The sequence below is a fragment of the Cryptomeria japonica genome, chromosome 5 (genome assembly GCF_030272615.1).
Source record: "Cryptomeria japonica chromosome 5, Sugi_1.0, whole genome shotgun sequence".
NCBI classification, from domain to species: domain Eukaryota; kingdom Viridiplantae; phylum Streptophyta; class Pinopsida; order Cupressales; family Cupressaceae; genus Cryptomeria; species Cryptomeria japonica.
In genome coordinates, this window is record NC_081409.1 from 455,833,312 (window position 1) to 456,121,669 (window position 288,358).

The window sequence follows — 288,358 nt, forward strand, 5'->3', positions numbered from 1 at the left end:
CATATTATCTTCTTTGAAACAACGCGACAAGCTACATTGTCTCAAAGAGGGGCAAAATGTAGACACCTAAAATTGTCCAGTCTAATTAAATAAATATTTTTATTTATTTAATTATTTTAGCCTAATTCTTCTATTAATTAAATAAATCTTTATTTATTTAATTAATTCATTTATCCTCTTCTAGCCTTATTTCTCATTTAAATAAATACATTTATTTATTTAAATTATCCTTTTCCTAAATTAAAAAAATATCTTATTTATTTAATTGATCCCACCTCCTCTATTAATTAAATAAATCTTTATTTATTTAATTAATTCATTAACCTTTTCTACCTATGACACATGTCATTCATCTCTTAATTCATACACTACCTACCCTCTTATTATTTTATTATTTCTTCTACCTACCCTCTAATCATAGCCGACCATTTATCTTTTACACCTCTCAATCTTATCCCTCCATTTCATATAGTGTCTTCTATATAAGGAGATGTTTCCTTCATTATCAAACCCCGCTTACGACTCGACTACACTACGCTTTTGAACTTTCATATGGGATCCTACTTGCAACCGCATTTTCATTCTTTGTTGAGCTCTTGTGCACATAAAATCTGAGAGCAAATATATCAAGCAAGATCAATGGAGATAGGAAGAATGGAGATCCAAACCCTATTGGACATGTGATGGTATAATCTTTGTGATTTCATTTGATTTGCATTGTCTCAAGTAATCTTCATGTGTTATGGTGGATCTTTGTTGTTATTAGGCTAGGGTTTTGTTGTTGAATTCATTTGGTCTTTCAATATTGTTGTTATCCATTTTCACCATATATAGGTCCTACCCAAGGAAAACACTTGTACTCGTGTGAAGGATAATTCTATGCAACACAAAAGAAGAGGTAATCTTCAAAGAGAAAGAGAGAATTGAATATATATTGTCCTTTCCCCCCAAGCAAGGAAACGAGGAAGAAATATGTTGCTACCCTAAGATGAGTGTTATTGAAAAAGAATCACCTCTCATGACAAAAAGCCCCAATGAAGCTAACTACTAGTGTCATAGGGTGAGGAGAAACATGATAGGGTGAATGGAGTGCTAAGGTACTACCTCTTCACCGAGAAAAAGAGCAAGATCAATTGTAAGAGCTATGTAAGCTCGATCATATTGGTCTTGAAGAAATGCTTTAAAGGCTTTACAATTTCCAAGAGAATGAGAATAACCATGATGAAAAATAGAATGTTCATAACCTTCCTTATGCTTATAATTGTAATTAAGTTCAATGAAATGAAAAATAATTTTCTTATCATACTTCAACCTCCAAAATATTCTTGTAGCTAATTTCTCTTGATCATCGCTAGGAAGTAGATTTTGTCTCTTGAGATACAGGAAAAGGGTCGCTAGAAGGAGGAGGATTCTCTACTATGATTTTAATAGTTTTATTATCAATGGGTTCTTGTATTCCCTTTTGAAAATTAGGACAATCATTGGCATGATGATCATGGGTTTGGTGATATGATAAAAAAAGATTGTTTAAGGAAGCAACACCTTTAGATGGATGACAATTGTTATGTCTTTCAAGATACTCCTTGAACCTTTTCACCCTAAGGAGATCATCCATGGGTGAATTATGAGGATGTCCTAGACCTTCGGTACTAGATTCCCGAAGGAGGGTTTATAGGAACTTTGATTCCTTGTTCATATTTTACAAGTTTGTGTCCACTATAACCTTGTTGTGATATTATATTATACCCACTCCTATACGAATGTTTCAATTATGAAGAAGAAGGGCTATTATCATGAATTTATTTAAAATTTGTAGTGTAAGGGCACATGGAAGGATTAAAGGGAGAATTAAATGAAGAAGGAATATCCTTTGTAGGGAATCTCTCTTTTCTATCATTATTATTCATATCCTCTTTGGTAGGTTGGGAAGGAAGATCCTTATCATATAAGGCTTCATATTTGCTTAATGTTATATGAGGAGATAGGTCATGAATAAAATGAATAACATCATCTTCCCTATAAATATTTTGATGACTAAGATAAACTCTAGGAGAATAAGGAGGATCTAGAGGGATTGATAAACCAACATTTTCATCTCGGCCCCCTTGCACTAAAGTATCGATATGAGAAGAGGATGGTGTCATGTTGCTCTTCAATTCTTGGTATCCATCGGAGAGATAATTGATGGGAGTATTGACCTTTTTCCCATTCACACTAGATACCATAAGAGAGGTACAAGGATTATCATTGTCTACAAAAGCCTTTATATGATCTACACATGCAATGCATGTTCTTAAAAATACCGTCTTAATACAACATATAACATGGATAAAAGCTTTGAGATATGACTTGAAAGTAGGAAATATTTTGGAAACCCTAAAAATGCAATATGCAAGATTACTATGAATAAAAAGAAGCAATGCAAAATGAAAGAATCCATTATCCAACACATGATTGTAATAAATGTAACACTAAAGAAATGTAATCATATGTGAAATAAAAAACAAATCAGACTTAGTTAATTCCATTATAATTGCCTAAAATCATATCCAAAAATATAAGTGAAAAATTATGTAACCCACAAGCCAAAATTAGCAAAATAAATGGGTTTTTATAAAATTCGCCACTAAATTTATGTTTTTATGATCTATGAGTGCAAAATTTATTTTTGAAATGCCTACAAATCAAATCTGAGACCACAAATCATAAATAAGCATGCAAGGAGTTAGGTTCAGAAAAATGTAATGGTGTAAATTTGGAATTAGGGTCTCAACAAATAAAACCACTAACTAACCAAATTAACCATACATTGAAAGAAGGGGGCAAATCCAATAGATATAGCCACAAATTGATTAGAAAAGGGGTTGAGAATACTAATTAGATTTAGCAATTTTGTGGGATGCGAGTCTCCTTCTTTCTTAGTTAAATTTGTAATGCAATTATGAAATTAGGATAAAATGAAGGATAATTGAGGTAAATTGACAAAAACAGTTAGTTATAGATGTCCCATGGAGCCACCAACTGAGATTTGGGCAAAAAGGATGTTTAAAACCTATTCCTAGAAGTTCAGCCTACTTTTTCAAGGCTAGGTAGCACAGATTTGCCCTGCTCCTCCAAATTTTTTGTTGTCGAAAGCTAAACCTGTTCATCATTATCGACACTACCAGAATTCCCAAGTATAACTCCTGCACCTATTTCTTACACATAGAAAGAAAGGGAAAGATGTTGAGGATAAGGGGTTTGCCTAATTCAAACCTCGGTTTAGGAATTAACCTTGAATGAAATAATGCAAATACTGAAATAAATGTTAAGGAGATATACCTCAGATCTGCAATTATTGATGATGATGCAATTCCGTTTGAGTTTAATCACAAATGATGAATGTAATGGCATGACAAAATAGATAGACATGAAAAACCCTAATCACTAACACATGCTTGTATGAACATTGATGCGACTTTTCTCCACAATTCTTGAATGATGAATATGTAGCCTTGAATCTCTAAAGATGCTTGATGATGAATGCTTCACATATGCAAAAATGATAGGGATGGAGTCTTAGATATAAAATGAATTGATAGGATGTCTTTATATAGGTTTCCCTGGGTAAATTAATAATTAGGCCAACCTCCAATGGTCATGTGTAGCCTTGGGGATAAAATGTTATTGGGGAGATATAGAATTTGCCCCATTTCAAATTGGGGCCCGTTTGAGAGGGACCAGGGCATTTTGGGCCACCATGGTCCTTCAAAAAACAAGACCAAAATAAATAGCTAGGGGGGATGGTATCCCATGATAGGACCCACCAAAGGATGTTCATGATATCAAAGTTGGAGAATAGGGTCAAATTGTATCTAGAGAGGGGATGGGGATAGGACATGCTAAAGTAGGAGCACAAACATGAGGTGTAAATTTGACCGGTTACAATTTATGATGCTACAATGCCTTTCGGATTGAAAAATGTTGGTTCTACCTATCAATGTGTTGTGACCCTTATATTCCATGAGTATATGCAAGAAAAATTGAAATATTATGTTAATGATATCCTAGCTAATTCTATCTCTCGTCAAGACCATGTTAGGATCCTTTGACAATTTGAAAGAATTCACAAATATAACATGCGCTTGAATCCCCAAAAATGTGTTTTTGGTATGGATAATGGAAAACTATTAGGATTCATTGTTTCGTATAGTGATATTGAGGTGGATACAAAGAAAATAGATGCCATTGTGAGCATGCAACCTCCTCCAAATATCTCTCAATTGCGATGTTTACAGGGAAAAATTCAAGCTATTTGTAGGTTTGTTTCACAACTTGTCGATTGAACTTTCCCTTTTACCTAATTGCTTAAGAAAGATACTACTTTTCAATTAATTACAAAATGTGAAAAAGCTTCTAAAGATTTGAAACTTCATTTGGCTAATCCTTCTATTACCAAGCAACCTTTCCTTCTTTATATTGTTGCTTCTTCTTATGCTCTCACAAAAATATTGGCACAATATATTAGTGATGGTAAGGAATGTCATGTTTATTATATAAGTCGCACTTTACTCGATTATGAGGTACAATATATTGTGATAGAAAAGTAATGTCTTGCTCTTGTTTTTGCAAATTAGAGGTTAAGACATTACCTTTTGAACACTAAGACACTTGTTATTATCAGTTTTGATACTTTAAAACATCTCTTTTTTAAAACCAATCTTTTAGGATGCTTGGCAAAATGGGTTATGTTGTTAACTGAGTTTGACCTTAATTTTGTTTCTCAAAAAGCAATTAAAGGAAAAGCTTTAACTGACCATTTGGCTAATGCTCCTTCTCCTCTTACTTTACCTAATCAAGTTTCATTCCTTTGTGATTTTGTTCTTCCTTTCGATATTAATAAAACTTGGGAATTGTATTTTGATGGATCTAAGTGTTGAACTAGTTTAGGTGCTGGTGTTATCTTGACACCACCTTCCAAAAAACCAATCCCTTTATCCTATCATCTCAATTTCCTATGTACTAAACAATATCACTGAGTATGAAGAACTTATTGTTGGTTTAAAAGTGGTTTTATCCTTTAACATTCAACATTTGTATATCTATGGTGATTCAGAGTTGATTATAAGACAAGTTATTGGCACATACCAAGCTAAACAAAATAAACTATCATAGTATCGTAACTTGGCCTTATCATTGTTAAAGAAGTTTTCTTCTTATACCATAGATCCTATCCCTCAAAACGACAATCGACATGACGATGCTATGGAAAGCACAACTTCCCTTATATCCATTGATGACACGTTTGTGGATTATAAATTCATCATTCATAATCTTAACTCACCTCCTATTATTGATGATCTTAGTGAAGTAGCTTGTTGTTATGCTTAGATCATGATGAATGGTACTCTTAGATCTTTCGATTCTTGACTAATGGTACCATTCCGAATTCTACAAGTAATAATACTCGAGCTTAGATTTGCATACTCGCTACGCAATATGTAGACGTATAAAAATGACCATATTCCTAAATGAATATTTTATGTTCATTCCTCTATTTTAGTTAAATCTAATTTAACTAAATCACCTACATTCCTCTATTTAATTAAGTAAATTATTCAATTTATCTAGTTAAATTCACTTAAGCCCTTTATGTCATTTAATTAAATGAATCATTTTATTTAATTAAAACCCTTCTTCTTGCCTTTTAATTAAATTTACATTTAATTAATAGTTTACCCCAAATTGAATAAATCTAATTTATTCAATTTCCCAAATTGCAACCAAATTAAAATAAAGTAATTTATTTTAATTAATTCTATTTTCCCTCACCCACTTGCATTTTCCTACATCTCCCACTTGCATTCTAAACCCTATTCCTAATTTCTTCTAGAATCCATCTAATCCTAATCAATTAGCCTAAACCCATCCATTATCCCCTTTCCCTAAATTTGAGGAGGTCACTTCTCAAATTTGGAGTAAGTCTTCAAAAGGCATTAAAGCCTTTATCCATTCAACAAGCTAACTTGTTGAATACCCCCAAATTTGGAAGGACTCTTACAAATTTGTCCCCAAAGTCTTCAAACCATTAATGGTTAACTAACCCTTCATAGCATGGTTAGAGATTTTTTGACTAACTTAACCTCCATCTAACCCAAGGGTCTCATCAAGCATTTATTGCTTTGACCATGGTTATTCCTTTAACCTTTGCTCAAGAGTTTACCCCTTGGGTAAAAGCTTTATCCAATGGATAACCCTGACCTAACCTTAACCCTTACCTCCTAGGGTAACCATGAAGTCTTCTCAAGCATTTAATGCTTCTTACCTCTCCTCTCAACTAGCCTTATGTTGACAATTATCACCATTTCATTGGTGAAAATTGAAAACATGGATTGACAACTTTCAAACTTGACCCTTGATTAAATCTTTCAATCCTGACCATCCATTGCCCTATTTTCACTATAAATAGAGCTCTCATTCCTCCATTTTAAGGATCCATGCAAGCTTTTAGTATCTCATTTATGCTCAATTTTATTAACACATCTAGCTTCTCTTTGTAATAGGAATTCATATAATAAGCATTTTAGACTATTTCCTTTATCATTAGCTTAACTCACAAACTAGTATATCATGTTAGGATAGTATTTCTACTAATCTTGTCATCTTATAAATCTAGTTTATTGCATTTGTAGAATCGTGCATAGATAGGATGCATTTTCATAACTAAATCAATCATAAGCATCCCTCATTCTTGCATTTGTCATCCCTAAGCCACTTTGCTCAGTGATTTGAGAGCAAAGGCATTGGCTTGAGGGACCTTGTGAGATAGAGAACCATGGAACCAACCTTGGGAAGTTGAGTCATTCTTCATGACTCCATAACTTGCACCAAGAAGTCCTATGGGTGTGTGGACAAGCCTCTTTGAACTTCATTTATTTTACATTTTAAGTTTCATCACCCCGCTTTTCCCGCATACACAATACATTATTCTTTCAAATGTCCTTTATCAAATGGGTTATAATGGCCTCCTTCTTCATTGTCTCAATAAACCAAAGATCCCCATTTCTCTTGAGGAGACACATTTAGGTGATTGCAGGGGAAATTTTGGGGGAAAATATTTGGTTCAAATGTTGCTTTGAATGGGATACTATTGGCAAACCATGGAAAGAGATTCCTTTGCTTTTGTCAAAAAGTGTCATCAATGTCAGCAACATAACAATTTGATTCATGCTCCCACTCATGAACTTAGGTCTTGAGTGGCTTCTTGGCCCTTTTCATTATGGGGTTTGAATATTATTGGTAAAATTTCCCCTCCTTCATCACAAGGACATACTTTTATTCTCACTGTCATAGATTATTTTACAAAGTGGTTAGAGGACGTTCCTCTTTGCTCCACTACCGTTAATATAATTTGTTAGTTCATTATAGATAACATTATTTCTTGATTTGGTATACCTTCCACTTTAATTTTTAATATTGGTACTTAATTCAAGAATAAAGATGTCAAGAAGTTTCTTGAGAAATATCATATCCAACATCAATTTTCTACCTCGTATTACCCTCAATCAAATGGTCAAGTTGAGGCTTCTAATAGGATTATCAAACAAATTCTCTGTAAGACTGTAAATAAGCATTGTAAGGATTGGCACACTCAGTTAACCTATGCTATTTGGGCCTATCGAACAAGTGTTCACATAGCTACGGGTACAACTCCTTATAATGTTGTTTATGGTGCTAACGTAATTATGCCTTTAGAGTTAGAAATTCCTTCACTAAGAATTTCTCTTAAGGAAATAATTGATGATAATTATTATAGGGAACAACGTCTTCAACAACTTGAAATTCTTTATGAATGATTTATACACGCTCTTGAGCATATTGAAGCCTATGAAAAAACTTTACAACGAAGCTATAATGACAAGGTTATTCAACATTCTTTCTCAATGGGTGATTTGGTGCTCTATGAGAATCAACATAATGTGAATGCCTTGTCAAGAGAAAAAGAAAAGTTTAGTTTGAATTGGCTTGGACCATACATCATTACTAATGTTTTATGGATCAGGTGCTTACAAGATATCATATATGGAAGGTGCACCTCTTAAGGAACCCATAAATGTTATGCATTTTCATAGATATTATGCTTAATCTTCTTCTCTCTCTTTCTTTTCTTCTTTTTATTTCATTGTCACTGAATGGTATGCCAACATGTCTTCATTAGAGCATGTGGCATTAGATAGTCATTATTTAATATACATTGCTTCATTCTTGACACATATTTTTTTTTGTCTTGAATACATTATGTAATTTCCTAGCAATTTACATTTCTTTATGTTAGCTTATCATTTCAATTTTTCTTTGTTTTATGTTAGATTACATCATGTTGTGTTTAGTTAAGACATACTTTAATTAGATCACATTTGCCATGTACTTTAACATAATTACATTGCATTATCAATAGTAGCATTTAATTAAATGTCACTTAATTTCTTTAGTTAAATCACACGTGTATCGATTTAATCGTGATGACATTGAGAAATCAATCACAAGAGTATTAAATTAGACATGCATGTTATTTACCAAATTTGTTACTTTTAATGAAAACAATATGACGTGCATTGTTTTTGCATTTCAAGGAACACATTTGAGACAAAGATCATCATCATTCATACAAAATGTGATTCTCATATCACCAACTCTATGGATGGTGGCTACCTAAACCCTCTAGTCCTTGGCATGGCAGTCCCATAGGTGTGTGTCGACGTGGAATGTGAGTGACTCCTCGATGAGATCCTCCTATCCCTATCCATCATGATACCCCAATACATCGCCAACTCTACTCAGACCTTCGTGAGCTCATGTTGTAGTAGCTCCCTCTCTTCTCATGCAATCTCTAGATTTACTCCAACGATATCAAATATGTCCTCATGCTGCTCGACACTTTGCTAAGATCTACTTGTGATCTATGAGGACCGTGGAATTCGTGATGATGTAATAATATCACCAAGTACGTGATAGATAAACTCATGCCATCCCTGTGAACTAGATGTAGAGAGAGAATTTTATATGTCATATATATCATCAATAATCAAACAAATTTAACTCTAAATTTAAAAACACATTTTCTTACCTAGATCTCCTTCCTACCAAGTAGGTTTAGATGTGATAGGAGACTACACTATTGGAGTTGGGGGCATTTCCTCACTACTCTCTCCTCGCTCGTACTGCCTCAATGTCTTAGAGTGTGGCATAGGTAGTGATGACCTACGTATCCTTGAGGTAGGACTTTGTAGGGCTACGCCATCCTCCTCTCCCACTGCACCCTGTCCTTTATCCTCTATTGGTGGAAAGTATACATCTCAAATCTCATCTCCTACATGACCAGGATCACCACTCTCATCCTACTTCTGCTCCTCCACCTCCCCATCTATCTCATTAGGCTCCTCAGATGCTTCATCTCCTCCCTCTTGTCTATGTGAATCTATTGGTCTCACCCATGGATCGAGATTCCCTCTTGAGTAGTCTAGAGGAAATGGCTCCTGGGTATGTAGCCTCCCAATATCTAGCATAGCTGTGTTATACACCCGCGTCAGCCTCAAGAAAGGGGACATATCTATTGTGTCTCTCCTCCTCCTTGTCATCAATGATTTCCACATCCTATGTTGTAGGTCTAGGCTATGCTCCTGGTCTCACGACACTACGAGAGTGTCGTATGTAGATCAATATAGCGGTGAGATAGCCCTTATTTAGACCAAACTCTCTCACCACTTTGTCGAAATAAAATGGGAGGACAATGTAGTTGTGGCGACCCTCTACTAGTACGTCCCACTACATATGACGTAGTTGTACATGCTATCTTGCCTAGTCATCCATCCATTTGTAAGGTTTCCATACAAGTCGAAGAAAGTCAATAACAACTCTCCAATACAATAATTCTCCTCTCTGCCAAGGTCTCATGCATGGATACGCATGTGCTTGGGGCTCCTCAAGGGAAATATCTACAGGGAAACCTGCAGGCCTTGTACACATGATATGCTCAAACATCTCGATCTCGAGGAGAGTGCATGTCATCAAGCTCTTTCCCTCATAATAAACATGGTCTCCCAAGTCACGATAGAGATGAGCTAGCATGCTACATCCCCATGTGAACATAGTGCGGTGCTCCTCCATCTCACACATGGTATGGGTAAGTCCTCCATGCACGTCTAGTGCTACTATACCAATCATCAATCTCCTCACCAATGGGATATCACCTATAGGATGCAATAGCCATTAGATGAATATCTGACTTCTCAAATCTCTAGGAGTCACTCGATCAATACAATATAACTGATCTCCCCCTCTCTGTTTGTGAGCAATACGACTAATATATCACTATCCTCCCTCTCAGTAGTAACTGTAGGATGTGATATGCATCCTCTAATGTGACTATCATCTCTCTGACAGGAAGGTAGAAAGTGGATGGACCAGGATCCCATCTCTCCATCAAGACCATCAACATTGGCCCATGAAATTTGATTGCTGACATGTAACATACCCACCATAAGCTAACTAATCGAAGGAACCCTCTGCTAATCCAACGTAAGGTGAGGGATATGACTTTGAAGATGGCTATATATGTGACCTAAGGCATGCTTCTGTATGTACGATAACTCCTGCAAGTATCAAAACCATGTATTAGTGTCATCATCATCAAAACCTATCCTAGCCCCATGAGTGCCACTTTGTACCCCTTTTTTGGGACCATGGTGCCCTAGGGGGGCTGAGGTGCCTAGGTGGGACCATGGCACCCATTCTAGGTTGCCCATGTCAAAATTAGGGCTACAGATAGCTAATTAACCAATCAAACAAAAGCAAGTCAATGAAGTATAGGTTGGCAAACTTACCTCATCAAGTGGGATGTCCTTTAGGACTGATTACCTCAGATTCTCCATCCTGGTAGGAAGTTTTGGTCGTCAGCGTGACATTTCTCAATTTGTGGGCTTCTAAACTGTACTACGAGACAAAAAGGTGAATACGACAAATGAATACTACTCTTGTCACTATTTAAAGGTAAATTCTTTTCAAAACCCTAATTCTACATTTTGTACTTAATATTTTACATCTTAGCTAAAGAGCTCCAATTCTTGCCTCATTAGTTGCATTGGAATTGTGCTTTAGTTCTCTTTCTTACTAAATGATTCTCCATTAGTTTTGATCTTGTATCAAACCTCATTGCAAGAATTTGTTATCAACTTTCCTTCACAATTCAAAGTGGTGAACATGATACCTTGTTTCAACATACTAATTAGCAAGTTGAAACAGGGAGGCATATAGCTACCCTCAAATTTCATCTCTCTTAGTAAGCATTTTAGGAGATTTTGTGATTTCAACTAACATTGTGGTTTTTTAGAATTTGGTTCCTAACATTGTACTGTAGATATTGTTGGGGACTTCGTTCAATATCTTATGGACATATCCTTTTTCCCATGAATGTTTACTTTTTTGTACTTTAGCTTGCATATGCATGCAGTGTCATATGATCACTAAAGTGGGGGATAAATAACACTATAAATTGTACATCCTTAATTAGGTTGTACAATTCAACGCTTAGGTTAGCACCCACCTTAGTGTGTCCCATTGCATTATATATTATATGACTTCTTTAGGCATTTGATTTAATTAAACCTAAGCCCTCTCTCATCAATTTATATATCATAAAATTAGGCCCTTGATCCTAAGTGCGCCCCTTTTTATTTAATCTTGATTTAATCCTAACCTTACCCTAATTTCAATCTTCGAGGCACATTCTCGCATATCTACACATATTGGTTTGGGCCACCGAGTTAGATTTGGCATTAGAACCTTGTTATCTAGCATCCCTCAAAAAAAAAAAAAAATATTGTTGGGACCGAGTAGTATACTACCTTGTCTCGCACATTTTTCCTCGAATTTCAGGAGGACAATAAGGTGGTCCTAACTTATTCAAATTTTTCTTGGTGTCAAATTTCATCAATTCTAAGTTACCCTTTTATCAAATTCAAATTTAGGGTTTCATATATATAGCAATTATTTCCCTCATTTGAGGATCTCTAATCTAGCAATTGGAAGGAGATTCTTGAGAAGTGAGAAGTGTTGCTTTGTGTGAAGTCTCGGATCTTCAAATTCATCCATTAATCAAGTCCTCATTAACATCTTCAACAATCATGAAATCTTTAGGAGATATGGAAGAATAATAAGGGAATCATCGATTGTTGATTGGCTGGTACCTTTTCCTTAGGATTTTCTATGATTTCATGTTGTTCTTATGTCTCTATGTTGAGCTTAAAATTTACATCACATTAGTTTTCATCTTTGAATTATTGCTTTAGATTTTCATTGCAATTGTGATTTAAAGCATTTTCATTATAAGCATTTAGGGTTTTCTCTAGTACATCGGGTAGAACTATAGTTTGCATCTAGCTCATAGCAATCTTACAAACACATAAGGTTCAAGAACACACACACACATTTTCAATTACAATATCAACTATTTGTAGAGGTGGAAATCACCAAAACAAGGGGGTTGACTAAGACAAACCCCTATATAGCCACAACACCACCATTTTTCAGATTGTAAGTACAATTATAAGTTTCCATTAGAGCGGGAAGTTTTTGGAAGATCTTAGCAAACATGTGTAGGTCTTCTGTTAGAAATTGAACCTAACTTTTAGGGACCAAGGTACCCCATGCTCTTGTCCTCTAGGATCAGGGTGCTTGCATCGGATTTTCAGGTCATTCTACAGACTATCTCAGAGATCAAATCCTTAGATCATAGGTCATCAAACTTGGGTGCCCAAAACCCAGTCCTATCAATTTTGCTCCAAATTTGAGCTTCAGGGGCACAATCAAATCCTTTTTTCATTTTTTTACTTCTTGTCTCAGTTTGGTTATAAATTAGTCTATTGTACTTGCTGTTATATTCACTTTCCTTTGTATTTGCCTCATAGTTTTATACTCACCTACATCTTACATATTCCCTTTCATAGTAGCGAAGAAATAGAAACCCTATAAGCATCCCTTGACTCTCTTTCATGAGAGTTGGTCAAGGACAATCACTCCTCTAGGTGCTTTCGTATTTCAATGTTTAAATGAAAGTGGAGTTAGGTCCTAATATTACTCGTTTCCATTTTCACCCAAAACAAGTTGGCTCTTCAAATACTTTTTTAAGAGGAGAGGCTAATGAAAACAACATACTTTTTGACCAAGATACATAGTAGAAGATCCAAGATCAAAAAAGAAAACAAATATTACTCAAGCATTATTTGGGCAAATCCTATTGAGAATGTTTGTACACAAGGCAACTTTGTTACTACCCTCGGGCCCCATAGACTACACGGTCTTGTGAACAATACTAAAAGCCTTCATTCATTCATTGTAGTATGAAAAAAATAACTTTTGTATTTTCATAGTGTGTCAAATTATGTGATATTTTATTACTGTTCAATAATGAAAAATATCATATATCTAGACATGCTATGAAAACAAACTGAAAATAAATGAATTAAAGAACTCTAAAATGAATGATTCATAAATCATAACACTGCAAGATTTTGCAAATATAATAATAAACGAATGAAGGAATTTTAATGACGTCCATGAGACCCAAGGGTCTAAGGGACCAAGAAACAAAATTAACCCATTTTCAAGATCTTTTCCATGTTGGTTCTTCTCTTATGGATTTTGAGTAAGAAACTTGTTGTTGTGTGAATCTTTGTCTCTTCAAAAATTTCATTTAGACTATCCACCTTTAATTCGTTCTCAAACTGATTGCGAATATCCTCATATGCCGCACACTCCTTGATGAAATTCCATTATGTTTCTACTGCACTCTTGCTATAGAAAATGCATGTCCTTTCTTCCCAGTCTTTGGGCAGCTTCCACCTACCAGTTTCGCATCTCAAATGATGAGATCTAGTCCTCAATTGAGCAATTAGAATTTTAGCCTTTCCGCTGATCATTTCTCTCAAATAAATTTTTTCTTCATGATCCCAACTATGGTTAAATTCTTTAATATAGTATGCTTTCTTTCTACCTAAGTGTTTTGTCCACATGAAATTCTTGAATTTTTCAAATACCCACTTTTTTATCTCCTCTTTAGTGTTGGGACAGTCTTTCATATTTATGTCCCACTTGTTCATCCACTTATTGTTTTGTTTCTTCCATGTCTTCTTTCTACGACATAACTCCTCTTCTACAATCATTTTGGGCCAATGATGTTTATCCATACTTTCAATATTTTTTAAGTAGCATATCAACCGAATTATTGCTGAGGCCTCAATTGGGAACATACTAGCTTCTGCTAAAAGAATCTCATAAGGTATCGTTGATTTGACTTTGAGGTTGCTAGTGATTAGATGTTTTTGAATTTTCTATTTGTGTCCATTTGTGATTTGACATGCTGTTCCCCTAGACTTCACACCCATAGAGGATAATCGACACCATTAACACACTAAAAAGGGTTTTCTTATTTTTCCAATCCCACAATTCAGCTTTCCTACACCTATTTTGAGGAAGGTATAAGGCTCCCCATCCCCCTTGGATCCTCTTTGATCTGCATGTTTCCCAGCTGAGCCTATTGTGAAAATCAATTCCTAGGTATTTGTACCCCACCACTACTTCCAAGGGGCTGCCCTTGAAGATGAAATTAACTTGCTGCTTCTTCCTTTTCAACGAAAAAATCATGACTTTGGTTTTGCTAGTGTTCACTTGCATCCCAACCTCCTAGCAAAAGAGCTCAAGAGCCTTCAAATGCTCTCTCAAATCTTGTGTCTATTTTGCGATAAGAATAAGGTCATCCGCATATAGAAGTAACTTTACAATGTATTTCACCAATTGGATGCCTTCTCCATTGGTATTGTTTAACCACTCTTCAAGTTTGTCAAAATATAAACCAAAAAATGTCGGAGACAAAGGGCAACCCTGTTTGACCTCGATGTCACTACCAAAGCATTTAGACATACCCTCTTTACTTCTGATTTTGGCTCTAACCTGCTCATAAAGTTTGTGGACAACCGCTCTAAAATCCTTTGGAACCTCCAACTCTTCCATTCTGTGCCAAAGCTTATCCCTAGGGACAATGTCAAAGCTTTTTTGAAATAAAAAAAGAAGCAAAAGGCCTCTCCTCCTTGGTTGTCCCAGACTTTTTTAATGAAGTATCTTAGAATGATGCAGTGGTCAACAGTGGAGTGTTTAGGCCGGAAACCCGCCTGACCTCTTGCCCTTTTTCCCTCTTTTTCTGCCCTTTAACTGATTCGACGCTCTATCATGCTCCCAAAAAGATTCTCAAAGAGAGGGTTGACCATAATAGCACGGTAATTAGAAGGGTTATTGATGTCTCCACTTTTGTGAAGAGGAATAAGCACACTAGTTGTCCATTCAATCAAAAAGATGTTTTGAGTAACTCCATTAAAGATCTTCTTGATATGAGGAGCTAGGAGATCAACTCCCCATTTTAAAAATTATGCCTGTAAACTGTCAATGTCTTGTGCTTTACCACTTGCCAAATTCTTTATACCTTGTTTGATGTATTTCATTGAGAAAAGCTCAGCAAAAATTATAATTGTGGGTGGATTACATTTCTCGTTTGTTTGCTCATATAAGAGCTTTGCATATTCTTGTTAGAGTAAAAGGTATTAGTTTACTTAATAAATCATATTGATTTAATAATTAAGTCACCTTTTCTCTATTTCACTTAAGCTAAATTAAAGAAGCTAAACTTAGGAATATTAATAATTAATTTATTATTAACTATTAATTGCTTTTAGGATTTTCCTTTTTAGGTTTGATCTCCTTTTATAAGGATTGATCCCTTTGTAATCCTAAACCAATCTGATTATCATTATTGCATTCTTTTGCTCTAAGTTTTCAAAGCAATATTTGTGTTTTGTGAATCTTTCAGTGTTGTGACAGGTTATTTGCATACAGGTGTTCACTGGGTTCTATGAGGTTGTATTTCACAACTTTAACATGGTATCAGAGCTTCAGACCTGAGACTTTCCTGTTCGTTTGAATGGGATATTCTACCTATAGCACGTCTTCTGTGCAATTTGGGTTGATTTGGACCTCACCATTGAATCTAGCACGTGGGAAATAGTCAAGATTGACCTTTTATTTGTCAATTTTTTATTCACGGGGCCAGATCTGAGGGTTTGAAGATTTGACTTTTTATTTTTTTGATCTAGGGGGGCACCTGATTTTCGGAGCAATTTGGGCCCAAAAGGACTCACGATTGGATTCAGGAGGCTGATTCCACAAATTTTGATATATAATTCGACTACTTTGGGTATTGTTGACCTCTGAGGCAATTTTTTTTTAATTTGTATGGTCATACGACCGTACCCCCTGTGCACGCTCTTCGAGAAAAAATCGGGTATTTTTTATTCTTTGGTTTATTCTTTTCCAAAAAAAAATTTGTTACAAAAATAATTGTTAAAAAAACTATGGTAAAAGTTTTTTAAAAGCAAAAAAAAAAGAAAAGAAGAATTTGGGGGAGCCTACGTAGGGTACTGCCAACCCTGCCGGTGGAGCCACCTCAGCCGCCGTCGGCAACCTCCCCTTCCCTCGTCGATGTTTTTTGTTGCCATCAGCGATCGTTTTTTGGCAAGCGCTCCGCTGCTGCCACCGTCACGACAATCATCGTGCCACCGTCGTCCCGACCCCTGCCACGACCTCTGTCGAATATTTTTTTTCCGATCGTCTAAAGATTTCTCGGTCATCGTCACCTTTTCCGACAACCGCTAACATTTTTCGGCGGATTTTTTTCAGTAATAAAGAATTTTTTCCAGTTGGTATTTTTTTGGCATGTAAGGGAATATTTTTGGAATATTTTGCTTGCGTCAACAACACGAACAACTGTGCATGGCCCATTTGACCCTTTTGTGCCCTAAAAGAGGTATTTTTTTTTCTTTTGGCCATAACTTGGGCATACGATATCATTTTATTGCAAACGAGATATCGTTGGAAAGCTGGTTTCATCTACTTTCCATATTTGTGGGTTTTATCACCCGATTTTTCTGCTAGTGCATTCTACAACCATTTGAAGTCAGAGGTGTTGTTTTCAGTCCCGAGCTCATAACTTTGAGCCAGTTTCTCCATTTTTCGTGATTCTAGCGGCATTGGTACGGTGTTTTAGAGCTCTTCATAGCCATCCATGCACTTTTTCCAGATTTTACTCTAGGTGCATTTTATTTAGTTTTTTGTGTTTTCACACTCTGGTGAATTACTTGGACATATGAGATCGTGGAAACTTCTCGTTTGCGTGGGATCTCTTTTTTGGCTGTTCTTCATGTATTTCCAGTCTTGTGTCTTTTTTTTGACATTATGAGCTTTCATTGTAAGCACTTATGATTTTGTAAACACACTAAGATAAAGTGCCTTTGTATTGCACATGTATTATGGGATCTTGCACATCATTTTTGTGCCTTATTGTACTCGCACTATGATATAAAGTGCCATGGGGGTTTGATGTTTTCCTTTGTTTTCCTTCATACCTTTCTCATGCATGTGTGCCTTGGTTTGCACACCCTTTGTAATTGCTTGTACTTTCATGTCTGCATGGTTAGATGTTCTTGGTTCTTCTTCATGCACTACATTATGGCTTTCAGATTCAATGTATCTGTCATGCCTCTCCCTTGTCAGCATTATGGGGGGGTTTCTACTATTGGTGCTAGTGCTTCCTTGGTTTTGCGTTGGAGTGAGCTATGTATTCAATATTTGTTCCTATGTACTAGGCGAATGTAGCGGCTGGTTACCCCCTGGTTACCCATGCATTTTGGCTGGTTACCCATGGTATACTTACCATGTGGACACTCTTGCATTCCTATTTCTAGAGGCAACCTTCCATTTTTTCATTTGATCAGTTCTTCAAACTATTGGTACTTGTGCCATCTGTATCTTCGAGTTCCAAATGTTTGCTTGTGTTTTCCATCTGATTCAGATTCGAGGAGTGTCATTAAGGACACTCATGCAGATTCATGTCTTCTTGATCCTGATCATCTTTTGTTTCAGAGGAGGTTCTTATTTCAGCATCTTAGCAGTCATTCTACGACAGTGTTTGTACCTTCTTCATAATTCAGTGATTCTTCATGCTCTTCTTTTGTTCCTATCTTTTGGAACATTCTTGTTTGGAGGCTTCTTAGTCCTTCACTTGAGTTTTCATCTCTTCATGGAGAGGAGTTTTGTTCCCACAAGGTTTTCTCCTTTTTCTCCACTTTACAAAGATTTCATTGTACTTGGGTACCTCATCAAGCCTTGTTGCCGGGACCCATTTTTAGCTTTCTAGCATCTAGTTCTTAGTTTTTTTAGCTTCCCCCTAAACTTCATCTTAGGGGGGGGTGTTAGAGTAAAATGTATTAATTTACTTAATTAATGAAATCATATTGATTTAATAATTAAGTCACCTTTTCTCTATTTCACTTAAGCTAAATTTAGGAAGCTAAACTTAGGAATATTAATAATTAATTTATTATTAATTACTAATTGCTTTTAGGGTTTTCCTTTTTAGGTTTGATCTCCTTTTATAAGGATTGATCCCTTTGTAATCCTAAACCAATCTGATTATCATTATTGCATTCTTTTTCTGTAGGTTTTCAAAGCAATCTTTGTGTTTTGTGAATGTTCCATTGTTGTGACAGGTTATTTGCATATAGGTGTTCACTGGGTTCTATGAGGTTGTATTTCACATCTTTAACAATTCTAACCACTGGGCACTTGTGATATTGTTTTCAATTTGTTTTCTCTTTAGCTGTAGCTCCTTCCTAAATCCTTTGGGATTGTGCTTCCCCAAATCAATTAATTCTTTCCTCCTTACAATTACATATTTTTCTTTTTTTGATTTAACAATTGTTTGTATATTATCTTGTTTTCCTTGCTTGAGTCATTCCCTTTAAGAGATTTTTTAGTAGCTTTGCACTCTTCGCCATACCAATGGTTAGTTGGAAAGGTATTTGAAACTTTCTTCATGGGTTTAGTTCGTTTGCACACCTTCAAAGCTCTATGTATCAAAGGGATCAACATGCTACTGCCAACATACTCTCTTTCTCTTTTGTTACCCTTGTATTCTACGTTGTTTTTTGCCAACTGTAGGTGCTCTTCCAAAGCAGCCTTGAAGAGCTCATGATTTTCTTGATTTATAAGGATTTTACTTTGTTTAACATCCTTCCTGTGAGACTGTTTCTGTTCTTCTTGCAATCCCGTAGCATTTATGTCGAGCTTAATATAAAGAGGCATATGATCAGAGTTCAACTCTATGGGACATCTCTCAATATTGAAGCTCAACAACCTGGAAATAGAGTTCTGAGAACATGTTACATAGTTTACTAGGCTTTGCCCATTGTAAGTTTTGCAAGTAGCACTGTTGGATCTTGGCCAATTCTTCATGCCATTACATATAACCATTCCATATAAGCTGCAAGGGCCTAACAACTCTGCCCCAAAGTGTGAAACACTCCCATTCTTGTCCTGTGAAGTCTGTTTCCAAAGGTGATCCTCATTTTCCCCTAGCCATAAGGGGTTGTTGTCTTCTCCTACATTGTTGCTCAACTGAATAGATTGATTGTTTGCTGTCCTAGCATTGAAGTCTCCAATTAAGATAATTTCCCCTACATTGCTATAAGCTGAAATATCTTTTTTTATTGTAGCATAAGGGTCTTCATTATTCAAATTTTTCTTTTTGTAAAATTTTGAACTTTTTGGGGCAAAATAACAAGCGGCCACCCAAATAGTGTCCTCAACATCTGTTATTTTCAGCCATATGAACTGTTTATTTGGGTCCTCTTTCTCCAATTTTATAATATCCCACCATATTTCTTTTATTAGGTTTGTTATCCCTCCATGTCCTTTACCTATTTTCGTCTCTTCATTCCACATAGAGAATTTAATGTATCCTTCAATATCTGGAACTTTGCATCCTTCATGTTCATGTGTTTCCATAAGAAAAATAATTTCTTTTCCCTCTACTATGGGCCCCAAACTCGATCCTCTTCTCCATGGGTAACCTCTACAGTTCCAACTTACCATGTTTATACACTCCCGGGGGGCCCAAATCCCTATTTCTTGTGTGTCCATCGCTTGCTGATATGAGCTTTCCCATTTTTCAGCCATGCCCATTTTCCTGCTTCTCTAGCTGATTTTACTTTCTCCCATTCTCTCCTTCGCTCTTCTTGTTGCGCAAAATTCAAATCTACATCTAAATAAATATAAGTACCTCTAAGCATCCCCCTATTTTTTTGGATCATAGATTTATCCGCCAAGCTTCTTAAAGTAACTCTCACATGTCTATCCTTTTCTTCTCCTATTTTCTTCCCAATCCTATGTGCTTATTGAATACAACCTATCCACTTCAGCTTGTCCTTGAGAAAATCCCTTGCTAGAATATCAGTTCTTTCCTTCTCTGCAAAGTCCTTTAAACCTTTGGTGATGATATTTACCTTATTGTCTTGTTTGTCTTTTTCTTCTCTTATTTGTCTCTTGATTTGGTTTTCTATGATTTCCTTTTGTCCACTTGTCGATTCATTAACAACTTCAGCCCAAGATTTAGCTTCCTTTATCTGCTCCTTTAGTTTGTCTTCTCTTAATTCCATGTCATCCACTATCGATTGAAACTCCTCAAGTTGTGCCACAATATCAATTTTCGTTGACTCTGAAATATCATTCTTTGTTGTTTTTGCTTGTTCTAATCCTTGTTTTACGTTGGTTAATTCTTCTTGCCCCCTCTCTACACCGTTTTGCAAATTCATTATCTGTTCTTTTAGTGCCTTGTTCTCCCTTTCAAGGATCCATCTTACTTATGTAATTTCTCTTAATTTATTGTCTTCTTGCTGCCCCTTTGCTTCCAAAACTTCAATCCTCTTTTTCATTTCCATGAGCTCACTTACATATAGTTTTAATGACCATAGTAGAGGAGAGGTTGTGGGGCTGTATAATTCTTTATTGCCTTGAAGACCATCTTCCTTTGTTTCTTTGTGTAGCACAAAAGTTTTAGTTTTGGCTTGTTCTGTCTCATACATCTCCTTCATAAAGAAAGCCTCTTTCTTTTTGCCTTCAACCCAACCATGATATATCTGATCAACTGCTAACTCATACATCTTAGTAGCTACAGTGGAATTGTTTTTAGCTGAATTTGGTAAAATCATAAGAAACCTCTTTTTTTTTGTATCTGTCTCCTCTTACAAATATGCCTACGCCTTAGTATTCCCAAATATTATTTTTCATTCAAAAAATAATTTTATAAGTTTATGGACTTGATCTTGGAAAAATTCCACAATCAAATACACTCGAGTTGAAAAATCTTAACATCTTACCCTATAAACATCACCGAAATACAGTGAATGTTAAGCATAGGGTTTTACCATATGGAGAGAGGGGTTTTAAGAACCAATACATAAGTTTCATGTGTTTTTATGTTTGGCTTTTCCATATTTTTTTAAAAAAGGGCGGAGGCAGGCTTTTATATTGCCTGTATTGAAGAGGTTGAAAAAACCAGAGCTTAATGCAATGGAAGTAGGAGCCGCAGCTGCGGCGGAGAAGAAGAAGAAGTCAAAGAAGAGGAAAGGGCAGGGAGAAGTGAGTATCCACAACGAGCAAAATGGGAAGAGAAGCCAAATCGAAGGGGAATATGAAGGTCCCAGTACAATAAGCATAGCTGTAGCAGGTTCCATTATCGACAATTGCCAGTCCCTGGAACTTGCTACAAGGGTACCATGATTATGTTTTTCCGTTTTCCAATCTAAAGTACACGTACTAGCTAATTCACGGCTCCGGACTTACTGAATCCTTCACTATTTTGTGCAGCTCGCCGGACAGATAGCAAGGGCAGCCACAATTTTTAGAATTGACGAGGTCAGAAATCTATGTTTTTTTAATCATTCTGATTAGCATAGGGTTGTTTCATTACTTACACAAGCATCTCCAATTTAATAAGGCTTCTTGTAAAGTAAAACACAATTACTTTAAAGGAATCCCATGACCTGGCTCTTCTCGACAATTTAGCAGCTTCTGCTGTCCCTGAGATCCAAGTGATGCCCGAGGGACAGAAACCGGGCGCCCCTTGTGTGTCTCTGAACTAGGCAGTTTACACCATTTGGTTCATAAAAATAAAGAAAGGTAACATAAACTAAATTGTGAAAAACTCCATACATATCTAGGAGGAGGAGGATTGTCATTGCCAATTTAGCACATTTTATCGACATTTAAAAATTTCAGCTTCTTTCAATTTATTTAAATTATTTTAATAGCTGCCCTTCCCCCCAAAATGCAAAAAATCTTGGAAAATTTCGGTTGTCCTCGAAACTGCATCCCGCTGCGCGGGAAACTTAGGAAAACACTGCCATTTATAGAGTATCTGTTATAATATTTAAGTTATAGGTTGGCAGGGCCACGTTGGATTTCTATTTTTCATCCGCAAGAAAACATACGTAGCCAATTTCAAGGATGAGACCTTAAGAAAATGGAAGGTATGAAGGATGGCAAAATGGAAAGCAATAAGCGAAAAAAAAATCACCTCCAATTCTGTGTTGCACACTTAAGGACAAAACATGATATATAATGTATCAAATAGGTTGTACGGTCTAAAGAACATTAAGAGTTATCATCATCGTTAAATTTCCCAAAATGAATTTATGTTAATTCTTTCAAGGAGACTGTATCAGGCCATTGTGAAGCCCTTTTAAGTTTTTTTTGCTTTAGAGATGTTTATCATATATATCTGTATGTATTTACTTTTTATATTTTAAACGTTTATATACAACTGAAAATCTTTTTCTTATGCTGCAACGGTCAACCAACCTTACCCTTGTATTCCATCATGTTCTTGTTGTTATCACATTCTTTATTTTTGCCAACATAAATTTCACATATATTCTACAAGTCAACACCTAATATGTGATAGCTTATTGAACGGTGATCATCAACAAGTCAGGTCTAGCAGATGACTCCCCTTTGATATTCATTGCTATTAGATATCTCTATTTGGACTTGAGAATGCATTAATTGAAAACTAAATATGACTTCTCAAAGTTTTATTTTAATTTTTCTTTCTGTAAGATTTCGGTATTGTTTTTGATTTTAATATCATCCCTCAACTAAATATAACATGAGAAATAAGGGATGGTCTTTATGATCCATATCAACTTGAATATTCCACTATGCAATTCGTTACCACTGATTTAAATTTTACGTAGGTGCTGATCCAAGATAGTATGCTACTTAAACTGACATAATAAGGCAGGAAATTTATGTCTGCTACAGCTATGGGGCTGTCATCTACATCTGTCATTCAATTTGTAATGTGTACCTGCTGAAATGCATGCCTAAATTGCTACACATCAGATTTCATTCCCCTTTTATCGGACACCCAACTTGTAGCACTTTCAATCCACAAAAGCAATGATGTAAATAAAAGATGTTTGCTGATTCTGTTACTTTTGTCTTACTGAATTCTACTTCCACTTGCTGTTGTAAACAAGAACTATGCTTGCAATTGAATGGACATGTGATATACTTGCTTAGGTACTTAAATTTGTGAAAAAGCTGGATTAAAGGAAATTAAACAACTAGAAGATTGAAAGGAAAATGGAATGAGAGGATCAACATAAGTTATTTATCCTAGAGAAGTTTAATTTGGGTAAGCTCCAGAAGAGTAGGGTAATTCCTTCTCATCTTTACTATCATCATGTATTATTTACTAGCCAGTTGCTCAAATTGAGCCTCCAAGAATTCTCTTAGCCTTCTCTAGCTTCTACAATACTCTACAAGCTTTCATCGTTCTGAAAACTTCCCTAAGCAACATGCTTTGCTACTGTGCTCCGCTGCACAACCATTTGACAATTCTAGAATCAATGAAAGACATGAGCTGAAGGTATTTATTTATATATTCATTTGAGCCACTGAACCTTACAGAGGATTCTAAACATCTTTCATAAAAGATACGAGAGAGCATTCACTTAAAGTTTTGTTATTGGTGGTACAAGTTTTTTTTTTGGGTAGTTTGAACTTGGTAGGAATGCTACAAGAAATGTAACAACTTCAGCTTGAATGCAATCCTTACAAAGACCGTTTTTCCTTAATTGTGCTCTCCATATGTTAGGTTCATCCTTAGGCCTTCCTTGAACCTATGCTGATTTTCATCAATTTATTTAGTCCTTGTTTTTCCAATTTTTGGGTTGCTTAGTGACGAATTGCTTCTTCACACAATGTTTACTCATACACAAAACGAACATGGATAGATGTTCCAGAAATTAGATGTTTTGTGGTTTCATTTGTACAATAAAAACAAGTGCAAGTGTACAATTGATGAACTTTCATTGGGAGAGGTCATAAATGTATGCTCTACTATTGATAATTGCCAAACCTAAAACTAGATTTACATAATGTCCGCTTACAAAAACTACACATTTATGTTTTTTCACAGTCAACTTTATCCCCTTACGAAGAAGAAGCAAGAGGAGGAAGGGAAGAAGAGGACGCGCTTGGAGAAATGGAAGCTCCAATGGGCAGTGATCCTGAAAAGGTTGTCATTCCGCCTTCAGCTGCTTTAGTTCAGCTCAAAGGGCATAAATCTCAGATCTTATTTGCTGCATTTTTTTTACTGCCACAAGTTCTTATTCACATTAACACTTCACCATCTGTGTGTATCCCTGAACTTTGTCCTTTGCTTGTGCAGCCTTCTGCTTGGCTACAACTGTAATGTCTCCTTTTTTAAATGCCCTAGTTTTTGCCCTAAATTCACAATCCCAAGTAAAGTAAGAAATGAAATAGAGATATCATTTACCAATTAGAACCTGATTGAGACCCCTCAATCATGTTAGATAAAAAATTAGATCTTTCCTACTAGGGTTAGGAAGTGTTGATTTGTTTTGTAGGGTTAGGAACTGTTGATTGGTGGAATGATGACAAAGATGCCACCTCAACTAGCACTTGTAGACCTGATTTGTTATCATGAATGAGTATTGAGCAATATCTCTTGATACTCAACATTATCCCATTAGCTCAATGTGATGATGATGGTGAAGGCACATTCCCAAATTATATCATGTTGTTCAAGCTAATCTTCTAACTTTGATTAACTCTTCTGGAACAATCCATCTTGATCATACTTACATTTCAACCTTAACTTGGGAATCCTGACCTTGTGATGTCTTGAACTTGTTCTTACATTACTCTTCATCACAAATTTCTTGTCTTAGATTGCCTCCTTGTCATGACATCCTCTTGAAATGTGGAACCTACTGTTGCCTTGAAATGTAGGTTCTGACTTTGATCCTGCTGTAGAATCCTTGTGAATAATGTTTGACCTTGATCACGACCTTGTAATTCTGATTTGAATTCCTTATCTAGATGCAATTGCCTCCTCAACCGAGATCATCTCCTTATACTGACAAGTCTTCTTGGATTTCTAGAGGAAATTCAAGATAGTCATATGTTCCTTCCTTGTACATTTTCTCCATCTGGATATTCATGCTGATATGTCGCTCTAGCTTGAAGTATAGGTCTCTCTAGCTTGAAGTATATTGTTAAAAGAGTGAAGTGTATGTGTATCGACTTCCCTCTGGTGCAATCTCCTTGTGTAGTCTTGTGAAGTTTTCCCTTGGAAAGTAGACTTTGTGCTATGATCCTTATCTTGATGTTGATGCGTGTTGGAGATAAAATCCTTCATCTTTATTGATGTAGTCCTGAATGTGCATCATCATTCCTCATCATCATTTTCCCATCAAACCTGAAAAGAAAACATATTGAATCATAATGATGGAATAAAATAAACTTAATCTAACACACCCTTATCGCATCAAAACTCATTAAGAAATCTGGGAATGCATTTGGTTCCTGGAAAATACAAGGAATCAAGTTTAATTATGCCTCTTTATATATATATATATAAATTAATATTATTGTATTTGTATTTTAACGCTTAATTGTTGAAATAAAACTATTATGTGTACACTTATTTCAAAATAAAAATAAAAATTAATGAACATGCCACGTGCAGATAAAATATAATGGGATTTGCTTATTTTATAACTATAGCAAGAGGGGGAAGTAAATTTGAACTGAACCTAACTGATAGTAATGAGAAGTCGTTAAGATTATATATGTGCACACATGGTGGTCCTAGCGATGGAAACGAGAAGATCAACTTCGACTAGAATTCCTTCTCTCATTCATGCATTTTAAAAACTCGATATTTCTGGCATTAAAAAGGGAAGGAAGAGACTCCTCTTGGGGCAGCATGAAAACCCTCCTCTTTCCCAATGGGAGCTGATTACCCTGGAAGAACCTTTTTTTTTTCTTGGCAATCACCTACAACGTCTTTTTCACTGTTGATGATGTTGATAAAATTGTAGAGGAAAAGGGCTTTTAACAAAATACATAGGTGAAGAGGAAGATTTGAGAAGGGGAGTGTTGAGGACCTTATTTTTAGAAATTAAATTCGGCTTGCAAAAAGAGGATAGATCCTGTGGACAGCGAATGTCTCCTTCTACAAATGGACGAGATTCACATGCTCCTTGCACAGACAGAGAAGTAGCCAGCTATGCCACTTGGAGGGGTTCATATGGAGGGCAAACATGCTGGTATGGATATTCTTCCTCCACTCGATTGAAGTAGATCTTGCATGTAAAAAGGTGAGTGAATGACCTTCATCTAAGAATTTCCTTTGTTTGTACTCTATCTTGTTTTGTATCCTTAACCTCATAGAATACATATTATTTAAGGATTTGTGTTATTTGGTATTGGACTGTGTTTGCATGCGTGATGGTTGAGAACATGAAACGTAGTTTATGTTATTTTTAGAGTTCATTGATAACATAGAAATTATGTACCAGATAAGAGAGCTTTGATAATTCCTAAGGATTTTCCTTTTCTAATTCCTAAATAAATAAGCCCCCATTAATTCTAGTGAGTCTAATAGAATATTAAAATAATGTTAATTTTAGTATTAATGCTCAATAGTGTATATTCTATTTTGGTTAGATCGTCTTCGATCTTCTCAGCAGTTTCTTATTAGAAACTTGCTATTCCTGTAAATATCCTTGTATTATTTATGAGCGTCTTGCTCATTCTGATATTAATCAATTCTTTGAAATCCATTGCGTGTCTCGCACTGTTTTATGGTATCAGAGCCTGAATAAAGAATTTGTGAATTCTTTTCCGAGATTTTTCGGGCCTCTTAGTTTCGCTGCAGATTTTCGAAAAAATTGTGTTCAAAAGTCCGTTTTGGACTGTGTTTATGCCGTGTAATGGGATTCTTCCTGTTCGAGTCTGTCTAGCGAAGGTTTTCGGCATTTTTCGGCGCGGTACAGACCTGCCATTTTTTCTGCAACCTGCAACTTGGTCAAACCCGCGTTTTTTGACTTTCGGCTAGGGTTTTGACCCTCCAGATTCAGTCGAAATTTTTTTCTGAGTACAAATTCGTGGTGGGTTTTTCGAGATCTCAATTGGGTCGTCGTCAGAATTTTTTGGGTGCCTCGATTTTTGAGCCAGCGGATCCAAATTCCGACAGCAGATTCTTTTTGGGTTTTTCACAAGGATTTCTGGGTTGTCTTCATATTTTTCTGGGTCAGCCAGGATTTTTTTTTGGGGAAACGTGCAAATGGCTTCTCTCACTAACCTGATGTTAGAAGGTAGTCAACGCTTTAATGGCCACAATTACAACATCTGGAAACAGCGTATGTTGACCATTTTTGAATATAGGCGTCTTGACCAGCTTGTTTTGGGAAAAGAGCTCAGTCCTGGTACACCTGGTGCAGATCAAGATAAGTTTGATGAACGCAATCGGGAGGCAGTTATGCTTCTCAAACTCCCAGTGACTGATGATCAGTTACCGCAGATTCCTTCCGGCAAGACAGCTTCTGACATTTGGAAGCATCTGAAGGAATTGCATGAGACATCCGACAAGAGCCGAGCATTCTTTCTAAAGAATCAAGTGTTCTCCATTATGATGGACGAACGTATGTCCTTACAGGAACACCTCACGAGGATTAAGGACATTCGAGATCAGCTCGAAGCTATTGGTCGGACTATGGAGGAAGAAGACATGGTAGTAATCACTTTGAAAAGTCTTCCGAAATCGTATGAACACTTCATTGAGACCCTCAATATTACTTCCACTAATGTTGATCTGAAGTTTTCAGAATTGTGCACCAAACTTCTACAGCAGGATCGCTGGAAACAACAGTTTGGTAGCGGTACTACATCAGCCTCCTCGGAAAATGCCTTCACAGCTCAATCCTTTCAGAAGGATAAAGGCAAATTTCAGTCCTCTCAGTCTTCTCAGCAGAAAGGCTCTTCTCAGACACAGGATGGAGCTAAGAAGAAGAATGTGCAGTGCAATTATTGTCACAAGTATGGCCATATGAAGAAAGATTGCCGTCAGAGGCTCGCTTCTGAACAAAAGAAGCAGGGAGGGTCACACCAGAAGGCGCATGTTGCTGAACATTCCGAGCAGAAGGAGTCTGCCTTTTATGCCTTTATGGCTAAGAGGTCTTCAGATCATGCTAGGTCTTCTGCTTGGTACATCGACTCTGGTGCATCACGTCACTTTTCTCATCGGCGTGACTGGTTTATAGACTTCTCTCCTTTCAGTGATTCCGTTGTATTTGGCGGAGGTGAGGAGTATACAGTTGTTGGCAGAGGCACTGTTCAGATACAGTCTGGTGATAGGACTCTCCTTTTTCTGAATGTGTACTATGTTCCTGGAATGGAACTTAATCTGCTCTCTGTCAGCCAGATTATGAGGAATTCTCCTCAACTAGATGTGGTGTTCAGTGCTCACAAGTGCTCCATCATTGATCGGGAGACTCGTCTTACTGTTGCTGTTGGTCTAGAGGATCATGGCCTATATAGGCTTCTTGACACTGGTGATTCTCCTGAAGTGGCTCTGGCAGCTCGTGTTTCTCCTCTCAGCACTTTGTGGCATCAGAGATATGGACATCTCAACATTCAGTATCTCTCTCAGCTATCTCGGGAGGGACTTGTTTCAGGGTTACCTGATATTCAGATGCAACATCTTGGAGTATGTGGCGCCTGTCAAGCTGGCAAACATTGGCGCGCATCTAAGGTACTTCAATTACTTCATGCTGATATTTGTGGTCCTATGAATACATCTTCTGTTACTGGTTGCAAATACTTTTTGCTTATTGTAGATGATTTTAGTAGAAAGATGTGGGTGTACTTTCTTAAACATAAATCAGATGTATTTAGTATCTTTCAGAAGTTTAAGTCCTTTGTTGAAAAAGAGTCTGGACATAGTATCATTACTCTTAGGACAGATAACGGGGGGGAATTTTGTTTTTCTGCATTCTCCAACTTCTGTGATACCCATGGCATCAAACGCCAATTGACTACACCCTACACTCCTCAGCAAAACAGTGTTGTCGAGCGTCGCAATCGTACGGTTGTTGAGATGGCTCGCTCTATGTTACAACACAGGAGTGTTCCGAATAAGTATTGGGCTGAAGCAGTGTTTACTGCTGTCTACCTACTTAACCGTTCTCCTACTCAGGCTGTTAAGGGGAAGACTCCAGAAGAGGTCTGGTCTGGTCGGAAGCCGAAGATCAGCCATCTGAAGGTTTTTGGCTCTGTTGCCTATGTTTGGATTCCAGATGCTAAGCGCTCCAAGTTGGATTCCAAAAGTTAGAAACTCATGATGACCATCTCCTCCTGCTCCTGATCCTGAGCCTCTTTCAGCTCCTCCAGATGTTCGCACTTATACTCTCCGGCCTAAATGGTGGGCCAAGACCATTGGTGATCTCAGGGATAATGAGCTCATTGAGGGTAGAACCTCCCGTAATAAGAGCAAACAGCAGCATACAGTCAATTTTGCTCTCATGGCTAACATACACAGTGTTTTTGAGCCTCAGACATACTCAGAGGCCAAAGGTATAGCTGAATGAGAACAGGCTATGGAAGCTGAGTTCCAGAGTCTTCAAAAGAATCACACTTGGGCCCTTTCTGATCTTCCTTCAGGGAAGAAGCCCATTAGCTGCAAATGGGTGTACAAAGTAAAATACAAAGCTGATGGAACCCTAGACAAGTATGAGGCTCGTCTTGTTGCTCGTGGGTTCTCACAGAAAGAAGGCATTGACTACGAGGAGACTTTTGCTCCTACAGCCAAAATGAGTACCATACGGCTCGTTCTTGCCTTGGCAGCCCAGTTCAGTTGGAAAGTCCATCAGATGGACGTCAAGAGTGCTTTTTTGAATGGTGACTTATAGGAAGAAGTCTACATGACGCAACCTCCAGGATTCAAGGTTGTTGGTCAAGAACAGAAGGTCTGTAGACTAGTCAAAGCACTCTATGGTCTGAAACAAGCTCCTCGGGCTTGGTACATGAAAATTGATAAGTACCTGACAGATCATGGTTTTCAGCGGAGTCCATCTGATGCAAACTTGTATATCAAGCATTCTAGTAATGATATTCTGTTTGTGGTTGTCTATGTGGATGACTTAATCATTACTGGCAGTTCAGCACATTTGATCACTGGGATCAAACAGGATTTGTGCCGCACCTTTGATATGACAGATTTGGGACTTCTACATTACTGCTTAGGAGTTGAAGTCTGGCAGACTGAGAACAGTATCTTTCTCTCTCAGTCCAAGTATGCCAGAAGTCTTGTGGACAGGTTCAGAATGCAGGATTGCAAACCTACCTCTACTCCTATGGAACCCGGGCTCAAACTTTCAGCTCAGTCATCTTCACTAGTTGTGGATGAATCTCTGTTCAGGCAACTAGTGGGCAGCCTCATCTATCTTACTGCCACTAGACCTGACATCAGTTTTGCAGTGAGCTACATTTCACGCTTCATGACAGCTCCCAAGGCTGATCATTGGATAGCAGCGAAGCGTGTGCTGCGTTATGTGAGTGGCACTCCTGATTTTGGACTTCTGTACACTTGGAGTTCTGATCCTATACTCAGTGGTTACACAGATTCTGACTGGGCAGGTTCGGTTGATGACCGTAAGTCTACAGCAGGGTATGTGTTTAGTTTGGGATCTGGTGCTGTCACATGGACTAGTAAGAAGCAGCAGGCAGTGGCTCTCTCCTCGACAGAAGCAGAGTATCGGGGAGCAGTTAAGGCATCTTGTGAGGCGGTTTGGCTTCGACGAATGCTTGCGGATATGCATGTCTCCCAGGCAGGTCCTACTCCCTTGTTCTGTGATAATCAGGGAGTGCTCAAACTCGCCAAGAATCCAGTCTTCCATGAAAGAACCAAGCATGTGGAAACTCATTGTCACTATATTCGACAGCTGGTTGAAGACGGATCCATTCAGTTGCTGTATGTTCCTACCTCGGAGCAGCCAGCAGACATCTTCACCAAGCCCCTTGGTCCTGATAAATTTGTAAAATTCAGGGGGTCTATAGGTGTAGTTAATAGATTGAGCATTAAGGGAGGGTAATAGAATATTAAAATAATGTTAATTTTAGCATTAATGCTCAATAGTGTATATTCTATTTTGGTTAGATCGTCTTCGATCTTCTCAGCGGTTTCTTATTAGAAACTTGCTATTCCTGTAAATATCCTTGTATTATTTATGAGCGTCTTGCTCATTCTGATATTAATCAATTCTTTGAAATCCATTGCGTGTCTCGCACTGTTTTAGAGTCAATGGTTGTGATATCCATTTTATTCGCTGACCAACAGATATAATCGAACTAAAAATTTCTGCTCTTTATTGTATGAAAGATCTGTGTAGTCTATTCAATTGTGTAGTGTATTTGCATGGTGGTTTCATGTACAGAAGTCGCCCTTCATAGACTCTACGATTTCTGACGACTGAATCTGTCACACACCCAAAAGTAATAGATGATTATAGATTTATGAGAGTACATAATGGACTTCAGCAGTAAATACTTGACTCATGTTTTCAAACGTTTTTTTTTGAACTATACCATGAGAAATCTTTTCCCTAGCCTTGGAGATATCTTGCTGGAATTTACTTTTGTTTGGTGTGTTGTATGATGTATCTTACCATCTATCTTCATTTGGATTCAGAATTTAATCAAATCTGATTTGTCTTAATACCTTTTATATGTATATCTTCCATAACTATACTTGAGTAAAACAATGCCATGTGTATCTTTTTTTGGTTTTTATGTTGGAATTAGAAAAGGCTTACTACTGTGAAGATTATTAGGAGAACTTTTAGATATTAGTTGTTTAGAAATCTAATAAGAATAAGTTTTAAGTCTCTTCATGTGCTAGTTCAGGATAATGAAAAAAAAGGAGAATTAGAAATTATTATATTATTTTGTTATTAGGAGAATATAAAGAATATTGTGATTTCTTTCCTATCTTTCAAATTTAAGATTTGTGTTAGCATGATTTGAATCATCTTTAGAATATGTAAGTTTTTAAAAAAAAAAATTGCATTCTATTAATTAATATTCATTTAGTTTTTCTCTAACAAAATATTTAGCTTAACTATATAATAAATTAAATTATTTTAGATAATAGAAATTGTGTGTTTTTATTGGGACAGATTTAGGATTGGATATTTATTTGGTTTTGTTATCGTTAAGAGTGTAATAATATTAATATTGACTTAATAAATTGGATATGCATGAAATTAACATCTTATGGTAGGCAAAGGGAAATTAGTTATAGAAAATAATTATTTCTAGATTGTTATACACAGCAAGATCAAGACCATTATTTACATTAGATTATATCAAATTGGCCCTATCTCTTCTAGTATATTATGATTTTATGTTTATTCCATAGATAAGTTGTGAACATTATTTCTTCTATAGGCCTCAAGCTAATATGTGTCACTATTTTAGAAATTCTTGGGTGTCATTCATTGTAAAAGTGTCTTAAGAATTTTGAAAGAAGTAATAGGAAGAATGGAGCATAGTCTAGAGTTTAGGTTGGTCATTACATTAAGATTGGCGCCATCAATAATATAGAATTAGTTGAAAACAAAAATTTCAGATTCTTCAACAGAAACGATGGAATAAAGATATTAAAACCTATCATAAATTCATAATTATCATTTGAAAGATTATCATCATTATTATACCTTGAAGAACCAAGATTTAAGTTATCTACTAGCAATAGAGTAGTTTTGACCCTTGCCCAAGAAATAGCTTGGCATTACTTGTTATTATTAATTCATAAACATAAGTGTGATAGTTATTACCAAATGTTTTGATGCCTTGTTAGAAATAAAGATAGTATGGTAGTCGAAAGGGGATTATGATTATGGTCAAGATGAATGCTAGTAGAGTTTTACTGCAAGATCATATGAAGGATACTTATTATGATAACGTAGAGGTCATTTTTGAATCATTGTACACTAGTCTACCCAGAGATATGTTTCTATATAATATTGTTTAGTAGTGCTCCATGAAGAGATTTCCTTGTTACTTGTGAGATTTAATGATTAGCTCATCTTTTAGAATAGTGGTGATCTAAATGCTATTAAGAACTTGATTGGTTAAAGCCCTTGTATGCTTCTTTAATATTCTAGTTTTCTTACCTAAGCCTTGTGTACACACGTAGCATCATTGGGTTACGTGCTATATATATAATATAAATGAAGAAAGAAATAAAGTTACAAGATCACTAATGTTACATGTTTCTTTTAGAATGAGATTTGACTTATCTCATTACCTATAGACAATTTCATTAGATTGTTTGTCATCCTAGTACAAGATTTGTACGAGTTCGATAAAGAGATGATTATCAACCATCTTTACGTATGTTTGCCTATGCCTTGATAAGCCTATATGCATGATTTGATCTACATATGTGAATAGTTGCCTTTTTGAAATTATGCTAAAACTAATTACAATATTGTATTTGATTATCAAGAGATATGAGATGACAGATATTCTAATTGAATAGAGCTATGGGTTGCATTGGTTGATGCACTATCATGCACATAGGTACTCTTGTATTCCTTTGTGTGCTCATGTATATGTGGTGAGATTTATATTCATTGTGAGTAATTGTCTTACTGATGTTGCATGGATTGATGCTTGTTGCTTATGAATGCTTGGTGCCTATTGTGTATTCACTAAGTGTTCATTGTCTATCATGTGTGTATTGGAGGGGTGCCGAATATGGAACAATAGGGGAGGGTAAACCTCAACACTTGGTTTACCTGTCGATAGTTGGCGAAATCTTTGGCCAAAGTATTTTAAATCATTAAAAATAACGATTTCATCTTACCTCCTGCCATATCATGAATATAGGAATTGCATAGTCATAGGTGATATGTAGTTAGATGTATTCATGCTGCACCAGATTCCATCCCCTGCCAGTTTCGAGTCGCGGTTCTTCGTGTCAAGAAGAACTCCTAGGAAGCATAAATGCTTCGCGGTTGGGTGGTAAAGTGCTCTGGCAGTGTTCTCGCCCATGGGAGATAGATGCTGGGAGTCCTTGTCAGGATGATGTTCAACATTGTATTGTATTTTCATTGTAAATTGACCTTATGGTCTCTTGTAACTAAAGTAATCTTTCTTATGATTTGCACATCTAATGGCTCATGTAACTCAAATACTGTGTCGAGTTATATTAAACAATGTGTCAAGTTACAATATTATGTAACAACTTTTGTATATGGAGCATATTGGATTAATTGATAAAGTGTTTCTTAATTATGTGTAAATTTGTTAAGATTTATTGTGTTTATGTAATTTAATATTTTAATAATATGGAGGTCTCCACATTTCAAGTCTGATCCTGACCTTGAATTGATGCACCTAATCAAAAGATGTGACTGATAGCATTTAGGAGATTCGCTGGTGCTGAAGGTAGGTGAATAAATTCGCTCCACCTATGATCAAATTCGCTGCACTAATGATCAAATTTGCTGTTATGCTCTTATTAGAGAGGGAATTTGCTTTTTTTAAGTGATCAAATGACTAAATTCGATTTGGCATTTATAGGCTCTCAAGGGAATAGGTGTGTCTTTTTAGTCTTAGGCCGACTTAATTGCTTTAAATAAAATTAATACCATTTCCAAAGGGGGCCGACCTGATTACATTTTAACATTTTTCATTTTGAATTTTAAACCTTGGCACCAAAATACTTCTTCATGCCGCTGCTTGGTGTGAGCAAAGGAAGGAAGTTCGCTCCTCCAAGGGGGGCAAAGGGATTGTGCCCGCTCCTCCTAGAGGGCAATGGAAAGAAGTTTGCTCCTTCAAGGGAGCAAAGGAAATAAGATAAAATCGCCATCTCCATCAACTTTTCCATCAACTTCTCCATCAATTCGATCCCTTCACTTGTTTATGCAATGTCAATGAGCAAAGGCAAGGTGGTATTCAAGGTGAAGCATAAGAAATGCGTAAGGTTTCTTCCTCCATTCGCCTAAGCTTATCAATTCTCCTTCAAAGAAAGCCTTGCATATACATCAAACCTCGTAGGATGATAAGAAAAAAAATGTCTACTAGGCCTGATCGCTGGTTAGAAGATCAAAACCACTACTCAACAAAGGCACTAAACCATACTTGATGAAGAGCAAAGACATCTTTGACCTCTTAGAAGGCAAAGGAAGTCATGTCGCTCCTCTCAAGTAGCAAAAGAAGTCAGACCGCTCCTCTGAGAGGGCAAAGGAAGTAAGTTCGCTCCTTCAAGGGAGCAAAGGAAATAAGATCGCTCCTTCAAGGGATCAAAGGAAATGATGCCGCTCCTCCAAGGGGGCAATGGAAATTTTCCTACACTTAGCCAAATTTTGCCCATGCGACTTGCTTCCCAATGAAGGTGCAATCAGTCATCTTGGATGGCAAAGGAAATCTCTCTATACTTAGTGAAATTTCATCCAAGGGATTCATCTTTCAAACTCCTTGCTTATCTTGTTTGAATTGACCTTACTTGACATCTTCCATTCAATCTTTCGCCACCACAAGCTTTGATCAATCGGATTGATGACCACATTAACCCTACTCACTCAAATTTGCAAGAGATGAAATGCTATATGACTCTAGAGCTCATCCTTGATCAAAAGGTTTTCTATGTTGATTGGGGCTTCTATGAGGTTAAAGGAAGTGACTGTCAGTGCCATGGAAGAGCAAAGGAAGTCACTATCAGTGCCATTGAAGAGCAAAGGAAGTCACTGTCAGTGCCATTGAAAAGCAAAGGAAGTGCCATTGAAATGCAAAGGAGGTGACTTCAGACTTTTTCACTGGCAAAGGAAATTTTCCTAAATTTTGCCCAAGACACCTCATCCCACATCTCACAAGCCAATGATGATCATAAAATGGAATGATCATCATATAATCATTCATTTCCTAAGCTTTGACAATTGACTAACTTCACTTAATCAAGAGAGAGAGACTTGACTTGATTTCTTCCTGGACACCTGAGAAACTACACCTCTTCAACGCAAAGGCTAATAGCAAATGACTCTACCACTACCCTAGAAAGCAGAAAAAAGTGGGGGTCCCCATTTGCAATGGGGCGATGTGTGAAAACATCACAATAGGAACATTATCTTAATCACCATTGTAAATTACATAATGTGCATGTGGGATTCAATAATACTTTCCCTAACAACCGATCCCCATTATGGAGTCCCTTGGAACATCATATAAGGCGCCTTGAGCTTATTCCTTTCTATCAAGCCCAAGAGCATGGAATGACACCCACCATTCGGCCTCTAGGCTCCACTCGGGGTTGCTGTACTTGAATGGAACCTTGTGCTACTTGCATCCCTCATATGTGTTCTATTCTACCTTCCATAATGAGATGGTTGGTCGGATGAAGTGTTAAGGAGTCTACTATATAATTTATTATGCTCAATATCATAATAGAAATGTTAGGGATATAGAAATATATATTAACAATAATATCCATTTCTACATGGAAGACAAAATAGCAAATCAGCAAGATCAGAGTCTATGCATTATGCATCAGACCCACTCACTTATTTAGTGCATAGGGAGTGTATGCTGAATATTTCATTTATTCAAATTCCTACTTGATTGATCTTTCTTCCTCTTCTGTTCGATGCTGATTACTTGATGGCCTCCTTGGCATATTAACCCAGCCTATATATTCCTCAAGTGGGCGTGAAAGGTTGTGCCTCTTGATCGGTCATATCCTTCCCAGAATTGATGACACTTTTCTTCGTGTCTCTTGCAATTGCCCTTTCACCCTTAACTAATCTTAATTGCTGCTGTAAACATATTAAATCGCTGCCTTAATTGTTTACTACTTGCTGATTTTAATTTGTTCATTTATTATTAATAGATTGTTGTCTTTTATAAGTGCTTCCTGAAAAACAAATCAGAAATGCTGAGAGGGCGGGGGGGGGTGAATCAGTATTTCAACATCTTTAAAACAAATTTAACCAGAACACAGCAGAACCTATAAAAATTTAAGAGAGCACTAGAATTATCTCGTGGAAAACCCTTTCGGGTAAAAGAACCACAGTGCTGAAAACTTCCATTAAAAAAGGATGGGCTCCAACCCTTTTATAGAAGTGAGCTACTACTCACAATATGAGCTCCAACTCAATACAGAGGCACCAAGCTTAATGAGCACTGACTCAAACTCACAAAGTACAAATTCAAGAATTTGAAAGATTGTGCAAGCTCTTTGTTTTACTCAGAAATAAGTAAAACTCATATAGCTCGATACATTGGCATATTAAGATTCAACACATTTTGATCAAAAACAAGACTCACTGTATACTACAACTGAAAACTACATCTCTGGAAATTCGCAGCACTACACAATGTAATCAGATTCTCATCTCAATCTTCAAATTTAGCCTCCTCTTCTAACACACAGATCTCTGCACCCTCATACTGGAATAATATATGAATATCTACAGTCAGAATCAATAGTAAAAGATCATAGCTCGAACACAGAACATTCCAGCATAAAAAAACATCAAACACTGTCCAGCTCGAAATGCTTAACACAAATTACATTTCCCTTGCTTCTTTTCATCGCCTCCCCATACTCTCAAGTAGAATAATGATTCTTCCTAATCTCTTTGCGCGATAACTATTCTTCTAAAAAAGATTCAATTCATCTTTTTCACAATGACAAAGAATGCCGTTTTTAATTGTATTTAACCATCTTCCGATTCATCATGCACCTTCCTCTTCCTCGCCTTTTAGTATATTTATTTATTAAAAATAGGACTTAGGATCTGTTGTAGGCAAACTAGTAACACAACACTAACACCTCCGATTTTAAAAATCATTATTTGGAGGTTTTTATCATGTTAGTGTTTTTGGCTTTTGCCTTTATTTGCATGACCTTCGTGGCCCATTGCACCATTATACTTCATCCACTTTATTCCCTTGGGTGAGCCTTTCTTTGAGGCTTTCTTCATTACTATGTTTGTTCTCCATTGCCATTCTTAGACTTGGCATGAGATAATAAATAGGGATTGCAACTTTTTGCCCGTTGATGAGCTAGAAAGGTTTATTTCAATTTTTGACCCTCACACTAATAATTATTGTCTTTTAGGAGCTGACATTGCCGCTTTCCTTTTATAGTTATCTTGTTTCAATTTCTTTTCTCTTTCGATCTCCATAATCTCAACAAAGATACAACTAGGCTGGAACACCTTGTAGCCTTCCATTTGCCAATCGAAAAGTCTCCCAACGGAGTTGGTTTCATCCTCGAAGCAAGATTGTAACTCCAAGACATCTTCATCAATTCAACTCTATTGCACCTTGATTTCCATCTACTAAGTTACCAAGTATTCTTTTTTCAAAGCCTGAATTTGATTAGTCTTTTGATGAGGCCACTCCCTCTCATTTCTTGGTTCTTGAAATCTATTATGTATTTCTGACCTTTATTTTCAATAGACGGTAAATTATTTTTCAGTTATGGTCGGCTTTGGCTGCTATTAACCAACCTTACCCCATAATGCATCATATGCCTTCTTTTTGAACAAGATGACTAGAAAATTTCATATAAAGGACTTCCAACACCTTTATGCCAATTATTATGTTTTGAGCCATAAGGACTTCGAACACTCTTATGTCACCTTGATCTTTTCCCACCCATTGGAAGCTTGGTGGCAAAATAGTAGGCTTCTTGAGATTCTTCCAGCTCATCTCTAGACGCACATTTATGGCTTAATCGACATCAACAATAGTATTTGTTAGTTTACTTTCTATCTCTACATGGATGACTATTGACAGTTGTGCAGTTCATTGTCAAGAGCATATGATTGATCACTTGGTCACTTGACAGAGGGGGCTTGACGATAGGCTCTTTATTGTATTTTGGGTATGCCCCCTTAATTGACGTTGTACCATCCAACACTAGATATGCTTGTGTATACTCCATGTCCAATCTAGTGTTTTGTACAATAGTAGTTATAGATAAGAATGCTCTACAATAAATCCATTACCTTCATAGGTACAATGATTTGCAAGTGTTGTCTTGCAATAGCTTTATTGTGACCAAGTTTGCTTGTTACCATACTTATATGTGATTACCTGCATTCTTAAACCATTCTATTCCTACTTTGACTCTTGTTCCAATCAAACTTTGTTTCTTTATATGTGTCTAGGGGTACTCAATGTTCTTTGTATGTGGGTAGGGGTTCTCAATGTTCTTTTGTAATGTCCCCAGTTTTGGTCATTCCAACATCTTGGTTAGCTCTAGCTTTCTTGGAGAGTGCTTGATAGGGAGGACCCTAGATTGCCTGAGTCAGCTTGACTCACACCAAGGCCTTTTTCCTAGCCTAACTCGGGAATGCTCCTCTCTATTCCCCTAATCCACTCTAGGTTCTCACTACCGAGGGTTGTTACTCTGCTCTTTGTGAATTCACTTTCGTAAATCCACCAACTCACTAATCCACTGAATCTAACCAGACACCTTGCAGGGTTTGCTCTACCATGGATTATACCTACAACTTCTCCAAAGTTGTTTTCCTCCTCATGCGTGGATCTTCTCTCCCTTTGATCCCATCTTCCTTTGGTCTGAGGCTAACAACCTAGACTCCAGTCTACCTTGCAAGTGATTCCTCTTGGTCACTGATACCTAGCCGGGCTATCTTCAAGCTCGCCTTGGGCCAATCTGTTGAAACGGCCGACGCCATTCCCTGGTTTGCTATATATAGAACACTACTATACATGGCTGGCTCTTCTTGACAACCTCCAATGGTCGTGCGGATCCCACGATGGAGAGGCAAGACAGAGCCATGTTCACAAATGTGAAACACAAACAGAAAACAAGAGCACAAAAGGCGACTTTATTTACAGAGCGGAGCTTGGCTCGAATGCAACTTGGAATTTAGAAAACAAGGAAAACCACATTTACCCTATGTACATTAGCACTTAAGGATTTAAAGCCATGTTTACAATTTACAAACACAAATTGAATTCTGCGAAAAAGAACCATAAAACGGTTTACAGATTGCTATTCAAAAGATGTTCTTGTTCTTTGTGGAATCGAATCCATCCAACCTCCTTCTAACCTCTTTACAAAATGCCCATTGGGTCTTTTATAGCCTCTACGACATGTCATGAGACATCCCTAATGGACGAGATCGAACTCGACACAATTGGTTTCCTGCTGTAACTGTCTTTCAACCTCCATCGGGTCATCGGGTTAGCACCACAACACTTATCCCAATGTTCGATGGCAGTTTACAACTCACTTGTTTTTCCTATCGGGTCATCGGAGTGGCCTCAAAACACTTACTCCGACATCTGATGACATTTCACACATTGCGCACTTCCACATTGGTTTCCATCGGGTCATCGGGTTAGCATCAAGACATTCTTACCGATGGCCGATGGTGTGCTCCCAACAAAAAGCTTCCTTATCGGGTTGTCAGTATAGCTTTAAACAGGTTGTACTGATAGCCGATGATGCGCTCCACACACTATGTCTTCCCATCGGGTCATCGGTTTAGCACCAAACATCTCTTGCCGATACCCGATGGCTCCACTCCGAACTCACTCCGCCCGCTCCACTCCGCTGGCGACCTTATCGACTCATCGAGTAGGTGGAAAACACTTCCGCCGATAGCTGATGGTTCCGTTTTGACTCACTCCAACTGTTGGTGACTTCATTGGGCTATTGGGGTAAGTATAGCCGATACATGAAATTTTTAAAAGAAGTCAAAATGCACTCCAAGCTCCAAACATACTGCCTAATGAACTCGAACGAGTCCTTATGCCAAAATTGCCAAAATTGAAAAGGGTATTTGCTCACCCTTGGGTGCTCCTGCACCAGTGCCATTCTTTTCAAAACAAAGTTCATTATTGGTGTTGTGTTTAGGGGACCAAGATGAGCCTTGCGATGCTTTCTAAGGGTAGTCTCACCATTTTAGGTGCATTCCAAACATCTTGGAGGAATATTCTATTTATGGAAAACGTCAATTTTAATCAAGTTAAATCTCCATTGAGCTTCTAAGTATGTTGGCACATTTAGAATTCACCTTTAGGCTATTTATATATTTTCTGCGACTTTGATTGAATGTGTGGAAAATAATTTAATAATTAAATAATTAATTGTTAAAGTTGTCGAAAAAGCAAAATTAAAAGACGACTTATATTAATTATTTAATAAGGTGAATTAAAGTGACTAAAGTGCTGAAAAGGTTAATAATTAAATAAAGTCACTTTATGGAGCAAAATAGATTGTTATATTTAAAAGTGATTTTAAAATCTAATTTTCGGAAAGCACTCGAGAAAGGTATAAAAGGGGCTGAAGTGACTCATTTGAATAATTCTGGATTGTTCATTTTGATGAAATGTAATGTCCCCATTTTCAGATTCCCTTGAATCATCTCAGAAGTGCTTGGAAATCACCTCAAAGCAATCACCAACTGAAAATCCTCACTACCTTGACAAAGAATAGTGTGCCAACTCCTCTGAATGAGAGCAAGCCATGATGTAAAGTGACTGACCTATAACCAATCAGCAAGCTCAAATCTGAAACTCTGATCCATTCTTTGCCAAAGAACACTCCCAAGAGTATCCATTTGATCATTGCTCCAATTCCTACTTATATACTCTTTCCAATCCCCCTATAGATTAACCAATGGAATCACATAATGGCTGGTAAGAAAAGGGACAGCATCTTTAAATCTCAAATTTTGATCCTTGTTACTCCAAATGTCACTCCTATGACTCCCAATAATCTCCATCAATTCTTGTTGAGAATCCCAAGCATGGATACCCAACCAAGAATGGTTTCCAATGTACCAAGAAAGGTGCACAACATAACTCCAAGTGCCATCAAGATCAAAATGCACATCATGGAAATTTGTGACTTCTTTGGTAATCCCTTGTAGCCCATCCATTAAAGCATCAACAGTCGAAGTGCAAGGAGCAATTGTTGTCTTCAAAACTAACCCCAAAGAGTGATTAGTATGATATATAACATCACTCAATTTATAGGATGGATTTTCAAACATGTCGATGTCATATTTATGTCCTTTCTCCAAAGCTACATAAGTAGCAAGCTGGAAACTACCTTTCCTTTCTACTGTTATAAAATTTCCAGCGAGCTCAAGAACAATGTTTGGAAACCTTTCAAAATCTGAAATGTAGTAGTCTCTATAAATCAAATCATCCCATGTAAATACTGTGTTTCCAACTACATATGTAAGGGATGCATTACTTCTTATCAACTCAAACAAAGTATGAAATGTTCCACTTTTTGGCCAACTCCAAAACTCAAGACCAAACCTCATGTCAAAGTGAAGCAACTCAAAATGAATACCAACAAGGAAATAACTCTCAATTAAATCATTAGTTTGCATACCCAAGTGACCTTCCAGTTCTTCATGTAGTAAGGAATAAGGACGCCTCCTAGTGTCATATCACTCCCTATGCAATCTCCATTTGTCTCTTCTTTTGTATATTTCATATCTGGTACTCTCCCAAAAGGGTAACCAATCATCTCATGATGTGAACCAATATCATAACCAAGCTGAAAATCACACTCCAACCTAAGGTTTGAATCTTCTCCCGAATCCCATACCTTGCTATTTTCACTGAGTGCAATGCTACAACCAAGAGTAGTTCCATCATCCAACTCAAAAAGTGGATTGCTATATGACATCTCAAATAAAGGGTTATCAATGGACACCACAAATTGATAATATAAAGAAGTGAACTGCTGCTATGATGAATGCCAAATTCAGAACCATCATACCTATCATCAGAGTTTCCAAGGCTGTCTTAAATCTCCTATGCATCTCCATTATCATTTTCAGTAGTATACTGTGGATCCAAATTATCAAAGTCCCTAAACTTCTGCTCAAAGTCAGCTCCGTGCAAAGATAAATCAGATTTGTTTCAAGATCATCATCTGAAGAAATATCATCCCATGTAAGATCCTCATCACACTTAGGTGCTAGAACACCCAGATCCCAAATGCTAAAAGATTGATTGCTCTGTATGTAAAAAAAAAGTGCTCATTGTTTTCCTCATGAATGGTAACCTCTGTAAATAAATCACTTTCCAACTCCTTGTTACTTGGAACATCATAGTCAACCCTCTCCATGGGCTTGGTTTGATGTCAAACCAAAAACCATTTGTGTTATCATTACTGAAATAAGATATGAAATCATCATTAGCTAGTAAAAAGACATCATCATATCTGCTCTCATTATGCCCATCCTCTAAAGGTGTATCAATGATCTCAACTATGCCGTCATTCACACTAGTGTCATTAGCTTCATTGGAAAGATTTAAATGTGTAATCAAGGCTGCTACCTTGTCTTTCCCTTCATGTATGCACTCATCAACGGTAACAACATGCATGTCTAAAAAGTCTTCTTGAAACTTTGTAACATAGTCATTATGTAACAAGGTACTATCTCCATCCAAATGATCTACAATGAATCCCTTTTCATTTTTTTTGTTTCTCATTGTTTCTTGCACTAGAAGAATCTTTTTCATTTACTTCTGCTTTCTTTTTAAAGATGGATCTTAACCATCCAAGATGCTCATGCAAGTATTTTAAATTTTCCCAACTCTCTCTATAATTTTGACAACTCTCACAACTTTGCTTCAATTCTATCAGCTCTTCTAGTTGTTGCTCTTCAAAAGTTCTCATCTTCTTACTGGACCTTCAGGATACACTACTTTGATACCACTGTAGTAGGCAACCTTGTTTGTGCTTTTTTTTTTGATTCTGTTTTGATTTTTTTTTGCAATTTGATCAATGGCAATAATAGTGTAGATAAAGAGATAATATTACAACACTTTTTCAGTACAGAAAATGACTAATATTCAGAAATAACATAGCTGGAAATTCCAGATTTAATTTTTGATCTGAAAATACAATTTTTCTCAAAAATAACAGCAACTTAGTTCATAAAAATACATACGTATCTAAATCCAACTTACCCAATAAATGCAGTCAAGAAATAACTGGAGCTGCTCACAAAATATGCATTCTGGAGATGCCAAAATACTCCCAAAATGGATGGCCAGGTCTGGAAATCTCAAACAACAGCAAAAAATTTCAATAAATGCAGATTCTAGCTCTTACAAACCCCAATGGATGCCCCAGAAACCTCACGTGGATCTTCAAGAAGTTGTACGACTAGCTAGGGAGAAGATATAACCAACAAATGGAAATATACCCTCTTCATATCTTCTCCAAATGGGATAGACAATAATCTCTAAAAGTCTGAAATATAATCTCTAATATGCCCAAATGTGACCTCTGAAATGAAATCACCTAGTATTCTCTAGATTGTATCTCTCAACAACGTAGAGAATGTTGTCTGTAGGGGTTTTCGTCCTCATAAACCAAGGTTGAAGAAGTAATCTCCTCCAAACAAAAGCAATATCAAAATCAAAATCAACATATTTTCAAATGAGAGCCCTAATCCTTTAATAACTTAGAGGTATTTTAGGAAAAAGCATTTTTTGCTTTTTGGCTGCTTTTTATAAAAGAGTGCTTGCTTTTTGAAAAAGCACTTTTTTTTCGCTGTTTTTCTAGAACATTTCTTTTGCTTTTTTCGCCATATTTTTAGAAAAGCATTTTTTTCTTTTTTTTGCCACTTTCAGATATGCATTTTTTTGCTACTTTTTTTGGGAAATGTGCTTTTTCCTTTTATTTAGTAAAAGCCATTTTCTTTTTAATCTCCCAATGTAGCTTTGAATTTAAAGGCACATCCATTAAAATAAATTACCTTTAATTTAATAATTGCCCTTTATAGTCCATTAAATAAATTAAAATAACAATAAAGTTAAATCTTTAATTTAACTTAATTAATTAATAAATGAATGTTATTTTATTTAAAACCACCAGATTATATAAAATGCTGAGAGTCATAAAAAATGAACCCATTGACAATACTAAAATTAGTAACCTTGATAGCTGGCCCAATTGATGCTCGAAATTGACTTACTAAAAATAGTAAGTGTTGGAGGACTAACCCAACATCACTCTAGAAAAAGGCATTCCACTCAATTCTGATGCTCATCTAACCATCGAATATTGTCAAATTGTTCGATAAAATGCCTCCAAGGTTCCCTTATTCAAACTCTATAGCCTATGGGAACCGATTGAATAGGCTAAAGGTCCACCAGCTCAACTGGTTACGAAGGGGACATTACATTGAGAATGCAAATAAAATAGGAGTGCTTAATTTTGTTGTTTAGTGTGCTTTAATTGTGTATTTTGGAGTTCATCCTTTTAATTTGTTAGCCACTCAAATCATAACTATACATGTAAATATAGAAGGGACGTCTCATTGGTATTTGAGCAATCGACTTGCTAGCCTGTAGGTACACTTAATGGATGTATGCAACCAAATCAGAGGTCTAAGAGCTTTAGAGAGAGAAAGAAGTTGGAAGGAACACAACAAGAAATTATTTTGGAAATAGGAGGCAGAGATAAGAGACACATGGTAGTTCAGGGGTATAAGCTTAATGTTTCTATGTAGAAGCAAGAGCAAACAAACTAGCTGCTCATCTGGATAATGCGACAAATGCATGATATGTGTGCTGCTTTGAACTCCACTAGGTCCACCCAAAATTTCATAGGTGAAGGGAGCAATTCAAATCAAAATGCCCATGCTTATATCACAAATAATAACAAAGTTTTAGTTGGATCAACAGCTAGGCTATTTCAACCTACCCTTTTGGCTAGAGTAGAGGTATGACTTGAAGAAGAGCGAAATCCAAACATATGACATCAATGCTTGCATGGATGAGTACATGGGTCTTGACCTAGATATAAAAACTTCAATTTTATTTTTAAATTATTGGAATTTTAGATCAAGGAATGGGCCAAGAATGGATAGAAGACCTCTTACACAACAACCCCATAGAGATTTGCAACAAAGGTTGAGTTGACTTTTCCTGCTTTTTAGGGTTCAGGGAAAGATGTTACACATGCTTGGGTCCAAAAGTTGGACACTTATCTTTCACTCAACCCCATTTTGGAAAAAGATATGAAATTTGCAATCTTCCATCTAGACGACATAGCCCATGATTCGTGGCATTGTGGGTTGATTACACAAGGGCATGACCATATTGTGACCTACGCTGATTGCACATAGAGGCTCATGGATAAGTTTGATAGGAAGGACCCTAAGGTCCATTTTAGGGAGTTGGCCCAATTGAGATAGCGTGGTATAGTGGATGATTATGTAGCAGAATTTCAGCAGAGTATTAATCATGTTTCTAGATGTGATAGGGAGCAGCCTCATAGCTTCATTTGTGCAGGGATAAATTGAACCTCTTGGGGTTTGGTAAGGGGTTTGATCAAATATCTTTGCAAGATGCTATCAAGAGAGCTTTGAAGTTGGTGGATTTGGTGGCCAAGAATAAATTTTACTCCAGGATTCCATTGAGAGTAGCATATGAAACCTTCTTGGAAGAGTTTTCCTTCACCAAAGGCACCACCTTCTAAACCAAGCAAAGTGGAAGAGTCCAACCTTGAAGAAAGAAGTTGTGCTTTTCTTTTAGAGAGTTGTGGGAGTCTAAACATAGATGTTTGGCAAATGGGTAGATACACTACATAGAGGTCATTTCAGATGAGGAGTGAACCTGAGCTCGAGGTTGTAGCTGATTAGATAGAGCACGAAGACAAGGGAGAAGGGGAATCTTCAAAAGGCTCCCTTGCTACTCTTTTTGGATCACCTAGCTGTCACTCCTTTTGAGGATGTAGTGTTGTGCATGGGCACAAGGTAACAATATTGATTGATAGTGGAGCTATTCACAAATTAATAGATCTAGAATTGGTTTCTAGGAAAGGGTCAGATACAAAAGAATTTGGAGGGTTCAATGTAATGATTGTAGATGGTCATATCATTCCTCACAGTAAGTGAATACAGCAGCTTGATGCATCCTTGGGAAGGCATCAAGTTCAGGATGTCTTCTCTATTGTTGGGATAGGAGTAGACATAGCCTTAGGTGTGCAATGGTTGCACTCACTTGGGGAGTTTACTCAAAACTACCAGACAATGAAGTTGAAATTTAAGGTGGATGGGAAGGAGGTGATACTCCTAAGCATATTGAATGGAGCCCCAAGCGTGGATGAAGTGAAAAGAATCGAGGTGAGTATTTGAGGAAAGCAAGCCATTCAATGCATGGAGATTATCAAGGATCCACTCCAACGTAAGATACTTTGTTATGACAGTGTTTGGTCTATTATTAGTATATTCATTTTGGCACATCAAAGATGGCCAACGAATGAGATATTGGCAAAACACGACCTTTGGTATAAGCTAAGTTGCTGAATCATGGGATTTTTTGGGCGATTTTGGTATGAAACGTACTGGAATCGGATCTGGAAACAAATCGCCTGTTGGTGTGTCCGGGGTTTGTGTTTTTAGATGCCGAAATGTTTCCAAAATGTATATTCTTAAGACCTACAGTGCTGATTAGTGAACTCAGAACTTAATTATCATGAGATTCTAGTTTGATCTTTTTGATATTGAAAACTGATTCTAAATTAGTATGTTATGTTTCAAAATTTGAATGGTTTTGTTTAGCATATGTACTGGTATATGACATTCTAAACTTAATTCTATTATACATATGTATGCATGCATACATATATACATACATACATACATACATATGCATACATGTGCATACATATCTATGTGTATGCACACACACGCACACGTGTGTGTGTGTGTGTGTGTCTGTATGAACGTACTGAAATCGTACCCAACCCCCCAAAAAATTCTGTTGACGAGCATTTCGTACCCATGTACCTGTTACTGTTCTCGTACCCGATTCGGCAACTTAGGATATAAGAATCATCAACTTAACATATAGAGAGGAGTGTGGACAGCAAAAATGACGGACAAAGAGGTGCTATGAATATTATCTCTGATCTCATTAATGTTTTATTTACAACCATAAAAGTGTATTTCACTGCGTGGTGGAAATAATTGCAGTGTAGCCTCTTTTCTGCCTATTGGTTAGCTAGTAAGTAGTACAGGACCATTGCCAGCCATTACAGTTCTGATTTGGAACAAAATAATGCAGTTCTCCAGCCATATTATGATGCTTCCACTAATCACTTTGGTAATTACATGTTTTGGACTGATAATGTCTCGCTTGAGTAGCAATGGACCTGCAGGTTTGGAGAAGATTTCTTTGTTGAAAAGTAGTGGGTAAGAGGGTACACATGCTGAGATTTGTAATATGTAAACAGCCCAGCATTGTGAGCTTTGTTTGGGAAGAAATTCAGAGCAAAGTCTGACCGCTACAATCATCTATCTGGTCACTTACAACCTGATCCGAACCAATTTGATTAGGGGTATCATGATAAGCACTTTGGAGCACAAGGTAATCATTTTAACAGAAATATAGTCGAGGTGAGTATAGTTCTTGGCATGCATGTGTTATATTTATGTGAGAATCTCATTACTAAGGATTTCAAGGAAAAGGGAGTTGTGTGTCAAAGAAGTTATCTTACTAAGGTAGTCGTGGGCATCACAAGGAGATCTTATGCAGGAGTTCACATAAATATCACAGTGGCACACTGTAAGCATGGTGTAGCAGCATCAAATATGGAAGCTTATGCAACGATTCACCCCTTTGGAAGGAGGTTAGCATTGAGTGATGACTTTTCACCATCCAAGAATGGAAGGAACACACCTGAGACAGCCTTGTACCCAATCCCCAGCCTCAATGTTGCTGTCATAATTATTATCAGCTCCCTACATCACTTCAATAACATTTGTACAGTTGGGTTGCGAGGATTTTCCATCATAGGAAGGATGGGTTTACAATCTAATAGATTGTTTCTAGCCTCTACTCATGCCTTTGATTGCTGCAAAAAATCATCTATTTTGCTGCCGTCATATTATGAGCAGGTTGCTGGAACAACTATTATCAGTCATAAACTGTTATGAATCAGCATGATTTAAGGGAATATCATTGATGGAAGAAGTTGATGTAAGGCTTCAGCTGAAGGGAATTGTCATTGCAGCCACCCAGGTATTGAATTGGGCAAGACTTCAGGAGAATTGTGACTGTTCTAACTCATTTCCAGCCCTTACACAATGTGTTTTGTACTTGACCTTGGAAGGTATGCATCACAATCTCTTTGAAGAGGCCCTAGGAATCTACAAGTGGGATCATGCAGGTCAAATAGGTGTTCTAGATTTTCAATCACATGGAAAGAATCTAGAGGTGCAGCAAGAACACGATGGTTTGTCTACAATTATCACAGGGAAAGGAGTGGGAAGACTTTGGCCCAAGTTATTGCAAGGGATAGATGTGATTCATGATTTTGGTATGTTGGTACTAAAGTATATGTGATATTTAGTGGACAAGTGTGGGATCCAAGAACAATGAGCATCACTTGACAATTCGTTACCATCATGATTCTTTACTTTGACATGATGAAGGTCGTTTCCCCAAAATTATCGTTGCTTGTGGGCTAGCAATTTGGGGGAGGACTGTCATGTCCCTTTTCCCAAATTAATGTATATAAAAAAAAAAAAAAAAAGAAACGTGGTTTTCAACACTAGTTAAAATATAACAAATAAATAAATATATAAAATATAAAAATAAAAATAAAAATAAAAGCAATTTCAAATTTGGTGCCAAAATAGGTCCATGAGCCCTAATTGAGGAAGATATACTTATGATCTTCAATTGTTCATTTGATCATCCAATCTTCATATTCACATTGTTCATTTTTAATTCAAGTGATTGTGCATTTGCTATGTTACCCGGGGATGCGTCCCCAGTATTTTTTTAGATGTCCCCGTCCTGGGGACGTCCCCATAAATTCTGCATATTGGCAGTGAATTTTGACAATGAATTCTATAAGAAATTTGACTTTGACTCTCAATTTAACACAAATTTGGCATAAGAACTCTGCTAGTTCTGATATGTTAAGTTTCTATAATGTATATGTGCATGCTTTATCCATGTCTTCATATGAATATTTTAAATTTCCCTATTTTTATATAGCCGTCCCCTTTGCCGTCCCCTAGCCATCCCCAAAATTGGCAAAAAAAATCACTGTCCCAGAAATGCGTACCCCCATCCCAGAAAGTCAGGGTAACATAGTGCATTTGAGGATGAAAACCCTTGCTTGCTTATTTTGAGGTTAGGATGAAAACCCCACCTCATACTTGGCAATTCTACACAAGGATTTCAGTTGGCTTGATTAGAGTTTTTATCAAATATTTAGGTGTTGAGCATTGGAGTGTTTGGACGAAAATCACAATTACTGGAGTTAAAGGATTTCTGCAAGGAGATCACCACTATAAAGTTCTAGGACAACCTTCCCTATTCGCCACTTGCAAGTAATATTTCTGCATCATACTTGTTGCAGGTGTGGCACCATTAGCTGTGGGTTGCAATCACTGGAGAGAAGGTTTACTTGGGCTGCTGGTTGTTGCTGATTGTTCAATTGCCTCGTATAGATCATCCAAACAGAGTCAAGACTACAATTGATTCATAGTGAAGTCCAACAAATTGGGATCCAAACATATTTGCACAGCAAATCTAAGTCACCACTGATATATACATCAACTGGGGTTGCTACTGGTATAAAGGCTTTGCGCTAGCCACAATATCATTTGGGAAAGAAATTCATATACTTGCAACTGCTTGCATTTATCCTAGAGCCCTGTCACAGACAGTTTGTAGCATGTTGGTGTAATCAACTGGTTTGCAGCGTCTCTGATCAGACTCTGCACCATCTGGACACACATAGCAGCAAAAATCATTTGGGGAAAAAATTGGCAAACCAAAAGCTTAAGGATTTTTTGAGAAAAATCCAGAAAAAATGAGGAAAAATTTGGATTTAAAAAAAAAATGTTGAAAACAAAGACAAGAACTATTTAAAAAAAAATAAAAATAATTTAAGGGCATTTCCATAGCATAAAGATATAGAGAGAAATAAAATATCGAGTCAAACCCATGAATTGTAGAAATAGGATTTTGTTGTTTATTTTCATATCGCTAATTACATTACATGCACAAAGCATACTTCATAGTGCATAAATAATAACTAGATGGTTACAGTTGACAAAATTTTAATTACAATATAGTTTGTACAAAGTCAACCTATAAACTAAGTACAAAGTTCCAAAATCTTAACCGTAGTCAATGACTCTTGATACTATTAATAGAGCTATGCTAGAGGGCTGCAGGTCATGATGATGAAGCTCCTAGTTTAGAGCCTCTCCTAAGTTGTTCAACCTCATGACTATCTAGTTGGCCTCCAGGATCTCAAAATCGTGGAGCTTGAAAAAGTCATTAAACAAACATTTTTTTTTGGTGATCGGCTATCATAAATTACAAAACGAGAATTAACTAATTCATATTTATGATTTATAGTACCTGCAATTTCTGGAACAGTTTGAAAGAGAACTATATTAAGAGTATGCAAGGTAAATTATATGACAAAGGAAGCAATTGCAAAGTTCAACTTAATAGGTTTTGAATCAAATAGCTCAAGATAGAGTAATAGAAAATTCTTTTGAAACAGATTATTACATCTCAAGACCATAAATGATATTGAAATGTTCTCATTGATAACCATTTTAGCAGATTTGTAAAATAGCAAAGGGAGTGTTAATTTTTTTACTATTAGATAATAAAGACTTGCTAGTACAAAAGAAGAGAGCAAATTTTTGAGCCACAATTTTAGATATTAATATTTAAGTAAAATTTCCTTGATTTTACGTATAAGTGGATGGAGTTAAAAAATTTAGTGGACAAGTTGAGAATTTGAGAGATTATAGGTACAAGTTCCAATGAAAAATCAAAGCACGAGGAACATTCCCTTTCAATGGGATAGTTGCTGCTGAAATCTATCTGGATTGTTAAAGAGAAAACATATCAGGCCTGCTTCGAGAGGGATCAAGATAAGCCCATAGGGCTAGGGCATGAATTCGCTCATGTATGAGTTTGCTTGATACCTATTTGACATGCATGGAATGCTATGCTCTATGTCCAAAGCATTCATTACTACGATTGTACTCCTTGTAGGCCTTCTGAACCTCCATGTATATGATGAGCCTAAATGGAATGTAGTTCCCTAACAGTTGCAGGGCATGCATTTGAGCATTGAATTTGACCAATTAACAAAGCATTAAGCTTTTAAAATATATAGGAAATTTAAATATAACCAAACAATCCTTCATTTTGATATAAAATATGCAAGTTAATGGTTTGGGTTCAGGCACGAGAACCCGGTTTGCCATTTCGGCAAAAATTTGAAATGGTTTCTGGGTTCCTTTGTGTTCGTTAGTACCAAAACACTGTTATATATATATGCAGCCTAGAAGTATGAATTAAGATTAGAATGTCACATAGCATCATATAAACAACAAAGCCACCATAAACATGTAATCATAGCATCATGTACTTCAAGTTCAATATCAAAATAATGATATCAAGTTCAAGTATCATTGTTTCAACAATTGGAACTTTAGTTTTAAGTTTTAATCATCAAATGAAATCCTCTCTATGTTTGAGCGTCTCTATAGGTGACTATTAATTTAAGGAAATTTGACAAAGTTCTGGGGCTACATTTGCTAGTTCGGTGATATATTTTGGTTATTCTGCAATCAAATATAGTTGTAAACACTTTCCATCAATATCATATGGGGTTATTTGATTTTTTTTCGATTGTAAACACCCTTCTTTACTTGTGCAGAGCTAGAAGAGTCATCTTGCTCTTGTTAGTTAGCTAACAATTTCAGTTTCATGATTAATCCATCAAGATCCTAGCCCAACTTTCTTTCCTTGGGGTTAGCGATTAGAGTTTGCCTTCTAGAGTTGCAGGATACAGTTTCAAGCACCGATAGCTACAATATTGATTGAACCCTTCCCTGGTTTCAACTCTAGCTTTGGTTTTTCCTCACACTTAGTCTTCAGATTTAGCTAATGTGTTGTACTTGGATGCTTTCTGGAGGAGGCCACATCTTGTAGCCCTTGGCTTTTCTTTTGTTGGTTTGCTCCCTCACCATACTACCTCTTTTCCCTGCTTTGTTTGTTTAAGATGGATGGTCTTAATCCCTTTTGGTTTGGTATTGGTCATCAGAGTTTCCTTCCTTTTCAAAATGACACTTTGCCTTGTATTGTTGCAAGATTTGTTATCATTTTCACTTATGTTCATGCTCAGCACAATGGTTTTGCAACACTGTGAAATGCCTAGCAAGGAGTCAGGGCAAATGATCACACAGTTGATCAACTTCTTTCGTTTCTACAGACTACCGTAGATATAATTTGTCGGTACTCCGTTCTTTTTTGATTTTTACTTGACGTGCTCATGTACATATAGTTCCCAGAAATACTTGAAATCTTTCATGAGATTGTCTTCTCTTTTCTGATTTTTTTCTGCCATTTCTTGAGATGACTGACTCATTTATGTTGCCATCATGTATGTGTTGTTGGCCAATGTACACTTTTGAACCATTTTCAATGGATCCTATGTTCACAAAGGCAATGATACCTATAATGTTGTTAAAGTACTATATTGCCCCAGAACATTAATTGCAACTGTAACCACAATAAATACACAGCATAGAGAATATAGAAATGATCAAAGCTCTCTAAAATAGGTAGTGTTCAATACAGATTTCTTGTTACAGGGAGGACCTGCTACACAATGTCCCTACATAGACATAGGACTTGCTATCTGAATGACAAGATTTATGGTTGCTGGTTAATACAACTGCCAACAACTAAAGCCTAATTCTTCACATTGCTACCTAACGCTCACAAGGATTAACATAATGTCAGTTTACAAAAAACAATACAGTTAATTATTTTCACTGACTATTGTGTCCCCCTGCTTAAGTCATAATTTGTGAGATTTCATTCTCTAATATACCTTTTCACTTGTAGACATCTCTCCCAATTGAGCCAGAGTGACATTTTAGTGGCTAATAGAGGGTTTGCTTAGCCCTTCACTCTGAATAGCTGTCTCTACTATTGATCTGTTCCAATTCTTCTGTAAGTCTTGGTGAAATATTCTTGATATGTTGTATATTTTATTCCTTCAATCTGCTTTTGTTGTACCTAAGCTTTTTAGGTAAACTTTTGGACAGTCTGTCTACTAAGCTTTAAGGAGGTTAAGGAGATTTTTGTCCATTAACCTCATCATCTCAAATTTAAAGGGGTAGTGAGTGACACAAATGGAGGTGAACGAAAGACAGACATGGGTGCATGATCACATCCTGAAAAACTCAGTATCTCAAATTTGAACTGCCAATCTTCTTATTTGGAACCTTAAATTTTTATTTGAAGTATATCAATTTCCGTTGATAACAATTAGGGATCTAACATTTTTTGGAAGGCTAGAGGCTCATCAACATATAACCAAAGTTGCATGGACACGGATATGGATACAAATACGGATACGGTATCGGATACGGATACGGCCATTTTTAAAGGACCCCAATATGGATAAGGCTGGATACGTCATTCATAAAAAACACATACACATATATTTAACACAATTATCTAAGTTATTCAAGGAGATTTTCGTTACTTCAAAAGCAATATAGATACATAATTGCTACATAAATAATGATAAGCTGATTTAACATTTTACAATATGCAAAAATAGTAGAGTTGGTTTGGAAGATAACCCCAAAAATGGTCATTGAAATAGAAAAATGAATGAATGAAATTTTAAAAAATGAAATTTTGGAAGATTTATGTCAAATAAAAAAAAATTAAATTACATAGTATCTAGCATGGTTGGAAATCAAGGTTATTTGGGCATGCATGGGTAACGTGTATCCGGGCTGTATCAGATACGTATCTGAACCGTTTTGGATACAGGAACGGATATGCGTGTTAGAGGAGGGACAAAGGAGTTTCCGACTACTTTGCATATAACTGAAAGGGCATAAATGTAAGTTGAATAGTCTGGTTCAGTTTATTTAGATTTGATGTAACAGATGCACCACTCTGTGTGCTTTGCTGGGTACCTGTACAGAGACTTCAGGCACTATGTTGTCTTTTTCCTGCCTGCTTTCCTTTCCGTCAGAAACTCTATCAAGGACTCCCTATCAGGTTATGTGAATGATAACAGAAAAATGTTGCTGGCCTCCCTTTGGTAGGCTATAAAACAATACAAGATCAGACTAGAATTATAGGTTATTTGCAGGACTCTAAATTATGATTCCCATCTTAATTTTAGAATGAACAAGGCAAGTCACAAAAATGAGACATTCTTGCGTTGGCACTTTCTGGAAGTACAGGACTTCAGAATTTCTATTCTCTGTTCATGAAATTTGTTTTTACCCTGTTACTATGCGGTTTCCTGGTAGCTTACCATTACAGTAGAAAAGGTCTGATATTTGCCTTTCCTGTTTTGAACAGTTTGCTTGAAATAAAGTTACAATATTGAAGAAAGTGAATTACAGTTAAACAATTCTATCATTTCATACTAAGAATTGCATTATCAGTCAGCTTAAAGATTGGTTGATTGTATTTGAACAGGTGATAGTATTTGATGACAAAGAAAATACAGGTGTTACATCTGATGTGTCAATATGGGACGATGAGGGAGAAAGCGGTGCATTGTTTCTGGCAAGAATCTTGCATCATCTTGAGACACCTCAGTACTTGCGACGTGCACTTATCCCCAAACATAACATTCTTAGATACGTGGTATGTATATCCATCCTTTCTTTTTCTTCCAAGAACATAATAAAATTAGGTTAAAAGTTAAAACATATGTTACAAAAAGTTAAGTTGTATACTGATGATTAAAAACATAAGGGGGATACCTAATATAGCCCAGTAGAGATATTAGAATTAAATACCATAAATTTTTAGTAAAAAAGAATTAATGCCAGCTCTAAATTGATGATCTATAGGACTTGACTACCTTTCTCTCCTCACCCTCCAGAGGCTCTAAATTGAAAATAATGAGACTTGTAGAATTCTCCAAAGGAAATCAAAATAAGCTTTCAGGAAGTGGTATACCTTGAAAACCAAGAGAAATTTGAAAATCAATATTAGAGATTGGAATTCCATCACATTTTAATTTATGTGTCCCATCCAAATCTTGGATAGAGTTCATGTTATTCTTTAAACTTGTCACTGTTGATTGTAACTAGGTAGGATGCGGATTCCAATTGCCTTAAGGCAACATTGGAATCCGCCAAGAGCTGGGACCTTCTCTCCCCTCTCACACGCCACACTAAAGGGAAATGTGTTCCCCCTAATAGGGCCGACCCTATAACTAAAAGACACACGCGCCACTCTAAGGGAAATGTGTTCCCTCTAATAGGGCCGACCCTATAAACCAAAAGTCATAAAATAAATAAAAGGGATCAGCACCAAGCCGACCTCAAATAGGTCCTCTTGCCTCATATAAATGAACAACTACTTGACCTCATTAACACAATTATATCTTTCCTCTCATCATGCGAATTAGCTCTCAAGTTGAAGCGAAAATAGTCAGTTGTCTGCTGTGCATGAATGTGAACTACATCTGCTGCCTTTAGGTGTGAATATCTCCAGTGAAAGGTGCAAACTGCTGTCAAGAGTAAGGCGTCAAAAGTGCAGACCAGGTTACTGGTTAATGAAGACAAAAGTGCAGATCTGAGGTGCAGACCTGATACTGTTTAGTCATCTACATCAGCCCTAAAGTGTGGCCATTTTAGACCTCCTAAAGAGATAAGTGTTGTAATCAGAATATTGTATAATTCATAATCAGATCTGAGGATCTCTTCTTGCTGGGTTTTTCCTCCTAGGAGGTTTTCCCAGGGTAATGTTGTCTTGTCTCATTTTCATCTGTTTGTTTGTTTGCTCTCTGTCATTCACTAAGTTGAAAACCCCAACAACAAACATCTATTTTCTTATTTTATTGTTAATCTGAAAGTAAAACTAACATGGTGTCAGAGCCCTAGGTTATATATATATATATATATATATATTAACTTTTAGATTTCAGTAGTCGTTTATTTCCAGTTTGCTGTTTCATTTTCAGTCAGGACAATGACAGGGCTGAAAGTTGAAGATAGGCTCGAAGGGGCACTTAACTTTGCTGCCTGGAAGGTTCACATCCTACTTGCTCTTGAGGAAGATGATCTCCTTCAGTTTTTACAAGACAAAGAGCTGACTGCACCCACAGATCAAGAAGAACTAAAGCAGTTTAAAAGGAATGCCCTCAAAGCCAGAAAGCTCATCATTGACTCAGTTAGAGATCACCTTGTCACCTCTATCTCCAAATTCACTATAGCCAGAGAGATATTCAAACATCTAGAAGGTATTTATGAGATCAATAACCTCAATAGAGCAATTGCATTAAGGCAACATTTACTTCACATTAAAATGGCAAAAGAAGATTCAAGTATGTCTTACTTCATGAAGATCTCTAAACTAAAGGATCAACTAGGCTCAATTGGTCATAACATAGAGGACAAGGACATTGTCACGATCTCATTGAATGTTCTCCCAGATTCATGGGATTCCTTCATTCAATCCATAAGTGGGAGATCTGAATTCCCAACCTTTGATCGTCTTCGGAACGATTGTCTTCATGAGGAATCTCGCCTTGCCACAAGAGGAAAACTCAAGAGTCCTCAAGTGGATGATCAGCATATGTTTGCAATTGTTGGTTTTAATTAGGGAAAAAGAGCGGATTCCAATTGCCTAAGGCAACATTGGAATCCGCCCTTTAGGGCTGGACCCTTCTCCTCACACGCCACTCTCTAGGGCCGGGCCCCTTTTCCCACACGCCATCATCAAATAGGGCTGGGCCCCTTCTCACACGCCAACCCCAAATAGGCCCAGCCTCCTAAAAGACACGCTACACCTTTGGCGCCAAAATTACCTTATTCAAAGGCTGATTTAATTAAGAATGATATGGGTATAAATAAAGATGTAAAGTGAAACATTAGACACTTGCAAAATACATATCATTTGTGAAATTCAGTTTGCCATTAGCTAATGCGAAATACATCAGAAAGGTGCGAATTATCTCCAGTCCACTGCGAACTTTGTAGCTCCTCCTTCTTCATCATCTCTGCTGCTGAAAGTGCGAATTCCATTCAAGTAGAGGTGCTGGCCCTTGCATGTAATCTTAAATCTGTAGCAGACTGTCTATATTGAAAGATCAGATCTGATTGTCGAAGTGCAGACCTGGACATTAGTATAGATCAGATCTGATTGTTGAAGTGCAGACCTGGACAACAAACTACAGACCTATTGGAGCAGTGTTAGTAGCCTATGTCGGTCAGGACTCTAACCATAAATATATCGGGCTCACTGATGAGGAATTAAGTATAAGGTATTGCAGTCGTGAATCATACATCACAGAATATAAGCCAACGCACGCATTGCAGAATATAAGCACTCATAGAATAGATGCATGGAGAGAAGTATTTTATTCATTCCCAAAACCCACACCTTCAAAGGTGCTACAAGGCTGCTGAAAGTGCAAATTCCATTCAAGTAGAGGTGCTGGCCCTTGCATGTAATCTTAGATCTGTAGCAGACTGTCTATATTGAAAGATCAGATCTGATTGTTGAAGTGCAGACCTGGACAGTAGTATAGATCAGATCTGATTGTTGAAGTGCAGAACTGGACAATAAACTACAGACCTATTGGAGCAGTGTTAGTAGCCTATGTCGGTCAGGACTCTAACCATAAATGTATCGGGCTCACTGATGAGGAATTAAGTATAAGGTATTGCAGTCGTGAATCATACATCACAGAATATAAGCCAACGCACGCATTACAGAATATAAGCACTCATAGAATAGATGCATTGAGAGAAGTATTTTATTCATTCCCAAAACCCACACCTTCAAAGGTGCTACAAGGCTGCATATAAAGAGTCTGCGGTTGGTTGAGCCATCAACCGCCAACAACTACCAACTACCCACCCATATAACAACTTAATTATTACTATTACATTAATATAACTAGTTTTACGGCTTACATCATCCCCCCCTCAAAACTTGTCGTCTTCGAGACGACAACCAAAACAAAATTAAGGAACTATCTACCGAGAGGGACAAGAGGGCGTCCCTGTTCCTATTGTGGTCTGCTCCCTAAGAGCTCGTAGGTCTCTCTCAGCAGCCAGTTGCTTTCCCCTAGTGGCCTTCAGTAGTTGAAGAGCATCCATCCGATCTTTCTCCGAAACTGCCAGTTCTTGTTCCTTAGCCACCCGTGCAGTTTTTTCTTGTGCCACTTTGAGTTTGAGGGCCTTAATTCTTTCTTGCATCTCACCTTCTCGTTGCAGGGATAAGGCATGTTCCCTTTCTAGTCCGCTTGCCTTCCTTGTCACTTCCTGGAGGTGCAAAAAGGTAGTGCGGAAGGTCTGTTCCATGGCAGTGAGAGCCCTCATCACTCCTGGATCTGCTACATATCCTCTCAGGGTTTGTGGCACCACCCAGTTTCCTGTCATTTCTGGAGTTGCCCTATCCGGCCATCCCAGGTCTCTCATATGCTCGGAGAACTCCTTCTCGCAGCCCTCCATCATAAAAGCCAGCAATGCCTCGGTTTCCACTACTATAGTAGTCATATCAGATCCTCGAGAGTGGTTAATCATCCTCGGGGTGGCTGCTCTCATGGCCTTCAATTCTGAGACAAATTGTTGCGCAGCAGCTTCAAACCCTCTGGTGCCTTCCTCTGGTGTACTTGTGCTATGTCCTTTTCTAGTTCCATCACTCTTTGTGATCTCTTCCTGCGCAGTTCCCCCCATCCCTGGGCTTTCCTTCTGTCTGCCAAACCCTAGGGACGGTGACGGTGGTGGGACTTCCACGTCCATAGCAAACCTGGCCAGTAGGCTATCTGCTTCGGCCTCCATATCCTCTTCCCCTTGTGGATGTTCTTCTGCTTCCTGTGGGTGAGTTACTACCTCCATATCCTTTTCTTGGTGTGTCCCTCCCCAGTCTCCTCCTGTGGGTGTGTTACTACCTGGATCGGCTACTGGTGCCACCACCAAGGCTATGGCTCTTGCTGCTTCCACCCCCCGAGATGTGTTTATGTGGAGAGTGTGGGCGGTACCGTGCACTCCTTGTGCCAGGTGTGCTGTGCACGGGAACTGTAGTATTCTTTTCTTTGCTCCCCATCCAGGTGCTACCATCTGCTGTCCTGCTCCTACTCCTCCATGTGCCATGTCTAAGGCCTCCATATTTGTTGTGTGTCCACTTCCTTCCCCCTCCACTCTTTCTGCAAGGGTTGGCCCCGGCTGGAGTCGAAACTCTCCTCCCTCTTCCTCTGATGAGGATACTGCAAGTGCCTCTTCTTCCCTTGTTTCTTCTTCTTCCTCCTCCTCAGAGCTACCTTCTCCTTCCAACCCTTCCTCCATGCTACCTGATGGTTGTAGCCTTACCCTTTTTCCTAGGGCTTCCGCCTGCGCACATGTGTCCAAATGTACCTAGTAGTACATGGCTGGTTTGCATGGTTCCACCCGGCTTGCAGCTATAAATTCCTCTCTGTGTTCAGGTGCCACCTGCATTCTCAGTGCTTCGAGAAATAGGGCAAAGATATGGTGCAGGATATAAAATGTCTTATGTTTCAGAAGCATAGCCTCTTTTACCCGATTGGATAGAACGCGACCCTAGTTGTATATTTTCCCATTGCTCAGTCCATACATAAGGCGCAACATCCATATGGCCACATCTGATGCTCGGCTTGCGGCGGTAAGTTTGCTCTTCAGGACATCCATCACGCACCTCCATTCTGGGGAAGTAATATATGTTTTCTTCAAGCCTCTTCTATTATTGTTCTGCCACAAGCTATTCCATTGGTCTTCTGTGAGTGTATCACCACATATGTGTTCCAGCAGCCTCTTTTTTTCTTCAGTCGCCATTCTCGCGGATGGTTTCATGGCTGAATCCCCACTGCTAGGAATGCCAAAAACTTTCCTGAATTCCTTAGCTGCGTATGAAATGACCACTGTGTGCCCCCAAGTAGTCGATTACTGATCTGTGCTTGTCCTGCTCATATCCATGGACCATGGCTCTCAGTATGGGCTCGATTTCCTTGAAGTTGAATATTGGCATAAATATGATTCTATCCACTTTTGCCCTCTTCAGGGAAACTTTTAAGGGATGATCATCTCTGGTACTTTCCCACCACCTTTTGCATTCCGACCCAGTCACTCCTTCAAATACCAGGTTCGCTGCAGTCACCTGTTCCTGTGTCTTCTCTTGGCCTTTCTTGCTGGAGGTGGTCATGTTTTGTTTGTTCGAATTGCTTCCTCTGAAGTTGATCTCGTAGCTTCCAGTCTTAGAGTTACCCAGACTAGCTTTCACCATACCGAACCCGAATTGTTGTCCCGGTTATCTTTAATTATTTCGTTCGGGGCGATGCTAGGGTTATTGCTCTGCTTGCTTGGTAGGTCCTGCGTAGGTTTCCCTGTGTGTAGCCTGCTGGTGTGCTTCCCGCTGCTGTTGCTGTGCGTATGCGTATGCCTGGTGATTGTGCGTACGTTACTCCACTGGAGGGCCTGTGCCACTCGTGCAGTGCGTGCCGCGCACGCTGTGTGCCTTGCGGTGCGTGACGCGTACGCTGGCTGTGTGCGTGACGCGTCCGCTGGCTGTGTGCGTGACGCGTACGCTGGCTGCGCTTGTGCAACCCGCACACACCTCCTTCCCCCTCTGTTCCGCGCACCTTGCTGCCTGCCGGTGTATGTGCCACCCGGGGTAGACCACCCCCTGCGCGTACGCCACCCCTCACCTGCTGTGCCGCCTTGCGTCCACCAACCCCTACGTTTTGTGCCGCCTTGCGTACACTTTGCCCTGCGCGTACACCAACCCTCACCTGTTGTGTCGCCTTGTGTCCGCCAACCCCTACGTGTTGTGCCGCCTTGCGTCCGCCAACCCCTACGTGTTGTGACGCCTTGCGTACGCTTTGCCTCGCTTGTGCGTGTGCGCGTGCCGCCCCGTATGTGCCGTGTCTCCCTTCGCCTTCTGCCGCCCTGTGTGCACTCAACCCTCCCTTGCCTTCTCTTTGTGCCGCCCTACGTGCACTCGCACTCCGTCGTCCGCTTCTTGTCGCTCTTCACCTTTTGATTTTTAGCGTACAATGATAGTCCACACTTTGCCATGTTATTATATTTTTCCCTTGCTTTAATTTTTAATGTCTTGGCTTTCCTTTTTGATATTTCGCCTTGGCCTTTAATTTTCTAAATATTTTTGCCTTGTATTTTTCCTTCTTCTTTTTCTCTCTCCATCCTCTTCTCTCTTCGTTTTTTCTTTTTTCCACTTTAATCTACCTTCCCATATTTCTGTTTGGGTTTTGTGGAAATCTGATACGTTAATTTTTTCCATCACCTTGTCCTTGTGACCACCTATGGGTTCCACCATTTTAATGGCCACCATATTAATGGCTATCGACTCCCTTTCTTTGTAGATTTTTAGTTTTGATCCATTCACTGGATCCTTGATGGGACTGTCATCCAGGTTAGACAATTTAATAGCTCCATTTTTTCCCACCTCCCTTACTTTGTATGGTCGTAGCCATTAGAGGCGAAATTTACTTGGTTGGAGTTCATTACGGCCATTGTACTTGAGTACCAGCTGTCCGGGCGAGAACTTCATCCGCCTTGGATGTTTATCATGCCAAGCTTTTCTTCTGTTTTGAGCGACTTCTGTGGCCCATTGTGCCATTAGGCGGCGCCCATCTAATTTCTGCAAGGTCATGAGTCGTTCCTTTAGGCTTTCCTCATCCCCCCATCTGTTCTGTATCGCTATCCGCAAGGTTGGCACAGTGTATTCTGCTGGCATCACTGCCTCTTGTCCATACATAAGTTGAAAAGGAGTGTGCGCCGTTGTCGCCTTATACGTTGTCCGATAGGCCCACAATACCGCAGGCACCCGCTCTTCCCAGTCCCCTTGCTCCACTCCACACGTCTTGTAGAGAATAGATACGAGTACTTTGTTGGTCGACTCCGCTTGGCCATTCGCCCTAGGATAGTGCGGGCTAGACAATGTGTGGAATATCTTGAATTCTATTGTCATATTGCGTATCACTTGATTGACAAAATGTACCCCCCTATCACTTGTGATTTGCAGGGGTATTTTGAACCGGGTCACAATTTGTTCATAGAGAAACTTGGCGGTGCTCATGGCTGTGTTGTCAGGTAAAGCTCTGGCCTCGGCCCACTAAGTGAGGTATTCTGTGGCTACCACTATGTAGTGGCATCTATGCACCTTGCTGGTCCTAAGTGGTCCTATGAAATCCAGTCCCCATCTTTCGAACAATTTATGTGGTTAGGACGAAAAAAGAGGCATGAAGTCTCGTTTGAGTGGCTTACCTGCCCTTTGGCATGTGTCGCAGCTTGTCACCCATTCCCTCGCATCTGCATAGAGTGTAGGCCACCAGAGTCCTGCTAGCAAGATTTTCCGTGCCGTGGTATCCGGTCCCATATGTCCTCCCGCTATTCCTTCGTGAGATTCTCTTAGGACTCTAGGAATTTCTTCCTCCAAGACACATCTCCGCAGGATACCGTCCGGCCCCAGCTTATATAGGAGTCCTTGGATTAGTTGGAACGTGGTGCTTTTTAGTGCTAGCTTCCTTCTCTCGCTTGGGGGCATGTCGCTTGGAAATGTTGCTGTAGAAAGATACTGCCCAAGTTTCTTGTACTAGGAAGGTAATACGGCTATCTTGAATAAGTGACCATCAGGGAAATCTTTGCTCACCCCTCCTTCCGCTGGCTCCCCGGATTTTATTCTGGATAGGTGATCAGCCATTACGTAACTTTTCCCTGGTCGCACCACGACGTTGAAGGTGAATTCTTGAAGCAAGATCAACCATCGGCTTACCCGTCCTTGAATAACAGGTTTGTTCACCAAGTACATAAGTGCTTGGTGGTCCACGAAGAATGTGAATGGTGTGGCTAAAAGATAATGGCGGAACTTTTGTACTGCATATACCATTCCTAAGGCTTCCCTTTCTGTGGTGCTATAGTTTTTTTCTGCCTTCGACAGTAACCTACTAGCAAAATATATTGGGTGGTCCAAGCCTGAGGATCCAGGTTGCGTCAGGGTGGCTCCAATCGCAAAGTTAGAGGCGTCCACATGTACATGAAATTTGTTCTCCCAATTCGGGTATGCCAAAATGGGTGCACTTACCAATCTGGTTTTGAGTTCTTCGAAGGCTTCCTTCTGTTCCTTGTTCCATACAAATGGTTCCCCTTTCCTTGTTAGGCGTTCAAGTGGAAGGGACACTTCGGCAAATCCTTTAATGAACCGTCGGTAGTACCCAACATGGCTGAGGAAGGATTTTATCCCTGTAACATCCATTGGGCTATCCATGTCGAGGATAACTCTGATCTTATCTGGGTCTGTTTTTAACGCCGCTTTACAAACTATGTGGCCGAGTAATCTCCCTTGTGGCACCAGGAACCGACATTTCTTGGGATTGAGTGCAAGTCTTGCTCGTCGGCACCGGTCCATGCATTCCCTCGGTATCCTCAAATGGTTCTCCTTATCACTATATACTGACCAGTCATCCAGAAAGGCTTTAAAGTTCCCCGTGGCCATTTTGTCAAAAATGTGGAGTATGATCCTCTGGAAAGTGGCTGGGGCGTTGCATAGCCCAAATGGCATACGGTTGTACGCAAAAACTCCATCTTCTACAACAAATGTGGTTTTGAGTTTGTCCTCCTCCGCGATGCTGATCTGGCTATAGCCGGAAAAGCCGTCCATCAAGGAGTAAATCTCATGCCCCGCTACCTCTTCCAGGATACTATCCGTAAATGGTATCGGGAATGGGTCCTTAATGGTTACAACATTTAAGCTTCTGAAGTCTACGCAAATGCGGATCTGGTTTCCTTCTTCAGGGAAATAACAATGGGAGAAACCCATTCACTAGTTTGCACTCAGAAAATGATCCTAGCCTCTAGCATTTTTTCTATCTCTTCTTGTACCTTGGCCGCATAGTTCTTATTCATACGATAGGGGCGTTTCCACACAGGCCTTGCCCCCTCCATCAAAGGTATCCGATGTACGCATAGTTCTGGGGGTACTCCCTTCAGATCCTTATAAGTCCAAGCGAACACATCTTTATACTCCAAGAATATTTTAAATGCCGCCATCTTTAGCACAGGGTCCCAGTCATCTCCAACCATTATTACTCTTGGGTCCTTGTCATCCCCCAGGTTGGTGCTCTGAACCTTTAGTTCCTCCTATTGTACCACCTCTTTCTCAAATTGATGTGCCGGGGTTTTGTCTACCTCTGCCCCTCCTTCCTCGTATTCAGCAAATTGTGGCCTGTAGGTGTCACCGTTTTCCAACTCGAGGATTTCTAACACATTGCACTCTAGCTGGAAGATCTCATAGTCCTCCATTTGCCAGTGGAATAGTCCACTAAGAGAACTCGTCTCATCTTTTGAACAATTACCGAGGCGGAGCACCCCTTCTTCATTCGGCTCTATCTCGCCTTTTTCCCTTGCAGCATCCTCCTCCGAGCTAGAATCTGAGGCCACTTCTTGACTCACCTGTTGGTTCCGAAGGTCAATGACATATTTGTTCGCCTCGCTTTCAATGGAAAGGGTATTTTTCTTCCAGTTATGGTCTGCTTTGGCCGTGATAAGCCATCCCCTTCCCAAGAGTGCATCATATCCCTTCCGCTCCAACGATATGACCATGAAATCTAAAAAGAAGTGTTGTGTCCCGATAGTTACCTTTTGGCCCATAAGCGTGCCCAATGGTTTGATGCCATGTTGATCGGCTCCTACGAGGTGGAAGGCAGGTGGCCAGAGCGTCGGCTTCCCCAAGGTTTTCCATGTCTCCTCAGGTAGCACGTTTATAGCAGACCCACCGTCTACAATGGTGTTAGTAAACCTGTACCCGAGAATCTCCATTTCTACTACGACTGGTGCCCTGCCTACCCCTACTGTCATCAACATAGGATCATTGGTCTCCTTTGAGTGGTTCCTTTCTTCCATTTTCTCCCCGTGGCTCTGCATCTTCCCCTCCTTCCTAGTCTCCTCCACTTGGTTTATAGCTATCCGCAGTTGTGGTAGTGTCTGCAACAAATCTACTACGCGGACCGGCATGGTGGTTTGTAGCAGCCATTTCATTATGGTTGCTTCGGAGTCGGTCCGTATGGTGTTGGTGGTTTTGTGGGATACTGGTTTTCTCCGTTCCTCACTCATTTCCCTTTCTACTTCCTTTTGTGCCTCCTTTAGTCTTTCCTTTTCTGTACCTGGGTCAGGGTATATTAGTTTCCTTGTATGGGATCGGGTAATGGCCAGTACTTCTGGTTCTGGCCGTACTACCTCCAACATGTTCACGCCTTTCTGCCTTGGACATTCCGCATCTTCGTGATTGCCCGACCCACACCATTTGCAGTGTAGTCCTCCTCCTTGCGCGACACCACTCTGGCAGTCGCGTGCAAAATGGCCCCATTCGTTACATCGTCGACATTGTATCATTGGTCTGCCTTTTGCATCGTATTGGATGCGACCCCGTGGGGTATTATTATTACTGTTGTTGTTACTCCCCCTCCGACTGCTCCTATAGCCACCTGGTGATGCGTCTGAGTTTGTGTTCTTGGAGGGTGTAGTGGGTGGTGTTGCCTGTTCTTGAGTAGATAGTACCTGGGCACTCCTTGCCTTCAAGTTGTAGGGGCATTCCTTAATAGCATGCCCCAACACTTGGCAGATGTCACAGAAAGCTTTCTTTGGACAATTGGTTTTTGTGTGTCCCTCCAGTTTGCACTCTGTGCACCAGAGGTCCCTGCCCTCGCTACTTTCTTCCTTTTGCGTCCGCATTTCCCACATCATCCGTCTCATATCCTTCCGGAGTGCTTGTATCGTTCGGGACTCCTCGCTTTCCTGATCACTACTATCTTCATCACTTGTGCGCTTCTTGCCCTTCGATGTCTTGTTCTCGCTTTCAATATCCATGGCTCTATTGTAAGCGTCCATGAAAGTAGATGGAGGTACTACCTTCATCTTTTTCCGCAGGGATGGTTGCAGACCCTCGATGAACCATCGCTTCTTCAACCCATTGGCTGGCGTATTGGCCATTTTTCCAATTAATTCTTTTTGTCTGCGGTAATAGGACCGTACGGTCTCAGTCTTGACATGTTTAGTGTTGTATATTTCTGCGACGATCTTGTCACCATCCCTAAGTAGCCGAAACTCCTCCTCAAATGCCTTGGCTAGTTTTTTCCAGGTATCCTTTGAAGTGGTGGGTAGGTCCGTGTACCAGTTAATGGCAATTCCACGGAGGGTGGCCGGAAATGCTTTCAGCCAGTTATCCTCATCATCCTCGCCATTGGCTTGCCATATGGTGACACAAGTTTTACAGTGGCGAGCGGGATCCTTTGATCCAAGTCCATTGAACCTGGGAAGTTTCCATTTTTTGGGGTTGTGTGCCATCTTTCTCGTACTCCCCGTTTTACTTTGGGAATTGTTGATTGACTCGGTCGGTGCGGTTGTTTGCTCCCAATTCTCACTACTTTCTATTCCCTGTGGGCTGTCGTGGCTCTTGTCTCGGTAGAGTTTCAGGCGCCTCTCCAGTTGCTCCTAGATGCGCAGGGACCTTCTCACTATGTCTTCGTGGCTCCCTTCTTCTTCCTCTGGGGGTTGTCGACTTCGATCTTTGTTGAGTGTATTTGGCATTAATTGTTGGAACTACGGTGCTTTCGTCGCTGAGTGGAGTCCCTCTGTTCTTCTTCCCTTCGGTTCCTTTCTCTATATTGTTGAAGCACTTGCTGCCTCCGTTGCTCCCTCCGTGTTTTCTCTCGTTCCTCTTCACATTCCACGAGTACACGTGCCAACAATCGTGGAAGGCTACCCAGGAGATCGTGCACGGCCTGGTTCACGTTGAGTTCCGCTTCTCGCTGTACGTACAGGTCCACAGAAACATTGCACGCGTGAATCAGGGCTTGTGTCAACTGATCCTCCCTGGTTACTTCCGTATTATCCTCTACGTCACTGTCTGTCACCAGGATGCTTTGGTCGAATGGACGACCCATTATACTTCCATCTCGCCAGCTTTCCCTCTTGAGACCTTCAGATTCGACTTAGGCAACGACGCCAAAATGTTAGTAGCCTATGTCGGTCAGGGCTCTAACCATAAATATATCAGGCTCACTGATGAGGAATTAAGTATAAGGTATTGCAGTCGTGAATCATACATCACAGAATATAAGCCAACGCACGCATTACAGAATATAAGCACTCATAGAATAGATGCATTGAGAGAAGTATTTTGTTCATTCCCAAAACCCACTCCTTCAAAGGTGCTACAAGGTTGCATATAAAGAGTCTGCGGTTGGTTGAGCCATCAACCGCCAACAACTACCAACTACCCACCCATATAACAACTTAATTATTACTATTACATTAATATAACTAGTTTTACGACTTACAAGCAGCTTGTGTGCTGACCTATTTGCTAAGTGAACTGCGTCATCAAAGGCCTAAGAGATAAGTTGTAATCATAAAACTTTGCTTAATTCATAATCAGATCCGAGGATCTTTCTGGTTGGGTTTTTCCTCCTAGGAGGTTTTCCCAGGGTACTTGTGTGTTGTGAGTTCATTTTGGTTATTTCTCTACTTATGCTTAATTTTGGAAATCCTAACAGCATTCAACATTAATCTAAAATTTAGATAGATTTCTATTTTTTGAACATTGTATTAATCTGAAAGTCTAAAATTAACATGGTATCAGAGCTATAGGCTAGATCAACTTTCAGATTTCAGAATTTAGTACTCCTTTATTTCTAGATTGTTGTCTCATTTACAGGTCAGGTCAATGAGGCTGAAAGTTGAAGATAGGCTTGATGGAAATCTCAATTTTGTTGCATGGAAGGTTCACATCATCGTTGCCCTTGAGGAAGAAGATCTTCTTCACTTCATAGAAGAGAAAGAGCTAACTGAACTTACAGATGCAGTTGAGCTAAAGCAATTCAAAAGGAATGCTGTCAAGACCAGAAAACTCCTTATTGATTTAGTTAAAGACCACCTAGTCACCTCCATTGCCTCATTCACTACTGCAAGAGAAATATTCAGCCACCTAAAAGGTATTTATGAAATTAACAATATCAGTAGGGCAATTACTTCAAGGGAGCAATTGACATATGAGAATTTCAGAACTAAAGAATCAACTAGGTACAATTGGACATAACATGGAAGACAAGGATCTTGTCATGATTGCCCTAAATGGTCTACCACACTCATGGGGGTCCTTTATTCAAACCATAAGTGGAAGAACTGAGTTACCTACCCTTGATCGCCTCAAGAATGATTGCATTCAAGAAGAGTCACGTCTTATCACAAGAGGACAACTCAAAAGTCCTCAAGTAGATGATCAACACATGCTCGCAACCCAATGGAAGAAAGGTGGTAATTGGAAGAAGTATTATCCTAAGAGGAATAGAGATTTCAGACCACCTACTTCTTAGCATTCCTGGAAAAAGCCAAGAGATCTCTCGTGTTCGATGTTTCAGATGTGACAAATTTGGTCACTATGCTAAAGAATGTCAGAATGATCTCACACAAAGAGAAGCCAATCTAAATGAAGTCTCAGAACAAAATGATGACTTCTTATTCATCTCTGCCCTGTCAAGCAGCATACCCACAGACAGTAACACATGGCTGATTGACAGTGGTGCATCCGGACACATCACAGGCTACATTGATCACCTTTCAGACTTAGTAGAAAAGGATACCAGTCTACATGTGGTAATTGGTGATGACGCTCGATATTCGGTCAGAGGTTCTGACACTACTTCCTTAATTTAGACTCTGGTATTTCACTTCACCTTAGTGATATCTTATTTGTTCCCGGAATTAAAAGAAACCTAATTTCCATTTCTGCCCTAGAAGATAAAGGTTATCAAATTGCATTTTCTGAAGGTAAAGTACTTGCTTGGTCTAAGAAATCTAGTTTTAAATCTGCTCGTGTAATTGGAAATAGATATGATAGTTTATATAAGCTTTTTGCTAACCCTATTCAAGCCCTCATCAATGAGGCTCCCGAATCTTGTGAGCTATGGCATAGAAGACTTGGACACTTATACTATCAAGCACTTCCCTCACTTGGAAAGTTGGTCAAAGGTATGCCTAAACTCAGTCAAATTCATGATGATCCATGCAAAGGTTGTGCTATAGGTAAAAATGTTAAAAGTCCTTTTCATAAAAGTGAAAATAGAGCTAAAGATAAACTAGAACTTGTTCACTCTGATTTATGTGGTCCTATGTCTATAGCATCTCCTAGTGGATTTCTTTATTATGTAATCTTTATAGATGATTTCTCTAGGAAAACTTGGATCTACTTCTTGAAATTTAAAGAATCTGATGAAGTCTTAAGTAGATTTAAAGAGTTTAAGGCATTGGCTGAAAACACCTCTGGTAAAAGAATTAAATGCTTAAGATCTGACAATGGAGGTGAGTATATCTCTGGTAGCTTTCATGATTTTTGTGTTGAGGCAGGAATTAAGAGGGAGTTCTGTGTTACTTACAATCCGCAGGAAAATGGAGTTGCTGAAAGGAAGAATAGAATAATTGTTGAGGCTGCAAAGGTTATGATTCATGATCAGGATTTGCAGACCTTTCTATGGGCTGAGGCTTCCAGAACAACAATATACATTCAGAATAGATGTTCCCACCGTGCTCTAAAGAATATGACGCTTGAAGAAGCCTTCACAAGATCCAAACCTGACATCAGTCACTTGAGAATTTTTGGAAGTCCTGTATATGTTCACGTGCCCAAGGAAAAACGAACCAAGTTGGAGCCCTCCAGGAAGAAAGACATGCTAATTGGATACAGTGAATCCTCCAAGGCCTTCAGGATCTACATTTCAGGTCAAAGGTATGTTGAGGTAAGTAGGGATGTTACTTTCGAAGAAGATATTGCCTTTAAGAAATCAAAAGGTTCTCTTGTTATTAATGAAGTTAATGACAATCAAGATATGAATGTTGATACTAACCCTGAGATTCAGAGGGAGCTTGTTGAACTGCCACCTCAAGAGCATAATGATCCACCTGAAGCTATGAATCCCACTGATATTCCTAGTGACATTGTTGTTAGCAAAAAGAGGCCACTTTGGGTGAGAAACACCATTCAAGAAGCTGAAAGATTTGCAGCTCCCAGTGGCACTTTCCGTGAAACCAAGAGACCGCAAGTATTCTCCAACTACGTTACATTGATGTGCAATCTCATTGAGTCTGAGCCATGCAATGTTGAAGAAGCCTTGAACCATCATGCCTAGAAGCTAGCTATGGATGAAGAGTACCAGTCAATCATCAAGAATGATGTTTGGGACATAGTGCTTAGACCCAAAGGTAAATCTGTTGTTTCCTCTAAATGGTTATTTAAAATTAAACATAATGCTAATGGTAGTATCGAAAAATATAAAGCTAGATTTGTAGCTCGTGGTTTTACTCAAAAAGAAGGCATAGATTATGAAGAAACATTTGCTCCTGTTGCTAGATATACCTCTATTAAAACTATAATAGCTATCGCTGCAGCTAGAGGTTGGAAGCTACATCAAATGGATGTTAAGACTGCCTTCCTTAATTGTGTCATTGAGGAAGAAGTCTATATTGAACAACCTGAGGGTTATGAGATTCAGGATAGAGAAACTCATGTGTGCAGATTGAAGAAAGCTCTATGTGGCCTCAAACAGGCTCCTCGTGCTTGGTATGAAAGAATTGATAAGTACTTGTTAAGTCTAGGGTTTTGTAAAAATGATGTTGACTCTAACATTTACTTTAAAATATCTAATGATGAAATGCTAATTCTAGTTCTATATGTGGATGATTTATTCCTTACTGGTAAAGATGAAATTATCATTAGATGTAAGAAAGAATTAGCTTCAAAATTTGAAATGAAGGACTTAGGTCTAATGCATTATTTTCTAGGCCTAGAAGTATGACAAAGATCTAACGAAATTTTTCTAAGTCAAGGAAAATATACTATTGATATTTTGAAAATATTTAGAATGATGGATTGTAAACCTACGTCTGCCCCTATGGAATCTAACTTAAAGAAATTGAGTGTTTCTGCAGCTAACTCTGATTCTGCAGATCCATCGGAGTACAGGCAGTTGATTGGATCATTGATGTATCTAGTTAACACTAGACCAGACATATGCTATGCAGTGAATGCCCTCAGTCAGTTCATGAGCATGCCCAAACATGTTCATCTTGTTGTAGCCAAGCACATCCTAAGATACTTGCGAGACACAGTGGGTTATGGGTTGAAGTATCCATTTAACACTCCAATAACATTGGAAGGTTATTCAGATGCAGATTGGGCTAGAAGTGTCAAAGACAGGAAAAACACTTTTGGTATTTGTTTCAGCTTAGGATCCATAGTGATCTCTTGGGCTTGCAGAAAACAATCCTCTGTTGCACTAAGTATTGCTGAAGCTGAGTATATTGCAACAAGTGTTGCTTCTAGAGAAGCAGTGTGGCTTCGTAAGCTTCTTGCTGGGTTGTTTGGACAACCTTGGGCACCAACAATTATACATTGTGATAATTAGAGTTGTATGAAGATGTCTGTCAATCCAGTGTTTCATGACAGGTCAAAACATATGGAAACTCATTATGACTTCATTTGAGATATGGTGCAAAGAGGTGCTATTCAGTTGAAGTATGTTAGCACTGATGATCAGACTTCATATATCCTCACCAAGCCTCTATCCAACGTGAAGTTTGTGTACTTTAGAAACAGGCTTGGGATTTCAGAAAATGAGACCTTGGTTGAGAGGGAGTCTCATCTCCAGTGATGCATTGTGTTGCATCAACCACCCTCTACGGGCATTGTAAGGTGGTAGTCTTCTCAGGGAGAAGAATAATTGTTACCATCCTCTGCGGGCAATGTAAGATGGTAGAAAAGATCCTCACCACCCTCTGCGGACAATGTAAGGTGGCTTCAGTCTCTGTTTGTGTGCAAGATGGAAGTCTACTATGTTCTGATTATGTAATCCATTCTTTGCTTGTGTGCAAGATGGAAGATAGCAATTTTCTGATTATATTTTCTTCTCCCTAATTAAGAGGGAGTGTTGGTTTCAATTAGGGAAAAAGAGCGGATTCCAATTGCCTGAGGCAACATTGGAATCCGCCCTTTAGGGCTGGACCCTTCTCCTCACACGCCACTCTCAAGGGCCAGACCCTTTTTCCCACACGCCACATCAAATAGGGCTGGGCCCCTTCTCACACACCAACCCCAAATAGGCCCAGCCTCCTAAAAGACACGCTACACCTTTGGCACCAAAATTACCTTATTCAAAGGCCGACTTAATTAAGAATGATATGGGTATAAATAAAGATGTAAAGTGAAACATTAGACACTTGCAAAATACATATCATTTGTGAAATTCAGTCTGCCATTAGCTAATGCGAAATACATCAAAAAGGTGCGAATTATCTCCAGTCCACTGTGAACTTTGTAGCTCCTCCTTCATCATCTCTGCTGCTGAAAGTGTGAATTCCATTCAAGTAGAGGTGCTGGCCCTTGCATGTAATCTCAGATTTGTAGCAGACTATGTATATTGAAAGATCAGGTTTGATTGTTGAAGTGCAGACCTGGAAAGCAGTATAGATCAGATCTGATTGTTGAAGTGCAGACCTAGACAACAAACTACAGACCTATTGGAGCAGCTTGTGTGTTGACCTATTTGCTAAGTGAACTGCGTCATCAAAGGCCTAAGAGATAAGTTGTAATCAGAAAACTTTGCTTAATTCATAATCAGATCCGAGGATCTTTCTGGCTGGGTTTTTCCTCCTAGGAGGTTTTCCCAGGGTACTTGTGTGTTGTGAGTTCATTTTGGTTATTTCTCTACTTATGCTTAATTTTGGAAATCCTAACATCATTCAACATTAATCTAAAATTTAGATATAATTCTATTTTCTGAACATTGTATTAATCTGAAAGTCTAAAATTAACAGCAACTCAATGCAAGCAAGGTGATAATTGGAAGAAGAATAATCCTAAGAGGAATAGAGAATTCAGACCACCCAGCTCTCAGAATTCTTGGAAGAAGCCAAGAGATCTCTCTCATGTTCGATGTTTTAGATATGACAAATATGGTCACTATGCTAAAGAATGTCAGAATGAACCCTCGAAAAGGGAAACCAACCTAAATGAGGTCTCAAAACAAAATGAAGACTTCTTATTTATTTTTGCCTTGTCAAGCAGCATACCCTCAGATAGTAACACATGACTGATTGACAGTGGTGCTTCCAGACACATCACAGGCTATCGTGAGCATCTTTCAGACTTAGTAGAAAATGATACTAGTCTACATGTGGTAGTTGGTGATGATGCTCGATATTCGGTAAGAGGTTCTGGCACTACCTCTTTAAATTTAAATTCTGGTATTTCACTTCACCTTAGTGATATCTTATTTGTTCTTGGAATTAAAAGAAACTTAATTTCTATTTCCGCTCTAGAAGATAAAGGTTATCAAGTAGCATTTTCTGAGGGTAAAGTACTTGCTTGGCCTAAGAAATCTAGTTTTAAATCTGCTTGTGTTACTGGAAATAGATATGATAGTTTGTATAAGCTCTCCACTAACCCTTTTCAAGCCCTCATTAATGAGGCCCTTGGATCCTATGAGCTATGGCATCAAAGGCTTGGACACTTACACTTTCAAGCTCTTTCTTCCCTCGAAAGGATAGTTAAAGGTATGCCTAAACTCAGTCAATTTCATGATGATACTTGTAAAAGTTGTGCTATGGGTAAAAATGTTAAAAGTTCTTTTCATAGAAGTGAAAGTAGAGCTAAAGAAAAATTAGAACTTGTTCATTCTGATTTATGTGGACCTATGTCCGTAACTTCTCTTTGTGGATGTCTTTACTATGTAATCTTCATAGATGATTTCTCTAGGAAGACTTGGATTTATTTCTTATAGACTAAAGAATCTGATGAAGTCTTAAATACATTTAAAGAATTTAAGGCATTGGCCGAAAACATTTTTGGTAAAAGAATTAAATGTTTAAGGTCTGACAATGGAGGTGAGTATACCTCTGCCAGTTTTTATGACTTCTGTGTTGAGTCAGAAATTAAGTGTTGAGTCAGAAATTAAGAGGGAGTTCTGTGTTCCCTACAATCCTCAGCAAAATGGAGTTGTTGAAAGAAAGAATAGGACTATTGTTGAGGCTGCAAAGGTTATGATCCATGATCAAGACTTGCAGACTTTTCTTTGGGCTGAGGCTTCTAGAACACCAGTCTATATTCATAATAGATGTCCCCACCGTGTTCTATAGAATATGACTCCTGAAGAAGCCTTTTTAGGATCCAAACCTGACATCAACCACTTGAGAATTTTTGGAAGTCCTGTATATGTTCATGTGCCTAAAGAAAAGCGAACTAAGTTGGAGCCTTCTGGAAAGAAGGGGATGCTAGTTGGATGCAATGAATCTTCCAAAGCCTTCAAGATTTACATTCCAGGTCAAAGGTATGTTGAGGTAAGTAGGGATGTTACGTTTGAAGAAGATATTTTTTTTAAGAAATCAAAAGGTTCACTTGTTGTTGATGAGGTTAATAATAATCAAGATATGAATATTGATACTAACCTTGAGATTCAGAGGGAGTCTTTTGAGCCTCCACCTCAAGAAGAGCATAATGACTCACCCGAGCCCATGAATCCCATTGATATACCTAGTGACATTGTTGTTAGCAAAACGAGGCCACTTTGGGTGAGAAACACCATTCAAGAAGCTGAAAGATTTGCAGCTGCCAATGGCACCTTCAGAGAAAGCAAGAGACCTCAAGTATTCTCCAACTATGTTGCATTGATGAGCAATCTCATTGAGTCTGAGCCATGCAATGTCGAAGAAGCCTTGAACCATCATGCCTAGAAGCTTGCTATGGATGAAGAATATCAGTCAATCATCAAGAATGATATTTGGGACATAGTGCCTAGACCCAAAGGTAAATTTGTTTCTTCTAAATGGTTATTTAAAATTAAACATAATGCTAATGGTAGTATTGAAAAATATAAAGCTAGATTTGTAGCTCGTGGTTTTTCTCAAAAAGAAGGCATAGATTATGAAGAAACATTTGCTCCTGTTGTTAGATATACCTCTATTAGAACTATAATAGCTATTGCTGCAGCTAGGGGTTGGAAGCTACATCAAATGGATGTTAAAACTGCCTTCCTTAATGGTGTCATTGAGGAAGAAGTCTATATTGAACAACCTGAAGGTTATGAGATTCATGAAAGAGATACTCATGTGTGCAGATTGAAGAAAACTCTATATGGCCTCAAACAGGCCCCTCGTGCTTGATATGAAATAATTGATAAATACTTGTTAAGTTTAGGATTTTGTAAAAATGATGCTGATTCTAACATTTACTTCAAAATATCCAATGATGAAATGCTAATTCTGGTTCTATATGTGGATGATTTATTTCTTACTGGTAAAGATGAGCTTATCATTAGATGTAAGAAAGAATTAGATTCAGAATTTGAAATGAAAGATTTAGGTCTAATGCATTATTTTCTAGGACTAGAAGTATGGCAAAGATCTAACGAAATTTTCTTAAGTCAACGAATGTATTCTATTGATATTTTGAAAAGATTTAGAATGATGGATTGTAAACCCATGTCTACTTCTATGGAATCTAACTTAAAGAAGTTGAGTGTTTCTGCAGTTAACTCTGATTTTGCAGATCCATCTGAGTGCAGACAATTTATTGGATCCTTGATGTATGTAGTTAACACTAGACCCGATATATGCTATGCAGTGAATGCCCTCAGCCAGTTCATGAACATGCCTAAACATGTTCATCTTGTTGCAGCCAAGCACATCCTAAGATACTTGCGAGGCACAGTTGGTTATGGGCTGAAGTATCCACTTAACACTTCAATAGCCTTGGAAGGTTACTCAGATGCAGATTGGGTAGGAAGTGTCAAGGATAGGAAAAACACTTCTGGCATTTGTTTCAGCTTAGGATCCACAATGATCTCTTGGGCTTGTAGAAAACAGTCCTCAGTAGCACTAAGTACAACTCAAGCTGAGTACATTGCAGCAAGTGTTGCTTCTAGAGAAGTGGTGTGGCTTCGTAAGCTCCTTGCTGGGTTGTTTGGACAACCTTAGGAATCTACAGTTATTCATTGTGATAATCAGAGTTGTATAAAGATGTTTGTCAATCCGGTGTTTCATGACAGGTCAAAACATGTGGAGACTCCTTATCACTTCATTCGAGATATGGTGCAAAGAGGCGCCATTCAGTTGAAGTATGTCAATACTGATGATCAGATAGCAGATATTCTTACCAAGCCCTTGTCGAGAGTGAAATTTGTGTATTTGAGAGACAAACTTGGTGTTGTGGAAAATGAAACGTTGGTTGAAAAGGAGTCTCAACCTCAGTGATACATTGTGTTGTATCAACCACCCTCTGCGGGCAATGCAAAGTGGTATTCTAATGTAACCATCCTCTGCGGGTAATGTAAGATGGTAGAAAAGATTCTCTCCACCCTCTGCGGGCAATGTAAGGTGGATCCATTCTATGCTTGTGTGCAAGATGGAAGACTATGTTATGTAATTCCAATCTATGCTTGTGTGCAAGATGGAAGACTACAACATTCTGATTATGTAATCCATTCTTTGCTTTTGTGCAAGATGGAAGATTATGATATTTTGATTATGTAATTATTTCCTCCCTAGTTAAGAGGGAGTGTTGATTGTAACTAGGTAGGATGTGGATTCCAATTGCCTTAAGGCAACATTGAAATCCGCCAAGAGCTGGGCCCTTCTCTCCTCTCTCACACGCCACAATAAAGGGAAACGTGTCCCCCTAATAGGGCCGACCCTATAACTAAAAGACACACGCCACTCTAAGGGAAACGTGTTCCCTCTAATAGGGCCGACCCTATAAACCAAAAGTCATAAAAAATAAATAAAAGGAATCAGCACCAAGCCAACCTCAAATAGGTCCTCTTGCCTCATATAAATGAACAACTACTTGACCTCATTAACACAATTATATCTTTCCTCTCATCATGCGAATTAGCTCTCAAGTTGAAGCAAAAATAGTTAGTTGTCTGCTGTGCATGAATGTGAACTACATGTGCTGCCTTTAGGTGTGAATATCTCTAGTGAAAGGTGCAAACTGCTGTCAAGAGTAAGGTGTCAAAAGTGCAGACCAGGTTACTGGTTAATGTAGACAAAAGTGCAGATCTGAGGTGCAAACCTGATACTGTTTAGTCACCTACATCAGCCTTAAAGTGTGGCCATTTCAAACCTCCTAAAGAGATAAGTGTTGTAATCAGAATATTGTCTAATTCATAATCAGATCTGAGGATCTCTTCTTGCTGGCTTTTTCCTCCTAGGAGGTTTTCCTAGGGTAATGTTGTCTTGTCTCATTTTCATTTGTTTGTTTGTTTGCTCTTTGTCATTCACTAAGTTGAAAACCCTAACAACAAACATCTATTTTCTGAGTTTATTGTTAATCTGAAAGTAAAACTAACAGTCACGAGGTTTGTTTTTGACAGACAATATAAAAATTGGTGTTGTTTGACTTTGGTGGATGGAATGGTAAAGGATCAGGGGTTATTGGGTCAAGATCTCTAAGATAATAAGTCATATCCTAGTGCTTTATATTGAATATCTTTTTTCTACGTTGCAGAGTTTAGGTATTTGCCCCTGTGCATCCCTTGCTTGGGGGTACGCTTGGGTGCACCTAGGGTACGACGCATGTACCCTCAGCGCACTTGGTGCATTTGGGGCGAAACCACAGGGAACCCATGGGGCCTCCTTAAAAAAAGGCAAAACACATTTAAAAAGTTTTTTTTAAAACTTTTTCTTTTGCCTAAACCCTAATATGCCCCTTAAGGCATCATTTTGTCCTAGACAAAGCACATTTTGTCTCTTCACTCTCTTTTCTCATTTTGGCATTTTGAAGGGCAGTTGATTTTTTTTTGAAGGGGATTGATCGAGGAGTGCTAAAGGAGGGAAGATAGCTTGCACAAAGGAGATTTAATCATCTAAGATAAGCATTTAACCCTATTGTCTAGTATTTTAACAAATATTTTCAAAATTTTGATGATTTTTTCCAAGTTTTTGATGAATTTTTGTCAAGTTTTTTTTTACAAAAAAAAAGAAACAAGCTTTGCTATTTGTTATAATGTTTTTTGGTATTCGTATTGAAATTTCGTTAGTTTTTACATATTGTAGGCTTGCATTTTTTTTTCTCTCTAATTTAAAATTGTGTAATTTCTTATAATAGCAAAAGTAGATCAAGAATGGCCAATTTCAATTTTAGTGGTTGTGGGTACAAACCAAAAATATTAAATTAATGAAGCATCTCCCTTATGGAGACATAGTACAATAATTGAACAAGTTGCAGGAGGTGGGGGTTATCTTTGGAATTGTAGTGAGTGTAGAACCAACTTTAAGAGATCATATTATCGAGTGAGACTTCACTTTTGTAGCCCTCCTAGGAAAGGGATTAGAATGTGTGTAGGGCTAGATTTGAAGGGCTTGTCTGCTGAAAATATAGCGGCATTCGTTAGAGAACAAGAAGAAGTTGATGGTATGGTTGAAAGAGCAAAACTAAGATCTCATCCCTCAACAAGAGAAAAAGACAATGACTTTATTTATAGATTCTCAACTAGTAATAGCTTCCCAACATCCTTTTTTGGAGACACCCTCTATCCAAGTTGAAGTAGAAGATCCCAATCCTTCCCGCAAAAGAGGCCCATTGGACAAGGCATTTAAAATGGAAGCAAGAGACATTGCAAAGGAAAAAATTGCATGTTGCAGCTATGCCAATGGTCTTCCTTTCAACTTGGTGAGACCACCATATTGGTGGGAAATGGTGGTGGTAATAAATAGTGCAACTCCCGGTTTCACAAGTACTGGGTATGAAAAGGTGCGCACCATCTTATTGGGAAGAGAGAAGAATTTTGTAGAGACATCACTCAAACCAATTAGAGATTCTTAGGTTGAATTAGGAGTTTCTATTGTTTGATGGATGGAAAGATTGCAAAAATTGTCCATTAGTAAATGTTATTGCAGTGTCTCCCAAATGGGCAATGTTTTTGAAGGCAGCTGATTGTGAGGGGTAAATCAAAGATGCCAAGTTAATTTCTAAAATTCTCATTGATTCCATAGAGATGGTGGATCATGAAAATGTTGTCCAAATCATTATAGATAATGCAAAAAATTGCAGGGTTGCAGGTGGTTTAGTTGAGCAAAGATATGAGCACATTTTTTGAACACCATGCATCGTACACTCCCTTAAATTGGTGATGCAAGCAATTGGCACTCAAATAGAGTGGGTGAAAGAAATATACCAAGAGGGTGAGGAGATCCAAATGTTTGTAACAAACCACTATATTGTCATAAGGCATTTTTTAGGACTTTCTCAAGGTTGGAATTGATGAAGGTAAATTTAATTTATTTATTGAATTTTACTTATGCCATGTTTAATATGTATATAATATTTTTTAATGTGTATTAACTTATTTTTTACATGATCCTAGGTTTATGAGACCTAATTTACATCACATACAACTATTTTGAGACAACTTTTAAAGGTGTGGGAGGCATTGGGTGCCATAGTGATGCGGAGGCAATAGGCTGGAAGGATAACCTTCAACCAACCAACCTCTAAGGCTTGCAAACTCAACCAAAACCCTACTACCAAAGGGTCCTTACACAACACCAAGTCAAGCAATGGTTCAATGACACTAAACAACGCCTTGGGAGACTCAAGGGCTCCAATATGTCCACTTACAAACAACTAACACTCTCAAGTCTTGTGTGACTACACACACCTTTGCATACATGAGTGGGCTACTAATAGGCTTTAGGGGTTTGAATGGCCCACTTGACCAATTCAATACAACAACCCTTGGAGGGGTGTTCTCACAACACCTTAACACAAATGAAACAAGATTTCATGGTTTAAACCCACCAGAACATCAATTTTGACTCACTTGCCCACAAACAGAACTGGTTGCAATTAGGCCTCCTTTTGAAGGAATTAGGTGATAACTTTTGACACCCTGAGGATTTGGGCAAACAAATTATATTTTCAGATACCCTTTTGGGAGTTCTCAACAATATCTCAGTTTCCGGTACCATACCAACTTGCAGATATCCCAACCAATACTGCACTAATAGACCTAATAGGGCTATTTGGCCTATTTGACTGAACACCTGTCACATACTTGTGTGGTTCTCCTAAAAGATGACTCTCCTTGACCATGAAATGTTGTGTAAACCTCCAAAATACTCCTCTATCACATTCAAACCCCTTTCCAGTGCTCTACCACTCAATTCTCTCGCACTGCACTCATCAAACCGGTTTGTCACATAGAGATGCCAGACCTAGGGTTAGTTCTCCATCCTCTTCGCCCTGTTGTGTCCTCTTAATGGCTCTTGGAATTGACATATGATATTGTGGCCTGTCATCTCCTATAACGACAGAGTGTTCAGTTAAGGATTGATAGGCCAAAACCCATTATTACAATCAAACCCTAGGGGTTTGAGGGTTTTAGGCTACCCGGTAGAGATTTGCTTGTAGAATGGGGCAGCGATAACTTCAAGGCTTCACACCAAATGCAAAACAAAGGTAAAACAATCTAGTTTCAGGATCTATGTGATGATCATTCTTGCCAATCCACCTTCAGTATGCAATCAACAAAATTTAGACGATTGCCTGCGTTTCCAACAGTTTTGATGCTTCAATTTCCTTCTCAAAACAATCATATCAACACACACACATCTTTCGGGGTTTGGGGTCCTTAAAGGTGTCACCCCAAACGAACACAACCTCCTCCAACCGTTTTTCAAACTGAACTGACCATTGGAGAATCACGACTTACAAAAAGTGCAAAATTGTCATGACAACAAATTGACAATATGACAATTTTTGCATTACTCAATCAACTTAGACTCCAGACTATCATAGTCCCCGAAAATGATTGGGTTACTTTCAACATTTTGCTAAACCATGACCTTAAACACATTGAAATAGGTCCGAATAGACATGAAAGGACCGTTGGAACCAACTTTTACATTATTACATCAATTTGACCCATTTTGACTCGTTTGCACAATATTGGCCAAATTTGGACCTTCCTAGGACCAACTAGACAACTTGATTACATGAATGGTCAAATGACCTTATTACAATGCTATTGGTTTCATTAGACCTTATTTGACACAAGAAACCATCTAGAACTCCAAATGTTCATATTTGACCCCATATAGGTCATTGGAATCAGGAGGTACACTTGGTTCACTTGGTTCTCCTGCACCACATAGTTATTAGTAACCAATGGAGTGTTTGGAAGCAATCAAATTTAGAGAGGGCCTAGAAGGTTAGGTTTTGATCTTGGATGACGATTGTTGGGCTTGTGGAATGTCTTGAATTTCACCGAGTCTATCATGAGTATGATTAGGTTTGCTAATACAAACACACCATGTTTGGGGGAAATCTATTATGGCATGGACTCCATGATAGAAAAAATAAATGTCATAATAGCACAAAAAAAGAATGACCTGGAAGAAACATTTCTCAAAAGGATGGAAACAATCATTCATCATCGAACAAGATGAATACAGCATCACACCTCCTTGCAAATGCATTATCTCCTAAATGCTATAGCAATACGGTACTTGCTTTGCTAGGGAGAACTCCACCATATAGAGATAGTGAAGTTGCTATTGGGTACAAGCGAGCATTTGCTAGACTCTTCTCAAATCTGGACATGGTGGAACATGTTAGGGGAGAGTTTGGCATGTTCATCTCAATAAAAGATCATAGTCCTTGTGTCATTAATGACCAATCCAAAGTAGATGCTCGTACATGGTGGTACCTCCATGGTCAAGATTATTTGTTCCTCTAGTCTCTTGCAATCAAGATTCTATCACAAGTAAGTTTTTTTATTTTTTAACATTTGTATTGTAGATTTTAGTGCGTAACATTTTTTAATTTATTTTGCCTTTTTTATTTTCAAGTTGTGTTGGTTTTCTCTCCAATTTTAACAGGTTGCAAGTTCTTCTTCTGTTGAACAGACTTGGAGTACATACTCCTTTTTCCACTTAGTAAAGCATAATCGGTTGTTGACAGGAAAAGCAAAAGACTTGGTTTATGTTCATTCTAATTTGTGTCTTCTATCACATAAGCAACACCAATACAAGGATGGGTCAACAAATCATTGGGATGTAACCCGTAAGTGTACTAACTTGGAAACATCTATTCAAGAGCTTGCTAGAGTCACTATGGATGATGATGATGATGAGATACTTACACATGATGCACCTAGTGGGAGTGGCACTGTTTTGGGTTCAAATGATGTCAAACTTGAAGCAAATGATGATGATCTTGATCTAGATCCTTTTGATGATTGATGAAGATAGAAGACATTTATTAATTTTTGATTGTCAATTTTTTAATTGTAATGATTTTCATTTGAATCGTGACCCTAGACATATATGATATATATTATATGGCATATGACATAATATTGAAATTCTGAACTATCAATTGGCATTTAATATTTATCTTTATCACTACTATTTTGGCATTTGGCATTGAACAATGATGAAGTGTCATACTATTAAATGTATCTAGTTTTACAATTCTATATATTTCTTTAATTTTTTTGTATATATATAAACACACACACACATGTACCCAAACGTACCATACCCAAGGGCAAAAAAATTGCATAGCAACATACCCGGTTCTCATACCCGTACCCATATCCTTATTGGCAACTTAATCATTTTTAATGAGATTGCATGGCAAGGTTTCCCTAAAAATGAAACTGTAGTGTTTAGGAATAAATTGCAATGTGAAGTAAATTGGAACTACAATGCCAAGAAAATAATTAGTGGGGCTGGAAGGCTATTATCTCTTTCAAAAAATAAAATAAGGACAAATTGCAGATTGGACAAAGACATAAATAATTTTAACATTTTGGTTATATTGGTGTTTCCTACTATGGTAAAGTTTAGGTATGTTGCACATACCATTAATTTTGGAGATGGACTAAAAAAACACTTAAACCAATTTATCACCTACAATTTTGTTTTCTAAATATCTTGAAATACATCTTATTCCATCATGGAATAAATAACTACACCAATTTAATAGCCTGAGTTGGTGTGATGCTGAATAATTGTGTATTTCATAATAGAGGTCACGTGTCATGACCCCAATCATGTCATGCCCCCACTTGAGTCTTGATTTAAGATATTGGAGAGCACTTCTTCCTTTCCGATGGCTTATTATTTTTATAGCTTCGATTGGATTGTTTGTTTCGGACTTGTTGGGTGAGTAAAGAATATTGATTGGGTTAGTAGAATAGAGCATCCAACATATTAATGTCTTAATACCACAAATGACAGGCAATGGTGCCAACTTGGACTTTGTGAAAATTCAATCAACAAAAATGTGCAGAGGCTAACACAAGGAATCCCAATCTTGCTAAACACTTAGTTCCCCTGGTCTTCATAAAGATTCACTTGTCAACAAATATAATTCAATTCCTGCAAAATAAGAAGTCATTCATTGCATTGAGGATACTCTGAGTTTATTAAGCTGCCAATACAATGATATCCACGAATAAGCATGTAATCACAATATTCGATAGAACTGGCAAAACTCCATGATCTTGATTCTTTCATGCCAACAATTGCAATTTTCACCTCTTCAATATGGAACTGTGCTCAAGGATATAATGAGAATATCACTTGCCAATGACTCTGAGATGAGGTGACACCATAGGCCAACATCTACAATGAATATCTATTTGCCAATCCTTTAATATGACATGGCTTATTTGTCAATTCCAGCAATAAAGAGTTAAGTCTCAATAATAGACAGTGCACTACAAACCGTCTAGAAACAGCAGAGGTATACACAATGAACTCCTTCGACCTGGAATACCTCCGCATGCTGAAATATTATAGCTGCTCACACCGGAATGAGTATTAGAATATTGCTAGGTACGAGTTGAATTAATGTTAAGAGGTGGTTCAGTAAGTTAAGCGATCCAAGCTAGTAATTAGTTATGAACAGCAATGGTCAAACGAGAAGGGGTCGCCTCTCTTACGAGCATATGTAACTGGATGAGGAATCATGACTTCTCACCATCAATAGGAAGATATAAGTATCCATTCCAAGCATCCAAGAAGGGCATCAGATAAGAAAAGGTAAGCAAGCTAAGAGAGAGATTTCAGAGTATTGTGCACTCAAGCAGATAGGAGTACCACTTCAGCTTGCACGCATATTAGATAACAACTTACGTGTTTACCCAATTCTGTGGTATGGTGTGTGTGTGTGTGTGTGTATGGCATAATAATTAGCATTGATAACTATTAATCTTACAAATGTTAGATATAATATTCTACCTTGCTGATATATATGTATATTATATGTTGATAACTTTACTATATCTCCGCCTGTATATAATGTGACACATGATGATTCCCTTAAGGATTCTCATCCATTGGGTCATCTCATTTAGGAGGGGAGACAGCACATATGAAGGATGCAAGTAGCTAGGAAGCCGGATGAAGGTTATCATTCCGTGCTCCTGGGCTAGGTGGAACGGCTCGAGGTGCCTTGGATGGTCTCCCAACTGGTGCTCCATAATGACGATGAGTTGGTTGGATAGAACTTCTAGGGAATCCCATATGCATATCTTGAATATTACAATAGTGCATTTGAATTCTATTTGTACAATATTGGTTTATATGTTTATTTATCTTGTGATACTAACTTGGTTACAGGCCCTACATCAGGATACTAAAGTATCAATTCCTATTCAAACCCTAATCGGTAAATTTTAGGGCAGATTAAGTAAAGTCCCAGTAGGGAACATTACAACATGTTCAAATTTGTAGGTAGAGTAGTATTGAAAAGCTCAAAAGGTAAATGGCAAATCAATCCTCTTGTGGAATGCTTGCATAAGAAGGGTATTTTATACCAAATTGATCTTTGATTTAGTGATGAGCTAAAAAACGGCCTTTACAATATCTAAATTGATGTCTGATTTGGTGATGAACTGAAAAACTGCCTTTACCTTTTACCTTTTTTAAGAAGGGCTGCATAGGGAAATCTACTTCTAAGAAGATCAAAATGTCTATCATCTAAGCAATTCAACATCTTTATGAAAAAGCTTGTTTTTAAATTTAACGGGAAATTCCAACATCAATTAAATAATCTCAAGTCCCCTAAGATGAGGGACGGGAGATGCTTGTGAAGAGTAGCTTTCCATCTTGATTTCTGCAGTCATATCTAATGTTTTCCATTGATATTTCCAGCTTTCTATATTCATCATGATGTCTCCAAGTAGAGGTCTTGGCATTGAGTAAAGAATAAATCCAACTTGAAACCAAGCACAATAGATCTTTGTAGAAGTATATCTATGAAAAATTCAAAAATATGGTCAGCAGTTTCTTTTCTTAAACAAAGCTTGGACAGATGATGACTTATGGAGTCTTTCTTTAGATGCTAAACGTTGATGGAATTTTAACAACCTCAAACCATTATGCTTGAAGGAACCCTAGAGATTTCTAAATACAATGACATTTCCTTTGGTGTTGACCAACCATGGGTTTCAACACCCATCTCTTGTTTAAATGCTATGTTCCACCAAATTTTTGTGATGGGGGCGATGTCGGGATAGGGGATGCATTTCGGGGATGGATTCTTTTGAAGCTATTTTTGGGGATAGTGGGGAACGACAAAGGGGACAACTATATTAAAAATACAGGAAGTTTTAAAAATATAGGGAAATCTCAAATATTCATAATACATATGATAACATTGATAATGATGATAGGGCATTCACCCATTATAGAATCTTTAAAACACAACAATAGAGTTAACATTAGAGTCGAACAAATTAATATTTAATTACTTCCACAATTCATTGTTAATATGCATATGATATAAAATTAAAAAATAGTAATATTGCATACACCAAATTGCCCAAAGGCTACAAGTTTGCGCTATAAATGCCAAAATGAAAAAGTCAAAAACATAGTGATAGAAAGTATGAGGCTGCCTCTAATCAGCATCTACCAACATTGCATCAAAATCAGAGATTGACTTTGAGTCATTGCCACCTAAGTCACCGTGTTCGAATTCAAATTCTGTTGGCGGCAATATTGTACGAGAATAAAACTAGTTAATTAAGTTGTATTTGTCTTTGTTAGTTCGGTAATCGAGGGAAGGTAGTTACGGGTGCGATGGTTGGCCCTCGCACCCCCTCGGTACCTTTATATACCTTGGAAGGTAACTTGTACGAACACACATGATTATGAATGGAATAGCATATCCTATGTTTTATCTGATAATAAAAAAAATAAAAAATAAAAAAAATGCACCGTACGGTGGCACTCGCCGTACGGTGGGGCCATGCATCCACCGTGCGGTGAGGCAGGTGCCCCGCCCCCGTACGCCATATATACTGCGACGCTCAGGAAAAGTTAACTTTGAAACCCGCTAGCAGCACAACCGTACGACAGGAAAGGAATCGCAAAAGGAGAGCCGAAGATCGCCCACGCACGCCGTACATCGCACGCCACAGCCGTACACCGCATGCCACAACCATACACCGTACGTTGACATTTGGAAGGAAGGGAGTGGCACGTGCAAGAAGGTTAAAAACGCTATAAAAGCAGATTAAAAGAATTAATCGGGAATCAATGGACACAAACAAGAATAAGGTGGATTGGAGAAAATGGTTGCACCCGTTAGAAGACAAGTTACGAGGAGGGCGAAGAACTTCAGAATCAAGTGCAGACATAGGGAAGCGAGTTTTGCCATCTGGTGTGCGTATTGCAGGCAGCCTCGGGATGAGCAGCACTCGGAAAAGCAGGAAACATCGTCCAAAAACCCAGTCGACAAAGGACAAGGAAGAGGTAACAGCAATCAATATTGTGTTTGAGGGTCTTAATGGAATAGACTGCAGGAATTGGTGGGCGAAGACACCTCACGACGACCCAATAAAGAAAAATCTTCGCCAGGCACAGGTACATTGGGCTGCCCAAATGCCAGTTTTTTGCATAAAAGATTTCGAGGTAGTTTTGCGTGCCATGATTGGCACCTATGATAGACACCGCCACCAGTCTGTATTTGACTATCAGCACCAGCGGATAGCTGTTTCTTTCACGGCAAGCGAGTTCAGCAAGGTGTTTGGCATACCTGGGTTGAAAGGAAAAAAAATCGATACTTCGCAGAAAATCACTCCCGAAAACCGTGCCACCTTGCTACAGTTGATGTTGCGGGATAACCTCACACAGGCAGGAAAAGATAGCCTCAAAAGTGCCGGAAAGAGTAGGGGGGTCAAGAAAACATTTTTGGCGAAGGGAGTATGGCGATGCTTGTTGTCTGTAGTAAAGAGTTGCCTTATAGGTGCCAGCCGCGCGTTTGATATAGCTATCGCACAAATTGTGTTGATGAATGGGCTGCACAATGGAGTGGTGTATGATTGGGCATCACTGCTGGCGGATAGGATGGACGAATTCATGACCCTCCAGTACAAGAAATTTTACATGCCACATCACGCCATTGGGTTATTTCTCAATGCAGTCCGCACACAGATCACCCTAGGCTCACAACCATTGGAGCCACAGGGTCGTGTTGCACCGGACCAGCCGCCTATATTCTATTGGTCGCATTTGGATGTCTTGGCACATGGCGTGGAGGCATGTCTGGGTACTAAAAGGAAGAAGCCTGCTATGTCAAAAACGAAGTCCGACACGGAAGAGTCTGACGCAGAGGAGGATGCTGATAGCGGCAGGGACGAATCCGCCGACACCTCCCAGGTGAGTAGAGGGAGTTTTTGGTTGGCAGGTAGAGGGGGTGACCAGTTGCCTGAAGAGGAGGTAATGGAATCGGTAGGTACGGAAGGGTCCGCACCAGCCAGTACTGTTCTAGCATCGCACCAGGCTCGGGTCTAGTTTACACCAGCATGCTTACCGGAGACTTGTCAGTTGGCGGTGCCATGGTCATTCGGGATAGTCAACGTAGTCACCACAGTGCCAGTACCTAGCTTTGGGCAGCCTCGGGTGACGATAGCTATGACACCACCGAGGGTCGAGACCACAACAAGGATCGACTTTGGGGTGGCCTCAGTCCAGCAGGATGGGCCGGGTATCTTGGTGAGTGTAGGGGCTTCCATGGAGTAGGATGTGCCGGGTGTGCCAGGTTATATGCAGGAGGTAATGATGGAAGCAGGTGCTCTCCATGATGATCTCAGTGCCTGGTTGAGCCGTTACCAGCTCACACCCCTGGCACCTGTAGGGGATGCCACTCTATCTCCAGGCAGGGAGATGCCACTCTATCTCCAGGCAGGGAGATGCATTCTCTGGATATCATTGACCTCAAGGAAGGGAGTTTTCCCAGTAGTAGGGCGCTTCAAAGGGCTGCTTCACCCCCGACGGAGGTAGTAACCAGTCCTTACAGAGAGGAGGGGGTGCCTGTGGGAGTGCAACAGGGTGCGGGAGAGTTTGAGCAGTTCATTGCTGAGATGACTCTAGGACCACAGCAGCGTGTGACATCTGCGAGACTCCAGGAGGATGCCGCCATGGTCGAGCGGATGGAGAGGTTGTTGACTTTTGCCCGCACAGGATGCAGAGAAGAGTTTGGGAGGTGTTTTGAGTCTGCTGGGTGGTCTGAGATGGAGAACCTGGGGATGCTGGAGGCTTGGCGTCTCATTGAGGGGGTTGGCGAGACTCGGATGCAGTCCTTGTTGAGAGAGGTGGAGCAGGCCTTCCGCGAAGGCTATCTTGAGCTCCAGAGGACACAGCACATGGCATCCACAGCTGAGGCCTTGCGCATAGCAGCAGTGACGGCTCAGGAGGAGTTGACTGCCAGGTTTCGAGAGGTTGAGGCTACCATGGCACAAACTCGGACAACAATGGATATTCTGGTAGCAGATAAGTCTGCCTTGGTTATGCAGCTGGAAGAGGAAAGGGTATCCAGAGCTCGGTTAGAGACTCGATTGGTTAGTGCACTGGAGAGCATGGACAAGAAGGATAAGGAGGTGTTGGAGGCAGCCTATATGGTTAAGATTGCAATGGAGAGGTAGATGGTTGCAGAACGAGATCTGAAGAGGAGGATTGAGCAGGGGTACGAGCTGCGTGGGTGATTGGCGTCCACCACTACACCACCATCGACGCCTTCTTCATTAGTGACGCCCTCTGCACCCGCTTAGTTTTTGATTTTGGGTTATGTAGTAAGCAATGTATTACCCATTTTGTTGTAAGTCGTCAGGAGACGACCTTTCTTTTTGGGGGGGATGATGTTGGCGGCAATATTGTACGAGAATAAAACTAGTTAATTAAGTTGTATTTGTCTTTGTTAGTTCGGTAACCGAGGGATGGTAGTTACGGTTGTGATGGTTGGCCCTCGCACCCCCTCGGTGCCTTTATATACCTTGGAAGGTAACTTGTACGAACACACATGATTATGAATGGAATAACATTTCCTATGTTTTATCTGATAACCATGGCATTATTATTCTGCATTGAGTGTTCTATTTGTATGTTCTAAACTGTTCACCCAGAGGGTAAACAAATTCGAGTTCGGCAACCATAAAATTCGGATGAAGTTCAACAAGGATAAAAAATTCGACGTTAAATTCGCTTTATATAATTTAAAAAAAATATATTAGTAATATATTGAATATAAGTAATATTAATGTACTAATATATTTAAATATATTAATAAAGTTAAATAGAAACGAAAATAAATAATAAATAATGTTTAAAAAATATAATTTAAAATATTAATAATATATTTAATTTATATATTAAATAATAAAAATATTATAATAAAAAGTTAAATTTAAATATTTTCAAATTTATATTTAACTATGGTAGTTTATTATATTCTTTAAATTTTAATATTTATATTCATTTATTTTTAAATTATTAAATATACGTCCATCTTAAAATATGACGATGAAAAATAAGACAAAATATACATATTTATAATTTTGAATTATGAATAGTATATATTTATTCATTTGTTTACTTAAGAACAAAAATAGTAAATAGTATATATTTGAATTATGAATAGTATTTATTTATTCATAAGTTAAAAATTAACTTTAAAATAAGTTAAAAATTATTTGAATTGCCTTTCTTTAGTAAACATTTCAATAATAATAAGGTAAAAAACACCTATTAACTTAAAATTCAAAATAAATATAATTAGCATATTTCTTTTGGAAAAGTTTGGAAATAAATATATTTATCAGTGATGCTGGAAGACATTTGGTGTTTGTTTTGGCAGGCACGCACGACAAATGAATTTAACCAAAATTATTTTCCCTTATTGGATCCGGTCAAACGACAAATTGTCTGTTAAATTCTTCTCTGACCTAATTCCGTGCAATGTTTTCTTGTTTATCGCTGTGATTTGGAGGCGGTTAAATATTATATTTATTTATTTCAGAGAATTGAGCGAAGCGAAAGTAAATTTCTCCGTTAGTGTGCTGTGCTGGCGTGAGATTTCCCAGCATGATTTTCCTGGGGCAAGGCATCTTCAAATTTCACGACAAACTTCCCCGTGTTATTGGGCACTGCTAACTCCCGATGATTGGCAGACCTTTCTTCTCCCTTTGACAAAGCTTTCTCTTCTGCCAGACATTTTTTAAAATATAGTTTATTAAAACAAACTTCGCCCTTTACCGTATTGAATATATGGCGAATTTCAATGAACTTTTATCAATGATTGAAATCCGCTGATTTTCGAACTTAATGAATGAAATTAACCGAATGCGGTGACATAGATTGCCACTATGAGGGGTTGGCACATCCAATGGAACTCCAATGAATCTTTCCCGTGTATCCTCATCAATCTAGGTGGCATCCTCTTGATCAACATCCCACGATAAAGCTAGAGTCTGTCGATACTCTAAAGTTTGACGATCCCTAAGTCACAAAGCACTATGCACAACCACCAATTTCTCTGCACGTCTAGAGGTCAGCCTATTCCTCTTGATAGAGTGAATGAAATTGCATGTGGACCAATTCCTCTTTTCGATAGAGGAAATGGCAACTTATGAAAGGAGGTGAATAACGAGCATCCTCAACTCTGGTGCATCTTTTCCAAGACATCTCCACCATCCAATAGAATCAGTATGAGCTAATGTAGCTCTATCTATCTTCGCCTTTGGTTTGCTAAATGTTGGACCATAGATTAATAAAGGTAATCCATTGTGTGTGAAGTAAACTTGACTCCTCAATTGAATGCATCTTTCAAAGGGCCTTCATGAACCCTTCTTTCACCTCTTCGTCATCAAACTACTAGCTTTTGGTGCATAGCATTTTGGATTGAGAGCAAAGGTTGACATATGAAGTGGGGCATTCATAGTGTTCCACCGGTGCATCACAATGGGCCTAAGTGTTGCTCATATAATCCCAAATCAGGATCCCTATCATATATTGCTTGCTTCATTTTTCCAAGCATGTTGTCAAATGTCTCATAAATCTCTTTAAGCCTAGGAGACTATGTATCAGCATATCTATTGATATCCACAATAGGTGAAATGAAGGAGTAGATATATTTGCAAACAAAAAATTGAAAAAAGACATGTTGGAAATTATTATTATTATTTTTTTTAACAAAATCAGCAATCGAATTATAAAGTATAATTTTATTAATAAAATGAATATCAGCAAGTTATTAATAATAACAATTTTTTAACTTACATTCAACCACTAACATCATTAAGAATTTTTTATGCTTTTTCCTTCCGCAGTGTTTTCAATAGACCACCTACTCCTCTTTGAATTAATCACCATAAACTATAGAGCCTCCTTCACCTCAAGCATCCTCTCTAACAAAATAAAAGAACTGCAACACGTTGTGTCCATAGGTTTGAGGTGTGATGGTTGCAAATAAACATTTGAATATCTCTAGCTTCTATCATTTCCTGTTGCACCCAAACTATCTTCTCTATGTCTTTGAATGTGTTGCTCAACACATGAACACAACAGGGTGTCCAATAGATGTGCTTGTAAGCACCCTCCACAATCATGCTAGCTAATTTGCACATGTGCCGAATTAGTGACCAGGTCTGCACAACATTTAAGGTCCCAACCTCCTCTATGGTATTTCTCGAAATGTGAAATTGGAATTCTGCATCCTTGTGCTTCTCAATACAATCAATAATTCTAAGAATATATGGGCTAGTTGAATGGGTGACTATGATGTCGATAAGTGGCTGATGTCGGTCCATCCATCCATGACAATAGAGAAGCCTGTCCTAATCCAACCTCTATCTCATGTCCTCCATCACCAAACTCACCTTGGAATATTCTTTGTCAAGGAGTGTAGTGTGTGGTTTATGTTCTCTAGGCAAGGTGAACGAGGGACCAACAAAAACTACATCTTTGAACATTTGTTTGAAGGAGAACGTGCTACATGGAATGGGATGGCATGGGCATAAGAAAATTTGGCAATGGAAGACTCTACCACGTATTGTGCATGTAAATCAAACAAACTTGAAACTATGCTTGGTTGCTCACTAGTAATATTCTTCCTCTTCCCTCTTGTAGAAACTTTAGACCTTGATTCCACCTCTATATGCAATCTACGACACTCTATTCTCCCATCCTTCTTTATCTTTGTAGTCTATACAAACTTTCACCCCTTGTCTTTTATAGCAGAATAGATGAAAACACACATTTGTGTAACTCCCTCTAAAATCATCTTCACAAATGTGACACAACCACAATCTAGTACCCCCTGAATTTTCTTTTTATCTTTGTCTAGGTCTATCACAAATTGAAGAACACATGTTTTGTTTTGTGAATCAATATGCAAGTGGAATTTGGAAACTTAAAATAGAAAAAAAATAAATCATACATTTCATTTTGTAAACTTAAAAAAAATTGAAAGAAAAACAAATGGAAGATTAATGCACCTCTTTCACTTCTCATGCTAGTTGCTACCTCACCCATCTCTGTTGCTAACCACTGCTTGTTTTTCCACCTACACCCTTAAACCTTGTTGGCTTGTCTCTCTAACTTCGCTGCAATTTTTTGTTCGCATGTAAAAATGTATAAAAGTTTCATATGGAAGAGTTGTTTTGTTGTGTTAGGGCTTAGAAAAGTGTGGGGCCCACAAAAAATATTAAATTCATTCTTTTATTGGTGTGGCTTTTTTTTTTCAAAATCAGTGACCAAATTTTACAGGGATGGTTAGGGGAGGTTTGAGATGTCTTCATCTGTCCTGAGGATGGTTGGTTGTCCCCTTAGAGTTTCCCTCTTGTCTCTACGTATTGGGTATGTTTCCTTTTTTTTTGATTTAGTGATGGCTTGAAAATGTACCTGAGATGATCCCACATCCTTGGAATGGTCTCAGTGCATGTATGCTTCAAAAACTCTCAGAAATGCATCCTTGTTTATCCCAAGGACAGCTTGTTGTCAATGCAACATTTCCCTCTTGTCCCTACCAACTGGGTATGTTTCTCAATTTTTTTGATTTGGGGACAGCTAGGAAATGTAGTTGAGTCGTTCCCATGTCCTTGGAATGTCTCTAGCGCTGGTATGCGTAAAAAACTCCTGGGGATGCATCCTTGTGGAACATAGTTTAAATGTGAAGCAAGCTCAGATGTGTGGCTTCCTAAATGATAGAAATCCTTTTCACTTAATAGTAGAGAGCTTTCTTGGTAATCTAACTCCATTCCTCCCATAAGAAACTTACATGCAGGGGTGAGTTTGTAATAATAAATATTTTGTACTAATAAGCGTTAAAAATTATATACAGGATGCATATAGAAGAACCACTCAATAAATATAACATAATCATAAATGAGACATACTATTGATAGAAATGAAAGTATCTTTATTATGCCTATTACATTATATTCAGTAAACATAGGCAAGATTATTTGTGGAGAGGTCAGTGAGTGCTCTCACAGAGATCAAGCTATATGTTTACGAAGACAAAGGCTATAATGGTCATGCTGGCTGAAGGCAATCACACATGCAACCACTACTAACCATAAAAAAAGCAAATTAAAGCGATTGACATCACTCTGCCCTAGTATATCATCTTGTAAGATCATATCTCAATTAAATTCAAACAAACTTTCTAAATATCTGCCTCTATCCACCCTTTAAGTTTTAGGCAGCATCCTCACCAAAAATACACATGCAGTGGGATGAGGGTCAGATGCAGCTGCTGCCTCAGAGCATGGAAGATTGAACTTGAAGCTGCCAAGTAGTTTGTAAGGCGAAAATGAGGAATCAATCACAAATTTTTGGTTTAATAGCAATATTCTTCTATAGCTGCTTGTTTTCCTACTCAACTCGTTTGTAATTTTTGCTAAACTAATCAGCTACTCGAACTTTCTTTAACACATCAACCTTGAGTTGGATTGTTTCTTTCGTAACTGTCCTGAACTTGGCAAGTTGGTTGTGCCATTCATTTACCTGAAAAGTTTGCTTGGCTAAGTTCTGTTCAAACTGAGCAGTCATAGTCTTATATCTACAATCATGCTGTCATAGGTTAATTTCTGATCAACCAATTGTTTGAAACAATCAACATTCTGTTTTTCCGTGTCATCCTTTGAATCTTTTAGTTTAGACTACAATGCTTCTTGGAAAGTGCTAATTTGCTTCATCTAGCACAACTTCATCTTGTTGGTATTTTAAAAATATTGGTCACAACCTAAAGGAGACACCTTTTTGAGTTAGGTGGTTGCATAGTCTTCACATTCTTTATGGGCCACTTGTTTTTTTGATTTCCAAAAAAATTATGTACTTCCATCGTAAAGGGGGTATGAGTGGTAATTATGTTCTTGCTAGGTCTTTCATTTTTGATATTCAAGATTTTCTTATTTCCTATCAATTCCCTCCTATTGACTGTACTCCTTTGTCCTCCACCATCCACGTGGCTTGTTTTTCTTCTTCCTTTCCTTCCATATGATCATTAAGTAGCCACCACTTCATGGTCCACCTTGGTTTGCTATTGGTTACATTGCCCGCCTTTCCTAATTTATGAGGGAATATCGCCCTCTCTATTACCATGGGCAAGTATGGTTGTTATCCCATTCCATCTTGGAGGCAGCTCTTGATTTCTTTCCTCACACAATTCTGTTCACCTTGCCTTCCTAGCCTCTATCCCATATCCTCACATAATTCTTCTTGCCTTAAAGAAAAGAAACATGTTTTCCTTGCTTTGAGATGAAAAGAAACATACTTTCCTTGCTTTGAGATGATATAAGAAATTCGATGCCCTCCATAATTCCCATAAAACATTGTGGCATATTAACCTTTGATGGTGAAAACCCTACGTAACCTGGGGACGCGTCCCCGGGTTAAAATCCCCCGTCCCCGTACCGGGGACATTTCGGGGACTTGGGGACGGCTAGGAGACGTCCCCTCGCCGTCCCCAAAATTGCAAAATTTGTGGGAAACGTCTCGAAAACTTGGGGACGACAGTGACTCTCAAAGGGGACGTCCCCCTGTCCCCTAACTGTCCCGGGGATGGCCAGTTGTCCCTCTTTTCCCAGCACATTTAAAAAACAAAAAAAGACTCAAATGCTCAAAAATAAATTTTTTTATTTTATTATAGGTCTAAAAAATTGGATTTTCATTAATATGATGGGTAAACATGTCTGAATCACTTCCAAAAGCACTTAGAAATAATGAGCAGCAGCCTGGTAATAAATTTCACAAACACTTAGAACGCGGTAGTGCGTAAAAAAGTGGTTGTAGGTCTGCAATATTGGACTTTTCACAATTATGAAAGGTAAACAGGTCTGAATCATAGAAAAGAGCACTCAGAAATATGAATAACAGCTTGGTATAGAATTTCACAAACATCCAAAACTTTGTAGTGCATAAAGAAGCGGTTGTAGGTCATAATAGAAATGGAAGACTATCAAAATATCCTTCAACTAGAAATAAACAATGAACTACATGCAAACAAGTGTTGGCATATTGACAATGTTTTTTCAATTATGAATGCATATTGAGTACTGACAATGAATTCTGAACACAAATGTGGTATGTTAAGGTTCTATAATGTACATATACTTGCTTTACCCATGTTTTCATATGAATATAATGTATATATACATGCTTTATCTATTTTTCATATGAACATTTAAAATTTCACTATATATTTTAAATTTTCCCTATATTTTATATAGCCGTCCCCTTTGCCGTCTCCCTGCCGTCCCCAAAATTGGCAAAAAAATTTGCCGTCCTGGAAACTCGTCCCGCTGTCCCTTGCCGTCCCCGTCCCAAAAACTCGGGGTAACATAGTGAAAACCTCCAGATTTGTATCTCAGGTTTTCTGGGGGACAAACCAATCTCGAGAAAGATGGGTTCATTGACTATGTGGGACAACAAGAGATTAGTAAATCAAGTTTCAACACACAATCAAATATTTCAAGTGAAGGTCTTTTAGCAAATATGTATGCCACTTCTATTCACAATAAATAATGAACAAGGCACAATGGATGTTACAAATGCAAGGCAAGGAATGAAGATTTATGAGACCATAAAGTGATAAACACATTAGAATGGTATGTCCATGCTATGCTATTATTTGTCCTCCTTTAATGTGAAGAGGACGAGAGAATATATATTAAATATGGTTGGAAGACATGAAGGATATGAAATTGCTGATGTCCCTAAATTGTTTGAGCTTCTAGTTGTTTGGTAATGTTGATAGTTGACATTCAATTCCCATGGCTGAAGAAGTTTGTTGATTGTGCTACATGTGACAAATTGTTTATGGTGCAAGGTTGATGCGTGAAGCATTGGTAAGTCATGCAGGGTGGCATGTGATGGAATGATGACTTGCATGGGGTTGTGTGTGTCGTAGAGAGTGCATGGTAGTGTTGAAGATTGGCATGGTGTGCGCAATATTCCTTGAGGCTTGCGTGGTGGCACTTTGATTATCTTCACTTCAAACATTGAACCCTTGCCTTGGGTTTCTAGGAAGGGTCTCTATGCAATATTCAAATTAGCCTATCACCAGAACCTCCTCTCCTATCTCGTGTGTAAGCACCCTGTTTTTGGTCACTTCAGTATTGTCATTGGCTTCAGGTTTCTCAGTGACCATCAACCTTGTCAGAGAGGATGTTTGATGTTGGCAATGAGCTCAGTTGGTCTAGAGGACTACTATGCCACTTTCGGAAGTAAATTCTGGCTTTTGGTGGGTTCTCCTAGATTCTTGAATGACCCCTCAATGCTGCCCTTGCATTATACTTGGCTTGTTTGTACTTCTAGCATACTTGCTTTGGTCTGGCTGAATGAATTTGAGTCCCTCTAGTGCAATCACTTAAGGATTTTGGTTCATTTGCTTTTATGATAAATGGGAAGTTCTTGCTATGAATTCAGGTTTCTCTAGCAGAAAGTGTTAGGGGAACAAAGAACTATATCAGCCAGCAAGGAAGGAACATTGTATCCCATCTAATACCGAAAATATAGTTTTTTTGGAGACCACTATTCCAAGAAAAGGGCAAGTGGTCCCCATGCAAAGAATTTGATGAAAAAATTCAGTGCGAATGTGGCTTCACATATGCATTGAGGTGGGACATGAGTTGAATGAGTAGGATGTAGTCATGGCACAACAAATGGTAGGAACGTCATGAAGGACTAGTTGACTTTTTAACTTGGATAGGAATTTTTGCACAGGTTTAATGTGAACGTGTTGGAAAGTTGTTCAAGTTATTCTATTTTTGCATTTGACTTTTAAGGATTAAAATGAAAGTCTTTTATTTAGCTAATTAAGTCTAATAAAATGAAGATAAACACTAATGACTTAAATTTATCTTCCAGCTGATCTCTTGTAAGAGGTAAGGATGCTTTTTGGATGATTAGATTTTTAGTTGAATAGTATAAAGTTAGGAGCAAGATATAAGAATATAATATAATGTATTTCCATGCAGCTGTGTGATGTACAACTTGTAGAAGTGTTCTTGTAAGTTTTTTGAAGGAATGAAAAACTGATTTAAAGGTGTAAATTATCTGCGTGCTTGTTCTATGCTTCTGCATTTGGAGTTTCAGCTATTTTATTAATTGTTGCAATGTTTAGAAATTTGTTTTTCTGCTGTTAAATGATTTCCTATTTGAGCTATTTAAGTAGAGAGATATTAGGACAGCAGTCACTTGTGGTTGGAAATTCTTCCTAACTCAACTAGGAGATGTGGACAGAGAAATGCCTAGGATGTGTTGAAAACTTGAATGTGATGGCTTCCATCAATCTCAGTGCAATATCTGGTAGTTCATATCAGTTAAATAACATGGTATTTCATTATGCAAAATGCAAATTAAGATTCATGGGGCTGAAGTGCATTGTTATGGAATGGAAAAGATTAGATTATTCGTCTGGATTACTTTCAGAACTGTATGAATGCTATTGCTGCAGCCTTTTTGTTCCATTATCCATGGCCCCTAATTTTTAGATAAGTGATCTTAAAATGAAAACGTATAGGCAGACCCTGAGGAAGCCATGGTTATCAATTAAGATGATAGTAAGGCCTTTCATAAAGTTGCAGACAGTTGGATGAGACTGATTTACCACAGAATGTAGACAGTTGGATGAGACTGATTTACCACAGAATGTTGTAAGTGTCCTCTTAGTAAAAATTCGAACAGATTATTCCTAAGCTGTAGTCTAGTTCATGGAAGCTAGTGTTGAATAACTCTGGTTTCATTTACTCTCTCCTTCCTTTCTTTTCAGTTTCCTATTTGCATAAGCAATGGGTGGAATTCATTAACAGAGGCAGTGGATGATGAAACGGGAAAAGATAATGAGCAGTAATTATAAGAGAATTCATGCAAGAATTGCTCCCCATATCTGTAGCTGCTAGGCTGAGTGTAGTTTATAAAGTTGAGCCTTTTTATTTTCTAGATTGAAGGGTTCTTCATTTGTTAATATAAAGGAGAATATGATTAGGAATTTTTTTTTGCTCTTCAAACCTGCATTCTGCATGTCAGTGCACTTCCGCTCTTTGGATTTTATAGTTCTATCTGCGTTCATTAGAAAGATAATAAATTTCCCTGCACATTGTAAGGGAATGAAAATGAAAAGAGAATACAGAAAAATGCTATCCCACTCAAATACACTACCTTTTTGCTTGGCTGTTATTTTTGAATAATGAATGTTATCCTCTATGTTTTGAGGAAAGATAAGAATAAAAGTTCTGTTCTGCATCTTTTTCTTGCTGAATGGAAAGGGAAATACAGATGGTGAGGTATGAATGGGAAGGATGGCATATAACTTTCCCTGTCTTCATCTTGAAGTACTGCATATAGGAGATTGAAGATAGCTAATAGTAGGGGAATTTGAAAGCCCTTGTGGTGCCTATGTCGCTGACTAGTAATGAAGACTCTGCAGTTGGAATGGAAGGACTGGATTATAAGGCTGCCATGCATTCGATAATTCATCTATATGCTAGCTTAAACAATTTCTGATAGATTGGTGATCCTTCGATGGATATTTGTCATGATAACATGCTTCTATAATCTAAGGTCCTGTTGATTTTTTCTATTGGTGTCTGTCTTTTACTCAATTGTTTTCAGGTCCAGGGTCCTTAACCCTAGGCAACTTTAGCTCCTTCCGCACCAAACCCGTCACCAAACTCTCCCATTCCCCCCTTACTTCCCCTCCCCCTCCCCAATGAAAAAAATCTGTTGTTTTGTGAAAATAAAAACACGTATGCAGATTTGGTTTTCAGTCTGCTTAAATGTGGATTGACATTTTAAAATACATAGTTTTTTTGGTTGTCTGATTGACCTTGCTAACCTTAAGGGGTGCTAAAGTAAAAACCATCATCATCTTTTTTCTTTTAAAAAATAAATTAGTTTTCATTTGTTCTGATGTAGCTACAACTTATAAAAGATTAAAATTTCTTGAATTAAAGGTCGGATATTTTTTTCTTTGCAATTTTGTGAAGCATAAAATATAATTTATATATTTGGTTAGACTTGGTTTTATTTATTTTTTGGTAAATTTCTGTTCATTATCATCATTTTTCTAGTGTCTCATTTTTCTTCCTATACTATGAATCTTGCCACATTTCTTCTGTTCTTTTGAGAAATGTAGTCTGACTTGAAACCTTCTGGTTCTGAACATTGAATGATGAGATAACAAAATATGAGAAGGTTGTTGCCAATCGCTCCATTCCCTGACTTTTCACTCTTCTCATTATGTTTCCCATTGTTCTTCATGCGAAGTCTAACCTTTTTCCTGTTATTTGCTTTCTCTCTTAAACATGTGTTTCATCTTTAATTTTTCGTTTACGTAGTCTATTATTAATTTTTTCATGAAGTTGACTTTGTGTATAAAGAAAACAGTAAATTTATATCCAATAAGATTTGAGTGTTCAAATTCATGATTTTAATTCCCTACCTCCTTGCCCCCTCTCAATATGAGTGAGTTTTAGTGAGCCACTAAATGATTGAGATGGATCTGTCAGAACTAGTAAGAGAGGGTAAATGCGGGAATTCTAATTTTGGCCTTGTAAGTTAAGAATCTTAGATATACATGTTTCTTAAAATGCTATATTTTTCTTTTACTTATAGGCTCGCATATTTTTCTATTGTATTTTGTGACTTATCCATATATAGTGTATTAAGATATGTTTCATCAATAAGAAAACCACACACAATCAATCACTTTGCTAATGGGCCTGGAAATTTATATTTTGCAGGGCTTGTTACCTCCTTTAGATGCTCCTCATCATGCACGCAAGCACGAGTGGGTTCCATATCGCGAAGGTCGTATTTATCTTCAATTTTCTTCTAGAGAAAAGAAGAAACTAAATGTGAACATGAGGGCCATTTTTATTACCTACAATTTGTTCTTCTGAATTCTAGTGTAGTTGGAAATGGGTGGATACTCTATGTTGTCACAGATTCTATGGCCTCCTTTAATTTTTATCCAAAATGATGAAATGCTGTTAGATAACCAGTATTACATTTACAATGGAAATCGAACAGTTTCTTATTTCTTGGATTTCTTAATCTGTTTCTCTCGTATTCAAAGACTAGATAGATTAAAATCATTTGTTGGGAAATGCTATATTTCATGGGTAGTGTTTTAATCATTTCTTGTTTTTTCACAATATCCCTTGAGGAATAATCGTTGTAACTTGTAAGTGTTTGAAAAGCTAAAATAGATCTCAACAAAACATGTAAGAAGAAGCTTCAAAGCTAGGAATTAATTTATTTTGTTGCTCTGTTTAGTTTTGATTGTGGAAATTGTGGAAAAAATGAGCATTGTGTCATGGAGGTGTATAACAAATATCTGGTTATAATACCTAATCAAATATTTCTGTCATCATTAATGGCAGCATTAATATATTACTAGTATGATCTTATAAACTTCATTAATGACTGAGAATCTAAACATTATAACTGACACACTTTAGACCTAAATGGACATTATACTCAGACAATCAACTTTTAATGCCCATTAAGGTAACACCAAACATCTTTTAACTGGGGACAAATTAAGACAGAATCAACTTCCTCATCCGAAGTTTTCTAAGAGCATATTGCCTTTGGCCTTCTCTTCCTCTAATTGTTTAACTACTATAGAAATTTGAACAAAATTATGTTACTGTTTTCCAAAGTTCAAGTTCTTAGGATACGGTGTAATGTCCCCTACTAGGAGGTTGCCAATTCATGTAACTTAATAATAGTTCTGATCTGTTCTGATCGATGATCATGTCACTAGATGCTTTTGACTCCTTTCCTTTATATCTCTCAATGTGAGGGAGAGGTCACACCTCTTCATTATGGATGCCCTTTGGCAAGAGACACACCCTTTCACCATTAGCACCCTTTGAAAGAGTGCAACTCTTCATTACTTCTGCCCTTTGAAAGGGACGCAACCTTTCACAATTAGATCTGCACTTGTTATTTAAATCAGATTTGCACTTGTTATTTAAATCAGATTTGCACTTCTGATTCCCAAATTATCCCCTTCTCAAAATGAGGTTCTCTTCTCCCTTTTATATCTCATGTTTGAGGGAGTCACAACTTTTCCTTCCATGTCTTTTAACCATTCATCAACTTAATTAAATTTTAATTATATTATTTTATATTTTAATTTAAATTTAATTTTTATTCTTTTCTATTTGAATATTATTATTAGTATTTATTATTAAATTCTATTCCAAAGTGGGGACATTACAGTCTGCCACACTCAAGATTGCTTGTCCTCAAGCAATGATCATGGAATGTTCAAAATGATTCCCAATATGAAATGGCTTTCGAAACACTCATAGAATAAACATGCTACTCCCTTTTTTGTAAAAACCCTAGTTCTTGCCCTAAATCACCATTTTATGTAAAACTACAAATGTAACAAGATGCGTACCTGATTGAGATCCTGCAATAGGTAGGAAACCATTGGAACTAATAATATAAATCTCTAAAGAAATATAATTAAACATAAATTAACTTAACAGGGTCTGGTCCAACTCCCTATAGGAGCTCAATCATAAGAAAGTGGGAGTAAGAGGAATGATGAGGTGTCCAAGAGACCCTCTACCCTAGGGCCAAGAGCGGAGTGAAAGTGAGAGCCCTCTTAGCCTCATGGGACCATCGGTCAAACTACCATGAGGTGGGCTACCTAGTTAGGTATCCTATCACCGTTCCCCTTCTTCACTTCCATCCTTATCCCATTATTAATAATCAATTATGATAGAGTTTGGAAAGATACAACAGGGTGTCCTGAATGTCCTTCCCCTCTAAGTCCAAGAGCGGTGGACTCCGTCTTACACCCCCTTGACCTCATGGGACCATTGATCAACTTCCATGAGGTGGGCTACCTAGAGGAGGACCTCATCACCGTTCTCCCTCTTTGTACTTACTTATATTACTACCATGGCAGTTCACTCAACATATGCATCATAGGGTATTCTTCATACAAATGATAATATTGTGAGAATTTGCAAAGATCTCGAGCCAATGGAAAGCACAAATAAGAGAGAACAAAATGTGACAAGAATAAACTGTATTCCTATCAATGATGCAAAATACTGATCAATTGGATCATCATAATTCGTTGTTGTTGCATACGATGTAGGATAAGCCTGCTTATAAAGACAAGGCTAAGGGACAAGAGAGCACACAATGATGACATGTGGCTCAATGAGATGCAAGGGTAGGTAGGAGAAATAGTAAAATATTCCACATGAGGTGGATCACCCACCGAAGGTGGAATTATCATTCCACAATAAGTGGATATGATAGACTAATAACAAGATCACACCATAAAAGGTGAAAATTCTCCTACATACACACTCCCAATGTAGCACATCTCCCTATGTGTCTCATATGCAAACTACAATGTGGTGTATGTCCCTAAGTAAACTTAAGTAAAGTCTAATTATATCCAAGATGAATAATTAATTACACCAACACCCCCCCCTTAAGTGCAACTTAGGGGAATGCACTTAAGTCTACAATGCAACTAAGCAATGCAAGATGGGTCCCAGCTACAAGGCCATGTTAGGTACCCATGTACAAATGCAAATGCAATCTCCCATAAACGGAGAAAGGGAGAAAAACCACATGGGAAAAAAGTCCCCCCCAAAAGAGAGATGATGAAAGGACACAATGCTCTCAATGATGAATAAGAGAGAAGAAGAGACCATGAAGCCCCCCCTCAATGTCGAATCTCCTGCAAGGATGGTCCAAGATGGTGACCAAAATACCTCCCCATAAGGAAGAAAGAGAGCCAATGCTGCACCAATAATGTCAAAGTGTGACAAAACCAGGTACCAAGTCAATGGATGAATCACTTGCTGCAACAAAATAAAGATCAGGCATGGAGACAACCTGCTTTGAGCATCAACTGGATACTCGTAAACGACAGAAATACTGGTACAATCAAAGTCTCACGGGAGCCATGCACAAATTTGTACAATCTAAGTCTCAACTGGAGCCATGCACCAAGTCTCACAAGATATTCCTAATCTACGTGTACAAGAGGATTACATCAAAATAGTCATCAAAGATAAGATACAAAAAGGTGTGGCACTTCATGATAGTGCGAGTACAACATTGCTCAAGCAAGAGCATACAAATATGGAAACATGAAGATGATGCCACCAAAGAAGCCTTGTAGAATACTGAAGATGAAGATGCCTCCGATTGGGATGTTGCCAAGCAAAATATAGGAGCAATACGCCCCCCCCCCCCCTCGCCCCCCCCCCTCTTGGCTGCCGGTTGGAAGCGCTGCATATAGGTATGAAGGTGTGCAAGAAAAAAATAGTATTCCCATTTTTGCTCATTAAATGACAAATTTTGTTTTGAAAATATTTAAAAAATCTTATTAAAAACAATTATTAAAATGCCCATGAAAAAAAAACTTTATTAAAGCATTTATTTATTAAAAAATTTAAAAAAGGCGTTTTTAAAAATTCTTGATATTTAAAAAAACAAAAAATATTAAAAATAAAACATATTAGAATCATTAAAGTTTTTATTTAATTAAAAAAACTTATTTAAAAAGAATTAATATATAAAAAAAGCTTAAAAAAATATAAAATTAAAAAACTCCTTGCATGGGGGCCCGCAGAGCTTGCGGCTACCCGTAGGTACACTGCGGTTGCTCGCAGCGCCTGTAGTTACTCGCAGGTACTCTGCGGGGCCGTAGGTACATTGTTGTTACCCGCAGTGCTTGCAGGTACACTGCGGTGTACCCGTAGCACCCGCGACACAATAAAGCGCCCCCACCGCCAAAACAATTTTTTTTTTTTTTTTGATTTTAACTTTAAAAAAGCAAAAAAAAACAAATTACCCCCCACAAAATTTTAATATGTATTTAATTTTTATTTTAATTTCTGAAAAATTAATAAAACAAAAGATAATTTAAAAAAATAAAAATTTGAGACTGTTGTGACCATTTCACACATCGCCCCATCGCAAATGGGGACCCCCTCTTTTTGCTTGTTTTTCGCTTGTTTTCGCTTTCGTTTTTAGGGTTTTGTTAGTCCGTTAGTTGTCTGGATTTAGGGCTAAGCCTTAGGGTTTTAAGTTTTGCCTTTTCAAGCCAAAATCCAGTCATTTTTGAGAGCTTTTGAGCTTTCTTTTCTAGAATGCAAATTTTGAATGCAATGATTTCGCCAAAATGGTCTAATTTTCAATTGGAATGTTCATGCAGAGCTTAAACTTGTTTAAATGATGATCGTCAATGTGAATTTTTGTCTGACTGAATATTTTGACCAAATTTTGACTTTTTTGGAGTTTGATCCTAGGCATTGGAATTGATTTGTTTTCGCCTCGTGAAGTGTTAAAATGTAAAAAATCTTGTTATTTTGGCCTGTAGGAGCAAAATCGCTCCTGTCCCTCAGTGAAGGACGGGAGCTCATTTTCAGATATCTCATCATCCTTGCGGAGTTCGGACAAATTTTACGTTTGAAGTGATAGAGAACGACAAGATCTTTCATTTGAATATAAATTGAAGATTTTCATGAGCGCAGAAAGGCCTCCAGGAGGAAAATCGCTCCTGTCCCTCAGTGAAGGACCGGAGCTACGATTCAAATTTCGCCTTGTCCTTGCAAGATTTTGAAAACTTAATGATTTGAGGACGTCCGAAGGAAGATACTTTGCCAAATGAATATAATTTGAGATGCAAAAAACGAAGGAAAATGACCTATATTGACTAAATCGCTCCTGTCCCTCTCCAAGGGACCAGGGCGAGGTACCTTGTAGCTCTCGTCCCTCTCCCAGGGACCAGAGCGATTTCCTTCATTTTGCAAAATCCAGACAAGGGTCGAGGCAAGTTTACGTTCAAAAACAAAGGAGAACATGAGATGAGCACATTGAATATAATTTGAAGATTTTTTGGACGTCCATACCAGTGCTAAATGCCTAGTTCGCTCCTGTCCCTCAGGAAGGGACCAGAGCGATTTTTGATATAACTACCTTTTTTGCAAAATTACAAACAATGTCAAGGCATGGACGGATAGAGGGAAGAAGGACGAATCCGTTGAATATAAACTTAGCGCATGGCAAAGTGAGATGAAAGCCACAAGGGAAGGATCGCTCCTGTCCCTCTCCAAGGGACCAGGGCGATACAGTGGTGATGATGCGTCCCTCCAGAGTTCAAGGTCGTCCCTCCAAGGTTCAAGGCCGATCCAAGCCAGGACGAAGGATGGCGAGGACATTTCAAGGCATTCCCACCAAGCGCAACGTTGCAAAGGTCATCACATGGAAGGATTTGCACTCTAAAGACCTAGATCGCTCCTGTCCCTCTCCAAGGGACCAGAGCGATATCTACATAATGGCGTAAATTTCAAAAGGCAAACAAGTTTCAAGTTACCAAGAGGGTCGAAAGGACATCATTCCACGCAATGAAGATAATTGCAAGTTGGTACAAACAAGAACAAGCATGTTATGATGAACTTCGCTCCTGTCCCTCAGGAAGGGACTAGAGCGATATTGATATATTAGATTAATCCATGCAAGATTTACGTAAAGACAAAGATACACAAGGTTACATATGCTCCAGGACATCGTTTGAAGATAGTTTGCAAGAGTTTTAAACGTCCAAACATTGCTAATCGAGTTAAAAGTCTCCCATCGCTCCTGTCCTTTGGACAAGGACCAAGGCGATACTATTAAAACACTCCCGTTCCTTCAAAGATCAAGGCGAGGCGAGGTTAGGAAGTGCGAAGGACGACATTTGGAGGACATTGCAAAGGGGATCGAAGTTGAAAAGTCACCAAGATCAAGGAAAAATCATGGATCGCTCCTGTCCCTCTCCAAGGGACAAGGGCGATGGTCCCTTTAATGCATCCAAACACATGATAAAAGCGAATGGGAATAAGCGCAAAGGACACAAGCAATGATATTTCGAAGGTCAAAGATACAGGGTGAACGTGAAAACATGGAGATCGCTCCTGTCCCTCTCCAAGGGACTAGGGCGATAATGGTCATGGGATGCATTTGCTCGCACAAGAAAAGAAATCTAAGTTCGAAGGACCACCAGATGATCGATTTGGGACGTGGAAATGAAGGAGTTGAACGTTGAAAACGCAAGAATCTAGACCAAAATCATGGATCGCTCCTGTCCCTCTCCAAGGGACCAGAGCGATGAGGTACGTCCCTTTATTTTCCAGTTTTGGCGCCAAATTAAACAATTCGAATTTACTTTAAATGCTAAATCAATTTAAAAATTAAAAATCCATTTTTTATTGGCATTTAATGTGGCGTTAAACATTTATTAGTTATTTTTGCCTTATTTAAAAATCGAAATTTGCAATTTAAAAAACGCAAGGCATTAAATAATTAATTATTTAATTAAAAAAAAAAATCGATTTTAAGCGCTCATATATGGAGGTCGGCCTTGTTATGTCATTGCAAATCATTTAAAAAATGGTTTTATTTTTATTAAGTCGGCCTAAGGGGTAAAGGATGCAAGCGCTATATAAGGGGGGTAGAATTGTCATTTTCTACATCATTATTTTACCTTCCTTCATGCGAGTTGACAAGAGGCGAATATAGTGCAAGTTTCATTTATCCAAGGTGGCGAAGACATTCCAAAGGTGGTGCGATCTCAATTGAAGACCAAGGGTGGCGCGCTTAGACATTCCAAAGGTGGTGCGACTTCAAACCATGGTGGCGTAGACATTCCCAAGGTGGTGTGAGGCGTGCGAAGTGTGTTTGAAGAGGTGCGAATTGCATTGAAGATCAAAGGTGGTGCGAATTCGAAGACCACACCAAGAGCGAATTTGAAGATCCGTCCAAGACCACGCCTAAGGCGAATTTGCTAAGGACTTGGAGATTTGTTTGTGCGAATTTGAAGATCTCATTCTCTCCAGAGGTGGCGAAATCAAGTTTGAGGGGATCATATTGAAGATTATCTTTATATCTCAATTTTGCCTAGGCAAATTTTGTTTTTGCATTCTAGAGTTAGCTCTCTATCGAGGTATGGCGATTTGATTATTATTGTTTTATTCATTCATCGTCATATTTCAAATTTTGAATTTTAAATCTCTTAGCTCAATCGTTGTATTTTAGGAAATGATAACTCTAGGGACTTATCATGAGGTTTCCTAAAATCTATCTCTCTTATCTACGTTATTTATTGCAAAATCTATTTCTTATAATGAAATGTTGTGTAGGTATGGCGACCCCAAAGGCGGGAGCATCCACCAGTCGCTCGGCTCTCATGAAAGAAGATCAGAAGACTGAAGAGGTGGAGACCAAGATCGTGTCCAAGTGGAGCAACATTGGAGATACAAACTTGGGAAACTTTAGCACGAAGAAGTTCCGAGAGGTCCCTTACATCGGCAAGCCATCACCTGTCGCCCGGAGAATAATAGAGAGTGGCATTATCAAGGCGGCCGGTTTTCCTCCAGCCATTCAGTGCCACGAGTTGATGATCGAGTGTGCCCGTCATTACAATCCACAGTCCAGGACAATTGTGTCCAATGAGGGAAACACTTTGGCGTACCTTTCAGAGGAGGCCATAAGTGAAGCCTTCCATCTTCCAGAGCACAGGGACATGATATACAAGAGCATTGAAGGAGCCAGATCAGTGTACGATGATGATCCAGATGCTTGCCTAAGCATAATCAACAAGAACTGGCTACTTAAGAGTCGTCCCCGTCTGAGCAAAGTACCGAACACACCACACCGGATTGATTTCCAAGAGGAGTACAGAGATTTGATTACCATGCTCAACAGAGTTACAGGAGCACCTCATGCCTTCTATTTTGAGAAATGGATGTTTTATTTCATCCAGGTGATTGTTCAAGGAAAGGGTACAATACATTGGGCTAGGATAATTAGTCATTGCTTAGACGTACAGTTGAGAAGACTCAGGGCTACTAAGTCCTTCCACATGAGTTCATACGTCATCTATGCCTTAATCAGGAGCGTTGAGTACGCAGGACTACCTCACAGAGGAGTGATTGGAAGAGGACCCGGCGAGATCAGAGTTTGTGAATCCTATACCTACTTGCATCATCCACCAGGGAAGAACTACAAGTTAATCAATGATACTTTCACGATGAACATCACCAGGACGTTGCAAGGAGGGATTCACAACAGATTATCTCAGGATGCCCAGGAGTTAATCAAGAGGTACAGTGCTTGGTTCATTCAGTTTCCCAAGTTCACTTACATTAGAGTGTATGGATGTCCTTTACCTCCATACATGTTGCCGAGGTACCCGACAGATAGAATTGTGTTACTTGAAGTAACAAGGCAGTTGGCAGCATATGTGAAGGCATTCAGACACAGACATCAGAATGGAGTTCAGGTACCTATTATTTTGGGTAATTCAGTTGAGGTATGTCCCAATGTCTCAGCCATGGATGACGCAGAGAGGGAGTTAGCCTTGTATCCTTTTTCATCTTTTGCTTGGAGGAATAGTTTTGATCCTCATGGACATTTAGAGGAGACAGTCGGTAGAAGATTTAGACATGAGTACCAAATTGAAGATTTTATGATGAATCTCCTAGATGATCTCGAAGTGAAACGAAAGATACATTCTAGATTGCCTTTGGATTTCATCAGGAAATGTAAGATTTACAGAGTAGCCGACCAAGCTCAGGACAACGGCAGGCACATCCAATCTTCATATGATAGAGAGAGCAAAGCAATAAGTTTGAATTGGAATGAGCCCGAAGCCGTGGATTTAGATGATTTGATGGCACCAGTCTTGTCTTGTACTCGCAGATGGGTAGACATTCAACATCAGAAGTTGAGAGAACAAGGCATAGCCATGTCTTTTACTTTGGAAGAAAAGCCAGCCGAAGGTGGAGCCAGTGTTAGTGAAGGCAATCCTAATCCTAGGAATTCAGGTGAAGGTAACCTTCGATGTGCCAGTGAGGGCAATCTCCATCCGAGAGGTTCAAAGAGAAAGGAAAGATCAGAAAAGAAAGAGCCTTCCAAGAAAAAGCAAGGTGCTAACAAAGACCAAACACCAGGTACTTCTTCCAGGCCAGAAGATAGAACAGTTCGAGTGGAAGAATCCATGGAATCGATGGTACAGAATGACAGACAGGAGGAAGAACAGGCACAGCATGTTTCATCCGATGGATCTCTCCAAGACTATGATTTAGATAATGACAATGAAGTAACATCTCCTCCCAGACAAGAAGAAGTAGTACACAAAGAAATTCAAGTTCAAGAGACAAGATCAAATATCCCAGATTGGTTGAAGGAGAGATTGACTAAGGTGATCGTAATTGAGGACGAGGACAGTGCTATCGATTTAGAGAGCCTTGTTGGACGCTCACACATGACAACAGAGAAGAAGAAGGCTACAAAGATGTCCAAGATGATTCGAGATGAGACTGGATCTAGAAAACTGCAGATAGCTACACCGGCAGCAGACAAATATGAGGGTGAGATCCTAGCAGAAGACTATCATATACAGACTATTGAGTTAGGACCATCCACAGCAGAGCAGACTTTAGATGATGCCACCGACACATTTGAGGCATTGAAGGATAAGTTTAGAGAAGAAGTAGAAAAGAATAGAAAGCTTGAGAGAGAGGTCGGTGCATGGAGGACATATTTCAGTCACATCAATGAACCTTTGGGACGTCAGGATCCAGTTAGATCACCATTGCAGGCATTGCCCCTTCAATCAATCAATGAAGCAGAAAGATTCAGGAATATGGTTCAGCGTACATGTAATTGGATGGATAGATCTCACACGGTGGCCATTGAGTTTATTACAAGGATGTCGAAGATCACCCATCAGGCTATCCAAGTTCTTGAGATAATCCACAGATTGATGGCAACAGTAGCTGCATTTGCCCATACCAAGGACGTTGTCATCCCTGTCTTGAAAGTTATAAGACATACATCTAGAAGAATTTTAGCACAAGAGAAGATCTTGGAAGGCGATTCTCACAGTTTGTTTCAGTGGTCAACCTTACTCCATATAAAGAGTGTTCTCTTTGAGGACATCAGTGTTAGATGTGGTCAAGTTGAGGAGGTGATCAATCCGATCCAGGACAGAGTATTTGAGGTACTTCGTACCATTCTTGGCAGAAGGATCGAGGTCGAGACAGATGTGGATTTACAAGAGTTTGAGGATAGAATCACTATCATCTTTCGCAAGGACGCAGATGTTACAGATGAGCAGTATGATCAAATGTATGCCACCATGCTCCTGATTGATAGAACCAAGGAACTTGAACCTACTTGGGACACAGCTCTTCTAGATGCATTTGATCAGGTTATCCACTTAGAAGAGAGTATCAAGAATCTTCCCGAGATTCCAATCACAGAAATCGAAGGAATTGTGACAAAATTCATTGCATATGCTAAGAAGGAAAATTGGAAAGGGAATCAGATTCTAGATGAAAGGTTGTTACAGATGACATGACATCTTATTTCTCATTGGTTGATACCTCCTAGATTTTTGTGCCAAATTTAATATTTGGCTATGTATTTAATATTGTTCAGTAAAAAGGAGGTCATTTGTAACAAACCCTAATTAGGGTTTAGGTGTCATGATCTTGTCCGTTGATTTACTTTCAATCTGGACCTTTCATTGTAACTGGGGATGCTATTTATACCCCCATTTTTCATTTCATTTGTAAAAACAGAATAGTCAGTTAATAGAGAATAGAGTTAAGAGTGAAATAGAGAGATTAGAATTGTAAGCAATTTTTTATTTTGTAGCAAGATTGAGTCTTGAAGAGAGAAGTTCAAGCAATTGTTGTATATGATGACTTGGAAATCAATAAAATATTGAAGTTATGGTGTTTTGTTGCAAGTTTCTTGAGTTATCTTCATGGTTGTTGGATGTACTTGAATCACGCTCAATCAAAGTAGTTTGTTAATTAGAAAGACTAAGTGTGAGATTTGATATTTGGTAGGATTCGCAATCCAAACCACTAGCTTCTTGCTGATTGTAGGAACGCCTTGTGTGGTCGACTGGAAAACACCTTGAGTCCTTAACCTTCAAGCATTTTCGCATCTAGGATATGTACCTTCGTAGTAGTGTCCTTGGTCTTTGATGCATTGAACATCATTATTACCTTAGAAGATCGCACTAATTTCAGTTGAGTTGTTGTCTTATGGCGAAATTGAAATTGGTTGAGTCTTGCCAAATCTCATCCATGCTAAGTCGTTCATAGGGTTAGGCTAGATTAGACCTCTTAAGCCCTATCTTTTTCCATTTTTTGAAAGTTCTTTTTAGATTAGTGAAATCTTCGAACTATTGAATCCGTAAGAAGCCTTGAAGGAAACAGCAAATCACATCATACCACTAAAAGCTTGTCCACACGTGGAGACCCCACTAAAAGAACCTTGGAGTCCATCTAACTGATCCTTTTTGCAGATCTTCAGCAGTTAGAGACTATTTTCTCAAGAGAGGATAAGATGCCTGTCGGTATTTTATTCTGTGTATGATTGTGTACAAACACACGTCAACAGAGACCTACAATAAAGACGTCCATACAGCAAGCCTGGGAGGGGGATTTTTTCAACTCCGGGTAAACTACTCGGATTTTGGCGAATGGACAGGCGATCTTGGGGTTTTTGGACCTTTTGAGCACAATGGCGATGACGGATTTGGCCAAAAAATGCTCCAAAAAATGTAGATCGCTGTCGAGACAAGCCACCACCCTCCACCTTCAAACGACTCTAGATTTGGCCTCGGATGTCAGATTTGGACTAAACAAAAGACGATTCTATTTTTCTCAAACCTTCTCAATCCAATAGTGACCTCAGATTTGACCCAACAAGTTCCAATAATAACCTGCAATAGAAAGCTCCAAAATGCAAAACCCCAAATTTCTCTCAATTGGCAAACCAATGACACTCTAATGGCTCTGATACCATGTGAGACTTTGCCAAGATCTAGAGGCAATGGGAAGCACAAATAAGAGAGAACAAAATGTGACAAGAATAAACTATATTCTTATCAATGATGCAAAATACTGATCAACTGGATCATCAAAACTCGTTGTTGTTGCATACAATGTAGGATAAGCCTGCTTATAAAGACAAGGCTAAGAGACAAGAGAGTACACAATGATGACATGTGGCTCAATGAGATGCAAGGGTAGGTAGGGGTAGGTAGGAGAAATAGCAAAATATTCCACATGAGGTGGATCACCCATCGAAGGTGGAATTATCACTCCACAATAAGTGGATATGATAGAGTAATAACAAGATAACACCATAAAAGGTGGAAATTCTCCTACATTTTTACTCCCAATGTAGCACATCTCCCTAAGTGTCTCATATGCAAACTACAATGTGGTGCATGTACATAAGTAAACTTATCTTAAGTAAAGTGTAATTATATCCAAGATGAATAATTAATTACACCAACAAATATGAATTACATATACATTTCATTATTATGTAATTTTAAGACAAGTTTTCTCTCATCCTTGTCTCACATCACTTCTTAAATGTTTTGCACCATATCAATGATATCACTTAATGTTAAGAACTTATGATTAGAAGCATGACACACATCTATGACCTCAAATACAATGTTCCTAAATAAATATGTCTATAGTAATCATAGACAGTCATGGAGCAAACAAACACATCAGATATGAATCAAACACAGAGCATACACTTGAAAACACAAAGCATACACATGGATATCTGCAAACATGAAGCATACATGTGAATACACATATTGTTAGATTCTTTTTCTTAACTAGGATGATTCATTGATTCATCTTTAGATTCTTTACTCTGCAGGATGGCAGGATCATTGCTCTGATACCACTGTAATGTCCCCTACTAGGAGGTTGCCAATTCATGTAACTTAATAATAGTTCTGATCTGATCGATGATCATGTCACTAGGTGCTTTTGACTCCTTTCCTTTATATCTCTCAATGTGAGGGAGAGGTCACACCTCTTCATTATGGATGCCCTTTGGCAAGAGACACACCCTTTCACCATTAGCACCCTTTGAAAGAGTGCAACTCTTCATTACTTCTGCCCTTTGAAAGGGACTCAACCTTTCACAATCAGATCTGCACTTTTTATTTCAATCAGATTTGCACTTCTGATTCCCAAATCATCCCCTTCTTAAAATGAGGTTCTCTTCTCCCTTTTATATCTCATGTTTGAGGGAGTCACAACTTTTCCTTCCATGTCTTTTGACCATTCATTAACTTAATTAAATTTTAATTATATTTAATTATATTATTTTATATTTAAATTTAAATTTTATTTTTATTCTTTTCTATTTTAATATTATTATTAGTATTTATTATTAAATTCTATTCCAAAGTGGGGACATTACATACGGAGCACTGGCAAATCTTGCAGTCTCTCTGCTTACATTGGCATAAGCTAAGCAGAAAATATTCAAAATTTGCGACAAGTGGTGAAGGCTAAATTCACAACAGGACGATATGCAGAAAATACTTAGAAGTTAGAACCTATCCCAACATTGGTCAGCAATTTACCGTAAGAGTATGTAGAAGGTGGTGTAAGTGTATTTATGATGGGTTGTGAACTCTGCACAAGTTACAAATAATTAAAAATCTACAGGTGTAGTAAATTAACAATTTGAAGAATTTTCGAGGATTTCATAAACACACTTGCCATGCATGAAGACAAAATAATGTTTGTGTTTGTGTGTGGGGGGGGAGGGTGGAGGGGGTGTGGACATATTGTAAAGGAATGTTTTCTGCAATTGTGATAATTCATTATAAATTTTTATTCAATCTCTCAATCAAATGAATTCAAAACTTGCAACAAGCTCAAAATATCACTTTCAAAGAGATCAAGCAGTTGAAGCCACACATAAATATTTTGAAGGTTAATTTAAAACTTTTTTATATTCTAAGTCAGATCAATTGTACAAATAGCTTTAATTGGTATTGTTGTTATCAAATACTTCTATCCCGAATTGGTGAAAATTTCTCCATTACTAGCATTTTATGCACATGAACCGCTTTATGTAACTTTGTCAAATAATTGCAAGATACTATCATCTCTGACTAACTTTAAACAAGTGAAATAAACAGTCAAGATTCTGGAAGAACGTAATTTCATGGATTGAGTTAGGGACCTCGGCTTCAAAGTACAAAAGACACTACTATTTTGATACAGAAAATATATAAATCATTAAAAACTAATAATGGTTAGAAACTTAGAACACTCCAAAGATAAATAAATATCCATAATACAAGTGCATTTTCATCACATGCAGAAAGTTGCAAATCCAATCCCATATTTTGGTAAAAAGTGAGCATCTATACCATGTACAACAGAGCCACTTAACACGTACCCATTAGAGAATTGACACTCTTCAAATAGTCAGGGCCATGGGGAAATTTTCCATAATAAAGAGTCATTTTAACCTTTTTCCATGGAAGTACTAAACACTTTTGAGGAATACACTTTTGGTAATTTGACTAATTTGCATCAATGCTTCTGCCACGTAACTCCTTTATGGGTGGCTCTTTAGTAAATCAGCAATATGTGATGTAGGCATCTTTTAGAGAAAATTGAAGCAGCCTTGGCAAAATCATTTGTTTCATAGACTGGGTGAAAATTATGGACAAGAAATCCTCAATGAGATGAAGCATGCATGATGGTTCCCAAAGATGACTTCCTCTCATGAGAAGAATTGAAAAATACTTACTGGGTAGCCATGTTTTAGGTTTAGGAATATTCCTCGGGAGGAGATATCAGTAGTAAAAGAGTTTGCATTTTTAAAACCTTTTTTGAAGTGGTGGGACATAGGGATGTTACCTGAAGGTTCAAGAGTCTCGTGGATGTCCTGATCTTCCCATTGAGACATTCAGGCATACCCCATCCTAAGGTAAAATCTCCAAAACATGTCTGTACCAGCAAAATGTTTCTGGGATGTCTATCTGTCCGAGGAACACTGGTTTTTCCTATGGAGGAATATGAATTTAACAAGATTATCCACATGGATTCACACATCCTATATGAAGAAGGGAAAATAGAAGTTGTTTTGTATACACAAGCCAAACAAGTTTATAGTAAGAAAATGAATGTATTAACAAATTCAGTGGATACCTATGATCTAAGATGCATCATGCCATTATAATTATCTATTCAGTATCATCCAGAATCGTCGCTTGCAGTATAGAACAGATTTATGAAAGGGAGACTTGTAATGAACCTGTTTAGAGTAAAAAAGTCATTTAACTTAATCAAATTCTAAAGGGCAGCACTGCAATAATCAGGTAGGATTGATTATTTCTGCTGTCCTTTGTCTGTACAATTGTTTTTCATGTTAGAGTCAGCAATGGATTCAAGCCTCTAGAATCACCTGTTAAACCAAAAGATGCCTTCCACAAGAGAGCAGAAAGAGCAAAATATTGGTTGATTAATGGAATACATTGGTGTTGGACTTATGATGAATATATGATGCCTTGCTTATATAGGCAAGGTTGAGAGATAGGATTGGACTAGAATCTAGATCATGACCTGTGTCTTAATCCTATACAGTGAGTCATCTAACATAACAAATATATTAAATGACCGAGGACACAAGAAGTAAATGACATAAGATAAGATCTAGTGCCAAGCAAGATTTCTTGAAAGATTCTTGGGACCTAAGTAAACTTACAATATGAATAGGACCCACTAGTGGACTAGTTAGGTAAAACACCTTATTCACACCAACATCCCCCCTTAGTGCAATATAGGGAGAAGGAGACATGCAAATGATGCAAAGATGATGATGATTATGAGTCCCGACTACCAGGCCATGTTAGGTACCCATTTACAATGCAATTTTCTCAAACAAAGAAGAGAAAATCCAGTAGGACAAAAGTCCTTTCCAAAAGAGAGAAAATATACAAAAAAATATGAACAACTGATGGATGGAGAACTTAGGACCCCCCAAGGATGAGATTCAACACAGTTATGAAATCAATTGTCCCTTTATAGTAAGGAAAGAGAGAGACTATGTAGCAGGAAAACTCACTAATCATGTATTTCAGGTGTAAAGAAAATATATTTAATGAGAAAGGGATCTGATACTTCTTCCTTGAAACCTGCATTGTCCACTTGGTTACTTGTACCAAAGGTCAAGAGAATGCATTATCTACCTCTGATAATCAGCACCTTCATTAAAGAAGGATTTAGGTCCTCAGAGATTCTCATCTCTTTGATCCTTAAAGATGTAGAGCTGCATGAACATGGTGAGGGGCTTTAAATTCAAAATATGTTGTGGAAGTGGAAAGTTCAGTCAATATAACCATACAAGCTGTAGAATGGGTAGTTCCAATCTATAGTCAACAGGCCAAGGTGGCAGGCTGCAGTTGGCAACCACAGGGAGAACCTGTCATGCCAAGGAAGGATTGAGTTTTCCATAGGGAGCCTCTGTAGCTTTCTGTAGCAATTACATGGTCTTAAACACACACTGCGAAAACATTTGAGTGGTTTTTGTCATGTGAGTGCCTGGGAGGAGATATAGGGTGGTTTTTGGTTAATGCAGGCAGCACAGTTGAACATTTGTCTTTGATAAATATTATGTTCGTAAGAATACTAATTATCAATTCTTGTTTCTTCAGGAATGGGACTTAAGGTAATGTTATTGCTAAGTATGATTATAGTCGTAGAGCAGCTTATATTGCTGTAACTATTTTTAGAGAGAAGAAAGGACTGCAGTCATATGTAACATGTGTTCAAGATCCAGATAGTCATAGCCTTTAAATTGCAAGAGGAAGTAATGCTCTGTACGTTTATGGGTCATATTCTCTGCATTTTGTCCCTGCAGGAATCTTATATTGTATTCCGACTTTTTATCTTTAATAAATTATGTTGACTTTTATCCAAGGAAAATCTGGCAGTCTGGTACTCGGTCCTGGAAATGAAGCCATATTGGTCATCAACATATATCTGAGAATTGGTGAGTGCTCACTGATTCATGAGTCCGACCAGCAGACTGTGTGTGTCTGCCTGCCAGAACTTGTGAATCTGTAGAAACCTGCAACTCGTCCAGACTGACATAAAAACAAAAAAAATGCTATATGTGATATTTGAAAATATCTGCTGAGATTTTTTGTTGAATCTGAGACTGTTTGGAATCCGCCTGCTAAATTAGAATTTCTCTATTATTGTCATGAGACATTTTTGAGAGAAGGCAAAATCAAGCATAGGCAAGGAGCAAGAAATCCTTGTTTTAGGTCTTGATTGGTTCCTAAAGTAAGACCATCAGAGGTAGCTAGATGTCCTTTTCTTGGAACCAAAGAATGAAGCATGCGACCAAAAGTAATGGGTGAGGATGTAATGACTAGCCAATTTGTTTTGTGGAGGGAAGTGAGCTCTATTGCTGAACATATATATACAGTAGGTTGATTTGCATTGCAAAAGGGTTTCAGCTCTCTCAACCATAGTTGAAAAACTTGCCCAATACTCGCGGGTTTTTTTTTTCTGAAATGAGTACATAGAATAAATCTGTGGGTCAGATGGGGCAAGTGTTTTCAGTGAGTATGTACATAAAAAAATGACAAGTACTCACCAAGTTTTGGAGAGTCTGATAGGGGAACTCGTAGGGATGCAGTTATGATGCATAAACATGGTTTGGATGCGGTTTGGACATGTTTAAATATTGATTTTTTTCCTAATTAACTCCACATGCCATAGGTAATACACTGTAATAGGTAAACCAACATGGTGAAAAATGTGCCATAAAAGCAGCATAAACACTGAAAGTACTGTTTTCTGGCATTTGAGCTTTCTTGTGTGAATTGGAATGACAATCAAAATACACTTTTTTTCCTTTTTAAAAATTATGAAATTGCATGTGCCATGAAGGTTTCTGTGGTTTCAAAGGTCCTCATTTGGGTTTGCTGGTGGGGGTTCTGCCCCTTGATCCACCTTGTACTGCAACAGGGAACGCGCTAGGGGCCTTGCCCCACAATCCCACTGGGGGCGGCATCCTTCGACCCCTTTGGAGGATTGCTTCCAAACCCCGACGAAACTCATTTGATACATTTTGTAGCCGTATTTTCCATAAATTTATGTTTTTTTTTTTCAGAAATTTGTATTTAGTCAAGTCCATGTTTGCGAACCATGCTTTCAACAATAAGCCATGATGAGTATTAGGCAATATTATTTAATGAGATACTCAAATTAGTTTATTTATTAGGGATATCTGATGTGTTAGTCAGTGGTCTTTTGTCCATGCTTTCAGTATATTCTTCTTTTTGGATTTATTTAGTGCTTCCATTTAGGGAAGAACTTGATATCTCTTCCAGAGCATCTCCTTCTAGAGTAGTATTTATAAGAACGCTGGCATGTCCATTATGTAGGATTTAAATTCTGGAAGCAAAAATGATATGATTATTAGATTCTTCTGTTAGCAACGTACTAGTCTGCATCAAATTTTTATACATTTCCATGTTGTACTTGGCAGGATATCTATAGAGTTTGGCACCTTTTTTTAATTTTAATTGATTATACATGATTCATGTTCTCTTTTTGTATGCATTCTTGTGTGTTTCTTAGATTTTCTTGCATCTTCTCCCTTTATGTATGCTTTTGAAAGGGAATTAACAAGCTGGTCATAGAAAAAAGCCTGATACATATTAGATGGGACATTTGAGCTTTAGAGGAGATGGAACAGCTATGTCATGTAGCTTTTTGATAGTTTTCAATTTAACGTGAGTAACTACATACAGGTGTGACCCTTGATAGGAAACCTCCAGCTGGAGTTGGGACTTTTGTCGATGTGGGTCTTCTTAAGGTTAGAATAAAAATCCTTTTCCCCAACCAGTCATTTCCGATGGTATCTGAGAATTTTAGTATATTTGTTTAATATATTCCTGAAAAATTTGTATTATCATATGCATGCATGATTTAAATGTAAATATTACATTGAAAGAGGGGTTTCCCTTGTTAGTATTGTTGAAAATAAGCACCTGTGCTTGTTAGTTATAATGTAAATAATTGAAAAATTTATGAAGTGTCTCAACTCTGAGAGCCTGGTCCAGCCTGGCTGAATGTCAGAGTTGGCATAAAAAAAAAAGAAAAAATTGCTGGCTACCAGCTTATTTTGATGACATATAACATACCAGACTTCCAACATCAGACCACCTTCCGTGGGTAAAAACCTACAAAAAAAATATATAAAAAGTACTTTGCTAGAATAACTGGTCAGACTGGCTGCATGTTGAGGATAAAAGAACACCACACCTATTTCTTGTCCTGTTGCCGGTTTGAGAAACAGGGTATTTTGTATGGTGAAGGTGTTTTCCCCAACAGAATGCTTGTGTACCGGTCCTTAGGAGAACAAACCTTATGCAATTTATTCCTTAGATTAGTTGGAGCAAATCAGGTAAGGGAGGGCTAGTTGGAATGCTTGTTGAGCCTTCTGATATCACAGCAGGGCTAGGGGTGAGGCCTAGTGGACAGGAGGGAGACAAATGAATTTTTATGAGTTTGTTGGTGCAAAAAGCAAGCTAAGATAGTATTTATCATTATAGATTTGAGATTCACATCGAGCAATGTAGTATTGTATAATATTTAATATTTGTGAGAATTTTTTTAATAATTATGAGAGATGTGCTGAAGTAATTAAAGTAAAAAGGAGGGTTTTACAACTATATAAGTGTGCCTCCTGAGCACTTTGTAAGTAAGTCTTTCATGGTAAATTTTCCTAATATTCATCCTAGGGTTTGAGAAATGGTGAGCATTAGGTGATTGGTAGCATTGTGAGGATTTGGTTGCCGCCTTCCTTTGGGAAATGGTGGTCCAGTATATATATTTGGCTATTGTGATGTGAGGAAGGTTCCAATTATTGTGTGATATCTTCATGTGTTCCTGGTGTTTGTATCTATATGTTTGTGTGGGTGATCTCCATGACAAATCAAGCATCAAGTTTTCTGATCCTTGTGCACTTAACGTGAGATGGCGCTTTGCAGTTTGTTGCTGTGGGCAGGGTAGTGTGGAGGTCAATGAAGTCTGAGTGTTTGTAGGGGGAATTGATTTAATATGGTCAATGATAAGAATTCCACATGAGGGTGTGGTTCTGTGTAATATTACTTCAATGATCACCGTAATAATTTTTATCCCTGTAAGATGGGTGTTGGGCCATGACGTTCATAGCAAGGATGCTGACAGTGGGCAATATTTCAAGGAGACCTTACATCTGGGTGGTGTTTGGGAGACTCGGAATGAGTTTTGCTGAGTAGGAAGATTTGGGAGGTCTTGGAGTGAGCACTTGATTGGCACGCCGCATTGGTTTGTAATGGATATTAATCTTTGTTTGGCTATATTAATTATCCTTAAGTTAGTTTGTTATTAAATTGCATGTGAATATTAATTCCTATATCCAGGTGATAATAAGATTGCTTGTCTTATACCTCCTTCGTCCCATCAAGGAGATTCCATTTTATGAGGAATATTAAAGTTGCATTTAGAATGTAACTGCTTTGCCATTTCGCTCTTAGTTTCCTTTCACTATGTGAGAAATAAGGACACTAGGCACGCACTTCAAAAATTAGCTAAATCACTGATCAGAACCATTTTTTTTACTACTTTTGCATTATCCACTCTATCTCAAGAGTCATCAAGATTATACTTTTGTCTCTTCTATGGTGTGGTTCTTGAGCGAAGGCTTCATGTTTTGGTGACAGGCGTTTTCTAATTATCTTGTATCCTCTCTTGGAAGAACTTGTGGATGTTATGAAATGTTTGTAATTGCTTTGGGTCAGCACATAATAACACTCCGGTTTTCTTCTGTTTACTGGCTGCTACACTTGACAAATCTTCAATCGCAAAGTCTTTATGGTATGGCTTTTATGGTAGCTTATGATTTTAAATGCATATGTGACTAAGTCATTATTTTACTAGTTGATTTTCAAATTATCTCTTACATGGTAGTAGAACAGGGCTGCAAAACGTTGATCTCTATGTTCAAAATTTGGCATATTTTTCATAGATTCAGTGTTTTTGAAATAATTAATCTGTGCAAGCCTTGGATATCTCAAAAGCTGGCCATTCTAGGAAATCCTATATGTTTTAAGAACTACTTATTCTGTAGTCCTCTATTTGTTTCTGTAGGATCAGAGAACATACAGGAAAACAATATTTACAACATGAATATCTGAACATTTGAATAAGAATAAAAGCCATCAAACTCACAGGATGATCTTCCTTGTTTACAAAGGTACACCAATTAAACATCTAACCTCCTATATGCAACTGCTACACAAATATCCATTACATATAATACTAACTCTAATTAATACTACGATAATATAAAGAGCTAAGGATTACAAATATATTTCAACTATCTAACAGACAAACCTATGACTTGTGGATCATAAGGATGCCAAAAGCCAACAGTTTTGATTATAAAACAAAGGTCTTGAACATTAGTTTATATTCAATAAAAAAGTGGAGGATTTTTGGAGCAAATAATGCTCTACTAGCTTCCTTTTCTCTCTGTGATGGATTGTTTTCTCTGGAAACTTTTTCCCCTATGCTCCGTGGAGCCTTTGTCTCGTACCATCTAATTTATCCCTTTCCTTTATGACATCTACGTTTGCACTGTGTTTTCTATACGACTTGTTGAACTCATTAATGCCTTTGGGAGCTGTATACACTCTTCTTTTTAAATTAAGAAAAGATCTAGATTATCAAACAATGGCTCTGCACAGGAAAAGAGTTTTCCAAATCCAAGTAATTCTTTTCATCTGGAAATTTGATTTATGTTTTTATTCTTGAATATAAACTGACTGAATCATAATGGCAATAAAATATCTTATTCAAAGAGGGAAAAATAAACAAAGATTGGAAAGAATATAATTTGGTATGCCAATCTTTGTGAAAAGAAATGAATAAAGCCTCATCATTCAATAGAAAATTGGAAATATATAGAAATTTACAATATCCACCACATATATAGACACACTCACACAAATACACATATACACGTACACATACACATACACATATACACAGAGACATACACATAGATACTCACACACACACACACACACACACACACACTCACACACACACACCCACACCCACACCCAGACACACATGCACATGCACACGCACACGCACACACACACACACGTGCACCCACACACGCACACGCACACTCATGCACACCCCCCCCCCCCCCCCCCCCCCACACACACACACACATGCACACCCACACACACATGCACACCCACACTCACACATGCACGTGCACACGCACACATGCACACGCACACGCACACACATGCCGCACACACACACATGCACACCCACACACGCACGCCCACACACACACTCGCACACACACACACACTTCCCCTTCCCTTTTTTTTATCTTTTAGTCATAGTTACAAGGCATGAACTCAGCTCAAACTTAGGAGGTTGACTCAGACTCAGACTCATCACGAAAACTTCGTTGAGACTTGGTAGATTATAAAAACCATAAAATATGGAGATTTGTAAGGATTCAAATATTTGATTATGCACTCTTCAACTAATCAACTTTAAAGACACCATAAACTAATTGAATAGAAGTTGCTTTAATCATGTACACAAGTATACAATGTACATTGATCAAATGAGTACACAAATGAATTTGAGCTGAAGGTAACAACATTTTTAAATATAGAAACATTATCTATTTTTTTATGTATACATCAGGGTCTATTATATTACCACATCTACTAAGTAAAAGAAAGTGTGAGAAGCTGTGTTGCATGGGTACGTGAACCCAACCCCCTAGGACGCGAACCGGAGACTGGTACGTGTCTCCCGCACCGGAGACCCATTGGGAGACGTCTCTACACATAGGAGACTCCATGTCAACGAACCCTCCCGTCTCCACCCTAAAAAACACGCGCAAAAGTCAAAAAGTTTGATGCGACGCATGGGTAGAAGCAAAAATCGCCGACGTGAGCTCCATTTTCAGACATTTTGATTTGACTCATTTCACATTTGTGTACTTAAACTTCAAAGTTATGTTAATTCTTGTTTTGAAAGTTCAATGTCATTATATTTTCTTTAAATTATCAAATTATATTTAAAAAAAATTTGGCGTCTCCAAGTACCCTGTCTCCTATTTTGAAAAAATAGCCGGTACCGGTCTCCAAGTACCCCCATACCCATGCAACCTTGGTGAGAAGTGAAACATAAAAATGTGTGGTCTGTGAGCTGTGAGAAATTATTAGAATATTTACTTATTATTTAATTAGTATTTTAATGTTCATTAGAGTATTTTTTGCTTTATTTAGTTTTCTATTTTTGGCTTCTAATTTTTAGGAGTGGTTGTTTCTTTTTTTAGAAACATCACCATTTGTAATCGCCTATTTAAACGGCTCTACAATTGAATAAAGTAATCTGATTATATGAGCAATAATTTTTCATGGTATTAGAGCGGGTTGATGTGCTTTTTTTGGATTTGGCAATTTTTTTTAATAAATATTTGTCATAAGCCTCTACCTGGAAATAATTTCCAGAAATTTTTTTAAGAGATTTTTGTTATGAAAAAAATCTAGTTGAATTTTCGAGGGTTTTTGGTTTAAGGTGGATTTTCGTGGATTTCTTTTGCAGGTTTTCTGAGGCTCACAATTTTTTTATTCTATGGGTGGATTTTTTAGTGTGTTTGGCGGCTTGCGTCTAATCTTTTCACGGCTCGCGATTTTATTTTTTCTGTGCTTTCCACGATTTTCTCCAGCGTCGTTTTCATGTTTTTTTTCTGCAGGGTTTTTCAAACGCAATTTTCATGCCTGCACTATTTGCGATTTTCGAGTTTATTTTACCTACTGCACGTGGTTTTTTTTGGTGCATTCTAGGTTCCTACGGATTTCTAGGTTCCTACGGAGTTTATTTTACCTATTGCTCATGGTTTTTTTGGGCGCCACATTTGATGCGATTTTTTCGCCGCGCGATTTTTGCTGAGGTTTCTTTTTGTGATTTTTTTGCCGTGTGATTTCTATAGAGGTTTCTTTTCGTGATTTTTTTGCCCAGCAGTGTTGCGTGATTTACAGACCCGAGTATTTTTTTGGCAAAGATTCACAAAAATCGCAAAATTACAGAGGCAGCATTTTTTTCTGGAACCTATGGTTGTTTTTTTTCTGGTCTGATACTCCTGCGGCTAGGGCTTTCAACAAAACTTTTTGGGTGTTTTTGAAAATTTCTAGGTTTTCATAAACATTTGTGGGTTCATTTCTTGGGTTCCATCACCTTCTAAAGGTTTTTGATTGTTTTTTGACAGAAAAATCAGATTTTTTTTAATTTTTAGTTTGACCTCGTTTTTCGTGCATAAGAAATAGGAGGGATGGCATCATTGACAAATGTCTTGTTGGAGAGCAATCAGAAGTTCAACGGCCAGAACTATAATACTTGGAAGCAGAGGATGCTCTCAATTTTTGAGTATCGTTGCCTTGATCAGATTGTTTTGGGCAAGGATTCTCATCCTAAATCACCAAGTGAAGACCAAGATAAACATGATGCAAAGAATCGAGAGGCTGTCATGCTTATCAAGTTATCTGTCACAAATGATCAACTCCCTCAGGTGCCTTCAAGGAAAACAACTAAAGAGATTTGGGATCTCTTGAAGGGTCTTCATGAAACGTCCGACAAGAGCCGCACTTTCTTTCTGAAGAATATGCTGTTTTATATCATGATGGATGAAAATATTTTTATCAAGGAACATCTTACGAAGATCAAGGAGATCCGTGACCACCTGGAAGCTATTGGCCAAACCATGGAAGAAGAGGATATGGTAGTGATCACGCGGAAAAGCCTACCCCGCTCTTACGAGCATTTCATTGACACGCTCAATATCTCTTCTACTAGTGTTGATTTGAAGTTTCCTGATCTTTGTAGCAAGCTTTTGCAGCAAGATAGATGGAAGCAGCAGTTTGGTAGTAACAGTATTGGTGTGGAACAAGCGTTTATTGCCAAGGACAAGGGCAAAGGCGAGTACACTCAGCAGAAAGGGCAGCGCACCTTTGAGGGGTTCACGTAGAGATTCACATGTCACTATTGTGGTGGACCTGGGCATATCCAGAAGTTCTGCAGAAAGAGGTTGGCTAATCAGAAGTCCAATCAGGGAGGGTCTCAGGAGTAGGTGCAGGCTCATGTTGCAGAGTGTTCTGAAGAGAAGGAGGAGTCAACCTTCTATGCTTTTTGATTTTGTCATCGGATGGGTTTTCTGATTTTTCTCCACAAAAAATCATGGGAGGGTTTTGCTTGATTTTTCCTCAAAAATCAGGGTGTTGTTTTACCACGCGATGGCTGGTGTCTTGCCACGTGATGTCTGGTGTTTTGCTGCATGATGTGTGATGTTTTACCGCGTGATGTCTAATGTTTTACCACGTGATGTCTGGTGTTTTGCCGCATGATGACTGGTGTTTTACCGCGTGATGTTCGGGGTTTTTACCGCGTGACGTTTTAGGGTTTTGTTCGATTTTTTCCTCAAACATTGTTTTAGGGGTTTATTTTTTGGTTGATTTTTTTCTTCAATTTTGGAGGGTTTGCCGATTTTTTCCCTTAAAATCGTGGTTTCAGGTTTCAGTTTCGTTACCCAACATCATGTTGGATGGATTCTGGTATTCTTGATCATTTACACTTTGTAGCAGAGTGTTCTTTCCATTTGTGATCGAGAGACCTGCAGTGTCTTCTGTAGGGTAGTTAGTAGATGGAATGACCATTAATGTAATGTTCCCTATTAATTGAGTTACATAAAAGTAAACTGAAACAATATTAATTATTTATATTAATTTCTTAACAATAGATTAATATAAATAATTAATATTATTAATCCTTTGGTAAATAAAATAATATTATTAATACTTTTTGAATAAGTGACAAACACGGAGATTACTCTTAAATGTTGAAAGTAGTTTCCTACGGGAAATTAACCAACTTATTTCGCATAAAAAGATGGCAGCGCAGGAGACATTCATGGTAGAATATGAAATGAGTTGCGTAGTGCGAAATTGCACAGTGAATTGATACATTTCGCTAGTTAACCACTGGCCTATTGGTTGCAAGAGTCTTTGAAGAGAGCCGAGTTGGAATTCTGAAACGCCACTGTCGAAGTTGCACATGGTGTAGACCCTGAACCACGTAGAAGCGACAGACTATTGGGCGTCTCCCTTCCTCCCGAATACCACTAGATGCTATACCCGCATTCCCTGCATTCTGTGCTGTAACCCACATGTTGTATCTGCAAAGGCGTGTAACAGATGCGCTTCATTCTCCGCGATCCGAAACTGTGAGGGTGTTCAACAAAGGGATGGCCACTCAATAAGGACGCGACGCCATGCCAGGAAATCTTTCTGTGGAAGATGATGAATATTATGATGCCGTATTGCTGAGGAAGAGTAGTGGGACTCCAGGAATTGAAGGAAGAAGAATTTATCGTGTTGAAGAGTCTCAACTGATAATTTGCAATATGATTGGCTCCACGCAGAAGAACTACGGAATTCACTGCGAATCTATCAGGTGCCCCAAAAGAAATTCCTCACTCATTCTATTGATGCAATATTTCAGCAAATGTTATCAAATGTTTTGAATAGAGATATTTCAATTTCCTGCTGGTAAATATTTTGTTAATCAGCAATCGCGATTTGTGTAATAAAACGATAAATTGTTTAAAGTATTCCATCTGCTGTGTTGAACTTCATGCGTGTATTCTGCATTTGAGTCTTTTTGAAACCAAACATAGTTCCCGAATTTTACAATTAAGGGAGGGTATTAGAATATTTAATTAGTATTTTAATGGTCATTAGAGTATTTTTTGCTTTATTTAGTTTTCTATTTTTGGCTTCTATTTTTTAGGAGCGGTTGTTTCCTTTTTTAGAAACATCACCGTTTGTAATCGCCTATTTAAACGGCTCTACAATTGAATAAAGTAATCTGATTATTTGAGCAATCATTTTTCAAAAATGAGATGTTGCATGTGGGAAAGAAAAGAAATAATAAGTCATATCCAAAAATTTTTAGTCAAACTCGTAAGCATTTTCATTATCATGGCCATTAACTAAAAAGTAATGAGAGGAAAGTGAAATGTTTGGTGCAATAAAATGAATTTATCAGAAAAAGACACATGAAAGAACAAGTATGCAGGGTTATGATGACGCGAATATGAAGATTGGAGCTCACATTTCAAAGTTCATAGAGAAAGCAGTACTGAATGTTGGGAATATTCTCCACTTGTTGCTCAGCACCTCTTTGTCCATCTATACTCTTGTTAGGTGTTACAGATTTCTTCTGCACCACCTTTAGCATCCCTAAATTAGGATGTTAAACAATTTGCAATTTTTATAATATTTGTGGATATGCAATTGAAGGTGAAATTTGATTTTTGGAAAAATATATGATGTTTTTTCTTCATATTTTCTGGTTTATGAGAAACTGAAAACTCAATGCTGGAAAGTAAGTAGTCGGCTGCTAAATTTAAAATAATTCCAAAGTGATGTAAACAGCTAAATCAAACCCTAGAGAATCAAATGTTATACTGTAATTCAGCAATATATCTATATTTTATTGATCCTATAGCTTAAAGTCAGCATTAGCGGCTTAACATTAGATCAATGTTCAGCAGACCCAATCTCCTAAACAGAGCTGTCTTCAGATTGCAAAATATCAGCAATTATCCAATGATTTATGCATCAATCAGTCGCCAGCAATAATCAGCGATGCGCTATCAGCAGTATAAAAAGACTGAATAACAGCTGCTAATATATATTATTCCAGAAATTATAGCGATCATCACTAGTTTTCCACAATTAGATCTATAGAATTCTGCAATAATTAAGACCCAAACTCAGGCAAACAGTAGCAATAAATCAACTTTAATCAACAACCATAATAATAAATTCAGTCCTGATCGCCTAACTCAGATCACGATGATCCACAACCCCGGTGAGACCCAAATAAAATTCAATCACAAGCAAAAGAAGGGGAGTAAGAAAAGATGGAGGGAAAAGAGAAAGCAACTGAATAAGTTTCACATCCATCTACGTGAAAACCAGTCCCTTATGATGTTGTAATCCCAGTATAGCCAATTCAAGCATCCCAAGCTGAACTAGGTAATCCATCTTTGGCAAACTTTGATATTGTGGAATTTATTATGAAGACCAAAGTGCAAATTTCTTAGCTTGAGTATTTCCAAGATCAGCCTGGTCAACTAGATTAGATTGTAATAAGGTATGTACATGAAGATCCTTCTGTTCTCCCTTCCACGTGACATACTCTAATCGAGTCATTTATTTTGACTGAAGAAAAGCCCAAGCCTTTCTATCTATCTCTCTATATAGGAGGCTACAAAATGAATAACTGCATCATAGAGTCAGGAGCATCAAACAATATTGAGCCACTCAAGGCAATGAACACTTGGGGCATATCATGCACTAAGACCTTCAATAAGTGTTAATTTGAAGCTAAGGTGGTAGCACTTGTCAGCAGCTAAAAGACACAAGTTGCTATTGTTTCTTGACCAAAGGAGGATTATGAGGAACATTCATGATAGCTATGGCATGTTGTTGAGCTGTAGTATCCACAAGGATCTTATTAGAGAAATTATTAGAGGGATGGCAGGAAAGGGAATGCTGGGTTGCTTCAAGGAGATCATTATAGTCACTGGCCAGTTAGGTTGGTTGTTAGCAACCATTCTACGAAAAGGAGGGGAAGATTGGATTGTAGCTATAGTAGAAATCTAAAATTGTAGTTTGTTAATGTTTTAATTTGTCATTTTCAAGACAACAAAACATGATAAACCTTTCTTCAAATTCGTAGGGGAAGCTCCTTGAAAACTAACACTATCTAAAACTCTAAGATATAAACAAGATATACATGTATGTACAATTTACAATATTTTCAATGAAGTTGAATAAATGTAATAACTGAAACAAGGTTTGCCCTATCTTTTTGGTTCTTAGAGGATGAGCACAAGACTTGAAAGGTTCTTCTCTCACAAGTGAAGTTTATATGATTAAGACTTGCAACTAAAACAAAGTAAAATAGATTCCATGATGCTTCCTAATTGGCTGAAAATAAGCAATATTACACAAAATAAGCCCCCCGGACCATAACTACTCAAAACTGTCCAGTCTAGGAGAAAGAGGGAACCAAAACATATTACAACACATCCTTCCAAGATTAATTCAATGAACCGCACACGCTAATACATTCTCCGAAGTCGTTACCGAACGTAACGTGCAGATATAGCAATCTGTCGACCACAAAACATCTTCCGATTCAAAATACTCCATGCGGATCTACACATGCCAGAGTGAGACCCATAATAACATTCCAATACAACTTCCAATTCATATCTGGACCAAAAGAATATGATCCGATTAACATAACTTAATTGGATATGTTGAATCACAACATAATTGAATATCCCGAACATAAATCAACAAAGCTCTCTTGCGGAACAAAGAAATGATCCGAGAAACATATTGAGAATACTACGCATGCCATGAAACAACGTCCACTAGACCGCAACACAATCTGCAACACATCCGGAGGGCACCAAAAGCTTCTCGGATCATTTTGATAGACACACTCCCTTCCATAGAACAAAGATAACTATCCAAAACAAAATGCCACAACCAACACCAAAAGTACTAAACTCAACCTGCAACACAAAGCACAATTGTAACAACCAAAGCATATCCGGATCAATCATCCATCCGGATAATCAGGTTTGACATCAATGACAACCATACAAGCTCAAGCTTCTAACAAAGGTTTGAAATTTAAGAGGAGTCTTCCACATATTAAGATGAGGATTAGAAGCAAGACACACATCCATGTAATGTTCTATGAAGATGTTTTCTCTTCATTTGTTGGAGGAACCTTAGGGGTTCTATGGAGAGATTCCAAGTTGACATATTTCAAGTTTTACTGCTGAGATCCATTTTTTATCAGTTGGATAAATTGTTTCCAGACCTTGAGGAAATAAGGGTGTAGCAACCACTAAATGTGCTCATCAACACCACAAGCTCCTTATCAACTCATCTTGAGTTTCTCCTAATAGTTTGGCTTCACCAAGTCTAGAAGGATTATAGAATAATAACCACAGATTTTGATAGTGACATAATATTCTTAATTGCAGAAAGTTTAAAATTGATGTCAATTTGTTTAATGAAAATAGTTGGAACCCAAAGATGGATTAATATCCTAAAGGTAAGCGGTATTGTGTTGGACATAATTTTGAGGAACACAAAAACCGTGTGAATGTGCTTTTCCCTATTCAACCTTGTGATCACTATCTACCCCCACAATTTGATCTACCTCCCCCACTACCCCCAACCGAATTGTAGGGGAAGGGTTAGCAGGCGTACATTAATTAAGGGGGGCCCACACTCCATAGAATTTTAGGGCCTATAAAATAGTAGGGAGCCCGCTAGAATAACGGCGAGTAAGCGGCAATATAATTGGTGCATAGGGAATAGTTATTGTTGGGTGGGACTATAGTATCGGATGGGTGGGAAACTATAGTTCAATAGGGAACAATACTGCCATGTCATGAACCATTTGTCTCTCTTGGTTCTCATTTACCCTTGTCACTTTGAAATATAAGAGACCAATTACAATTGATTCTTATAAAGTATGTCAGTAGCTGTTATAAATGTGGTATGTCTGTCACTTGAAAAATATATATCACTATTATTTTATATGATCATTATAGACTTTGAAGTTAGAACTATTATTTTTAAACTGCGTTTATCATTTTCCTTGTATGTTGGCAGGATCAATGGTTTGATACCAATTGTAATGTCCCCTTTTGTGGATGTTCCTATATCTTGCCCTAAAATCACAAGTTAAATTAAAATAAGAAATATAGTCCATTAAAATACAACCTACCAATTAATAATTTCCTTTCCAACATAAGCTTTGGTTTAAACCCTACAATAATGCTAGTCAACATTTGAAATATAATTCATAAAACCAATTATTTGCACAAGGATTAGGAATCCATTAACATTTAAATGCATATATAATCAATCACATTGACAATCAAATAGATATCTAAGTTAAATAACATCACTCATTTGGATCTAATCTATAGTTGTATTTCCAAGAATCAACCATTATAGGGAATTGAGAGAAAAGCACGATTGAGTGCTCAAAACCATTTGCCACAACTAAGCTCAAGGGCGTGGAGCATCCAACCAAGACAACTTGACCCCTCGGCCCACAAGTGACAGCAACTCGCATCCATCCAACTTGGTCTACTTAGATGTGGATACCATATTTTCTCTCTAAATCATGGCTGCACAATAAGGCACTCGGAATGTTCCCCACAACTAAGCCTAAGGGCGCGGAGCATACAACTAGGACAACTTAACCGCTTGGCCCACAAGTGGCAGGAACATCCAACCAAGACAATTCCATCCAACTTGGGTTGGTGTAGTTAGAAGGGGAATCCGTATCTGCCCTCCCTATTGAGGTTCCTTCACTTCCCACAACCAACCATCATGGGGATTCGAGAGACTAATACAAAGGGTGCCCGGAGATTGTTTAATGCAATTAAGCCAAAATGTGCGGTACATCCAACCAAAACCATTCAGCCCCTTGGCTTGCAAGTTGCAGGAACATCCAACCAAGAGAATTCCATCCACTTGGGGTGGCCTAATTAATTCGTGGGAACCAGTCTGCTGCCTCTCCCAGTCATGTCTCTTATCTCACCCATGCAATGATTGTTTGTAGGGAAACAATAAATAGATTTAAGGAACAGTATACGAGACTAAGCAGATTAGCTATTCCTATTAATGATCATGATTCATGTATATGATACGTAAGAAACTACACATTTAGATGGTGTGCTTAATCAAGTTGCATACCAGTTATTTAGACAATGCACCTAAACATGTTCGCATAACAGATATTCTGCTACTTCACTAGCAGTCTCTGCTGAGTGTAAAATATTAAAATGCCAGTCCTTGCTGAGAGCAATATAGATATGTGAATGTATATTCAATCTCCAGTTGATCAATTGCTTATTCTTATTCTATTCTCTTAATTGATATATCTTTATTTCTGGTCCATACATCTGTATGTGTATGTATGGTATTCATATTACCTTTCTTGTTAATTCTCTGTGTGCGGATTATATCTATTAGAATGTCTGATCTGATTTTCTATGCAATTGGTGGTCTGCCATATATATATCCTCAAGAAAGGAAGGATAGTGATGAACTTTGCCAAGGATACCCCCTCCCAAAAGAGGCATCTCTTGTAAACCATCCATTGCCTTTTCAGTAATAAATCACTGCTGTTTATGAATCTATGATTTATTGATTTGTGTTTAAGTTAATAACCGATACCTTTTGACTTGCTATCGGTGCCATTCACTTGATTCCTTTGCAATAATTAGTGATACTCTTGCTGTGTGAATCATGAGGGATTAGTGCCTATCCATCATGGCTTTAGAAATGGTTTTGTTTACTGATTTTGTTAAGACTTAAGTGTTCGCTGACCAAGGGAATGAGTTGTTAGTCCCTTTGAATGGTTGCCGGTTTGAATATTAGATTATTGTGTCGTCTTAAGAGAATGTTCTGCACGTCCGATCTTATTTTTCCTTTTTTTATGGCAGGGGCATGACAATCCGCCCTTCCCCAGATTGCTTGTCCCCCAAGCAATGATCATGGAGAGTGTTCAAGATGACCCAAATAGAAAAGAGTGTGATGTATGCAACTTCTACTCCTTTTGGTCGTTTAATTTGTACCTCATCTTCCGCTGCGGTACTCTGATATTTGCAGATTGAATATGTGCGTGTTTACCTTTAATTCGAATGTGAATTATAACCAATTTGGGAATTGGCAAGGTTTGAAATTTAAGAGGAGTCTTCCACATATTAAGTTGAGGATTAGAAGCATGACACACATCCATGTAATGTTTTATGAAGATGTTTTCCCTTCATTTGTCAGAGGAACCTTGGGGGTTATATGGAGTGATTTCGAGTTGACATTTTTCAAGTATTACTGCTAAGATCCATTTCTTATTGGTTGGATGTATTGTTTCCAGATCTTGAGGAAATAAGAGTGTAGCAACTGCTAAATGTACCTCAACACCAAAAGCTCCTTATTAACTCATCTTGAGTTTCTCCTAATAGTCTGGCTTCACCAAGTCTAGAAGGATTATAGAATAATAATCATATATTTTCATTGTGTTGGACATAATTTTGGTGAACACAAAAACCGTGTGAATGTGCTTTTCCCTATTCAACCTAGGGATGACTGTCCTCTTCAATAGGGAACGATACTGCCATGCCATGAACCATTTGGCTCTCTTGGTTTCATTTGCTGTTGTCACTTTGCAATATAAGAGTCCAAATATAATCAATTCTTAAAAAGTATGTCGGTAACTGTTATAAATGTGATATGACTGTCACTTTAAAAACATATAACACTATCATTTCATATGATCATTATAGACTTTGAAGTTTGAACTATTATTTTAAACCGAATTCATCATTTTCCTTGTAGGCTAGCAGGATCAATGCTCTGATACCAATTGTAATGTTCCCTTTTGGGGATGTTCCTAAATCTTGCCCTAAAATCACAAGTTCAATTAAAATGAGAAATACAGTCCATTAAAATACAACTTACCAATTAATAATTTCCTTTCCAACATAAACTTTGGTTTAAACCTTGCAGTAATTTAAGTCAACATTTGAAATATAATTCATAAGATCAATTATTTCTTTAACAGATAGAAATCCAATAACATATAAATGCATATACAATCAATCACATTAACAATCAAATAGATATCTAAGTTAAATAACATCACACATTGAGATCTAATCTATAGTTGCATTTCCAAGAATCAACCATTGTTGGGAATTGAGAGGAAAGCATAGTTCAATGCCTGAAACCATTCGCTGCAACTAGGCCCAAGGGTGCAGAGTGTCGAACCAAGACAACTCGACCCGTTGGCCCACAAATGGTAGGAATTCTTGTCCATCGAACTTGGGGTGGTCTACTTAGATGGGGAATCTGTATCTACTCTTTGAATCATGGCTCCACAATAAAGCACCTGCAACGTTCTCCACAACTAAGCCCAAGGGTGCAAAGCATCCAACCAAGACAGCTCGACCTCTTGGCCCACAAGCGGTAAGAACATCCAACCAAGACAATTCCATCCAACTTGGGTTGGTGTACTAAAAAGGGTAATCTGTATCTGCCCTCCCTATTGAGGTTCCTTCACTTCCCACAACCAACCATCATGGGGATTGGAGAGAATAACACAAAGGGTTCCTAAATATCGTTCAACACAATTAAGCCCAAGGGCGTAGAACATCCAACCAAAACAAATTGACCCCTTGGCCCATAAGTGGTAGGAACATCCAACCAAGACAATTCCATCCACTTGGGGTGGCCTACTTAATTCATGGGAACCAGTCTGTTGCCTCTCGCAGTCATGTCTCTTATCTTACCCATGCAATGATTGTTTGTAGGGAAACAATAAATAGATTTAATCAACAGTATAAGAGACCATGCAGATTAGTTGTTCCTATTAATGATCATGTCTATGATACGTAAGGAACTACACATTTAGATAGTGTACTTAATCATGTTGCATACCAGATATTCTGCAACTCAAGGAATGTAAGAGCAAAGGACAATCTTTGGTGAAATTCAGTCTTGCTTCGACATGCTATGAACATCTCTACAAGGCTAGTGCAATCTCTTAAGGATAGCTTTATGATTTTCAAATCATCACCACAAGCATAGACACCATCAAGTTGATGCATATCAATGAAGAAGCGATAATTGAAGTTAAGCTTTGGCTGAATGATTCCAGTTGACTACGCAAGGCACTTTACCATCGGCAAGGTGTTAGTAGTATGGACATACGGATTTCACCATTGATCATACACAAAGTCTTCCATTCATCTAACAACATGAAAATCAAATTTGGAAGTAGAGACCATGCAAATTGTTGAATCAACATATCAATTTCACCATATCTTCAATGAAGTTTACATGTCTTTTGCAACAATGTCTTGGCAAAAATCTTTGCCTTCTCTTTCTACTCTAACTTTAACTGCTAACTGTTCTTGAACTACTGCCATTGACTATTCGCTATTAACCTTTACAAATGAAGAAGTGGAGCCTTATATAGTTCTCTCATTACATTTAATGGCTCAGATCGATTCACAATCAATGACCAAGATCGAAAGATAGAAACCCTAATTAGGGTATGTTACACCCATTGCAAAGCATTTAATGCTTGACCAATGACAAAATCACAATTGATGGGACACATGTCGTTCCTTAAAAATTTGACCAATAGATAGTGGTGGTAGGTACATCGAACTTTGTGCCCGTGGTAGTTATCTTCTTTTGATAGATGAGTCAGGTTCATTGAATCTGGAGGCCTTATCATGAAATGATGTGATTGGATAAATGATGACTAGGCACCACCTCATCTTCCTTGATCTTTGTAACTCATCACAAGCATGTGAATGAATGAGGCATATCTCTTGATACTCAACATTATCAAGGTTTTGATACGATGATGAGTTTGCTCAAGTTGATCTTCTAACTTTGATTAACTCTTCTGAAATTATCGCTTGTCTTGATCAGTTGCATTCTTGAGCTTCTTTTTGCCTATATTGGTAATGATTTTTGGATTTCTGAAGGAAATTCAAGATTGTGAAAATTTCATCTTTGAATGCTTGATGTTGATTGTTTGTATTAGACCTTGTCTTGCCTGTAGTCTTCTTGTACATGTGAGAGTTGGCCAAGTTAGTTTCATGACATTGGTTTGTAAATAAGAATCAACCTCCTAGGGTAAAATAATAATTCACCAAAATCTTTCAATATGGCATAAAACCCTAGGTTGCATATCCAATCCTTGATTGATCAAGACCATTCTAAGTCAATAATAATTTCTTGAGATGATCAAATACAAAAAAAATGTCCCTCACAATCAGGATAATATGAAATTGATGGACAAGAAACTAGATTAGCATCATAGATGGTATGATTTTATAAGGAAATTGTTAAAGATGGTTACTTCAGCAGATATCATGCTTGCCATATTTACGGATTTTTTTTCGAGCTCTATATTTGATTCACTTCACCGTTTGTGAAAGCTGGAAAATGTTTCGATGTTGTTCTACATCTGTCACTGCACTTCGAAGACCTTGTTGCTGTCACCGCCTCTGTATTAGCTGGAAAACCGTTTCTTTTCTCTCACTTAAGTACGCTAGTTTGTAATGTGTGTCGGTGTGTAACTGACATCGGTCTTTATGATTTACTTTCTGCCTTCTTCTTCTTGGCTCTATTGGGTCTTGAGATATGTTATTTATTCCTTTGCCGTGGGTCATTTTAGAAGATGATCGATATTCTGTGAAGGATCTTTTGCAGCGACTTTGTATCTGCTCTTATTTTCTGAGATGGTCATTTATGTACAGCAATGAACATTGATGTGTGAAGATTCACTCTATTAGCATCTTCTTCCAAGTATTTTGTAAGCAGTTTTTTCTTAGTGTCATTCTATTTTGAACATTATCAATCATTGTTAAAATGATTGTCTTCTAAGTGCGAGAGTTATGTACTTATTTTGAGCTTTCAATAAAATCTATTTTTGGTGTGGTTGGGTTTTTCACCCTCAGGTGGAGGGTTTTCCCAGGATAATTTGTTGTCTTCTTGTTCCTCTAAGTTTTCTTAGGCTCTTTTATCTGTATTTATAGCTTTCTGGTTCTAATTTTAACATGGTATCAGAGCGGGTATAAAGATAAGATCCCGAATCGGATTGCTTAGTTTTGAAATTCTCCTTGTTTGGAGCTGTAGTCTGTTTATTTCAAGTTTTTCATCATGGTGAATGGTGCAGCCAATTACACTTCATGGAAATTCAGGATTTTTATTGTGCTAGAAGAGAATGATCTTCTTAACTATGTGAAGTCTATTGTAGATGAACCTTCAGATGACACCGAGAAAGTTCAATGGAGGAAGAATAATCTCATGGCTAGAAAAATACTAATTGATTCTGTCAAGGATCATCTAGTACCTGTTATATCCAAGTTGAATTCAGCCAAAGAGATGTTCAAGTGTCTTCAAAGCTTGTATGAATTCAACAGTACTAGTAGAGCTCTAGCATTGAGACGTCAACTCCATATCAAAATGGCTAGAGGTGAATCTGTTGTTTCTTTCTTTGTGAAGATTATTGAATTAAAGGATCAGCTCAATGCTATTGGTGATTCTATTGAGGATAAAGATCTTGTTCTGGCCATGAATGGTCTTCATCACTCTTGGGAATCCTTCATTCAAGGTATTAGTGGAAGAAATGAATTACCCAAGTTTGATCGTTTGAGAGCTGATTGAATTCAAGAGGAATGCAGATTGGAGGCAAGAGGAATTGGACGTAAATCTCATCATGTTCTTGCTGCCCATTCGTCTAAAAGAAGAGGAAGGAAAGGAAACTTCAAAAGGAATAGAGATAGAAATTTTGATTCAGCTCCCGAATCTAAGAAAAGAAAGGATCTCTCTAGGGTTCAATGCTTCAGATGTGACAAATTTGATCATTTTGCTAGAGAATATCCTTCAAAACCCAAGCCTCAAGCTGCTGCAACAAATGTTGAAAATGTTTCTCCTCATAGAGAGTCTAGTGAAAATTCAGAGGGGTTCTTATTTATTTCTGCTCTCTCCAGTAATATTCCTACTAACAGTGATACATGGCTGATTGATAGTGGAGCTTCCCGCCATATCACTGGTTATCGTGAACACGTCTCCAACTTGAAGGAAAAAGATTCACATCTTCAAGTTATCATTGGTGATGATGCATGTTATTCTGTAAAGGGTGTTGGTTCTACTTCTTTTCAGTTGAATTCTGGTATTCCTCTTCTTCTGAGCGATATTCTTTTTGTTCTTGGTATTAAAAGGAATCTGATTTCTATTTCAGCATTAGAAGAAAAGGGGTATCATGTTGCTTTTGTTGATGGAAAAGTTCTTGCATGAAAGAAGAATACCCGCATTCAATCTGCACGTGAAATTGGTGTTTGTCATGACAGTCTTTACAAGCTTTCAGCTCGTCCTATTCAAGCTTTAGCTCATGATTCTACAAGCTCAAGTGAGCTGTGGCATAAAAGATTTGGTCATCTAAATTTCAGAACTTTATCTTCAATGGAGAAGGTAGTTGTTGGTCTTCCAAAGCTGAATCAAAACCATGAAGGCATCTGCAAGGGATGTGCTCTAGGTAAGAATGTTAAGAGTACTTTTTTAAGTAGTGAAAATAGAGCAAAGGATATCCTAGAGTTAATTCACTCTTATTTGTGTGGCCCTATGTCAGTTGCTTCCCTTAGTGGATTTTGGTATTATGTTACCTTCATTGATGACTTTTCTCGTAAGTGTTGGATTTTTTTTTCTCAAGTCTAAAGTATCTGATGAAGTGCTATCCAGATTTAAAGAGTTTAAAACACTTGTTGAAAATTTGTCTAACAAGAAGATAAAGATTCTAGGATTTGATAATGGGGGAGAATATGTTTCTGGTTTATTTCATAACTTTTGTGTTGAAGTTGGGATTACGAGGGAGTTCTGTGTCCCTTATAATCCTCAACAAAATGGTGTAGCTGAAAGAAAGAACATGACAATTGTTGAGGCAACGAAGGCTATGATCCATGATCAAAGTCTTCAAACATTTTTATGGGCAGAAGCTTGCAGGACAGCAGCATACATTCAGATTCGTAGTCATCAAATTCTAGAAAGCATAACTCCAGAAGAAGCTTTTTCAGGTATTAAACCTGACATTAGTCACCTCAGGATTTTTGGATGTCCTGTCTATTTTCATGTTCCAAAAGAGAAAAGAACTAAGTTAGAACCTTCAGGAAAGAAAGGCATCTTTGTTGGTTATAGTGAATCTTCAAAAGCATATAGAATCTACATTCCAGGTCAAAAGCAAATTGAAATCAACAGGGATGTGTCTTTTGATGAAGACGTAGCTTGCAAGAAATCCAAAGAGTTTTAAATGGAATCTGATAGAGAAGACTTTGAGCCTCCTCAAGATATATATATATGGCTGATCCGGATTCACCTTTAGAGATTCAGAGGGAGAATACAGATTTAGAAGACTCTGCTGATCCAATTGACTCTATAGATACTTCTGCAGGTATCAGTAATATTCCAGCTAATAAGAAAAGACCTCTGTGGGCTCGAAACACCATGGAAGAGGCTGAAAAATATGCAACCCCTCGTGGCACCTTTAGAGAGAGTAAAAGGCCTCATAAGTTTGCAGGATATGTAGCTTTGATGAGTCACTTTTTAGCATCCGAGCCTTCTAATTTTGAAGAAGCCTCAAATCAGCAATTGTGGAAGGATGCCATTATGGTGGAGTATCAATCCATTATCAAAAATGATGTGTGGGATATTGTTCCAAGGCCCAAAGGTAAATCTGTTGTTTCCTCTAAGTGGCTGTTTAAAATTAAACATGTAGCTGATGGGAGTGTAGAAAAATATAAGGCTAGATTTGTAGCTAGAGGTTTTTCACAAAAGGTAGGCATAGACTATGAAGAGACTTCTGCATCTGTAGCACGTTATACTTCTATCAGAACCATTATTGCTATTGCAGTTGTTAAAGGGTGGAAATTGCATCAGATGGATGTAAAGACAACATTCTTGAATGGCGTAATTGAAGAAGAAGTTTTTATTGAGCAGCTAGATGGATTTATGATTCATAAGAAAGAATACATGCATGCAGACTGAAAAAGGCCTTGTATGGCCTTAAGCAAGCTCCTTGTGCTTGGTATGAAATAATTGATCGGTATTTGTTGAGCTTGGGTTTTCTAAAAAATGATGCAGATTCAAATATCTATTTAAAGGTAATTGATGGTAAAACTTTAATTTTAGTTCTATATGTTGATGATTTATTTCTTACTGGAGAGGATGATCTCATTGCTAGATGTAAGAAAGAGTTATCTACTGAATTTGAGATGAAAGATCTTGGTTTGATGCATTATTTTCTTGGTCTAGAAGTGTGGCAAAGACCAAATGAAATCATTTTGAATCAAGGGAAATATGCCATTGACATTTTGAAAAGATTTGGTATGTTAGATTGTAAGTCTATGACAACTCCCATGGAAGCAAATCTGAAAAAGTTACATGATGTTGCAGCTAGTTCAGATTTAGTTGATCCTTCTATGTATAGGCAATTGTTTGGATCTTTGATGTATTTCGTCAACACAAGGCCTGACATATGTTATGCTGTTAACACTCTCAGTCAGTTTATGAGTGAGCCTAGACAGATTCATTTTGTTGTAGCTAAACATATATTGAGATATGTACATGGTAAAGTGGGATATGGTCTAAAATATACTTCTTGTGGAGGTCTGAAATTGCAAGGTTTTTCTGATTCAGACTGGGCAGGATGTGTACCTGACAGGAAGAGCACTTCCGGTTGTTGTTTTAGCTTAGGTTCAGCTATGATTTCCTGGTGCAGCAGGAAGCAATCATGTGTGGCCCAAAGTACAGCAGAAGCTGAATATGTTGCTGCGGCTACAACAGCTAGAGAAGCAGCGTGGCTTCGTAAATTGCTTGCAAGATTGTTTGGACAGCCTTTGGAAGCTACAGTGATTCATTGTGATAAGCAAAGCTGTGTGAAGCTTTCGGTTAATCTTGTTTTTCATGATAGAACCAAGCATGTGGAAATAAAATATCATTACTTGAGAGATATGGTTCAAAGAAAAGCAGTGGAGCTCAAATACATTGGCACAAAAAAACAAACAACAAACATTCTTACCAAGCCACTTCCTAGAGTGAAGTTTTGTTAATTTTGAGATAACCTTGGTATTGTAGAGAATGTTGCTCTTGCTGAGAGAGAATCTTAGCTTCAATGATTATATATATATATATATATATATGTTGATTAATGAGTTCTTCTCTGTGAGAGAGAAGTTCGAGGTGAAATCCCTTGTAATGTATTTTTCTCAGTGATGGAGAAATTTGAGGTGAAAGCCTTTGAGGCTCTTTCCACTTATGGGGGTAGCCATAGTGGATGTCATGTTGAGAGACTCCATGATAACATCACGTTGAGTGACTCCATGATGAGAGCTTGTGTTATTTCACCTATGGGAGTAGCCATGGTGAACATCATGTTGAGTGAATCCATGATGCCTATCATGTTGATAGAATCCGTGATTAAATTTTGTTGTTTTCATATTCTTTGTTTATCACGTTGAGAGAATCTGTGATTAAATTTTGTTGTTTTCATATTCTTTGGATATCACGTTGAGAGAATCCGTGATTAAATTTTGTTGATTGTCATGTTGAGAGACTCCATGACTTGAATATTTGTTAATGATATCTTCTTCGTTAAGAGGGAGTGTTAAAGATGGTAACTTCAGTAGATATCATGCCTGCCGTATTTATGAATTTTTTTTCGAGCTCTATATTTGATTCACTTCACCGTTTGTGAAAGCTGGAAAATGTTTCGATGTTGTTCTACATTTGTCACTGCACTTCGAAGACCTTGTTGTTGTCACGGCCTTTGTATTAGCTGGAAAACCGTTTCTTTTCTCTCACTTAAGTTCGCCAGTTTGTAATTTGTGTCGGTGTGTAACTGACATCGGTCTTTATGATTTACTTTCCGCGTTCTTCTTGGCTCTATCGGGTCCTGAGATATGTTATTTATTTCTTTGCCGTGGGTCGTTTTAGAAGATGATTGATATTCTTTGAAGGATCTTTTGCACCGACTTTGTATCTGCTCTTATTTTCTGAGATGGTCATTTATGTACAGCAGTGAACATTGATATGTAAAGATTCACTCAATTAGCATCTTCTTCCAAGTATTTTGTAAGCAGTTTTTTCCTGAGAGTCGTATTCTATTTTGAACATTATCAATCATTGTTAAAATGATTGTCTTCTAAGTGCGAGAGATATGTACTTATTTTGAGCTTTCAATAAAATCTATTTTTGGTGTGGCTGGGTTTTTCACCCTCAGGTGGAGGGTTTTCCCAAGATAATTTATTGTCTTCTTGTTCCCTTAAGTTTTCTTAGGTTCTTTTATCTGTATTTATAGCTTTCTGGTTCTAATTTTAACAGAAATTACCAAATAAGCTTTACCTAACACCTGCAAATTGCTTTATTATAAACCAAAATTCAACTTTGATGACCTTTTAGCCAAATTGAAAGTTCCCCAAATGAATATATTTTGGCTAATTGCTGATCTGTAGATGTAACTGCTTTTGATGAAAGATAAATCCAGTGCCAAATGCAGAAACAAGTTGCTGATGTTAGTCTTGCATTCGCTAAGTGAATGTGAATTCACCTTATCTTAGATGAAATCGTTGCCTTGACTGATCCCTGACCTCTGTCAATCTTCAAATGAGATTGCTGTGTATGTAATAAAAATGGTGACCTCTTTACACCTTAAATTGCATGGCCATGAAATGAATTCGATCCTCTTGGGAATGAATTCGCTAGCCTCCAATCAAGATTACTGTTGACATCAAACAATCAGAGAACGAATTTGCTGCAGCTGTTGATGATCCAAATCGCTATCGTCCAAGTCAAAATTGCTATATCACTACCTAAAATTTCGAATCGCCTTTTCCTCTAAATCGCATGAAGATGAATTTGATTTTGCCAAAGGTAAGTTCGCTGATCAAACTCACCAGTGAAGGTCACCAGTCGCTTTTCAACATGAATTGCTGTGAGTCACCGAGTCTTGAAAATCGTTTGTGCATACAAGATTTGAACAACACCACCAACCTCCAAAGTTGTATTGCTGAACTTCACAAAAAATCTCCTTAATGGATTTGGCAAATCATATCATTATCAAGCTAATTTGATTGTGGAATTGATTTGCTGATTGAATAGCAGATGTGAGTGTAATGTCGATCTTAATTTGATCAAATGAAATGATCAAATTTGGGCTTATAGTCGTTTCAGTAGTTCGATACCTCATCACAACGATTTTGATGATTTGAATTCAATGTGTCTTGATTGGGATGACAACATTTAACCACCTTCATTCAATATCGATTGCAATTTTTAAATAATGATGAGGCCTCAAAATCGTGGCCCTGGGGAGATAATAAAAAAAAAGCACCATTTACATTACATACTTGATCATTGCTTTGCATCTCAAATTCGAGCTTTGCACCCTTGAATTCAATCAATTGAATGCTTGTCACTAAATGTGATTCAATAAGGTCTTTGTATAGGGCTTCAAATTTTTACAACCTTAGCCACTTAGTGCGATTAATATTGCATTATGGAATACCACCATTTACTTTCATCAAGTTAACAAATGCATCGTTGCCGTGCTTGCCACATTCATTTAATGCCTCTTGGTCGATCATTAATGAAATGCATTGAATTTTACCCTCGAATATTTAATCGCCAACTTAGGATTTTCAATACTTTGATGGTAATAGAGCTGTCTCCCTCGAATTGAATGATTCACCTCGCACTTTACATCCTCACAAGGGATCGATTTTAAATAATTGCATTTGTGTGACTACTTATTTAATGAATTTTGATCACCATTTGAGTCTTCTATCACACTTGCATTAATCATGGCATTCATCGTGCAAGTTTAGTGTCATTGAATGCTTCGCATGCATTGTGGCTCCTTATTCATTGCATCTTGCATCGTAAAACATTGCCACCCTTTTCATTCCAGAATCGATCTTGACTTAATCATATTTCTTGCTTTCCTTCCTACTTTTTTGCAGTGATTGACAAAGGGTGCCGATGAAACTGGAAGGGGGTGCAAAAATAATGGAAGGAGGGTGCAAAAGCAATGGAAGGGGGGTGAGGGAATAATGGAAGGAGGGTGCAAAAGTAATGGAAGGGGGCTGCAAGAATAATGGAAGGAGGGCTCGAAAGCAATGGAAGGGGGGTGCGAGAATAATGGAAGGGGGGTGCAAGAATAATGGAAGGGGGGTGTGAGAATAATGGAAGGGGGGTGTGACAGAAATGGATGGGGGGTGCGAGAATAATGGAAGGGGGGTGCGAGAATACTGGAAGGAGGGTGCAAAAGCAATGGAAGGGGGGTGCGAACGCACTGGAAGCCTAGATCATTTTCATGCCTTAGCTAATTTTTTGATTTTCAACTTTGCACTTCTTCCAAATAAAAGCTAATAGCTATACGACTCTACAACTACCCTAGAAAGCAGAAAAACGTGGGGGTCCCCATTTGCAATGGGGCGGTGTGAAATCGTCACAACAACAATATAGATACATGAATGTATATTCAATCTCTATTTGATTGATTGCTTATTCTTATTCTATTCTCTTTATTGATATGTCTTTATTTCTGCTCCATACATTTGTATGTTTATTTATGGTATTAATGGTACCTTTATTGTTAATTTCTTTGGGTATGGATTATATCTATTGGAAATGTTTGATCTGATTCTCCATGCAATTGGTGGTCTGCAATATATATATATATATATATATATCCTCAAGAAAGGATGGATAGTCATGACATTTGCTAAGGATACCCCTTCCCAAAAGAGGCGTCTCTTGTAAACCATCCATTGCCTTTTCATTAATTGTTTTCTGTTGTTTATGATTTATTGATTTGTGTATAAGATAATAACGTATACCTTTTGACTTGCTATCGCTGCCATTCACTTGATTCCTTTGCAATAATCGATGATACTCTTGCTATGTGAATCGTGAGTTATTAGTGCCTATCCATTGTCGGTTTAGAAATGGTTTTATTTACTGATTTTGTTAAGACTTAGAGTTCGCTGAACAAGGGAATGAATTATTAGTCTATTTGAATACTTGTCGGTTTGAATATTAGATTATTGATAACTTTGTCTTGGGCGGTATTTTATGCTTCATTTGCACAACAAGGTCGGTATTTTGGGGTTGGTTTGCACAAGAAAGTCGGCATTTAGAGCTTTGTTTGCACAAATGTAGCTTCACCATGGCGGCCTTTTTCTCATCCAATGCACAACAATTTCGGCTTTTTAGCTCTTGCATGTACAAACATGGCGGCTTTGATCCCTTTGCATGCACAAATGGTTAACTTGCTAAGGTGGCATTTAGGGGGTCATTTGCACTAAGCTGGTGAGATTTTGTGCTACATTTGCACAAGGGTGGCAACAAACTGAACTTTGTTTGCACAAACAAGGCGGCTTTTCACCATCCATTTGCACAAATAACTCCTCATGAGCAAGCCCATACAGAGACCAGTACTTAAGCAAAATTTTGCCTTAGCCAAATTTTTGAATTTTCATCCAAATTTCTAAATTTTGATCACTTATCTAGCATTGCCATAGGTTATCTCATGATTTTTCCCTCTCTAGCATGGGCACAACTCTAGGGTCCATTCACACAAATGTCGCTTGACGAGCAAGACAGTGCTAGGACCATGCCTTGAGCAAGAATCTTAGTCAAATTTTCATCTCCAAAATTTTGATAAGCCTAATGTTTCCCCACTTAATCATTTGAATATTTCACAGCATTGAAAACAATTCTGATGTCTATTCTTCAAACCCGACCTTTGCCATACCAAAACCCTAGGACCTATCCACGCTTTCAAAGGAAACCTTGGTAACTAATGGGACCTAACCTCCTAACAAGAAAAGGCTAACTGCAAAGAGAATGACACTAAGCCTAGACAACTAACCAAAAACCCTAAGCAAAGCAAAAAAGTGAAGGTCCCCATTTGCAATGGGGCGATGTGTGAAAACGTCATAACACATCCTTTGGAGCTAATCGGAAGAGGATTTGGAGGCAAATTTGGGTTAGTAAACTTTTTTTTTTCACTTCTGCATTTAAATTCATTTTGGCTTCTAAAATATAGCATGTAGGTTAAAAATTATTCATAATTTTCTAAAACTTACTAGTATGTTTAAATCTACTTCCAAAAAATTGGATTCATCATCATTTTTTGTTCATTTATACTGTTTTTTTTTAGGAATTCATTGTTTTTTTAATATGCAAATAATTTTTTTGATTTTAACTTATTTTTGGGAATAAAATTAATTGGGTATATTGAATTCATGCTAATTTAAACTTTTGAATTTTTATACTGATATTTAGTAATTTATGTTGAGTTTAGGGTAATTTTTTTTTATTTAAATGTTAAAATGAAATTAAAATGTTGTTATTTCACTTTGTACTTGTAGCTTACTATTAAATGCAATGGAAAATTGAGAGGCTTTTGGATTAGGCTCAGGTGCAAACTTCGCCCGATCAATGTCGGTTACAGGCACTCATCTTGTTGGATCTAGAGAATCTACTTAGAAATGTGTGATACGTGGATTTACACCTAGGTCAATTATTTGCATCATATGCTAAAAGCTATACCATGGAAGCATAGATCACCTCAAATACAATCTTGTAGGTATTACTTGTTGTGATGCCAACCCGTGTATCAATAGCATAGAAATGATGAAAAGAGTGATGAATGCACTTCTTCCATTCATAGAAGAGAAAAAATTTCAAAGGGAGAAGACAACGACAAGCATAGTAGCATCCATAGCTAGTGCTCATTGCCCTCAAATGCAAACAAAACAAATGAAGATACAACATGTGAAGGCTTAGTGGGCTCCCTTCATGGTCCATGCATATGAAGCACATTGGCGTTCGCTTTATCTACTTCAAATAGAGTGTCAATTTCTACATAGCACAATTGTCATTGGAAGCTACATGATTGAACATGGAGGTGCATCAACAAGCAATAAGGTGTGGATTGATCTTTGGTACTTCAATAACCTTCCCTTCAATGTGGCAAGCAGTCCTTATTGGGAGAATTTGGTAACCACATTGACAGTAACAGGAAAAGGCTAGAAGTCACCTTCTGAGAAAGAATTAAGTGGGAGGTTGTTTTCCCCATAGGGTGTTAGGTTAAGACATTGCATAAATGACAAAAGTACACAAAATATATGGAACTCACAAGTATTCTATTGATTCATAATAAGCTAGTACATACAATGATAGCAATATGTTCGACTACAATAGCATGTCCAAAGACTGGAAACAGATACAATATAAAGGAGTCTGGTCAGTTACCCGGTGCCAACTGTCGACAACCGACGGGTTAACTGCCGACGCTAACACAATTTACCTTAATGCTTAATTACCCGACAACATCATCCCCCCTAAAAAGAAATGTCATCTCCGGACGACAAACAACCAAAATGGGAATGATGTACAAGCAAATCTGAAACCCAAAACAAAAAATCACTGGGGAGGGCAAGAGGGCGTACCTGAAGAAGGGGCCGCTGATGTCGAAGCCAACTGCGCCCGCAACCGCATCACCTGATCAGTTCGATAAGCAAGGTCTCACTCGACCACCAATTGGTGCTCCCGTGACCGCTTCACCCTGAATACAACCTCCATGAGCTCCTTTTGCTTCGCCTCCAACTCTGCCGCAAGGCTGGTAACGCGGGTCTCTGCTGTGGTCCTCATCTTTGACTCAGCTGCCAGTGCTACTCTCACAAAGCTCAATTCTCTCTGCACCGTGTCCAGAACCTCCTCCACACGGTCGGCTCGGGCCTGCTGCTGGGCCAACTCGGTCTCCAACGATAGGATGCGAGTGGCCAGCTCCGTAGCTGTATCTGCCTGGATTTGAGCCTCTCGGAGTCGGTAGTAGCCATCCCGCACAGCCTGCTCAATCTGTCTCACCAAAGTCTGCACGTGACTCTCTTCGGCCACCTCTTGAAATTGCCACTCTGCTCTCATCTCAGGTAGGTCTATGGTCGGCCATCCCCATGCCTCAAAGCACCTTTGGAATGCCTCTCCTACCCCCGTAGTAGCAAACTTACGTAGGCTCTCCAAGGTTGGCTGAACAATGGATTCCTCAACTATGGAGGCTACCAACCGTTGAACTGCCCCCTCCATCTCAGCAAAAAATTGTGCTACGGCAGTAGGTTGGGTCCTCCCTACACCTCCGCCTTGAAGGCCCATTTGTGAAGGTATCTCCTCCTTGCCACTAGTGGGCAAAACCAGCTCTGCAGGATGCTCCACCAACTCGACTACCTCTACCTGCGTAGGATGCTCCCCCAAATCAACTACCTCAGCCTATGTAGGATGGCGAGGTGTAGCAGGTGGTGGCCCTATCAGAACTATGGGTGTGGCGGCATACCGGTCCAACCATGTGTTTATGTCCTCCATTGCTTCCCCACTGTCCTTTGCCTGCCCCATGCCTTCCGTCCCTATTTCCTGTTTTGTGACAAGTGAGCGCACTGGAATACAAGGAGTGGTGGTCACTGCAGGTGTCTGCATTATAGGACAAGGATGCCTCTTCCTGACTGCTGGAATGGCCACCCCAGGAAGGACTCCCGTCGTCACCCCAGACGAGGAAAGTGGTGTCAATTCCCCGTCCACATGCAGGAATGCTGGTGTGAATAACAACTGCCTTGCCCGAACCCCCTCTCCTGGAGGTCGTGCCACACCCCCTGCTGGTAGCCCGCGAGTTCCACGTGGTACTTGGCCAAAAGACATTGCGCAACCGCCCTCTTCCGTACCAAGGGTCCCTGTCGCCACCTCTACTTCGGCCAGCTTCGAGAGTCGGAAAGTAGTGTTCCCTTCGAAACACCTCGATGTCTCCTCGGACTCCACACTCTCGTCTGCACTACTCTCTGCCTGTCCTGAATCGGTGTCACTGGTCGACACCACCACCGGGACCTGCCTTCTTCTCTTCCTGCTGGTCTGACCCTCTCCACCAGCCGTGAGTGCGTTCAACTCTATCCAATAGAAAATAGCTGGCTGTAAGGAATCAATGCAGTCTCGTGGTCGCCACCCTCTCAGATTGGCTGGTACCTGTACTCATACGGAGTCCAAAAACAACCCGATGGCATGGTACAACATGTAAAAAACTTTGTGCTTCAGCATCAGGAAATCGTGGGCTCTATCCGACAACAAACTCGCCCAATCATATACAGTACCTTTCTTCAGGCCCTACATCAGTGCAATCATAGGTACCATTGCATCCGACGCCCTACTTGCGCCAGTTAATCGACTTTGCATCAAATTGAGCAAGCACTGCCAGATGCTAGGTTTCAGTAATGTTTTCTTTAACCCTCTGCCCTGTGGTGTGAGAATCCTTGCCCAGTCGGCTGTCGTCAAGTCATCCCGACACATTTCTTTTAACAGTTGCGTTTTCCGTTCTTGGGACATCTTTGTTGTATTTTTGTCAATCTTTCTCCCTTTATCCGGAATGCCAAAAACCCTCTCGAAATCATCCGGATTGAAAGAAACTATGATATCTGTATGCTGAAACTTAAATGACGACGTACGCAACTCTGGATCATAGGTTTTGATCATAGTGCGCAAGCATGGTTCAAATTCCTTAATAGAAAAGATGGGCATTTGTACTGCGTCATGGACACGTGCTTTGGCAAGGGCTACTTTGACCTCAATGTCAGCTGGGGTTAGGGCCGTTTCCCACCATTGTTTGCACGTACTGCTAGCTAGTCCCTCAAACGTCACAGTGTCCGGCGTGAATTTGTGCGTGCGTGCAACCTGCACCACGGCCTTCCCCCGGCTCGCATCCTGCTGATCACCCATCGAATCCTTTCCGTGTTGTCCTCTTTGAGTTTCCTGTAGCCTCCTTCGCCAATCTAATTTCTTCAACTTTCTAGTTGCCTGCTCCATCAACTGAATTTTGTTTCCTGGGGTATGCGTATAGCCAATTCCGTTATGGTGGTACGGTATGGTGGTATGGCTGCCGTAGTGTGTATGGCGTGGCAGTTTCGACCTCTTTCCCTAATGCAATGGTGTACGGAATATGGACCTGTAGATCAAAACATCGTCAATTCAAAACCCTATGGACTTTTCTCTTTCCCATGGATTAATTAGCCATCTTACGATTCCCCTTTTTTTTCCTGTACCAATGAATCGTACGGTCTTTTTCATACACCAATGATTGTACGGAATTGTCTTTCCTCTTTTCTGGAGTTGCGTTTGTACGAGGCTGTACGGAATTGTTCCGTACGAAAAATGCCTAGGTTCGTGGCCGTACGGATTTGTGTAGTTCGTTTGATGCCTTTGTCCGTATGGGTTTGTACGGAATTACCACGTACTAAAATGTCGTATGAATATGTCTTTGTCTGTACTAATGTATCCGTATTAATATGGTCGTACTAATGTGTAACATTCCGTACTTGGCAATGCTTCTTGTCAATCTGGCAATGATTTCCGTCGATCTGGCAATGATTTCCGTCAATCTGGCAATGATGCTGCCCATCGACCTCGCTGGGGCGTTGCCCCGGACCTCGTTGGGGGCACTGCCCCCAGACCCCGTTGGGGGCACTGCCCCCAGACCCCCAGTTTATTTTTGGGCTACAATACACTTTTGAGTTGGGCGAAGGCATCGGAGAAGTCAATTTTTTTTATTTTTATTTTTTATTTTCGCTTTTCAATTTTGACGGTCTGGGCTTTCCCGTCGTTCCTGGTAAACCTTCAATTTTGAGCCATTGACTGCCTCAGTTATTTCCTTGCCGTCGAGCGTCCACAGTTTAAGGGCTCCGTTCGCGCCGACTTCGCAAACCTGAAATGGACCCAGCCACTTTACCTTGAACTTGCCAGGCTTTATTTCATTGCGTCCGTTAAACTTCAGCACAAGTTGTCCGGGAGTAAACTGCATTCTTCGCAGGTGTTTGTCGTGCCACGTTTTTTCGCCTCTGTTGTGCCGTCTCTGTTGCCCACTGAGCCATCATTCGTCGCTCATCCAATTTGTTCAAGGCGTACAACCGCTCTCGGAGACTCTCCATGTCGCCTAGTCTGTTGTCAATGGCGATCCGAAGACTCGACACCATGAATTCCATTGGCACCATCGCCTCCTGCCTGAACATTAATTGGAAGGGGGTCTGTCATGTGGTGACCTTATACGTCGTCCGGTACGCCCACAGTACCGACGGTAAGCGTTCCTCCCAATCTTCCTTCTCCACTCCTCAAGACCTGTAAATCACAGAGATGATTATTTTGTTTGTCGCCTCGGCTTGCCCGTTTGCCCGAGGATAGTAGGGGCTTGATAAGGAGTGGAATATCTTGAACTCCGTCGTGAGTAATCGGATTATGTGATTGACAAAATGTCCTCCCCGATCACTTGTCAATTGGATTGGAATCTCGTACCGTGTAATGATTTGCTCGTAGATAAACCTTGCCGTACTGACGGCCGAATTGTCTGGCAGAGCCCGTGCCTCGACCCACATGGTCAAGTATTTTGTGGCCACCACGATGTATTTGCACCGTCAGGATCGACTTGCCTTCAAAGGTTCGATGAAATCCAACCCCCATCGTTCAAACAGTTTCTGGGCATTGGACGGGTTGAGGGGCATAAAATCCCTCTTCAACGGCCTCCCTGCTTGTTGGCACGTGTCACAACTCGTCACCCACTCCCGGGCGTCATTGTGCAGTGTTGGCCACCATAGCCTTGCCAATAGAACTTTCCTGGCCGTGGTGTCGGGTCCCATGTGCCCTCCTGTCAGGCCTTCATGTGCTTCCTGTAAAAGACCTTGATTTTCTTCCTCTAGGACACATCGCCATAGGACCTGGTCAGGTCCCATTTTATACAAAAGGCCATTAATGAGTTGAAACGTCCTACTCCTTAGTACGAGCTTCCTTCGCTCCCCTGGTGGGATCTCTCTAGGGAATTGTGATGTCGACAGATATTCCCCGATGCTTGTGTACCAGGCAAGAAGGACGGCAATGCAGAATAAGTGGACGTCCGGGAAGTCTTCATTTACTACTTCCGCCGGTTCCCCTGACTTGATTCTAGATAGTCGGTTGGCTATCACATGGCTTTTCCCAGGTTGTACAATAATGTTAAATGTAAACTCCTGCAGTGGCAATAGCCATCGACTGATTTGCCCTTGAATGATTGGCTTATTCACCAGGACATTAACGCCTGGTGGTCCACATAGAATGTGAATGGCGTGGCCAGTAAGTAATGTCTAAACTTTTGGACAGAGTACACCATCCCCAGGGCTTCCCTCTTTGTCGTACTATAGTTTTTTTCCGCTTTTGATAGGAGTTTGCTCGCAAAGTATACCGAGTGATCTAGCCCGTGATCGCCAACCTGCGCCAATGTGGCCCCTATGGCAAAATTTGATGCGTCGACGTGTACATGGAACTCTTTGTCCCAATTTGGATATGTCAGGATTGGCGCACCTACCAACCGTGACTTCAGATCTTGGAAGGCCTCTTCCTGAGCCGTCCCCCATGCATACCATTCACCTCTCCTCGTCAGCTTGTCCAGAGGGAAGGATACTTGAGCAAAATTTTTGATAAACCGCCTGTAATACCCTATGTCCTTGGAAGGATTTGACTCCCGTGACATCTGCCGGTGCCTCCATTTCTTGCCTTACACACTATGTGTCCTAACAGCTTCCCTTGAGGCACCATGAATTTGCATTTTTTGGGATTGAGTGCTAGGCGGGCTCGCCTGCATCTCTCCATGCATTCACCAAGTGTGGCCAGATGTGCATCTTGGTTACTGTAGATGGACCAGTCGTCAGGAACGCCTTGAAGTTCCCTACTGACATCTTGTCAAATATGTGAAGGATTATCCGTTGGAATGTCGCTGGCGCGTTGCATAACCTGAACGACATTCGGTTATACGCGTACACGCCATCTTCCACTATGAAGGTCGTTTTTAATTTGTCCTCTTCGGCAATGGATATCTGGTTATACCCAGAAAATTCATCCATAAATGAATAAATTTCATGACCGGCCACTTCCTCCAAGATGCTATCCGTAAATGGTATTGGAAACGGGTCCTTTATGGTGACCGCGTTAAGGCATCTGAAATAAACGCAGATTTGGATCTGGTTTGCCTCCTTTTTAAGGGATATCACTATGGGCGATACCCACTCGCTGGTTTGCACTTTAAAAATAATCCCGGCTTCGAGCATACGCTCGATTTCATCATTCACTCTCGCAGCATAGTTTTTATTCATTCTGTACAGCCTCTTCTGTATAGGTACGACCCTAGGTACGAGTGAAATTTGGTGTACGCACAGTTCTGGCGGCACCCCTTTGAGGTCCTTGTACGTCCATGAATATTTTAAACGTGACGGTTTTCAGGACTGTATTCCAGTCGTCGCCAACCAGGATGCTCCTTGGCTCTGCTTCCGTGCCGAGGTTTGTAGGTTTTACAGACTCTTCTTACTGGATTGGTTTCGTCATGTCAAACCTATGTGCTGGTGTCTCGTTGACAGGAGCATCCCCTTCCATGTATTCCCCGTATGTTGGCGGAAATTCATTTTCGTCCGGCTCCTCGTCAACCACCAACATGTTGCACCCATACAGCAGCTTGTAGTCTTCCATTTGCTAGTGGAAGAGCCCATTAAGGGAATCGGTCTCATCTTCCGAACATCCTTGGATTCCCAGGATGCCTTCCTCATCCGGTTCCCTTTTGTACTTTCCTTCGTCAACTCCGCCCTCGCCGTCCAATTCTGATTCTGAACCAAGTTCTTCACTCACGAGTTGTGTTTTCAGGTCGATAATAAATTTTCGCTTGACTTTCTCCATGGACAACGTGTTATGCTTCCAGTTGTGATTCGCTCTGGCCGCCACCAATCACCCTCTGCCAAGAATGGCGTCGTATCCTTTCTTGGCGAGCGGAATCACCACGAAGTCGAGGACAAATGGTTGTGTCCCAATGGTCACTTGTTGCGCCATGAGCGTTCCAAGAGGTTTGATACCATGTTGATCCGCTCCCAGTAAGTTGAAGGTTGACGACCATAGTGTTGGCTTGCCAAGCTTCTTCCAGGTTTCTTCCGGAAGCACATTCACTCTTGACCCGCCGTCGACAATGGTGTCAGTCAAAATGGTGTCAAGTATTCCCATTTCTACCACCGCCGGGTGCCGACCATTGTATGGTGTCAGCACCAATGGGTCTGTTGGTGTTTCGCCAGGAACATTCGTATTCTGGGTCACCCAACTCTGTGGGGCTACTTGCACCGTACGTAATTGCGGCATCGTTTCCAGGAGGTCCTTCATCTTCACAGGTACTTCAATCTGCAACATTTGATTATAGATATTTTCCTTAGCCTCAGAGCGTGAAGTACTTGCCGCTTCCTGAGTGTTCCCTTGTGCCAACATTTCCTTCGCCACTTCAGCCTTCGCCTTCAGCGCCTGTTGCTTCTCCGTGCAGGGGTCCGGGTATGTGGCCTTCTTTGCCTGTGATCGTGTGATTGCCAATACCCGTTCCTCCGTCCTGTCAATGTTGAGAAGGTTCACTCCCGACTTTGGGCAAGTTCCATCATTGTGGTCTCCAGGCCCACACCATTTGCATAGTTTTTGTGGAGTTTCTTCTGAGGTGCATTCCTTGGCAAAGTGGCCCCATTGATTGTAGGCTCGGCACTGGATCATTGGTCGTCCCTTCGCATCATATTGGATCCGGCCCCTTTATTGTTATTATTGATCTTCCCCCCTCGTCGGTTGTTCTGGTATCCGCTAGATGATGCATTATTGTTGGCGGTTTGCGAAGTTTCGGCGGCCGGCTGCTCTTGCGTGAAGAGAACTTGTTGGCTCCTGGTTTTCATATTGTATGGACATTCCTTTGTCAAATGTCCGACAATCTGACAAATGTCGCAGAAAGCCTTCTTGGGGCAGGACCCCTTGGTGTGTCCGTCACTCCTACACTCCGTACACCACACGTTGTTTTCTTCAGTCTTACTTGTACTCCCCTTCATGGCTTTGAATTCTTTCAGCATTCGTTCCATGTCCTTTTGGAGCGCGTGCACCTTTTTGCTCGATTCGCCACCGCTGTTGCTTTCCCCGTCAGATTCTTCATCATCGTCGGATGAGTATTTATTACTTTTCTTCTTCTTTGACGTTTTGTGTTCGCTCTTGAGGTCCATCGCCCTATTATAGGCGTCGTCATATGACGTCGGGGGTACAATTTTCATCTTCTTCCGTAGGGAGGATTTCAACCCTTCAACGAACCATCGTTTCTTCAACCCATCTGCGGGTTGGCTTTCCATTTTACCCAATAGTTCTTTCAGCCTTCGGCTGTATGCCTGTACTATCTCCTTGGGACCTTGTTTGGTACTGTATATCTTGGCTACGATTTCATTGTCATCACGGAGCAACCGAAACTCCTCCTTGAATTCCTTCTGTAGATTGGCCCATGTGGCCACTTTTTGCTTGTCAACATCGGAGTGCCAATCTATGGCAACTCCGCGTAACGTGGCTGGGAATTGCTGTACCCACTCATCCTGGTCCGTCACTCCGTTGGCGGACCAAATAGTTTCACATGTACGACAGTGCTGTACGGGGTCCTCCTTGCCGTCCCCTGTGAACTTTGACAATTTTTGTTTACTTGCCATCCCACCGCTGGGTCTCGCTTCTCTGATGCCTTGTGTGCTTGTACCTGGTGATTCGCTGCATCCGCTTCCTGCACCTGAACCTCCACTCGTGGGTCCTCCGGAGAAGGTTGCTGACCCCAAACCGAACAAATTGCCTCCCGTACGGTACCCTTGTGTTCCCTCAGCACCTTCGGCCGTACCGTCACCTTCGGTCATCTCCCTCCGGTTGGTTGTCTCCCTCTGGTTGTCCTCCGAAATAGACAAGTTCTTTAGGAGGTCTTTGGTAAAGTCGATCAGGTTTAGATTTCGCCTTGTTTGTTCCACCAACTCTTCGCGACTTCTTATCCTATGGTGGTATTCTGGCGAACTGTAGAGTTCTCCTTCGGCACCCTCCGTGACTTCTTCTAGGTTCCCTTCGAGCAACCCTACAACAGTGTAGAGAGTGTAATTCTCTCCGTCTATCTCCGCCTCCGCAACCTCTGTGACACCTCCTGGGTTCCCTTCGAGCAACCCCTCGGCCAGTCGTTCGTCGGCAAGCTGCCTTAGCCTACGCCTTCGTTCTATCTGTTGTCTGAGATTCAACGCTCTTTGTGCCACTTCCCATTCGTCACTTTGTATCTTTTTATTTTTGTCTTTATTTAGTATATTGGGCATAAATCACTTCCGTACACAACAAGCACACACCATGTGCACAAAACAATAAACACTTTTATTACTTCATCCCTCGTACATAATGTATGTCACTGACATACTCATTACAATGGGGGTGTTCTTATTTATTCTCGCTGACCGTCAGAGTTCATGTATTGCGCTCCTCTTCTTGGCGCTCCCTAAATTCTCATAGAATTTGCTGCCGTCGGTTCTCTCGGTAGATGTCTTCCCTTCGGTTCTGGAGAGCCAAAAATCCTTGTGCCAAAAGGTTAGGTAGTTGGCTCATCAACCGATTCACAGTGGGGCTTACTCCGAGCGAACTCCACACAGCATCTTTTGGGACATTTTTGGCGGTGGCTTCCCTCCATACGTGTGTTTCGATTGCCGCTTGTAGGATGCAGGAGAAATCCTTCGTGAGTGTCTTTTCCCCCTCGAACAATTCGTCGGGTTCTCTGTCAGGGTCACTCGTTCCTTCTGGTAATGGTTGTCCCATTATCCGTGTGCCATGTAGTACGTCCTTTTCCTGTTGCTCCCAGGTTTTTACTTAGGCAACGACGCCAAATGTTTTTCCCATAGGGTGTCAGGTTATGACATTGCATAAATGACAGAAGTAACAGAATATATGGAACTAACAAGTATTCTATTGATTCATAATAAGCCAGTACATACAATGATAGCAATATGTTCGACTACAATAGCATGTCCAAAGACTAGAAACAGATACAATATAAAGGAGTCTGGTTAGTTACCCGGTGCCAACTATCGACAACTGACGGGTTAATTGCCGACGCTAACACAACTTACTTTAATGCTTAATTAACCGACAATAGAGGTTGCTTATGAATGCAACTGAAGAGGCATAGTTAGTAGTGGAAGAATAGAAGAATGGCACAAGGTTGGACTAATTCTTTCAAATGGGTGTACGGACGAAAAGAACTACACCATTATCAACTTTTTGATAGCTTTAAATGGTGAGTTATTTTTTTTTGAAATTAATGGATGCCTCTTATAGAGTAAAAAATGTAGAAACATTGAGTTTAATGCTGGAGGAAGTTGTTATGTAGGTGGGCATAAAAAATGATGTTCTATCATAAGTGAAGATGTAGTAGGATATGTGGTGGCTGGGAGATTGCTCGAGCAGAGGCACGAGACACTCTTTTGGACCCCTTGTGCAACACATTGCGTTGACGTTATTTTGGAGGACATAGTCAAACTTGATTGGGTGAGACCGGATGTGGATAATGCAAGGAATATAACAAAATTTATTTACACTCACCCTTGGGTTTTTAATTTAATGAGAGATCTGTGAAAGAGTTGGTGCCATTAGGTGTCACAAGTTTCGCAACAATTTTCCTAACATTGCCAAGTATTAGTAGTTTGTTGTGAAGCAGATATTTGTGATTCAAGCAAGGCTAGAATCATCTTATTTGAACAAGCTTACAGGAGAGAGGGTTGCAAGGACACTTTTTGATAATATTTTTGCACAAAGAGCTACAAAGATCATGAAGGTAACCTCAAAACTTATATTAAATTCAAATTGAATATTTTATTTTTTTATATTAATCTTTCATTATAAATTTGTAGCTTCAATCTTTGTGTATTTATAAATTGTAGGTGCCAGAGCGCTTGGTTAGGGTTCTCTCTTTGGTAGATGGGGATTAAAATCGAATGGGGTATGCTTATGAGGCCATAGATAGGGCCAAATATGAAACTTTGGCAAGGTGGATAGCCTTAAGTTTGATCCCATTTGGGAGATCATTGATCAAAGGTGGAACAATCAACTTCACGAACCCATCCATGTAGTAGGGTACTTCCTCAACCCTAGATTTTACCATTCAGATAGCTTCTCAGATCCTAATGGAGAGGTTATGGAGGGCCTCATGACATACATTTAGAGGATGATACTATAGGTTGAGGTAGAGATCTCATTCGCAAGAATTGCACAATTATAGGACTAGTAGGGGTAAGCTCTTTTCTTTGGAACTAGCTATTCAAGGAAGACCTGCTCAGTCGCTACGTAACAAAAATTGGAGTCTTTGCGTCACATGCATTTTACAAGTAACAAATTTCAAATTATTGATAATTTGATGAAATATGGTTTGCTTATGAACTCTTTAATATTTTTTTTTGCAGATTCTTGGTGGATAGATTGGGGTGCAACCCCAGATATTCAAGGTTAGCGCTCCACAATTTGTGCCAACCTTGTAGTGCATCTAGTTGCTAGTGCAATCGGAGTTTGTTTGAGGCCATCCACATGAAGAAGAGGAAAAAATTAACTCAAAAATGCCTCAATGACCTTGTCTTTGTGCAATACAATTTTTAGTTTCACACAAGAAGGGTTGAGGACAAATTAAAGGAGCTCATTATTATTGGATAAGCAGCAACCGTTGTTTACTTAGAAGATTGGATTCTTGATTTTGAGATGCAAGCAATCGAGGATGTGGATGCAACAAGAGCTATAGGATTGGACGACATTGATGAGGAAGAGGAGTCATTGGCATCCACTAGCATGATGGAGGTCAAGGTAGGGCACAAGCACAACCTTCTATGCCTAGCAAGGAGCCAGGAAATATTCTAAGGATTAAAACCTCAACCTCTCCCCAAGTTTTCACTAGATGAGAGAAGAGGAGGATGTCAAATATTGTATTTTGTGATATGTAATTTATGAATTATGATTATGATTTTCAAAGGCAATCATCATAAATTCATAATAGTTGTCAGCCATCTATTGTATAAAGCTTTAACCATTTGGATTTTGCATCAACATGTGCTTTTGTACTCAATTTGTAGTCAATTTAATCAAATTCAATAGAAAACACTTTTGTACTCATTTATGGACTCATTGGATGCACGTTGTCATCGAATTTTACAAAAAAATAAGTGTTTTTAAAGAAATTTAAGCAATTTAAAATTATTTAATTAATTTAAAGAGGAAAAATTAGTAAAATTAGTGCTCGCATGCATGGTACAATTTTAGGTGTCTACATTAAGCTGCTGAATTTTTTGCCCCATTTTTGCCTAGTTTTTGCTGAGTCACATATTTTGGGTCTCCCGAATTTGTGGCGAGTCAATGTGTACCAACTATGGTTTGCACACTGTGCCATTTACTTTTGTAATGTATTTGGATAGATTGGTTAACATGGTTTACTCTCTTTGATCACATAATCTTAAGTGTTTTCAATCCCAGCTTATCAGTCATCTGTAATAGCGGTAGTTGCTCCCCAACAAAATTAATAATTAATTATCCCAAAAAGAAATGTTCTTAAGTAAACCTTCCAAAAACTGCAGAAAAAAAATGAGAAAGAAAGATACTTAAAGCAAATCTAATCTAAACAACTAAAAGAAATAAAGCATCCTAAATCATGCTCTCAGCTCTTGCATAAATTGTCACTACCAGATGTGGCTATTTCTAAAAATAGCAATTTGCACATGAGCATCCTTTGAGATTCTGAAAATACTTTTTGCATTACAACCTTGATGGATCCTCTGATGAACTGAAAACCTCAATATTGCATGAGACTGTTGAAACCTTAATCATATTTGATGAAGTTGGAAATCCTCCCCAAAACACCCTGACTCAAAATATGGCTGAACTGGCAACAAGAGGTGGAGACAAGTTTAGCCATGAGCATTAGCTGTAACAAAACTTAGGAAATGAAGCCCAAATCCTAGGATCTCACTTTTACAGTTGTATGTAAAATAAAAGAACCAAGTCTAACCAGCTGACTCAGGAACAGCAAACTCTGGGCCCTAAAACTTATCAAATGTCACAAAATCTGTACTGATCATGCCCTTCAAACTTCCGGTATTTGCTTGGAAATGCAAATATGGTGAATGTTTCTAAGCTGCCACCATGCTCTCATGAAGGATTGCTGTTATAGGCAACCAGAACATTGTTTTTGCTGTTGATATAGGAGATTGAATCATTATCACGGCCAAATTAATGAAAGCTCAGGACAGCAGCAGCACTTCCACTGTTTGATCATGCTTGAAATACTCTGCACAACAGCAAATCATTTAATGACAGTTCTAATTCTGCCAAATTCTCCATGGGTGACCGGCAACAGCACCAAAAGCCAAGCCAAATCGTGCTGGCAAACCCCAAGGGTGAATTGCATTGAGTAGTATGGTGAATGATCTTGCATATATAGGAATAAACTTGGGCTTTCAGCTTTAAAACTGTTATTTGCTGTCACAACAGTTGACTTGACAATACGTGCCACCTTTTTTTCAAACATGGTTGACTGCTTTAATGTGGTGCGATATATCACAGCCTTCATTTGGCAGCAGTCTGGTAGGTGTGTTTGTATAGGTTATTTACTAGCGTGCATTTTTGATGACTTAGACACGGCAAGAGTGGTCTAGGCACATGCTTGAGTTGTCTGAAGTCTTAACTATGTATGCATTCCTTGTTTTCTCCATGGCAGTAGGATGATAGAGACATGCTTTAGGCTTCTTGGTTAGGTTTAAGTGTTTGAATAGGTGCACCCAAGTATAGATTGAATGTCGTGATGGCTTTGTCATGCATAGCATGCATGCCATAAAGGTCTTTGCAAGGAAAAATATAGCCAAAGGTGTGCCTTAAAAGAGCTGTATCTGTTTTTCTATTTCTTTGGTGTGTGAGATGGGGTGAGTAAGATGTGCCACCACCAAAATGGCATCTGCTGTTTCTGTATGCTGCTTGTCTTTGAAAATCTGCCCTCAAAACTGCTGTTCATTCTGCATTCTGCTTGGCTGCTGACAAGGGTGGATGTATGTAAGAAAGACAATGATTTACCCTGACTACATTGCATTTTTGTGCAGAATTTTAATCAGGTGGGTCCCAAATCAACCCCAATGGGCTAGGTAGACTCTAATCTTGAAGAGTTTGTTTTTTCCTTTGAAAAATTTCAGGGGTTTAACATATTGTAAAAATCAGAAGATCCTAAGGGTACTGTAATTTTGTATGAAGAATTGTCTAGTCACATAAATGATGATGTCTGCTGAGAAGATTAATGAGAAAGCTTTAAATTGTTTTAAGGATGAGCAAGAAGAGTAGGACATTTGGACTTTGCAGTTTGATGGAAGTTGTTCAATTGTGTGTTTAGGTGCCAACCTTTATCTATCTCACCAAAAGGTAAGTTATATCCTTTTGCTTACTGTGTGCAATTTATTGTAGTTAAAACAGTGCAAAATATGATGCATTGATGTTGGGTCTCAAGAATGCTCATGTATAAATATCAAGTTGCTGAGGGTAGAGGGATGAGTTGAATGGATATTAAACAAGATATAGGAACCTTTATAGGTGAAGACAACTTCAGACATTACAGAAAGCAGGTATGGGATGCCATCGAGATGTTTGAGGCTTTTTCTATAGAGCATATCCCATGGGAGGAGAACAATGGAGCCAAAGCTCTTGCTGTTTCTGCTTCTCTTTTTGTGCCACATTCTGAATTCTGTCAATGTGATTTCACTATAGAAATGATTTATTGACCAATGATACTATATAATTCAGAAAAGTGGCAAGTTTTTAATGATGATCAGATGTATGGTTATCAGATTTGGCTGGATCTGATCCAAATCAGTTTGGACCCAAATTTATTGACTGGCTGGAATTGTTTTATTTGGACTGTATTTTCCTTTCCTATAGAAATTTTATCCATTTTTTAATTAAAATTCTGAATTTCCATTTTTTTTGGCCTGCTGAAATAAACCGAAAATTTGATCCTAGTAAGTATAAGCAACGCATCATTAATTTTCTGGAAAAATCAGATTCATTGAGTGGTTTATTTTTTGAGGGTAGTTCTTTTGCCTATAAGGAATCTTCGATGCAAGTACCAAAAATGAGCAATGTTGGAATAAACACTGAATCAAGAGTCATTCAGCTGAAAGGAAACAAAGTTCATAAAGGCTTAGTGTGTTTGGGAAGCATCTTTGGTGGGCATGACAGGTACATCAATACAGGGAATGAGGCGCTGTATGCTATGCTTAGTAGAAGTGTGGTCTACTCGTCACATAGAGCACATGTTACTTATGGTTTTTGAGTGATCACCCAAATGATGGTTCAATCCCTCCTTGATGATAGTCCATGCGATGGAACACCTCCAATGGTAAGAATATGCATTTAGTTGTATGAGAAGGAAAATTTAGTCTAGATGCATCTGCTCTTCCCTTCCTTGAATTGTAGAATGATTGTAGTCAAGATGTTGCTGGACTTGTATTATTCCCCTTTGACATAAGGCTTAGCAGATAGACAACCTTTGCAATAGTGATTTAGAATTTATGAGCAAATTTGTAATCACTACCCACAATTCCCCTGGCATATGACCATTCTGAATGATTTTATATTTGTTGTGCAAATGCAGTCATATGTGGTATTTGTGTTGTCTTAAATGACTATTAGGGATGGAGATCTGCTGGTGTGATTGTTGTTCATGGACGATTAGGTTATAATGAGTGCAGCTTTTGTTGCATCGAGTTAAACTACTAAAAACAAATGCCTTGACCCAGCAATCCTAAATGAGTCCTGTCATGCACAGTAGAGAATGCAAGACTCAACAACTGGTACAGATATTTCTCCCTGGTGCAGGAGCACCTTGTTAGCTTGATGCCTCTTGAAGGCTTTTTTCTTTGTGTTTTGTGTTCGGTTCTTTGTTTTGTGTCTTTGATGATCTAATAAGGTCCTAAAGACCATTTGTAAACACTTCAAACCATTTAAGGTCCTAGTTGGGTCAAAGATAGTCAAACCACTCAAAATGTGTCCAAAGTGAGTGGAAGTGATGTAATTAGTCTCATATGGTCTATTTTGACATGTATTGTGGGTTGACACCAAGATTTGGGTCAGTTTGGTTAGTAGAGCAAAAAGATTGTAATAGTTGCATTGAAAACTTTTGCAACTTTCTAATGCAACATTTGAGTCCCAACGGTCATCCATTCAAAAATCAGTTGGGGACCGTTGGGAAAGGTCTGAATGGTGTTTAAATAGCCTCTTTTGGGTAGAGGCAAGGTTGTTGATGTTGGATGTACCGAAGAGAAGGAGAAATCAATAAAACTTGAAGCTTATTCTCTGCAATCTTCTGTGACAGTGCTGCAAAAAAGATCAGTACTTTTTTGTACGGTCGAATGATGACTTGAAACCAATTGCATCTGGAAGCTTTGTGAAACACCTTTCCATTGATACCAAGTTTGTAAGATTTCATTGAGTATTAAGCATTTTGTGAGCATTTTTCTAAAAACTGTTCTGAAACCCTAGTTTCAAGGGTTTACCAAAGAAATCTAGAAATCTCGCCATTCCACTGTGTTCAGATTACCAAAATTGGTGGAATGCTAGAGTTAGGAGTCCTTCAGAGGGGTTTTCTTCCATATTTTGCAGAGGCAAAGTTTTGAGGCAAGTTTGAAGCCCTGAACGCCTAATATCTCCATGTGTTAGGCCGAGGAAGCATAGGTAAGGTGAAGGGTTTGGAGTATGGTGTCAAAACAATGCAAAGTAGTGCCAAAACCTGTGAAATCCTTGTTTTGGAGTTGAAACCCACACATGTGAACCATTGGTAGAGAAGTGGGACAAGTCTCTAGGGTAGGTGCTTTGAAAAGAGGGCTAATTGGAGGCCTAAAACAGTGACAGTCTTAATTTTGACTCAAATGGTCTGAATCAACCCCAAGTGAGTTTCATATATGTTGTCATACTCCCTAATGGGTATTTGAAAAGGTTTTCGTTTTGCATCTGTCGTCAGTGGTTTGTAAGTTAATGTCCAAAAGCCCCCTGAGTAGGCCTAGTAGGATGTATGAGCTCTTCCAAGGCAAACCATATAAAAAAGCATGTTGGGGTTGTACCACTGCTTATGGAGAATGTTTTTGATGCCTCCAATCATTTTGTAAGCCTGCCCCAAGGGTTCCTAATCATTTTGTGAAGTTGTTTCAAATTTTTTGCAAACTGGGTTAAGGGTTGAGATGCCTAGTGAATGGGTCAGTGAGTTGAAGCAGGAGATATGCTTTGACATCTTGCAACCTGCTTTTGTTTGTTGAGTTGTGACATTTTAACCACCCTTGGGTCCTCTGCATTACTCCCCAAGATGGTGTAGTAGGTGATCAACAGTGAATAGCTCTGGGAACAATAATATGCTTGAGTGTGCTCTAGCACTGACTTAGATTTTTTGAATAAGAACTCAATTTAGCGCAGCTGCAATCCTTGTGTAGAATTGCCAAGCAAGGGGTTTCGTCCTGCAATGCAAGAACACTTGAAGTCAAATTGAACAATGTGAATATGAAAATGGGTGCTCCAAATGAGTGATTGAAACATGTAGTTATACTTTTCTTGTTGAGGACTATTGGGCCCGATTTTTGCGCCATAATCTGAATTTGCTTTTATTCTATTATATATATTTATTACTTTATATTATATAATATTAGTGTTATAAAACAGTACTTTTAAAATAAGTCAATAGTAGCAATCATTGGAGAGAGAAAGGGGACATGACTTGTTCTTACATAGAGATAACTTTTGCTTAAGCTTTGCCTTGTCATCAATTTTGGATGCATTGTGAAATGCTTGTTAGGAATTCCATTTTAGAATGAATTGAAGAAAATAATCCATTGATGTATTTGAGTATTCTAAGTGGCTCAAAAACATTGTCATGCAAACGTGAAGAGAATTCAAGGTACTTGATATATTCTTCCCTAGATTGCTCCTTTTATTGGTGCAATTGCTAGAATTTCATGTATTCATCCTCAGTTTTCGAAGGGATAAAATTTCTCTTGCATAGTGCTAATAAAGGCTTCCCATGTGAACATGGTGATTCTTCTTATGCAGTGTGCTTAGTACTTTCCCACTAGTTTGAGACTGAATTTACATTTTTAGTGGTACAAAGAAAATATTCTCAATGTCAATGAAGTTGTTGATGGAGAAGTAGGCTTTGAGCTATTGAATCTAGACATCTAGCTATGAGGGGTCGGCTTTGCCTTTGAATGGAGGAATATCCAGATTAATTCAAAATAAAAGAGGATTGAATTTGTGATGCTATGTGAGCTATGTAACAGTGATCCAAGGAAAATTATGAAATCTTAGAATTGTTTAAAGACTTCTTGGCATTGCATTTCCAAGGTAGTGTTGAGCATTCATTAAATGCTTGCTAAGACCTTTGGAGTTAGCCATTTTTCTTCAATGTTTATATGAGCTTTCATGAATTGAACTAGGTGTGTTGAGTTCCCTTAGTTGTTGTGAAGTGTGTGCATTGGCATAAAATAGTACCTTTAGCTGTAATATAGATGATTTAATTCCCAAGGTGAGTTGGGAGATGATCCTACAAATTTGCTAGCAATGCACAAGAATATAATGTATTAACGAGAGTAGATATGCACATCAAATATGGTGTCCCTAACACAAATTTTGAACTCAAACTTGCAAGATTTTTGAATTTTTGGGTTACAGGTATTTCGTCAAACACTTTGCATACAACAAGATATGAATATTTTTTGATTGTAGTCACTTAGAACAGCTATTGTGATAATTTTAAATCATATGTTCATTATCAAATATTGCCAATGTTCATATATTTCACAAAGTCATATTTTCAAACTGTTGGCAATTTTTCTTCAGTACTTGAAACAATTAAAATATGCTATATAAATTGCTGTTCCATAAATCAGAACTACAAATATATGAAATACTTATACTTCCAACCTCCAAAACGAAGCCTGGTACTCTTGGAATTGAGCATTGCTGATATAGACCAATAGATGGCTGTGAGAAGATTGCTTATCTTCAAAATGGCATTATAATAGGTAGAGATCCTTTTCCAATTAAGACAGCCAGCCTTTTAATAGATAGAAACCTCCATAAAGAGTGTGCCAAACCTCCATACATTATCCATGACTCCAAGATAGCTGCCAAACACTCTACAAAGGTTGCTGCGGCTTGAGGGAAGAGCTGCGGATTTCCCTTAAGTCCAAACAATTCACCTTTTAACACAAAATACATTCCAAGATGCAATGCGCCTCACCTGGAGAGGTGCGCCTTTAACATCAACCAAGAATATTAAGGAATGCAAAACTAATATATACATTGAAGGGCTGCGTCTGCTCATATGAAATTTCCTGACCATTTTTCCGACCCAAAATTGCCAACATAAAACCAGATAGAGATGTCTTTTAGTTCACTTAATAATCATGTATATATGATAGAGATCACTCCTTGGTGAGTCCTTTAATTTCATATGATAAAACATTGTGGATGGACCATATCACTACTATGAAGCTAATTGGTTCTTCACCTTCATAATCATGTACAATATTGAGTCAGTGTTTCCTATCACTCTAGAGCTTTAAGCATTATAGTTGGTGTTAGTAGTGGGGAAGCCAATTCAAGTATCTACTTGAAAAGAGATTCATCCATTTGACAAGGCTTTAGAGGACAAAGTAGAGGTTGTGGATAGAATCATTGAACAGCAAGAGAGGGTACAGAAGAGTTTGGTAGAAAGCCTCATCATAGGGATTTTAGTGTCAATGATCTTCTTCTTTGGGTTAAGTGTCATGAGCCAAAGGGAATCTGGCATTTTTGTTGAGACATCATGTACTATATATTCCATTTTGATGGTATGCATCCTCCATTGCTTAGTAGTGGGCAATACTTGAAGCTGTTCATTCCTTAAGGTTTGAAGGGGTTTTCCCCTTGTACATAGTCATGGCATGCCAAATGTAGCACTGGGCTTTGGTTATGTTGTAATGTGTTCCCATTTCATGATGTGTTTTGTGTTTGTTTTATCATTCTTTAGATACGATAACCTTCCTCTATGCCTAATTTATTAGGCATCTATCTGCTCAACAAATTAGAGATTTTGGAGGTTATACAAGGACCCAAGTTTGCATTGTAGTTGCAAAGCTAAGCCATTCATTCTACCCATATGATTTTTTTCTAATTGAATCACGTTTCAAGTCAAAACCTTCACATTTCTAATTTTGTGAGGCATAGTTGAATCCTTACCTCCTATGATTATCAATGTTGCTATTGTCTCTAGTCAATTGCTTTCTAGGGCTAAGGAAATGAGTTTTCTAGTGCATTTGCCAAAGTGATGATTGGAACTAAGACAAGGAGGGAGAGAAAATGTAGAAAATGGATCATCAAGACTCATGGAGCATGTCAATAGAATGGGAAGACACTTGGTGGGTGATAAGTGACAATTTTTGGACATCTAGTGGTGTGAAGCACGCTTCTCCAAAGGATGAACACTTTTTGAGTGTTAATTCATGGATAAGTGTACAGATAGACCAAAGAGTGTGCCTCTCCCTTGAGTATGCAAGTTAAAGTGAAAGTGAACAAGTTGTCCAACCAACATGGAATTCGAACATTGAGTTACAAACTAAACAGTGTACTTTTTCACTAGATGGGCAAAGTCAACATGAAAACATAACAAAATGTGCACAACAATAATTTTTCAAGGAATGACTAAAATAATTGATGAGGCCAAGTGGTCCGAGGAAATATGTGGCACTCCTCATAATGAATAAACAGTGAGATATTCCATTTTTACCAAAATTCCTGAAAAAATCTCCCTTTTCAGGGAGACGTACTTGTTTAAGTATCAATATGAGGGCTGAAATACTGAAACATAAATTATCAAGGATTGCTCAATGATATTGTGTGATAACACCAACCAGAAATTGTTCTTTGTTTTAAGACCTTCTTAACATCCTTAAAAGATTTATTTTTTTCTGAATGTACAATATTTGAATAATGTCTTTGTTTTCATTCTCAGTCATGTTCTGAAATCCTATCTTTTGCAGCAGCTCTTCAGGTATGAACTCCTTAATTTTGTAGGTTATTTAAAAATAGCATTGCAGGGAGACTTTATAAACCCCAGCTATCTTCTCTTTTTTATATATGGAGTAATTATTGAAACTCTCTTTTATTCTAATTCACCATTGTGGAAGTATTTTAGGGAGTGTAACTACCATATACATGGTGACCTGTTCCTAAAGGGTTATAACGACTTTGAGAAACCTTTTAACAACCTTACCACAATCAATACCTAACATAATGACTTATTGCATGTTCATAATCATGGTGGTTGACTAACTTGGTGTTTGATACTCATATATGTGATTTTATACAAACTAAATAATTCATGATAGCCAAAGCATCTTAGTCCAATGTAAACAGTAACTCAATTGCAGCCAGCAAGATTGTAAGTTATGTAGGGGTGTTATTCTGGCAGCAACATAGGTACTCAATTCAGTCACTTTTAGTTGCTTTTCATGCATCTCTCAAGGCTCATTTTGATTCAGCAATATTAACTCAATGGATTTCATATAGGGAGAACCTTGCAATATTTACCTCTTATCTTTTTCTCATGTATCTATCTTGTTGAGAGGTTGTAATTTCTGTTTATTAAAGAATTTGCATTGGGTTGTTACTTGTTATTCAATTGAACAACTTGATTGCTCTTTAGTGTTTGTGGACGTGTAACACATCCTCAAAGTGAAAACCAGAAAAATAGAACAAAGCAGATTTTGTTAATTTCATGATTTTATTTAGGCCTATGGTTCAGGAGATAATGGAATTTCTTCCTAACCATCTTGTGCATTTACAAGTCCATGTAACTAGCCATGAATTTTCATACTAAACTTGAGGCAAAGCTCAATATTTTTATAAAAGATTTCCTGCTTGTTTTGCCAATGGTGTCTTCATGAGTTGGTAAATGTGCCTCTTTTAATGTGACTTTCTTGTGGTAATGGTTTGTTTAACACCATTCATAATTTATGCAGCCTGTTTATATTCAACAAACAATTGAGCCTGGACTGCGAGTGACAGTAGCAATGGGATCTAACAAGAGTTTAGGGACTGGTAAGATAATATTTGAGAATTTTCTGGTAAAAAAGGTGCACATGCATTTTTCTAACATAATCAGTCTGTGGTAAATGGGATCTATCTTCCAAAAAGGGTTACGGTGTTCTAGGTGATTAGGCTAATTTACAAGTAGCTGGTATATTTAAATAATAAGTTTGTGGAAGTAGTTCCATGTTATTATTTATTTTTGGTTTTGTTTGGTTACATGTAGGTTATTTCATTGTTTTGCTGTGCACTAGAAACTGTTGAAGAAATGGGTACAGGTTTAAAGAGTTAGGAAATGTTATTTTGAGCATTTGGGGTAACAAACATATTTCTTAGAGTGTTTTTGATAATTTTTAGAAGCCATTTTCCATGTATTTCTTGTCATTTTTCTGCTCTGAAGATATTTTTTCCAGTGGAACAATTATAATATTGCCTGCCTTAAATGTTACTCAACAACCCTAGCAAAAAAAAAAAAATGAAAAAGAAATGTTCACAATTCAAATGAATGAGAAAGTTTACTATATAAGAAGACTCCAACTTACCAAGAAACTAAAATGGTTATTGGTATAAATACAATATGCTAGGGACCATTGGAAATGAAATTTTGAGGGTAATGACCACCCCTACTTTTTTCTAAATAATCTCAATTGAAAACCAAGCAACAGGTAGTCTCTAATACATCTTCTGATCATCCAAATCTTGAGATGGGCAAGATAAGAGCATACGGTGCTTAGGATCACACTTCTACTCAATTTGCTATTGTAATGAATGACATGCAAATGAGTACGTGCACATTAGGCGTCCATGATGGCTAAAAGCCATGCTTTAATAAGTGGAATGTGTAATGTGCAACACAAGTGTGCAATAGGTAGCTGAGCTGACCACTTCTACGTTTCTTCAATAGAGTGCATGATAAACAAAACGAACGTGCAAGTTATTGGTATGAGTCAAGCCTTGATTCAAACCAAAATGGTAAACGATACCAGGCTTGGCCAGTTATGAAATACACTATGTATTGGTGGTAAACCGTCCAATATTACCGTAATTTCCCCATTTTCAGGTTCTCTTGCTTTGTAGTTGGCTCTGTTCTTCTGAGTTTGTGTTGTCCATATTAGAGTGATTATTTGATGTTACCAGCGAGTTTAGATGGCCTAAAGGACTTAGAGGGCACTTGGGTTATTTTCGACTTCTGGTGTGTTCTCCAAGATTCTTCTTGGAGAGAGCATCTATTTATAGCATGTCAGTCAGTTAGGCTCGATTATCATGATTCCTCGTCGGCATCACTCTTGTGCAGTCAATTTTTGATTCCAATGCATTTCGACTGTTTCCGCAACTCAGGTGCAATTTTGAGTTATATTTAATTAAGTTTACTAAGGTTGCCATTTTAATTAAAATAATTTATCCGACACCTTAGTATAATAGCTCCTTGGAAAGAGAATGGAAAGTTTAAATGTCAGATCTTAAGCCTATGCCTAAATTTGTAATGTCCCTACTAGTTAGAGATCATTATCCTGCAAAACAAATTGTTAGAACAAAACAAAATATATACATAACTAATCTAATTTGCAATTAGAGTTCAATTACTTAATTAATACTAATCTCAATTCTTAAAAAGGATACGAGTGCAGCACCGGGACATGTCCTTAGGCGGTTGTGAAGCTCGCTTTCTTGGAACCCATCTTGGTTCCAAGCCATACCAGGAAACCGAAGGTTAATTCGGTTCCTCTCTTGGATGTAATTTCTTACACCCAAGCCATCCAGGAAATCGAAGGTTAATTTGATTCCTGTCTCGGATGTAATTTCTCACACCCAAGCCATCCAAGAAATCGAAGGTTAATTCGATTCCCGTCTTGGATGTAATTTCTTACACCCAAGCCATACTAAGGAAGACCATCATATATGTTCCATTCCTTGCCTTGGATGATGCATCTCATCATCCAAGTCTACCAGAGAGGACCGGCCAGATCCGTCTCTTCTTGGATGAACTTTGTCAATCGAGCCATAACATATATGCATATAGATTCTCAGTATATACTGCCTACCGGGGATTATCATAACCCCTGCATTAGACTAAGGGAATTTCTTCCCAATAGCCTCCATCATATAGCCACATCATTCATGTTACATTCTATAATTCATTATCATTTTCATTCCATAATCCACATTTACATATTCCTATATTAACATGTATTCGGTAACATATATTCAGAAAATATTCATTAACATATCCTCAGGAAGATCCATTGACATATAAAGAAATATTCATAAACATATATTCAGAACTATTCATTACCATATATTCACAAATATTCATCAACATATTTTCATGACTATTCATTAACGTATATTTACAAATATGCATTAACATATATCTAGAACTATTCATTAACATGTATTAAAATATTCATTACTATATATGTGTGTGTGTGGCACACACGTCCACACACATATATATCCTTTGTGAACCACAGATAACACTTACCTGTTGCAGTTTGCAGTCTGCTGTTGAAGCTCCTAGACCGTAGTCCGCCTGCTATCCTCCGTCTCCCTTCCCGTCGTATCACTTGTAATGTCCCCTACTAAGTCTTGGCTTTGTTTTAACCATAATTAATCCATCTCAACATACTTTGGCTTAAACTAAATTGATTAGGAGACAGAGCTATCTTTAACATGAATCCAATCAGTGATAACAAGGGACATAGGCTTCTTCCTGATATAATCTTAAACATTCTATCTGATTTATATACTAATATTTATTATTAAAATACATATAGTTTTATATATATTTATATACATTATTTATTCTTAGATATTATCATTATATTACTGCAGATGCAGAACTTATAAAACATTATAATAATTATAATTATATTATTATTATTATTATAATTATATTAATATTATTATTATAAATATTATTATTATTATCTAGATTTATATTGCTATTAATTTCTGCATAGGAATGTTATCGGGCTTCAAAGATGGTTGCCAAACCTTGTTGTAGAGAACAATTGATTTCATTGAAGTTATGGTGAATTTGATTTGTTGCTTCAACAACTCGCATGGTCTTTACTTCTCAATTTACTTTCTTGTGGATTAGTTTGAGTGGATGAAATTGGTTGAATGTATTTGTGTAGAGTCCATTTAGTCCATACCACTAGCCTCTTGCTGATTGTAAGTGTGCCCTGTGTGGTCAACTGGAGTGAATTGAGCTTAACTTCGAATCGTTATACATCCATTGCGTATGCATTAACTTGAATGGTGATCAATGTTTGATAGTATTGATTCAAATATCTTTGAAATGTCCTTAGAAGATTGCACTGAGCTTGTGTCAAATTGTTCAAGTTGATGGTGAGACCTCGCTCAGTAGGATTCCGCCTAATCATTTATCCATTTTCTCACATTTTAGGCCTTAGAATAGACTTTCTCAACCCTTCATCTTTTACCATTTTTTCAATTCAAGCTAGTTTAGGAAACAAAGCATCACCATATTGCAACATTAGATGATCAAGTTCCAGCAAATCAAGCATTCAGGCATTCAAATGTATGTCCCCTTGGATTTCAACATAATCACATCAACCAACTGAATTTATCCACACGTAGTGACCCTACATTCATGAACCTTGGAGTCTTCTCAAGTGATCCTTAAGCTAATATTCAGCATTTGAGAGATTTTGTTCAAGAGAGGATAAGATACTTTTAGGTATTTTATTCTGTGTTTGCATGTGCATAAAAAACACATCAACAAAATTGGCGCTAGATGGAGGGCCTAATCACGATGAACGCCTGAACAATTGATACGCAAATTCTATCAATTCGTGTTGAAGGAGTAATTTTAAGGACTTTTTCATCCTTCTCCCATGCTCAACAGAATTAGGAGGGCACGACAGTGAATGCGAACTCTTGAAATAGGTGAATCCAAGGAAGATCAGTGGAGAGTCATCTTCATGCTCAACAGAATTGAAGCACAAGGAAGACATGATTGTGGATACATGAGGGAAGCAGTTGATGCTGGAAGCAGTCACGATCAATATTTATACGAGAGAAGAACATTGGACTTACAAAGAAAAGAAGCAGTTCATGCAGTTGGAACCAGTTGAGCATTCGAGATATTCAAGATCTCTCTTATTCCAAAAATAAAAAAAATAAAAAAAATCCCCCCCATTCCCCCCCCCCCAAAAAAAAGAAGTAAAAAACCAAAAAATCCAAAAAAATCAGAAAATAAAAAAAATAAAAAATAAAAAAAGAAAGATTTCTCAATGGAGCAAACAACAGTTTCATGATGAGCAACAAGTTGATATTCCTCAACTTTTGTGGAGATTGAACGCACAACTTTACCCACGCCGTTTGTCTGAGTTTGCAAGATTAGGGCAATGTAGAATCCACGAGACGAATGAACTTGATGAGATGCATTGCTTCACATACCTATCAAGAATGGAATCAGCAGCACAAGGAAAGATCTTCTTTTGGGATGTACCTAGGCCAGAAGCTGAAGAAAGCAATTTTAGTATCCCAGAGAGAAAAGATCCTCTTTTGAGCTTTTTGTAGATGATCAAGAGTCAGCTTGTTTTGAATAGTGAAAGGCGTTTAGAGAACATATTGCTACCATTGTGGTGTAGGATTCATAATGCACCTCACTCCGAATTTACTTGCTCATTGTGCGAAATCACTATCAACCAAGTCATATATCAGTTTGGAATGCCAGTCTTATCCGAGGAAGAGTGTACTGCGAATAGATCTTGGTGTACACACCTTGCAGCTGAATTTAGAAGAACATATGAACAAGACATTGCTACATCACCAGACAGTGAAGGAAGGCAGTGGCACGTTGATGATATAGTTTCACCTGATGATCAATGTATTGCAGTAAATAGCTCACCATGCCTTGCACCAGAAGAAGAATGCCATGAAACGAAAGTTGAAGAAACAATTGAGGAAGCTCAAGTAGTGATAAGGGGAGATCAAAGTGTTGAGCAAGCAATCAAGGAAGAAGATGACTCATTTAATAATTAATTTTTTTCCTAATGCAAATCGATTTTCCCAAGCAAGTACAAAAGGCAAGTTTTTATCCCACATTGCTTGTGTGGTGAAGTTTCAAGGGGAGAACAAGAATAAAAGGACCCAACCAACATTAAAATATTATTATAAGTGCTGATGGTGATGGCTAAGTGGCTGATTGAAGGCAGATTGAAGGTCCCAACTGGGCAATTTTTGCCCAAGTGTCCATTGGACACCATTTTTGGAAGCTAAGTTGCAGATTTAAAGAGTTTGTTTGCCCAATCAGACCTGGGCGCCACCATTGGAGAGGAGCTACAACATGTTTAATGGCTGATTAAGCCACATACAATGATTTTGGGATATGGCGACATGATTGGAGGGGCTGCAATTTTGTTTGTGAGGCAGATTGCCCTTCATTTTGGGTGTTTTTGTGATTCTCTTGGGCTACATTGTTGCTGGGAGGCTGCCATTACACTCAGATCTGAGTTTGACGCCATTGCTGGAAGTGATTTGGACACCATTGTTGGTTGGAACCTTCATTTCCAGATTTAACTTTTCACTCCCAGCCATCTCACACACAGGCGATTTCATTGGGAAGCCATTTTGGAGTGATTTGGAGACATTTTCTGAGGTACACCATTGTTGTTACAGTCTGAAACTCCATAGTTGCAGCTTCTTCAGATTAATTTTCATTTCCAGCTACCTCCACACTTGGGTGATTTTCATTGTGCATCATTTTGGGTGAGTTTTGGGAGCATTTTCTGGGGCTTCCATTGTTGATCTAAGTCTGAAACTTCACTTTCAGATTTGTCTTCAAACTGAGATATTTTTTACCAACCTTTTGTTCATGCCCAAATTTGACAAAGTTCACTTTGGGAAGGTGAATTCCATCAAATACAAGTGTTTCCTATGACTGTGACAAGTTTAAATGACTGATTTATTGAAGTTGCAGGTTGTCTTCAGACATTGGGCAGCCATTGTTGGACCTTGGAAGGGTGTCTTCAGACTTTAAGAACTAAAAATCAGACTTTTCCACACCTTTTTCCAAGCATTTTCAGAATTGTGGTATACTTCCGGGCACCATTTTTGATATTTTTCTTAGTCTTCCAGGTTGTCTTCAGACTGAAACTTCGTTCCCAGCCACATTGTTATGCCCATATGTGACCATTTATTAGTTTTGGAGGGTAAAATAATTCAAATGCAAGCATGTGACATGGCTGTGACCACTTCCAGCCATTGATATTCATAATTTTCAATGTGTCTTCAGACTTTTTGGAGCCATTTTCAGACTTTCAGAGGGTTTATTCAAACTTAAGAATCCGAAAATCAGACTTCAATACACCATTTTCAGAGTGTTTTCAGACCTGGACATTCATTTTTGGGCACCAAATCATGACATTTTTCTGAGTTTACAGGGGTGTCTTCAGACTTATTTATTGCAATCAGACTTATCCTTAGTCTAAAAACCAGGTTTTCTTGAGAATTTTCCAGATTTCAATCCGGACCTTCATATTTTCTAGAATCGGTGCTACAATTTTCTAATACTACCTATCACAAGTTGGGACAAATGTCAGGAACAAAGTCTTGATTGTGTCTGGATGTCCACTCCATTGAATGATGATCCAATCAACACAACATTTTCAAGGATTATGAGTCCGGATGAGGGTCGGATTTCCACCGCAGAGCGGAATTACAAAGGAAGGAAGTTGTCCAAATAGTCATCAAATCTCCATCAAGTGAAAGAATGGACAGGGATAATGCGGATGTTTTTTAGGAATGAACCGTCCCTATGCAGATGGATTTCCCACCAAGGTTGGAATAAAGTTTATCATATTGGTGTTTGATTCAATGATTGTTTGTTTTGCAGGATTGCTATAAGGAAGGGAAGCATGATGATCAAGGCTTGAGGTGAAGGAGGATGCACCCAACGCGGATAAGGAAGATCAACACTTCAAAGATTGGATGAGGATTTTCGGACAAAGATTCTGGAGTGTGAAGATGAGGACTAGATCAATCATGAAGAGGACTTCACCTTGATGATGAACAAATGAAGGAAGGCAAGTTTAAGAAATCCAGAACTACATCAAGGAATTTCAACATCCAAGTGTGTCAAGGAAGGAAACATTTCAAGATTCCAAGATTGGGAAAATTTTCCAAATGTTAAGGAGGAAATAGTTCATGGAATTCCTTAGCATAAGGATGAAATGTAAGGATGAAATGCAAAGTATCATAAGGAATTCCAAGCATCATGAAGAATGTTCAAGGCAAATTAATCAAGTCTATGGGGCAAGATGAGGTGGCATCCTAGTCACCATTCATTCAATCAAAAGGTACCAAGTCAACATCCCTTCAAGGAGGGAATAAGTGACACATGGCACTACATGAAATATTATTATCTTACTTACCCTCGTTTCTTATTGGCCAATGTAATGGTGGTTGTAACAAACCCTAATTAGGGTTTTATCTTGTAATCTTGGTAGTTGATCTTGAATCAATATGAGCCATTCATTTCTTTTGAGGCTCTATATAAACCCCATTGCCTCTCATTTGTAAGGGAGAGATTTTGTAGAATTGTTGGTATATGCTGCAGCTTTTTGAATATAAATCATTGTTTGACTTGATGGTGATTTTGTTTTTCAAGTGTTGTTTTGCATTCAAGGTTCTCAATTCCTCCAAGTTAGATTAGAATTTAGATTTAGAATTTGCTTTCAATGTTTGTTAGATTGAATGAAAGAATTGTTGAGTATATTTGTGTGGAATCTATTAATCCATACCACTAGCCTCTTGTTGATTGTAAGTGTGCCATGCGTCGTCAACTGGAAATTTATGCAAGCTTAGCTTGGATTATTATACGTCCATTGATATGCATCAACTTGTATGGTCTCAATGTTTGATGGTAGTAATTTGAAAATCTATGAAACACACCTTAGATGGCTGCACTAAGCTCGTGTCAAAATTTTTTCGACTTGATGGTGAGACCTTGCCTAGTTTGATTCCACTAAATCTGTTCATCATTTCCTACATTCCTAGGCTTGGAATAGATTTCCTGAACCCTATTCCCTTTTGTCATTTTTTTTAGAAAGTCTTGTTAGAATTGAATCAAGAGCTTCATTGCTAAATCCTAAGTCATCGGCATACCGATCCTAATCCATGATAAGATTGAGCATCCATGTACAATGTAAGTCCCCTTGTGATTCCAGCATTATCACATCAAACCACTGAACTTATCCCCACATCAAGACCTGACATTTCATAACCTTGGAGTTGTCTCATTTGATCGCTAAGCATAGCATTTGAGAGACTTTGTTCAAGAGAGGATAATATACCTTGGTATTTTATTCTGTGTTCGTATATGCATAAAACACAGATCAACACGTCTCTCATGTTTTCTGGTTGTGGAGTTAGCAAAATGCTGGGCACACAGGAAATTCAGTCTTGGTTGATTTGATAATAAATCCCTTGAAGATTTATTTACATTAATAAATGTATGCATATTGGACACCATAAATGGTTCCTCTGGCTGAGCATGGCTAAGAGGAAAAAGTTATTCAAGGTGATTGATGGCAATAAGGGCAAGAAAACTGGATGTCAATTGCTGCTGTATTCCTTGTATCTTCATATCATTGCTGGGTATGTCTTCTTGCTGCCATTGAAGTAAGATAGAAAGGTTTGTAAATTTGGAGAGTAGTGTGGAAATTGCTGAGGCATATTCTTGGTTGCGTGGCAATTTTTTATGGTTTGAACAGAGGTTTATGTGGGGCAGTGAATATGCTCCAAGTCTGCAACTTCAGTTCTGCGCATCACAATTTCTATTTATAATATATTTGTTTATCTCTGAGTCATTACTGGAAAAGAGATTTCAGATCAGCGAGTAAAGAAAAGTTCATTTCTGATTAAGTTTTGGTCCTGTGCATGGAATATCTCAGTCCAAGGAGGTGGCTTATAGTTGAATGATCATCATGTATTTCAGTCATATCTGAATCAATTTTGAGGTCAGAAACCATTACTTTTTGTAATCCTGATTATGAATAATATGCATGATATATTTTGATTTTAATAACAGAAATTAGTTTTACCTCAGTTATCACTTTATTAGCACATTTGAAATTATGCATGCTAATGTCCATCAAAACTTGGCAATACACAAAACAACAAATAAATTTCAATGCACACCTGAAACAATGCATTCACACTATCAAGCAAACTGTGACAAAATTACCAGAGGGAAAGAAGTGCAAAAAATTGGTTCAAACTGGGGTGGCCTCTTACAATTACAATATGAGAAAAGCATGCACGAAAGCAACTGGTGGTACAACCATCCAGATATTACAAACTTATTGTTCCAACTAAGAATGATTGATTACAATGATTAAAAAGCCGCAATATAAGCTTTATTTCTGATTTTTAAAATGAAATACTGTTGCAATACATCACATGAAGTGTTATCATTGTGATTCATATGAAATAAAAAAGCAATCACACTTAAGTGAAGGACAGCTGTAGTAGATGATGGATAAGCCATGAAATTATTGAAGTAACACTAAAAATCACTATCAAACACTTATATAGAGGTCTGATATAAATTGATAGCCAATATGAGTCTAAAATAACATTGAATATTAGGTAGAAATCACTCAAATAACACAGTGAATCATACCCATCACTGCTCAAACATTGTAGTTAATGTAGAAACCCTGAAACTCATTGAAAGCTCACTATTCACCATGAAATCTGTCATATGCAGGTCTGAAATCTAAAACAGCAAGGAAGAGGTCTGAAATACCATCAAATCTTATGACCACAAACCCAAAAGTCCTTCCAACATAATTGTTGGTTGAAAATTTTGTACACTTGGGGAAATATACAAAATTGTGGTTTCACTTTCAACCACAGTGTGTGAGTAAAACTCTCCTAATTAAGGGAAGACTCCCCCTATCTAACTACAACTTTGAAAATACAATAGGATGGGACAACAATCTTTCTTCTTCTTTGAAGAAAGACAATATCCTTTTCTCTTCACAGAAAATGATAGCAATTGAATATAAACAGCAGTAACCACTTTCAAATGAAATGAGAGAAAAGAAATGAAGTTTTCTGAAAGCGCAAAGATTTCCGTCACTTCCTTGGGATGGGACGACAATATCAAACTCGAAGACTGATTATATGAAGTCCTATCTACCCTTTTCTACACTAATGCTATAAAGAACAAGTTATGACAGCTCAAAGACTAAAATACCTTATTCTTTTATTCTTTAAAACAATGAGAAGTAGTGTAAGCTCAAAGACTCATAGCTATTTCCCACACAATCTACTTCTAAATTCTGTTTAAGAACAAGTGTAAGAACAAAGACTTACAACTTTTTCCAATAGAACTTCTACTTTAACTAAATTAATCTTCAATACTTGCAGCTCAAAGACTGCAAATCAAATTTGATTAAGCTCTCAAAGAAACACTTGCAAAGAAGGAAATATGGAACACCAACTCAAGAATGTAGCACAAAGACTCAAAGCTTGAGTAATTTTCTTCTATTCCTTTCAAACTTTCAATTTACACATAAAAGCTCAAAGATTTCTTTGCTGCAAATTTGACAGAGTTTTTGCTTGCTTTCAAAAAGATAAAGATTACAATAGACCCCTCAAGTATTTATAGGAGAGGAGTCATGAGAAAAAGGTGGGAGGATTCTAACTAACTTGAGAGATTCTCTCAACCACCAAGACTTATTCAATAACTAACTAAGACTTCAATAACTAACTAAGACTTATTCCAACTACAATCCTAATTGAACACAACTTGTAGTTGCTTTACATGTAATTACAAAAGTGCAAGTAATAAGTTAACTTGCAATTACAAAGTTATTTTTTTACATGTAACTTGTCAAAACAAAATTACAAATGTATAACTCATCCTTTGTCTGTGATGATCTTCATGTCACTTCAGGATGCTAGAACTTGAATTATTCTGGATTGGTATAGACATCTTGAACCGGAACGGGAACTTGCATCCTTGTCTTCTTGCTTGGGGTAGTACTATCTTTTCAAGAGGGAAAGGGTTGCCTCCCTTTTTTCATGTCATGACCATCTTTGTCTTGAAAGCATTCTATGCTCGCAACCATGAATTCTTGTTGTATCTCTTTTTTGTATTGTCCTCAATTCTTGAAATTTGCTTGCAAAATAAGGCCCATGCCTTAATCCATTGATTTGGTAGGTCGTGTGTGCAAACCGGACTGACAAGGGAAGAGAGAAATTGATGCAAAAATGGGCTCACAAGTGAATTTCGGGTTTTGGAAGTTGCATTACATGTGTGGGGAAAACAAGAGCATTAACTTGCAATTGCGGGGAACAAACATGCAACTTCATATGTGTAATGGGTAACTACAAGTTTGCACTTGTAATTGGACCTTTAGAACTCATTTTCAAGTGTTTTTTGAGTGCATTTTGGACCAATTTCGGGTTCTGGATGGCTAACCATAGGTAGACTTTAAATGGGAAAAATGAATGAAGGTGTGAAATGAGTGGATGAAATGGTATGTACGGATGATGGAAATGAATATGAAAAGATTTTGGGAAGATCATCTTCAAGAAAATGGGAAGAACTTTCAACATGCAATTCGGTTCCAAAAACCCGATTTTAAAAGGATGGGTATTTCTCATCCTTGCAACTTGGAATTTCAACAAAAGATGGTTAAATCTTTTATCTGTAAGGGAAGAACAATTATTTTCATCCAACTTGTAATCGGGATTTAAAATCCCGAATACAAGTAAAGAGGGAAAACGGGGAAGAACAATGCAATTCTAAAATTGCTAATCAAGGGGGAAAATCTCTCTTACAAAACCGATTTTTTGGGGAAGAACCAACATATTTGAAAACAAATTTACAACTAGAAAGGAAAAACAAGAAAACAAGAAAACAAGAAAAAATAAACAAGAAGAAAAGAAATCTTACCTTGCTCCAATCTGAAAATGCCTCTTCAACAAGATGATTAATCAATCTTGGAATGAAGGAGACAATCCAATAAATAAACAAAAGAAAACCGCAATCCCAAACCCTTGCCACGTTTTTGAAAAACGTACTTTGCATAAAAACGTGGTGTCAAATGCATAGAAAATGGCATGGAAAGTGGCCAAGACTCTTTCTAACCTCAACGCCTTAGCATACCAAGCCAAAACAATTCATAACATTGCTGATTCGTGGCATTCCAAATGGCAAAAAACGTGGTTGCTGTTATAAAGCTAAAAACCAGCAATCTTAACCTCCATGTGGCGTGAAAGGTGTTTGAAAATGCATGGAAATAGGAAGGAATCCTAAACGCCTTACTCCTCCAACAAATTCTCCACAAAATTTTGCTAAAAATCCTCAAAAACGTTTTTCCTTGCAATTCGGGTTTTTTGGAGGATATAACAAGTTTAAAATTTCACTTTTTCAACATATTAGGCAAAATCAGGATTTTTTGACCAAATAGCAAGTTTAAAATGTCAAAAATGCACTTTATAAGCAAAATCGGGTTTTTGGAGACAAAGTGCAAGTTTAAAATTGTCACTTTTTCACTTTCAAGGCAAAATCGGGTTTTTGAGAGAGATATGCAAGTTTAAAATTACTTGCAAAGGGGAAATAAAATCCCTACAAGAATTTTTAAATCACTTGCACACATGTAATAGGGTTTTAAAATCCCTATTACATGTAAAAACCATTAAAGTAGGGGTTTTTGGAAAGAATTACAAGTTTACTTGTAACTTAACCAAAAAATCCCTCTTTTAACTAAAAAAGCCAAAAAACAACAAAAACAACAAAGGGGAAATAAAAAGCAAATTACAAGTTTTTATTTTTCAATAAAGTGCACATATAATAAGCTAAAAATTTCCCTACAAAGACCAAAACAATGGAAATCATTAAAACTTGTAGTTCAAGGAAAATTCTCCACCTGAAGTCGGGATTTTAGAACCCGAAGTTGAAGGAAAGACATAGCAAACAAACCTAGAATGCGACAAAATTCAAAATGTAGTTCGAGGATGGAATGAGGATTAAGCCAGTCCAAGGATTAGTCAAAATTTTGCCTCGGGAAGCGTGCCATAGAGTAATTTTTTTTCCTTCATTTTTTCACAAAAAATTTATGTAATGGTCCTTCATTTTTGGAAACAAAATGGGGACAACAATAATTTGATCAACAATATATCATCTCGTAATGAATCTCTACAATCAATGCCTCCATACAACCAAGATTACTCTAGAACAAACTGCAAACTAATTTAGAAACCCACACAAAAGCCATACTCCAGCATTGGCGCACCCTACATGAAATGTACAACCATTTTAACATGGTAATTCAACACTTCAAACTTTGCAAAATCTCAACACATATCAAATCAAAACTTCAATATATATCAGGAAACCTCAAAGTCTAGAGAAAACAACAAACTCTGTCAAACCTCCAATGTGATTTCTGAAGTGAAACCACCATAAACTAGCCAGGGAGGATCTTTTACCATCTAAACCAACAGACACAAGAGGGTTTCGTCCTCAAGGGTTTTTAAGAAGAACTGAAGTTTTCTCCAAAATGCAAAAGCAAAATCAAATTTATCAACAACCCAAACAATGAGTGATCAACCTCCTTTTATAACTTTTTAAAGCAATAAAATATATATATTTTTATTTGCTTGAAAACTCCTTTTAGAAATTAAATAATTAACTTAATGGAGATCTTTTCACCTTTTTGTTAAGAATAATAATGTTTTCTCATGAATAAAGTCCCTTTTCCAAGGCGTCCATTAGAAATAACTTTTTGACACCTTTAAAATGAGCTACAACACTTTGTTGTCCCTTTTAATATTTTCAACATTAGACAACTTAAGTGAAATCTTAATTAAATAACTTGATTATATATCCAAGTTGTGGAAAGTACCACATGATATAATTTGCAATTTTGACTGCACACACACGCTTAGATACACAACACATAGACATAGACACATGCACACACACAAACATAGACATAGACACACAAACACTCAAACATAGACACTCACTTACATAGACACACAAACACACTTGCACACACAAACACATATATCTGCACACGGATGGACATACAGACACAAACATAGACATATACACACTAACACACAAACACAGACACAAACACAAACAAACACATAGACATGCATACATAGACACACAGACATAGACATACACATATAGACAAACATAGATACATAGACACACACACACAAACATGCACACAGACATGGGCGCACACACACAAACATAGACACATGCACACAAACATGCATCCACATAGACACACACATAGACATAGACATAGACACACACACACACATAGAAACATATACACACACAGACACACACACTAACACAGACACACAAACATACACACACATGTAGACACACATACATGCACACATGGACAAATACACAAACATAGACACACACAAACACAAAAATAAAGACGCACACACACAGACACACACACGTGCGCACAAACATACACACAGAGATGCAGATACACGTTGACACAGGCATACATATAGGCACACACACACAGATGCAAACACACATTGGAACAAACATATACATGCAGGCATAGACACACAAACACATAAAAAGTTACTAATTACTTTCAAGTAATAGTCTACTTAATAGCACATTTTTGAATTTCTTTCCTTCATCAACCTTTACCAGGTCATCATCATTGAACATAGGAATGCCACTTAATTGTCCAATTTGATTGTGAGTCAACCTCCTCTATATTTATTCGAGACAAGTTGGTGCCTAGGATTTGTTTGTGACAAAGGTGAAAGTTGTAATGAATACCAGTGATCCAGGACTTTGCGAGTGTGATTCAAGACTCTGCGAGTCCACAGCCGGGTTGGCTTTGTAGAGTCCAATGGGCTCTGGACTTGGACTCAGTCGAGTTTGCTTAGATTCGTTGAGTCTGCTCAAACTCGCCAAGTCTGTCGGACTTGAGTTTGTTAGACTTGACAAACTCGTCAACTCCCGAGGGTAAGACTGTCGTGCAGAAACACATAAAAATAAAATAAAATTAAAAACTAAGTATTTTTACTTGACCAAAAGGTCATTATATTTGCTTCCCTACCCTAAAAGCTCATTTTTATTGTTTGCAAACACAAGGAGGAGAGAAAAAGAGGCATCTGAGCAAAAATATTGAGGCATTGAAGAGCAGACCAACAGATCGATTGAAGAGGAGATAGTGATTGCTGATTGTTTGTGCAGGTTAGTAGCTTGCATTCACACATTTAAAGGAGTTAAAAAAGGATTTGGAGGAGGCCTCTACAAATTTGAAGGTGCATTTCTTCAATTTTGGAGCAATTTGAAGAAGTTTGTTGTTTTTTGATTTTTTTACTTTCATATTTCCATTTTATTGTACATTTGTTTTGGTTTTGTTTCATTTTTTTACTTTAGAGGAGGTTGATCCACAATCAAAGTGGAACATTGAGGTTGATGATCTTGTCTTCAGTGATGAAGACTTGGAATGGGTTGAACACGTTGATCGAGAGGCAGAGGTAGTAGTGATGGCAAAGGAGGCTAGAGCACGAGGAGACCCATTGGAGGACCCTGAGGATGATGTGGATGAGGATGTGGATGTGGATGTCATTGAGGTTGAGCCTGAGACACAAGCGGATATCATGGCTGTAGAATCATCCGGAATCTATCTTATGCACACAAGTAGGAGGGTTGCGAGGTCGAGTGGTGACTGATATTGGCTCCTCTTAGCCTTAGACTTCTAGGCTTTAGCTTTTATTTTGATATATGTTTTGAACTTTTGATGCCATGGATTTCATGTTCCATGAATTTTGTAGACATTTGACACTTTATATTTCTAATGTGTTATTTAGTTTAACTTATTTCCTTTAGCTCAAGCCTAAAATTTGCATTTATACTTATATGATCAATGTAAACTTGTTTATGTGTTCAAAGTAGCTTCTATTTGATGAGATTATTGTGTCTTTAAGGTTTATTTATTAAAGGATGCATGGAACAAGTTTTAATTCCTTAAAAGTCTTTGAATTTCTTGGGTTTTTCAATTTGCTGAGTCTTGGCCAAGTTTTTGCCGAGTCCGAGTCCGAGTAAAAAATCAGCGTGTCGAGCCCGAGTCTTGTCATACTGATGAATATAAACAAACATCGTTCAATCTTTGCAATGACAATTTGTTGCACTTCTTGGAGTATATGCTCAAACATACTCCAATTGCGCTCACATCCTAAAGCATTGTATGGTTGGCTCAAGACACGAATTGCAATCCTTTGAAGATTTGGCACCATAGCCTCAAACCTTTCCCAACATGCATTTGAAATGAGGAAAAAAGGAACTTGATCTCATTGTTTATGTTTGAGTTTCAATATTAACATAGCAAAGGAAACGTTTTAATTTTTAAACTTAAGTTATACCCTTAATAGATTGTTACCTGGTTGCAATGTCATTCAAGTTACCTTGCATATGTGTCTCACAAAGAGGCCCCCTTGCACAATTCTACACATCTTAGTCTCAAAGATCATCTTTGCTTGAAGCTAAGAATTAGGTGTCATCCACTTAATGGTTATGTAGAGCCCACTAAGAATCTACTCATGGCCTTGAACTTTGGGTGGAATTTGGACAATGGATTCAAGAAAAAAGAAGCTACATGTAAGCATTTGTGAAGTCGATGGTGCCATTGTTGACCACTGATGTCCATGGGATGATATTTATCCTCAACCCAAGTATAAATGGATCTGATGGCCACTTTGGCCCTATCCATGCCCTTATATGTAGCCTATTGTGGGCTCCTCCTCAACAACTACTTGAAGGAGAACAATTAAAGGATCTATGAACTACAACTAATATTATACATTAACATGAACAAGCGTGAACACGAATAAACAAATAACAGTTAAAGGGTTTGTGAAGTACAATTATTATTAAACATTAACATAAATAAGTGTGAATAAAAATAAATAAATAGAATGAAAATATGAATCAAAATAGAATGGAAATATGAACTTACCTCCACAATCTCCTTTATTGGAAGCCAAAAGCTTTGCTCATTGAAAAGTTAGTCAACTATATCAAGCCCTACATTGGTCTACGCATATGAAGATGTAAACCACTTCTTGCTAACAAACATTGCAAAGAATGCAATGTGCTGAATTTTTTTCCAACACAAGTTACTCTAGAACAGGCCAGCTTCTCCCTGTTTGTGTATTTCCTCATTAAACACATGCCTTCTCAAGCCTTCTCAAGCCTTCAACACTTAAAAAAAGCCAGCAAACAATATGTGTTGGAAGTTTGGAATGATAGGTGTTGATGTGTGTTTTATGCACATACGAACACATAATAAAATACCAAAGTACTTTACCCCCTCTTGAACAAAATCACCTTAGATGCTAAATATCTGATCAACTAAGATGATTCCAAGGTTTCTACAGTTAGTTCTTGACACCTGGGTAACTCAATAGCTTGATGTGATATGTTGTTTTCACTTGGGGACTTACGTAATTGTTCAAACTTAGAGATCTTTTCATGGATTTGGAATTGGAATAGGTTATTGCGATGACTTAGGATTTTGCAATTGAGCTCTTAATCTAATCTAACAAGGATTTTAAGAAAGGACAAAAGGAATAGGGCTTAGGAGTTCTTTTCTAAAACCTAGAATGCAAGAGGCAATGAACAGTTCAATGGAATCCTACTAGGCAAGGTCTCACTATCAAAGAACACTTTTGACACAAGCTTAGTGCAATCATCTAAGGTAAATCTCATAGATGTTCAAATTATCACAATCAAACATTGATACCATCAAGGCAATGCATTACAATGGGCATGCAACAATTGAAGTTAAGTTTGATTTTAAATTCCAGTTGATCACGCAAGGCAAACTTACAATCAGCAATAAGCTAGTGGTATGGATTAAATGGATTCCACACAAAAGCATTCAATACTTCTTTCATTCAATCTAAAAATGCTTGAAACAAATTCTAATCTAAAATTCAAATCTAACTTGGAGGCAACGAGAACCACAAATGCATACAACACTTAAACAAAATCACCAAACTTCAATGATTGTATTCAAATCTACAACATATAGGTGACAATTCACAAAAATCTCTCCCTTACAAATGAGAGGCAATGGGGTTTATATAGAGTCTCAAAAGAAATAAATGGCCAAGATTCATTTAGAATCAAGGCCAAGATCATGCCAACACAACCCTAAATTTGCCCTAATTAGGTTTTACATCAAAAAAGGAATCACCAACATGTGATCTAATGGAATGATGCCTAGTCATCAAATAGGGAATCTTCTAGAAGATTTCGGCCTGCATTCCTCTCTCTAGCAGCATATTCCAAGAATCTGGCCAAAATTGAATCTAACTCCATGGTAATGCTAGGTAAAGCCTCCTGCTGCGCATCTATCACATTCAATGCATCCAAACAAGTATCAAAAACATTCTTCCAATTTGGCATAAGCTTTTGCAAACCATGGATGTGGATCAACAGGGAAACTAAATCATCAATCTGATTCTTCTTCAAAAAATATAACTGGCCGAAGCACATGAACTTCATCTTTTCTCTCAACTCCTCTAAGTGTAGACCGTTGGAAGTACCAACATCTACTCCTAACAATTCTTCAATGGATGAAAGGATTTTGGATCGAATCTCTTGGGTCGATCCTTCTATCTCTGCACAATCTTTCCTTCCATGATCATAGGTAGACTTCCGCATGGCGAATGAAAAATACCATCCTTGAAAATCATAAATATCTCCCTTATGGATTAATCTGGGCATCAGAATTCGCTTCAACACCTTGAGGCAGGGAATTGTCTTCCCTTGTACCGGCTGGAAATTATCCGAAACTCCCTCCAAATATTGCATCCTGAACATGAGCATTGGCGATCTGTCAAATGCTTGGACAAATTGAGTTAGGAAATCATCCCCCTGTTTTGTCACATCTTCAATCCACTTTCCAAATTCTGTATGTTTATTCCTTGTTGCCTCATGATCAAAGTGAAATCCAGGATCAACTGCAATAGGAGAGACAAAAGTGGGATCCTCATGCCTATGGGAACTTATCCCTGTAATATATTCCTTAAGTCTCATATTCTCTTCCTTATACATATTCTTCCTTTCAATCTTCCTATCCAATCGTGCCCTGATTGCTTGGACCATATCATCAAGTTCATGGAACTCTTGTGTCTTTGTAGTTCGCCCAAGGGAAATTGAAGTGATTTGATAATCCATGGGGGTGGCCACATCTTTGGTCACATCACCAATCGGGAGAGCAACTTGTGCAATTCGTACACCTGTTTCATCTCTAGCCACATTGGAAAATATCTTAGCCTTTTTCTGCTCTTTCTCTTTGTTTGTCCTTGCTAAGACATCAACAATATTCTCAATAGGCTGCATTCCTATCATTTTGCTTTTCTCCATGCTCTGTAATAACCAATCGGGAATGGTGGAAATACCCATCCCATCATCAAGGCACATCTCTTGATCAAGTCCCTTCAATGCCGAGATGACATCATCCTCCTCCTTATCTTTAGTCAAATCATAAACATTGTTGCCCAAACTGACATTCAAATGAACTGTGGGAGATCTTGGTTGCTCTTCATTCTCATTCGGCGGTGTTGACTGCGTTGTAGCTTGTAATTCCTGAATATTTTCTGGCAAGATATCCGTATTGGAACATTGTTCAAACTCTTTACTCTCCTCTGACATTCCCATTTCCTTTATTGAGGAGGAATTGGTGGTGGATAAAGGAGCGCTAGGCTTATGCTTCTTCTTCTTTGATTGTTGACTGTCTCCTTGCCCCTCATTTTAGATTCTCCAGGCACACCCTTCCTTCTTTTGGGAGCGTGACTCTCCTCATTTGCATGTATTCTCATATCTGTAGGTGTTCTTTCATCATCATCATCAAGAGAAGACTCCTCTTGTCCTTTTTTTTTTTCATAGGTGAGGGTGACAACCATTTCTATCAATTGGTTCATATTTCTGTCCACCCATTTGCTGGAGAAATCAATAACTTCTCTCATAAGTTCATTCAAGTCTACCACCTCATGCTGTGTCCAACTAGGCAATAAGATGGGCTTGCTCACTTCATTTTCATATTGCGGATGAGTATGATCACTATCATCAACTACCTGATCAGGAATTGAAAAGAGTTTACATTTCCTTATGAAATCTACTGACATTTGGGACCACATTCTCTTCTTTATTGCGTGCTCATCCATGAGATTAGCCCAATAATCCTCAATGTCAATCTTATGTATAAACTTTTCTCCTCTAATCTTCACAACATTATTATGCAGATCAAATTGATCTCTGCTCTTATAAGTTCCAAGGCGATAGAACGCGAGTTCATCAATTATTGAACTAGTTGCAGCCTCATTATGGCACACCTCTAAAGCCTTTCCTAATGCAATAGGGAGATTTATCCCAGTTCCGTTTCTCCTTCTGGATAAAATCAAATTCCAGAAGTTGTCTCACCACCTCAAGTAGGATCATTCTATCTGTAGGATACCTAGGAAGTTTGTAAGGTTTGGATCTGAATCCCTAAATCCGTAGGTATGTGAAGGTGGGAAACTAAATGTACCACGAGCCATATTATTCAATAAGCTCTGTTGTTGCCTTGGACAACCATTTGTGGACTCCACCCTACAATAGCCCTGTGACGTACATGGTGAAAGCATCGTTCACCCTTCTGTAATGTTCAATCTTGTGCATATGAAGTTGCAGATAGCATTCGTAAATTTTGTACTACCCTGGTTCATTTCCAACTTCACCTTTGCATATGAATCCCTTGTATGTGACAAATCTTGCAAGTAAGTACACAAGGTAGGAAGTCATTCCAAATGACTTGGTTTTCTCCACATTTCTCAATTGAAAGTCGAGGTTATCACTTAAATCTTGGCCCAATCAACCACTATTCCTCTTATACAATCCTGGATAAGGTAGAATATCTAGCCCTCAAACAAAGCACCTTGAGGCATCCCCATCACTCGATTGAGTAGGAACAACAGGTCGTTATACTCATCCTTAAAATCCGTACACATGAGCCTCTTGGGTATCTTTGAATGGTGAGGCCTTGGTTCAATCATCCACTCTTTATTCACAATTGTCATGCATGCATCCGTCTTCTTCAGGAACTTTGCTTCATATTCATCTTTAGTTTTCTCTCACATATCTGCACCCATATCCGCACTCCTGGGGATTCCAAACACTTCCACGATCGCATGTTCGGCAAGGTATGCAAGCAGCCCCTTCAACTGATTTGATCATTCGAGTCATCAGGTCATAATGCTTTGTGCACTCCACAATTAACTCACTGCATTGTTTGGATGGAGGAAAGCCAATCGCCTGGTATATGCCACTCTTCATGATATTGGCAGAAAGTGTGGAAGGAAGCTGATTCTTCTCTCCGAACATCCTTTGCCGCATCCGCTCCATGTCTAGGAACTCCATGTTTGTATGAAACTCCGAACATCCTTTGCCGCATCCTTGCTTTAGACATGGTACTTGTATGAAACTCGAAGTCAATATCATGGAAAAGTTACCTAAATAACTTATTTTCAGAATTGTATGAGTTCTGATTTTTAATGATTTTGACAAATTTAGGAATGAAAGTCGGAAATTCTAGCGTTATTCATCATGAATTCTGAAAATTGAATGAAAACTTGATGAAAATAGGGTACAAAACCCTCATAAAACCTTTGTTTTCAGACTTGTATAAGGTCTGATCATAAAAACTGAGTCTGAAGACAAGATGGTATACTCAGAAAATTGTCAAAAATGGTGTCCGGAAGCATTCCACAAGCCTGATTCCCTTTGGAAAAGGTGGACAAAAGTCTGATTCTCAATTTTCAATGTCTGAAGACACCCTTCCAAGGTCATGGCTGTCCAAAGTCTGAAGACAACCTGCAACTATAACATGAATCAGTGTTTTGAAGTAGTTGCAGTCATGTGAAATGCTTGCTTATGAAATATTTTACCTCGAGGTTAAAATGGTCAAATCTAGGTGCAAATAGAGGGATAGAAATGAAACACCAGTCTGAAGACAACCTGCAATTGGAGCTTCAGACCTACACCAGCAATGGTGTGCTCAGAAAATGCTCAGAATACTCCCCATAAACAGTTCTCCAACAAAATCGCCCAAGTACAAAGGTGGCTGGAGATGAAAAATAAGTCTGAAAATGTGATGTTCTAAGCAACAATGGTGCCAAGACAACCTCCAGCTATGGCGTCAAATTCTGATCTGAGTGTAATGGCAGCCCCTAAACATCAATGGTGCTCAGCAAAAACAACAAATCGCCCTACAAAGTGAAGCAACCAGCCACATAAAGCAAAATTGTGGCATCCCAAAAATGGCGCCACCCTCCAAGTTCGCAAATGTGGCCCAATCAGCCACAAAAATCTCTGCAACTCTCTGCAATAATGGCACCCAGATCTGACTGGGCAAATAAATCCTTTAAATCTGCAACTTCAAGAATGGTGTCCAATGGACACCTAGGCAAAAATCGCCCAGCTGGGAACATTGGAATCGGTCTCCAATAATGCCTTCAATCAGTCACATGAGCAAGATATATTATTATTATAATGCTGGCTGGCCCCTTTTAAACTAGTTTTCACCTCAACATTTCACCACACAAGCAATGTGGGATAAAACTTGCCTTATTATACTTTGAGAAAATTGATTTGCCTTGGAAAAATATTTTAATCATTAAATAATTGCTTCCTGGCATTAAATAATTGTTGCTAAGGCAAAAACAATTAAATTTAACCACACTTGCATTTAAAATTGTTCAATTTCATTGAATTTTGGCCAATTGGGGAAAATCACCCCACATTTGGATAAAAATCCTCATTAAAAATCGTCATAACTCATCACAATTGCCCTTGGGGAAAATCGACCTTCATCAGGATGCATAAAAATCTATTCATTTCGCTCACTAAGTCAAAAATCCACTTTTGGGGAAAATCAACCCCCATTTGGATAGATCTTCATCAATTTCAGTCACAAAACACATTTTGGGGAATCGCCCTCCATCAGGACAATCATCCACACTTATTTCCATTAAATTCGCTCATGAACTGATTTGGGGAAAATTGACCTCCATCAGGATGATCAATTTAATCCGCATATTTCTTCATAAATCTGGGGAAATTCGACCTTCATCAGGAAAATTTCCAACACCTAGACAAATTTTGGGGCCTCCCAGTGGAAAAATGTGGTCCATTAGGACAAAAGTTAGGACACTTGGCGAGAAACGCCCTTCATCAGGAATTTGAGTGGGGAAAATCATGGGTAATCAGAAATTTGTCCAAAAATCTTAGGGAAAAACATCCTCCATCAGGATAATTGACTTCTAGACCTCAATTTAATGTTTTCCATTGGGAGTTGATGATTTTCACACCACTAAGTATCCAGACATCTCAAATTTCATCGTTATGCTTCGGGACATAGTCAAATTTATTTGAATTTGAGCGAGAAAATAGGGATTCCATCGAGGCAATGCAAATTTGATTTGATTTACCTACTAGGAGCGAGAAAACAACTTCTAAAGGATCTCTTGGCGCTTAGGCACAAAAAATGTCACTGATTTAGACACATTTAAACTCAATTATGCTCAAAATCCAGACACATTTAAACTCAAAACTCAAAACTCTAATAGCACCTTAGGCATGATCATTTCAAAATTGAGACTCGGCACTGAAAGCTCAAAATTGTCGTCTGACTGCCAAAACCCTAAACTAACATGATGCAAAAAGCAAGAAAGAGGGGGTCCCTATTTGCAATGGGGCGATGTGTGAAAAGGTCATAACAATAAGTAGGAGTGATTGTGTTTTGTGTCTATAGATCACTTTTTAGGATTTGTTTCCATTTTTTAGGAGATTTTGTTTTTAGGTGTGTTTATAAAAATATATTAATTTTCCACTTAAATGTCCGTTTTCTAGGAAGGAACCCTTTGGCTACCCCTAGGTTTGCATAGGGCACAACCTAGATACCCCCAGGGTACATCTTAGATGCACTTGGAGTGCACCTAGGTCATCGTAGGTGTGCCTTGGGCACACTTGAGGGGAATCCATCCTTGGACCTGGACCTGTTAGGGTCAGGTTTGGGGGCTGGGATGGGAGTAATCTTAGACATGTTAACATAACAAAATAAATATTATATAGTAAAATTTAAAAACCAAAATATACATTAATGAATATTTTGAAAGTTAGTCTCTAGAATCTAAACCCTTATATGTATAAATAATTGAATGTACGTTTTTTTGTTATTTCTGTATATAGCTCTGTTTGTATTAGTGGGTATTGAAAATTTGCATATCCATGTGCACTTCAATATCTCTTTCCATGCAACTCCTATTTCTTGTGTTTCATAAAAAATGACATTGTTAATGATTGTTTGTACTCAATTATTAATAGTAAATATTTGGTTTTTCCTCTTTTTATTTTTCCTGTATGCTAAGGGCATACATGACAGTCTGCTTTTTAATTACTTTTTAGGTTGCTGCTGGTTAACCAATTTCATAGAATCAGCATTGTTTTGGCTGATCATCGTTGTCGTATATTATGAGTGCCCCTACAATGTTGATCTAAATAATGAATAGGTGCACTTTATTATCCTTGAATTATTTTCTTTTATGAAACAGATTCTTACTTTCCTATTTTGCAGATTGTGTACGCCAAGCCGTGAAACATTCAGAACCAAGAGAAAAGAAGGGGCTTTATTGGGGTTACACAGTACGGTATGCTTATAATATTAGCAATGTATTCAACGAAAGTCCTTATAAGGTACCAAATGCTCTTGGATAAGTTTAGAGTAGTTTTCACTCACATGTTTCTTAGTTTGTATGGATCTTCATGCTGCTTTTTTAATGTAAATTATAATGTTGAATGTCTGCAATTTATCCAGAGTGGGTATGATTATTCAATTGGAACTTCGGAGCATGGAGATATTATAAGGTCTTCTGATCTTGTGATTCCAAAATTCAGGTATCCTATACATAATGGAACAACCTTGATGTGCACATTTTGTTCACTTCTAGGATTTAGCTGCAAATGACCTTTTAGAGTTGAATTCATGGGCATGTGAAAGGCATATACGTCTCTCAAAAGTAAAGTACATTATGAATAAGGAAGAGCCTATCTAATTTTTGCATAAATGATTTCATTCAGTCCTATTCTCTTTTGTTATTCATCTTCTTATATCTTAAATTTCCAGGCGTATAATTCAATACTTCTTTGCTGACAATCTAGAAAAAGAACCTATACCTGAGCTCCTTTGCTCTTCCCCATGCCTCAACAAGAAATCCTAGATTGAAGCTAGTTAGAGAGTCCTGACTTTTTTTGCATTATGAAATACCTTTGGTTGGAATGTTACAAGGGAGTCTTCATGAAAAGACACCTACCTTTGAAAAGATGCCCTGCGAAAAAAATGTAGTGGCCATTTTGGAATGTCCTCCTAGGAAAAATTGGGCCCTTTCTCTTTAGAGAATAGAGACAAATGCTTTCTCCTAATTGGTCTGAAAACAAGCCAGCCACTGGTAACTTGAAAAATGTACTTCAGATCTAGTAAACTTGGTTTAAATTATCTCTCCCTCAATGCTTTGTATTTACTCAAATTTGATGGTGCTTTAAAAGGAGGTGTAGGAATGATCAGGGCTAGGTGAAAATGAGAGACTTTTTGGTTCAGCTAGTGATGGTCTTCTCTCTTTTCAACCCTTATATGGAACAAATAGCTCAGCTGAGGTAATGGCACTAGTGGAAGACCTATGATTGGTACGTGAGTTGAACCTGCATTGGTGGAAGTGAAATGTGGTTCCAAGCTAGTGATTGATGGTATAAAAAAGGGTAACACCCTTAGTTGGAAGCATACTTAATCCTTTTTATTTTTCCCTTTAAAGTATATCTATTAGACGTGTTAACTTTTTGATGTCTTAATGATTCGATTTAGCTCCAAGTCTTCCTTATATTCAAGAAATTTTTTCTTAGCTTTCTTCAAAAAGGTCTTCAACATCCTAAATTGAACTATGACTAGAAACTCATTGCTTGTAACAAATGTCACCTACATTCTAAACACTACATTAATTTTTAAAGGCAAATAGCTATGAAATACATCAAACGTTTTAAATATTATGTCCACAAGGATTTTATTATCAATATTAGATTGTGTAGTAAGACTAATAATTGGCAACTTTGTATTGTCTCGATTATATAAAATTGTATTCTTTTGAATTTGCAAAAAGTCATGAGCTAGTGTAGCTTCAACAATCATCAGCCATTCAGCGTTCATTTCTTGAGAAATACTATTTTTTTATGGAAAATTTAATGTTGATAGACATGCATCTTTGGTGACAATTTGGATGAAAATTTGGCTATAATTAGAAGATCAAGATCATCTCAAAATTCTACCATCACATAAGATGAACTTCCTATGTGACATCTTTTAGAATGATGTACAAATTAAATTCACATTGTTGGGCATTATCTCTTCACAAGTAACAACTCTGACATTGGTGGGCATTAAGAGGCTCATCTTAGCAAGGAGATAGAGTTGAAGGAGCTGACAACAGCTATGACTTGTCGTGAGATTGCCAATCTTCAAGTTCATATGCCCTTTTGTTGAATTTTCACATGCTGGGGCATGCAATTGGCCTATCCTATTTATATATTTGCTAGCAATCTCTTAAAATGGAAATATGGGAGATCTTGTCAATCTTGGCCTTATTTGGGTTTTCCTTAAAAGAATGAAATGGAAAACAATAGGATGATGAATCATATTGCGTTCAATGTTTCTCATCAAATGTTAGAAAAAACTCTTGCTAGGAGAATCAAGTTGTTTGTTTCTTGGATAGCCAGGAATAAGTGCTTTGGGCTAGAAAGTAAGATTTATTATTCATGATACTAGAGGAACATTGGAAGGTCTTGCAAGTTGGTTGCTAGTCTAGCTTAATGGTTATGTTTTTGAAAAATTTGAAAAAGCCATGATAGGATTGAATGGGATCTCATATTGAATGTTTTAAGTCCCTTGGTTTTGGTTGCTTTTTTCTTATGTTATAGGAGCCTCTTGTTATGTTGGCTTGAGAAAGGGTCACTGTGAATACAATTCTTTTGCATCCTATTGATTGAAGACAACTTTCCTACCTGGATCCCTTCTAGCCCCATTGTGCCATTTGAATTCAACAAACAATCCTCGTTATTTATTGGAGAAAACTAGAATATAAGGGAAATCATAGGAATTTACTTATGATGTGATAACAAATCACATAGTATGCACATTTTAGATGATTTGACCTTAACAATAAAATTGAATTAAAAAAAATGTTGAGAGCACAATCCTTTACTTGGATACTTTTGCACAAGAAACATTGGTGAGGAAGAAATAATTTCTTTTTTATTGACCAAAATTAGCCTTAAATTTGTCTTCAATTCCGTCGTTTCTTTCTATGTTGTGCATTTTACATATTCTTCTCTATTAGCAACTATAAAGTGGCCTAAACCTTTGCACTATTATCAGTTTGTCATTAATTTGTAAGTATATGTAAAATAACCCCTCATGTGGATTTGGGTGTTCACATGGATAGAGCAATCTTGGGATACTAGGCATGTTGAATGGAGTGTTGATAGGGTGGTTAAAATCACTAAGGTCATTTTTGAGGACCCTACTCATATTGGGAAAGTTAATATAGATAGAGAGAATCTACTTCTTCCTAGTGGGTTACTGATATGTGCAAGCAACAACCTTATCCCATCTCAAAATAGGGTAAATGGGGCAGTGAAATTTGTGCCACCCATAGAGAAAAATTTGGGTGAGGTCTCATGATAGTCCATGATGTGGAAGCCACTAGTGGTTTAAAGGTTTGCCTCTAGCCTATATAAACAAGACCTAGGTGAGTGATTTGGGCACCATCTTGATCATGGGGCATTATAGGTTTGAAGTATGAGACAAGTTGTTGGATTCAAGTGTTGTGAAGATTGCTTTATACGTTGGTATGTTGTTGGATCGTGTTAGATATTTTCTCCCACACTTATTCTTGGATTATTATATTGTAACTAATGTAAAATTGCATCTCATGTGGATTTGGGTGTCCGCTTAGATAGAACAATATCGGGATACTAGGTATATTGTGTGGAGTATTCGTAGCATGGTTAAATTCATTGAGCTTTACTTTGATCAACCCACTCATATTGTGAAAGTTATTTTAGATAGAGAAAATCTCCCATTTTTAGTAGGTAGTTGAGGTGTGCAAGAAACAACCTAATCATATTTCTAAATGGGTTAAATGGTGCATTGAAAATTGTGCCATCTCACATAGACAATTTTAGTGGGGTGTCGTGATATCCATGGTTTTAAAAATTGCTAGTGGTTTCTAGGTTTGCCTCTAGCTTATATAAATAAGAACTCATGTGGGATTGTGAGATTTTAGTTGATCTACTAAGTTGGTAATTTGAAACTGTCTGCAAAATGATCTATCATGTGGATTTGGGTGCCCACCTAGATAGAGGGATATTGGGATACTAAGCATGTTGTTTCAAGTGTTGCTAGGGTGGTTAAATTCACTCACATTGACTTTGAGTACACTCATTTAGGGAAAGTTTAGATAGAGAGAACCTTATATTTTCTAGTAGGTTGTTGAGATGTGCAAGCAATAAACTTATCACATCTCAAAAGAGGTTAAACATGTCGTTGGAATTTGTGCCACCTCATAGAGACAAATATCAAGATAGTTTGTGGTGTTAATTGGTGTAGAGTTGGGGATAGGCAATGCGAGAAGTCTTATGATGATCAATATCTAGTGGGTGAGTGATGATTATATGAACAACTAATACATGAATTATACATCTTTTTTTTCAAAGATAAGAGTTTTGAGATTATAGAATACAAATTGTTTGACATTGCAAGTATGAGAGATGTATATTATTTTTTTGACAACTATGCATGGAGCTAATACACCATGGTAAATGGAGTGAGCATTGATGATGAGAGTGACTAATGTATAGCCTTATAGTGATCATATCTAATTTGGGAGTGATTGCATTGGTGATTTTTGATAGATGGTTAGTGATAGAACTTGAGTCATCATATTTGAGGAAAGACATTTTTTCTATTAAATGAGCAATTTGTTTTAGTGACAACATGTGCCTTTATTGATTTAGTTCTTGAGCTTTATAGATTATGATGGGTTCACTTTTTTAGATGGTGTAGCTACAACACAAAATTTAGGGTTTTGGATTCTCCATGAGTGCTAGCATGAGTTTTTCTCTCTTTGACACATGGATCATTGTGAGACCATGAGTAGGTGTGATTCCTTTATGATGTGGAGACATATTAGATGTAGTGAATTCATCACAATTCACAATTTCTCATTTTTAAGTGGAATATCTTGTTGCAAGGTGTGTGCCCTTGGTCTCCCCGTGTTGTACAACGCAACGCTCGGGTTTGTGACATGGCTTAACCGCCTCCCGTGGATTCTATAAGTCTAGTGGTTGTATCGGGCATTAATAGGTCGATCTTTTGGTGCAACGACAACCACACTTGTAACAAGTGGTATCAGAGCTTGGTCACAGGTTCAAACCCCTCGCTTGCGTTGGGGTGGGGATTGTTGCAAGGTGTGTGCCCTTTGTAATAACCCACTTAACTTAATCCAAAAACTCGACTGACTTTTTTTTGTTTGTTAAATATAAATATTGATTTCTCATTCTTACTTATTCTTATTTATTTTTGATTCAATCACATACTTAGGTACATCTATCTAAACGAGATAGACATCCATCCAACTAGGATGGACATCTAACCATACGGGTTAGGCATCCATCCATACGGGACTAGGCATATAACCATACGAGTTAGGCATATAACCATACAAGTTAGGCATCTGTCCATACATAACAAGAGGTTTCATCTATCCAATCCAGGATAGGCATCTACCCAAACGGGGTAGGCATCTATTTATAAGAATAGGATATGCTCTGGCCAGAGACTTTAGACTCATCGGGACCATCCGAGTCTTGAGCCACTCTATAAAGACTACACTCCCCTACTAGGAGTGCACCGAGGTTGTCGTCCTTAGGAGTAGAAAAGTAATTACATAAACAAGCTTGAGTTTCGCCTCAAAATTTAGCCTAAAGCCTCGGGAAGTCAAGCGAATCCATACGAGATTCCTTCTGAGTATGCATTGAATTAATTTTAACCTTTCAATTAATATTTGCACCATTTGATTAAAATACCAAGGAGCTTCGAGAAAAAAAACTACTCACAAAATCATAATCCCCATACCCGAACACCTGATTACAAGGGACAACTTCGTCCCTAGACTGCCTACTTACTCGTTCCAGCATGGGATCAAGGCGTAAAGTATGTAGTTCTGGTTTCTAACTATGGTTTAATGTAAACTGTTTGGTGGGTACGCAACCCTTTCTAGGGTCAATGTCCCAGACAGTTCCTCTGCGGTTGCTACCCACGATGGTAGCTCTATAGCAAAAAGGCTCAAGGTGGCCTTCCGCTTGTGGCCTAAAATAACTAAGTCCTAATTCCTATTAAAAAAGTTACCCTTAAATCATTATCATCCTCTGAAAATCATCAAGATAGATAAATTCCAAATCATCACACACCACCAAGCCCTGATGGGGTTTTCTAAGGTTTAACTGAGCGGATGTAAATTCATTTTAAAAGATTATCTTTTTAGATTATCGATCCAAGGGGGATTACGCGTCCCTCGGATTTTAGCTTCCAAATGGCCCTTATTTCTCCTCAGCGGTTTATAGGGATCATGCCACAGACGCCATTGTTGCACCTTTATTAGGCGTTAAGTGCAGTAGTTCAACACGACGACATTACCCGTAGTTGTGACCCAGAGGCACCATAGATACTGGACGCTGCTAATGTTTTTGGTTTCAACTCTTCTTGTCTAGTTGCCTAACTAGGAACTTATCTTTCAATTCATGAATCCTAAGCAAGGCAATATATCATTACAACTGTGGAAAATGAACTATTATGTACAAGGAATTATCACTTGAATTTAAAAACTAAAGTATAAATCAATTACTTGGGATAGTATCTCCCTAAGAGAAACTATGGTAAAATTTAAACTCTGAAACTTGAACTAAATACAATAAGTACTAATTGCTTGGGAATTATGTTACTTGTAAAATATAACTTAGGGAAATATTTGAATTACTCGTAAGATATAATTGTTTTGAATCAACTCATTACTCTTGAAAAAAAAGAATCCTAATGCTTGAAAGGGCACTAATTTGCTTAAACAAAAGAAAATGAAATGATTAAGTAGAAAGACTTTTGGAAATGGATTTAGCACTTTTTTGTTTGAAGGGAAAAGCTATTTAATGATAAACTTGAAAATAACCACGTTATCAACTAATTAATCTACTTGAAGTAATATAAATTCTAGCCTTAATTATTCTCTTCAAATGATAATCTTACTTTAAATAAGAATCTTAATACTTGAAAGGTACTAAATTTGTTAACAGAAAATTAAATGATTAAATAGCAAGACTTTGGAAGCGATTTCAAAACTTAACCACATTACTTTTAATTACAAAGATTTGAAAATAAGATTAGAAGAGAGTCTAATTGCTTGTCGATTAACCCATATAAACAAAGCTTCTAAATTATAAAAAAAATATCATTATTTGGTTTTCAAACAAGTGATCAGGGTTAGGCTTCTCAAAATCTCGTATTAAGGTAAGAATCGAATGATAACAATTTATAACTTATTTCATCTACAAGCTAAGTCTCATTAGACATTCACAAAATATGAATACTAATTTGAGATTCTGCAAGACAAGGTCAAGTTTAACGATATCTTGTGAAAGATTACAATTTTTGTCCCATTTCCCATTTGTTAACTACAATTTTGTTTTCAAATGAACCTTTAACATTGGTAAATTCCTTTATATGTTGTACCATCCTTCCATGTTGCCCAAGTTATGTTACCTGGCCTTACTATTTATACTATATAATGTTTAAAAGTGTAAGAGATATGTTGAATATGAATGGCTCATACCTCTAGGCTATGATATTGTGTTTTACTAATCAATATGATTGAGTATACAAGAGAATCAACATAACAAATCCTTTATGCTATGAAACAAAGGGAGAGAAAGATTTGTGAGAAGAGGTACAAGAAATCTCCCTTCCTTTCTTTAGTGAATCGTTATCGCTAAATAATATTATTCAATATTATCGATATTTTATTTGCCATAATCTAAACTATTATGATGTTAGTATACTACAATATAGTGGATAATAACACTTAAAGATGCTTGTTTTTATATGCTTTTGGTGAGTTTGATTGATATGGATATTAAGATGGTTAGCATCAAATCAACCTATCTAGATTTGGTAATTGACTTGTTTTACTATATCGAGAGAAAGGAAGGAGTAGGAATCGAGCGTCACTCTTATATCATTTTTAAAATCTTATTAAACTGATTATGGGTCAGTAGAGTAATGAGATTTCTAAGTTTAGTTCTAAGAAAATGCTACCATTGTCGATTTATTTGTTAACTTTAATAGAGTTAGAGATCTTATCATCTTTATGATAATAGCTATTATAACAGTTAAGTTGATACATATGTTAATATCATTAAATGAAGGGATACCAATAATGGAAATAAGGAATGTCTATACGTTGCTCAAGGATGTTATACCTCTCGTGTTATGTATGCAAGGATACCCCTACGTTGCTTTAAGGTGCAAATTTTATCGCAGCCCAGGAGAATGTCGACGTGGTTGTTAAAGCATTTTAAAATCTCTGTTGATCCATAACGTTATCACGTACTTGGTCTGCGGTCCACGTTTTCCACCTAAGTAAATCGATATTGCGACACCACCATAGTTACTTGAAGGTTGCTAACACCTTTCGGCAAGTCTATTCTATACTTTACGTTACAACTGCATTATGCATGAAGTTTCTAAAGCCCTTTCAATAGATCCACATGTATGCACCATGTAATCATCACAACCCAAGAGTGCATGTGTTGAGCAAACAAATAGATGTCGACTATTAAGCGAATTAGGTATGAAGCTGCAAGTAAGGCATTAATAAACTCTACCCCGAAAACTAACTGACAAGTAGGAGGAGACTCCTACAAAAGAGGGATCATCAAAACATTTACAAGTCGCACTAAAAGGAAAAGCATAAGCAAGGCCTAGGAACCGTTGAACAAGGATCTCATGGATTTCAGGGAGAGAAGCGTCAAATCTAACTAAAACTCTAAACATATTTTGCATGCAGGTGTAGGGATAGTTAATAACCATTAAAGAAAGTAAGATGGAAAATGGGATCGATTCATGCATGGAATCACAATGGGTTAGCTCCTTTAACGACTAAATAATAATAAATGAAATCTAAGAAAAGTATGTTTTTTTTCGCAGCTCATATCGATAGTGTAATGGAAAGTTACCAAAGAGGACACAGAGAGTCAATTATTCCAAGTAGAATTCTCAATCTATATGAGAAATCTAAACATTATAGAGAGATCTTGAACGATGCACAAATGGAGAGATTCTTCCTAAGGGAAAATAAGATAGGCTTAAACATTTTCAATCATTGCTCAAATCTTCTTGAAATTGGTAATTAGCATCACGATGCAAAGGAATACATAACGCAAAAGGTAGATTCTTAGATTTGCATGCAAAACTATTTAGGATATGGGTTGGCTTGAATCGAAAGGGATACGACTATCCTTCATACATTAAAAGGATAAAGGGAAAAGATCTTAAATGTTCTCAAAGATTTTATTTGAAATTCGACTTTCCTTATATGCCTTCTGAGATCTCATGTCAATCGCAAAGGTAGATGGAAACATTCCTTTTCTCTTCGCCGATAAGAAAATATTGATTCTAAGAGAATATTACATTTACAAATATGCACAGAAAGATCGCTTACCTCATCGTTCTGGTTTGCCCTAGATGCTTTCAATGGAAAAGAAAGTAATGTGTTTTGTCGCTAACCCTAACTTCCTTCCTCGCCATTTTTGTTGTACTTGTTTTTAATTCTTTCCAGCGATTGGCAGTGTGAAAAGTTTAATGAATCCCCCCTTTGTATCTACTTCCTTCTTCTTCCTCCTAGAATCATAAGACTTGATGATGTACTCTTGCAGAATGTTTATATTCTTTCACTCCCATGTCTCTCATACTATGAAATCTTCTTCTTAGGCACGATTCATATGACCCTAACCATCTCTCAGATCATCCCTCCCTTCCACCATATGCAAAAGCCCATGTTTACTTGTACTGCTGCATTCCCTATTCCCTATCAAGCAATATGTTTATTTTCTTCTCTACTCCCCCTTATTCGAACTCCCTCTATTATCCTTAACTCCCCCTATATAAATTCCTAGCACTCCCCTTTTCTTGGCATCCACTTGCTTGACATCTTAATGTGCACCCATCTATAGTCGTTTTGAAATATTTTATTCCCCCTATCACCAATGCCATTGTACTCTGCCAACTCACCTTGCATTTACATTTATTGTTTTTATTGGCTGTTCTCTCCTATTGGTAGACAGGCATAGTCGATTCATTTCCTTCTGCACTGGCTATAATTAGCTTCAAGATGGTAATTAGATTATGTCATTCAACGATAATAATAATAATAATAATAATAATAATAATAATAATAATAATAATAGCAAGTCATATCAAGTTCCAAAAAGAAGGTTGAGACACCCTTGGTCTCCTTGTGTTGTGTAGCGCAACGCTCGGGTTTGTGACATGGCTTAACCGTCTCCTGTGGATTCTATAGGTCTAGTGGTTGTATTGTGCATTAATAGGTCGATCTTTTGGTGCAACAACAACCACACTTGTAACATATCTATATAGCATCAATGGCAAAGGCTAGCAACTTATTGAAAACTTTGGATTACAGGGGCATTCTTGACTTGTTTGCATATCTTAGTGTTAATTCTAAGTTTACCTTGACTTTGGATTATAATGAGGTTTGATAAATCTTTTCTGATGTACTTTATTCTTAAACTATTTTATCATCCTTTTCATATGATGTCTCTTGGTTATATCATAGTTTAATCACAATGTTTACATGTGATTAAACATTGATGGTTGAAAGTTGGTTATGCCATCAGCTTATATATATGCATACTTTTGTACGTTTTTTTCATATTAATGATATATGAGTTTGGTGCATGTTTGCCTCTCTTCCTTCTTTCTCATTGTTGATCATGAGGATATCCTTGCAATTGTCTCTAGAGAGTTGTTGATGTGTTTTTCATGCACATGCGAACACAGAATAAAATACCTAAAGGTACCTTATCCTCTCTTGAGCAAAGTTTCCTGACTGCTGAAGATCTCGCCGAAGGATCAGTCGAGGCAACTCCAAGGTTCCTGTATGTAGGATCTCTACTCGTGGATAAGCTCTTTGCGGTATGATGTGATTTTGCTGGAATCACAAGGGGACTTACACTTGACGACTGGACGTCTGATTTGCTTTGAATATTGCTAGAACATAGGATTTCACTATTCTAAATTTTGAAAAAAAAAGAAAAGGATGAGGGCGAGGAAAGGATCTAATTCTGACGCTAAGAATGTAGGAGCAATGAATAACCTTTGATGAAATTCTAACTAAGTCTTGTTTTGACATCCCAGGACCATCTCCACAAGGTTAGTGCGATCTTCGGAGGAAAACTTTATGATGTTCAGATTATCGCTACAAGCATAGACACCATCAGGCTGATGCATATCAGTGAAGAAGCAATGATTGAAGTTAAGCTTAAACTGAATGATTCCAGTTGACTACACAAGGCAAGTCTGCAATCAACAAACTGCTAGTAGTATGGATATACGAATTTCACCATCAATCAAACACATTTCTTCCACTCATTTAATAACATGAAATCAAATCTGAGAAGTATAGAGACCATGCAAATTGTTGAATCGATCCATAGATTTCACCATTTCTTCAATGAAGTTTTACAAGTCTTTTACAACAACATCTTGGCAACAATCTTTGCCTTCTCTTTCTATTCTGCTCCAATTGCTATTCTATCAACTGACTATTCACTATTTCTAACTATTCACCTTCTAACTATTGACTAACTATTATTCCTTTACAAATGAGGAGCCAGGGCTTATATAGCGCTCACAATACAATTCAATGGCCCAGATCAATTTGAGATCAATGATCAAGATTTTACAATAAAAACCCTAATTAGGGTTTGTTACAACAAACTCAATTCTGGCCAATGAAATAATTGCATTATTTGGACACATGTCTTCTTTGGAATATTCGACCAATGGATAACCAGGGTAGGTACATTGAAGTTTGTGTCATCTTTGATGAGTCAGGTACATTGAATCTGGATAGGCTGAGGTGGACCAATTCGACTGGAGGAGTGATGACTGGGACACCACCTTGTCTGACACTTGCAACTTGGTTGATGTTCAATTTGATGATGCTGAGAAGCTAACTTTAATTAAGTCTTCTGAGACTATCTGCTTCTCCAATGGACCCTTGCTTTCACCTCCTTTGTCTTTGATGTGCAGGATGGATGGTGTACCTTTCCTTCAAATGCTGGACTGGAAGAGGTCGTCCTTGATGATGCTGGACTGGAGGAGGCCGTCCTTGATGATGTTGGATTGGAGGAGCCGTCCTTGATGATGTTGGACTGGAGGAGGCTGTCCTTGCCCTGGCCTGGTCTTCTTTCACCTGCAAGACAAACCATAAAATGATTAAGGACACATAATAAATTCATTTCAACATAACATTTTATACCTTAAATCATCAACAAGAATACATCAAAATGAAGTTTGCTCAAGGTTCTCCCCAGGGATAGGCTCCATAAGAATTTTGCCCTGGACCCTCTAGAAGGGTCAGGAGCGAATTTTGCATTCCTGGCCAATTTAGACCTCTTTTCAACATTACCTCACAATTAGCTCCTCTCCTGGCCCAAACAAGGTGAAAAATAGTAGTTTCAAAGGATTTCGCCCTGGACCCTCTGGAAGGGTCAGGAGCGAATTTTGCATCTTTGGACAAATTCCATCATGTCTCTACTCCAAAATGCCCTCCAAGGCAAGCATACGCTATCCTTCTCCTCACCAAAGGCTGGGAATCCACAACTTGACCTTCCTCATGGGCAAACTAGGTGATTTTGGGAATTTCGCTCTGGACCCTCTAGAAGGGTCAGGAGCAAAATTCCTTCTTTAGGCTTCATTTTACACTTCCTTCACCTCAATTCATCTTGCAAGGCTTAAATAACCTCCCTCCAGTCTTTTCATGCCTTAAGGAATCAAAATCTTGCCTCGACACAAAGGGGAAATAGTGATTTTGATGAATTTCACTTTGGACCCTCTGGAAGGGTCAGGAGCGAAATTCACTCTTTGCTTGCCTATTCACACCCAATTTCACTTTCTTCACTTCACTTCATCTGGACTCCCTCACATTGAACCCATTTCCCAACTTGCCAATATTGGTTTGATCTTCACAAGGCCTAAAAGGTCAAATTTGCTTAGAAACCTAGCCAGGGACAAGACCTATCCAGAATTTCGCTCTGGACCCTTTGGAAGGGTCAGGAGCGAAATTATCATTTTAGCTCAAAATTCACACTTTGATGGTCAAACATCTTTCCAATGTATTCCAAATAGTTTTTCTTTCCCTAGTCGAGGCCTGACTTAGCACAAAATTTGGAGAAAAGGATGGTTTTAGTGTTTTTTGCTCTAGACCCTTTGGAAGGTTCAAGAGCGAATTTCTTCCTCTAGCCCAAAATCATCATTTGTGGAGACCAAAATCCATTCAAGGGCAATCTCAAGGGCTTCTATCATCCTTGTCCAGGCCTGGCTTGGTCTAAATGTGAAAGGAATAGATGGATTTTAGAATTTCGCTCTGGACCCTTTGGAAGGATCAGGAGCGAAATTCTTGATTTGGCTCAATTCCTTCAATTTAAAGACTTCTTCCATCCCAATTCACTTTAGTTTGCAATTGTCTTGTCACAAATTTGGAAAAAAGGTGGTTTTGGTGAAATTTCGCCTTGGACCCTCTGGAAGGGTGAGGAGTGAATTTCTTAATTTAGGCTTATTCCTCCACCATTTCAAGTTGAATTCACCTCAAAAGGCTAGAAAATACTTCTCCTCTCACATCCAACCCAAGTTTGACTTGATTTTGCAAGGGAAAATAGGTGGTTGAAGAATTTTCGCCCTGGACCCTTTGGAAGGGTCAGGAGCGATTTTCATCATTTGGCCCAGTTCCTTCAAACTTGATAATCGTTGGCAATTTGAAGTCATTCCTAAGGCCTTCTTTGATCCTGATCCACAGTAGATTTGGCATAAAATTAAAGGAAAAGATAGGTTTTGCACAATTTCGCCCTGGACCCTCTGGAAGGGTCAGGAGCGAATTTCCCTTTCTAGCCCAAAATCATAATTTTTTGAGACAACAATCAATTCAAGGACAATCTCAAGGGCATCCCTAACCTTGGTCTAGGCATGGCTTGGTACAAATTTTGGAGAAAATGATGGGTTTTAGGATTTTCGCTCTGGACCCTATGGAAGGGTCAGGAGCGAAAATCTTGTTTTAGGCTTATTCCTCCATCATTTCAACTTGAATCCACCTTAAAAGGCAAGAGAACACTTCTCCTCACCCATCCAAGCTACAAAAACCCAAGTTTGACTTGACTTTGCTAGGACAATAAAGGATTTTAGGAATTTCACTCTGGACCCTTTGGAAGGGTCAGGAGCGAATTTCCTATTTTGAGCTTGTTTTGACTACTCCATTACCTCAATCCAATATTCAAAGGCAAGAACACATCAAAGTCCTTCTAACCATGCCATAAAACTCAAGAATTTGACCATCTCCAACAAGAATATATGAGTTTTCAAGAATTTCACTCTGGACCCTTTCGAAGGGTTAGGAGCGAAATTCACCCTCTTGGCTAAAATCCTTCATTTCTCAATGCTTTCAAACATTTCCAAAGGCCAAACATGTCCATTCTTCCTTTCAAGATACCTTGCAAATCAAAATTTGGTCAAACAAGGAAGGGAATGAGGTCTAAGAAGATTTTCGCTCTGGACCCTTTGGAAGGGTCAGGAGCAAAAATCATGATTTGGGCTTGTTTGTTCAATTTTCAAACTTTCAATCTCATTTGGAAGCAAACATAGATCATTCTTCATCTAGGGAGCAAGGTTTCAAGCTAAAACAAGGGAGCAAATGAAGTATATAATGAATTCTGCTCTGGACCCTTTGGAAGGGTCAGGAGTGAAATTCATCTCCTAGGCAAAAACTTGATTTTCTAAAGCATCCCACTCCCTCTCAAGGAAAGAACATACTAATTCCTCCTTCATCATGCCAACGCCTAGCCAAAACAAGGAAGAAAACAAGTGATATAAGGATTTTCACTCTGGACCCTTTGGAAGGGTCAGGAGCGAAAATCATGTTTTGACCTCGATTCTTGATTTTTCAAATTCTAATCTTCCTTGGGAGGCAAACATAGACTACTTTCCTTTCATTTCCACCTTGGTCATGACTTTGGCTAAAAGAAAAATGAGTGTTTTCAAGAATTTCGCTCTGGACCCTTTAGAAGGTTCAGGAGCGAAATTTGACATTTTGGTCTCTCTGTCAGGATCATTTTATGGAAATGTCACTTATACTTTAAGTTATATTCCATATATACTGTTAGGATGTTTGAGAGTGGTTTCGGACCTCCAGGAGTTATATTGCAAAATCTAGTTTTTGGAGGATTCTTTAGTTTTCCAGACTTAGTCAAATTTCAGGATCAGGACATTCCAGACTTAGCCAAATTTCAGGGCATTTGAAGATCAGGATGACATTCCAGACTTCATCACTCACCAACTTGACCTAGCTCGGACCTTCAAGAATGATACTCACTCACCAAGCAAGACACAATTAGCAACAAGAGCAAAACCAGACCCTAAGGAAGACTTTCAAAGAAACTCTAATTCTGGGGCCCCAAAGACTCACCTCGGCTCAAGCAGAGACTGCCATCCTAGTGATCCCCTTGGCGACACTCGAAAAGCAAAGGCTAACAGACAAAACTCTAGAAACCCAGAAAAACAAACCCTAGAAAGTAAAAAGAAGGGGTCCCCATTTGCAATGGGGCGATGTGTGAATACGTCACAACAAGAGTTAAATCATAAAGATCTTGTAAGAAGAGTTTTAGATTGAGTAGGAAATTGTTGCATTTTAGTGCATTATTTCATTTCATTTGGTATGTTATCCTTTTAGAGTGCGATTTTTGCAGTGTTGTTCTTGTTTTTCAAGAAATAGGTATGTTAGTCACCAAAATGGATATTGAGAAATTCAATGGCATTAACTTTGAGCTGTAGAAGCTCAAGATGGAGGATCTCCTTGTTGATGAAGAACTTAATGCAATTATATCTAGCAGGAAACCCATCTATCTACATAAGATCGGGCTATAATGTATAGGAAGGCAAGAACTCTTTTTAGGCCTTGTCTTTAGATTTAGTGCTCCTAAATGTTTTAGGAGGAAATATTAGAGTGAATTTCTAAACAAATTGGGGACCCAAGTAATGTCTCTTTTCAAGAAGTTTTCATGTGGAAGAATCTCTATTCATTGGGGATGAATGATTGTGATTTTGTTATCGATTATTTGAATGCATTTAACTCTTTGGTGAGTGAGTTGGCATTTATGGACATGAAGATGAATGGGGAAGACATAGACATGACTCTTTTATGTTCTTTGCCTAGTTTGTGAGACAACTTGGTGATGGTGATCAATAACACTATCTCAAAGTTGAAACTTGATGAGGTTGTGGGTTCATTACTCCAGAAGGAGATGTGGAAAACTTCATAATTTGGCAAAGGGAAGAAGGACAAAGTCTAACGAGAGATTTAATTATCTTGGGAAATCTAAGATCGTGTTGGAATCGTTGGAAGACATGGCTTATTAAAAGTATTGCAAGGTTAAGAAGATTAAAAAGGAGTTCAATGAGAGTTTGACTTAAGAGATTTTAATGAATACATTGGTGATATGTTTTTTGTTGCCCTTGGCACACATGCACATGAGGATGCATGGTTGATTACTCTAGAGCTTTCTACCATGACTCCCCACAAGTTGTGGTTTTCAAATTATGATATTTTATGGTGAGGTGTATTAGGGAGATACCTCATCTCTCAAGATTGTTAGTTATGGAAGGGTCATGCTCACATTTGTGGATGGAAAGTTCAAATTCCTTTCAAATATTTTGTAAATATTTGTGTTTGATGAGAAATTTACTTTTTGTAAATAAATTGAATGATGTTGGAGTGTATGCGGTCTTCAAAAGGATAGATGCAAGATGGTGTGTAGAGCTATTGTATTGGCTAAAGGAGTTCATTATGGAACTTTGTTTTGCCTTTACGTGAACACCATTAATTTCAATAATGATGATGTTTTCCTCTAAGAACTTGAAGCTTTATGTTGAGAAAGCTAGTAGTATGCTTAATGAAGTTGATTTGGATAATTTATTTTGGGTATAAGTTTTTAGCACAACTTGTAATTTGATTAATAAATCCTATACATCAAGTCTTGTGGACAATAGCCCTAAGGATGATTGGATAGGAAAGAAGCCTTCATTGCAACATATAAATGTTACATGCTTTGGTTTCTTGGGATTAGGAAGACAATGTATCATTAAAATGTGATCTTGATGAGGGTTAGATCTTCTTGTAAACTCTTGCAACTTGAAGATGAGAAGAAATTGGTGTAGCTAAAGCCAAAGATTGAGAAGACTTCACCTAAGGTTGAATGAAAGGTTCAAAATGGACTTAAGAGGAGGTTGATTTATAGAGTCCACAAGAAGATGCACCCCAGACCCCACTCATGAGTAGGTTAACTAAGTATATAATGCAACCTAATAAATACAACTTGTAAAGAAAACTACTCACAAATCCCTTAGTAATTCAACTCAAAATAAAACTTAACTACTACATATGCATGTATTTCCATATTGAATCTATGAGAAATCTGTACAAAAATTGATCTAAGTTTTCTTTAGTATCATAACAATAGGTAAAATCAACACGTATAAAAGGAAATATCGCGTGAGAGTATAAGACAATATAGGAACAAAAATGACAATATAGACCCTAGAATAACCCTTTTGGAAAAAGCTTAGCCTCAAAAACAATGAAACCAATGTATTTCCAACAATAATGCAATAATAAAAAAAATTGAGTTTCATGCCTTTCGTGTAGATCAACACTTGCTACCTAGAGTAAGACCAAAAGCATAAGTCCATAGTACAAAATCCATAATGGTTACATATGAAGTCCTCAATATATAGATTTGAGGAAGCGTAAAAATCTACTTAAGGCAATATCATGGGCCCAAATAAGGTCATTATATACCATAGTATGAATTCTCACAACTCACACCAAATGATGGTTAATAGGCTATAGATAACATATACCATTACAAGTCAGCCTCTCACCAAATTTGGGTGCACCATTTTGTAATTTACCTCCTTTAGTAAGATGTTTTATAAGGCATCATTCTTACATGCAATTAGTGGGTCAAGATCCCTAGTCCTCTTTGCAACTTCACTCTTGCACACTCTTACGTGCCTCATAGAATCTCTTTCATATCTTATTATGCCATATATGATTTTACACATCTTACATGACATATGTTATTTGTAATTCTTACACACATCATACTTATGAATTAACATGGTATACTCACAACTCAAAGTGGGATGCTCTTTTCCATATGGACATCAATAAAACAATATAATCAATAAATAATGCAACAGTAGGATCATGATACATGGCAATTAATCCCAACAGTCTTCCACATGTCATATACCTTGCAAGATTGAAAGGGAAGAGCAAGAAATTATGACCTAACCACCAAGAATATAAGGACGCTCTTTCAATTGACTCCTTTGAGGTTAGATGCTCAACAAAACATTTACAACATCCATCAAATGACCATCATGTCAACCACAACACTTTAAATGGTTTCTAAACCATTGGCTCATGCTTCAATACCTAAGTCCATCTCCTTGAGGGTAGGACTAGGTATTTTCCATATACTTATCTCAGTAGTTGGAATAGAAACCATAGATTTCCATTAACACATCCAACTAACTACACTTCATGATATAGGAAATACATCATAAATACACCTTTCACTATCCGCATATCCAACCCAATCTACAATCTCAAGTCTTTGTAGACACACTATCCTACACAAAGTAGTCATCCTCATAGAAAACCTTAAAGACCCTTCCAAACCATAGTCTAATGAAAACTATTAACAATAGGCACATATACAATAAACAACTCTCACTATTGGGTAAGGCTTGCCTAGTATAAACCATAATATAAAAAATTCTAACATTAGCTCTTACATAAATTGTGTGGGTCATTTGTTATATATTATATAGTGTCAAGTAACACCCATTGATATGCAAATTTGCAAATCCATTGCAAAAGATATCTTGCAAACTAAAACATGTTCTTTCACATCATTGACATGCCCTTGAGCTAAGAAAAGTTTGACACATCTAAAACCTAACAAAAAAAATGTCAAATTTAACTATTCAATCTCAAGTTCAAACATAACAACACTGGATGTAAGTTTCTCAAACTGAAGGGAATAACTAACCACAATTCCTTCAACAGGGTAATATGTTGAAAACCACTAGCCATCTTTTGTACTCAAACATTGTCCTCAAGATTGACAACATAGCTTACAAACATAAAGAACAACAAAAAAACATAACCATACATCTACATTTTAGAATTGATATTGATACACATGAGAAGACAAGACACATAGAAAGAATGCATTTGGAAACCTAGTGGCACATAGATATTAAATTATTCACCACTGAATGAGCCTCCTCAAGAGTAGAATATGAGATTGTTCAACCTATGAAGTATTGAGTCACATTGGCTCTCAATAGTACAAGCAATCTCCTTGTTAGGTCCATATAGAACTCACATCCATCTCTAGGTGTAGGATCCCAAATCTCTATGTTGAAGCAAAGTTAAGAGAGTCATTGCCTTTGAAAATGACGAAAATAAAGATCTAAATGGATGTTTGAATATAAAATCTAATACAAACTAGACCTTATATCTTCATACTCCATGGATTGAGCCAAAGTGATTGCACCCTTAATCACTTGATTTTCTCTTAATTTTGATGATTTGTGAATTGCTCTCCAATTGCATAACATAAAGGTGATTTAGTGATAAATTTTGGACTCAAAATGGCAGCATAAACTTAGCATCAAAGTGTGCTATGGATATGAAGGAGGCGGCTCCAATTTATAGAATTTTGGAAGGAAAATGAACGGTGAGGATAGAAAGTTGATGGAGGGTTTGTTGATCACAAGATGACACTGAGAGGAGGGGGTGAATCAGTGGTTTCCAAACTTTTCCCTTTTCTATCCTGTGTGTGTATACCGGTTAACAAATCTAACATAAATCAAACATATCGATTAGATGGGAGGATAACACAAATGCAACCACACATAAAGGGGACATCACATAACACCAAATATACGAGGAAAACCCAAGATGGGAAAAACCTCGGTGAGAAATGTTGCTGGAGACTACTGCTCCAATCCAGCCTCACAATGAAAACCTCGGTTACAACATTTAGGGCACCAACCCAAGGAGCACCAACTCTTGCATTGAGCTCCAACTCAGTGATTACAAAATCATATTTTAAGCAAAAGTAATATCCCTGTTACAAAAGAACTTTGTAACTCTCATGCAAATTTCTCTCTATCACACTGCTGCTAGCCACCACTGGTCTTCTTCACTCTGCCAGTCCTTTGCTATCTGATCATTGCCAATTCTCAGCGTACCGGTTCTTCACTACAATCTTTTATGGCTCTTCTCTGCCAGTTTAATCACCATCGATGCACTCTTCTGTCAGACTTAATGACAGTCTACTGGTTACCTCACCCTCGCCGATTGAACTCTTCTAACCAGTTCTCTCTCACACACTCAGTCTCTTTTGTGATTGTCGTTGAGCACTAGACTGGTTAACTCTATGGTTTTCCTCCCTTCACTGGCTTTACTCTCTTATGCAACAACACATTTACATCTTTGATTCACACTCTTATAGCCAGACTCTCTTGCCTAATCGTGAGTTCAAACATTTGCGTGCTAGGTTTTTTGCCATGCACTGAATCTGCATCAGCTCACTTCTCTGATCATCGTGACATATCATACCCAATAAGATCTTATGTCCTTGATTGATATCAACACCCCATCAATGAGCATCACCATTCTGTTTACCTTTCAACACACGTCTTCCATCTTTAGCCGTCTGTAGCATGATTTTCGGCCTTGTGTTTGGTCAATCACATGCGTGATGCGGTTTCCTTCACCGACTTCGATCTGCAAGGTCAGTCTATACTGGCTCTCTGCTGTTTCCTTGATCTCGAGCTGCAATCCTCTGCCATCCTTCCTCGAGCTTCGCAGTTGCCCTTAAATGGTGGACCAACCACCAACAACCTCACCGACACACCACACCAACTTGTGCATGCATGCTACTTCACCTTCACATGGCACCTTTGTCGGCATCCACCTTGGCTTACTATATTGGTCCGACTTGGTTACCGACCAATAGCAGACAACCGGGTTCATCTATCGGTTTACAAACCCTGCTGGTTATACCCTAACCGGTCTGCCTTGAACCTTGCACTTTGCTTCTCTTCGGGTGGAACATCTAAATCAGCCAACACACTTGCCAACCTTCCTCTTGCACATCTTCAACAAATGGGAGCCTTTCACTTCTGCACCTTGTCAGCTTTACCGGTGGACATACTTACCAGTAACCACCTTGATGACACCATGTCATCAACCTTCAACAATCTCCATCTGTCTGCATCTGTGGCAACACCTTTCTCATCTTCAATCCGGTTGCACTCTCTGTCTGCAACTGCTCAACCTTGCCTTCTTCATCATTTGACCGGTTCTCCTATCAATCGATTTGTCAAAGTGAAACATATCCTTCCTTCTCTATACCAACAACACATCATGTCTACCTGGCTGATCTAGTGCATATCTATGATCTCATGCACCTAAGGCAACTTAGTGTTTCACCGGTTGATCTGGTGTGAGCCTTCAATCACCTGCCTTCTACTCTTCTGTCTTATCTCGGAGGACTATGATGCATTCCATGCATAATAGGAGATAAGCTCCACTTATTGGAGTGGATCCTTGTCATCTGCATTCGACATTGCACCAATATGGATTCCCTATTTGAGCAGGCATGTCTTCAAACATGCACATGTGATCCGGTTGGGCACACTCTTTGTCAGTCTTCTCATCAACCTGTGATATCTTCTTCATTCGGTGATTGCATCTTTATCCGGTGGGAGTCGTGTTGTATCACATCCACATGTCATACCGGTTGGCACTTCTGCATTAGCTCACCCTACAAATCCACTTGTTGGTTGGCAACAACGCACTGCCAACAAAACACTTACCAATTGTTATACCATATCGGTCTCTAGTCCATGTCTTCAACACAAGTCAACACTAACTTGTGTACCAGTGACTCCAATGATCATTATGCTGCATGACACTCTCTTCCTTACCGGTGACCTGCTAAGCTAGTTGACATCAATGACAACACTGCTCTCAATCTCCCATACCGGTTGCCATCCTATACCGGTTGACATCAATGACAACATAATGCCAATAGGGTTGATATTGAAGGAGAAGATATGAGTTGGATTGGATTCATAGCCTTGTGAAAAGTGTCACAAGGTGATATTACGAGGAATAATGGAGATTAGGAGTGATAGAGCCAAAATAAAACCGTGTTTGTTAGGGGAAGTATATTAACTTTGGTTTGCAACAATACAAGATGAAATATTGCAAACTAGTGAATGATCCTTTGTTGGGAGCAAATTTTTTTGTTGATCAATGTGTCATGACCTTAAGATAAAGAACATGCATTACATCCCTTTTGTGGTAGCTTGATATATGTTTTCGATTAAGTAAAAACAGGTTTTAGGGGACCTGAAACCCTATTACAATTCGAAAGATAAGCATTAAAGAGACGAAACAAAACAACTGCAAACACCAACACAAAAACCAACAGCAAAGAAAAAGACCACACAAAACCAGTAGCTTGATATATGTTATGATCGAACGAGCTAGACATTGCTCAAGTAGTGGGAGTCATAAGTAAGTATATGTCCAATCTAGGCAAAGAGAGTTGGATCACGATGAAGGGAGTCTTTAGATAGCTTTGTGGAACTTCAACACATTTTATTTGCTACTAAGGACACACTTTTAGTAGAACACTTGATAAATATGGATCTATGGATTCTAATTGAGTTGATGATGTGAATAGCAAACAATTTGTCAACACGCCTTTACCTTGTTTGATAGTGCACTTCCTTGAGTGAGCAAAAGATATGTTGTAATTGTCTCTAGACATCAAATATAGAGTACATGTCAACTACCAATGCTTATAAGGAGGTAGGTTGGCTTTAGAGTTGTGCTTGAATATTGGGATGAAACATGATACAACCTTGATTTGATATGATTGTCATAGTGCCATTCCTTTGGCAAAGAACCCTACCTTTCATACATGAACAAATCACATAAATGTGATATAATGGAGGATAAAGGGGTTCTCGTTGAGAGGGCATACTTTTACAAATTCTGTTGACATGTCGACATAGCTTATGAGCACATACAAGTGTGTTTGGTGTAGGAGAGCTATTTCTAATTTCTTTTTCATTGCTTTGACCCCTTTATGCAATGTATACAAGTGAGGGATTGTTGGGAAGATGTTGTATGCCTTGCTTAACAATGTGGTTCTAGAGGCTTGTGCTTAGGTAGAGGTGGCATACATTTTAGTTAACTTACCAAGCTAGTAATTTGTAACTATGTAAAATGTTGGTTAAATTTGCTAAGGTTGTCTTTGGTCACTCATTCATATCAAGAAGTTAATTAAGATGTAGATAGAAATAATCTCCTGTTTTCTAGTGGGATGTTAAGATTTGCTAGCAAAAACCTCGTCACATCTCAAAATAGGTGAAATGAAGTGTTGAAATTTGTTCTCATGTAGACAAATTTAGGTGAGGTATCATGATAGCCCATGCTTTTGGAAACCACTAGTGATTTTCAAGCATACATCTAGCACACATAAACAAGCCTTGGGTGTTTAGTTTGGGCATCATCCCGATCTTGGAGCATAGTAGGTTTGAAGTGTTGAGACAAGTTGCTAGATCTTCGAGTGTTGAAGCTCAAAAATCTCCTAAGATGAGTTTATCTATGAAAGTATATTATAACCTTGTTGACACTATATTGGCACCCTTCTTGGTGGATTTTGCTCTTAATATGTTTTCTTAAGGTATATCTTGAGTTATTTTTTTTATTTCAAATTTCTTTTTGGGTGTTGTTACTTTTATGAAATAGTTTAAGGCCTTGTTTACTAGCATTACTTATTGGGTTAAGTCGAAAGTTGTTGCATGTTGGTATATTATTTCCTTTCAAGTAAGCCAAATTTAAACTTCTCTTGTTAAGTGAAGAGCACCTTATCTAATGGTTTTGTGAGTTGGTTCGTGCGTTTGGTTTCAAAGATTAGCTCATTTTGGTTTGGCGTAGGGTTTAATTATTATTTGTGGTAGGCTAACCTCGGTGGTTGCTAGTTTTGGAGGTTTTGATTATGTGTGTGTTGGCCTTAATGGAGGCTACGTAAAACTTTGAGATTTTATTTCAAAGACTACAACTAATATAATACTATTTACCTTAGTTTTTGGCCTATAATAGTTTGGCCATGTTCATGTTTTTATTGCACTTGTTGTTCTTTAATAAAACCTTTGTTGGTTTGTAAGATCAAATATATCATAAACTATAGAGGTGTGCAACTTCATGTGGTTGTGCAATATTCTTAGTCAATATTTTATTCTTTGTATTTTGTGTATTTATCACTCCTTATTGATTTTTATGGCATTTGTTGTTCTTTAATAAAACCTTTGTTGGTTTGTCAGATCAAATATATCATAAACTGTAGAAGTGTGCAACTACATGTGGTTGTGCAATATTCTTAGTCAATATTTTATTCTTTGTATTTTGTGTATTTATCCCTTGTGACTATTTTTTAACATTGAAGCTTGAAAGTTTTGGTCTTTATTAAATTAATTGTATATGGTGTTTCTATGTCATTTAAATTCTTTGTGTGCTTTATTAGACATTTACTAATTGCATTTGGAGGACTTGCGGGTCTCGAGGAGAATGTTGAGGAGGATCAAAATCTCAAGGTATAATAGTATTTTTTCAACTTACTAGATATTATATGAGGACATGAGCTTTTCAAGAGTATTTTGATTGGATGGCATTGGTTTATTTTAACTATTTTATTGTTCTATAAAATTTGAAAATGAAACACATTGATTAACATTATAGCTTTGTGAGAAGTATTATTCAATTAAATTTGTTGTAATAGTTTGCACAAGATTTCTTTCCATTCTTTTGGTTTTTAGCATAGCTTTTCAAGAGTATTTTGATTGGATGGAATTGGTTTATTTTTACTATTTTATTGTTCTATAAAATTTGAAAATGAGACACATTTATTAACATTATAGCTTTGTGAGAAGTATTATTCAATTAAATTTGTTGTAATAGTTTGGACATGATTTCTTTCCATTCTTTTGGTTTTTCGCATTTTGTTCATTTGATTTATTTCAATTTCAGGTACATAAATACACAAATTGAACTTTTCTAATGCGTTGCTTTAGACTTGCTAATTTTAAGTTCATTTATGTAGAAAACCAGAAATGTATATTCCTTTACAAGAATCATATGGTGGTTTCTTTTTTAGTTGTAGACAATTTTCCTTATAAGCTATTAAAGGTGTAGGTAGTTGTAGACAATTTTCCTTATAAGCTATTAAAGGTGTCAACTATTTCTTTCCCATTTGACATCTTGTACACACATTCTTATTTCTTGAATGAATGGATTCTCATCAACCACGTTAGTCTTACTAAGTACAACACATATTTATAATTTAGATGGTTGTACCTCTTGAACCAAAACATATTGTTATTCTCCATCTTTCTAGTGCATGAGCATTAGCACTATCATCTCACTTGTAACTAGTTATATAGTTGGATACGTTGATAGATATCTTTTTAAGCATGGGGAGATTTATGAGACATTTAACAATATGTTTGGCCATATGAAGCAAACAATTGATAGTAGTGCTCCTAGATTGGACTTAATGAGGAGCATATGAGGACTATTTTGACATGGAGGTGGGATACAATGAATGCCACACTTGAGTAGTCTACTCTCTTAACCCTAAGTGATATGCATCAATTGTTGATATAGGACATCTTTTAAAGAGTGATGAGATAAAAGAAGGGTTAATGAAGGCTCTTGTGAAAATGTCCAATGATGAGAACACATCTAGACTATAGGAGCAATAGAGCGTACTTCTCAATGTTCAAGATTGTAACATTTAACAAAATTTTGGTTAGGAAGAATCTTTTGATTTGTGGATATGCATGACAAGGATACAATGGAGCTAGTAATACTTGCCACTTGCTTATAATGGGTAGCTAGTTCCTTTGTTGTAGATTGGAGTTGATTTGCATACAAATTCATCCCCTTGGTTGAATGAAACATTCTTATGTCAAGAAAAATAGAGAACTTAGTTATAGTTCATTGTATTTTTGCATCATTAGGGTTAATAAACTCCATTGACACAACAAGATATTGAACCTAATGATACTAGATATATTGACAAAGAAGCATATAGATTGGTTGAAGTTTGATTAAATGTATCACAATTGGAAATAGGAAATGGCCACAATGTTTTGATTGATTTTGACATTGATAGCCCAAATTTGGTGCATTCATAGCAGGTCTAATTGTATATTTTATCTTACTATTTCACTTATCATTAGACATTTTGTAGACTTCAATTCCTTTACCATCATATGTTTGTAATGATAATAATGAAGCTTTTATTGTCGTACTTGAATCAATGGTAATAAAACATGGATCTTGACTTTGATGTATTATGTGAATGTTTAAACTTGAAGCTTAATACCATGTACAATTATACTTTTTTTCCACCTCAAAACATTTTCTACCATTTTTGTTCTAAACATAAGAGTTAGTAATCCACATTTTTATACTCATTATACCTCTAGCTGAAAAAGCCGCCTTACATTCTTTTGTGAATATTTGGGGCACTTCAAGAATTTATACAACACACTCATTTGTGACGACATGGACAGTGTCATGGTTTTTTTCTTTTATAATAGTTTAGTTTCTCATATTTGATTTAGTTGTAGAGGGCTTAAAGTCATTTGATTGATACAATGAACTATTTTCTCAGGGAAAAGGGGTTCGACAACTATTTGATTGCTACCTAAACACATGCCCCAACCAAGGAAGTCGAACAATTCGAACTGAGGTACTTATGTCTCTCTTTCGAATGGCTATGTTATTTGGTTTTTTGTTCCATTACAATTTAAAAATTAAACTTGTGGAGAATAGATCTTTCTTGTTTTGTAATATGTTTTCTTTCATGCTAACATTTTGTATAAATATTAACAGGAGGCTACTTTTATATCATTACAATATTTTCAAGATCCTATTCAAAGGGCCACTTGTACTTAAACAATCATATAGGTAAAAGCATTGCCAAGATAATAGAAATTGTGTATGCAACTTTGTGGAAGAGACTAAATGAAATAAGGGAATCTTCTTTCCTTATGAAGAGAACATCAAGCTTATTTTTCTTTGAAATTGCTTGTTTTATAAATTGGATTCTCGATAGCATAAATTTATAATTTTTATAAAACTATACAATTATATAACTATTCAATTGATGAAATTTTTTTCTATAGTTTAAACCAATAAATTAAAATAATGTTGTATCTTTGTTATTGATAAGTGATCGTAGTAGACTATTCATTTTAATGAGGTATGTATGATGCGAAATGCTTTGCTAAGAGCAAATGACATACCTATTTTTAATAACCTATTTGCCTAAAGAGATGATATAGGTTCCACATATGAAGGAAAATGATTGCACCATATGATGAATAAAACTTGCCTATTCTACCTATGTGGTGTGAAAAATAAGTGAATTTGCATATACAAAAAAAATTGAGAACAAGATGACAACTCACTCTCCATGAAGTGTAATTGCAAAGGAATGATGTGACATCTTACTATTTAGAATAAGAAAGTGTAGCTTCTAGGGACAAGGGTAACACCTTGCACTGCAATAAGGATGTGTATAAATGAACCCAAGTAAACAAACTACTGAAGTAAGTTTGAGCTTTGGTGCTATAAATACAATCATACCAACACCCTTTTTGAAGTGTAGCGAAGATGAGTAAAAATTGGTCCTCACAAGGCAATGTAATGTTACTTATTTGTGCACAAAAGAACAACCCCCTACATAAAGAGAGAAAACCACTAAAAAGAAGACAAAGATAGCTGCTAGGAAGAGTAGAAAAGAGAGGACTTGGTAACCCCTCTTAAGCAATTGTCTCTTGAATGCCTAAAAATGTTGGCAAATGAAACTGTCTTTTTGTCAAGCGTTTTGTAAACAATGTTAGCAACTTGCTTTGATTGAGTTCAATCTCTTGCTCTTGAATGAGCCCTCTAATGTAGTGCATATAGACATTGATGTGTTTATCATAATGGATGAATAAAGGTTAATAAAAAAGGATTTCTGGAAACTCATTAATAATCTACAAAAGTCAAAAGTCCTCTTGATACTCGATCTTTATAGAACATTAAGCAATAACACATTGCATCTTGATCGATCAACATAGGCATGAGAACCAAGATGAAATTTTAACCTATTGTAGGCTTTTAATTGTCATAATCACTAGGGCAATATGAGTCTATATCTTATCAAATTTGCATGTATACCTATTGTGTTACGTATCTTATACTTGTCTGCTCCTTTAATAGAGTGCAATTTTTAGTTGAGCACTCTCTAGTGAAATGCATGAACTTGGTTCTTGCATTCAACAATAAACCATACTAACCTCATAAAAATGTTAGGATGTTTGTAAATTGAGTAAATAAGGTTCCTAAAAAACTAGTGGTACAAAGTTAGTCCAACTTGACTTCAAAATGAAAGAGTTGGTTTAGGCTTGCACTAAGCTATGTAAAGTTGTGTATGAAGATCATGAGTATACTAAGGTTGTGCTAGACTAATTTTTGTGTTGGATTAAGTGAACTTACTGTGGAAAATTTAGCGTAGAAGTCCAAAGTCAATCATGTGAAACCTATCCCATAGAGCCAAATCTATTGTACCAATGATGAATTAAGAACTTTGTGATGACGAGTTTGACATGTAGGACTAGGAGGGCTAATTATGCACATTTATATATGAGTGACGCTAAGAAAACTTTGCTAAAGGAGGGTATTAATCTTTGAATACCAAGCCGCAAGGGCTTGTTTGACACCGTATGAAGATTTAAATTTCTAAATATTAAAGAAGGGTCTTGAATAAAACCTTTTGGTTGCTCTATGCATATTTCCTCAATGGGATCTCCTTTTTGAAAGATACTTTTCATATCCATATGATGCAATGTCTACTGATTAATAATGACATTTTTAGATTGTTAAAATGGAGTTCATTTGGGAAATGGGATAAAGTTCTTAGTGTAATCAATCCTTTTAACTTGAGATAACTCTTTTTCCGTAAGTCATGTGTTGAACATAGCTATGCTTCCATCTACAATTGTAGCGTCGTATTTTTTTTGTCGCTTACAATTTCACACTATGTTTAACACCTATTTTAGTGGTTGTGCTTGATTATGTGTGAATGTGTGTCTTGGGTTCTACTTGGGAAATCAGGTCAAATCATTTGGTCCCTAGCCCTTTGACTTGCTAATATGCAAGGACTCTAGTGCTCAACGCTAGTGTCCCATAGAATTGGCACCAGATTTCAAAGTTCAAATGTCGGCCTTAGGCGATTATCAAATACGACCTTGTTGCCAACCTAAACTCAAATGGTTATTGTTGTCACAACCCTCCTTTATCACTTTTGATTTGATATAATTTCTATTATATCTTTTTTTGGTTGAGCTATTGAATATGGTTGAATAAATATTATAAAAGGTTAAATAATGGGTTTGCATGCACACTTGAAGAATATAATTTAAATATGCATTATTTATTTTTCCCATTTCCAATTATGGCACATGTTGTAGGAGAAATTATAAGCTTCTAAAAGAATCTTCATTCTTTAATTCCCTTGCATGTAACTCCCCTACTAGGATATTAATCAATTTTGCATGGATCCAATATTGGAAAAAGAATCTCACTCTTAATTAATTTCTCTAGATAGTGGAATTAAGGGGGTTTTCCTATATATTGTATGCAAGTTTTCAAAAGAGGGGGTTGATTATTTTTATTGAAGAAAAGTTTTCTCAAGTAGTAGTTTTTTTTTTTTGGTAGTCACATTTCATGTGTAGGATTGTTAAGTAGTTGTTTTTGAAGAAATTCAAAGAAAAAGTTGAAAGGAAGGATCAAGGGAGGCTAGTTGAAGAATTCAGAGGGGATTCTACATCAAGCTTCAAGTATCTAAGTTCTCCTCTTTTAATTGAATCACGCTTCTTGTGTTATTCTTTTCTTTCCTATGAGTAAATCTTGCTGTGAATAAATTAATTTCTCATGTATGAAATTTTGTTTTCCTGTGAATGAAACTTATTGGGAATAAAGATTAATTTCAAATTTCTTTTCTTGTTTTATTCTTTTTTTCTCCTGTGATAAATCTTATTGTGAACATAAATAAATAAATAAATTTCTCCTGTAAGAAATTTTGTTTTCCTGTGAATGAAACTTATTGGGGTGAAAGATTAATTACAGATCTTGTTTTCTTGTTTTCTTTTCTTTTCTGGGAGTAAATCTTACTGCAAATAAAAATAAATAAATTAAAATTCTCATGTTTTCCTATGAATAAAACTTGCTGTAAGAATCTTGTGTTCTTCATGTGAAAATCATTCAAATGAAAATCTCTTCCTTTGATTTTAAATCTATTCATGTGTACCCAAACTTATTTAAATCCTGAGAGTAAATCCATTTCTTTTTCCCTCTCTTAATATTGATGGGACCTGTGGCCCCCACTCCCCACTTGGCAATAAAAGCCCTATTTTAAATTATTTTTGTATCAATTGTTTTTTTTTTGTCTTTTCTTAATTTAGATTTCTACATATTAATTTGCAAATTGGAATTTGTTAATATTTTCTTTAATTTAAATTTTAGTTTAGTAAAGTTAAATTTAGATAAATTTAGAAATAATTTGGATCATTGTTATCTAATACTACCAAATCAATCTTTAGTAAATTTATAATTGTCAATTAAAATTATATCTAATTTTATAATTGGAATCTTTCAATTTATTTGGGATTTATTGGGTTACTTAGTTGGTATTTTAGATTCATTAAAAACAATTAATTTATATTATTATGATTTGATCCAAAATTTGTCTAATGTCTAAACTAATTGCTTATTTTGAACTAGTGACTATATAATTAATTATTCTTGTGATAGAAATAAACATTGCTTAATCTTGCATGTAAATTACACTATTCTTGCATCATGCGAATTACTTATACATTATTTGCATTTATTGATGAGCAAGTTACATTTTCATCATCTTCACGCAAGTTACACGCTTAATTATCAATGTGCGAGTTTCTTAATTGTCATGATTGTGCAAGTTATATTTCAAGTTTGAAATATTAAATAATTTAGTTGTAGAAGGATGGTATTTTTTTTCAAGTGGTTCATGAATCCCATAGAAGTAGTTATTTCAATTAATTAAGCTTTGCAATGTCTACTTATGCACATTCATTTCATAATTGTTTCAAGCATGATGCTAATTAAAAGTTTTCATAGCCTCCTAGTTAGAAAACTAAACAAAGGGAGTTGGAAAACAAAAACCTAGCAGTGTTCGGTATTTACGGTGCCTCAGGGTCACGCTTACAGGTAATGTCGTCGTGTTGAACTACTGCACTTAATGCCTAATAAAATTGCATCAACGACGTTTGTGGCATCGTCCCTATAAATCGTCGGGGAGTACTAAGGGACACTTGGAAGTTAAAATCCAAGGGGTGGGTAATCCCCCTTGGATCGATAATCTAATAAGATAATCCTTAAATGATTTTACACCCGCTATGTTAAACGATAGTAAACCCCTTTAGGGTTGATTGATCAAAATGTTTTTATAAATTTGACTTAATCTCGAAAAGTTGTTAACGATTGACAATTGGGTCAAGGGTGACGCTTATGATAGGCATTAGGATCTAGTTACTTTAGGCCACAAGCAATAGGCCATCTTGAGCCTTTGCTTAAGTGCTACCATCGTGGGTAGCAACCACAGAGAACTTGTTTGGGACATTGACCCTAGAAAGGGTTGCGTACGCACCAAACAGTTTACATTAAACCATAGATTAGAAAATAGAACTACATACTTTATGCTTTGATCTCGTACCGAAACGGGTATGTAGGCAGTCTAGGGACGAAGTTGTCCCTAGTACTCAGGCATTCGTGGATGGGGTCTAGGATTTGGTAAGAAAAAGGATTGCGAAGAATCCTAATTTGAAAGATATGTGTAATAAAAGAAAAAGTAATTCAATGCATACTCGGAAGGAATCCCGTATGGATTCGCTTGTCTTCCCGAGGCCTTAAGCCAAATTCTGAGGCGTAATTCAAGCTTGCATTATGATTTCTCCTAAGAACGACGACCTCAGTACTTAGTGAGTGACTTAGGAGTGTAGTACTTAGTGAGTGACTCAGGACCCAAATGGTCCCGATGAGTCTAAGTCTCTGGCCATAGCACCTCCTATCCCAAGTTGGATAGATGCCTACCCCGTATGGGTAGATGCCTATCCCGTATTGGATAGATGAAACCTTCTGTCCCATATGGACAGATGCCTAACCCATATGGTTAGATGCTCATCCCAGATGGATGAATGCCTAATCCAAGTGGATAGATGCCCAGAGTATGCAATTGAATCAAACACAAATGATTAAACATAAGAAAAAAAAAGGGGTCAAAATTTTGTTGGGTTAAGTATAGTGGGTTATTACAATTGTGAAAACATGATAGTTGCATATAAATGCAAATCTCTTTCTCCATTAGAAACTCTAGCAATCTAGATGAACTAAAAGATCAATTAAGCTAAGAAGTCTAAGGCAATGATCAAGAGATCAGCTGCCAAGCACATTATGATCTAGAATCAAGAATTGTATTTGATTTATAATAATTATTGTGTTGCGTACTGACATTTGCAAGATTTCAAAGCGCATTCATCATTACATTGTGAGAGATTCGAGCAAGGGTTTCACATCTAAGGTAACATTGTCATTTCAGCATTCATGTTATTTCTTTGGCCTTTGCTCCCTTTAGAGAACACACACTCTTTATCATCATTATTATCGTTGTTGTGGATGTGGGAACACCAATACTGGGTTTAATCGACACAAGCCCCTCTACAACATGACATTTTCCACTCTCTTATGTGTAGAGGCTCTAATATGAGAGATCCTTACCACGACAGAGGTACAAATAAACATATTGGACAGTGATAGAGATCATCGGACTTCAAATCATGCAAACTTTAAAGACACTAGCACCTAACACTTTTGTCCTACTACCTCTACCCTAATTTTTAGTGACGTGTCTAGATCTCTGCTAACTCCATTCTTGATCACAATTCCTAGCACAACTCCAAGATACTAGTGCCCAGTGCTGGAGTCTGACCAACCAGATCTAGATTCTTGCACTAGGTTACTGTTTGTATTACTTTCTTATATTTGGTTTTTGTTCAATCTCACTTGCATTTTGTTAAAATTGTTCAATTTGGTTGTCATTAGCATAGTTCATTGCACACACTCAATAAATCATCATCCAAGCACAACAAAAATGGGAATTGAATCTAGTCAGGTTGGGTCTCCCTTGAGGATAGTAGCTAAGCCCATTCACACACCCTAAATTTTGTCTGAGAGAAGGATTGATCTAGGTTAATACATTGATTAGTCTAGGATATTCTAGATATATGATTTCCATAGTCCATAGTGTTAACATTCATAGCTTCAGGTATTAACTATGTAAATTTTGTTGTTGACGTTTTGGATCAAACTCCATGATCCATGATTAGGAATAAGAAAGAAGAAGAAGAGAAACAAGAATAAAATGAGTTGTTAGCAGAAAAGGCCAAATAAAAGGAGAGGGTGGGGTATGTGGATGAAGGTGGGTAAAGAGAGGGTGGCTGTAGGGGGCTAGGATTAAAAAAAAACAAACATAACAAGTAAAAAATATATACTCAAAAAAAGGCTCACATACACTCACATATATAAAAAAATATAAAAAGAGAAATACAGAAAAAAAACGGTGCATAACTAAAAAAATTATGTATAAGAATATTTATTAAAAAATTATGTATATATTTATTATGCCGAGAGGCATCTACAATGAGATCAAAATGTTCGTAAACAAAAATTCAATTACATGCAAATGACGGGTAATTGCATGAAATATGTTATCTTTTGGTTTTTGTGGAGGTGTTATTTTATGACTCCCAATAAAATAGAACCCTTGCCACTTATCTCCAACTATATGAAACCGTTACATTCAAATGATAGTAGAAGAGTGCCATAATGTTTAAAAGGGAATAATCAATAACATCGTCAGATTCACTTCTATTATAAGATATCTCTCGGCATAATTTACCTATATTTTTAAAATATAGATATACTAGTTATACCGAGAGGCATCTACAATGACATCAAAATGTCCGTAAACAAAAATCCATTTTTGATAATTTGACATGCAAATAACGGGTAAATGCATGAAATATGCCATGCTTCAGCTTTTGTGGAGGTGTTATTTTATTACTCCAAATAAAATAGAACCCTCACCACTTGTCTCCAGCTAGATTCACAACTTTTTACATGCAAGACTTTAATGGATTTGTATTCTTGGTGTTTAGTATTTTAGAAGAACATTTATTTAAAGATGATTCTCTTCTATTAGAAGATATTTCTCAGCATATTTTACATATATTTTTTAAATATAGGTATACTAGTATATATAATTATTATGCCGAAGGCTTATTACACTCACATAATGGATGCACAAATATGTGCTAATAAAAACTAAAAGCATTAAATTTGACGTGTTTGTGACACTTAAATGCATGAAAAGCTAAAAAATAATAGTTTACTTTCTCCTTTCAACTACCACTCACACTAAGTTTAACTATTAATCAATTTTGTCTATCTCCATCATATTAAGAGTTAACTTCATAAACACTCACATAGTGGATGCACAAATATGTGTTAATTAAAACTAGAAGCATTAGATTTGACATAATACACTCACAATGGATGCACAAATATATGTTAATAAAAACTAGAAGCATTAAATTTGACGTGTTTGTGACACTTAAATGCATGAAAAACAAAAAACAAAATAAAATTATTTTCTACTTTCAACTACCACTCACTCTGAATTTAATTATTAATCAATTTTGTCTATCTCCATCATACTAAGAGTTAACTTCGTAAACACTCACATAATGGATGCATAAATATGTGTTAATAAAGACTAGAAGCATTAAACTTGACGTGTTTGTGACACTTAAATGCATTAAAAACAAAAAAAATTAATTTATTTTCTCCTTTCAACTACCACTCACTCTGAGTTTAACTATTAATCAATTTTGTCTATCTCCATATTAAGAGTTAACTTCATAAATACCTATATTTTTAGAAATCTAAGTAAAGTACGCCGAGAAATATCAAGTTTCAAAATATGGAATATTTATATTTTCAATGATAAAGTATCAAGTGCAATTAAATTCAATGATCAATGATGTTTTTAATTTAATTTTGGTTAAATTTGAATTAATGATAATGAAAATGAGATAAAGGCAATATCATACTTTTTAAAGGTATAATAACAACATTTGTAAAATATTATGCAAATTAAAAATTTAGAATCATTTATCAAAATGATATTTAAAAAATGGAAAAAAATTCACTTGACTAATCATTCATGGAGTAGTAATAACTATTAAACAACATTTATACTATATTATAATCATTGAATTTAGTCATTTATACAATGTGTAAATAGGTTTTCAAAATTTGTGTCAAGTTTTACTTTCTTAACCATTTATGCATTGGTAATATCTCTTCATTTTCAATATCATGAAGAAGAGCCTGAACTTCGATTGTTATGTTGGACTTCACAACATATAATGTAGGTATCCCATAGTGAGCATGTAACAATCTGAATGATGACATGACTTGATGCACTGTGAATTTGATTGAATAATTAAACTTAAAAGTAGCAAGCAACCATTTTTCAAGTGGTAATGTGTGAAAACTAATTCATGATTGTCCCTTAAGAAATCTCATGAACTTCATGTTGGCCTAATAGTGACCTTCCATATACATCTAGCAAGATAAAGGTCTTGAAGCTCATGGTATTGAGAAATTGGCCAGTCACATAAATTTATAATCTCAATTTATAAATTATATTTTTTTACATCTGAGTTCATTTTCACCTTGGAACCATAGAGGAAGTTAAAGTATAAAGCATAATTATGGATTTTTTTATTATTATTCTTTGGTCCATTTTTGTCAATTCTATTGATCATTTTTTCTCTCAACCAGTAGCGGACACTTAATTCCTCTGTACAAAGAATGGTATTGAGTGGAAGATGGTAGTGGTACTTTTTCAAAGAATTGGACACCCATGCAGGTACATTACGTGACATTTTGCTCACCTACACAGAAATTATTTTTAGTTTTTAAATCAATATTGAATAGTAGAAGATACATATTTTAAACTTAAAGGCAATATATGTTTTTGATTAAGTAAAAATAGGTTTTGAAGGGACCCAAAACCCTGTACAAAACATGTTTTAAAAGGGGCTCTTGCAACCCACAACATGAGATATTCAATTAGGTTCACAAAACGGACCAAAACCAAGACAAAACAAAACAAAACAAAGAAAGGGTAGAGACCGCCAAACGAAAAGCTTCTTGAAAGGTAAAACCAAATCATGAACCAACTGCAGGCAGACCATAACAAACAAATAATAACAAAGAGAAAAAGGCAAAGAAAGTTCTAGTTGCCCATAGGGGTAAAGACAACCCCCCTAACTTAAGATTTCCCTTTGGAACCTTTCTTGTGGGAACGAAGGGTCATGTCAAAAGAAGGTGAGGACCGCTTAGAATGCTTGCCTTTAACCTTAATCCAACCATCTTCAACTTTAACAGCCTCATCTTGCCACTCCAACAAATCTAAAAAAGACAATATATGTTAAGGTGAGGTAATTAGATAAATTTATAGAAATTTTCTTCATTTAAAATAAATGTATGTTGTTAAAAATGAAATAAAGTAGAGCAACATATATCTAGCATTTATCTTATCATAACAAAAAAAAATGATGGAAGGTTACATGATGTATATTTAAAAAATGCTACATGTTTTGAAATTTTTTTCATTTGAAGTAAACGTATGTAGTTAAATAATAAATAGAATTGAACAACATATGTGTAGCATAACTAAAAAGATGATTCTTTAATATTAAATTATTATTAAGATATTAATTAAATTGTATATTTTAATCAATATCAAATTATTATTGAGATATTACTATATTTTTGTATTTTTATATTTCTATTAATCTCTTCAACATTCAAAAAAAGTCCATTAAGTCTAATTATTGTTATATCATTATATATTTATATTACTATAGGGGGAAGAGATTTCAATTGGCAGCTGGAGAGGCCTCCCACAGACAATTGAAAAAAGAAAGTGGAAGAATTCAGAATATAAATCGATGCAATCTTCTCAAATTTAGTAAGATTAAAGACATTAGTTGTATTATAAAAAGTATTCCAAATGAGAGAAGAATAAAAATCCACATCGTATGGAATATAGAAACAACAAGGTTTGGATGCGATTTGCCTAGGAAATGATCACTTCTTTCTCTTCAGTGAAACCAAAGAAGTAAAAATAGAAATTTAATCTGATCCGATAACGCTTCGCCGCACCAGAATTCAATACGGGGAAACAACAGGGTTTGGATGGATTCCAGTGGCTTCATGCAGGAGGGCGACATGGCGAGTTTTTGCACAAGCAGGAATTAGGACAATATGGAATGCATGGAGTTGGGCGTTGGGGAGATGAAACATCTTGGGATCCTCCACCGGCGTCAGATCCGTTTGGCACTCGCTCTAATCATATCCCTCAATGGGTTTTTAGGAATGGGCAATGGGTGGATATTTTGGCTCCCTTTGCTGTGCAAAACCCTAAGCGTGATGTGGTTCATCCGGTCTCAAAATATTTCCAGGGTTTCTTTCGAAGACAAAATTTGTTTCATCGTACTCAGGGGAACTCTGGTCTGGGAGGTCGTCACCATAAACAACCTACTGGAAATGGAAGGCAACATTTCTTGTGCGGCAAATCATGGAAAGATGTCAACGTGCCTCCAAAATTTGCTAAGGATTCATCTAGGGTTGATAGGCTTGTTACGGGGGCAACCTCAGATTTTGGGGTTCCTTCCTTAGATAAGGGCATCTCTATTGCTATCGATAATACTAGGGTTGGGGTGGACAATCGAGAGGCGAGTAAAAAATGGGTTCCGGTGCCTCTCATCGACATTGTCGATTCTCCACTTGCTTAGAAAGCACGAGATCTGTAGGCCCAAGCTGTGATTATCCAGGGTTGGGGAGATAGTGCTAATCTTTCTAAATTACATAAGAAATTTAAAGATTTATGGGCTGGAATTCTGCTATGTCAAGTTTTGTCCTTAAATTCTTTCATTGTTGTATTTGACTCAGCTGATTCTAGAGCTAGGGTTTTGGAAATTCCTTTCTTGTTTGTGGGTAAAAATTTAATTTCGGTTGAATCCTAGAAACCCTTCTTTGTGCCTTCCTGGGATAACCCTAAAAAAATCCCCTTGTGGTTTTCTTTGCCTAGGTTGTCGTTTGAATTTGCAGATGCAGCCATTCTGAAATAAATAAGGGATTCATTTGGGGAATTTCTTACTTCTCGTTCTTGTATTGAGGATGATTTTTTAATGGTTAAAATTTGTGTGTTGGTTATGCCGTCTGTTGTTTATCCTAGAACTTTTAACATTAATTTAATTAACGAGATATGGTGTCAAACCATTGTGAAAGATGCAAATCCTTTTGCTAGGGCTTCTGTAGTCATGGATGCTCCCTTGTCTTTGAATTTTAAGGGGGTTTCTAATCCTCCGAAATCGACATCTCAAGGTAATATTGACAAAAACCCTTCCAAATCGCCATGTAAAGGTGTTGATGGCATAGACTTTAAAGGAAGACTGTTGGATTCTTTGTCTTGGCAAGAGATGCAGATTATTCTGGCTCAAAATGGTATTCCTTCTATCCGAAAACAACCTCCTCAACCCTTGATAGATTCTTCTGTCACCTTTGATGCTCCTTTGAGACAGTCTTTAGATAGGGCTATTGGTTCCGCCATAGGTAACACAGATATTGATTCTGCTTTAATTGTCCCAGATGAGCAATTAATTAAAGAAGTTCAGAAACTTGCCCAATATCATCAGGTGGATTTAGATCCCATTACTACCAACCGTGTGATTTATTCCATTAACCAAGATCTAGATAAGCTTCAAAATTCCTTGCCTAGTGCTCCTATCTCTAATCCTTTTGAGGTCTTGACTGATGAAAATTTGGAGGATAAGGCTCCTTTGCCTCAAAAGGAAATTGGTCCTCAGGTCTCAGATACAAAGCTGCCAATTACTCAGACCCCCTTATCTTCGGGATCTCCTTTTACTTCTCCTTCTAAGAGAGGCCGTAAGCCTAAATTTTATAAGACATTGCAAGAAATAGATGCTGATATTCAGAAAAATTTGTTTTTTCCATCTGGTTCATCGATTTTCAAAAAGAAAAAAAGATCCATAATTAGTCCTCCTATCACTCGATCTAAACGTAATTTGAATAAGGTCTTTAATAAGGATTTTTTATTTTAGTCTTCTAATCAAGGGAAGAGGGGAGCCTTTGCGTCCCCTTGATGCAAATGACGACCATTTCTTGGAATGTTAGGGGCTTAAATGCCCCTAACAAGAGACGCTTGATTAAATCTCAAATTGATTTAATTAAGTGTGATATTATTATGCTGCAAGAAACTAACTTAAGTTTTTCTTCTGCTGAGCGATTGTTTTCTTCATGGAAGAGCTGGAAGTTTTGTGTCTCTCCTTCAGTTGGGGCATCTGGGGGCCTTGCTTTATTACGAAATAATTTTAATTTTGATCTATCTTTGGTTGCATCCTCTAAACACTGGATGATTGCCTTGGTTAAATGTAGACATTCTAATTTCAAATTATGGCTATTTAATGTCTATGGCCTTATAAGCATAATGAAAAAAATGCAGTTATGGGATGAATTATTACAAATTTCTACCCCACTGAGTGATTGTTTTATAATTCTGGGTAGGGATTTTAATGCTATTATGAATTTGGCAGAGAAAACAGGGGGTATTATACCTAATAACAAAATTATGGATGATTTCACTTCTTTCATTTGGTCAATGCATTTGTTTGATTGTAAAACTCAAAATGGTCCTTTTACTCAGACAAATATGCATAAAGATTTTTCTCAAATTGCAGAAAGACTTGATCATTTTTTGGTATAAGAAAATTGGCTTGAGGTTGCTTTGGATTTTTCCACTATGGTACTTCCATATGTGGGATCAGATCATTTTCCTATCTCTTTTGTTGTTTTCTTGGATAGAGCTCCCCGCAAGATCCCATTTAAATTTGAACCTATGTGGTTCAAGGATCTAACTTTTTTGTCCTTGCTTAAGGACTGGTGGGTTTCATGCCCTTTTATTGTTGGATCTAGAATGTTTTAGATTTGTAAGAAATTGGCCTTTCCGAAATCTAAATTTAGAGATTGAAATATTTCTCATTTTAAAAATATTTTTGAAGAAAAACACGTATACAGGCTGAAATTGAATCTTGAAATGAGGATGTTATTAATAATGGTATGATTCCTGATTCTTTTAACATGCATAAATCTCTAAAAGCCCAATTAGAAGAAATCTTGAATCGGGAAGAGATTTATTGGAGACAGAAGTCTCGTGACTTGTGGTTATCGGATGGGGACCGCAACACTAAGTTTCTCCATATGTCTACTAAATTGAAGAGACAACTTAATAGAATTCCTTGCATTCAGGATGTTAATGGTGTCTTTTTACATGAAGAAAAGGATATTGCCGCTGAGGCTATTAGGTTCTTTAAATCCTTACTTTTAATTGGTTCCGTTTCATGTGATGATAATTTTCTTGATTCTATTCCTTTTCATGTGTCTGATGAGGATAATAAAATGCTTATGGCTCCTTTTACTTTGCCTGCATTAAAGGAGGTTGTCTTTGCCATGAGTCCGAATAAATCCCTTGGACCTGATGGGTTTACTGCCCTTTTTTTCCAGAAATGTTGGGATTTAGTTGGAAATGACGCTCTTCTTGCTCTTGAGGAATCTAGGAGAAACAAAACTATGCTAAAAGAGCTGAATTCTAATTTTATTGCAATCATTCCTAAAGTTGATAATCCTATGTCTTTTGCTGGTTTTCGACCTATTGCTTTATGTAATACCTTGTATCGAATTTTTACTAAAGCTATATCTATTCGGTTGACTAAGCTTATTCCTAAAATTATTTATGTTGAACAAGGAGGTTTTGTCATTGGAAGGGAAACCTCAGATGGAGCTATTGTTGCTCATGAAGTCCTTCATTCTATTATGTCTCAAAAAATACCAATGATTTTAAAATTAGATATGATGTAGGCTTGTGATAGGTTGGAATGGTCTGCCCTTACTGTTGTTCTTCTTAAGTTTGGTTTTGGGAGAAAATGGGTTAAATAGATTTATTCTTGCATCTCAACTGCTAGGTTTTCAGTTCTTTTGAATGGGTCTCCTTATGGGATTTTCTCTTCATCTAGAGGGATTCGTCAAGGGGATCCGTTGTCCCCTTTTTTGGTTTATAATCTTGGTTGAAGCCCTTAGTCATGCTAGTCGGGGTGCTAGAGCTATGGGTTTTTGGAAGGGTATTAAGATTGCTAACATAGCTGATTCCTTTTCTCATTGCTTGTTTGTTGATGATACCTTGTTGTTTGGTTAGGCTTCTTTTTCTGAAGCTAAGGTTATTCATAGTATTATTTCAAAGTACTTTGCTTTTTTAGGGCAGTAGGTGAATAAGGTAAAGTCTAAAGTTTTCTTTCTTAACACCTCCCCTCTTGTTCAAAATAGACTTCAAGCATTTTGGAGGTATGACATTGGGGTCTTTCCTTGTAAATATTTGGGGGTCCCTTTCTTTGTGGGCTCAGGTAAACATGGTTTTTGGGATAAGGTAGTTTCTTTAGTATCTTCCCGGATTCTTTCTTGGAATCATAGATGGTTATCTCTCCTGAGTAAATTGATTTTGATTAAATCTGTTTTGAATGTTGTTCCTATTTATTTAATGTCCGTTCTTAAAGCTCCAAAGTCTACAATAGATAAGCTTCATTCAATTGCTTGATCTTTTTTATGGAATGATAATAAGTGTAACAAATCTAAAATTTCTCTTCTGGCTTGGGATAAAGTTTGGCTTCCTAAGGAGGGGGGAGGGTCTAGTGTTAGAAATTTATATAAACAAAATCTAGCGTTGGGTGCTAAGCTTGTTTGGAAATTGTATCTGGATCCTATGAATCCTTGGGCTAGGATTATGCATGCTAAATATATGCTCAAGGGTTCTAGAGAGAGCATTTTCACTGCCTCTTCCCTTCCTAAAGGTTCTTCAATTTGGAATTTTATGGTTAATTGTCATTCTATTATTCTTCCTCATCTTTCTTGGCTCATCCATAATGGTTCTAAGGCTAGATTTTGGGATGATGTGTGGAATGGCTATCCTGCTTTAACAAGTACCAGAGATTGGTCCCCTATTTTTAATCACTTAGTTGTGATGTGGGGTGTGCATGTTGCAGATTATTTTGAGTTGGATTTTTCTGGGCCATATCCTATGGCCAAATGGAGATGTATTGATTTTATCGATATAGATATCTCTCTCAAATATGCATATGTTATTGAGATGTAGAAATGAATAATTGTTTATCATGACTTTGATGATGAGATAATCTGGAAAAACTTACCACTAGTTCTTATTATGATAGAGAAGGTTATAAATCTTCGTTGACTCCTACTCTGGATCCTCCTTGGCCTTCTCAAGTATTTTGGCATATTGCTTGTTTGCCTAAAGTTGGTGCTTTTTCTTGGTTGGCTGCTCATGACAGGGTTCTTACTGGTATGAAATTGGATAGACTTGGGATCACTACTATTTTTTCTTGCCTGTTTTGTGGGTCCTTCTTAGAATCCTCTTCTCATATTTTTATGCATTGTGAGTTTGCCTCAGAATGTTGGTATTGGCTCTTTAATAAATTGGGGTGGGCTTCTGCTATTTGTGCGAATCTTTTGTCTCAGTTTAGATCATGGCCCACTTTGTTTTCCTCCTCTTTTTTTGCTTCCTTGTGGGTTGTGGCTCCTTCAATTCTTATTTGGAATATTTGGTTGGAAAGGAATAATAGGCACTTTCGTAAAAAGTCTTCCTCTCTTCTAGAAGTTTTGGGTAAGATAGAGGCTTCAATTTATGAGGTTGTGTTATCTTATATCTATAAGAATCTTGTTGGTTTAACCACTTTTACTCATTGGGACAACATGATTTCTCGCTCATGGAATGCTTTTAAGACTTTGCCTAATCATGGTTCTGTTTGTAATGTTGATCTTTCTACTTTGAAAAGGAAAAATGCTAAATGGCATCCACCTCCCCGTTCTCAGTTTAAAGTTAACTATGATGGTGCTGCTAGGGGAAATCCTGGCATGGCTGGAACAAGTTATGTTGGTTGGTATTCAAACAAATAATTATGCTGAATTCCAAGCTTTATCTTTGGGCATAAAAGACATTGTTATTGAAGGTGACTCAATGATTGTTTTTTCTGCAGTCACTAAAAGGAAAAACCATGCTTGGCATCTACAATACTTGTTATCTAAAATTTTGCAGCAACTTGATTGCTTTGCCTCATTTACTATTTCTCATTGCTATAGAGAGATTAAAAAAGTGGTTGATTTCTTAGCCAACTTGGCTATTGATGATCATGCTAATCATATGATTATTTTATCTTCGGAGATTCCTTCTCATATTCTTATGGGATTATGTCCTATTGATTCATGAATCACATAACGAGCAGTTTGATTTTGCTCAGATATGGTTATTTGGTTCTGTTTCCTTGAAGGGTTTGGTTTGGTTCCCCCTCTTTCTAAGACGATCTCTTGGTTCTAATGCCTTTTTTGGCATCATGTGATCTTAGCTTTTCAGTTTTCCTGGATGCCATATTTTTATTTATTGTAGGTCTGTACTCTAGTGACACTTTTTGGAGGGTAAGATGTTTCATTCTTGGATATTGATTTTATTGATTTATCTCTTGTTGTTGTCAGTAGTTATGGTACTAATGGGTATTCCTGAGTTTTTGCAACCTTGGATTCTCTTCTAGTCTTGTGGTTTTGCAGGATCTTGCTGTTGGTGAAGACTTTATGGGTAGCCTTTGCTTTTGTATCAGAGTTTCTGTGGGAATTGTTTCATCCCTTATTTGTATTCATCATATGTATCTGGGTGAGGCTTTTTTGGTGGTTGGTTGTGTAATTTTTAGGTTCTTTCATGGGCTACAACCAGAGGTTTTCTTTTGGATTCTTTCCTGCCCGGTATGCCCACCTGAATCTGGTTTCTATACTCTTCAGCTTTCTATTAATAAAATGTTTAGTGGCTCTACCACTTTTATTGAAAAAATAAAATAAAAAATCTAGTGTATATTTTATTGATTTCTATTTATATATATAGAGTAATATAATGGAAATTTTGAAATATTTAATTTGAGAACTCTTATTATAACTAGTTGACCAGATTAAGGTTATTTAAAATATTTTTATTACAATACTATACATGCAATTTATTTTAATATAAGTTATTTAATTTTTTTAATTTAAGTTATTTAATTTAGTTTTATTTAAATTATTTAATTTCACACATTAATAACTGGATATAGTCAAATAAAATTAAATATTTAATTGATTCTAACTTGTTACATCACTAAATATGCAATTTATTGTAATTTAAGTTATTTAATTTTTTTTCATTTAAGTTATTGAATTTAATTTAGATTAATTTAATTTAATTTTAATTGTTTTAAATTGTTTAATTTAATTTATTATTTTATTTACAATAATTTGGAATAAAATCTAGTAAATATTTTATTGATTTCTATTTATATATATAGAATGAGAGTGATTTAATTTATTTTCATTTATTTTACTTAATTTGATTTAATTTGATTTAATTTAATTTATTTAATTTAATTTATATTAATTTGAAATACAATCTAATATATATTTTATTTAATAATTTTTTAAAATATTTTAGTTGAGAACTCTAATTATAACTGGTTGATTGGATTAAAAATATTCAAATTATTTTTTTGAAATTATTTTAATTTTTAAAATTTAATTTATTATTATATTTTTATTATTACTATTAAATATTAAATTGATTCTAACTTGCTACAATACTATATGTGCAGTTTATTTTAATTTAGATTATTTAAAGTTATTTAAATTATTTTTATTTAAGTAATAATAAAACTAATTGTAATTATGATGGGTGTCATACAATATGACGAGTGCCAATTTTAATCATAGGGGGTTTTTAATCGCACATATCTATCAATCCATTATCTGAGTATTAATATGCCTCTCGACATAATAATAATATAAAGATATGATAATATAATAATAATAATAATTAGTATTTTTTGCTTTGGTGAAGAGTTTAATAGAAATATAAAATATAATAATATCTTAATAATTTAATATTATTACAATATCATATTTTAATAATAATTTAATATTAACTACAATATAATAATATAATTATTTTTTAAGTAGAATAAGGAACAAATTTTGATATCTTCCGGCATATTTTACGTATATTTCTCTAAAGATAGGTATACTAGTTTAATATATATTCTATTAATTATATATATAGTGTAACAAAAAAGAGCTCAAAGAATACACACACACACACACACACACATATATCTATGTACACACACACACACACACACACACATATATATACACATATATATGTATATATATATGTATATACATATATATGTATATGTATATATATATGCATATACATATATATGTATATGTATATATATATGAATATGCATACACATATGTATGAATATGTATATATAGATATATATGTATATGCACACACACACACACACAGAGCATAAATAAATAAGAGTCGCAATGCGTCAAGTTCTTGTGAATGGTGTTATTAGTATGAAGTAGAAATCAAAAAATAATTTGAAATATATTGTGACCTTATTAATATTTGCATAAAAAAAAATGAAGAATCTCTAAAGTTTATAATATATTAATAGAGTTTTTGTTAGTATTATAAATTTTTAATGTTGAAAATTATATATTTAAAAAGTAATTGCTCATATATTAAATTTTAATGAATTGATTATTAAAAGTAGTTATAATGCTTAATTTTTTTTTGTTTTTTGTTTTTTGTTTTAATATTAAATATAGAGAGTAAACTTACAAAAAAGTATTGCTTCAGCAGTAACGTGAGGTCATGCCTCAAAACCAACAATCCTGACCTACATAGATCCGATCAATGACTACTAACAGTTCTGCATGCACATTATAAACATCATAATCCTATACATAGCCTATTCTATGATGTGTCCAAGCAAAAAGAGTATACATAGATAATGTTCATTGTTCAAACAAAAAGAACCAAACAACATCTCAACACTCATGAAGATGATCCCGACAGGGCTTCATCCAAGCTATCCACCCCAAAGGGCCTTCCATCCAAATTGTCTTCCTTCTCTCATGCGGCTAAGTCAACATCTGGATCTGTTCCATTGTTGGGTTTCTTGCTTTTCGAATCTCAGTACCAAGATTCTCCATTGCAGTGGCAAAAGAGGTATGGTCTCATGCAACCCGCCTCCATTCAAATCCATTCTCCAGCTCATATATGAACATAGTAGCATGACCATCTTTGATAAACTGCAAAAAATTGTTCTTCTCTATCCTCATAGTTACAGAGACCTGCAAAATAATGTAATGAAGAGTGAGTCCATGAAATGACTCAGTAAGGGCCCTAGTTTTAGCTTGGAATTTATCTTCATTTCTAATTTTCTAAATGTACTATAAGATATCAGTAGAAAGAATATGCCAAAATAGATTAGTATCTTTTTTCAAACCATGGATGCAACCAGTAAGAACTTCCATAATATTAACCTGGTTAGGAATAGAAGTACCAAACATCAACCAGATTTCTTTCGCAATAATGTAGTCAAAGAAGATGTGTCTAACAGATTCAAGCACTCTACATATATTGCACATATCAATATTGGATTGATCTTTCCCGAAAGGAAGCTTGTTAATTAACATTAGCCATTTCAAACATTTTTTCTTAGGAACAATAGGACTGTTCCATAATCTTGTGAATACTTTCTAACATTGCTTTAAAGATAAATCTGCATACCACAAAATATTAGCATGATTGACAATAGACTCATCATAAGAGAGAGTATTATAAACAATGATAGACTTAACATTAGAAATTAAGATATCATTATTCTATTTATAAGCAGTAAATATGTTATTAGCCACATTACAATTTTTAGGCAATTGAAGAACAACACAAGCATTTTTAACCATATTGTAAGTTCTTTTTTCGGAAGCCAGAAGATCATACTTAGCACTAAGTGCTTCCCAACTCATAAGCATATCACTATCAATAATGTCTTTAAAGCAACAAATACCTTTGTTAGCCCATGCTTTGGCAGAACAACCTTGTGTAAGCGTAAGAGGTTTGGAGGAGTGGAAAAGGTTCCACCAGATAGATCTCTCTCCATGAATGTGATCATTCTTTCTGGCCCTACTATTGGTGATGAGTGGTCTAGCTATTTCCTAGGTCCTCCAGATAGATTTAAAGACACATGAACCCTTTACTGAGATTGGCAAACCTCTAGCCACCAGGTCACAAAAGGGTAAAGAGTGTCAATTTTAATAATATGGGTTTTTTAATCGCACATATCTATCAATCCATTATGTGTGTATTAATACGCCTCTCGGCGTAATAATAATATAAAGATATGATAATATAATAATAATAATTAGTATTTTTTGCTTTGGTGAAGAGTTTAATAAAAATATAAAAATATAATAATATCTTAATAATTTAATATTATTACAATATCATATGATAATAATAATTTAATATTAACTACAATATCTATGCCCCTAATTCCAAATCTGCTAGGAGAAAATTTTGAGATAAAATCCAGCAAAAAAGATCTTTTCCTAAGAAAAGCTGGTTGTTGATGGGAGATTTCAACACTCCTCTGCAAGGTGCTGATAAATCTGGAGGAACTCAAGCCCAACTGGACAACAGATCTGATTTGATGGACCTCATCAATGTCAATGCTATTATTGATATGGACCTAACTGGAGCTTCTTACACCTGGTCTAATCGTAGGGATGGCGAAGACCTCATTCAGGTAAGACTTGATAGATCCCTTGTTACTAATGATTGGATTCTTTCTCATAGATGCTCCCTGTCAGTTGTCAATAGAATTGGTTCGGATCATTATCCCATTGCCTTTGTTGCTAAGTCCATTAAGAGTAAATAGAGTTTCCCTTTCTGGTTTGAGAAAATGTGGATTTCTCACTGGTGGAATATTGATGTGAATGGAGCAGCCATGTATAAAGTTGCTAAAAAACTTAGAAACATCAAAGATAACATTAAAATATGGAACAAGAAGGTCTTTGGTGATATTTTTGACTCAAAGAAAAAGCTGAAGGAGGAATTAGAACAAATCCAAAACTCTATACAGAAAGATGGCTATAAAAAGTATCCCAAAGCTAAGGAAGATGATGTATTAGTCAAACTTCACAACATCATCTCTAGGGAGGAAATCTATTGGAGGCAGAGATCTAGGGCTATTTGGCTGGAGGCTGGGGATAGAAACACTAAATTTTTTCATATGACCTCTTTGAAACATAAAGCTACAAACAAAATTTCTAGATTAATTGCCGAGGACAAAATTCTTCTTAATGAGGATGATATTAGGGATGAAGTTGTTAATTTCTTTTCTCAGCTCCTCACCGGTAGCAAGGATATTGATTATACCCAACAACAAGATCTGGTTGACATCATCCCCAAGATTATTAATCCTAATTAGAATAAGGCCCTTTCTGCTATCCCCTCTGCTGGGGAAATTAAAAAAGCTATCTTGTCCTTTCAAGGGGATAAGGCTCCGGGACCTGATGGCTTCCCTATGTTTTTCTTCTAGGAATTTTGGCATATTGTGGGAAAAGACACGGTCAATGCGGTAAAAGAATTTTTTGGTTCAAGAAGAATCCTTAAGGAAATCAACTCCACTTTTATTGCCTTAATTCCTAAGGTGGCTGGGGCAGATTCAATGGGAAAATTTAGGCCAATAAGTCTATGTAACTCCTTCTATAAGACCATATCTAAAGTTTTGACTTCTAGACTTTTGGCTGTCCTCCCCTTCATCATCTGCGAGGAGCAAAAATGTTTTGTTCTTGGCAGGCAGATTTTGGACTCTATCTTTCTTGTGCATGAGAATATTCACTCTCTCAATGTTGCCAATAAAGAAGGATTTCTGATAAAGTTGGATCTGGCGAAAGCTTATGATAGAGTGGATTGGCAAGTTCTTTTCAGAATCTTGGAGGCTTTTGGATTTGATGAGAAGATAATTAAAATTATCAGAGTTGATCTCCACTCCTATGTTTTCAATTCTCATTAATGGATCTCCTCCTAAATTCTTCAAAATGTCGAGGGGGCTCAGACAAGGAGATCCCATATCTCCTATTCTTTTCACCATCTTGGCGGAGAGCATGAGCAGACTGATCCAAAAAATGAAAGTGAATAAAATTATCAAAGGTCTTCAACCTTCCTCTGCTAATGTTTTTTGTTCTCACCAACAGTTTGTTGATGATACTATCTTAATGGGATATTCTTCTATTGGGGAGGCTGTTGCCTTTAAAGGTGCTCTTAATTCTTATTCTTTGGCTATTGGCCAACAAGTCAATTGGGACAAATCGGCTATATACTTCATGAACACTCCTATCATAAGACAACAGAGAATTGCTAAAATTATTGGTTGCAAGGTGGAAATGCTCCCCTCCACTTATCGGGGTCTCCCCTTGGGATTAGCTCCCCCAAACTCCTTCTGGAATTTGTTAATTGACAAACTCAACACAAAACTTGTTGGCTGGAAAGGATCTATTTTATCTCAGGCTAGAAAGTTGCAGCTTCTTCAAGCTACTCTCCAGAATCTCCCTGTATATGCTCTCAGTCTATTTGGTATCCCAGCTAAATTTGCTGAAGCCTTAGAAAGGATCCATAAGAGATTTCTCTGGTCAGGGGTTGAAGAAAAAAAGAGACTATCCTTGGTTGCTTGGGACAAAGTGTGTAAACCAAAGAGCAAAGGAGGGCTTGGTATTAAAGCTCTAAAAACTTTTAATAAAGCTCTCCTTGCTAAACAAATATGGAGAGCTTATGACATTAAGAAAGACTGGAACCAGATCTGGTTTAACAAATATATTCAGAATCAGCCTCTCCAGGATCTCCTCAACTCTGAAGACATCCCTGTTGGGTCCTTCATTTGGAATAGTATTATCAAATCCATAAAAGTGGCCAAAGCTGGAGCTGGATGGGTCCTTGGAAAAGGTGACAAAATAAGGTTCTGGGAGGATCCTTGGATGAACAATGAACCTCTCTTTGATCAAGGCAACAATCAATTTATTGAGGAATGTAAAAGGAGGTTTGGGTCTATGGTGTGTGACTACTGGAAGGAGAACAAATGGGTTAGGCTTGATGTTATATATGTTGGATTTTCCCTGCTCCAGCAGGAGCTACTATCCTTTTCTATTAACAAAGATTATGATGATTTTTCCTCTAGAAGTGTAATCTAAGAGGTGACTTTACAGTTGCTTCTGCCTACAAAAACACTTTCACTCAGATCAGTAACCCTATATGGGGAAAAGTTTGGAACAAAATTCTTATCCCTAAAGTCAATATGTTCCTTTGGCTTGCTACTCACAATAGGATCTTTACTATTGACAACTTGGTTCGAAGAGGTTTTATGTTCCCTAACAGGTGTGAGCTATGCCAGAAAGAGGAAGAATCGGTTGATCATCTGTTTTTCCATTGTCCCTTCACTTGGGAAATCTGGAGTAAGTTTTGGGTGAATTGGAAAGTTGATTGGGTCATGCACGAGAGTCTCAAGGAAATTATTTGGCAATGGACCTTCCCCACCAAATCTCCTCTTATCAAGAACCTTTGGTCCCTGATCCTCCCCATGACTTGTTGGGGAATCTGGAAAGAGAGAAATAATAGAATATTTAGGGAAGCTAAGTGTGCCTCTCAGGTGGTCTTTGAAAAAGTTTGTAGGGCTATAAAAGAAAACATAAATATTCCTCACAGGAACAATAAACAATGGTTTTTTACTGATATGAATGAAATTGAAAAAGGGTTTCTTACTAAATGGAACTTAATCCACAACATTTGCAGATCTAACAATAAGACAAGGATAGATAATATTGTTTGGTGATTTCCTGATCATGAATGGATAAAGGTGAATTTTGATGGGGCGGCTAAAGGCAACCTTGGGAAGTCTGATAGTGGAGGAGTCATCATAAATGCTCAAGGTGTCTATATTGCTGCTATTGCTTCTCCTTTTGGGGTCCAAAATAATCATGTGGCTGAAGCTCAGGCTATGCTAAAAAGCCTCTAGCTTGCTCAGGGATTCAATTTTTTTAAAAAATTGGCTAGAAGGGGACCCCCTCAACATCATCCAGGCTCTTAAAGGTACTACTTCTGTATCTTGGAATATTACTAATTTAGTTGAAAGTGCTAAAAAGTTATTAAATGACTATGTTAGTATTCTCATAACTCACACTTTAAGGGAAGGCAGTAAGGTTGTGGACCTCTTAGCTAATGAAGGGGTCAATTTAGAGGTGGAGGTTAAATATATTGGAGAGACCCATTGTAAAAGGGATGTTAGAGAGCAATTATTATTTGATCGCATCAATGGGTCAATTTAAAATCATGATTATCTTTTGGGGTCCAGAAATCAAAGACTATGTTTGGGGGCAAATGAACTATCAGTTAATGATTGCTTTTAGGCATCGGTTTTATGATCATATGTGTGATGGGGATTATAATAATAAGTGTCGGTTTTGTGCAGCCATTATTATTATCTTTAAGACCACAGATGAGACTCTGTTCTGTTACTCCAGAATTTTGCTCAAGAACTTGTGGTTAAATCTACAGATTGTGAGATACACCTTTGGGTACTTCGACTTGCTGTTCAATATGGGATGTAACTTAAATAGGAATGAGCCCTCTGGTTGCGAAAACTGGAAGAGTGAGCGGAAAGTGTGGAGGAGGCTTCATAGATATGGATTCACCGACTATATGGAAAAGCTGCATGGAAGCAGAAATTCGGTGTCTCATGGCTTTGCTAGGGGCTGGAACAACAACAAAGTCACCTTGTTTGGGGAGACCTGAAATATTGATGAGGATCTGGTTGCGGAGGTCATAGGTCTTCTGAAGGAGGGCACTAAATTCTATAGAGACCAGAAGTATGCTGCTGAAGCGATTAAAAACTTCCCGAAATCTGAGGATGAGAAGGCTCGGCTTGCCAAGAAAGACAACATCTCCAACTACCTCCCCTAGCAGGTAAAGTATTTTTTGCAGAAAGTGTTAAGGGTTTTGATGGAATTCCTTACTGTTGATGGTAGATTTACTAAAATCTACAATTATCATTTTGCAATTCTTAATCATTTCCGCTATGGGGTTAAGATTTCCCTGCCCTTTTACTTAGCTTCTTCTCTAAATGAGAGTTTGGTTGACCACGCTAAAAAGCCCAATTCTTACCCCCTAGCCCATCAGGGGCTTATTTTGCTCATTTACGAATACCTGAAGGAAAAAACTAGGGATAGCAAGGATGATTACCCGGTAACTAATGCACATGTTTCTGAGAGCTGTAATGATTCTGAGTCTGATGATGACCTGTCTAATGCCCCTACCCATAAAAAACGGAGAGCTGATATTGATAATGTGGAAACGAAGGTGCATTATGATTTGGAGGAGGAAAAGGGGAAGGATATTGAGACAAAAATGGAGAGTGAGAAGGAAGAGAATGTTGGAGAAGAGGAGGAAGGGAAAAAAGATTCTAATTCTGAAAACCCTTATTCTAACCCTATGGGTTCGGATAGCAGGAATGTCGCCCCGAACTCTATGGAGGAAGACAACCCTAAATCCATGAGCACTGAGCAGGGTAGGGCGGCGAATACTATTTTGAATATTGCCCGAAATTGCACACTGGAGTCTTTCAATCTCCAGAAGTGGGTTATTGACAACATAACAAGCATTTAGAGCAAACAGAGGGACCTGGAAAATAAGATACACAATTTGATTAAGGAAACAAATTCGGGGAAAAGGAGTGAGGAGATGGAAACCAGTGAAGCTGAGGAGGAAACTGAGATGCAGGTCTGGTCGGAAAAAGACCTGATAAAAGGGGATTTGAAACATTTGGAGGATGTTATCAGAATTGTAAAAGAAACGGCTGAGGCAGATAAAGATAACATCATCACTCGGGTTGCTCAAATTGAGAAGGCTTTGAAAAGCTTCATGAACCACAGTCTTGAGGTCTTAAGAGTTTCATCACATAATATGAATGCCTTGGTGGATCACTTAGAGAGGAAAAATCAGGATAAGAACTTGGTAATCATTGAAGATGTACCGACCTCCAACTCCACCCATCAAATCTCCAGGCGAAGGACCAGGCAAACCACCACTGATATGGAGACCAAAATGAAAGACATCCAGCTGAAACAAGAGAGCAATGATCTGAGAGAAGCCACTAAGACCATGATGCTTTTGGTTCAGAATGCTGAGGAGTCTATAAAAGTTTTCATTTGAAATGTAATGCTGGGTTTTGGATGCCAATTTCTTGTTGGATCCTTGCTGTCCTTTTGTCCTAGCTGCTGGTTTTTGTGCTGGTCTTTTGCAGTTGTTTTGTCTTGGTCTTATCTTCTCTTGTTTCTTTCTTGCTCATCTATCATTTTGTAAGCGGGTTTGGGGTCCCTTAAAACCTGATTTTCCTTAATAAAAAACAAATATGATATCTTCCGGCATACTTTACCTATATTTCTCTAAAGATAGGTATACTAGTTTAATATATATTCTATTATTTATATATATAATATACCAAAGAAGAGCTCAAAGAGTATATATATATATATATTAAATAATTGAGTATATATTTATATACAAGGTTATTTAATAGATAAACATAAATATATAATATAAAGAAAATAAGTTTAAAAATGGAGCATAAATAAATAAGAGACGCAATGCGTCAAGTTCCTGTGAATGGTGTTATTAGTATGAAGTAGAAATCAAAAAATAATTTGAAATATATTGTGACCTTGTTAATATTTGCATAAGAAAAACTGAAGAATCTCTAAAGTTTATAATATATTAATAGAGTTTAAGTTAGTATTATAAATTTTTAATGTTGAAAATTATATATTTAAAAAGTAATTGCTCATATATTAAATTTTAATGAATCAATTATTAAAAGTAGTTATAATGCTTAATTTATTTTTAAGTTTTAAAATTTAATTATAGAGTTTAAGTTAGTATTATAAATTTTTAATTTTGAAAATTGTATATTTAAAAAGTAGTTATTCATAAATTGAGTTTTTTTTTTTTTTGCTCGGTAAAAGGCCTAAGCCATATTTTATTAATAAATAGTATTACAATCTCCGCTCAGTGCGGGCATCGGTAGGAAAGAGCGTAGAGGAGAAAACCTTCGGCTTTGCCCGAGACCAGAGGTCCAGTCAGTATCTAATATCATTTATTGAATTACATATAATCTTTTACAAATTCTTCCTTCTGGTTGTTCAAAAATCCCTTCATAGGTAGCATCTATAATTTCCATGAGCTAACATGCTTCTGCTAGACTTTGTAGTTCACTGTTGTCATTTTGGCCATCTTCTGATTTTCGTGCATTCATAAATTAAGTTTTAAGATTAATAACAACTTTTAACAAATCAATTACTAAAATAATTATAATGTTTAATTTATTTTTAAGTTTTGAAAATAAATTAAAAGAAGTTAAGTTACTATTATAAATTTGTAATGTTGACTATTGTATATTTAAGTAGTTCTCTAAAAATTAAATTTTAAGATTAAGAACTACTTTTAATAAATCAATTATTAAAAATAGTTATAATATTTAATATAATTTAATTTTAAAAAATAAATTATTCATAATTAATTTGTTTCTTCCAAGGGGATATGGTGTTTGGTTGAAGAGGAATGTTCAGCAAGGGACGACTTGAAAATGTGCTCATGTCTAATGCCAACATTGTGTTCTTTGATCCTTGTGCTGATAGACTGTCCCTTTTCACCAATATATGGTGTTGCACAAGAGATGGTTACTTTGTAGACACTGATGTGGTTGAGATGATCAATAGGATCCTTGGGGAAGGGGATGCAATGTCTACGGGTACAGATTGGCTTGAAGGTGCAATGAAGGCCTCTATTATGAAGAATCTTAGAAATTTTAAAGGAGAGACCTTCAATGAAGGGGAGGGATGCAATAGGAAGGTCTATGGGGAAAAAATTGTTGGGCTTAGAGACCAAATTGGCTTTGTCTTTCTTGATGGTCTTGTGGATATGCTTTCTTTTGTACCCATTAAGTACAAAAACTTGGGTAAGGTGGGCAATTTCTTGGTTGATGTGGTCATTGTCATGGATTCTATAGGCTCTAGAAATTAAAGTTTTGAGGATGCTAGTTTTTGGGCAGGGTGATGATGGGAGGAGGCATGCAAGTAAAGGTCAATGTGGGTAGCTTTGCGATAGACCTGACATGCTAAGGAACCATTAGGTTTTATAGAAAGCAAAATATCAAGGGAAGTTGGTTGTGGGATTCCAATTCTTTGGTGAATGAAATGCAAGGTGCAATGTTATTTAAGTGAGAATGGAATTCCTCCAACTTCTCGAGACTATGTGGCCAACAAATATTGGTGTCATCAAAATATCGCTTCCACCATTTGGGTTTGAGCGGAAAATAATTGATGGCAATGTCCTGAAAGTGTTCCATGTATAGGCTGGTCACCACATGGGACAAAGGGGAGCCCATAGAAACACCGTCAACTTGCTCATAAATGATCCCTTGGAGGGTGAAGAAGGTAGATTTGAGGCACAACTCAACCATGGAGGCAATATCACTATTGTTTTTTCTCTTAATAATCTGAATGGAGTAAATGATAGGGAACTTAGTGAAGAGGGACAAAAAATCAAAGTTGATGGGGATGCCATTGCCATCTAGCTTTTTATCATTTATGAATTCTATGAAATGGGCATAATTATTGACAAAGGAGCTAGAACATCCAACAAGAGGGGCAAGAAGTTTTTCTAGGAAGGAGGTTGAAAGATAGGTGGGGGAGACATAGGTGTCAATAATGGGCCTGAGGGGGAAACCATACTTGTAAATTTTGGGGATGCCATAAATGTGAGGAGTTACCTCCTTGGAGGGGATGAGATGCTTCTTGGTGGCGTCATCAAAAGATGAGATTGAAATCATTGTTTTGACCCTTTTTAAAATATGGGAGATAGTGCTGCAATCAATAATTCTATAGCTACTACCATATGAGAGGAGATGTGTAGTGCCCCTCCCTCTTTTGGTTTGTCAGACTTGGTGTTTTGTGTACTGTGTGGTTCGACTCTTATTCTGGTGTTGGTCAATTTTGGTTTTGGAAGGTGATGTTTGACTATGCTTCTTGGGTTTTTATATGACTATGATGTTTCATGTTTGTGTTGGTCAGAATAGTGATGTTATTTGATGTATTGAGCATGTGATGTTATACGATGTATCTTCCCTCTGTGTGTTTGATGATTATAGATGGGATATTTTAGTAATAATAGAATTTTATCCTGATGCTCTTAGATGTTTATCTGCTTATCTCTAATGTAATATGGTTGTAATTGATAATGTCTTCGCTGGAAACATATGATGGAGTTGATGATGTGACTATTAGATGTTATTCATACATGATATTTCATTAGTTTACCTATGAGTTCTTTATATTTATCGATGTATACTGACTTGTTGTGCACTATTTCCATGTTGATGTGCTTGGGTGAGAGGGAAAAGCACCACACTGCTCTCTACGGGCAAGCTACGTCGCTTCCATTCCCTACTCAAGGTATGATATTTTGTGGCTCATATATATATGTATGTATGCTCGACAGTTTGTTTATGATGCCTTCAGGTACCGGGCATCGAATCCACCTGAATCTTCAGGTCTGAGCATGCTCTCCAACCCAATGGAAAAGTGGTCAAGGAATTATCAGTCAGACCCCTGTCATGCGCCCTAGTTCCCTATTAGTCAGGTCTTGTTAGTCGTCACCCTTTTTGTTAGTACTCGGTGTTTTGAACTGTCATAGATTGTCGCACTAGCTTATAGTTGATAATTTTGAGAAATGATTATTGTTTTAACCCCTCTCAGTATTTGGGATGTAGTTAATTTATTTATTTAATTAATTAATATATTGGAATTGGTAGAAATTTAAGATTTAAATTATTTAACTAATTCGAAAATAAAATTTATGTTTATAAAGATTAATGTATTATAATTAATTATGGCTTTTACATTTGGCTTATTTAATTGAGTAACTTGAGGGCTTGGATTATTTTATAAATTGGAAAGATTGATTGAATAGGAAATTATAAATATTCCATTAAGTGTTTTAATTATTCTTGTAATAAACTATTATTTCTTAGTTAGTTTTAAAAAATAAAAAATAAATAAATTAAAAAAAAACAAACTAATTTTTAAGGAAAATAATTAATTTTTAATCAAAGAAAATAATTATTATTTATTTTAATTTAGATTTTTGCATGTGTGTGGGAGTTACAAATGAATTAATAAAATAATTAATGTTTTCAATTAATGGAGGAATCTACATGTTGGAAGTTGCATATTTTCTTTGAAAAGTTATTTTATGGGGTTTTTTGGCTTTTTAGGGGGAAGATCTGCCATGAATATTTTTTCATGCATAATTTGTCTGTGTCTTTTGGGGGATTTTGGAAGAATTTTTTTTGGTTTTGCTCTATAAATCTTGGGGGAAGAATTTGGTTTTGAAGATATTGGCAAGGGAATTGGATTGCTCTTGGGGGAAGTTTTTCTGAATTTGGGAGTCTTGGCGTGAATCTTCCAGAGAATCTCCTCTTCTTTCATCTCTATGTGCCTACTAGATTACGAAAAGAGGTAAGGCTCTATCTCTTATTCTTTTGCATGTTGATTTTCTAGAATGATGTAATGAGGAAAATATTAGGCTTAGTTTGTTGGAAAGATTTTAGAATTCTGTGTCCTTTACAAATTCGATATCTGAAAGTAAATGTATTCATATCTTTTGATCTTGCAAGTTTTATATTTCATTTTATTTGGATTCTTCAGAGACCTATAGTTAGATTGTTTAAATTTGTAAATCTGGGGATTACTAGAATATTTAATTCCTCAATTTGATTATATGAAACTATGAATTTTATCTCGGGTATCTATTGTCTCTTGTTTGTAATTTCCAATTTGTATTTGTTTTTGATTAGGTACAAATATATATTTACTCCATTTTAAAATCTGGAATTTAGTATTGATACTGTTATTCTTTTTATTCTTGCAATTTTTCTGGGAGATTCATTTTTGTGTTTCAGTAACATATATATATATATATACCCCTGCATATTTAATTTGATAGCGTCGACTTAAGCATTTTTTTTAATCGGCTATTGGGGGGGTTAAATTTTAGTGTTGTTGACAGTGTATGGTGGGGAAAGCCGCCCAAGCAGTGAGTGGGCTCAATCCACAGACATGGCTGTGGGGAGAGTCCTCCCCACTGTCGTAGGGTGGAGAAACTCCCAATTCCCATGGCATTCCATGCTCGACCATGTTTCAAGTCCTTCCACAGGGTTAAGTGTTTTTGCTGTGCATTTTGTATTTGTCTGTATCATATACTTGTTGTGCGATGCTTGTTAATGTTCTCGGTGGAAATCTTATTTCGATGTGATATATATACGAAAAGAGGTATGGCTCTGTCTCTTATTCTTTTGCATGTTGATTTTCTAGAATGATGTAATGAGGAAAATATTAGGCTTAGTTTGTTGGAAAGATTTTAGAATTCTATGTCCTTTACAAATATGATATCTGAAAGTAAATGTATTCATATCTTTTGATCTTGCAAGTTTTATATTTCATTTTATTTGGATTCTTCAGAGACCTATAGTTAGATTGTATAAATTTGTAAATCTGGGGATTACTAGAATATTTAATTCCTCAATCTAGGTATATGAAACTATGAATTTTATTTCTGGAATCTATTGTCTCTTGTTTGTAATTTCCAATTTGTATTTGTTTTTGATTAGGTACAAATATATATTTACTCCATTTTAAAATCTGGAATTTAGTATTGATACTGTTATTCTTTTTATTCTTGTAATTTTTCTGGGAGATTCATTTTTGTGTTTCAGTAACATATATATATATATATATATATATATATATATATATATATATATATATACACCCTTGCATATTTAATTTGATAGCGTCGGCTTAAGCATTTTTTTAAATCAGCTATTGGGGGGGTTAAATTTTAGTGTTGTTGACAGTGTATGGTGGGGAAAGCCGCCCAAGTTGTGAGTGGGCTCAATCCACAGACATGGCTGTCGGGAGAGCCCTCCCCATTGCCGTAGGGTGGAGAAACTCCCAATTCCCATGGCATTCCATGCCCGGCCGTGTTTCAAGTCCTACAGGGTTAAGTGTTTTTGCTGTGCATTTTGTATTTGTCTGTACCATATACTTGTTGTGCGATGCTTATTAATGTTCTCGGTGGAAATCTTATTTTGATGTGATATATATATATATATGTGTGTGTGTGTGTGTGTGTGTGTGTGTGTGTGTGTGTGTGTGTGTGTATACATATATACATATATATATGTATATACATGTATATACATATATATATGTATATACATGTATATACATATACACATATATGTATATATATATATATACATATGTATATATATGTATATCTATATGTATATCTATATCTATATATACATATCTCTCTCTCTCTCTATATATATGTATATAGATATATATACATATGTATATAGATATATATATATATGTGTATATATATATGTGTGTGTGTGTGTGTGTGTGTGTGTGTGTGTGTGTGTGTGTCTACATGTATATACATGTATATACACATACATAGACATATATATACATATATATACACACATATATACATATACGTTTACATATATACATATATGTATATAATATACATCTATATATATGTATATATATAGATATCTATATATGTATATATATGTGTGTGTATATATATATATACATACATATATACATATGTATATATATCTATATATACATGTATATATAGATATACATAATTATATAAATATGTATAGTGAATTTTAACAAAGTTCTGTTTTAAGAATTTAATTTCCAATATATATATATATATATATAGTATAAACTCATATGGTTCAGTCAACTTTGGTAATTTGGCAGATTTCCAATTAGGATATGTCCGTATTAACTAGAAAATTAATATTAATATATTTATTTTCAAAGCTCTTTCTTCTTTGATTATGGAATAAGTCCGATATTCTATTTTGTATTACAAAATTCAATTTAATTAGGGACACGATTTGAGTGTAGAAATAAATGTATATGGTAAATTTGAGCTTCTAATCCATTCTTATTTGCTATTGTTCTAGTCTTGATTTGTGGCAATGTACTTAGTTATTCAATGAATTAATCATTTTTTTAGTTAGTCATAAATGTGCAGTGTGAATCAAATGAACTAAAGATAATTTAAATTTAATAGAAATGATCTAAAAGTAAGAAATGAATTAGCCTATATAGATAGAGTAAATGATTAAGATTTGATTTTGAATTTTATTTAAAAGTTAAGCTATGGATATAATCTGAGTCTAGAAGTTCTTGATTTATTGTGGCTTCATGATTTCTCGGAATATGTTTAAATATGGGGAATTGTATAGTCATGTTGTGTAATGTTGTTAACTCCAGATTCTAGGATTATGTATGTGTTCCATTTGTTATCTTCCTAGCCCTTTTGTTGAACTCCTTGTGTAGTGTCATAAAATTGTGCCTCCTGCAATTTTAACCACATTTGAGGTCCTCACCTTGGCGATGACACCCTCCTTTCTGACCAAGACCTCTTTCTACATTTTCACCCATTTACCCCTTCCCGTTTGAGCCCTGAGGTAGCCTCAGGACCCTGTCTGGGCCCCAAGATAGGGTAGGATAGGGGCATGGTGCCCCTATCCCACCCTCTTAGGGTGGCCCCAAGATAGGTCCCCCCAACCCTATCTGCACTTCAGGATCCTAAATCTTCCTGATGTCGGCCTTTGGTGAGATGAATTAATCTTCCGAGGCATGTATAAAAAAGGAGTTGGTTTTCTCATTTGCATAAGCAGGAATGAGATAAGCAAGAATTAGATAAGCAAGCGTAGGCAAAGATATACATCATCAAGTATTCAAGCATTCAAGTCTTCTTCATTCATCCATTGGAGCAACATTACAACATTCATTTGCAAGCATATGTATGTGTTAGGGTTTTGTCATGTTACATGCCATTTCATGCAACACTTGTGATTACATTCAAGAAGCAAAGAAATCATCATCAAAAAATTGCAGATCTACAAGGTATACATTTCCATTGTTTACAATCAAGCATTTGTAATTACTTTCTTTCAAGGTCGATTTTTCAACCAGGGTTTAACTGAGGCAAACCCCTATCCACAACCCTTCTTCCCCTCTTTTCTGTGTATGGGTTGCAAGTGCCGAGCTGTAATTGTAGGTTTGGGCTTCATTTGCAGAGACAGAAGAACCCTTTTCATTTCACAGATTTTATGGAGGACCATGTACACTCCCGCCAAATTTCTTGGGCAGATTCGTATTAGTCTAATCAGCTCAGATCCGAAGTTACAACACGATCCTGAACCAGTAGCTCCTCATTTCACTCAATTTCTCTCTTTATTCCACATAGTCAACAAGTCAACTTTCTCATTTACAAAAGAGGGCAAATCACACTTCAACCCTTGCAATCCACTTGGAATTCACATCCTTGTTTCCCTTGGATTTGGATCTAATGGATTCAAGTCCATCTTTTGAATGTAAAATATCTCCAAGTAAAAATCATCCTAGTGACTTTCTTTCTCTCTCCTAGGTGGGGAGTCACTAGGGTCCAATTTTTCACTTTACATTTTGGTGAACTCGACATTTTACACTTTAATTCTGATTTCTCATTATTAGATCCGATTAATTGCACTTTGGATTTCAAATTTTTATTTCCAAGTTTGATCTATTTGCAAATTTTAGAGGTTAATTGCATAAAAACCCTAATTTTTCATTTTGAGAAATTTAAGCTTGTGAAGTGTAAAATTTTAATTACTTGTTTCAGATTTGATTTCTATTTCAAAATTGCAATTCAAATCTGTCTCTTTATTTTGAGAATTCAGTGGTTAAATCATAAAACCCTAAATTTTAAGATCTTTCTATTTTCGACCTTTGATTGCAAATTTGACCAATCTACACATCTCCAAATCAGCTATTTTTTTGGATTCCACAATAATATCATAATACCTATTGTTGGTGTAATTAATTATTCATCTTCGATATAATTATACTTTACTTAGGTACATGCATAACATAGTAGTTTGCATATGAGACACTTAGGGAGATGTGCATACATTGGGATTGTGTATGTAGGAGAATTTCCACCTTTTATGGTGTGATCTTGTTATTACTCTATCATATCCACTTATTGTGGAGTGATAATTCCATCTTCGATGGGTGATCCACCTCATGTGAAATATTTTACTATTTCTCCTACCTATCCCTACCTACCCTTGCATCTCATTGAGCCACATGTCATCAATGTGTGCTCTCTTGTCTCTTAGCCTTGCATTTATAAGCAGGGTTTTCTACATTGTATGTAACAACAACGAACAACTTTTGATGATCGAGTTGATCAACATTTTGAATCATTGATAGGAATACAGTTTATTCTTGTCACATTTTTTCCTCTCTTATTTTTTCTTTCCATTGCCTCTAGATCTTGGCAAATCATCACATGGCATCAGAGCCATTAGATTGCCACTGGTTTGCCAATTGAGAGAAATTTGAGGTTTTGCATATTGGAGCTTTCTATTGCAGGTTATTATTGGATCTTGTTGGATCAAATTTGAGGTTACCATTGGATTGAGGAGGTTTGAGAAAGTTAGAATCACCTTTTGTTTCATCCAAATCCGACATCCGAGGCCAAATCTAGAGTTGTTTGAAGGTGGAGGGTGGTGACTTGTCCCGATAATGATCTGCAATTTTGGAGCATTTTTGGCCAAATTTGTCATTGCCATTGCACTCAGAAGGTCCCAAAACCTCAAAATTGCCTACCCATTCATGCAAATCAGAGCTCGTTATCCCGAGGTGAAAAAATGTACCTACGGGTGATGCCGGCAGTCTACCTGTGGGTGACGCAGGACCTGCGGGACCTGCGGAGGGCCCGTAGGCCCTTTAATTTTTTATTCATCTTGGATATAATTACACTTTACATAGGTAAATGCATAGCATATTAGTTTTCATATGAGACATTTAGGGAGATGTGCATACATTGGGAGTGTGTATGTAGGAGAATTTCCACCTTTTATGGTATGATCTTGTTATTACTCTATCATCCACTTGTTGTGGAGTGATAATTCCACCTTCGGTGGGTGATCCATCTCATGTGGAATATTTTACTATTTCTCCTACCTCCCCTTACATCTCATTGAGCCACATGTCATCATTGTGTACTCTCTTGTCACTTAGCCTTGCCTTTATAAGCAGACTTTTCTACATTGTATGTAACAAAAACGAACAACTTTTGATGATCTAGTTGATAAGCATTTTGCATCATTGATAGGAATACAGTTTATTCTTGTCACATTTTGTTTTTTCTTATTTGTTCTTTCCATTGCCTCTAGATCCTGGCAAATTCTCACACCTATCATCCCTGAAAATTTTGAAAAAAGTTGGTCGGACCATGTGCACCTTTGCCACGGTCCTCGACTTTTTTCCCAAAATTTTAAGAGACAGAATTGACTGTTTTTTTCTGCTTAAATCCAGAAAATTGGCATACTTTATCAATTTTAACACCCTCTAAGGTCGAACACAAATTCAAATTCAAATTTCAAATTCCATTTTCCCTCCTTTATTCAATTTTCTATGCATGTATGGGGTGAACATTATTATGGTTAAATGACATATGAGTTTCTTGTTTGATCATAAGTGCATATGGAGTTCCTATCTTATTTTGCTAATTCAATTTCGAGTTACATTAAAGATGTTAATGATGTTCCCTTTCATGCATATGATGATAGTTTAGTTATTCCTTTCATTCATAGCTATGATTTACCCTCTCCCAACATTAATCTCATTAATGAGGGCACATTGGTGCAAAAAGGGAATATGGACACTTCTTTCAAAGATCTCCTAACTAAAGATGAATCTTTGGAGAATTGTGTTCCTTCTTCTCCTAAAAAGTACCTCCCTCATAGGGATTATTTGGTGCAAGGGGATGATATTATGGCTACTTATCCTAGTGATAACATACCTTCTTTTCACGATCTTCACTCTAAAGATGAAGCATTAATTACATATGATAGTCCTTTTTCTAATGATTGTCTTGAACATAAAGATACCTTAGAGCAAGAGGATGATCCTAATGCTCTCTCTCCCAAAAATCAAGAGCCTAACAAAAATTAAATCAATTCCATTCATGTTCCTAAGAAACCAAAAATTCTTCTTGATTATCATGTTGTGCCTTACACATATACTAATGAGGTAGTTGATGAGAACATAAGTGAAGCATCATATGCTTTCTTAGTTCCTACAATCCTCTCTTCAATTCACTCAAATACACCATCTCCTACCAAAGAAGTTCCTAAAGAAGGACTCTTAGAGGATGATTGGGGGTCATTAGATTTCACTCCTACCTTTTCTAGAAAGTCTAAGATGCCTGAATTTCATATTCCAATTTTTTCTCTTAACACAAATCTTGACATTGATTCAGGGATGTTAAAAATAACTTCTGACAATGAATGGAATATTCATCATGATCATTTAAAATAACATTCAAGTTCCTATTATGTTGCTCCTCACTATGTGACATAGTTAGCCTACCTATTGGGGGCTCCTTGTCATTCATGGTGGTACAATTTCAGGTGCAATCATACTTAGTGAGAAACATAATAGTCTATTTATTTTTGCCTCTATGCTTGGGGGGGCAAGAATATTCCTCTTCCTCTTTCTAAGGTTTCACTATTTTCTTTGTGGAGTACATTATTCATAAACTTGATGTCCTTTCTTGCATGGAGTTTTCCTTCATGCGAGTGCATGTCTGTTCCGTGAGTGGGATCTTCTCCTTTCTTGAAACAATACGTCTATTATGAACAATCTCTCCTTAGAGGAATTTTGTGAACCTTCTTCTTCCCCTTTCTCTCTCTTTGAAAATTACCTCTTCTATTGTGTTATTCATAACTTGATGTTCTTTCTTGAAAGGATTTATCCTTCATGCGAGCGCATGTTTGTTCCTTGGTTAGGATGTATTCCTTGCTTGAAACGGTACGTCTTTTATGAGAAATATCTCTCTAGAAGTTGTGTAATTCTTCTCATTGTCCTACAGTTAGGGGGCAATGATTTCTCTCCCTTTCTCTTTCTCTAAGGATCCACTTTTTCCTATTGTGTGGATAGTGTGAGCTTTATTACTTGATGTCATTCCTTGTGTGAAATTGTTGGTTGTTTGCTCAAGGATTGTCTTATACAAGAAGTGTAAGTCCTTGATTACAACCTCTTTTCCACTTGGTAATGTACATCTATGATAAATTCACCCATCCCTCTTGGGGCTAAACGCGAGTCATCCTTCATCGAGAATCCCTTTCAGCTAGGAATAGGAGGAAGGATTGCATTCTTGTTCTCTTCTTTTCTTTGTTATAGAAGATGTTATATTTTTCTAAGAGAATTCCTATTGGGGGTAGATGTCTTTTGAACAAGGATCTCTTCTCCTCCAAGGATCACCTTTACACTTACAACAAGATATCTCTTTTCAACTATCTTATCCTTGCTTAAAGAGTATTCCCTCTCTTGCTTGGATTTATGACATTGTTGCATAACGGATATCTTCTTTGTGATGAAGGAAGGTATCCCTATTCTTATTTCCTTAAGATTTCAACATTAGTCTATGTTGACATCTTAAGGGGGGGCACCCACACTACTCCTTTGTACTATACTTCTCTCATGCATTGTACAGTGGGACATTCTTGGAACTAGAGGGCGGCCTCTTAGAGAAAGATGTCATCACTTTTCTTGTACAATGGGAAATTCTTGGAACAAGAGGGCGACCTCTTAGAGAAAGGTGTCATCACTTTTCTTGTACAATGGGTCATTCTCAGAACTAGAGCACAGACTCTTAGAGTGAGATATATTCACTTTTTCTTTTCTTATACAGTGGGTCATTATCGAAACCAGAGCACGGTCTCTTAGAGAGAGATGACGCTAATTTTCTCTTATGCAGGGTGATTATTCTCAGAACCAGAGAATAGACTCTTAGAGAGAGATAATGCACCTTTCTTGACACTTGTACTATACATCTTATACAAGTTGTAGGATACTCGGGCATAGACTCCTATGAGGCGCTTCGAACCTCGCTTGCACACACACACACTTGAGGTTGAGTAGAACTAACAGTGTTCTCACTCTCCTCCCTTACATGGATCACCCATACAGGCTCTGGGGGCTAGATTTCCATGTCCTTCTCTCCATGGACCCCCTAGTTTTAGGGGCGAGATGTCCATGGTTTCTCTCTTGTTCGCCTTTCTTCTCATGGATCACCAAAATGTGTATTCATGTTCTCTCTCTTCTTCCTCTCATGAACTCATAGTTTTACTATTGATGGTTCATGGATGATGTCATCTTTTCTCTTTTATGTGATCACTTGTGTTTATGTGGTGGTATTAGTCTTTGTGTCTTGATTAGTTGTTGAGACATCTAAGTATCAAGGTCTCTTCGGCTAGTTGGTTTGTCATCTTGTATCTTGTCTTGTCGTGTATCTTTTGCGCTTTGTTTTTATTTTATGTGCTCTTGCATATGTTTGAGTGAGTTAAGATCCTAAGATTGGGGGCTTGGTTCCTCGAGTTTAGTGACATCTTATACTCCTTGTGATCTTGCTCCGCATATCTCATCTTCATCTCTCTTTTCTTCTACTTTACCGATAGTATTGGCATAAGCCATACTCTCGCTAAAGTGGGTGCTAAATGTAGTCTCATAAAACTGTGCCTCCTGCAATTTTAACCATATTTGAGGTCCTCACCTTGGGGACGACAACCTCCTTTCTGACCAAGACCTCTTTTCTGCATTTTCACCCCTTGACCCCTTCCTGTTTGAGCCCTGAGGTAGCCTTAGGACCCTGTCTGGGCCCCAAGATAGGGTAGGACATGAGTGTGGCACCCATGTCCCACCCTCATAGGGTGGCCCCAAGATAGGTCCCCTGGCCCTATCTGCACTTCGAGATCCCAAATCTCCCCGATGTCGGCCTTTGGGGAGATGAATTAATCTTCTAAGGCATGTATAAAAAGGGAGTTTTTTTTCTCATTTGCATAAGTGGGAATGAGATAAGCAGGAATTAGATAAGCAAGCATAGGCAAAGGTATACATCAAGCATTCAAGCATTCAAGTCTTCTTCATTCATCCATTGAAGCAACATTACAACATTCATTTGCAAGCATGTGTATATGTTAGGGTTTTGTCATGTTTCATGTAACAATTGTGATTACATTCAAGAAGCAAAGCAATAATCATCAATAAATTGCAGATCTACAAGTTATACATTTCCATTGTTTACAATCAAGCATTGCAATTACTTTCTTTCAAGGTTGATTGCTCAACTAGGGTTTGACTGAGGCGAACCCCTATCCATAACCCTTCTTCCCCTCTTTTCTGTGTGTAGGTTGCAGCTGTGCAACTATAATTGCAGGTTTGGGCTTCATTTGCAGAGACAGGAGAACCCTTTTCGTTTCATAGATTTTGTGGAGGACCATGCACACTCCTACCACGAACCTAATGAATTTTCTCCAAATTTGTAGGGTAGATCCATATCAGTCTAATTAGGTTAGATCCAAAGTTACAACACGATCCCGAACCGGTAGCTCCTCATTTCACTCAATTTATCTTTTTATTCCACACAGTCAATAAGTCAACTTTTTCATTTACAAAAGAGGGTAAATCACACTTCAACCCTTACAATCCACTTGGAATTCACATCCTTGTTTCCCTTGGATTTGGATCTAGTGGATTCAAGCCCCTCTTTTGAATGTAAAGTATCTCCAAGTGAAAATCATCCTAGTGACCTCTTTTCTCTCTCTTAGGTGGGGATTCACTAGGGTCCAATTTTCCACTTTACACCTTAGAAACCCTTCTAGCATGTGAATTTGAGCTGTGCTATGGTTGGAGACTTATCATCTTGTGTCTTTGTTATCACGACCTTGAGTTTATTCTGAATCTTAGGTGCAAGTAGGGAGAGTGGCTTCTATTGGAGGTTGGGACCCAAAGTGGTCACCGGGGTAACCCAATAGAAAATTGGTAAACAAGTGATAATCTAATTAATAAACTTGGGTAGGTAGTTAGATCACACTAATCAAGATAATTTCTTTGATGCCTCCTTGCCTACAAACACTCGTATAGGTTTGGGGTAAGTGGAGAAGGGCCTGCAATGGCATCCACCGACCTTGTCTCCTCGAGAGGTTGGTGTGGTCCACTAGTGTATGTATGGGGGTTGGGGGTTGGGAGAGGTCACCAAGGTAACCTAGGATGGGGGTCGGGACCTAGTGAAGACCTACCAGGGTAACACATGACGTCCTAGTGATGACGCTCTTCCCTTTGCAACCTAGTGGTAACCCGTATCTCTTCCTTCCGTGTAATGTTGAGTTTATGGAAGCGGATGTTTTCTCTTGCTTGATTCCTTTGTGTATGTGTTCAATCCTTCGGTGTATTATTGTTATTCTTGTGCCTCTATGGTGCTCTCTTGTGAGCCTCGTGCTTGTTAAAGTTTATTAGATTCCTTGATAGTTTCAATAAGTTGGTTCTCTAGAGAGTCATGTTGGTACCCTTGTATATTTTGCTTCCGCCTAGTGGGTCTGATTGGTACCTCCTAGCACAGGGGGTGGACCTATTTTGGTGCCACATGGTTGGGTGGAGTTCTTTTCACACCCATTGGGTTTTGCCTCCTTTAGCTTCATGTTTGCGGTTGCTCGAAGATGATTTGAAGATTCCCCTATGTACCAAATTTATGTATATTTTCCTTCATGGGACTTTTGGAGATTTGTATAATGTGGATGTATTAATTTGTATATGTAATTCTCATGTAAATTCTCGAGCATTGTAACAAGAATCTTGTATCCATGTACTATTCTGTAATTCATAGCAGTTCTTGGTAATTATTTTAGATGATGTATAACCTTGTGTAACATCGTATGGGGCCTTGAGGACATTTGTTAAATGATTCAATATGTTGTTTGTTTAACTGTATTTTAGCATTTGTACATGTTATATTGATTGTTTTTAAAAAAAGTATTCGCATTTTCATGTTCTTGGTTATTATGTCCTTTGGACCTCATGACAGGGCGTGACAAGATCTAACATTTTAACGACATAGTCCCAATTGTTCATAATCACCAAGGCATTGCCCTTATCAGCCTTGACAATGAGGAGGTCATTATTACTTAAGAGGTTCTTGAGGGCCTTGATTTCAGCCTTGGGTATGTTGTACTTAAGAGGTTTAACATGTCTCAAGGAAACAACACAATCTTGGCAAAATTCTTTAGCCAGATTTTCGGGGAGAGAGCAGACAACTTTTTCAATTTCAACCAAGAAGTTCGTATGAGGGATAAAACTTGGGGAGAAAGCAAATTCTAGCCTCTTTTAAAGATATTAGAGGTTAGAGGGTCAAGGCATACATAAGAAAGGTTGACAACTAATTTGTCTTCCCAATCTTGTACTTGTTGAGAGGGCAAGTGGTTGACATTGCTTGGGGTAGGGAAACGAGAGATGAAGGGCAAAAATCAAGGGAGGATTATGCAAAGGTTCAGGTTGACAATTGGGGCGAGGATGCAGTTGGGATGTCGTGCCACATTCCTCAAGGTGGTGTAAACAAGGGGGCAAGCCAGAGTGGGGAGGAGGACAAAAAGATGGCATAGGGGTGAGTTGATGGGAGAAATGAAGTCCAACAAACCTTTCCCCATTGACCTTCCTATTGTATTCCTCCCCTCCACTGGAAGTCTCCCCTTTAAAATTTCTAAGATTCTTTTGTAATAGAGGCTTTCATTTCGCCTTCAAGCCAATATGTACCCTTATACATTGCATCCCCTCCTCCAAGGATCCTCTTGATCATCTCGACTACGTTGGTGTCTACAAAGTAATTTGATGTTGTGGAACATCATATATTGGTGAAATGAGATAGTCTATCAGCACAAGGATCAAAGAACACAATGATGACATTAGACAATGAGCACATTTTCAAGTCGGTTCTTGCTAAACATTCCTCTTCAACCAAGCACCATATCCCCTTGGAAGAAATCAAAATATTAGCCAAGGAAGATAATTTACTCAAGAGGAAATTGAAAGAAGCCATCAAAATCAACCAACAATCCTCCAACCTTAATCATGATGTAGGTTGGTGCCTTAGTTATTCTTGGAAACCATTATTAATCCACCTCCAAATCCATCTGATCTTCATTACTTACCAATCCAACCCCAATACATGCCTTGGACACCTCTCCTTAAGTTCCTTTTCCTTGCCCCATCCCCTCCCTTCTTCCCTAGTCCCCCTCACCCTCTAGCTGCCATGTCTACCCCTCTTCCTTTTTTCCGTCTCCTTTATCCTTAGCTCCATCTCCTTTGTCCTTAGTCTCCCTTCCCTCCTTCACACTTGATGGTTCCTCTTCCTTTTTTTTCTCTCCCTTGGCGATCTTTCTTGCTTTATCCTTCTTCCTCCACTTTGTTTAATTTCTTTCTCTTTTCCTTTTGATTCTTCTCTTTAGTGTCCTTTTTATATATTTTTAATAATTGATTAATTTGGTTTTGGGGTTTTTCTATATATATATATATCTTTTTATATATATATTTTTGAGTATATATTCTTTTACTTATTACATTTTTTTTAGTTTTTGTTTTTATCATAGCCCCCTACACCCACCCTCTCTTTTGCCCACCTTGATCCACGTACCCCCCCCCGCTTCTCCTTTTATCTAGCCTTTTTTGCTAACAACTAATTTTACTTCTTGTTTCTCTTGCTAAGCTTTCTTATTCTTGATGATGGATCATGGAGTTTGATCTAAAATGCCAATTTTTTTTTAAATAGTTAATTCCTGAAGCTATGATTGTTAGTCTAGGATATGTTTTCCCACATAACATTTTGGTGAACTCAATGCAACTTACATTTTCATACTTTCTAATTTACTTGCACATATTCTTGTATTTTATTAGTTGTTTAATTAATTACATGGTTTATTGAATATCTTTTTGAACATGTGTAATAACATTATGTGTTTAGTTATAAAACAAAACACTAAAGCTTTTTCTTTTGACATGTCATCAACATATCTTTCCTGTCATCACTTTATTCTATCTATTGCTTCTTAGGAAAATACATGTGTTTTGGAAATGTATTTTTTTATGAGTTTCATTAGTCAATGCTATGAATCTATCTAAAATTCATGTTAGAGGAAGTTATTGAATCATGGCTTTTTGTGCTTTGAATAATTCTAATGTTGAGCCCGAATGTGTTAAATTATTTGCCTTAGGAGGTTCTTGAACACAATCTTCTCTAGATAATATCCCTACCTTGATAATGATCTTTGAGTCACAATCACCCCATCATTCTCTTGAGATAAATCACTCAATGCTTTAGGTTCTTGATGCTAAAATTCAGAAATTGGACAAGGAATTGACTAGTTTCCAACAATTGTTGAGCACAAAACACTTGGTTGGAGAATTTGTATCTCTTATAGTGAATCTCAAGTGGTTCTTAATAAACGATTCGTAATTCATGAAAATTCTATGTAACCTAGCTCACATAATGGATACAAACATTATTCCATCAACTAGTTGTGTAAAAATTCTCAATAATGTGCGTTTTCAAAACCAAACAGGGACACGTGTTCATACCCATGTTGACATCTCCTATTCCAACCTTCAACCCTACTCTTATAACCATTGTTTCCTAGTGTAGTAATAGTGTTCATAGTAGTTCTAGGGTTACATGGGCTGATCCTATAAATCAATGTAACTTTGTCCGACCTTCCTTTACCCTTTTGTTTACTTCTGAAAATAGTCAGCTACTTGTTTCCTGATACATTATTAGCCAATCACCTTAATGGTTCAATTACCAAAATTCTAATAATCTTATACTTATCTCGAATCCATCACATTATACCACCTCATTGACCGACTCTTCTAAAATGTCACCTCCTTACAACAACAAGTAGCCAATATGAACCAAAACCAATTTCAACCTAACATCAAATTATAACGCACACGTAGCCAAATGTTGTATATCATTCTATAAAGTCCAATATCACAAAATAACATATTGTTTTGTTGAGAACAATAGGAATGAAGACCCTAATAACCATGCGTTGTTATTTACCACTCTATGCAACGATTTTTTGTTTGAAGATGCTCTTATTGCTAAACTCTTTTCTCGGTCATATAAAGACATGACTTTGGATTGGTTTTTTCATTACATATCAATCCAATTCATTCTTTCTCACAACTTTTCAATCACTTTATCCAACATTTTAAGCTAACATTGGACCTCAAGTCTCATTAATTGATTTGGTTCATTGTGAGCAAGGGGTGAAGGAGAACGTGATTCAATTCATAGGGTGCTCTCAAGCCATCTTAACTCTTGTATTCTCTTCAAGACGTTGATGTGAAATTAGTTTTCATTTGAAACTTGCAACTCCACATTCATGATAAAAATTGTTGATGCAATATTCCTTCTTTTACACATTTTTGCACCACTCTCTGTGATTACCAATTGTCCATTAGCCAATATGATGGTTGTTTCTTCTTGGATCCTATTGGTTAGTATGAGACTCTTACTCAAAATTATCAATCATCAAAGAAACAAAGTAAGAATTTCATTAAACTTAATTCCTAATAACATTCAAACTCAAGTTGTGGCCACAACACCTATTGCAACCCCGTTTCAATCTTATTGACTAAGGTTTTAATGGTTTTTCCAAGAATCACTACATCTTATTATGCTATAGTTTCTTAACAGTAACTTGATCCAACTTCCTTGCATTGGCACCACAGATACCTCATAAACTTTACCTCCTATTGACTCACAAACTTTTTTTCAATAACATCAAGCACTTGAGAGCTACATTGACCGTGTATGCATCTTAAACACAAATTGCAAGACCTAAACATTATTTAGGTTACCAAGGTGAATGAATAAGGAAATAAATCTGTAGCACCTTCAAACCAAAACTTACAATTTTTTACCAACCCATTGCCTTCTCATTTAGCTAATCTTATAGAACCATCCATTGGTATGAAACCTAATATCATAGATCCTAATTCCGAAAACAATCAGTTTGAGAACCTAGTTAACATGATATATGCTCACCCTCACCAAATCAATCCCTAGCCCGATATTACCTTTATGTGCATTGATGCCCCTATTTATGCACTTGATGAACCTTTGTACATCATTGTTAATGACAAACCCACATAGGGAGTACTCATTGATTATGTATGCATGATAAATGTTATTATAGAAGAGTTACATTGCCCTACCATGGTTCCACTTGCCCTACCATAGGGAGTACTCATTGAAGAAAAGTATGAGAAATCAAAAAACTTGTTCAAAATGCACAATGGTTCCGCTTGCCCTACCATGTTTAGGTCAAACACAAGAGAGTGGATGTACCTTTTTCCATAATTCCAACCTTTAGTTGAGCCTATTGAATCCCTCAAGACTTTTCATTTCTCTCCTACAAAAAATTAAATTATGTAGAATTGCCCAATCATTTTCCAGTAGTTCCTTGAATCCTACTCTGACTACTATCTTTGAGGTTCCTCGATCTTCCATGGCTGTGACAAAAATTCCTTTTGTTCCATAAGTAGTGAACAAAGAATAACCTAAATTGGGTATCCTTCCCCATTCCTTATCATACAGTGTCTATACCATGGTTCCATCTTCACCATCCTACTCAAGACAATGGGGTAAATGTCTAACACAACCTAAATCTCCTCCCTGCACTCTAGAAATATTTTTTGTTCCTCCTACTTTTTCGGAGCCTAGAAGAAAGCAGTTTGTTATGAGATGATATTCCCCTTCTATTGTCTTCCAACCTTAGTGATTCCTTCCATTCCAGAAACAAAGGAAGAAAAATGATTGAAAATGGGTGATGCTCAGTTTCTTCAACACAAGCTCACTACTACACCAGAGAAAATTGTAATGTGAAACAACGTAAAATATGACATCATGCTATGGCTCGCCCACAAAGTAAACATTTTCTTGCAAATCCCTCTCCTATGTAGTTGGATCCTAGATAGTTTGTGCTTCCTCAGTCATGTTTGTATTCTCGACCTCTAAGCCTAACTCTCCTAGATGACCTAAGCATGAGCCTTACCTTTTTCCGCCTTCCCCAACATCAATTTTACATGATTCTTGTCTCAAATATTCTTCTACTATGGTTGATAATGCTCACAATTAAATTGTTAGCACTATTATACCACCCATTTTGCTTTATTTAGATAGTGTTTTAGATGACATTGTTGTAAAAGTTAAAAGAAATTTTGTATTTTCTCTAATCTGTGGACAACCAATGAATTTGACTTTTGGGGACATCTGTAATGATCCTTCTTTAGTAAGTGATTCATGATGTATGGAACCAAATACTTCTTGTATTTATCTTGATGTATTCCCTCTAGCATTATGCCTACCATCTCTCTCTATGATGGACAAGATTGGGATGCAACCGATTTGCTATCGACCGACTCGCAAGTGCGGTATCCTTTGTGTTTTGTGTTTTGCTTGCACATATTATTATCCATGTAATGCATTGCTTGGTGTGTATTTTGTTTGTTAGTTCACTTTGGATTATGATTGACACTCTTGTTGGGACAAGGAATATGTTTGTTGTGACATTTCTCTTTATGTACCTACATTTTTTATTGTTGTAAAGTCGCTTTTGTTTCTTGTTTTGGAGATGATGCAAAGCATTGAGACATTTAGGTTTCCATGTTTATCCAAAGTTTGTCTTTGTTTTTCATGTGCTCTTCCTTATTTGTAGTCATTGTGATGTAGGAAATTAGGTAAAACATCAAAGCAATAGATTAGCCAACCGGGAAGACTAAAATGTAATGAAAATATTCCTAACACATTCAACAAAGGCATGAAGACAAGATTCTAAAACTGAAATGCAAACCAAAATGTTGGAATCTCCTTCATTGTTCCTCTCTTGTTCTTCTTTCTCTTTCGATTTGATATTTTTGGATCTTACCTATAAGTGCAAATTCAATTGAAAATAAATTGGATGACAAGATGATAGTGAAATTGACAGCGTAAGGATATTAGAGGCATGGTTGTAAAAAATGAGCAATCAGAGCTCAATTTATAGAAAAATTGGGATTGATTGGATGTCTAAGATTAAAAAGATTTTTGGTTAGATGGACGAACCTGATTGAGTGCATGACATAGCTGCCATTTGGGGAAGGATGAAGATAGAAGAAAGAAAATAGGAAGATATTTTGAGAATAAATAATAAAATATAATTATCTTCTTATAGGTAACAAATTAGCAAGTTGAAAATATTAGGAAGATTTTAATAATAAAAATTATTAAATATCTTGATTTGAAAAGTGTAAAGTGGAAAGTGGAAAATTGAATCCTAGTGATTCCCCACCTAGGAGAGAGAAAGGAAATCACTAGAATGATTTTCACTTGGGAGATACTTTACATTCAAAAGAGGGGTTGAATTAACTAGATCCAAACCCTAGAGTGAATAAGGATCTGAATACTAATTACAATTTACCCTCTTTTGTAAGTAGAAGAGTTGACTTCTTGACTATCCAGAAAATGAAGACAAAATGGGTTAAATAAGGAGCTATCGATTCGGGATTGCGCTGTAACTTTGGATCTGAGGTATTTAGACTGATACAGACCTACCCTGCAAATTTGGAGGAAAGTCGCTGAGACCGGGTTGAAAGTGTACTTGGTCCTCCGAAAAATCTGTGAGTCGAAAAGGGTTTTTCCATCTCTACAAATGAATCCCAAACCTGCAATTATAGTTGCGCATCTGTAACCTACACACAAAAAGGAAGGGAAGAAGGGTTGTGGATATAGGTTTGCCTCAGTCAAACCCCAATTGAGGAATCAACCTTGAAAGAAAGTAATTGCAAATTCTTAAATATAAATAGTGAAAATGTATACCTTGTAGATCTATAATTTGTTGATGATGTTTGTTTTGCTTCTTGAATGTAATCACAAGTGTTGCATGAAATGGCATGTAACATGACAAAACCCTAACACACAGACATGCTTGCAAATGAATGTCATAATGTTGCTCCAATGGATGAATGAAGAAGACACATGAAGAAGAAGACTTGAATGCTTGATGACGATAATGGAGACCTCCTCTTGAATTTCGCTTATCCTTGCTTATCAAATTTTTGCTTATGCAAATGAGAGGACTAAATCCCTTTTTATACTTGCCTAGGAGGATCAATCTTTATCTCACTGAAGGCCGACAAAGGAGAATTTAAGTCCCCGAGAAGAAAATTAGGTCCAAGGGTCAAATGGACCCATCTTAGGGTCACCCTAAGAGGGAGGACATGGGCACCATGCCCCTATCTTGCCCTATTTTGGGGCCTAGATAGGGTCACAAGGTGATATAAGGGCCGAAACAGGAGAATAATTGGAAGAATGATGAAAAAAGGGGTCCCAATTAAGTAAGGGAATGTAGACGCAAAGGTGAGGACCTAAAACGTGGTCAAAAGTGCAAGAGTCACAATCTTATGACGCTACAAAAAGATAAACAAAAGAACTAAAAATAAATAAAATATCCTCTTATAGAAAATTAATAAATAAGATTTATTAATTATCTCCTCACAAAAAAAAGCAGATTTTTGAAGATGCATACCTAATTTTTGAATTTAAAAATTAAAAATTAAAGAGATATTGCCAAAAAGATTGGCTTTCGAAAATCAAAGAAAGATATTACTTTCCAAATTTGAAAAATTAGGAGGATTTTATGAGGAGATTTAATAATTAAATATCTCCATATAAAAGGATAAAACAAAAGAATAAACAAATTTAAGAAAAGCAGGAAATATCCTCACATGAGAGGATAATTAGAGATAATTAATAAATAAGATTTATTAATTATCTCCTCACAAAAAACATATAAAGATGAATTAATAAATCAAATTTATTAATTATCTTTATTTTGGAGGAAGATAAATATGATAAATTAATAAAAATGATTTATTAATTTATTGCTCATATTTATGAATTAGTTAACTAAATAAAATGAACTTATTTAATTAATGGACAAAGGAGACAAATAAATAAATCATTTAGTTTATTTATTTAGGACTTAGAATTATTGTTTTTTGTTGTTGTTGATAAAAGTGGATTTACCACTAAATTTTATTAATATTATAATTTTTACATGGTGTCTGGTTCAATGAGCATTGAAAGGAAAGAGCCAGTAAGAAAACCCTCCAGTATTGCTCAGAAAAACTTAAGGCCTACCTACCCATTACAAGAAGCCTCACGGGCATATTAAAAAAAAAACCCCTTTCACATTACATAGAAAGCCCATTGAGTATAAAAGAGGCTGCCATAAATGGCATACAAAAAGAAACCATATGCATAATCATCCTTTCAGCTGACTGTGAGGAAACAACCACATAAATGCAATTGAAGATCATCCACCGATGAAAAATTTTAAACCACAAAAAATTAACATCCTCGCACCACACTTGGCTACACAAAACAATTCTCCATTCCATCTATTAGCAGTAAACTCAAGAAAAGACATGAAACCACTGTAAATATGCAGGCCATAATCAAAACCGTGAACAAACAGAGTATAACCCATATCAAGAGCAGAGCAGGATGCTGAGACCAAGAAGGAATCAACAAGAGGCTGAGCCATATGAGTAACCATAAGAAGAACCATGCAAATAATAGGAAAACAATAAACCAATTCAGATATCCTAAAACCTGCATTTTTCACCATCCAAAATTTATCCACCACCTTCCATGCCACATGAAAAACATCTAAATAAAATAGATTAAAAACCGACTGAAGTTCCTCATCTTCAAATGCTTGAAAATGACGAACCTCAGAAGGAAAGAAACAACAAAAGGATGAAATGTTGAGAACATTAATATGACCAACTCATATACCTCGAACATATATATCACAAACCACATGACAGGCAACATCATAGCAAATATTGCTTGAAAGAGATGCTCGATATCTCACACAAGCTGAAATAATCAACTCACATATTCATAATTAACAACACATTGATCCCAAGATACAAGCAACCATAATGAAATAAACCATTATTCAATAATGATTGCAGTGGTACAACTTGGAGAAGGAAAAAAATCACGCATTATAACAATCATTTACTAATATGCAATCTCATAAACCCAATCCAAATGAAGCAAATAAAATGAGTACAGAGTAATCATGAAAGATATAGGCTGCACAAAGCAATTACATAATAGGAAGACCATAGAAAGCACCACCGTCCAATGAAAAGACACTTTGAATGTGTGGCATCAACGAAAGTGCTACCACAAAATCAATATGTGGATAACATCACCCCTAATATAACACATACAAGTATATCAACTTCGAAAAGGGTGCCAAGCAAATAATCAGAGATAAAGAAAGACATAAGTATTCATGCAAATAAACTAAATTCTTACAATAGGCATTCAAACCATAAACTCTCATGATCACAGAGCATACGAAGAACCAAAGTATTAATGAGAACCAAAATACAACTGTCCTCAAAGGACTCTGCCAATACATCATATGAAATCCCATCCCACCAACCAAAATAGGATGAAAATAAATAAACCTTACTCCGTCAGCGTAATCATGAATGAAAGGATCAAGCCATTATTACTCCCAATCATGAGGACAAACCTTTCTGAAAGAAGAACACAAATCACACAAGATGAATACCATAAAGCCTAATCTCAGAATGACACAACCCTAGAATTACACATTCAACATACTAGCCTCAGAAGAAATGCCAACACATAGTCATGCCATGCCAAGTCATAAATGAAAGGCACCCCGCTCACTACTAGCCATCAGAGCAGCTAACCTCAGGAAATGTTGGCCAAACCATACTAATATAAAATACTTATACAAGAGGGAATATCCGAAGGGGCAATCTCCAAGTAATCCATATACTCAATTGTTTCCTTATTAGCAAGAAATTCAGCAATACAATTAATTTCCCTATAGCAATGAGAGATAGAAAAGGAACTAAAAAACTTTAATTGACCAAGAATTCGATATAAAAGATATTGTAGCTGCTAGGAGGCACATCTCTTATTGGAAACTGCATGGAAAGCCACCATAGAATCACCTTCAATTATAATATCCTTAATGTTTATTGAAATCGCTATATCCAAGTTAAACGATAAAGCATGGACCTCGGTAGAATTGTTAGTTCCCATACCAATATATTTACAAGCAGCCTTGACAATTTTTGAATTATGATAAAAAATGACAGCTCCAATACCTAATTTGCTCGGATTGCCCTTAGCAGCCCCATCAAATTTTAATTTAAAATCAAATTGTGTAGGAGGGGACCATTTAGCATGCCTATGCTTGACAACAGAAGATAACCCTAAGAATACAGACCAATGTGAGGGAATGACTCGAAGAGCCTTCCAATTCCATGTGACCCAATTATCCCAATGAGAAAAGGAACGCAAATGGTCCAAATTCTTATAAATAAATGAGAGAACCACTTCAGAAATGGAAGTTTCATTCCTGTCTATCACATCAACCAAGGTAACATATTTCTGTTTGAAAATTCTATGATTCCTCTCAAGCCATATTTTCCAAATAACAATAGAAGGGGCAACAATCCAAAGGTAGGAATAGAACGAAGAAGACTACAACAAAGGTGAAACCATGAATTGGACAAGAGATTAGGACAAATAGTAGATGACCAACCAAGCTTTCCAAATAGTCAATACCAACAATCTGAGGCAAAAGGATAGTGCAAAAACACATGATACAAAGATTCCATGAATAAACCACAAAACACACAATGAAACATGACTATAATCCCAAGTTTATCTAATCTCATCCCAGTAAGGACTCTATCTTGTACTGCTAACCAGACAAAAGATCTAGCTTTGGGAAGACAAGTTGAGTGCCAAAAATGCTGAGAAGGCCATGAGGACAAAGAAGAGGGAAGAGACAAAGAATTATAGCCATCCTTTACTGTATAAGAACCTGACACATTCTTAGTCCAGACCAAATCATCCTCCATATCCTAAAATACAAGCATTCTCTTCTTAAGTTCTTGTACATAAGTGTCCTTAAGTTCTTGATCTACCAACAAAGAATCTATGGATTTCTAATGAAATACAAGACAGGGACTTGAAACATCTACATAATAGTAATCAACGACAAACAAACCCCAATGACCTTTGAGGATATCTAATAATGGAGACCAATCCCTAATACTAGTCATAGCAGCATGCCCGTTCTAAACTTCATCCCATAATCTAGCTTTTCTCCCATTGTGGATTACCCAAGAAAGGTGGGGAAGAATAACCGATCTCAACTAGTAATAAAATTCCAAAAAATTGACCCTTTTAGAAGAGATGAAGCTATGAATAACCGCTCTCTAGGATCCCCTCCCAAATATTTGGCAAACATGAGAGAGGCCCATTTACTATCCTTATAGAGTTTCTAGACTAACTTCACACCCAAAGCTCTATTCTGATTTACTAAATCTCTGATACCCGACCCCCCTAAATCCTTAGGAAGACAAACCTTGTCACAGGACAAGAGAGGGATCTTCTCCTTACCTCCAATATTATCATTCCAAAGGAAAGATCTTGAAGACAACTTAAGCTCATGAACAACCTTCTGGGGTATTTTCAAAACAAACATCAAATAAATGGGAATAGCATTAAGCACTGATTTGATCAGAAGAATCTTATCAGCTAAAGTAAGCCATTTATGGTTCCATGAAGAAATTCTGGAAGACACTACATGAACCACTTTGTCCCAAAACATTGTCTTATTCAACCCAACAAAAAAGGGAATACTTAAATACTTACAAGGAAAAGATCTCACCACAAATCCCCAAAATTGAGTCAACCTATTCTGAACTAAAGGGGAAACATTCAGAAAGAAAATTTTAGATTTTGAGCTATTAACTTTCTGACCAGAAAAAACAAAATAATTTGCAATAATTTTCTTGATGACTTTAGCCTCTGCCAATGATGCAGAACCAAACATGAGAGTGTCATCTTCAAATAGACAATGAGATTGTGATACCATATGACCATCAATATTAATTCCCTTCCAAATACCTGATGATCTAGCAACATGAATAGCCCGACTAAAAGCCTCAGCTAAAAGAATAAACATAAAAGGGGACAAAGGATCCCCTTGCCTAATACCTAGAGAAGAAGTAAAAAACCCAGAAGGAGATCCATTTAGTAAAACTGAAAAATCTAGCAAAAGAGATGAAGGAAAAAACCCACTTAATCCAACTATGTCCAAAACCAAATTATCTCAGTACAAAGACTAAGGAGTGCCAGTCCATCCAATCATAAGCTTTGAGCATGTCAAGTTTAAGAATCATATCTGGAGTCTTCTTTGAAGAGATAGAGTGCAAGACCTCATGCGCCACAATAGCACCCTCTGAAGTTTCTCTCCCAGGTACAAAACCACCCTGCTCAAAAAAAATAATCTTAGGAATGAGTTTAGCTAGCCTAACTAAAAGTGCCTTAGTGATGATCTTGTACAAGGTGTTACATAGTGCAATTGGACGAAAATCATAAAAAGATTTAGGATTATCCACCTTAGGGATAATTGCAATAAGACTTGTATTAAGCTCTTTTAAAATGGTTCTATTATGCCTAGATTCCTCAAGAGATAGAAGGACATCATTCCCCACAAAATCCCACTATTTTTGAAAAAACAAAGCAGTGAACCCATCAGTCCCCGGAGCCTTCTCCGGGGACATGGAAAAGACCACCTCTCTTAACTCAAGACTGGTGAAAGGAGCCATAAGAATCTTATTATCTTCTTCCTCAATGAGAGGAGGAATAGTATCGACAAAAATACTATTCAAATCCACTATATCAGTAGTAAGCAAAGACTTAAAAAATCTAACAGCCTTAGAGGCAATTTCACCCTCATCAAACTGGCAGTTCCCATTAGAATCATGAATGCAAGATACCCTATTACGCTGCTTCCTCAATATGGTAGAGGAATGAAAAAACTTATTATTCCTATCTCCTTCTGTCAGCCACAAATCCCTAGACTTCTATCTCCAATAAGACTCCTCGCGGGTCAAAACCTCCTCAAGATGAGCTTTCAAATATTTAAGCCTATTAAAGGAAAAAGAATCCATACCATCATTTAAGATAAGCTCATTCACCTCTTCAATTTCACCCTGTATCCTAGCCTTCTCTCCAAAAATATTCTTAAAATGAAGAGAATTCCATTCTCTAATCCTTCCTTTGAGATAACCAAGCTTTTTAACAATCTAATACATCTTAGACCCCTCCACATAAGGGGTAGGCATCCACCAATCTTTTAATAGGGGCAAAAAGATTGATCCCTGAACCACATCGATTCAAACTTAAAAGGAAGCTTCCGTGGAGCCCTATCTTCAAGAATAGAGAACAAAATGGGAAAATGGTTCGAACCAGTATAAGGGAGAACTGAAGAAAAGAATTTCCCATCAGTGTTAAACCAATTTTTAGATACCAAGAAGCAATCTAATCACTCTGCAATCTGAAAAAAATCCTTTCTCATGTTTTTCCAAGTAAAAGGGCCATTCTGAGTTTTACAATCAACCAGATTCATATCCTTAATGAAATGACAAAAATCAACAATAATGTGCTTATTTGGAATAATACCTCCCGATTTCTCTTCAAGACTTGAAATAGCATTGAAATCCCCCCAAATATAAAAAAGGTACCCTTAAGCAGAGATGCAATCACATCTCTCCCAAAGTTTGCTCTTCTCAACAATACTTATGGGTCCATAAATATTAAAAAGCCAAAATTTAGCATTGGAAAATTTACTTTTAACCAAACCTAGCATCCAATTAGAAGAAGAAGAAACCAAAGAGAGGTCCACACTATAGTGATTCCAAAGGAAAGAAATCCCCCTCGAAGCCCCCTTGGAAGGAGAGATAGAAAATTTCCATAGCTTCCAGGAGGAGAACAAGGACTCAACAGAAGACAAGTTTAATTTAGTTTCTTGCACCATCAAAATATCACACTTCATTAAATCCAACTGGGACTTAATCAAGCGTCTTTTGTTAGGGGCATTAACATTCTAGGAAATGATCCTCATTGGCCTCGTGGGGAGATTGAGGCTCCCCTCTTCACACAATCACTACTCTAAGATACCTTTCCCTCATTAAAGTCACTCTAAAGACTCCTCTTAGAAGCCAAAGACCTTGTAACAGGCAGACTAAATGGCTTCTTTTTTTTCTTCCCCTTAGAAGAATCCAATGGAGAAAGTAGTGTTGTTTGGATTCTAGCATCAATTTCCTGTTGGGTCTTGACATGCTTTGGTTTTTGACCCCTCTTCAAAGGGGTAGTGAATGGAAATACTGGAGAGAGAGGAGACTAAATCAAAGGCAACCTACCTCCACTACCCAAAGGAATTTCAGAGACACTAGGAAGCTTATTTTCCTTATCCGGATCAAGCACCTCAAAAGGGTTAGCTGTAGGAAATGCAGACAAATCCTTATTCATCTTAATCAAATCATTATCAATACAAGTAATCACTCTATCTGCCACATCAGAATCAAGAGTAATGTTATTCTTGTTAACAAGGTTATGAACGTGATCAATGAGATGATCATCCGAAGCAATGAAAGGACTATCCAAAGAATTGTGAAAATTACAATTAGTAACAGAACCAGCTCTGCCATCTCATAGTTAGGTTTATCCAAAACATTGGCTTGTGGGGGAGGAACTTTAACATATTTAGTAGTTAAAGAATTTTCTCAATCAGAAGAGTTAACCCGATCCAGACCAATACCACCCCTAGATGGGGCATTCACACACGAAGGATGTGGGAGAGGAACAAAAGTGGGGATATTAGATCCCTTTAATATATTTTGCATTTTAGCCAATGAGAGAGATTCCAAGTTGGCGAAACCCTTCTCCATGAAACCAGGAGAAGATTCCCAATCTTTAGAAGTGGACTTACCCAAAACCCTTTTCATATTAAAAAACACTGCAAAATCCATAATGACAGAAGATCTGCCAAATCAATCAGAATCCGTAACAATATTTTGATGCCAAATACCGGCAATAGATCTAATATTATAAGTCCGAGGAAGAGAAGTGTTTGAATTAACCAAAACACAAATTTGAACAAGGAACATGTCATCCTGAAACATTGAATGGAATAATAAAAATTTACCAAAAGAGTCCCCAATTTTCTGTAAGATATCAGAATCAGCAAATTCAAAATGCAGTTGAGGCAACTTAAACCAAGTTGAAGTCTTTTTAGAAGAGACCCAAGAGGGCTCGAAGAGGGGTTTCCATAAATCAACAAAAATTAAATTCCTACCTAGCCAAAAGAATGGAACATCCAAGCCTTATTCCTAGCTTCCTCTGAGTCAAAAATAATAATAAAAGAACTAGTAGACAAGAGCTAAAAGTATAAAGTGCCATACCAGTGCATATGAATCTTATATTGAAATTTTGAAAGGGTAAGACCATCACCCCAAACCTGAATAATAAGCACAAGAGATTGAAGATCATGAGCTTTCTTACCCAACGGGTTAACACAAACATCAATTAAGGGCACCGAGAGCCATACCTTTTGTGACTTATCAACCCCCAAGCTAGGGCTAACAATCAAAGGGTTACGAATGTCACCTGAAGTATCCACAAAAATATCCCATGACGGTAGCCATGAATTAGGGTTCACCAAGGGTTGGTTCCTAACATATGCTCACAGATTGGGGGAAACCCTAAAACTATTCTGGTCTACCCGTAAATGGGGTCCATCCTTTTGTCCATCTTTCAAATTAGGGGTTGAAGCAGAGAGCGTCTTACTACTCACACTCACGACATCCTTCCAAGACCTATTTTTATCAATCCCAATCCCTCCATGTCGACACATTGCAAGAACCCTCTTTCCAATCCTCTATCAATTTCCCAAAAGGAAATTTCCCTTGGGCTTTAAAAAACCTTGAAAGTATTTAGAAACAGGATAACAAAATTTATTCCCTAGAAACCCCTCTCATTAATTTGACCATTATGCTGAATCGCTACCATATCTACCCATTTACCTCCATGAAAAACCCACTGTGGTATGTGATCCACGTGTTTTCCAAAGGGACCCATAGATGGCAGAGGATCCTCAAATGCCTCATCCCCCCAAACATGCTTCTGAAAATTGTCCCTCATAGTGAAAAATTGTAGACAAACTAATTAATTAATTGTTAGTAAAAGGGGTTTAAATTAATTAATTAAACCTAAGAGGCCAAATTAGACAAACTAACATCCATAAACCTCAATTTGGTCAAATTAAGTCAAATTAGGTCAAATTGGGTCAAATTGGACAAAAATGGGAAGAATCGGGAGAATTAGATCAGTAAACACTATGCGCATGATATTTAAAAAATAGGAGACATAAGTATTGACCATTTTTTAGTGTCTACATTTTGCCCCTCTTTGAGACAATGCGATTTTGAGCGTTGTTTCAAAGAAAATTGAAAAAAAATCATGCCCCAACAAATCAAGGGATGGAGGTAGGATGCCCCCTTGAGATATTGTTTATGTATGAAATAAATGAATGGTCTCTTGAAAGAAGAATGTCAGGCGAAAGAGGAAAAAAGAGGAAAGAGAAAAGTGGTTAGTAAGAAGTGAAGAATGTTAATTGATTGTAGAAAAGGGTTGATTGATATCAAATGAATAAATTCTCAATTGATCAGACATAATAGATAGCATGATAATGATTGATTTGATGAATAGATAAAATGATTGATGGGATAGAAGAAATTTTAGCTAGAAGAAATGCAAATGAGAAGTAAAGAATAATTAGTGTGATGAAATATTGCTTTCACAAATGCAAAATGCAGGTGAGAGCCTTTATTGGATATGGCAAAATGGATGCGGTGCACCATGGCAATGAAGGCCAGGGTGACAAAGGCAATCCCTTTGCATAAAATAAAAACTTTGCAGACAAGGATTGATTCAACCATCCTAAGACATTACGTTTGTCAAAGGTCAAGGTATGTGCGACAACTGCAATGTGAATGTGCCAACATAGACACCCAAGACATACTTGCCCCAGAATTTTATGAAACACTTCACAAATAGAGAACAAAAAACAAGAAAGAACATGAGTCATCCTAGCCACTCTAAATCACTAAGTGACATCATTGAGTAGCATAGGAACATGATCAAAGATAAATCAATAAAAAAAAAGACTCACAAATTCAAACAAGTCAAACAACCATTCAGATCTTCATTGTCAAAGTGATAATGTTTGTTTGATGATAGGACGATCATGCTGCCTGGTTTTAGGGAATGCATTACCACGTCTAAGATAGGACACAATTTGGTTTCAAGTATACTACACTCTGTATAAGACCCATGATAATGTTGACAAGGACCAATGATATTGATGTTGATTGATTGATAAGACAAGTTGACCAGTTTGAATGCTTGGTTGATTGAATAATTCATCTGTTGATGTGTGATTTGTTAAGCGCAATGTTTTATGTGTTTTATGTCTGACGTCTTCTCAAATGTCTATGTACAAAAGAGGCAATTCATTGATTAAATGAAATGCAAAGTGATTTTTTGTAATTTTTGATGTTTTCAAATTTTTAGGGTATTTAAACTTTTTTTTTGTGTTTTGTTCAAGATATTTTATGATGTTTTTGGATTATTTAAGGATGTTTTTCAAATGTTTTTAGATTTTTTCAAGACATTTTTCAAATGTTTAGTTCTTTTTTTCAAGACCTTATTTGATTTTTATTGATTTTTTTCAAGATTTTTATCAAATTTTATTTATTTGCCCCTAGTGTCTAGCAAGGCAAGGAATATGACGTATGGATAAATAGGATTGCTGAGATGTTGGTGGATAGAGGAAAGATATAGGCCATTTATTATGAGATGTTGGTGGATAGAGGAAAGACATAGGCCATTTATTATGGAGATAGAGAAGATTCAATTTCCAATGGCTATCACATGATGGGATAAGGGACTGGATATCATAATGTAAAGCAATGTCATGGCTTGAGGGACATGTCAGGATGTTTTTGAAACCATGCTTTGTAGTTTACATCCTCAAGTTGAATCAAGATCAAGGGAGGGAAAAGAGTGTATGGACGGTGATGCGATATTAATAGGATAAGAAATATCATAACTGGATAAGGGATATGGTCTGAAGGTTGCAGTAGGCTAAGGGATAGTGGCATAAGATTGCAATACGCCAAGGAATATGGATGAAAGGTTGTAATAAGCCAATGGATAAAGACCAAAAGCTTTGATAGACTGAAAGCTGCAAACATGATGCATGATGTTCATGAAGATCCTTAGCCTTGTCAAGATCAAAATTGGAAGAGGGAATATGTATATAGATAGGATAACTAAGGGTGATAAGATATGACATGATAATGGAGAAATGAACGACAATAGAATATGACATGATAATGGAGCAATGAAGGGCGATAGAATATGACAAGATAGCATAAATGAAACCTGCCCCCAAGTATGGTTTGCAAGAAGTTCATAAAGTAAACATGACACCTATTTGCAAGGTTTTCATCATGGTACTTGCCCAAGGCACCTGTGGACGAATTATTTTTCTTTTATCTTTTTTTTTTCTTTCCTTTTTTTTTTTTTTTGATTTCACACAAGGTGCCTGTTTGCTAGGTTTTCGCCAAGGTGATGTGTTTTTTTTATTTTTTTCATTTTTTTTTTGTATTTTTGACTTTTTAGTAGAAAATGGATACATGGTAGGGGATGGAAGGACTCATGCATCTTGTTGTTTTGATAATAGCGTTGAAAAATGGACCATAACTATTAAAAGTATGCTCAAAGACGTTGGTAGGATAATGACATGGAAATGAAATGGGACTAAGCTAAGGCTTTATGCAAAGTATTGGGAAAGATGGATGAAAGGATGAAAAAAAGGTGCTAGATAATGGAGGGGGTATTGGAAGAATTTTTCTTGAGTGGATGGAAATTTTGGCAAGATCAACATTGGCACACACCTTGAGGGGGGGTGGACTGATGGAGGAAAAGTGGATTTCAGATTTCGAGATTTGGATAAAGGAATGGATAGTGATTTTGGGACATAAGGACCCAAAATGGATGAAGGAGGTGAAGGATAAACAAAATTGGAAGGTTTGGATGGAGGAATAGAAATTTTGGATGTCAATCTGGATTTTTCTTTATACTATTTTGCTTCAAGGAGCAATTTAGGAATTCACATGGTTTTTGATTTTTCATTTTTTTGTGGTTTCTTGGATTGCATTGCTTGCACAAGGGATTTAGGAACCCATATAGCTTTTAAATTTTCTTTATGAGCAACTGGCCTTTATAGTCTTTTGGATTTTTCTTTTTCTTTTTGGATCATATTTTGCTTTGTTTTTACATGTCGATTAGATTGGACATGTTGATCCTTGAATACATGTGGATTGTTGGACTTATGAATTTTATGCTCGGCATACAAATTGCTTGGAGGGGGAAAGGAATGTATGGATGGATGGGAATGATATGAAGGTCTTTTGGATGGATGGAAGGTGCTCAAAGATGTGTGCCTTTTCTGATCCTACATAGTGAGCGGAGGGATATAAGGACCTAAAATGGATGGAAGAGATGAAGGGGAAGGCATATGTTTGGATTTAGGTGGAGGGATACCAACATCTTGAGGAATGTCAGTGAGTTAATGACCATTAAGATCTTCTTTAATATGGAGGGGGTTCTTTCTTATGAAGGTCTACCCCCTGCCTTTATAACTATTTTGAACTGTAGGATACTCTTTGTTTTGGGAAGAAGACGCGAGTCTATAATGAGGTGGATATGATATGGGAGAAATAATGGGATCATGAAGTGGATCGGGCTCAACCAATGTGGAGAAACCAATTGTGCATGTAGGGGATTCATGAACATCTTGCACCAACATGTTAGAATCATGAGGGGGATCAAGATCAATGATAGGCTCTTCATGAGATGGAATGGGACGAATAATGGGATCATCAAATGAAATGTGATCTTGGAGTGTATGTGGAGGATTAATACATGGAGATGGAGGAAAAAAGGTATCTTGTAGAGGATTTAAAGGGATAATTTGATCTTGACAAGGAGGAAAATCATTGGATTCCTCTTTAAAGGTTCTATGCTCTTGGCTTTCAATAGGATCATTGGAAAGGATGGAAGGGATATCTTGACATTGCTCAAGGAGTGGAATGTCAACAGGATTTTGAAGGATAGTTTGTTCATGAAATGGAAGAGGATCTTTTGGGATAGAATAGACTGAGATATCTTGATCATGCTCAAGGAGTAGAGTGTCAACAAGACTTTGGATATGATGGACAGGGATAGGGGGATCAACATGAGTGTCTACAAAGATGGGATCCTAGTCAACAAATGGATGGAATGATAAGGTTTCAGGATCTTGATCTTTCTTTTCTTTAGGACTCATTTCTTCATGCTCTAAATTACCCTCTTGACATGGGGTTGGACTTTGGATATACATGAGGGATTCTGGCAAGGGGTCAATGTTTCAACGTAAAAGAGATGGATTTTGAATGGGATCTTCTTAAATAGGTTTGATGGGAAATGAAGCACATGGTGGCATTGGGTCTAGCATTTCTGAAACATGGTTGGGACTTGCATTATGAATTGCATTAGCTTGGCAATCAATGATGGATAGCCCTTAGGAGATTTCATCCTTGGGTGTATCTTTTGATGAGGATGCTATGGAAGGTTCTTGCGAAGCTTTTAAAGGTGTAGAAATTGAGGCCATTGGAGAGTCAATTTTCTTATGAGGGGATGAGCCATTGCTAGACATAGGTGCACATTTTTTTTATCTTTCTTGGAATCTAATCACTTAGGATTCTCTCTAAGATATTTTTAAAAGAGATATCTTTCTTTGGAGACACATTTGAATCCTTATGAGGTTTTGACATAGTTGGGTTTTGATGTTGGATTTGTTTGAAAGGGAGTTTTTTTTTTTTTGCTGTTACCTTTTGATTTTGGATTGGGTTTTGGTTGAATGGGATTTGATTTGGGACTTGGTTGAATTGGTTTGAAATGTTTGAAATTTTTTTTTGATTGAATGATATTTGATTTTGGACTTGGTTGAATTGGTTTGACATGCTCACTTGTTGAGGTTTGTGGAAAGGATGTGTGAGTTGCAAATTTTTTGTTCGAGGTTGGGATGATGGGAGATTGGATAATTTTGAGCCATGTGCAAGTTAGACTGGTAGGAAGAATATATTACTTGTGAAGGTTGAGTCTCATAAGAACATGAAGGTTGGTATGACTCTGATATTCATTGAATTGAAGGAGAAATGATTTGATTGGAATATGAAGGTTGACATGTTTGTCTAGCCATGTAAGAAAACAGAGGTTGGTATGATTCAAACTCCAATTGTGATTCTGATTTTGACTCCGAGTTTGATTCTCTTATGATTGGTGGTATTTGATTTTCTCTCATCATTTTCTCTAACCAAATTGCATGTGCACTAGGACTAGTCTTGTTTGAACAAGGATTTTAATCTTTTGGATGCAAACTTGAGGTTTGGTTTTGAGTGATTGTTTGGTTTGATCTATTTTGAACACTACCAAATCAGGGTTGCATTGGTACGAAGACTGGTTCAAAATTTGGTGGCGGTCCCAATTGAACGATTCCATACTCTGGTAGCATGTTTATAGGTGGACCAAAATTTGGATTGAAGATTGGTTATATTATATTGCCTTGTTGTTGGGTTGGATAAAATTGTGATTGTCCCAACTGGGTATCATCCATTGGAAAAGACATGGCTTCATATGTGGACTCTTGTGATTTCTTTGACTTAGACCTTGTTTCAATAGGCATGTCACTATACAATGCAACTAATGGAATTGACAAATGCAACCTAGAATGCAACTTGTGTTTTTGCTGTTTTTAGACTTTGGGATGATAATGAGACACAACTAAATGAAATTTTAAGGAATGATAATGCAATCTAGGACAAGAATGCAATCTATGTTTTTGAAGTTTTTGAAGATTTGGACAAACTTTTGAAATGAAAACCTAAAGACGCAACCTTGGGAAATTGAAATGAAGTTCATACCTTAAAAGGACAAAGGACAAAATGACAATAGGACAAATGACAATGTCTCACCTATATGCTTGGATACTAAGATAGGTTTGAAAAAATGATATTGATGACAAAAGGATAAATTTTGGACAAGGTCAAGACTTCCTAACAACAACTTAGGGTTTAGTCCAAAGTTTTGATTTTTCAAGTTTGGAAAACTTTTTTTTTAGACTAAATTCAAGAAGGCTATGATAATGATAAAGATCTAAGGATATGATGTGACCTCAAGATATGTTATGATATATGGATATGATATGACATGATAAAATCAAGCTAAGACATGACTAGGGTTTGTGACAATGCAATGATAAAGCCAATGTGATGAGGATATGTGAGGACCAATGACTTGGAATATGCCAAATGCAACCTACGCAAAGACCTAGTTTTGGGATGATAATAATAATGCAATCAAGACTTAGGAAAATGACTCTAAACCTAAGTGCAAGTGGAGATAAAGGACCGAGTAATGAACCTAATATGAAAGGAGATAAATGCATGCCTTAATATGTATGTTTGAACTATGCAAGACATAACCCTAAGTGACATGAATTTTGAAACTAGGATATCCAATGTTTTGACAAGCCATGTTTGTGAAATCTTTTTTAATGTTGGATGGATACTTTGAAATGTTTTGGACCAAGTTTGAATTTGTTAGGAAACTTGTTTGAACCTCTTTGAGAACCAAGGTTGATTGCGATTACTTTTTAAGGTTGTCTTGTTTGCCAATGTTTATAATTACTTTTATCAAGCACGAAGAACATAATGTTTGTTTGACTATTGCATGAAAATAAAACATTCAAGCACAATCCTAAGGCTAGCCAGGACAATACTTGTTGAATCCCCTTACCCAGAATACCTCATTCACTTGGATAGTTAGAAGCTTGGTAGCACTAGCCCCCCTCCATGACACTCACTTCTCGGCCATACCAAGCTTCAAATTTCTAAGGACCCGAAGATCTCAACAAATTTACTATCTCAAGTTGAAGGGTACATGAGGGGTTTCTTGAGCATGCATGTATCAGAGCACCCGAGTCAACAAGTAGAAGGTTTTTGGCAAATATTAACAAAAATATTTTTAGTACTTGGCTATCTTTTGGGCATTCATATACGCTCTCTCCCTCAGGAAGCTTCCTTCTGCAGAACACAAGTACTGGGGAAGGTGATGTAGGTAGGCAATTAGCACCTATTGTGAAAATTTCATCTCACATATTTTATATAGCGGTTGAGAGGTGAATTGGCTTTAACCAATTACCGCTTGGGTCATTCTCCACACTTGGCTTTATGGGCTACTCGAGGGGACATGCCCTCTACCTATAAAATGAAAAATGAGCGTCACTGACAATTTTCTTGTGCACCCAAGACCACGAGAGCCAAGGGGAGAGGATAGTGTGTGTCAGCTGGGGGACCGCTCAAACACACAAATGTGCCCAAGCAAAGCAAACACAAAAGATAGATGTTCTTCTTAATGCCCAAATACAAATGTTTTCTAACTACTAAAATTAAGATAATTTATTTCAAATGTTATGTCTTTGACAACGTCCTGCATCAGTAGTTTTCAAAGTATGTCTTCTCCTAATGAATGTCAAGGTGTTGCACAAAATGATTAGAAACACATAAA

At 37.3% G+C, this 288,358-nt stretch overlaps 1 protein-coding gene across 2 annotated transcripts; it reads left to right on the plus strand.

The window, feature by feature from the left end:
* Positions 1 to 21,328: 21,328 nt before the first annotated feature.
* On the plus strand, positions 21,329 to 222,640 carry LOC131060851 (uncharacterized). 2 transcript variants are annotated; one of them, XM_057994268.2, is made up of 11 exons: positions 21,331 to 21,690; positions 21,787 to 21,834; positions 55,825 to 55,995; positions 101,921 to 101,987; positions 120,838 to 120,902; positions 170,745 to 170,823; positions 195,486 to 195,604; positions 195,726 to 195,805; positions 219,974 to 220,043; positions 222,128 to 222,205; positions 222,349 to 222,640. In XM_057994268.2, the coding sequence occupies exons 1-11, from the start codon at positions 21,490 to 21,492 to the stop codon at positions 222,409 to 222,411; spliced, it is 1,041 nt and encodes a 346-aa protein (XP_057850251.1). In that variant the 5' UTR covers positions 21,331 to 21,489; the 3' UTR covers positions 222,412 to 222,640. The 2 variants fall into 2 exon arrangements, with proteins under 2 accessions (XP_057850257.1, XP_057850251.1); XM_057994274.2 differs by lacking the exon at positions 219,974 to 220,043 and having other exon boundaries at positions 21,329 to 21,690.
* Positions 222,641 to 288,358: the final 65,718 nt, after the last annotated feature.

Bases quoted from the DNA above. Each gene is read 5' to 3' on its own strand.
- LOC131060851 (XM_057994268.2), top strand. From the start codon at position 21,490: ATGGAAGTAGGAGCCGCAGCTGCGGCGGAGAAGAAGAAGAAGTCAAAG. The intron at 170,824-195,485 runs GTAAGATAATAT...CCTATTTTGCAG, and splicing joins TAACAAGAGTTTAGGGACTG to ATTGTGTACGCCAAGCCGTG. The intron at 195,806-219,973 runs GTATCCTATACA...GTGCTTTATTAG, and splicing joins CTTGTGATTCCAAAATTCAG to ACATTTACTAATTGCATTTG.